Below are 205,321 nucleotides of genomic sequence, written 5' to 3' on the forward strand. Positions count from 1 at the left end.
CAGCCAGTGGGAGTCTCTGTAGATCTCAAGCCAACCTGTGAGCTGCAGAAACCCTGGGCTAGATGGGGACAGCCAAGAAGGAGAAAGTCCCACTCATGGCCACTCTGAATCAGCCATGGTACCAGCTTTTTCCTGATGACAATGGTCATAGAGTTGCATGCTGGGTGGACCTCAAAGCCCCCCAAAGCTTAGGGTTGGTGATAATTTTATGGGTAATACATCATATCACACATGAGAAGAATTCATAACAGGGAGATGAAGAAAAACAATTTATTAATGTTAATAAATCCTCCAATAAAACTTCCAGGAGGACCTATGGTGATAAATTGAATAATTACGAGTGTAATTATGACTAACTAGAAGTGTAATTTCATGCTAATGCAATAATAATGACACAAAAGTGTAGATCATGAATTTTAACTGCTTCGTTATTTCACATTTCCACAAGTATGGACCCAAAAAAAAAAAAACTCTCAGAAATCTGATCAAATTATGGTTGACTGAGAAAGAGAAAGTGCTCTTGGATTAAATAGACATGGCTTTGATTATCTTTACTGGACTGCAAAATGGTCTTATGCTAATTAGGATCTTGAAGACACTGAATGCTGGAAGCAGGTGATCCCCAGAACAGCAGTTTTCTGAGTCAAAGGACCCTGATTAGCGCAGTCTCGGTGTCTGGGGGAAGAAGCAGAGCCAGGAAGAAAAGGAAAGGTAAGTTTCACCTTGTAAAGCCCTTAAGAGAACAGAGAGCTGGGAGGGCCTAGGGATGCTTCCGCACAGAACACAGCCCTGCAGAGAAAATCCAAGCCCAAGGCAGCCCAGGTAAGCCAGGCATCGGACCTGGACAGTAGAGAGCAGAGAGTTCGGAGGCATGGGTAGCTTTCTGAAGGCTTGTCATGGAACCCAGGCAGAAAGGTTTTATGTCTTGGTGTCTATTCTAGGGTCTCTTGTTCTACATGACCAATTAAAACACTAAGATCCATACTTCAACCATAGGAGTGCCCCCATTGTGAGCAAAAGGCCTCGATGCTCTCGGGCCTTGGCTGAGCACCCCAGTGGGTGAAAAGCCAGACCGGTCCTCAAGCTAGGAACACTAGGAGAACATGTACTCACACATGAGAGTCATGTGCTGCTGCTGCTAGGATCAGTTCACTGTGCTCCGCTGCCTCTCCTGATGGTTGTGGGCAAATTTCTTCCCATGAGCACCCAAGGATCCAAGTGTGCTTTGTTTAGTCTTGACCCTTGTGCATCTGGAGAGATTTCTTCCTATATGGAGCTTAACTCATGTGGGGATGAAAGCCTCCATGAGCCCACTTGGAGAACTAGGTGAATGGCACCCTACATTGATGCACTTCCCCAGGAGCGTATGAACCCCAGTTGCGGAGCCTTCTCCCTAGGGTACCACCAGACTTTGATCACAGCATGACCATTCTGATGGAGGGCTGTGGTCTTGCACTGACTCAGCTTGCTTCTCCGCAGTGGCTGGGAGCTACTTTTCATGTGCTATTTGTTCTCCATGTGTCTTCTCCTCTGTTGAACGGTTTGTGAATATCTTGTTAACTTTTTTTTTTTTCTGGGTTGTCTTCTTTCTTCTTGAGCTGTGTGCACGTGAGGGACTTCTGCATACAGCCTGGCTGCTTTTCCTCAATGATATGCTTTGCCAATGTTTCCTCCTCGTCTGCAGCTTGTCTCTCAACTCTGTTAATGATCTTTTGGACACCTGAAGTTTCTTCGACAGATTTTACTTTTTAGTAATGAACAGTTTTCTCCCTCTACATAAAGTTACAGAAGTTTTAGATGTTTTAGAGTCTACCTTCTTTTATATTTTAGGCCCTGACCCATTTTTTTAATTAGGTATAGATGAAACTCTTGGGGCTTTTTTCCTTTTGCATGTTTATGCCAACTGTCCCAACACACTGTATCTTGGAAGACAACGCTTTCCTTACTGAATTGTTTTCACAGCTTTGTCAAAATCCTCTGTTCACATATGTCCGAGTCTATTTCTGGACCATCTGCTCTGCTCTGTGCAGAGATAGATCTATTTCCAACCTTGTCCTTCTCCTGCTCAAAGTTGTTTGGGATACCCAAGATCCTTTACTTATGTGCAATTGAAGAGAAGCCAGCCAGTTTCTAGGAAAAGGCTGGCTAGGACATTGACTGGAACCCAGTAGGATCTATAGATCAGTGGGAGGACTGATGTCTGAGAACATGTGAGGCTTCTAACCCCTGAGTTCATTATCTCTGTGTTTCCCCCCCCCTAATTTCTCTGTGTGGGTCTAGTGAGCTTGTTCAGTAGGTAAGGCACTGGCCTCCAACCCTGATGGCCCGAATTCAACTCTTAGAACCTGCCTGGTGGGAGGAGAGAACCTGCTCCCACAAGTTGCCCTATGGTCTCCTTCTGTGTCCACACATGTGGCCCCATATATGATTTTTCCTTCTTCCCTCCCCCTAGCCCCCCACATACACACAGCAAGAGAGACATAGGTTGCTATAGGTTATCCTCTTCATTTGACAGTTTCTAGCTTGTAAATCTTGTTACCTTTACTCTTCCAGCCTCACTCTCCTTGTCTGTAAAATGGGGTTGGCATACTCTGTGGTGTTAGGGACAATGAGTGACACCACTCATAATATATCTAGTTCAGAACTTTGGAGTCAGACCCTCTAGCTCTACCATTTTCTACAGTGTTATCCTCCTATGCCAAGTTACATAATCTTTGAGAGCCTTTCTTTGCCTAACACTGTGCACATGAAGCTGTGGACTAGAAAACACCATTTGATGTTGAGCATAAACATGGGTGCAAATATCTGTCTTACTCTTAGGAGGAACTCATCCTGTCTTTCACTCCGAGTCCAACACTGGTTTATGTTTAGCTCAGATGCTTGCATTGAGTCTTGTTTCCAGCCTGCTGTGATTCGTCTTTGTGGAGATGCCTTCCTCTCTACAGGAATCTCTCTTTCCTTTTTCGTCCATTGATATCATTGTGCACTCTCACCTTTATGGTGTGCTAATGTGGTGAGTTCCACTAACTGGCTTTTGGGTATTCAACAACCTGAATCTTGCAGTGGTCCACATCTGTTTCTATTTGCGAAGGCTCCGGTTGGAATCTTTGTATCGTTCTATGTGTGACGAGGGCTGGCCTAAGCTTTTCTTTGTCTTGCCTGGTTTCCTTCAGATTTGAATCACTGGTTCTTGCTTTACTGAGGAGGTGGGTAGGATGGGCACATTGGCATCCTAGGAGTCTTGGGATTCGTTGGGGAGGCTCTGTTTATGAAAGTGAGGGTCTGTGTTGTTAGTCTGTGTTGTCTGGTTATCTTCACTGTTGTGCCCTGCTCTGAGCTGGTGACTTGTTTTCTTCTGATTCATTGGGCTTAATTTTATCTCCTCCTTATAGTTTCTAGAAGTCAGGAAAGAAGATCTTTCTTTTCCAACAGGGTGTGCATTGCTGAGAATCCCATAAGACCTGAGCCGGGAGCATACGGACAAAGTTTTATTTCTGTTTAAAAAAAAATACATTCTAAGTTTCCCTTTAGATATTTTGTCCTAGTATAATTTAGTTTCCAAATATTTGAGGAATTTGGAAGAGTGTTTTTCTTGAAGCTCTCTGCTTTATTTCATTTTATCCACAGACAACCTTTGTATGACCTCAATCCTTTTGAGTTTACAGACATCTTTCAGGATCTGTAACATATTTTGTCTGGGTGACGTTCCCAAATTCCAAGAAGAACGCGATTGTGTTTTCAGATGAGCGTCTCCCAATCTGTCCTATTTAGATGTCTCCATTTCTGCTGACCTTCCATGCAGTTACTTGACATTTATTGAGAGAATAGTTTTGAAATCTCACTGTAATTGTAGTGGGTTAAAAAAAAAACACACTTCACTGTGTTAGTTTTCCCTCTATGTAAATTGAAGCATCTTCATTAAGGGTGCAGAGGCTTATGGTGGTTGCAGGACCTAGAGAATCATTTTTATCCCGACAAAAATCACACTATCAGGTGATGATTGTTGTGAGGTGGAAACTTCTACACCAGAGTTGGCCTGTAACATCCAGATTCATCATTCCTTTCAAACACAACCTCTCTGTGTTTGAAGTCTTTGGGCCATGCCTCTTAAAGATTAAAAAAAACCTTTTGATTTATGTGTTCTCTCTCTCTCTCTCTCTCTCTCTCTCTCTCTCTCTCTCTCATGTGTGTGTGTTCAGATGAGTATGATGCACACAGAGGTCAGAAGAGAACATTGAATCCCCTGGAGCTAGAATCATTGAGAGAGAGATGAGCCACCCAGTACGGATGCCAGGAATCAAAGTTGGGTCCTTTGCAATAGCAGAACTTGAGCCACTGAGCCATCTCTCTGGCCCCTGGGTCATGATCTTTACAAGGAACTCTCTTTTCATCCTCACCACTCATGATCAATACATAGGTATCAATACATCTTTCTATCTTTCCTATGTTTCATTCCTTTTTCTCCTGTCTTAGTTCTTTGATGTTGGCCAATCACTTCCTAGTCCCCACTATCTTAGTCAGTCCAGGTCTGTGACTGCCTTTCTGTCTGCAATGGGCCTAACACCCAGTGTATATGTCTCTCTCTCCTCAAGGCACGTGCTTAGGCCACTCTGTATCACTCGCAGACAGTGTAGAAACAGGTGGTTCTTCCCCCGCCAATTTGTGCTTAATCATAAATGTGTCTTTGCTTGTCACCTGTGCAAGACAAAGACCATGTCTTCGAATTTACCACACCTCAGCCTGGAACCTCAACCTGAACCTGATGACTGATGCATGCTAAATTGACATGGACTCCACACCAAGAAGGCTCTCGTGCCAGCCAGACTGCAGACATTTCTCTAATTTCGACCTTTAACTACGTCTCTCCTCTCTATACCATGCTCGCAATTTTCAGCCATGCATTTTACCCCCAGATCCAGAGTTGTGTGTCCCATGTCACTCCACAAGCGAGGAAGGAAGCTGTGAATCAGAAAAGTTGGCTAAGATAAAGACTCCTTCCTGATAGTCCTGGAGACTGACCCAGTGCCAAGCAGGTGTTATCATGCACATGTCCCATGTCTATCAAGTGGGTCAGATGGTGGATGAGGACAGATCTGAATGAGGTGGCAGCATCTGTCTTCCATAGGAAAAGTCTCCTATACACCACAGTCTATGTGGTGACGTGAGTACCATCCCAGATGATCCGGCCTACCCATTACACTCTCATTTTCTTACTGGTCCCTGGCCTGGGACACCTCTCATCAGTGACTGTGTGATGAGAGTCCTGTGTTTATGAGGGCTCTCTCATTTCTTCTTGTTTAAAGGAAATCTAGTGTCAGCCCTGTCAATAGTTTTCTACAAGCTGCTCTCTACTCTGCAAGAAGATTCACAGAGATATTCATTAACAAAACCTGTGAATGGGACTCTCCACATGGACAGCTCAGCTGAAGCTCCGGAGCAGTTGACAACAATCAACACCAGTTTACTATGTTTCATGTAAGAGCAGTGAAGAAAATTATCACAGACAAGTGGGGACTTTAAAACTGCTACCTGTGTCCTTAATGTCAGATCATGCAGACCCTGCTAATGATCAGTACACTGGGGCCTCTAAACAACATAAAACACAAGCAAAGTCACAGAGGTGCTAGCCTGACTTCACACTATCCCCAGAGCCTTAAAAGTGTGCCAATGCTTTAATAATCTAAGAATCCTTTCATTGGTGCCTCCTGTCCCACTTTACAGAGAGAACACTAGGATGTGGTTGGGCCTGCTCCATTTCTGGCTTAGAACACAAACACAGGTGAGGTCAAGAGTCTGGTACACAGACACTGTCAAAAACAGGCAGACACAAAAAGTAGACACCACTCAAAAAGAAAACAGCCCTTGTGTGGGAGTAATGCATATTGCAACCTAAACATTTCAAGAGAAAAACGGAAAACTTTTAGAAATCGGGAGAGTTTCGTAGTTTGACTCGGTACTCACTCGTGAGTAGGCAAAGGTTCATCAGAAACTATACTACCATCCTCCACCCTAACAATAGTCATAAATATGTGAGCTATATATTGATACATAATAACTAAATCAAGAACACACAGAGGGATTAGCATGGCAGATGGTAACACTGAAGGAGCAGAAAGGCCAGTCATGCTTTCTCTTTAATAAGGCATCCACCAGATTCCAACAACAGCTGGACTCTTGAGAGTGACGGCTGAATGCCCAGAACCTTGGGTGGAGCTGTGACCATCACGGGCTAGTGATCCATACACCATAACAGCAGGGTGCGCCTCTGCACCTATGACCTGTATCCCCACTACCTGGGACTAAACTGTGCTCTGCTTTTCGACAGTGTGTGTGTGTGTGTGTGTGTGTGTGTGTGTGTGTGTGTGTGTGTGTGTGTAGGTGCCTGCAGAGGCCAGAGATATTGGGTTATCTGGAGCAGGAGTTAAAGGCAGCTATGAGGCATTAACATAGGTTCTGAGAACTGAACTTGGATCCCCTACAGGAGCAGTGTGAGGTCATAACAATTAGGCATCTCTCCAGTCCCTGGAGACAGAGTTAGGAGAGGTCACTAGGGTTCAATGTGGTCATAATTGGAGCTGATCCCTATAAGACTTAGAAGAGGAATGACACCACTGCCATTTGTCCTGACATGTGGGACATAGCTTGTCTGAGTTGTTTCCTCCCCTTTTCTTTTAAAAAAATTATGTATGTATGTATGTATGTATGTTTGTATATGTATGCATGTACATATTTATTTATTGTGAATATATATGTGCATGCTTGCCCATGTGCTATAGTGCCCATGCAGAGGTCAGATGAGAACCAGCGGGTGTCTAGTCTCTCTCTCTCTCTCTCTCTCTATCTCTCTCTTTCATGTGGCTCCAAGGATCAAACTCAGGTCATAAAGAACCATCACCCACAGAGCCATCCTGTTGGCCCTGTGATCTTTTTCTTTATTGCTTGCAGAGCTCTTCCTCTCTGAAAGCAAGCACTTTCGGTTCCCCTCCCAATTCCTATGCTCCTACAAAACAGAAAAATGCTGTAGCCTCTTATCAACTTATCTTCAAGCGAAGAGGAGCCCTGTTTATGAATAATTGTGCACACTTGACCTTGAAGGTCCGGGATCCAGGGCTACCAGCAGCAAGTGTCTGATGTTTGAGCCATAAGCTCTTGGTGTTCTGTTTTGCCAGCAGGAGCCAACTGAAACAACTGTGCCTTATCCTATTTAGGCAATTAATGATCAATTAAAAGTGTTGACTAAAAGTCAAACACAAGCCTCCAAATCCTCAGGAGATTATAATAAAATATTCAAAGCTTTTTTGTTTTCTACACCATGTTGACATAGGAAGAAATACAGGATGTCTGGGTGACTGTCTGCCAGAGCAGGAATCTTCTCTGGGTCATATCTTAGAAAGGAGCCTACCACTCCAGACCCTGTCTGCTCCTTACTCAGACTGGGCTATGGCAGCCTGTGCAAATTTGAGGGAATCTCACAGGCTGTGTCTGTTGCCAAAACCTTGAGCCACTTCTTGGCGCAAGTCCTCACAGGTATCATGGATGTGTGAGATGCTCTGGCTCCTTCCTCTTGCCCCACCCACATCTGGTCCTAACAAATCATAATGCAACTGTTTCTGCAGAGACTGCACCTGCTTAAGATTCCCTACAAGTCCGGGGAAAGATAGGTGTATCTCTGTTACTTGGATTTCTGCAGTGTCCTGTTGAAAGATAGCATGGGCCAGACCCAGGTTTCAAGACCTGAAACTGAGAGAGCTGGGGAACAGGGAATGTCCACTCTGACACTAATTAATGGTGCATATTAACAGCAGGCAGGGGTGAGGACCCATCAGCCCAAACATGACTCGTTGCAGTTACAGATGACCCATTTCTATATTCATGCTCTCCTACAAAAGACTTCATCTGACTCGTTTTAATTATTTTCCAGAAATGATACATTTTCCCGAGAAATGCGTGTAGAGTTTATTTCATTCTTGGAAGTCATTAGTTTGTCATGAAAAATTCCCAGTATCCTGGGTGATAGGAGAGTTAGTTTAGCATGGGCTTTAATCACAAAGTGAAAGCAACTTCACCCACACTGGGGCACAATCTTCTCAGAGATAGACCCCTATACAGCCATTGTCCTATTTTTCTCTATGAGTGAGGTCCCAGTGCAGGGGAGGGAGGCTCCCTTTGAAGGGATTTGGGATACAGCCAACTGGCCTGTGGAAGGCTTAAGCCTCCAGATAGCTCCAGAGAACTGGCGTGTGTCAGGCTTAGCTGCTGGGTTAGAACTAGGCAATAACGCCTTGAGAGAAAATCTTCCCAAGAAGGGACGGCTCAGATGCAGCTCAACTCTGGGGGCTGGAAGATCTATTTCTAGTCCTGATTCTACATTTTGTGCTGATTTTTTTTTTTCCTTTCAGTCCCCTCATTTGCATGAAACGGTCCTTACTTCTTACTTAAGGGAATATCTACAGCGCATTGTCCTATGCATTAGGCACACTGCTGTGTGCTACAGCTGACAGTGTCTGAATCGCCAATGGCTATGTCATGTTTTAACACAGCCCCCACGAGCTAACCAGGTCAATTGCACCTCTCTCTCTAACCCGCAATTTAGGCGCCTACATGAGCAGGTTGGTCCCGTGGACTTCCCATGTGTGCTGAACGCTCTCTCAGCAAGGGCACTTCTCCGAGCCCTCCCGTGGGTCAGGAAGAATCACTGCGAAGCCAGATTCGCCTCTATTAACAACTCACTCTATAAAGACAATGTCAGACTCCATCAGCAGCTAGGCATGTGGGAAGCTAAATCAAATGGAGACAGAGCCCTCTGAATTCCCCACGCTGTTCTGGGAAAAACAACACTGAGTCCAGGGGAAAAAAGCAAAACCACAAGAAAAGCCCAGGCACAAAGTGACATTTATAAGAATTGATGACAGACCTCTGATATGCCCACGTTCAATTACCTGCTGCTGGTCCACGTGCTGGGCCCTGGAGACTCTCCCAGGCCTGGCTTCTGCTGCCTCTGTGACTGTGGGGTGTAGACAGCAGCTGCTCAGATGCCAACATCCTATGCTGACACCTTACACTCAGAAGGTACCATGAGGACCATGCATGAGTGCTGGGTGGGGCTGCTAAGTTTGTCAGTAGGGTGTGCATATGGGTTCCAACATGTCCAGACATCCTTCATGTGCTGAGGACAGAGTAAGAAAACCATGGCTGTGTTCAGTGAGCCTGTCCTAGAGAGAGACAGACAGCCTCTGGAGCCAGAAGAGCATCTTAGAGGCCAACCCATCTCATGAGCACGCTGCCTTCGGAAGAGAGGTCATACCCCAGAGCCCAGTACATAGCTCAGGGCACAAGGAGTCAGGCTGCTCTTAGTTTAGTCTCCCTTGGAGAGCTGTAAGAAATAGAGGGGCTCTGGTCATGTGGATAGTGGATAGTGGTCCAAAGAAAGCAGGTCCAAAGGAGAAACAGGACACTGGGCTGGAGTGAGAAGTAATGGGCAGATAGGAAGGGTAGCCTTAACTAGCTGAGAGCTCAGACTTGCCCCTTGGACACATGAGCTGGAGATGCTTGTAAGGCACTCATGTGAGCTACCTATGCTGCTATCATCCTGGATCTGGGGACCTGGGGGCCTGGGGACACTCTGCTGTCTCTTTTCATGACCCTCATCCCACCAGTGCTCCACGTACCCTGGCTGTAAAGCAGAGTAACAGTGCTCCTTTGAAAGAAAGTCCTGACTGCTCCAGCCTAGAACTGTTGCCATCGAGGGGTCTTGGCCAGGTTCGTTTTCTCTGTCGGTCAGTGAATGAAAAGGCGGGAAAAATCTTGAACTCAGTGGGTAGCAGCAGATAAGTTTTGGAACACAGGTGATAGAATCAGAAGTTGAAGAAATGCTTTTATTAGGGGTGAAGAAACATACACAATACGGCAGGCACAGAGAGAAAGACCCACCATAAAGCACAGGTGGGACCTGGGAAGCTCAAACATAGTCTTTTCCTGAGGACTGGTGTTTTAAAGAGGGGGGTCTTTCTTTCCCAATTTAAGTTTGGATCAGTTTGAACACAGGGAGGCTGACAGTTTTACAAGTTTGGGGTAAACACTTCTTGATCTGTCTTTGAACTTGGCAGGCCGGTTCAGTGGCAGGAGGCCTTACAGGGAGGAGAAAAAGCCTACCTGGCCTTTGTTTTAAGCTGCCAGGCTTTTGTCTGAGGTCAGGAGGGCTAGGAAGCCAGACATCTTGGAGGCCAACCATCTTTATGATCCAGCCATGGCCTATCTCTTTATCTGTCTGCCTATCAAGGAATCTTCCTCGATCCCTATCTCTCAGTAGGATAAGGGCTGCACGGACCAGATGTGAGCAGGAGAGGCTATGTGAGTCTCATGGTGTTGCCCTGGGGCTGTTTGCTGCTGTTGTGAGTGGGAAGCTGGATGCTCCATTGACACACGTGGTGTCACTGCCCAGTATGGACTTAACTCTGAGGAGCAGCCAAACAGATATGAAGACAGATGAGAACAGATGTTCCCATGATAAATGGCAAAAGCCCCCACTCTGCTGTGGAGTCAGTCCTGTCCCTCAGCTCACAGCAAACTTTTCATTGCCCTCTTTTCCTTTTAAGACCAGAGATCATCTGTTTTCTGGTCCCCTTCTGTTAGCAGAATCCACGGGTGTCCTTGTCAATGGGTGCTGAGCTTGGACATCACCCCGCACTAGGACAGCCTACATACAGCCTGGGGAGGACTCTGGGTTCACGTCTCCTCTCCTCTCTACCCTTCTTCCCCTCCCTACTCCCCTTCCTAATCTTCTTTCCCCCATTCTCCACCCTCTCCTTTCTCCTATTCCTTCCCTCCCTCTCTTCCTCCTCCTCCCCCTTCCCCCTCCCCCTTTCTTCTTCCCCCCTTCTTCCTCCCTTGCCTCCTTTCTCTTTCCCTTTGGGAACTCTTTCACAGCATTCTTCTGAGTTCTGTAGCTCAAGTAGAAGCTTGGTTTCCCATTCTAATTTTATTTTTCGAATCAGATCTTCTGTCTCAAGTTTAATTTTATTGACAAAACGAGATGAAAGCGCTGTTGTTGTCCTGGCCTCTTTCCGCTCCACACAACGGTTGGAAGGTGTATCAGGTCTGCACCGAACGCCTCCCATGGTTTTCATCTTTTCCCCGCCCGCATAACCGAATTGTAGTTTAATTGATTTTTTTTCCTGGAAATGTTTTGGGTTTGACTTTGAGGAGCCTTTGCCCTACATTTGGGTTTCAGTTTGTTTCTTGTCTGTTTGCCAGCTGTTTGTGGGGGCAGGCAGGGCGGGGGGATGCTGTAAACTCTGGTCCTGCCAGCCCAATCAATGTACCTCACACAGGTTTGAGCCTGCTGTCCTCGCCTGCATGGTGCCTGCCAGGACATCCTGCCTTACGTTCACACCTTGAAGGGTCTGGTTTTCCCTGGACTGAGGGAAAGAGGCCTGCCATGGTGCATGTAGAGAAGCCAAAAGAAAACTTGCAGGAGTCAGTTCTCTCCTTATAACTCATAGGTCCCAAGAATCAGACTTCAGTCATTAGGTTCAATGGCAAGCACCTCCTAAACCATTTTATTGGCGGCATCATCATCATCATTATCATCATCTAAAGCAAGTTTTCAAACTTTTGGAAAATCTGCCACTGTGTGGGCCTGAGAAGTCATGTTCCTTTCTTCTGTAGAGCCACCAGTCAAGGACAGCCTCTTAGACTCCAGCATTCCCCAGAATGAACAGAAAGTCCTGAGCTCCCTGGAGATGGTCGCAGCCTTTGGGAAAACAGTTAGCAAAGAGGATCTGCACACCCACACAGAGTTAGAGCATCCTTCTGCTTGAGGAGAGGACTAAAACCTAACCTGGAAGAGCTAGAGACTAATCAAGATGGTGGTCCTTCTATAGGACCTTGGCCAATCTGACCAAGATGCTTGGAGCTGCAAACCTGACAGTCTGCACCCCAGAGGAGAGACTCTAAACAGGCTCTCTCTGGATCATGCTGAACCCTCACCCACTGAGACAGACAGCCTTGGCAACTTGTATTGAGGACCCATGCCAAGTGGTGTCCCCATAGGTGACAGTCAGTGAGGATCATGTCCAGTGAGGTCCACAGATGATGAGAACCACAGCCCATGATCTGCAAGAACCATCTAGGCAGACACAGGACACCCTCCTGTCCCACCTCAGACCCCTCGTCCCAAGAAAGCATTTCCAATTCACAACTCAGCCAAAAACCATGACACAGAAGTCAATAATATCAGGGAGAGAAGGTATAGCCATTCCTCTGTGGCCAGGCAAGTAGGAACCAAGCCCAGAGCCAGGCATCACACTAAGGGCAAACATCCCAGGACCTCAACCCAAGAGCAGAGGAGCCAGCACAGTGCTGACCCATTTGTCATCACGGACCCTAACAGTGAAGCACAGTGGCTTTGAAGTGAGGAGCCCAACAAAGCTGAGGCCAGGTCTGCAGTGTTTGGTGGTGCACAGTAGGGCTCAGAGCACCTCTGCTAAGAAGAAAATGCAAAGCAATGCCAAATGGGAATAAGTAAAGACTGTCTGTCTAGCACCTCCTCTACCTGGGGGACTCTCCATCATGGCTGTACTGAGCCAAGCCTGCAGACAGTTAAGGAACAGTTGCTGGAAGGCTGAGGCATGGGGGAAAGAAAGGCTTCTGGGTAGCCTCATTGGAACTGGTCCCCAGGGACACTGAGATGACTCACTAGTAGTCAGGACTCAGAACGATTGGTCAGGAAATGTATTTACCTTCCTCTGATGGGTGCATTTCTGTATGAGCAGCCAGAGATTAAGGAATCAGGTGGTTTCTGGCCAAATGCCTAGGTCCTGGGCTGGCTGTCACACTCCAGGAGACAGCTGTGTTATTTGCCATACGTGATGTGGTCCCATCCACGCTCATGCTCAATCTCTAATGTTTAGCCTCCTCTTTCATTCCTCTCCTGGAATGTCATAAAGCACTGTGGCAATTTTAGGCAGAGATTTTAATTCTCGTTAGGTCTGCTTCTGATATATTGTTTCGTAAATTGGTTTCCATCTTTAAAAGTATGGATGCGTCCTGTTTTATGAGAGATCCTTCCTCAAAATCATTTTTATAGGGGTGTGATATTCTGCTTTATGAATATGGGTGTTCGGAATGAGTATAATATAATCCTCAGGTTGTTTCTAATTCCAATTATTATAAACAACACCGCAGCAAACATTATGAGAGCCGAATCTTGGCTCATCCCATTAGCAGATGCATCAATATTTCCTCAGAATAAAAGTTCTTGAGCATAATATAAAGGGAACCGGTGTGTGTGTGTGTGTGTGTGTGTGTGTGACTCTCAGGCTCTCCTAGAAGATCACATGACTCCTCACAGCATGGCATGGGTGGTTGGTGTTCTGAAATCCACACCACCAATGGGTTCAAAAGAAAATGGGAGAAGGATGTGTGTGTGTGTGTGTGTGTGTGTGTGTGTGTGTGTGTGTGTGGATGTGGGTATGGATGTGAGTGTGGATGTGGATGGTAGGTAAGTGGCTACATTGAAGGATGAATTCATATGGATGGACAGAGGGTTAGGCAGATGGATGAGGGATTCTCTTGCCTAGTTTTCTACTAGAATATGAAACAGATCACTTCCTTTTCTTCTTTTCAATACTAAGAGTTAAGTCCAGGGCCTGTCACATGCTAGCCAACCACTTTACCACTAAGCTGCATCTTTAGCCATCATTTTGGGGTGTTGGTTGTTGTTGTTTTAACTTTCAAGACATGGTCTTATTAAGTTGCCAGGTAGCCTAGAACTCTGTAGCCAATGCTGATCTTGGATTCATGAGCCTCCTGCCTCAGCCTCCCAGTGTTGTTCTACTGCATTGCCAGGCCGTCATCCCTTCTTTTCATCTGGTAATAAGCCTTCTCTGGCCCTGTGGCCATCATTCATCCGTTACCGTTACGGGGCTGTCTTGTTATTGTGGTGATTTTTCACCTTTTCTTTGCTCAGCCAAAGTTGACTTTATCAAAAAAAAAAAAAAATTCACTCCTTTCTGCCTTTGCTTTCATTCCAGAAAAAAGAAAAACAAACAAACAAAAACAAAAAACAAAAAAGAGTCACTCGCAGTGACTGTCAGCCATCATGGCCTCTTCCTGGTTCCTTTGTTCCCATCAAAATCCTTAATCTTCCAGAGCACAGAAGAACAGGGCATCACCTTTCCTGGCTCTGTTTCATCGGTGGCTGCTCTCTACCTCGTTTTTCTCTGTGGTCTTTCTCACACACTGGGAGCAAGGAAGTTATGTGAAGAAGCCACTCCAGCCACCTCAGTATCTCTTCAGAAAGCCTGCTTAAGTTGGCTTTCCTCTCCCTCCAGCTTCTGCCCTGCCCTCACCCCACCCTACCCCCCTGTACACCTACTATGCTCCTTTACATTACAGTCACCGGAGAGTTCAGCACACAGTCATTCCTGAGACCTGCAATCAGTTTTAGTGCAGATGCCAATGGTGAGTGCCTGGAGCTCCCAGGACTTTTGCCTCAGAAGTTCAGTCCATGGGGCTTCCTGCAGCAAATAGAGGACCTTAGCTTCCCCTGCTATGGCCTACCTACATCCACTGGGAACCTCCTATAGCAAGTCAACTCATCTCTCAATCTTCTTCAGAGAAACGTCTTCTTTCTTGGATGGTGATTAATAGAGAAGTCCACAATTGGTCAGCATGCAGAGAACACGAGACTGGAATGTTCAGGTCTAGATGAGATATCTATACTAGGCTTCCCCATCCCCACCCAACCTCAGGGATCGTCATGGAAGAAGAGGTTAGAAGACAGTAAGAGCCGGGGGTAGTGAATGTCTATAGCAAGGCATTCATGTCTCACTTCATGCAGGGGTGTGGGATCATGGTAGGCGTGTTAGGAGCATTGCATATATGAACTGAAAGCAGCTGTGAGTGCATGCATAACACCTGCACAAGATCAAGCCAACCAAAACGCCAGCATCCCAGCCTGGATGGGGGAGGGGCTCATGAAGTAGCACATCCTAAGGTTTGAAAAGGGATGGCCCCAATAGGCTTGTATATTGGCGATTGATGGCTGCTGAAAGAAAGGAGAGTCAAGGATTTCCTCCAAGGATGCAGCCCCTGACAGGTTACCCATTGCTCCCACACCCGTGCACACACTCACAGGAACAAGTAGACTGGGGGTGAGTTTAAAATAAAGAACACATGAGGTTGGGAGGGAAAAGTGAGCAGAGAGATAAGGAAGTAGTTGGAGGTTTGAATTTGACTGAACACACTATGAGCTTATATTAAATGCTCAAGCAAATTTAAAAAAAAATAAAGGAAAAAAAGAAACTACTTTCGCAATTGTATTTTGTATCTCATAATTGTACAAAAGTTAATTTTGAATGTTACCAATTGTATAACTGAATTTTCACATCTAAAAATATACTCTTGAGTTCTACTTTTCTTACCTTGAGAACCTAGATTATATAATATTGTTTTTTTCCCTAACTGATTTCCAAAGGAAGGAGTATTGCTGATAACTAAGCTATCTCTCTACCTTCTTGTTATCATTGCTCCCCCTATTGTCTTTCCCTTCTTGTCACAATTACCCCACACACACATGCAGTATGGTTGATGACAAAGAGACTCTTGCCTGCAGGAAGATGTGTCCCTCCAAAGGACCTCAAGGATATCCTGGAGAAACCACCACAGTCCACACACCCAGCATAGCTCCCAGTGAAGCAAATGAGAAGGACTCCTGCTTTCAGGTCTCTGCTCAGCTGTTCTAATTTGCTTCCAGTGAAGCTATCCAAACCACTCTGTGCTTTCTTCTTATTATTATCAGAAGACCACAGTGGTGCTTCCTCGTCCTCAAATAGACTACAGTCCATGGTGGTTTCCTGGACAATGTACACCTCTGTTCAGGAACATCTCCAGAAAGACAGGAACATACAGGAAGCTCTCCCAGCATGCTCTCCAGATGTGTGCAGCCAGGTATGGCTGTGCCCCTCGGGGTCACATGGGCCCTACCTAGACTGTCTTCAGGTCATTAAATGGACAGAGAATATAGAGATCGGAATTGGGCTCAGCACACACAAGATTCTAAATCACAAAGGTTGTCAGGGTCACCCACCCAGTTCTTGAGCCTCAGTTGCTTCTGAAGTCTTGGGAACCTGGCCTGTAAATATCATTAGGGTAAGTCTCCTTATGTGCTTCTGACTGAATTCTGTCAGAAGGATCCTCAGCCACCTCCAAGATTTGTCCCCTGTCCCTGTGGAAGAAAATCAGAGCTGATGCTAAGTACGTCTCAATGGGCAAATACGGAGAATTCTTTATACGACTGCCTTACAAATGAATGAGCAGGTTATTCACATCTGAAGCACTATGTGTATATTACGGTAAAAATTACTAAAACATTCTAGTCTGAAACACTCACCCGAGATACACATCACCCAGCTCCTCCATCGCATTAACAGGATGCTCCAGAGGAGCCTAATCAATGTGGATAAAACCAAATGTGCATCCAAGAAGTCACAGAGAGGTGAAAGGGAGGCTGAGAGAGCCCACACTGGTGCCTCCAGCAGAAGTCTGTGATCTGGCTGAGCATAGATCTGTCCCTTCAAGGCTCTGCATGGCTTCTGACCTGAGCTCAGCACCAGCAGCCCAACATCTCCCCCTCATAGTGTCTCCTGTGCCTGCTTTTCAGGGTCTCTGGAAGGTCCTATGGAATGCTGCGGTGACCTTTAACATGGTGCTGTGACTGTAACAAAGGCCTCTGGGGTTTCTTGAGCCATGAGAGAGCCAAGGATGCCTCTCTAGAATTTCAGATTTGGTTTTTATCCACATAGGGACCCAAAGTTCTTATAAAGACTCCATTTTGGAGCTGGGGAGATATCTCAGCAGTTAGGGGCACTCCTTGCTCTTCCCAAAAACCTGGGTTCAGTTGTCAGCACCTACATAGTGGCTCACAATCTTCCATCTCAGCAGTTCCCTGCAGAGCTGGCTTTTCTAATGACCTCTATGGGCATTGCATGCATGTGGGGTACTTACACACACACACACACACACACACACACACACACATAGTGAGAGAGAGAGAAGCAAAACACATATACACATTAAATTATATGAATAGACAAATCTATGAGTACAAACATTTGCAATGATACCTTGATTATTCATAAGAGCTATGCTTCCAGGTCCACTTGAATCCTGTATTCTCTTTCTCCTCCAGAAGAAGAAGAAGAAGAAGGAGGAGGAGGAGGAGGAGGAGGAGGAGGAGGAGGAGGAGGAGGAGGAGGAGGAGGAGAAGAAGAAGAAGAAGAAGAAGAAGAAGAAGAAGAAGAAGAAGAAGAAGAAGAAGAAGAAGAAGAAGAAGAAGAAGGGGAGGGGGAGGGGGAGGGGGAGGGGGAGGAGGAGGGGGAGGAGGAGGGGGAGGAGGAGGAGGAGGAGGAGGAGGAGGAGGAGGAGGAGGAGGAGGAGGAGGAGGAGGAGGAGGAGGAGGAAAGAAACCCTGCCCCAATCTGTGGCCGCAGAAGGGCAGCTCCTACCTCAGAAGAAAGCATGAAACTCCTTTGATGTTGAGCTTGCAAGGGCCTGGTTTTGGCCAATAGAAAGTGAAGCTGCATTGCCCTCCAGTGCTGCAGAAGGGTAGGTGTGTGTGCAGGGCAGGATGTGTCCGGGATGGAAAGTACACACCTGTGTTCACATAGCTGGATGTGTCTGGGGTGTTCAGAGCATAGGGTGTGTCTGAGGTAGAATTTGACCAAAGTAGAATGTACACAGGTTGTTCATAGGTGTGCGATAGTGCAGTGTGTACATAGGAAAAACCTGCATTTGGAAGAGTGAAGCAGATGAGGTTTGTACCAGACAGGGCATGCACGGGTATACATATTGATGGGGAGTGGGGCATGGGGCTTCTTCTTCCTCCACAACTGGCTTTCCCATTTAAGGGCTACTCCTTGGACAGATCTCCACAGCCAGTTCTCCAGAGCCAAGATGTCTGAATGAAATGTAGCTGGGTCTGGGGTGGCTCCTGTTTTGGGAAGCTGAGTAACACCCACTGAGGCTCTGCCAAGGCCACTGAGAAATCTGTGACTGGTGAAAGTTTCCTTGAAACAGTGAATGGGCGTGTCCCTAGGGAGATTCAGATTCCCAGCCTTCATCAGGGACCTGAATCCAACAGAGAGAGCCCTGGGGTGTGGTCAGCTGGTCTGTGACCATGACTGACTGTATATCCTTGGCACTGTGTTCTCACGGTGCCTTTTAGAGGTGAGCATGAGCCTTGTATTGAGCTTCTTTCTCTTCTAGAATGGATGGCACTTTGGAAATCTATAAGGAAAATAGTAAAGTCAGGGCAAGAAGCTGGATGAAGCCTAAGCACTGGTCCTTGCTCCACAGACACAAGCATATGTCTTGTGCTATGGATACCATGTATTGTCAAAGTGTGATGGTCATGTATAGCACTCATTTCAATGATGGACACAGTGTGGACACTGTGTAACTTCACTGCATTCATATTCCACCCCTATTCCCACGCATATGTTCTTACTGTCTTCTGGAGTGTTCTGTGGTTCCACTGCGTACATTTTGATGACTGTATTGCTTCTGGGGAACCCAGGGAAATTTCTTTCTATAAAATCTAACTATCTGCACTTTCTGCATGCTAATTACAAGTTCAGTAAAGCTGATTTGTGGGTTTTTTGGTCAAATGCTGTTTTCTTTGTGTCCAAAGTTATTCCCAAGGCCATTCATAAAGAAGTCTTGATTCTTGACCCAAGAGCCAACCTGACAGATTGAAACCTAGACCATGGGGATTGATACCAAAGCCAGGCAAAGCTGGGAGCTGTCCATGGTGAAACCTCCAGAGCCGCCCTAACCCACATAAACACACCGAGCTTCAGCTTCCTGGAACCTCTGACATTCAACAGAAATGCAGCCCGGATTCACTGAGACAGCCAATGTATTCCACACTTAGTAGTACAAGGGTGAATCAGACATCCTTTTCTGAATACCAACTACATCTAACACATGTACAATAACATCCACATATCAGAGGAATTAGGTTCAAGAGCACCCATCAAGGAAGCCAGCATCAAGTGACTTGTCGGCTGGGGATCCATCCTATTCTGTACTGCCTGTGTCCCAGCTTCACTCAGCCCTTTCCATGGAGATTGTTGGCATCTGTAGCACAAGCTAGGAGTCACACCACCACCACCACCACCACCACCACCACCACCACCACCATCACCACCTCCACCACCACCTCCACCTCCAAGTGATGTTGTCTTCCTGGTGAAACCAGTTTATTCAGAATAACACTGTTTGAAAGGGGCAATGTCTGAGGAACCATGAAGCATTTTCTATAGTGGGCTTGAAGCAGGCAGCCACCTTTCACTGTTTCTAGTGGTTTGGGGGTTGCTGGTAATAGTCAGCTAAGTGTTATAGGTAGCACTACTATGAATCTTCAAATTTATAAATTAAGTTTTAGATTACAGGGTAGCTGAACTATAGATAGGATTTGAATTAACATTGCTGGAGGCCAGACTGAAACAGGTCAAAACCACTCATCATGTATAAGAATGTTCTAGCAAAAATAAGCTATGCGAATTCCTCTTGTTTCAGCCACTTCTTCCTGCACCAATGAGAGATGGCTGTGCCCCACGTGGAAAGACAGTAATTAAAGGGAAGACTGTTACCCTCGAAGCTGACAGCTGGGCTCTGTTGTCCCTAACTAGGACCATCTCAAAAATCAGTTGATCAGCTGTCTAATTGCTGTCAAAAATGAAGGCCTGGGTTCAGTTACTGTAAAACAAAAACAGACATTTCTACTGTGAATTCTGCAGTATTTAATTGGTCTCTATCTGGCAAGCCTACCCAGAAGGTCAACTCAATTAGTCAGCAGGGACACCTGTCCCAGGCATCCCAGAGCAGCCATGTGCCCAGGCTCGCATAGCATATGCCTGCACCCTGTCCTTGCCTTGAGCACTAATGCTTGCATTATCTCTTTCAGTGGTCTTATTTTCCTTAGAAATTTTAGTTTGAAGGAATGTTTACCATTGAATGTTTATGACTCTACTGAGCTAGCTACATTCTTAGTAATATTTTTTAAACAGAATAATGTAACTGGTAATACAAAAATGCCCTTGCCCTACCACAACCATCATATACCTCTACAAGTCTCCTGCTCTGGATTCTCTCAGACATTCCTTGTAAACAGAAATTGTCTTCAATACACCCATGATCCTGAGGTGAGGCATAGTACTGTGGTGGAGGTGATTGAAGCCATCAGCAGCGTCTTAGTTAAGGTTTTACTGCTGTGAAGAGACACCATGACCAAGGCAACTCTTATAAAAGCATCTAATTGGGGCTGGCTTATAGGTTCAGAGTTTCAATCCATTATCACCGAGGTTGAGAGTTCTACATTTTGTTCTGAAGGCAAACAAGAGAAGACTGGCATCTAAGGAGCTAGGATGAGGGTCTTAAAGCTCATACTTACAATGATACACTTCCTCCAACAAGGCCACACTTCCTAATAGTGCCACTTCCTGGTCCAAGTATATTCGAACCATCATAAACAGGCTCTGTGCTCTCTTCATGGAATGTGAACCTCATTGGAGACTTCAGTTCAAAGGTGGTCTCAATAGGCAAGGGAGGACTAGGCTGCAGTGTATACAATCTGGTGGGTCAGTAGGTCAGTAGGTCAGTAGGTCAGTGGGCCCCACAGCACCTGCCTAGCTCTCGGGCAGTGGGACATTCTGACAGGTGTCATAATGGGAACAGTTTCTGAAACAGTCAGGTGACTTCACCCAGAGCCCTGTGGTGAGTTGTTTGTCTCCCTCTGAGTTCCTCTTTGCAAACTTCAAACCAATCTGCATCCTCTGCTCAGTGAGTCCCTTCCACATTTTCACAGCCTTGCATGTTCTTGTCTCGTACAGTAGATACTGGTGAAAATATCTCACGTCCAGGGAAAACACAATAGAAACTGAAAAATGAATTCATAAGTGACTAACATATAGAAGTAAATAAAATTAATAGGATGATGCCAGACATTTAAGATACAAAATAGGCCCACTGTTAGGTCATTTATTCATGGTTTGGTTCCCCATTTCTATATCCCTATGATGTCATTTTCCACTTTGATGCTTGGGCCCTTTTGATCCCCCAGACTTTGCTTTCTGTTCCCCACTCGCTCATCCTTTCTATTTCTGGCAGCACCAGGATTGAAACCCAGGGCTCTGTGGTTCAATGGTAGCAAGTCCTCTATCACTGAGCTCCACCCAAACATATCCTTTCATCTTGCCTCTCTAACCGCTGCCTCATTTTCAGAACAGGCTGTTCCAATCACACCCTCCTGAGGACCATGAAGGGACAGTGTGAGGACACTTTTCCCTCATCCTCCATACTGTATTAAAAGACCAGCGGGGGAGGTGAGTTCCCAAGGCCTGAGGGGCAGGGAGAGTGTTTGCTGAACATCCCCCAGAGAAGTAGTTCTCAACCTTCCTTTGCTGCAACCCCTTGATACACTTCCTCATGTTGTAGTGACCCTACCCCAACCATAAAATTATTTTTGTTGGCACTCCATAACTGTAATTTTGCTACTGATATGAATCGAATCTAAATATATGTGTTTTCCAATGGTCTTAGGTGACCCCTGTGAAAGGGGATTGTGATTCACAGGTTGAGAACTGCTGCTCGAGGAAAAAAACACATGGGGGTATCAGAGTAGATGTCCAATATGATCCACCTTCATCTTCCAGAAAGATCCCTTCACCCTCTCTCACATATCTGGTCAGAGTGAAGAGCAGGGGACACACCCCTCTGGTATCACTGAGTGCCTCAGTAACATCCCCAGGCAATTAATTATAAAGAAAAACAGAAAGCACCTATGTTACAAGACTCCCCCAGACAGATAAAAACCCTAATCAGAGGCCCCACTCCCAAATGCCCCAATGAAATCAGTAACTACAGGACACATTCAAACCAGAGCACTCAGGGCTAGAGAGATGGATCAGTGGTTAACAACACTTGATACTCATCTAGAAGACCCAGGTTCACTTACCAGTACCTATGTAGCTACTCACTACTATCTATAACTGCAGTTCCATGGGATCCAACAGCCTCTTCTGAATTCTGCAGGCAATAGACATGCATGCAATGTATATAACATACATTCAGGCAAACATCCATGCACATAAAATAAATCTTCTCAGTTCTGGAGTGGGGAAAGAGCTGGCCAGGTGCATCACATATGAAACGAGAGAGGAATTTACAATGGGACTTTATCTGACCACATCAGAGCCCAGGCTGTAGCCACACCTACCTCCCTGGAGAGCAGAGTATCTGTCCACCAGCTGCCCTCACCATACTTCCTGATACATGAGATCATTATTAGAGGAGTACACCAGACCAAGCCCATCCTGAGAGGAATTAGAATGGAAAGGAATGGAGAGGACTTGCCTGTGCGCTCTGGCTGGAGCTGATCTCTCCATTACACTGGGAAATAGGAAGAAAGAGATGTCAGCTTAGCCTCCTATGCTCTGGAACCAAAGAAAACCCCCAACCAGGTCATATAGTCTTCTGTGATTATCCCCACTACCACTAACTACTTTAACCCAGTGTTTTTTACGTATTGATTTTTATTATGTATATAAATTTTTTTATCTACATGTATGTGTGCATATCCCATGCTTGCATGGCACCTGCAGAAGTTAGAAAGGGCATCAGAGACCCTAGAACTGAAGTTATATATTATTAGCCATCAGGTGGGTAGTGGGAACCAAACCTAGTCCCTGTGTAAGAACAGTAAGTGCTCTTAACCACTGTTGGATCTCTCTGGGCCCACAGACAGCATTTTTAACATGGCCCATCTGGTAAATCCTTCATAACAGCGGCTAACATGTCAGCAAGTTCAAAAGTAAATATCATTGATAGTGTGGCTCATAGAGACGGCCACCATTTAATTAAACCACACAGATTCATATCACATACAGGGCTAGGAAAGCCATGGTCAACACCGGGTGTGCTCTCTGTCATGCTTCATAGCGTGGACAGAAAACAGAAGGGAGGCAAGGACCATGTGACAAAGGGGACATGTAGAAGTCATTTACCTCTCAGGAATATTTGCACAGAACTTGATTTCATCACTAAGTTCCAAGTAGCTCCTTGACCTAGAAACCATGCTCTTATTTATGTCTCTGAAATTGGTGCTGGGCTGGACATCATCTTTTGGCCAACAAGAGGACCACGCAGTAGCTTGAGGCTGCTTTTCAAGGCTCTGTCTCATCAATAACATTTTAAATGGTTTCTAAATTGCTTCGTTTATTAATATTTGGCATGAGAATAAAACATAGAATAATTTAGAATAAATTATGCTTGTAAGGGGACTTTCTTCTCCCCCCCCACCCTTTTTTAACCTAAAACCTTTGCAGAAAAATAGCCCATGATAATTGTGAGCCCCATGCTCATCCGATGGGAAAAGTTGGAGATCTCTTCAAGCCATAAATGAAATGATCTCCCAGCACACTCTGCAAAGCCAGGAGCTGTGATCGTTCACTAATGAGCTGGTCTCCTTGGCTGCAGTTTGCACTGGGAGCTGGGGGCCTATGGAGCTTCCTGCTGCCTCCTTCCCACCATCACTGGGGCCTCTGAGCTGCTGAGAGAGGGAGCGTCAGGCAACAACAATCCATCACTGTTTATGAGGGTGGCATAAAGGCCATGCTGGCTGCTGGCTGCCCAGAGACCCAGCCTCCGATGAGGGGGGAAGTCAGTGTCCACTGTGCACGCGGGGTGTGGGGTACCGGGTGTGCTTTCTGGGGAACATATGCAAGTGGAATGCCCCTGGCTTAATTGCCGCTGTCAAGCCTTGAGCATCAGATTTATCACCTGTGTCTTTTGAAACCTTCGTTAAGAACTTGGAGGGGGGAAATCTGCTCTCCATCTCCCACCAAGATGAATGAGTCAAGCAGTAGATATTTTACAGCCATGATTCCTGACTATAATTTCCAATTTGAAGTTGTGCAGTGCCTGGCCAATACAATATAGGTCTACAAAGAGGAGGAGAAAGCCCTCCTGTAGATCGAACTGCTGCCCAAGTGTTTATGAAAGGCACAGGTCCTCCCGCATGCATGAAGCTACTGGCTTCTCAGAGACCAAAGATGCCATGGCACCCAGGTACCCCTAGATTTTTATGAGTGTCCTTGTAGCATCCACATAGTGTATCTCCCTCCTTTAGCAGGGCCTTGCAGTGCTCCCTAATACTTTTATGTCTCAGAGCCAAGACACCAGCTTTTCATATAGACACCAACATGGCAAGTCATACAAAAGTTTGTTCCCATATGCAAAGACAAATGTCAACACGTTGAAGATGTCAATCTGTCCTCTTCTGCAAGACATAAGCTACATGCCATGAAAGTCACCTCTTTGAAGAATGTGTAGGGTGATGGTTCTTGGTTCATGGTTAGCTGTGGTAAGTTGAGACTGGAAATTGTTTCCCCCCAGATCCATTCTTTCCTTCCCACCAGTGTTAATTTGGCTCTTTTGAACCCCTTGAACTTTACAGGGATTTCATAATTGCCTTGTCTATTTATTGAAGGGAGATTTGGCAGGAACAGCATTGAATCTGTCTGTCAATGTAGGGCAATTTCTCATAAATTTTTTTCTCTCCGTTTTTGTAATTCTCTATAATTTTCCTCTCCTCTTTTTATTCTCTTCTCTTAACTGGGATATAATCTATAAGGAGACTAAAGATTTTTTGAGAATTTCCTTCTTTTTAAAAAAAATAGAATTTACTTTGAATATAGGTGGAGGACAGGAGCGTTCACATACACAGCATGGAGGAAGAGGTTGGAGAACAGCCTGCAGGAGTCTCTCCTCTCCTCCCACCATGTGGATTCTAGGGTTTGAACTCGGGTCATCAGGCTTCATGACAAGTCCTTTGCATACTTAACCACTTTGATAGCCCCATTGTCTTACTTAGTGTTTTACTGCTATGAACAGACACCATGACCAAGCCAACTCTTACAAGGACAACATTTAATTGGGACTGGCTTACAGGTTCAGAGTTCCAGTCCATTAACATCATGGCAGAAGCATGGCAGGATGTAGGAAGAGCTGAGAGGTCTACATCTTGCTCCAAAGGCAAGTGGGAGAAGACTGGCTTCCAGGCAGCTAGGATGAGGGTCTTAAAGCCCACACCCACAGTGACATACTTCCTCTAACAAAGCCACACCTACTCCATTAAGGCTATACCCCTTAATAGTACCACTTTCTGGGCCAAGCATATTCAAACCATCACACCAACCTAACTTTCTTCTTTTTAATAAAAGCTTCTCAACTCTAAATTTCCCTTTACATACCAAATCCCTCCTGGGCATCTTTCAAAGATAAATATACTGTCTCCTCTGTTTCATCAAGCCTGTATATATATATATATACATATGCATATATATAGCATATATATATAATATATATACATACATACACACACACAAATATATATATATATACCTATGCATATATATATATCAAGCCTGTATATATATATATATATATATATATATATATATATATATATATGCACTTCCTGATTTTATTTGTGATTTCTTCTTGGAATCACTGGCTGTTTGGTGGTGGTGGTGGTGACATTCAGTTTCCACACAGCTGTGAAACCTCCAAATTTCCTTTTGCCATTGATTTCTCATGTTGTTCCACTGTGGCTGGAGAGACGACTTTGTGTTGAGTCAGATCTTTTCTACCTGCTGAAGTTTATTTTGTGGCCTGATGCATGCATGTCCTCTTCTGGAGAACAGTTGGTGTGCCCTGAAGAAATGACATATTTCTGCCCTGCTGTGAGTGGAACATCCTCCGGATACCCCTGTGTGGTTGTGGACCTGTCTCTGTGTCCTCACTGAGCCTCAGCTCTGTTGCTTGATCAAAGTGGGACATTCCGTTCTCCTGTTATAGTTGAACAACTGTCTCTTTCCCCCTTCAGCCACTCCCTCTGTTGTTGCTCCCTCTGTGGAGGAGGGTTCTCTTTTTTAATTCACATGTGTGCCAGGATAGCTGTGTAATCGAAGTGTGCACCTATTATGGTTAGTTCTAATTGTCCACTTGACAGTGTAGAGTCACTTGGAAAGAGAGTCTCACAGGGGATTGTCTAGATAAAGTTGGCCTGTGGGCATGTTTGTAGAGTAGGGGGGGTTGCCTTACTTATGTTCATTGTGGGAAGCCTGAAATGTGTGTGACTTCTTCAGTTAGTGTTGTCTAATAGGAGGGAAAGTGATCAGAGCAATAAGTGTGTTGATGTGTCTCTCTGTCTCTGTCTCTCTGTCTCTGTCTCTGTCTCTCTGTCTCTGTCTCTGTCTCTCTCTCTCTCTCTCCTCTCACACACACACACACATCTCAACTATGCATGTCATGTGATTAGCTGTTTCAAGTCCCCACCATCTTGACTTCCCTGCAACAATGGACTAGAATCTAGAATCTTGAATAAAACATATACCCTTTCCATATACATTATGGATATTCAGGTGAGGGGGACAGAGTATTTTATCATAGCAACAGAATCAAAACTAGAATTGTGTCTGTGAAAACACTTAGCCTTCCTAAATACTTTTCTTCAGTGTCTACAGTGTTTGACATTTTATAAGTAGTCCAGCCTCTTTGGCTATGGCTGCAATTTAATTCACCTGTCCCTTCACAGTCAGTCCATTTGTGTCTCACATCTTCTGCAGACAGCATCTACTCTATGCCTGCTGTTAGCTCTCTATCAGTCAGATGCCATTTTTATTCTGCGTCTTCACTACTGCATTTCTGTAGTAAATAGGTATTTTCTAGCATACCTTGTAATTTCCTTGTCAATTCCCCCATATGTTGTTTTGAGTCATTTTCTTACTTGTGTTTCCCTGAGGGTTACAATTAATATCTTAATTTATAGCCATCTGTGTGAGAATAATGCAGGTTTAATTTTAGCAGAATTACAAAGTCTTTGCTCCGGTGAGCTATCTCTCCCCACACACATACTTTGTGGGCCAGTATTTTCAAACAAATTACATCTTATTATATTGATTGCCTATCAACACGTTCATAATTATTGCTGTATGCAATTCTCTTTTAAAATCGGGTAGGGAAAAAACACAGGCAAAAAAAAAAAAAAGACCATTGGCACAGTTGCTCACATGGTTGCCTTCAAGCCCACTGGCACAGTTGCCTTTTTGCCTCCACCTCTGAATTTGAGTCGTTGCCTATGTCCTTCAATTCCAGCCTGGGGTCGGGGGGAACTCATTCTAGTGGTGCTCTGGCAATAGATATCCATCACTTTACTTACCTGGGATGTCTGAATTCATTTATTTCTGAAGGTTAGTTTTGCTGGGAATAGAATCTTGGTTGATAGTTTTGTTCTTGTAAGGCTTTATTATCTCAGCCCACAATCTTTAGGAATCTGCTTCATTGCAGGTCTTGTTGAACCACATGTCACTCTCCCCTGTTGACCCAAGGAAACATTTGACCATCAGGATCTGAGGATGGTGGGCGTGCCTTGTAGACCCCTTTATCTTCTTCTGACTCAGAACACACTGAGCTTCTGGTCTGCCCTCTGATTTCTGTGTGTGTGCACACATGGAAACCTTCCCAGTCCTTTCTGTCCTCCCTTTCTGGGACTCCTCTAATGTTTAGCAGCACACCACACATCCTTGAGCCTCTGTTCAGTTTTCTTCATTGTTCTTTTGGTTTTCTATGGACTGGAAAAGCTCCACTCACCCACCTGCCTTCAAGCTTGCTGACATTCCTATGACTTTTTGAGTCTGCTGCCTAATCCTTCTAAAGAACTTTCCACATATGACCTTGTATCTCCTACTCTATAATTCTAAAATCACAGCTCTATACCCTCCCTCAGATCCTCTATTTGGTGAGATAATGCTCTTCTAGTTTCGTTCAGTTTCTAGACATAATTTTCCTTTACTCTCTGAATATACTTAAAGTGATTGGAGGTCTTCAGCAGGCAGCTCATTTTCCCACATGAGAATCACAGTGTCTTGTAGTTTCTCGTGGCTCATAATCTTTCCTGAAAACTGAAGACAAAATAGAATGTGACAACTGGAAACCAGAATCTCTCCTTGCCCAGGGTGTGCAGCTCTCTGGTTTTTGTTGTTGTCATTGCTGGACAACTTTTTAAAACTTTGTATGTGAAGTTTGCATTCTTTGACCCACTTGATCTCTAAAGTCTCTGCCTGATTGGTTTGGAAGATTGGTAGAGACTCAGACCTCCTTATCTCTGATAGGGGACTATGTGTGTGCTGAGCAGTGTCTTCCCCAGTCAAGCCTTTTCGTCTCTGACCCTTACCGTCACTTCCTACGTGTACAGAACCTCCAGGCCAGCTGGGGATGAAAGACTGAAGTCCTTAAAACTCTCACAAAGCCCTGCACATGCAGCCAGCCTTCCGAATTCCCAAGACTCCCTCAGAGCTTTTCTAAACCTCAGTGGCCATCTGGTTGCCCATATTCTTCTCTTGGGCTTTCTGGTTAACCCTGTATTTGTCTCAATGCTTATCCACTGTGTCTGACAGATAAAGTCACTTTTAGTTGTTTTCAAAAAACACCTCCAGAAGAAGGGGCAAAATACTGATATGGGTAAAATAAAGATGTGCTTGCTAGTGAGGTTCTCCAAGAACCTGCAAGACAGTCCAGCCTTGATGTCCTCTGAAGACAAGGTGTAGAGGAAGTTAAGATTGTGTTGCCCTTCTGAGGGGCTGGCTGCAAGGTTTCCTTTTTAATCACATGGCAGCTCCTAGCTGCCAAAAACGAGATAAGTGGCAGTGAGTGCCACAAAGTTTCCTAACCAGTGGTCCTTTGTGTATGAAGCTGAAGAAAACTGAGAGCTGAAGTCACAGTAAGAGGTTCTGAGGCCAAGTCTAGGGTGAGCCTGGTGGGATGAACAGTAGAAAAGATCATTGTAAGGAGCAGGGAAAGGACAAAGAAAGGATGAGCAGAGGAAAGAGAAAGGGGCGGGGAGAGGAAAGAAAGGGGAGGGGAGAAGAGAGAAAGGGGTGGAGAGAGGAGAGAAAGAGGCAGGGAGAGAAAAGAGAAAGGGGTGGGAAGAAGAGAGAAAGGGGTGGGGAGAGGAAAGAGAAAGGACAGAGCTATCTGGGAGTTCTCATCTACTGAAGAGGTGCCGACATCACTGAGAGAAACAGGGCTCTTGAAAAGTTTGATAAGAATGGTCAAGAACATCTTCCAGGCAGGGCAGGGTGAAAGCTGAGAGTCAGTTCAGGGACTCACTTCCACATCCTGACATCACACATGATTAAATGGGTTCAAATGTGGACTCACTGGAAAACCTCAGGATGGGTTGAATGTGGTATCTGGGGAGAGACCCATTCACTTTGAGCCTGGGAGGAAGGATGCCTGGGCATGCAAGTTCAGTATGGGTGCTAAAACAATGGGTTCTAACCACTGCACCCCAGAGAGAGGGGAGGAAGAGGAGGGTGGATGGCATGCAGTGCCACAAGTTAGGGTGGGTTCACTGGAAAGAAGGAATGAGGTTTCAACCCATTACCATGGTTCAGGGCTCTTAGAGACCTAGAAGCCCAATGGGGTGTTTCTGTAGGAAAGGACTTATTTCAAAAAATTACCATAGATGGCAAGGGGCATGTCTTTAAGTTCTTTTAGGGGGGTCGTGGAAGTTGGAGCTTAAATCTTGAGGGTTCTCAGGCGTGTGTATCCAAGAAAGGAGGAGCCAAAACGTAAGTCTGTGTCTATTCCTTTCAGTTCTGTGTCAATTTTAAATATTGTCTATTCCTCTCTTTGCTGGGTTTTCATCTTCACAGAAGCAAAGGTCAGCCCTGTGTCACCTCGGTTGGACTCCAGCAACCACCTGTTGCATAAAACATAACTATAACTATTACTATGGCAGCCTTTAGCGGGTATGGGCAACTTCTCCAGTTGGTATGGCTTTGGTGAGAAAGTCATAACCTTTCTCATGTGGGAAGGCCATAGCCAATCACCTGAGAGTCTAAGGGTTCAACTTGAAGTTCCCAGCAGAGATTCTTCTCCGGATTGCAAATGCCATTGGTGACTCAAGTTTCCAGTCAAGTCTTCATGACCACTTGGCCAAGGTCACATGGAGTCAGATCCATTGCTGGGAGAAAAAACCTCCAAGAGGACCTAGCTCTGGAGAGGGACCTGTAGTCAGGGGATGTGAGAAGGCACAAGTTACAAAGAGAAACTTAAAAATCTGCCCCTTGCCATCCATGGTAATTCCTTGAAATAAGTCCCTTCCTTACAGAAGTACCCCCATGGGCCTCTGTGCCTCTAAGAGTCCTGGACCATGGGTAATGTATTTGCCATGGTTGTATCTTCCCATCTGTTGCTGAATCCTGGCAGAAACAGAGGATAACATCTTTTCAAGCAATAGCAAACAACAGAGGTTGGAGTGAAGATCATCTTCACTGTTCTCTCCCCTCATAGTTGCTTCATTTGAGCTGATCTTGTCCTCAAAGAAAGGCGTGGGTCTTCAAGTCCCTTCTTTTGACCTTTGCCTCCTTGATCCCTCTCAGGTCTCCATCCTTGGAGCTGGATCCTCCAGAAGGTGCTCCTTCTCAGCATCTCTATTCCACTCCCAATGACTGTGGCCAAGAGGGCTACTAGCTGAGTAAGATGTAGCTGCTGGCTCATGTGCTGCTCAGCTTCATAATGGCCAGCTCTGACCAAGTGCTTGAGACCCTACCTGACCAATGGCTTCAGAGTCAGACGGAGTCAGTGCAGAACCTGGAGACATATCACCTGTTTTAATTCTACTTAAGGGACAGGTGTCTTATCTCCAGAGTAGGTGTGCCAAGCTCATGCTATCATTACTCACAGGCCACTGGGTAAGACAAGGCAAGATGGGCAAGGAAAGTCATTGGGCTTGGGGAAGGCATCTAGCCATCCCTTCACTCCAAGGTGTTGGCATATCACTCCAAGTTTAAAATCTTACTGTGGCCTGGGAGAAAGTGACTCACAGTCAGTCAGCAAATCGGTGGCACCAACTAAAGAAATGTAGTGAAGGGGAAGATACCTTCCCCAGAGCTGACTGCCAAGAACCACTGAGCAAGATATTCTCCAGTAAGATGGCATGTTTGGAGAAGGAGAAGGCAGCAACCATAATGGTAACAAACAGAAAACTACCAGTGTGCAGGGTCCCCAGTTTTGGATGCTAGAAAGGTTCATGTGTGGTTCTGGGCCATTCTGCATGCATTTGCCACCAAAGGGCTTGACCCGCCAACTTTCTGCTGTTAAGGAATTGCAAGTTAATGCATCAACAGATTCCACAACACTCAGAAGGATAGACAGAATACACAGCTCTGACACCCCAGAAGTCAGTGATAGAATGGAGCCCAGGCTCCTGGCCATGCCTGCCTGCAGCCACCTCTTTCTTACAACTGCTGGAGAAGACATGGAAAGCCCTTGGGAGAGTTGTCTGTGAAGCTCCAACCCTCTAGCATTCTAGGATAATAGCAGGTGCCAGTCTTACTTCCCTGGGGAAATTTGACAGATCTCAGGTTGCCAGACTCCTGAGATATCCATCAGGGTTACTGGTATAATGGGTACACCCTAGTTAGATGTGGCCCACTCCCTACTTCCCTCACACCTTCACAATTGTATTCTTTCTTATTGGTTCAAGATCCCCTTCCTCCTCCCCCTCTTCTGAAGATGAGGTACCTACTCTGGGGGAGGGGGATTCCTCACTTACTTCCCATCTCATTCTTCTTCATGGCTGCAGTGTACTGACCCACAGTGCATGCACCTGGCTACTTGTGTGTACACCATGTTACCATACAGTGCTCATACTCAACTCCTATTGCAATGCTATGCACACCCTGGACTCCTATCTTTGCACATGCCGTATAATTGTACCATGTAGGCTCTTTGTTCCTGTGTGCATACTGTGATGTTACTGTTCAACCTTGCACACGGCCGGCCATATTTCCCTTCTGCTAACTGAAAGATTCCACAGGACCAATGGTTTCTGCCTTTCTTTACAAGTCCAGGGTGGATGAATAATGGAGCTGCAAGTCTTGAATGCTGCATGAATTTCTAGAATATCCCATCAGGAATGTGCATGTGCATCTGTTGATAATCCTTGAATTTCAGACCTTCTTGTTCTCTCCTGGGTTCAAGGATGTGAGGTCCAGCAAGCCCCAGCCCACTATGACAGTGAGGCTCTTCCCAGTATACCAGGCAATATAACCTTCATCCCCTTCAGCCTCCATCCCCAAAAGCTCCCACAGAAACCCATCTGGACACAGGGGAACACAGGTTGAGGGATAGCCTCTGAAGATGCTGCAATTCAATCCAGGAAGAAAAACACGTTTTCTTTCTGTCTCTGCCAATTTGAGCTGCAGAGAGAGTTGATTTCAAGGGGACCTTGGGGAAATAAGAGGAAACAGACTTTGGAGTAAGTGAGGGGAGAGGCTGTGGGAGGAAGGACCACAGGCTGCAAATACTGCTCTCAGATGTAAGAGGTCTTGTGGACAAGGAGATCATGCATGCAGGAGGGGCATGGTCAGGGCCACAGATGATGTCAGAGCCTACTGGGGGAAAGTTTCAGGTTTCTTATGCAGCAGTTTTCAGAATCTTCCAGCTCTGAGAGGCAATGAATATTGCCAGGGTACCTAGGAGCCAGATGCCACCTCTTTCATGAGCAGCAATGGCCTGAGAGCCTTTCTGTGCCCGGGCACTCCTCATGACTCACGCCTCCTGCCTCTGCACTGTTGACCATGGCTCCATTGCCTCAGAGATAAACATAGGCTGTTTGGGAAGTTTTTACAGGAAAGCAAGTGCTTTGCCAATTTCTTTATTGTAATGCTGAGTGTCTAGTAAAGAGAATGGCCCTGCAACAGCTTCCGACAGAATTCCCAGATGAATCGCTTCTTAGTTTTATCATCGCTTTTCTTTTATTTAAGTCTAAAAGCAGTAATGCTCACATTGTAATTCACTGGAGTGTGATCTGGAAATTCTGGAGCCATTGAACACACATATGTGGGGGTAACAAACAAATACAAAAATGGAAGGCAATAGTTGGGCTGAGCACCTCGATATGGGTGTGAGTTAAAGGACAATGGAAAAGGAGGCTAGAATGATCCAAGATGGGGACTGGGGCTTCAGAAGTCAGGATGACCTGGATGAAACTCAGTACAGGTGCAGAGGGTTCTATGTGGGAACATCCATAGATGCAGAGGCATACTCAGGTCCTCAAGCTCTCTCTCCCAAGAAAGCCTAAAGACTACATCGTAGCAACTCTTGAGCACCATTGCCCAGCATCGTTCCCAGCTCTACCCCAGGAGCCTGACTCAGGCTCTGGAGAGAAGCAGCCCCTTCTGGTACTGCAGCAGAAGATGGGAAACATAAGCCAGGGGCATCCTACAGAGATGCAAAGAATTGCTCAGAGATAATGTGTACAAGCGAGTGGAGCTAGACACCAATGGAAAGATTCAGGAAAACCAGAGCCGGGACAACTTGAGTCACATAGACAAACATCAGCGTAAGTAAATCTGCAAGAGGTCACATCTAAAGAAATAAATGATAGACCAGAAAAATGGAAATGGAAGTAGGTTTCCCATACAGAGGCATTTCAAAAGCCCTGCAGCAGAAGAGGTGCTTGTACTCCCACCCCTGGGTGTGACTGTCCTTGGAGGCTGTCTTGCTCATTGTTGAATGAGTGTAAGAGGAGAGTAAGAGAGTCATGTCTGTTCTGGGAGAACCTAAGCACCTCCATGGGGTGACCTGGGCCAATATAAACCACCCTGAGCTGATGACAGCATGTCCCTGCGACATGAGGGTCCTTTTTGAGCTTTGGGGTCTTCAGTCACCTACATCCCCAGGCTAAAGGTGAGAAAACACAAATAGCCACAGAGGCACAATCTACAAATTACCTGGCCAGAAACCCCCAAAGCTGTTATGGTCATCAAAATCAAAGAGCGTATCACTGCTCAGTGGCACCTAAGGAAATGCCCTGACCATTGTAGAGACTAGCAATGTATCCATCTTCAGGGAGCGACAGAATCCCCATCCCAGTCCATAGGTCCCCTGAGTAACCCACTGAGACATCCCTGCCTTCCTTGACCCTTATGAGAAAATGCCAAGGAGGAAAACACAGAGGCCATTCTTTGGGTTCCCATAAGACCCTCGATGTCATGGGGCATAATGGAATCAAGATATAACATTGGGTTAAAAAAATAAAATAAAGTAAAACTATGTGTGATGATTTGCCCAGGGGGTGGCAATATTTGGAGGTGTGACCTTTTTAGAGTAGGTGTTGCCTTTTGGAGTAGTTGTGTCAACTGTGTGTTACCAGCTTTCAGATGAAGATGTCGAACTCTCACCCCTGTCTGGATGCTGCCATGCTCCCACCTTGATGATAATGGACCGAACCTCTGAACCTGTAAGCCAGCCTCAAGTATATGTTTGTCCTTTATAAGACTGGCCTAGGTCATGGTGTCTGTTCACAGCATTAAAAACCTAACTAAGACACTATGAAACATGAATAAACTGGTCAGAGTTTGTTAGCCTGCATTGAAGTTGGTCCATTAATGGATGCTATGCACCATACTAATATAAGATAGTAAGCCAAGCATTGTGGCTCATTCCTGTAATCCCAGAACTGTGACACTGAAGCAAGAGAGTTGCCACGAGTTAAGGCTAATATGGAATGTGGAATGAGGTCCTACCTCAAAAACAGACACAAAAACAAATGGTAAGAACAATAATGAAAACAGTGTGTGAAATTTGGAACCTTTGGGGACTATCTTTGCAATTTTTTTTTACAAACATAACCTTACTGCATAATTAAAGAAAATTTGAAAAACTCATCAAGTTAGCTTGACTCTATTGTCCTTAGCAGCAAGAGTTACCCAAAGCCACAATCAGGCCTGATTTTCTGCCATCCCACCGGGTGTCAAATAACAGAGCCAGGAACCAGCATGTGCCCTCTGCCAGGCTGTTCTCGTTGCTGATTGTTATGATGCAAGGTGGGGGGTTGGGAGGATGCAGTTCAAGGTGACCTTTCATGTTCATTGCACTTCCTATCCTGGGTAAGAACATTCAAGCAAATTATTCTTCTTCAAGTCAAATTAATAACGATCACCAACGGCTGGTGGTCCAGAGGGCCCAACAAAATGACCTATTTTTCAAACAAAGGCAAGCTCGTTGCAGGCTGCAGGAAAGGCAGTCACAAGCTGGATAGTTCGTTCATAATGTCTCAGAAGGAGGGCAAAGGAGGGCTGGCCTACACTGAGATGAGGGGCTGTCAGTCTGAGCAATACGTTTCTAGGATGTTCATGTCTATCGGAGATGGGTGAACAGAACAAAACAACTTCAAGGAGGGATTACCTGGAACTGTACAACCCAGGAGGCCTGCTTCAAGATAAGGAACTAGTAGAGCCTAGCAACAAGACCTGGAGCTCTGAGAGGTGCTGCTCACCCTTTGGAGTGCTAGCCCAGGAGCCCCTTACTGAGCTAAGTCACTAAGATGGAAACAGAGAGGAAGCACACACAGCTCCCTTAACAAGCACTGGACAGAGACAGGGACCCATAACTGGCTCATGTCTCCCAGGGCAGGAGCTGGCATTTCCATACCTGAGCCAACCTCCTGACACCTCTTCACACTGAGCTTGGGCCAGTTCACACGGAGCTCAAGCCAGCCTGCAGATGCCAGTTCACACTGAGCTTCACTGCTGTCCAGCTTTGTCCTTGAGGATTCTGCATCTGGACAGAGGTCCACATGCCTTCACATTTCAAGTGTTTTATAGGCATGTTTATTTGGTCCCTGATATCTTCTAAGAGCTGGGAGACCCAAAGCCTCTCCTCTGTACATCTTCCTACCTTGTGCTAAGATGGCCTTGACCGCTTGCAGTGTGTAGGTATCATTAGGAGCCTCAGTAACCTAGCCCTGGACCTGGATTCCCTATATATATCCTATTTATACACCCCTGCCCTCACTGATTCTGAGGGGCAGGGCTAGGGAGCCAGGCACAGAAACTATGCTGTAGAGACTCCAGCAAAAAGTCCTTGAGGCAAAGCATCTCCAAGAACCAACTTGGCTGACTGCTCCCAGAAAGAGTGTAGGTAGCTGTCTTAGTTATTATATTATAGCTCTGAGAAGACGCCATGACCAAGGCAACTTATAAAGGAAGGCATTTAGTTGGGGGCTTGCTTATGGTTTCAGAAAGTTAACCAATGACCATCATGGTGGGGAACATGATGGCAGGCATAGTGCTGGATCAGTAGCTAAGAGGTTACACTGCAATCCAGTCATCAGGCAAAGAGACAAACAGACAGCAGAGATAGAAAGAGACATAGACAAAGGGAGACAGACACAGAGCTTAGAGTGCTGCTGGCATCTGGAGCTAATAGCAGAGTCTAACTCTGCTCATGGGAGCTCACTCAGTGACTACCATGCCAAACTCCCTGATCTTCCCAGAATCCTGGTCCTCACCCTCATAGGCATTAAACTGGCTCAGCTTCCTGTGCAGACAGGAAGGAGGGGAAGTGCAATAACTTCGGCTTCAACAGCTGCCCTGTTAACAGTCCCTCCCCATGGGGTACCAACAAGCGAGGATTGAAGGCTGCATTGGACCTTTGAGGCAGAGATGCCTAGAGAGAAAGCCTGCCCATGTTCCATCTCCAGGAAGAGCAGAAATCCAATTTAATCCTTATGCCTTGGAAGCTGAATATGAAAGTGCTGACACAAAGCCATCCTGGGGAAAAGTCTCCTCTAATACAGAGAGCATCTCCAAGGGGTGTGCCTCCTGTGATGAGCAGCTGGGCCCACAAGCCTGTGGGTGAGCGCTTGAGAAACAGGCTGATGATCACACATGAGAACACAGAGCCTAGTTAACAGGCAGCTGAGAACAGCTAGCATTGAAGAAAGGTGCCTTCATGAAGGAATTCTACCAGGGAGGCCTCGTCAAGGGAGGTATGTTCAGGTAGTGAGGTACACTTGCCACCAAGAAAAGTCAAAGAACCAGTGTGGAGCATACAGCTGGATCCAAGATGCATTGGCTCATTGGCGGTAATGCGAAAGCCACTGGTTAGACCCTGCTCCACGCTTAGCCTACTTTTTCATCAGACCTGTTTGATAGATAGAGGGGTGGCCATGTGCTGTTTGACAGTTAATGATGTCACTCTGGTCCCAGAGGCTTCCCTCCTCACTTGAGCAGATCACAGACATAGAGAGCCCCTTGGTCTCCAAGAGAGAAGGGCCAGTGTGTGAAGCTTAGCTTTTCTCAGATACTCAGTGTGATGAGGGTCATCTAAAGCCATTACTGATCTATGAGGAGCATCACACAGGGTTCCAAAGGTCACATTCATTCACTCCTCACCATTGGTCAGAAGCTAGCTATGTCCAGATACATGTCTAGATAACAACGACCATTCTAGTGTCGAAACTTGGCTGGCAAATGTTCAATGAGTCCAGGACCTAAGGAGTCCCCACTAATGAACAGAGTTCTCCCCCTTTCCTTTGCTACTTCTGCCACACCTCCCTTTCCTAGACAGCCCCAAACCCCCAAACGGCAAGAGAAGATCTGTGTCCCACACTGGGCCTTCTCTGGACATATGAATGTGCAAATACAAATGTAATGAAATTGGTTCAGAAGATGTGACTCAGAGAGATGGTGGGCTAGAAGGTCCTAACACTCATGCCCTGAGATTAATTAAACAATAGCCATCACTCCAGCTGAGTTCATAGCCAGTAAAGGACTTCAGCAGCCAATGGAAAACAACACATTTTCAGTGACTGCATAAAAGGCGTAGGAAGAGTTCTACTGCATTGCCCTAGTCTCCCAGGCAGCAGAGCTATGTACTCAGCCCCTTGGGGTAAAAGAAATCAAGGAAATTCTAGCAGTTTTTACCAGCAGGACCCTTGCAGCCACTGCTAACTTGGCTCCAGCTGGTGTTGACATCTGCCAATAGATCTACTTAGAGGTCATGCTGCTGTGTGCTCCCAGAAAAAGACTGAAGTGACTCTTCATGATTGCTCCATGATATGGAAAGCAGCAGTATCACAGGGGCCTTTGCTTCCACAGCAGATACCCACAGCTTTGGCTGACATGGACACCATGGTCCTCATAAGAGTTTGCCTGAGCAGAGTTAAACAATGTAGCACAAACCTTTGCCTCCCTGGACTTGAAGCTGCTCACCCCAGGGTACACTCATTTCTGCACCATCACACACACACACACACACACACACACACACACACAAGGCAAAAGCCCTTCCCCACCAAATCCGGCCAGCAAAGTTAAGAATGAGTGCATCTTCAAGCTCAAGGAAATCAAGAGTGCATGAACACAGTGAGAATGTTAACAAAAAGTACATGATATGAAGAACCCAACATGAATTCAGGAGCTAAAAATACAATAAATGAAATGAGAAAAAACGAGACAGAGACAGAGACAGAGACAGAGACAGAGACAGACAGAGAGAGAGACAGAGAGACAGAGAGAGCTGCAACAGCTGAGCAAGCAGAAAAAAATGCTACAGATAACTCCAACCACTGTCTGGGTTTGCAAAATAAAGAATTTTGAAACCTAAAAGACAGAGAAATTTAAATTCTAAAGGGGAATAGTCCTTTCAGGAACACAACTGAGTGAGGTCAACACCATTACAGTCGCCTTACAAACAGCTACAAGGCTGAGCTTCATACTGGTCACACTACACTAAAGAGCAATAGGAAGCTCTGTGACCACATAGGTCTCACAGGGTAAAGTAACTGACTAGTCAGATAAGATCAGAATAATGTAAGACTATTATGATGGTGCAACCTGATTTTTAATCCTAATGTACATGAGGAAGTATACAAAAACATTCTCAGATTTTATACACGATATGAAAAAAACTGACATGGCATTACAAGATCCAAAAAATAGTATTTTATAGGTGGGTGGATTAAGGCAATCTGAACTTGAAACAAATGTCTATGGGGTTAATAAGATGGTTCCACAGATTAAAGTGTATGCTGCCAAGTCTGACAACTCAAGTTCAGTCGTCAGGACCTACACGATAGAAGAAGAGAAGTGGTTCTCACAAGTTGTTCTCTAACTTCCATACACATGCTATGGCATATTTGTACACACACACACACACACAAATAATATGTAATAAAAATAAATGCTTATTACAATATGAATATAGTTGCTTATATACAACATCAACATGAACACAACGGAACAAGTCTACAATAGACAAACAGCACATAAACAGCAAGAATCACTGAAGCCACTGCAAAGCTTATGATATGACATACCTGTACTCACAAGACAGGCAAAGGGTATGATAACTGCAAAATAGAAACAATGAGCAACGTGGCCACAGTAGATCCCATCTGTTAATAAGCATTTAAATCAGATGGATGAAACTGGACTCTGAACAGACATAAACCAAGATCCAACAGCATTCTGTCTACAAGAAACTCATGATGCATTTAAAAACACACTTAGACTAGAAAAAGGTGGAAAATTCATTCGTGGTCTTGATCTCTAAAAGAAAGAAGGTTTAGCCATACAGACATCAGACACCATACTTCTGGGTAAATATTGTCCAAGAGACAAAAATGTCAGAATGCCAATATAAAAAAGATGAAGCCAAAATTAGAAGAAGAAAAAAAAGAAAAGACTCAGAGTCAGTCTGCTACACCTCATGGCGTGGGCTGAGGGTACCACTTTGTTGAACAAATACGTGATAGATAGATGGGAAAGATAGAAAAACTGACTGGTGTGTGCACTGTGCAGAGAGGCGGAACTGGAGATGTGATGCCAGTGAGGACTAAGCTGATATAAGTGGCCTATATTGACATGCGAGTCCATTGCTATGTCTGGATCATCACTGACAATTTACTGCCACCGAGGGCCATGTCTGGGACCTTGGTCCTATGATGGTAGGGGTCTTTGTTGATGTCTATGGCCATGTGGCAACCAAAGATGGCATGTAGATGCCCATAGTCTATGATACAGCCTGAAGCCACGTTGATGCCTGTGGTCCATGCTTCCACTGGACTGTGTAGCCTGCGCTGCCCCTTGAGTCCATGCTCCAGGATACCTCCAAGCACCGGGTCTTGGGTTCTACTGTAATTTAACTCCACGTGTGTGGTCTATGCTGTCACCAGAAACCCCGTGGAAGCCTATGGTCCATGCTACTTTTGCAGTGATATTGATGATGATTACAGATACATAGTTGAGAACAAGGGCTCCTGTGACAACCCTGACTCCCACCCCAAAACCACCACCACCACCCCCCAAAAAAGTAGCACCATAGACAGGAAGCCATTGAGAAGAACTCTTAAAGTGTGTGATAAGGAAGCTGAAGTTATCTCTCCACAATTGATGGATTTTGGAGGGGTGTAAGAGAGGAACAACTCAGCTCAATTTAAGAGGTAGGTTTAACCATACTCCAGTAAGTATATAGATAATATAAATTAGACTTGGTTTTCCATATTTTCATTTGGGGGTCACAGGTTTGAGGTAGACAAGGAAGGACTGGGAAATGAGTATGCTCATGGAGCAGGATGTGAAAATATTATATTGGGAAAAGAAAGAAAAGAAAAAAAGGCTTGAAAGTAAAAAAAAAAAAAAAAAAATCAGCCACGAAAGTGGAAACGTAATAGAAAATAACTCATAGTCTTTTTTTTTTTTTTTACATCACAAGAGACTATTAGGAACAACTAGGTATCAAATAAACTGGATAACCCAAAAGAAATGAGTAATATCCTAGAAACACACAACTGACCAAACCCTAATCAAGAAGAAACAGAAAGGCAGAATAGAACAGTAACAAGTGAAATTAAATCAATAAAATAAAACTGCCACCAAAGACAAGCCCTGGGCCAAGATTCCTTCATCAGTGCATTCTACAGACTTCTGAGAATCAATACCAAACCATCCTTAAATGTTTGTAAAAATATAAGTGACAGTAGCACCCTCAAAGCCATCTAATAAGGTCAACAACATTTGGTACCCAAACCAGAAGCAACCACAAGGAATGAAAGCATCAGAGAATGGCCGTCAGCAGCACATTAAAGGAATCACATACCATAACCATGGCGGTCCATCCCTAGAATGCAAGGATGGTTAAACAGATGTAAATCGGTGTTACCGAACATCGATAAACTGAAAAAAAATATGATATCAATAGCCACAGAAAAGGCATCTGATATGCTTAACATTCATTCATGATTCTAACTCTAGATCATGCGCACACACACACACACACACACACACACACACACACACGCGCACACAAAGGAAAGATAACAGAACTTCCATTCCCACCACGAAGGCCCACAGTCAAAGCATAAGCTTTGGAAAGCTGACACTTTCTCTTAATGGTCTGGAACAAGGTGAAATGCGCTCACTCCTCCCACTTCACTTGAACAAACCCCTGAAGTCTCAACCACAGAGTCCTGCTGGACTCCACATCACCACAACCAGACTCCTGAGACATCATCCTGACTGTGATGGGAGGTACTGTCTCATAGTTTCAAAGATCTCAGTCATTCATCATAGGGAGTTTAGTCACCATGGTGAGGAGTTTAGTTAGTCACCAGAGTTCATGGCTGTCACCAGATACCAGATGTAAACCAGCTTAAGAGATTATTTGGGCTCTTGGTTTGACGCTAAACTATTCATCATAATGGAGAATGCATGGTGTCAGATAGCTCTGTGACAGCTGAAGAGGGATGCTAACATATAGGCAGACAAGGAACAGAGGTAGATGAACACGTGCACTCAGCTCACCTTTCTTCTTTTTCTTTTTCCTTTTTTTCTTTTCATCTGTGGCCCCAACCTATAAGATGCTGACACTAACATTTGGGACAGATCTTCATCTTAGGTAACAAGGAAAATGATCTCCAAGCCATACCCAGAGTTTCACTCTACTAACCTACCAGGCATTTCTCAGTCCAATCAAAATGGAAGCATTTCCATGTCTCTCCCCAGTTTTGCCACTTAGTGTCCCTTTTCCTATCACGGTTTCCATCCTTGGCTCTCTGTTGCCTTCAGTCATCCTTTCTTCCCCAGTCCCCTCCCACCCACCCCCCACACACAACCTGAACTGAATTTGCACCAAGCTCTTCCTTGATTATGTTGTTGGTTTTCTTGTAGAATGTCCCTGGTATTTTCTCATGATCCAAGGGGTGTGGCCTTGGGAAAATGAAGTGCTCACCCTTCTGGTCTGCTGCAATGATACCATACATAACTGATGTGCTATCTAACTAACTCCCTGCAAAAAAGCCACTGACTCTGGCCTTTGCCCATAGTAAAAATCAAGCTCTTCTTCCTTGAATGGCTAATATCTACTTGTATTCTTCTGTGTCTAGATGTATTTTATTTTATGTCTATAGATGTGTGACCCGTGTGTTTTTCTACACACCGTGTGTATTTCTGGTGCACACAAAGGTCAGAAGAGGACATTGAATCCCTCAGAATAGGAGGTATGAATGGTTGGGAGCCGCCATGTGGGTGCTGTGAGCTGAACCTAGGTCCCCTGCAAAAATAACAAATCTTACATTATTTTAAATTCTTTCGTCTAGACATTTTTCTACCAAGTACCTTTATTCTAGATTTTCAGGAGTTGAGGTAGATTTGGTCCTGTGAATCTTCAAATCTCTTTTTAGGGGGTGTGGGGGGCTAGGGACTCTCTTATTTGCTAATCCTGGAGATATTTAAATGTTACTATAAACCTGTGGTCCTCAATATGTAAATAGAAACCACTTAGGGGTTGAATGACCCACATATCAGATATCCTACATATCAGCTATTTACCTTATCATTCATAACAGTTGCAAAGTTACAGTTATGAAGTAACAATGATATAATTTAATGCTGGGGGTCACCACAACACAGGGCACTGAATTAAAGGGTCCCAGCATTAGGAACATTGAGAACAACTGATCCAGACTCTTTAGAGGCTCTTCCAACCACAGCTACACAGGTTTCTTTTGTGGGGAAAGGCAGGAGGCATTGTTTGGTTTGGTTTGTTTCTTAGTTTTCATCAAAAAAGAAGAAACAGCTTGTAGGCTTAGAAAAACAACATCAAAAGTTCCACCAAGTCCTAGATGAGGGATGGCCCTGCTCTCCAGCTCCTTGAATAAAGATGGCTTCTTTTTGATTATAAAATCTTGGCAGCAGGTCAGATGAGTAGGGTCAGCACATACAAGACAGCAACTACCAAGGCCAGCCTCAAAAAAGGCACCCCAACATGTCTTCTGTGGAAGTCTGACCTCAGGACCTCCACTTCCACATCTCAGCTGCACACACCCCACCCTCCCAAGCAGGTTGGCCTCTCAGCATTCAGGAGTCTCTTCCTGTGGTTCTTTTAATTCCTTCATTGTTGGCTGGATTGGTTTCTTCTCTTATTTCTGTGACAAAATGCCTAAGAAAGGCAAGCAACATGTGGAAGATTTTTTTTCCTCACTGTTTGAGATACAGTGCATCATGGTGGGGAAAGTATGGCAGATGGAGTGTGAGGCGTCTGGTACATCACATGTAGTTGAGTAGCAGAGAGAGTGAATATTGGTACCCATTTGATTTCCGTATTGTATCTTCCAGGCCCACAATAGACACTATAGGATAGATGGTGATTCCTACCCACAGGGTGGTTCCTCCCTCCCCAGCTATATCCCCTGGAAACAACCTCGCAGACACACCCACAGGTGTGTCTCCTCAGCAATTCCTAATCCAATCTAGTTCATCAAAATTAATCATTGCTTGGGCCTTTCCCATTCTGGCCTCTCTGCTTGGATGCAGGGTAAAATCAGCTTATTCTAAATGACCTTCACTATATTTTCCTTGGTCAACCCATGATCCTTGGAGACAAGGGCATTACGTAGTCTCTAAATTTTGTAGGACTAAACAGTGAGTTTACCAGACCAGGGACAAGAGACCCAACCCAAGAAAAGCCACTTTGGAACACAGACATGACTGTGTCAGACATATGGGAAGAGATTCTCCTGAGCTGTCCTGTGCTGAGAGAGAGCATCCCTCCAAGGCAGACGCATCCCTCCAGGGCCCTGCTACATTATGCAGAGTCTCTACTGTGAAGGAAACTTGTTATTCCTTTCTTTACCCTACAGACTTGTAAATCATTGATCAAAACACGTTCTCTGCAGCAGGTCTCTGCCGTGTAATTTCTGACCTAGTGTGATTGTAAAACATTTCTTCTGCCTTGCCTTTGATCATCCCAGTGCCGAGTGAGGAATGAGAGCCTGCCCGGTCCTTGAGCAAGGGCATCCACAATGGTGGGCTCCATCTTCAATGTCCAGGTCGGGAGCGCATGGGCATCTTACTGTAGTGACTCGGCATTTCTCGAAACTGTAGTTTTCAGATAAACCTTAAGATATGTGATCCCTGATCATCTGCACAGGAGGTCCTTTTAGGACATGGTCTCTTCCAAGGAGGACTGGACATTTATAGCAATGCTACTTTAAAACTGTAATGATATTTTGTTTTGGTTTGGATTTTTTTCTCTAAAGGGAATAATTGAACTAGTCATTATAGTTGGATCAACCCATAACCCATCAGTCAGCAACTTATTGCTATGTCAAAATGATCAAGGTCAATGGTTTGAGAGAAGTACCCATTGCTTTTAGCCTCACAGCAAAGCAAAAACTCATGGTAAAGAGCACGAAGAAAGAAATGACAAGGTGCCTGTCTTTGGAGTTACTATTGGTGGCGCATGCCTTGAATCCAAGCACTTGGAAGGCAGAGGCAGGCAGATTTCTGAGTTCAAGGCCAGCCTGGTCTACAGAGTGAGTCCCAAGGCAGCTAGGGCTACACAGAGAAACCCTGTCTTGAAAAACCAAACCAAACCAAACCAAACCAAACCAAACCAAACCAAACCAAACCAAACCAAACAAAACAAAACAAAACAAAACAAAACAAAACAAAACAAAACACCACTACCAAAAGTAAGTTGGGAAATAATCTATGTTGCTTAAACTTCCAAATTGCCATTCATCACTGAAGGGAATCAGAGCAGGGCAGGAACTTAGAGTCAGGGTCTGATGCAGAGACCATGGAGGAGTGCTGCTTATTGGCTTGCCCTTCATGGCTTGCTCAGCCCGCTTTCTTATAAAACCCAGGACCACTGGGCTTACCACCCACAACTGTCTGGGCCCTCCCATACCAATCACTATTAAGAAAATGCTCTATATAGACTTACCTACAGCCAGATCTTAAGAAGGCATTTTTCTCAATGGAGGTTCCCTCTTCTCAGATGACTCTATCTTTGGTAAAGTTGATATAAAACTAATCAGCATAGATGCCCTTTAAGCACACAACACCTGCGGCCTACTTCTCTCCATCTAGGTATCACTTATGAATCATATGAGTTCATCAGTGGGGTGACTCATTGGGGAAGCTAGTGTCATCTTGATCCAGTCACATTCAATAGCACCCCCACAAATTAGGGACTCAGTTTTCAACATATGAGTCTTGGTTGGAAGATTCTTTATCCAAACCTCAGCACACTGGCCCTGACCCCCCACCCCAAAGGCTCATGGCCTCCACTGGGCATTTAGTTCATCTTATAGAATCAACATTGTTTTAATAGTTTCTTTTAACCCTCTCTTCCAGGTATCCAAATCAAGGCTAACATAACCAATTTTGCTCTTCAGGGATGTTGAACCTGTAGAGGGGTATAACTACATAAAATGATTTATAAAGGGCTACTTTACACCATCTTAGAGACCAATTTCCATGATCTACCAGTGCCACGCTCAAGGCCAAGGTGAGTAGGTAGTGTGAATCAAGTCTGACCCCCAAGTCCTGACGAGGTCAGGGACATCTCAGCAGTCAGCACAGAGATGACTTGCTCTTCAGTTCTGCCTAGGGTTCTAGAAATTCATATAAGAGTCCTTACATTGGTATACATTCCTCATACCACTGGTCCAGATGTTTATGTCATTCAGAAACAGCTTCAAAGAAACACCAGAATAATGTTTGGGCAAATACTTGGGCCTGTGGCCTGGCCAGGTTGACACATGAGATTCACAATTATGCCACGCCCAGAGAACTTAAAGTTCTACTACCCAGGCCCCAAATCTGCCTCCACCTCATTTGCCTACATCAGTATATATCATCATTCTCTGGGCTTCTAAGAGGCAGAATGCTGAGAACATTTCAAGCTGAAGAAACAGCTCTAAGAGAGAGAAGATGACCAGGCATTGGGAACAACCTACAGGGAGCTCCCCTCTGTTCCACTGCTCAGTCTGCAAGAAGAGGTAACCTAAGAAGCAGGTAATGGTTTCCAGCAACTGAGCCACCTGGACAGAAGCATTGCATCATGGTAGTGGGTGGCAGGAGGCTTTCAAAAATCAACAGAAGTGGGGTGACAACACCCAAGCTCATCCAGAAGCTCTGGACATGTTTGTGTGAACCCTAAATCATCCACAGGAAACTGTCCACATCTAAACAGAAAATTCACGAGAATAACAGACTCTGATCCCAAGAAATAGCTCTGGAAGATAAGAAACTATTCATAGCACCTGTCTAGAATATCCCTAGTGACCACCTCCAGAAAGCACGGTTTCCATAGTGCCTAGAGTTACCATCTCCCTAGCCAGTGTCTCTTCCAAGAAGTTACAGCTACAGCTCTGGCTCTACAGGACAGCAAAGGAACCACATAAATATCAAGGTGACCCCATGCACCTGCCCTGGGGGGATGGAACCACAGAACCAGACACACAGATGAGCAGGGTAGTGGACATAAGTCTCAGACTGACATCCTCCAGGGTGTGCAGGAAATTTTGGTATCTTATTAATGACTCCGCCGACTCTTATTGCTCTGGATTCTGCAGACAAATAAATAATTGATTAATTATAAAATAAAAGTCAATTTCCCCCCCCCAACCACTGCCCAAGGTGTCCATAGGGTACTAAGACAAACACAGGGAAATGCTTGAGGTCTCTGATAGCACCCGAGGAAGGGACATAGGGACTCATGATGACAAGGACCTGAGATGAAGCCAAGGGGATAGGGCCATAAGCAGTAGAACAGTCACCAAGCCCCAAGTGTCTCAGGACAGACCTGGGTGTGACCTTCCCCCTGAGGCTGACCAGCTATTAAACTTTGCCTATAGCTGGAGCTTATTAAAATTTCAGGACTACTGGTCTACTTCGAGCTGTGTTGCTTCTATTTTTAATGTCTTCAGCTTATCAAACCTGCATAAGGCAATGTGCTCACTGTTAAAGGTCTCTGTCTTCTAGCAATTTGTAATTTTTTTCCTGTTAATTTCACAGCCATGGATGGAGAGTGGTCAGGAGTCAGTGAAAATAAATGAACTTCAAATTACCTGTCTCTGTAGTCAGAGGAAGAGAGCTGGGCTCAGATAGGGGGTATGCAGTACCAGGAGAGCCTTCCTGACATATTTCCTTTGTAGGGTTAAAGACTGAGCAAGAGTCCTATACAAAGAGAGCTTTAATCCCATTTCAATGGGACTGGGTGCTTCCTCTGCCCAGATCTCTCCCTGAAGCTAGCTCAGGCAGGGAATGAATTAGAGTAGTGTTCAGTCATGTGGGTAAGAATACCAGCTAGCCAGGCCTTTCTAGAGCAGTATGACCTCCTAACATGGATGCTCTTCCTTGAAGACCATTCAGAAGGCTCCGCAGGAGCACTGGGTGTGAGTCAGTGACCTGAAGACTCTGTAACTCAGTGACAGCTGAGCCTCTGTTGGCCCTGGAATCTCCAAACCTGATGAGAAATCAAATAAGTAAGGGAAAAAAGTGTCCAGAAACTTCCAGACTGCCCATGCCAATACAGAAAAACAGATGAGGAGATGGTATCAAGATCCTGAAGTTCTAGGGAAAGCATACACTGGCAAGTATCAGGCATGTAGCATGCAAAGAAAGGGAGCATGGCTTCTGTAAGGTGACTTAAGTAGACTCTGAGACAAGATTGGAAGAGAATCCCATGCCATAATATAATATGGGGATTGGGAAAGAAAGAGATCGTGCATATGTGTTAATCACACTCCTATCAGGTAGACTTACACACTTATGGAAGCTGAGAAGTCCCAGTACATCATTTCAGCTACAAAACCAGGAGAGCCTGTGGTATGTGAGCTTGAGAGTCAAGGCAGAATAACAGGGGATGTTTCTCCTAGAATTTGAAGCACAAAATACAAGGAGTGCCAAGGGCAGGACAGCCCAGCCCCGGGACTAAGGCAGAGTTCTGTTCAGATCCTAGGCAACTTGGATGGTACCCTTTATTCCAGTTGATGGAAATACTGCTTCACACTCAGAAACTGGTTTGCCAACCATCTGAGTTCCTAGGATCCAATCAAGGTAACACATGACAGGCAGAGTTATCTCTGGGAGCCCAGCCTAAGAATTGATGACATTCTGTAAAATCCATTCTAACATATTTGCTTTAACATGTTTCTGTCCAGCTCAGGTTGTCTTGATTCAGTTGATTTAAAGGAACTCTAACTCTACAATATCAGGACTGTGCACATTCCATCCCCTGCCATTTTATAGGATCTGGAGTCCACCCTACTGTGGGCAATATTGCATCACATTAACCTCTACTGTCCTTACTACCCACTTCTGTTCTGAAGCTCTACTCAAGGGCAGAAGTGCATCCCCTTGGCTGAAACATTATGGTCCAGAGAACAAGCTCTACCACACCTAACTGGGAGGTATATAGAGTCCGTGTGCAAATCTGGGACAGGACAGTCTCCATCAGGGCCAAGGGCAGTTGTCCCTGGTGGTCCTAGACTCAGCATCCATGGAAGATCAGGCTACAACAGAGCAGTAGAAGGGAGTAAGACTGGCTCTAGTAGCCAGATCCTCCAGGACATGATCAGCTCTAGGGTCAAGGGCCTTTGGGGGTTGCCACCAAAGAAATGTGCAGTTGCAGGCATGGAGAAGGAGGGAAGGAAGAGAGGAGAGGAGAGGGAGAAGGGAGGTAAGATGGAGACAGGGAAATAAAAAGAAGAGGAGGAATAAATAGGGGGAAATGGGGAAAGGACAGAGGAGAAGAGGGTGAAGAGGGAGGAAGGAGGAAGAGATAAAGGAGATGCAAGGAGAAGGGCCACACACTTGGCTTTTGCCTATACTCATCAGCCAGACAGTTTTCTCTCCAATTTTCCAGATGCCACCCTATTCAGATATATGAGCCCGCTTCACAAGGAGTCAGTGCCCCTCACTATGATTGACCTCTTGGCCATCTGGGCTCCTGGTCTGGATTCCATTCAGTGGCCAGCATTGAGCCATAGAGCCTCACTCTGCAACACGAGATAATCTTCAGGACACTGCTTGGTGGTTTGGGTGGCTTTGCTCTGGGGACTCCCTGGAATCAGGCACCCTGGTATGAGCTGTGTGCTGATGATGACCAGGAAGTCCCCAAGAAATTCATCTGCATGAAGGAGGAAGATGGACTGACCAGCAGGAAGACTTACAGTGCAACCCAGCTGGCAACCCTAGACCATCCAGGGAAGCTCTGGGAAGATGGTGTCTTCTTATCCATGGCTGGGATTCCTGGGAGGGCTAGACCTTAGCCAGGCAAATTAAGCAGCTGAGTAATTAATTCACAGAGAGACAGACACTGCCTGTATTCTCTGTGGTTGGAGGTGAGGCAGGGAAGGGGAACCCTGGTGGCTACTCTTGAGTGTAAACTGGATGAAATTTAGAGTCACTATGGAAACAAACTCTCAAAGCATGCCTGTGAGAGAATTTCTAGAGTAAGTAGGGGTAGGAAAACACATCCCAAATATGGTCAGCATCATCCCTAGTTGGGGTCCTCATAAGAAGGAAAAAGTGAGCTAAGCACCAATATTCTTCCCTCAGCGTCCTGGCTGCATACTGACCAGCTGCCTCACGCTCCTGCTAACCCTTCCCCACCAAGACAGACTGAAGCCTTCAGCTTCCAGCCAAAATAAACTATTCCTTACGTTACTTACATCAGATACTCTGCCCTAGCAACAAGGCATGTTAATAACACAGTAGGCGTACGAGAGACAGCCAGCATGGGACAAAGTGTTCCCATCATGGATGTCTGTGGTACCAGGTCCTGCGTTCAGTCTGTTCCCCTGCCTGTGCCTTGCTAAGCATGCCTCACTGAGCTATTGCAATCTAAATGTGTCTCGCGGACACTAACAACTGCAGACATATGGACACAGACCGAAGCGCCCACGCACGCACGCAGACATTGATGGTAGAACCCAGGCATAATGACACTGACAACAGCACCCAGACACAGGGACCCTGGCAGCGGCGACCAGATACTAATGACAGAACTCAGGCACCTAGACATAGACAGCAGCAACCAGACACTGACAGCAGTACCCAGACACACAGACACTGGCAGAAGCACCCAGTCACACTGACACAAATGACAGCTCCCAGACACACTGACAGACAACAGCACCCAAACACACAGGCACTGATTACAGCACCCAGACACTCCAGGGAAATTTGAGCAGTCGACATGAGCCGTCACCATCCCGAGGGAGGGTCCATTCCCTGACCCCTCTCACGGCTGCTATAGCCTCCAACCACTTCACAGCTGAATGGAGCAGAGCCTTGCCTACAAGATCACACTATCCAAGCCCAGGGACGCTCATCCATCCTTTTTCTCAGAGCCTCGGGACAGGTTCTACAAAATCACAGGGGGCAAGATAATGTTGCAGAGAATACCCTCAAGGTACTGAAAAGGACCCTAGCCAAGGATGGCTGGTGCAGAGAGGCCCTAGAATTCCGATGATCATCCTAGTCTGGCATCTAGGTGAACAGACACAGGAGACAGATCTCCCCTGGGGTCATTATCCATAGTGTATCAGCTCCATGGAGGACAGAGCCACCGCCCCTAGGTACAGAGGACTTTTTCAGAAGCTCCGCCCACACCGGTATCCTTGAGAGGCCTGGGCTCCGGTTCTGCTACTGTAAAGTGAGGACAGCGTCTCTTTCTCCCACAGTTGTTTTGAGAATGAACCAGGGAACAGGGGAGAGCCCACTGGCACAAAGAAGGCCCACACGTGTTTATTTTAAGAGTCAGAGCAGAGCGCTTTACCTCAATAGACAGCGACCGACGCCACCATGGGCCTGCTCACGTGACTCTAATACCCCCACAGGCAGAGCCAGGCTCGGAACCGGACTGGGCTGGAATTAGTGATCCTGTCACACCCGAGAGCTCTATTTCTGGAAGGAAATGCAGGAGATTGAGAGTGACTCTTTGCAGATTGAACACTGCTCTTTCCTCAGAACCCAGATGGGTGGGAGGGGCTCTGTCCAGCAGGGGCTGCAGGTGGCTAGCTCTCTAGGAGGGAGGGGACGCTCGCTGGTGGGGGTTGTCTGGACGCGAAGGGAATGAGGAAGGTGAGTCCTGACCCACAGTGAAGAGGCCTCTGGAGGCGTGGTGGTCCCCAGGGGATGTCACTCTTGCAGACAATTAGGAAGGAGTCAGGCCAGGCGAAACAAGCAATTAATTACTAGGCTGGGAGAAGTAAGTCTCAGAGCAAACAAGCAAGATGTCACAGTCTCATTGGGAGGCACAAAGCGATGAGCAGCGCAATGGGATGGACAGGGGCAGGGGCGGGGACAGGGGAGCAGAGGCCATGAGCATGAATTACATGTCAGGAACAGTGCCCCACCAGCAAGGCAAGAGAGGCGAGTGGGAACAGAAAGAAACCAGTGGTTTAGCCTTCCACTGTGACCTGAGCTCGGTCCTAGGAAGCAAGGAGGAGGGAGAAGGGAAGGAGGAGACATGGTTTTGGCAAGAAGAGGTTGTTACGGGGTTTCAGTGGGGATGTCTGCCGCCAAAGAGAGTGTATATGAACCCACACATGTACTCACATGTGGGCACAGAGCCAACCATGTACCACCTGTGGGAACACACACAGGTAGTCACCTGCGAGTCTGTACACATAATCATACACTCGCATGTGTCCACATGCATAACTGCACACCCACATGTGATATTAAAAAGAGAAACATGCACCGTATTTGTGCATACACAAGTACGTACCCACATGTGGGAGTGCACAGAAGCATGTACCCACATGTGTATACATGCATGTACCCGTGTCTGTATACATGTAAACATGCATTCCTGTGTATTCCTCACAGCATGCATCTATGTGTATACACACACAGGCATGCATTCACATGTGCCCCAACACATATACAAACATACCTCTGTATTTATCCATACATACCAACACATATACCTGTCTATTTAGACATACCCATTCATAAGTACACTCCTATCTAAACTGCCAAATTAACCTGACAGAGGAAGGTAGAGAGATAGATTTGGGGTGGAATTCTTAAAGTAATGAACACCTCAGGAGGAAACAGGTGACCACAGCTATAAGACCTGTGCCAAGGGAGGAGACTTTAGAAATAGAAACCAAACTTCGAAGAGTGTTGTGTGCAAGATGGGAGATAGAAAGTGACTGGGGTATAAGCCAGGTCCCTCTTGTCAGGTGGGTGGGGCAGTGGCTGGATGGTCTCAGCAGCTGATGCTGAGGTAGGCTGAAGAGAGCAAGGCCAGGTGAAGGGATACACAGATGCTCATGGCCCCTACAGGAGCAGCTAGGAGAGGCTACCCTGGTTGCAGGTGTGCCCCAGGATGGGCAGAATCTTTCTAGTTAGCCCACTCCCAGAGGTAAGGGAGAGGCAAGAACCCAAAGTGAGGAAGATGGTGATGCCTTCCAGGATGGGCCTAAGGGTGTGGCTTTCCCAGGGGAGTTGGCAGAAGGTGTGAGAGAGAGAGAGCACTAAAGGAGAGGTGTCCAAATGACAAGCAAGTGGCTTGAGGGAAACTGAGGCCTAGAGTTTGAGTACCACCCACTGCTGGGATACAATAGGCCTTCATGGGCCCTCATGATCCTCTCAGGTCCTAGTGCTTGGATGCTCTTAATCCTTGTGAAAACCTTCCCTGTGGCCTCCCTCACGTCATAGAGACTTTACAGCATGAACGAAGATGGAAACATGGTCACCACCCACGCCCACGCCCACGCCCACCCTCTGTAAACTGTGAGGCACAAACACTTCCCTTCCTGAAGACTCCTGGAAGCTGGGATGCACAGCAGACCTCTGAGCCAGCGCCTTGCTCACCCCTGAGAGCCACCTCAAGACCATACTCAGCAGCCGCAGCCGCAGCCATAGCCATAGCAGGCCTACCAACAGTGTGGCTCCCCAGATTGAAGGCTACAGGAGGCAGCACAGGCAAGACCGGGGGACCCTATAACCCAGCCTCACTGTACATGTGGATCCATGGTCTGTCTCCCAGGAGGAGGCCAGCCCGGAGAGCCCAGGGTCAGCTTCCTCCTGTCCCTCCGCTACAAGATCCACCTGTTGTATACCAGCAATTCCAAACCCGCTTTTTGCCTGTGGCTGCTCAGAGACCAGAGTCCTCAGCCTGGTCTTGCTGTGTGACCTGCCTGTCTTCCTCAATTCTCCTTGCTCCTCCAAGCAGAGCGTGTGTAGGAGGCAGGCCAAGGTCTTCAAGTGCTACCCAGGGTTCCAACCAGCCAGCTCCCCGTGAGGGGAGAGTGTGCAGCCCAGAGGAACCCAGCCACGCTTGCAAAAGGCCCTCACAACCATTGGCATGTCTTTTTACTACCCCCAAGCCCAGGACTTCCAGCGACTTCCAGAAAACGAAATCTGACAGCATCGGGGAGCTGCCAGCTCTTGATTCCAGCCTGCTGCTGCTACGGTAGCTTAAATTGCCAGGCTCTGCGAGAACTGTCCAACAGCGCCCCCTGGTGTCCACTCTCACCTCTGCTTCTGTGACCTGCCAGCCCTGGGTAGAGCTGTGGAAAACTTTGCCCTGGACAGACCTGAACAACCATGAGGTGGATTGTTTTTCACACAGGTCCAGTAGGTTTGTTGCCAACCATGCTGTGAGAAGCAAACATTCTCCGCTGACCCAGCTACGCCTTTTGGGTTTTATCCGAGTTCAATCTGGGAGTTCCCAACCTAGAGCAGGAGACTTGGGATGGGCACAATCTACTGTGAATGCAAGCTGCTGAAGGCACTGGCCAAGCGCAGACCAGGCTGTGGGGGCCACCGTAATCTATGGTGGGTGAGTCATGGGCCTCTAGGCATGGAAGTCAGGAAAGAATTGTGGAGAAGGTAGGGGGCAGCGAGGGCTGAGAAAGAGAATCGGTCTGACAGGATGGAGACATATAATAAGCTCTGAGAGTGGCTGCCTCTTTACCATGTGACCGTGGCAAATTGGATGGTGGCTTAGGGTTTTGCTATGCCTTGGGAGTGGAGTTTGGCTTCAGAGGATAAGCCACCACAGACAGTCCTGGGAAGCAGGCCTGGGTTCAAGTGAACCCAACAGAATGGCCCTTGGTATTGAAGTTGTTATCTTTGACAAGGAGGTTCACTGTAGGATGACTACAGACCATGGTCAGTTTCTCCCACAGACCAGCCCAGTGAAGACTGGGGATAAATTTTAGGGAAAAGTCACAAGCTTAAGTAGGAGGAGAACGTCTTCATTAGGATTTCTATGGCTGCCACGAAACACCATGACCAAAAAGCAAGTTGGGGAGGAAAGGTGTTTATTTGGTTTACACTTCGAGATCACAGTCCATCGTTGGAGGAAGTCAGGACAGGAACGCAAGCAAGGCTGGAACCTGGAGGCAGGAGCTGGTGTAGAGGCCATGGAAGAGCACTGCTAACTCATGGCTTGCTCGGCCTGCTCTCTTATAGAACCCAGGACCATCAGCCCAGTTATGATCCCACCCATAATGGGCTGGGCCCTCCTCCATTGATCACTAATTGAGAAAATGCTTTACAACTGGATCTCATGGAGGCACTTCCTCAACTGAGGCTCCTTCCTCTCTGGTGACCGTAGCCTGCATCAAGCTGACACACAAAATCAGCCAGTGCAGAGGGGAAAGACAAGAAGGAAGAAGCAGCAGAAAGAAGGGAAGAGGATGGAAGCCAGGAGGATGTGGGAGGCGCCCTGGTGGAAGCAGCTGCATTTGGGATAACTGGGAAAGTGGCATGAGATCTGGGAGGTAAGCTAACTGGTCCACTTTAGGAGTCTAGTGTGGGAGAAGTGCCAGATCATAGTGTCTCCCTCCCGTAGATAAGGAAGGACTTCTCAGGCCCTGTAGAGCCTACATCATTGCCAGAGAGGGTCAGTTTGGGTTTTTTTCTTTTTAAAAAATAACTATTTATTTATCCTTCTCTCATATATTATATCTCAACCCCACAGCTTCCCCTCCATCCTCTCCTCCTAGTCCCTCCCCATTCTCCCAGATCCACTCCGCCTCTGTTTCCCTTCCTAAAAAGAGCAGACCTCACAGGGATATCAACCAAACGTGGCGCAACAAGTTACAATAAGAGTAGGCAGCTCCCCTCACATCAGGGCTGGACAAGGCAACCCAGTAGGAATAAAATGATCCAAAAAGCAGGCAAAAGAGTCAGAGAAACTTCCCTCTGACACCCTCGGAGAAGCAGCTGTGAAGTCCTACTAAGCATCACACTAAGAAAAGCTGCTGCCAAGTCTTACTAAGCACCGCACTATGAGAAGCCGATGTGAAGTCCTACTAAGCCCCAGAGTCATTGATGGTGAGGTGTGGTTGTCTTTTTCTACGTTTGCCCATGGCTCTCCAATGAGGTGACAACATGGAGACATTGAGGGTGGATCATTAGAGGCTCAGTCCAAAGTGTGTGCACTGTCTTTTAATCCACAAGGATGCCAAAATAAAATGGCCGTGGTGAAAATCTTCCTGACAGCAGCCATGCTGATTTCTCCCCATCAGGGTGCTCCTGTGCCCCTCCAGGAGATATATTCACTCCATCCAGCTGCTTGCCATAGCTCCAACAGCTGGCCCCAGGGACTCTGCTGCCTACCCCTCCTTGTCACCTCTGGATGTACAATCCACCATGACTTCTCAACCTGTGCACAAGGGACTCATGGTATGGTCACCACCAGTCTGGCTCTCACTCGCCACAGCCCAGATCACCCGGCTTTGGCTCTGCACAGAGTATTTAATAAATGTTTAATAGCAACAATAAAAGAGCGACTTGGCAAGACTGAAGATTTTTGTTCAGGGACTTGGGACCATGCTCTGGGTCAGTAGTAAAACGCACTTTGGCAGACGTAGAGGAGAGGCTGGGGCCACTGGATGCTGTTCAGAGCCCTCTTTGGGGAAACCACAGAGACGCCGAATAACCACTGTCATGCCCTTCCCAGGAAAGCCTCATCCTTCCAGGACCCAAGGACTCATTTGGGGCTGCCCCGTACCCCACATTCCTGACTATGGAAGAGGGTGTTTCATACAAAATGGTTACAGACGTTATACAAGAGACACGATGCAGTGAGACTCCTAGTTACCAGGCTCAGTGGACATGCCTGGACATTGTAGATTAGTAGACAGTGTATACATTTCAAAGCTCGGTCCTGCGATCCCAGACTAGGGGAAGAGGAAAGAGTGTGAAAGCATCTATCAGACATGCAGTAGACTGCACCAGAGGGCTGGGCCTGAACAGGGATGGGATTAGGGCTTTTTCTAGAGAAGGACTGTATCCTATATCCAGTTCAAACACAACAGATGGTGCTCCAACCAGGAAGGAGATGATAGAGCTGGAGATGAGGTCTAGCAACCCAAAATCAAATGAGATTTATATTTAAAGGTGACATTGGCAAAGAACAGTCATACGGTATGTGTGCGAACAGAGGATGAGACTAGAGACGGGATCAGAAGATCAGACACATCCGGCCACATTTCAACAGAGGAAAGCAAGTTGGGCACGGTGTCTCACATTGATGACCCTGGCATTTGGGAAGCAGAAGCAAGTTTAAGGACAGCTTGCCCTGTACACTACGTTTCAGAACTGTGTAAGCTTCAGAGGGAGGGTGGCCATGTTTCAAAAGAACAACACGACAAGCAAACCCAAGGAGAAAACAAGAGAGACAGGTGATAGTTGAATGAATAATGAAATATGCTTCTTTGAGTGGAGAATCTGCAGGTGGGAGCCGGAGAACAGGTCGAGAACCTGTGGCTTCCAGTGGAATGCCTAAGTGAGGTTAGAGCAGAGGTGCAGAAGTGCCCACTTGTGGATGCAGAAACCAAACACTGATAAGAGAGGAAAGGAAGATGGCCTGCTATGCTTTTCACAGAAATTCCCAGATAGCAGGGCCAGAGGGGCAGCTTCCGTGATGTAGGAAGGGAGGACCACATTCAGAAACCCCAGACCCAGCCTAAGAAGACGTCCACGCGAGACAGAACCTGCAGATGCTCATCATATGTGTCCAGAACATGACCCTGGAGGCTGGGTAAGTACAAAGAAAGGCGGCTCACGTGGGCTCTCGAGGTTAGGAAGCCCAACACAGGTTGTTTCTATAATATCTCATCCAGCTCCTAAAATTCAGGAGTCCTTTGAGAAAGAAACTAAGCCATTCCCCCAAAAGACTGAACCCCAGAGCCTCCGGGGCTCAGCTCCTCTTACTTAAGCCCGTCCTTCACCTAGTCCATTGGAGGAAGAGAGCCCTGGGTGCTCACTGACAGACCTCAACAGCTTCCACCCACTCAGAGCCATTTACCAGAAGGAAACATTCTGCCAAGGGCACTAGCATAGACAAAAGGTGCTCCCCCTGAGGCCTCAAGGACCCACACTCCACAGAGCCATCCTGTGAGTCTGCCTCACATACACACACAGACACACACACACACACACACACACACACACACACACACACACACACACACAAACCAAATTCATAACCACACGCAGAGTTCCAATTCTCTATCCTCTCCCTTTTTTTGTAAATGCTAACACCATATATATTCCATACTTTGCTGTTTTTTGCTTAAAGTTCAGCACTGAGATATTTCTATGTCATATATAAAAAGCTTCTAGCAATGTTCACCAGCTGTGGGGTTCAGTCGCATGAATGCTCTGTAATTTATATAATCAGCTGCTATTGGTGGACATTTGGGTCATTTCTGGCAATTAACGTTTACTAACCATGCTGAGATGAACAGCCTGGCTCCTGTAGCATGTCTTATATGTGAGTCTAGCGGTAGCCTCAATAAATACAGGTGCAATCGCAAGCCAAATGGAAATTCTAATAATGACCAGAGAGAGTGGGTGTTTTAAAACATCTCAGCAGATTCTAGAAGGTTGGGGGTAGATGTAGGAAGAAGAGGAAATGTCAGTAAATTGTCATTCCTGCGACTAAAGTTGTGTAAGGGGTGAGGGGATGCAAGCTCTCGAGGGTTGCACACACTGGAATGAAAGGGTGGATGCTGTAGAGAGGAGGCGTTAGCATGTTGTTCACATAACAGTAATAATTCTGTAATATTCAGGGCTGGAGAGATGGCTCAGTAGTTAAGAGCACTGACTGTTCTTGCAAAAGACCCAAGTTCAGTTCCCGGAAGCCATGTAGGATGGTTCAGAACCACCAGTTCCAGGGGATCTGGTGCAGTGGTACACTTATGGCCTCTGTATGCATTTGCATCTCTGCACACTTGCACACACACACACACACACACACACACACACACAAAGAGTAGCCTAAAGAATTAGTTTCTAAACAATAAACCTCAGTGTTCTAATGAGTCATCTAACTGTTGGGAATGTGGTAAATACAATGATTGACAGGCATATCAAACAAAGGAGACAGTGGAATCCCGTACTCGCATCTGCACACGACCCTGTAAAATCCACCACCACCACCCACACACACACAAAGAGTGTGACTTTTAGTCTCTGTGGAAAGCAAATCCAGCCTGAATGGAGCCGAAGAAACAAGGGCAAAACGAGCTTCTAAGAGTGGAGAGGATGAGAGGCTTGGGGAACATGAGAACCATGGGATGAGGGAGGACAGGCTGATAGGAACATTATACAGCAGAGAAGCACTTCCTGCTTGAAAGCAAATTAGCAGGAGCTGGTAAGATGGCTCTGCCAGGAAAGTCCTTGCCATGTAAGTGTTAGGGTCTGCATCCAAGCCCTAGCACCCATGGGAAACAGCTAAGTGTGCTTCTGGTCTCAGCACTGGGGAAATGGAGACAGAGGGATGCCCGGGGCTCCCTGTCCAGGCTGTAGCCTACTTGATGAGCAGTAGGGCAGTACAAGAACTTGTATCTAAAAGTAAGGTAATGCCTAGTGAGAAAAGACACTTGCAGTCAACTTCTAGCCTACAAACAGACAGACAGACACACACACACACACACACACACACACACACACACACACACACACACATGCAAACAAAGTTAATTAACAAAGTAACTATAAAGTTATGATTGCAATGATGACAGGCATGCAGGGGACAGGCATGGACAAAGTGAAGCAGATGCTGAGAAATTGTGTTGCGAGATGTATATCAAACGGATGGGGCAGGATAGCAATGGCCCCAGACAGGCCACTCCCCTGGCACTGGATGGGGCCTCCTACTCACTCTTTCAGGAAGTTCAGAGTCAGTGACAGCTGCCTGGATAAAATCTCATTATCACCCTGTGACAACAGATCTCCTCCCCAGGCTCCTCTGAGAATCGCGTGGTCCCGGAATGCTCTTAGTATGTGGTGAATGAGTGATTCTCACAGCAAAAGCTGTGAGCAACTGGGGAACTCCCAGAAGCTGGGCCTGTGACAAGACCTCTCCAGAGGCTCCATGACAAGGGTGATGTGAGTGATGAAGACCACAATAGATGGGGTGCACAAAGGAGTGTCATCAAACGTCATTAAGTCAACTCAGAGCACACAGCCACCCTTCCCACTAGATGTCGAGAACCCGGCTGGTGAAAGTCTTCAGAAAGAAGCAACTGGCCAGTTCCCAGGGAGTGTTTGCAAATGCCAATTATATGCTCATCTGAGAATAAAACCTTCTTGTAACAACTTAAAGTCAACTCTGAGGGCTGGAGAGATGCTTCAGATGTTAAGAGCACTGGCTACTCTTGCAGACAACCTGGGTTCAATTCCCAGCACCCACATGGTGGCTCCCAACCATCTGTAACTCCAGTTCCAGGAGACCTGATGGCCTCTTCTGGCCTCTTCTGGCCTCTGAGGACACCAAACTCACATGTAGTGCCCAGATGGACAGAATGCAGGAAAACACCCATATGCATAAAATAAAACACATTTTAAAAATTCGAAGTGGGAAACTCTACTAGCCAACATGACCTGGTAACAAAACGGTAAAAATCAGAATTAGTATGGCGAGAAGCACAAGGTGGATTGAATACTTGAGAAGTAAATCATATATCCTTGATGCCTTGAATCAAAGAGTTAATCAAGAAAGAAACGATAACTGTGCTAGAGAACTCTGGAAAGGAGGGCACTTCACAGCAAAGTGAGCTGGGTACCGGGGACCTTGCCACATTTCCTGATTTAGAGGGGAACCAGAAATGAAGGGGGTTGGCGTCAGGCTGAACACGTTGTGAACACGGCAATGTGAGCTCCAGGAATAAGAACTGTGCATTTAATAAACATGAAATCCAGAAAAGATAAAGTGTACACAAACAAACAAAAACCCAGAATGCAAGGCTTAATCCAAACTCAATTCTTTGAAGTTGAGTCTTTGTGAGTTAATTACAGGACGGAGAAGAAGGAGAGATGGAAGGAGGTGGAGAAAGACACTGGGGGAGTAGGGAGTCAGGACTAAGAGTGAGCACATGAAAAAAAGAAGATTATGATAACTAAGTGGAAATTGTATATCTAATTCCATGGAGGCATATTTATAAGCTTAGGAAAACAGACACTTCCTTAAAAATGAAAAATTAAAAATATCACATATGTCCCAGGGACCAGTGAAGTGGCTCAGCAGGTGAAGGTGTTTGTCACAACCTAGGCAACCATGTTTGATCCCTAGAACCCACAAGAAGGTAGAAGAGGGGACTGACTACACAGAATAGTCCTCTGACCTTCATATAAAGCAATAGCATGCAAGATCCCATGTAAGTATTAGTTGATTAATTGTTTCGAAATAATATGTCCCCAGAAATGGAAACCTGACTTGCCCGATTACTATAAGAACATTAAAGGTCTCATCAGCCATTGAAAAAGATCACCAAGATTAGATAAATTCAAAGAGAATGTCATGTAATCTTTAAGGGAATAACAGATTGATCTATGTCATTTAAAAATAGTCCAGGACTTAGAAAGCACTTAACAATACCCTCCTTTGATTTTTTTTTTTGTGACTATAAGCTTGAAAATAAAACTGAAAAGAAAATACAATAAAATTATTTAAACCATCCAAATCATTCATGAATAGAGATTCAAAATTCTATTTGAAATTAATGTCAATCGATTTATCAAAAGTAGCCCTAATAACTTACTATGATCAAACACGGCTCGGAAGTGAATCACTTCTGGACCTCCAGGTCTCATTAGTATGGAATAACTGACGGCTGACTCAGGACACTGTCCTCATCAAAGTCTGATGATCGAAGCACAACTTGAATCTACTGTAACCGAAAGCAAGAACTCCAAGTCAGAATAATCCAAACGCACAGAATAAAGGTCTTCCCTTCGAAGACAACCACCCACCAGGGCTGTCACATCAGCAGGGAGGGAAAGGCACTTGGAGGATCTAGGGGGTCATAGCGAGTTATGAGCCATGTCGGCATGCATCGAGGGCCCTATAGAAGGTGGCAAGTAGCAAGACAGTGTGCACCTACTCCAGTGTGCACAGCTGAGGATCCCAGCTCAGACGCATGAGCCAGTCATCTGTGACCCATCAGCTCTGCAGACAACAAGAGCCTTCTGTATGGAGTGTGGTGGGGACGGCTTTTCTCTATCCTTCAAAATATCTATGACAGCTTGCATTCTGCAGTTTCTCTCTAAGTTAGGATTGGGTCAAAGAGAGGACTCTTTTGATGGACTTTATTCTGAAGTCACAGAACCGACAGGCTTGTGTTTGTGGATCTGAGATCATTTCCCTCCATCCTTCTTTAGGGACTAATCAGGAAGTTTGGGCTTAGGACTCAAGGTATCAATTCCATTTGTGTCTGGATGGTGCAGCTGCCATTTCGGATCTGATTACGCTCGTTTAATCTCAGACTCCATGAGTAATGACCTTTGGAGACAGTGAGTTCTTTCCTTGTGCACTGACCCTGACAAGAGTCCCCTGAACTGCTGATGAAGTCCTAGAATGGTACCCACCATGCACTCTGGCAATGAACATTCAGGACCCTACTTGAGACCTGTTATTTGCTTCACCTGATAAATGCTTTGCCTAAAGCCTTGTATTTCCCATAGCGGAGGTCACAATTCTTGTCCATCTTGTGAGATCAGTTTGACCTCTCATATAAATAGGGTTATAATACAGCAGGCTTGCTGTCACTGTTTATAGGAGGGCTATGTGTTGAGGTTTGGTCTGTTGCTATTTATTGTAGTGCTAAATTCTGTACCTGAAGGTCTAGGCCTATGAGTAAATTCTTGTTTGCAAGCTGTTGTTTTGTGCGAACCTCATTCCTTGATTTTAAACTATTAGTTTAATAAAATTGGCTACAGCCAATTACTGGAGATATTAGAGGTAGATGGGTTTTGTGTTATCTGGTCGGGGTAGAGGAAAGAGTGGGGGTAGACCAGGAGGAGAAGGAAGAACAAGAAGAGAGGAGAAAGCTGCCAAGAGGGGAGATGGACCATGAGCATGTGACCAGGAGAAGCAGTCAGTATCTGGTAGCCAGGCCAGCAGTTAGAAGAATAGATTAGGGGTTAGCCACCAGTAATTGTCAATGCCAAATAAAATAACATAGTCTGAGTCTTACTTATTTGTTAGTGAGTTGGAGATAAGTTTAAATTGGTTCTACTACAACTATGACTCCTTAGTGGCTCCAATCTGTAGTCTGATTGCCATTCTGCCTCTGTTGGGATAAAGTTGCACACTATTTACCCTAGGGGTTGGTTGGAAGCTCTGCAGTGTGGTTCCACAGCTCCACAGTGAAAATGACACAAAGCCTAGCCATGTGGCCCCATCTGTCCACTCAGCTGGAGGACTCTGGTTGCAATAGTCTTCTCTACTGTTGCACAATAGGACAGAGTGCCCCCAGGCCATCTGTAGGACTGTGGTCATGTGATCAGTTCACGGGCCCTATGGTTTAACCTCATCCTCACACAGACAAGTCCTGGTTCTTCAGCAGCCTTCTCAGAGTGCCGTAGAAAATGGCATTTCTGCCCCTAGTTCTGAGCCATCACCTAAGGTTCCCTGAGTAAGCCCAGTTTTGCTGCTGCCAAGTCAAGTGGAGAATGATGGAGTATTGATTGCCACCATTACAGAAGAAAGACAGAGTTCCCAGCTCATCAGTTTTAGACTAGGCAACTGACAGAGGTCTTGGATGAAAGAAGTTTGGAATTTAAGGGGGGAAGAGGGTGTCTTGGAGGGAGAGATCGGGGAGCCCATGCTCTTCCCAGGCAGATTTTAACATCAGAAAGGTTAACAGGGGGTTGAGGAGATGGCTCGGTGGGTAAAGTGCTTGCTTACACACACACACATACACACACACACATACATACACACACACACACACACACACACATACACACACACACACACACACACACATACACACACACATACACACACACACATACACACACACACACACACACATACACACACACACACACACACACACACACACACACACACACACACACACACATACACACACACACACACACACACGCATACACACACACATACATACACACACACATACACACACACACACACACACACACACACACACATGCATAGAAGCGTGCTGTTCTGTATGGTTTAGAGGAAGGTCTACAACAGTAACCCTTCTGGTTTTGAATGAATGCTTTATGAAGTGTTTAGCAAAGCTGATAGGATAAATAGCAAGTAGCAGAGAGAAATCAGCAGCAGATTCATAGCGGAAACATCATCAAAAGGGCACACGCACACAACACCCGGCAGAGAGCCACAGAGGATGCCCCCATTGAGGCAGCTGCTGGAGTTCCCAATAGAGAGCCATGGACAGAGCAGAGAGACTCCCCCACTGAGGCTCCCAAGTCAAATAGCAACAGAAAGGTAACAGCATCAAATTGGGGGCTTACAGACATCCAAGAGAAACCAGCTAGGGAAACTGAGGCAGCCAGCTGGAGTTCTAGATTGAGAGAGTCCTGGTGAAGGGTCCCTTCTGGCTTCTACATGAATGAGTTTCCAACCACCATTTATCCCCACTGTAGACATCTTTTAAAAAATATTTTTATGTTTCAAGTTAGTATGCAGGTATTGGATATCATTGTGACATTTTCAAAGGAAGTGTGTTTTGTGACCCTCTTCACCCTCACCTCCCCTACCCTCTACCACCCCTGATTCTCCAAAGTCTCTTTTTTGTCTTCCAGTTCCCATGTGTCCTTTTGTCCTCGCTAAACTGTAAACATTTTTGTGCTGTGGGGCAAACAATAGTAACCTCAGTTGTAAATAGTTTACCTTCCAGTCCTCCTCAAGGACACAGTGCCTCTGATACCCTTGTCTGTTCACAATTTCCCATTCTCTGTTTTACAGACTTAGGAGGCCACTCTGGCCCTGAACAGGGAGTTTTGGAGGAGATAAAGAAAGGCGTCCTCACTCTCAAACTCCACTTTTAACAACAGCACATGACATTTTATCAATTTAATGTATACTGCACTTGCATACACAGAAACACCACATGCATGCACACCATATACACACAGGCACACACAGACACACACACACAAACCATACACACATAGGCACACAGAACACATACATACATACACACATGCACACAATACACACATTATACACACATAGGCACACATAGACACATACACACATACATACACACATACCATACAAACATAGGCACACAGAGACACATACATACATACATACATACATACATACATACATACATACCATACCATACATACATAGGCACATACATACATACATACACACACACCATACACACATAGGCACACACATACACACACACACACACACACACACACACACACACACACACACACACACTAAAAGTGAGAAGGGAGATCCAGCTGGCATTTCAACAACTTCCTGAAGGCAGAGAATGGTCTCTTATGAGAGTGTGTGGACTCCAGGAGACATAGACAGACTGTTTCAGGGTAGATCTTGAATGTCCCCAAAGGGCCCAACCCCACTGGGAGAGAGGGGAATCTTTAAGGGATGAAGTCTATGTAAGGAAATCACATCACTGAGTAGCTGGAATTAGCATATCAGTGAATCCAAGCATGATCTTATGTTCTTTCTCTCTTTCTCTTCTTCTCTCTTCCTCCCTTTCTCTCTCCTCCTTCCCCTCCCTTTCCCCTCACCCCTCCCCCTCCCCATCTTCTTCCTGGCCTAAGTCCATGAGGGAAGCAACCTTACTGAATCCCAAGCCTCCTGATATGCTGTAAGCTGCACTACAATCCCACCCACGGGTCCTGAAGTGTTAGAGTTGGGTCACCATGGGTTGGTAATCATGAGACTGAAGACGTCTTTCTTCCCAGCAGGTTGATTTTTCTCAACTATTTTTTTCATAATGATGGAAATTTGGCTGAATCACAGGAAGAGCTTTTACCACAGCAAGTAGCTACAGACCCTATTATAAGCTTGTGGTTAAGACTAGAAGCCAAGATAGAGACAGAATAGCTGCTTCCTACTCCAGCCTTGAGTGAGAAACAGGCCAGTAGCTAGGGCGACACAGACCCACCAGAGATCAGCTTTCGTACCCTGGGAGATCTTAGAATCTACTCTGCTTCTAGGAGAGGAACAAGGAGTGCCCTGGTGGGCAAAATATTAGAAAAATAATCAAAAATGAGACGGGGAAAGCAGCCGGCACATTGATTTGACCCAGTGACAGTGACAGGCACATCAGACCCAAGGTGCGGAATCAAACCAGCTAAGAGGCAGGGACAACCTCGTCCATCAACTCCAGCATAGTACTGTCTTAAGAGAGACCACATGAACTATGGCGATGTGGAGAGATTGATCTCCATGTCTTTCCCCCATCCATGGTGTGAGAAACAAAGACCTCTATTCCATAATAAGAGCAGTGGAGACTCTGGGTAGCCAAAGCAAGGCAGATTATTTTTGATGACTCTGAGAAGCCAGGTATCAGCCTAGAATGGCCTGTGACAGTTGAGCACAGGGAACACTTTATATAATCCTAACACAGATCTCAACCTCGTCTTGTCACTGGCTAAATAATCAGAATGGTTCAATCTTCTATGTTGTGTGTTCTTAATATATCTTTTTATTTTCAACCAAGACCGTGTATGGGTTCATCTCTATGTTTTGCATCCTGGTTATTCTAAGACTTTCCAGATATGTGACCACATCACATCTGTAAGCAGGTCTGGTTATTAATAGTAATTTTCTACTCAAAACTTTTACTTTGGGGTGGAGCTAGAGAGATTTACAGATATTAGCAGTGTCCAGTGTTTTCTATTTACTTGTATCTGGACCTATGGTGGCTCAAGAAACTTTTGAAATAGGTCATTTCATGTTGACTTTTTCCAATGGAAAGACAGTTCCCATGTGCCTGTTTTAATGAGTTGCATGTTCAGGTCCACAAATCATGTCTGCTCCATTGTCTCTGGCTTTCATTGTCCCTTGCTAAAAATCAGTACTACTTAACTTCCTCTTTATAAATCAATGAGTCTCTTCCTCTACTTCTAAGGTGTGTCTGATAATTAGCTGAGCCTTCCTATAGGGCCACAATTGTTCTTATTGTTCATTTTATGTCTTTTTGAGTTGAGATTTCTTGAACATTCAACTTGGTTTTTTTTTATAGCTTTGAAAATTTCTTCACCTATGTATTGTTAAAGATTATGTATGCTTCCTCAGTACTCTATCTTCTGTCCAGTCACACATAAATTAGACTCTCAACTGTGGCTTGGTTGTCTCTTGCCTTTTAAAAAATATATCATTATTTAACTGTGTGTTTTAATTATTTGATATTTATTTTTCCAATGACTTATTTGTATTTAATTAAAATTTTTTTCTATATTGAGATACCACAATTTACTGAACTCCTAGTTTCCATTTTTAAATTTTCCAATAATCTATTTAGGGAAAACTATCCAATCTCCACAGACTCTTGAGTTTCTTCCTAGATGTTGGTTATTTCCCATTCTCTTCAGTTTTCTCAATTTTATTGATCACCGTAATGCCGGGTCTGAAGGCACTACCTATTTTATGGAGAAATCCCTGTGTAACTTTTCACTCTGAAATTTTGCCCATTAGGTGTGATCTTCTGGGGACTTCTGCCTTCTCAATAGAATTCTGCCCACTCCTGTATAAGATCTAGGAAGGTTTTGGATGACATCTTGGGGTTTATCTGCTCTTTGTTAAGCTAGCAGATGGACAGAAGGAGGCTTTTAGTCTAAGGTCAAGGACATAAGCAGAGAACCTTTGCCTCAGTGGCCCCATCTGGCTGGTTCATTTCTACTTCTGTATTTAGTCCGCATGAGCAGCATCCTCAGGGAACAGAGTGGAAACCTTTGAGATCTGCACCTCATGTCCTGCTTGGTGAGGTGTGAAGCTAACAATGACACAGACTTTAGTCTATTAGCGATGTTCTTGGCCTGCTTTATACTATTTCCCCCATCTATACCTAGTTCAGAATTCAGACAGTGGTGGAGAGGAGAAAAGAGCAGGTGCAGGATACCCCTCACTCATCACCAGTTGCTCCCCTTGAGGCTCTCAGCTACTTCAATCCCCAACCTCTTCCAAACCAAAGCAAAACCCTTCTAAATGTCAATGTTAAAACTCTCCTCATTGTTAAGGGTTTTATTAAGACACAGTTCCAAGACCCTAAGGCTCACCCTTTGAGAGTACGGCTCAGAGGCTGTAACATAGTCACAGAGCTGTATACAGCCATCGTCACATCTCTGCCCATCCCCACCCATGCCACTGTCATTTTGGCCATAGCAACAGCAGCTCCTGCAGGGTGGCAGCTCATGGGTTTGATTGGCACTTCTGATAGCCGATGACTATTTTTCTTTTCATATACTTACTACCAGTCAAATCTTTGAGTTAATGTCTATTGGGAGCCTCTGCCCATTTAATGATACCATATGCCTTTGCTTAGTGAGTTCTTATTTTGTATATTCTACTTACAATTCCTTACCAAATACGCAATTGGTAAACACATCCTCTCCTGGTACTTTTTGTGTTTTTACCAATTTGTTGGTGCCCTTTGGATAAACTGTGCTGCGTTGGGGCTGAGAGCTCAGTGTGGAAGTGTACACAATACTCTAGGCTTCATCCCAAGCACACACATCCCCCCACCCAAAAAAAAAAGGTTTCAATTGTGATAACAATAACACTTGCTTTGTTTTCTTGTTTTGACTTTAAATGCCATGTGTGTGTATGTGTGTGTTATGTAAGTTCAAACCCATATTTCCTCCTAAGAGTTTTAGACTTTTAATCCCTTGCGTTTAGAGTTATGCTTCATTTTTTATTTACTTTGTAATGTAGTACAAAGCATGCATTCAAATTTATTTTTGGTATGTAGGTATCTATTTGCCTCAGCACCATCTGTTGGGGAAAATTATTCTCATTAAAAATTATTGGTGCCCCGTGGAACTCAACTGACCACAAGCTGTGACCTTCAGACTCTCAGCCCCAGCCTGCATCTCAGCATGGTCCCATGGATTCATCATGGAAATAACGTGTGCTCTGAAGCGCTGCAGTCAACTCTGAAGCTGAGGAGCACAGCCTCCAGTTCTGCTCCGTCTCAAATGGGTTTGGCTACTCTGAAAGCTTTCAGCAGCTACATGAGTTGCAGGATGAGATTGTCATGAACTCTGGTTGGATCTCGATAACAACTGTACTGACAGTTAAGATCAAATACTAAACTCTTGCCATCTGGAATGGTTGGTATTGATTGTTAATTTGACAAGACCTGAAAAGCCCCGGGAGGAAGGCTCTGGGAATGCAGGGATGCAGATGCTGACTCAATTGAGGTGAGAAGCCCCATCCACTGTGGGCAGCATCATTCCCTCATCACTCTGCTTCCTTACTGAGGATGCCATGTGACCAGCTGCTTCACGTTCCCTTCCTGACTTCCGCGTCTTGATCGACCTCTTTAGCAGTGTGAGCCTCTTTGTCAGCATTGCTTTGTTGAAGTAGTTTATCATGGTGTCTGGAGAAGTCACTAAGACACGATCAGGACAAGTCTGGATCTGATTCACTAACACAAACTATTCCCATATCTTTAGGTTTTATAACACTCCTCTTACTAATATTTTATGAGTTTTTCAAGCATAAGTCTTAAATATATTTTGTTCAGCTTATTGGTAAGCATTGTCTTTTAGAAAAGGGCGTTTTGCCTGCATGTAGGAGCACCACACCCATGCTGTGCACATGGAGGCTAGAAGAGGGCACTGGATTCCCCTTGAACTTGAGTTCCAGATGGCTGTGAGCCATCATATGGGTGCAGGGAATGGAATCCTGATCCTCTGGAAGAGCAGCCAGTGCTGCTGACCACTGGGTCATCTCTCCAGCATCCTAGCATTTTGTTTTCAGAGCTATTATGAATGAAATCATTTTCTTCTCAAACTTTTATTAAGGACTTGACGCATGAGCACTGCATTTCCCTGGCTCACTCCATTCACGCCCCCAACTCCTCCCATGTCCCTTCCTCTCATGATCTCATCTTTAATTATAGTTATATGTATATACATGTGTGTGTATATATGTATGTATATGCACACATACATGTATTTGCAACCTCCTGGATCCACTCAGCATTGCTTATAATTACATTATTCAAGGCTAATAATTTAGGGTTGAATAATCTATTTAGGAGCTTGTCCCTGTGGGGAAACTGATCCCCACCACCACCATTGACTATCTGTACAGAGACTCACAACTGGTCAAAATGTAGAGAATAAGTAGCATGAAGTATCAAACTCCAACTGATACATCTCTGATCCATCCCTTATACTTAAGTCTCAGAGGAAATCATGGAATAGGGGAAATGCTGTAAGAGCCACTGGACCAGGCTGCCTGCTGCTTGATAGTGCCCCCTAAATTTAACAGGAGAAATGCATCTATGATGTCTCAACAATAGGGTTGCCTGAACAGGAACAACATAATAGCAATATCATTTGGCATGCCAATATACACCAGAGCAATTCCACATGGTCCCATCACTAGATGATGTCACTTTCTTAACTTTGTCTCTAGACTGCTCATTAAACTTGTATGAAAATAAACAATTGCTGTGTATTGATCCTGTATTTTGTAGTTATGTCTCAGTCAAAGCAGGCTTTTAGTGGATGCTGTAAGATTTTCTCTACATAAAGTCTTGTCATTAGAACCCAGGAAAGGCTTTCCTCTGCCTTCAACAGTGGTGGTTTTCATTTTCACCTTACCTTCTCTTTTTCCTGGCAAAGTCTCCAACACAGGGCTGGTTAGAACTGGTAAGCTAAGTGTGGTGGTTTGAAAATGCTTGGCCCATGTGAAGTGGCACTATTAGGAAGTGAGACTTTGTTGGAGTAGGCGTGGCCTTGTTGGCAGAAGTGCATCACTCTAGGGAGTGAGCTTGGAGTGTAAACTCCTCCCAGAGCTGAAGAGAGCCTCCTGCGGAAGAGAGTCTCTTCCTGGCTGCTTTCGGATCAAGATGTAGAACTCTCAGCTCCTCCAGTACTAAGTCTGCCTGTATGCTGCCATGCTTCCCACCATGAGGATAATGAACTAATCCTTTGAAACTGTAAGCCAGCCCCAAATAAATGTTTGCCTTTATAAAACTTGCCATGGTCATGATGTCTCTTTCACAACAATGGAAACCTTAACTCGGTTAAGACACTTGGTAACTTAACTAGCTTTGACTATCAACTTTACACAGCCTAGAGTCACCCAAAAAGTGAGTCGCAACTGTGAGATGACCCAGGTCAGATTAGCTGGTACACAGGTCTGTGCAGGGTTGTCCTGATCCAGCATAGCCTAGCCCATTGTGGGTATGGCCATTTTCTGCACAGGTGCTTCCGGGGCTATATAAAAACAAAAACAAAACAAAACAAAACAAAAAAACAGCTAAGCATGACATTGAAGGCCAACCAAACCAAGCAGCCTTTGTCCATTGCTTCCACTTCAAATTCTTGCTTGAGTTCCTACCCAGACCTCCCTTAGTGATGGACTATGAGCTGGAAGAATAAGCCTAAAATAAATCACTTCTTTCCCTAAGGTGTTTTTTGGTCAGAGTATTTTTTTAACAGCAACAGAAAACAAACTAGATCATTGAGGGCGCCTTTGTCTTGCACCTGGTCATAGTGTGAGCTTGGTCTCTCTGTGGCCATTAGGTGTGGTGTCCCTGTTGGTTTTCAGATGTTTGTAACAGGCAAGGGTCTCCCTGCTGCTCTGCTTTGTGGATGCTCTCCTTCCACAGGAACAGAATCCTGTCAGTTACTTTTACCTGGAATCTATTTAAGTTATCACACTGGGGTTTCTCTATCTCATGGAATTGATATACAACTGACTGCCTTAACGGATTCATACGTGTCATACATCCCCCAACGCTTTGGGGATAATCCTTGCCTCATCTTGGCATGTAATTCTTTGCACATCGCTGGAAAGGGTTTGCTAGTACCGTCTCAAAGACTTTTGAATCTATATTTTTAAGAGCAGTGATGTTTTCTTGAAATGTTGTGTCTGGTTTGGGGATCAGGATAATGTTGTCCTCGTGAAAGTGTCTCCTCATCTGCTACGTGGAAGAATTTGTAAAGAATTGCTATTAACCCCTGTTGATGTGCTTGGGAGAATTCATCAACAAAGCCACAATTCATCAAAAAAGGCCTCCTAAGCCTTTTTCATAAATGGTTTTTAGAATACTAATTCCGTGTCTTCCCACATTTTCATTCTTCTTGAGTCAGGAATTTCTGCCTTTCTAGCAATAAAGGGCACTATTTCTTGATACATAGAGGCCCCCACATTCTGCTTCCTTCTTTTTTTTTCTGTGTGTTTGGCAATCATGCCCCTTCTCTTCCGTTTTAGTAACTTCAGCCCACTTACTCTCTGACTCCATCAGTTTGACTAAAGATCAGTCGATGGTATGTATCTTTTGAAAGAATCAATGATGGTTTTTCTGTCAACTCCCTTTTGTCTCTGTTCTCTGTCCCATTACCCTCAGCTCCAGCCTTCATCATCGCCTTTCCTCTTCCAGCTTCATTCTCTCTCCACTTTCCTGGTATTTTAAAGAGGAGGTTTGGGTTATTGATCCGAGATCCTTCTTCTTTTGATATGGATCTTCTTGGCCTTCAATTTCACTCTTGCCAAGCTTTCTCCAGAGCCCATATGTTCCGGTAAGCTGAGATTGCATTCATTCCTATGTTTTCTCATTGTCTCTGTGGCTCTTCTTTACCCCACCAGTCATTTGGAGTTTGTTGTTTAATTTCTAGATAATGAAACTTCTTGCCTAGGCTTTCCAAATTTGATCTGCTATGGAAAGAAAAAAATATTTCCTGTGACACGGGTCATGTGGATGCAGCTGACCTTAAGGCTGACCATGCGATCCACCCTTCAGATCACTCCAATGCCTGCTTTTGTATCCTGAGCCTGTTCCCGCCAGCAGAAACAGACACAGGACGCCAGATTCTTCCGTGGTTAACTTTACTTCAATGACATGGTGAGGTAGACAAAGAAGGCTCAGAAAGTGTGTGGCTTAAATACTTTTTGGTGACGTGTCTAAACTAGGACTGGTAGCAACACCTAGCACCCTAGGGATAGGCTAAACGCCCCAGGGGTTGGGCTAGTGCCCTGGGGGATGGACCGGTGCCCCGGAAATGGGGCTTTTAGCACATGCGCATATAGCTTGTTCTTTGTTTAGGTGGCATAAGGCACTGTGGAGCCAGCGCCATCTTAAGATGGTAAATGTTATTGCGGCTCTCCACACTTTTGGGTTAAGTGTTGCCCAGAGGTCTGTGATGCCCCGTGGGGTTTGGGTATTGTTCACGCTGTTATTATTTGTCCACCCTCTACCTGGTCATCCTATACAAGACTGGAAGTGAGTGTCTATATTAGTTATTTTCCTGCTGCTGTAAGGAAATATCTAACAGAAGGACTTTATTTGGCTCACAGTTGAAAGGTGCAGCTCATTATCTGGAGAAGGAGTGACAGAACAGGTATAGCCATGATGGCAGGGAGTAAGGTGACAGTCAGGAGCAGAGAGAAATGAATGCTGAAAGTCCCCTCACCTTTTCTCTTATTTATTTTACGATCCCAGAACATTGCATGGTCCTTCCCATGTTGCAGGTGGATCTTCCCATCTTTCAAGTGAACCATCTTGGAAACAGCCTCATAGACACACCCACATACGTGTTCCATGGTAATTCTAAGTCTAGTCCAGTTGACAAAGAAGATTAACCACCATAGCTCCAGTCCACATTACCTTGGCACCCAAACACATCACTTTAAATCATACCAACCCACCCCTGGTCTCTAAAGCTTTTTTATTATTATTATTCCATAATGTAAAATGCATTTGATCCATCTTTCCAGGTCCCTACAGTCTTTTAACAGTCTCAACATTGTTAAGAAATTCAGTGTCTCTTCTCAGACTCAGAACAATCTCCGAACTGTGACCCCTATGAAATAAAACAATTGGTTATATACTTCCAGTATATAATGGCACAGAATAAGAATTCCTGTTCCTAAGGTCACCTGCATTGACTCCTGGGAGACTCCTCCATCCCAAATCTCTGGGACTTCCTAGAGATTCACCCCACCCTACCTCCCACCCCCAGCAGCTGCAGATTTCCATTCATTCTCTTGGCCCTCTGGCCTTCTCTTCTGTCTCTCCCCATATCAGATCCTGGTCTCCCATGTCCCTCCCCATCCCCTCTCCTACCGAGTTCCCTCCCTCCCTCTGCCTCTTATGAGAATTTTATTCCTCCTTCTAAGTGAGATTCAAGCATTCTCACTTGGGTCTTCCTTCTTCTTTAGCCTCTTTAGGGCTGTGGGGTTTATCATGGGTATCCTTTACTTTATGGCTAATATGCAGTTATCAGTGAGTACAAACTCTGCATGTCTGAGTTACCTCACTCAGAATGGTATTTTCTAGTTCCATCCATTTGCTTGCAAAATTCATGATGTCCTTCTTTTTAGTAGCTGAATAGTATTCCATTGTGTAAATGAACCACATTTTCTCTATCCATTACCTTAGCCAAGACACTTAATAGTGGGGATATGGAACCTGAAGAGGCCACCTCCTGTAGCCAGGCAGGATCCCCAGAGGAGGGATAAGAACACTAACCCACCCATAAAACTTTCAGCCCAATATTTTTCCTCTGGAGCAAAGACTGGGGGAATGACCAAACAGTAACTGGACCAACTTGACACCTACTCCATGGGCAAGCACCAATCCCTGACACTATTAATGATACTCTGCTATGCTTGCAGACAGGAGCCTCTGAGAGGCTCTACCCAGCAGCTGACTTGAAACAGATGCAGATACCCACAGACAAACATTGGACAAAGATTTGGGACTGTTGCAGAAGGGTGGGGGGAAGGATTGAGGGCCTTGAAGAGGATAGGAACTCCACAGGAAGAACAACAGAGTCAACTAGCCTGGACCCTTAGGAGCTCTCAGAGACTGAGCTATCAACCAAAGGTAATGCACGGGCTTGGTCAAGGCCCCCAGCACATGTGTAGCAGATGTGCAGCTCAGTCTCCATGTGGGTTCCCCAACAACTGGAGCAGGGGTGACCCCTAAAGCTATTTCTGTCTGTGGAATCCTTTCCCCAACAGGACTGCCTTGTCTGACCTCAGTGGGATAAGATGCACCTAACCCTGCAGAGACTTGATGTACCAGGGTGGGGGGTACCAAGGGGGATGCCACACCCACTCATAGGAGAAGAAGAGGGAAAGAGAAGGGACTCAGTGAGGGGTAATAGGGGAGGTAACAATTGGGGTGTATAAAAACTTTTTTAGTTAATTGAGCTTTAAAAAAAAAAAGGGAGTTCCTGCCCCTAAAGATTATGCTGAGGTTATACTGAGAAGAGATTAAATTAAAGCAAGACCCACACCAGCCAGACACCACCAAACCCTACAACTTCACATTCAGCCTCTAGGGCTTGTGATGGGATAATCTTAGTCTGCCTTTCTTCAGACCAGGTCTGTGCTTTCTTTGGCAAACATCCATGCCCCCGGTATCTTCACCACCTTGGGTTTCACCACTACGTCTTTGTGCAATGCCCACTGCCCCCCAGTTTCCTTGCAGAGAGTCTGGCCCTGTCACACGATCTTTGAGGAAGCTTGGTGCAAGCTCAATTGTTCATTTCTCAGTCTTTTAAAGCCAGTGCACAGGGATGACGCTGTCTGCTGAGATGAAGCCTGGCCCCTTTGGACCACAGTTGCAGTGGCCTCTGTGTGCTGACTCTGAGGAAATACTTCCCTAGGCTTTTGATCAGGGGCCTCTGCAGAGATGGTGTTCTAAGCTCAGACTATCATGTGAATTTTTTATTTTCACGAGTTGCAGCCTTCTAGGGGAAGTCTTGTCCTCCAGACAACATTCCCATTGCCCCAGTGCAGACAGGAGTTCTCGCTTCAATGACACTAATCCCGTGTAAATCTACAGCTGCTTTCTCTGCACATCTTTGGTCCACTACTTTCACCTTACTTATGCTCCTTGCCTGGGCAAACTTCACCTTTGCTGGATCTTTTTGCTCCCTCTCACTGTGGATCCAGATAAGAGCAGTGGTCAGGAGCCTCAGGCTGAATGCTAACCTCAATTAAAGTTTCTTTCCCCAAACAGATTAGTCCACTCAGCATCAGTCAAGTTCTCGGGACCAGAGGAAAATCAAGCTGCGTTCTTCCCCAAAATATACAGAAATAGACTTCACCCCTGTCCTAATAGAGACTCAGTCCTCTTTGTTTCATTTCTAATTTTAAAAATTCTATTCTCTGTGTGTGTGTGTGTTTTTACTATGGCACATGTGTGTTGATCAGATGACAACTTTTGGGCATCTTTTCTAAGCGTTTGTGCCATGGGTTCCCCAGATCAAACTCAGGGCACCAGGCTAGGCTGCAAGAACTTTTACCTACCAAGCCATTTCACTTGCTTCTTGCTCCTCTTTGTGGCCTCATGAACTAGGCCTCTGCTGTCCCCATTTCTTTCAACATTCTAGTCCTCCAAGATCCCACCAGAATGGTCCGTTAAGCTCTGCTTGAAGCTGGCTAGGAGCTATGTAGTCCACATCTCCCACAAACCAGTTCCAGTGACCTAGCAACCACATGGTTCCATCAGATGAGCTATCGTGTTTATTCCAAAAGCAGTTCTATTTCTCAATACCAGTGTTCTGCATGTGGTGCTGAGGGGGTTAGCTCTGTCAACTTGACAACCTAGAATCACCTGGAAGAGAGTCTCAAGGAGAGAGATTGTCTAGATCAGATTGGCCAGTGGGTTTGTCTTAGAAGGTATTGCCTCAATTAAGTTAATTGCTATGGGAAAATTCAGCCCACTGTGGGCGGCACCATTCCCTGAACATGGGGTTCTGAACTATGTAAGAGTGAAGAAGTTTAGCTGGGCACAATCATGCAATAAGCTGAATGTATATGTATTCATTTCTCTGCTCTTGCTGTTGGATGTGACTTGTTTCTTCATGCTCCTGCCTTTACTTACCCACAATGAAGGACTGTAGCCTGGTCTTGCCAGCTAAAAACAAAACCAAAACCAAAACAGGAAAAAAAAAATCTTTCTCCCCCCACAATGCTTTTTATCAGCACACTTTATCATGTGACCTTGAACATAAGGAGGGGAATGAATGATGGTGGCTTTCAGTGTAGCCAGAGCCTGAGGCAACTGGTCAAATGGCTCTCACAGTCTAAAAACAAAGAGCCGTGAATACTGGAGTTCAGTTCACTTTTTCTTTTAGATTGAATCCATGACTCCATCCCATGAGACCGTGCTCCCTACATCAAGGTGAGTCTTCCCACTTAAACCCTCTCAAGACACACATGGAGGTATGTTTCCATGCTGATTCTAAAACCAGTCAAACTGATAATGAAAATTAACCATGGCAGCTATTAAAGCATCCACTGGTTACTGGTCAATTATCCTCCCATTCAACTTTGTCTGGCTCTACTCCACATGTTTTAGGAATTCATTACAAGTTATTTGCATGTCTCTAATTGTTTCTTCCTAATGGGTTGGCTGTTTGTCATTGCAATACATCTCTTTCTCTGCTGACTGTTTTGGTCGGAAGTCTCTCCCGCCTGGCAGGACTGCACCCCATTCCTCTTCCCAGGTCATTCCCAGTGACACATTTCTTCAACTCTCTAAACACACCCTCTGAATACAGAAAAGACACCACACAGTTAGGATAAATTTTTTCTAGTTCCATCCATTTGCCTGCAAATTTCGTGATGTCATTTTTTTTTAACAAGTAATAGATATTCCATTGTACAGAAGTACCACATTTTCTTTATCTGTTCTTCGGTTAACAGACATCTAGGTTGTTTTCAGTTTCTGGCTATTATGAGTAAAGCTACTAAGAACATAGGTGAATAAGTGTCCTTGTGGTATGATGGAGTGTCCCTTGGGTATATGCACCAGAGTGGTATATCTAGGTTCTGAAGTAGATCAATTCCCAATTTTCTGTGAAACCTCCATATTAATTTTCAAAGTGGCTGTACAAGTTTGCACTCACACCAGTAATGGGGGGAGGGGTCCCCTTGCTCCACATCCTTGCCAGCGTGAGCTGCCACTTGAGTTTTTGATCTTAGCCATTCTGACAGGTGAAAGATGGATTTTCAGTCGTTTAGATTTGCATTTCCCTGATAGCTAAGGATGTTGAACATTCCTTTAAGTGCTTCCTGGCTATTTGAGATTCCTTTGTTAAGAATTCTCTGATTAGATCTGTACACCATTTTTAGTGGAATTATTTGGTTTGTCGATGTCTAGTTTCTTGAGTTCTTTATACATTTTGGAAATCAGCCCTCTGTCAGATGTAGGGCTGATAAAGACCTTTTCCCATTCTGTAGGCTGCTATTCTGTCCTATTAACAGTGTCCTTTGCCTTACAGAGGCTTTTCAGTTTCATAAGGTCCTATTTAAAAACTGTTGTTCTCAGCATCTGTGCTATTGGTGTTCTATTCAGGAAATTGTATCTTGTGCCAATATATTCAAGGATATTCCCCACTTTCTCTTCTATCAGGTTCTGTGTATGTGGTTTTATGTTGAGGTCTTTGATCTGCTTGGAACTGAGTTGCCCACAGGGTGATAAGTACGGACCTATTTGCATTCTTCTATATGCTGACATTCCAGTTAGACCAGAACCATTGGTTAAAGATGCTTTCTCTTCTTTTTCATTGTATAATTTTGATTTCTCTGCCAAAAATTGAGTGTCCACAGGTGTGTGGATTTACTTCTGAGTCTGTGAGTTGATTCCATTGACCCACCTGTCTGTTTTTATGCCAATACCATGTGTTTTTTATTACTATAGCTCTGTAGTAGAACTTGAAATCCAAGGTGATGATACCTCCAAAAGTTCCTTTATTGTACAAGATTGTTCTAGGCATCCTGGAGAGTTTTTTCCCCATAAGAAGTTGAGCCTTGATCTCTCAAAGACTATAAATTGTTGTGTTTGAATTTTAATGAGGATTGCATTGAATCTATAGATTGCTTTTGATAAGATGGTCATTTTCACTATGTTAATTCTACCAGTCCATGAGCATGGGAGATCTTTCTATCTCCTGATTTCTTCTCCAATGTCTTTCTTCAAAGACTTAAAGTTATTGTCATTCCGGTCTTTCGCTTGCTTGGTTGCAGTTTTACCAAGATGTTTTATTTTATTTGTGGTTATTGCGAAGAATTTTATTTCCCTGACTTCTTTCTCGGTCATTTGTATATAGGAAGGCTACTGGGGTCTTTTGTTTGTTTGTTTGTTTTCTTGCTTGCTTTTGTTTTTTGAGTTCATCTTGTATCCAGTCACTTTGCTAAAGGTGTTTATCAGCTATATGAGTTCTAGGGTAGAATCATATCATTTGCAATTAGTGATACTTTGACTTCTTTCTTCCCACTTTCTATCCCCTTGATCTCTTTTAGTTGTCTTATTGCTTTAGCTAGAAATTCAAGTACTGTATTGATTAGATATGGAGACAGAGAGAGAGAGAGAGAGAGAGAGAGAGAGAGAGAGAGAGAGAGAGAGAGGGAGAGAGAGAGAGGGAGAGAGAGAGACTGCCTTGTCTTTTCTTGTCTTGTTTCTGGATTTAGTGGAATTGCTTAGAGTTTCTCTCCATTTAATTTGCTGGCTATCAGCTTTCTGTGTGTTGCCTTTTTTATTTTTAGGTATGTACCTAGTTTCCTGGATCTCCAAGACTTTTCATCATGAAGGGATGCTGCATTTTGTCAAAGGCTCTTCAACATCTAATGACATCATCATGTGGGGTTTTTTTTTTTAGTTCAGTTTGTTTATATCATGGGCTACATTGACAGATTTTTTTGTATGTTGAACCATCCCTGCATCATTGAAATGAAGCCTACTTGATCATGGTGAATGATCTTTTTTATGTTTTCTTGGATTCTGTCTTTGTGAGTATTTTTATTGAATATATTTTGCATCAATTATTCATGAGAGAACCTGGTCTGTAATTCTCTTTCTCCGTTGAGTCTTTGTGTGGTTGGGTATCAGAATGCATGTGGCCTCATAAAATGAATTTGGCAATGCTCCTTCTGTTTCTATACCGTGGAATAATTGTAGGACCATTGGCATCATCTCTTTGAAAGTCTGGTAGAATTCTGCATGAAAATAGTCTCATCCTGGGTATTTATGGGGGGCTCAGAGGGAGACTTTTAAAGACTGCTTCTATTTCCTTAGGGGATATGTCTTTTAAATTGTTTATCTGGCCTTGTTTTAGATATCACTTGATAAGTGACCACTTGTTTAGCTATCACTTGATAATCTATGAATACGGTTGTTGGTTTCTTTTAGTTTTTTTAATTTTGTGAAGTACAGGTTTTTGAAGTATGATTTAACGATTTTTTGGATTTCCTCAGTGTCTGTTGGTATCCCCTGTCTCTTTCATTCCTGATCTTGTTAATTTAGATATTCTTTCTCTGACTTTTAGTTAGTTTCCATATGAAATGTCTACCTGACATTTATGGATTTATAGCTCCCATTTTACTTTTCTTCTATATGCTTGTTTTTTTTTCCATTCTTCCTCTATTCACTCTCTTCTGTTTTCTTTTACACTAGGTGTAATATTGTACCTATTGTAATATGTAGTTCTTTGGATAAGGTGTTCAGGAAGAATGACTGTCTAGAACTGTGTAGTCTTGATCTTCTGGACATTATTTTTCTAATAGTTACTTTAGGCTTTTCATTAATCTCATTCAACTGAGTTTTTTCTAGATTTGTGTTAACTAAATTTCATTGACATAGATACCTTCCTTTCCCACAGCTCTGTTCTCCATTGTGATGTCTGTGCTCTTGGCATTATAGCTGTGTGTTACTTACCCAACAATGCAGTGTTTAATTATTTTGAATAAATGGCTTTATGTCTTTTTAAAGAAGATGAGAGGAGACAGTGCATGTATGTGTGTAGCTAGTTATAGCAACCTTCTGATTTAATATCTCATTTTCAGACCCGAGCTACCATCTGGCATCCCTCCACAGTCCAGCACAGCTTGGCTTCTGTGTTGTCATATCATATACACTTTGCTTCTATAAGCCACAGGCCCAACCATACAACTCACGATGCATGCTGCTTACCTGTCCATTGGTTTTAGACAGGTTTTTAAAAAAATGGATGGCCTGACGTTCCCAGTTTCCACTGGAGTTGTATGACTAGTGAGTCACCTGTTTTCTGTGTCAAGAGCTTCCTTTCCTGTTTCTTGTTTGGAGGGTTGGGTAAAAACACATTCTCTAAGCCCATGGTCACCTAGTGTGATGGTTTGTACAAGTTTGATAAACACAATGACAAAAGGCAATATGGAGAGGCAAGGGTCTATTTCAGCTTGTAGGTTATAGCCCATTGTTGAGAGAAGTTAAGGCAGGAACCTAGAAGCAGGGGCTGTAAAGTAATGTTTCTTATTGTCTTAATTTCTATGGTTTTTATACAACTCCAGACAACATGCTCAAGGGTGGCTCTATGCACATTGAGTTGGGCCCATCCACAGCAATCAGCAATCAATAAAATGTCCCTATGGACTTACCTGGAGGCCAGTCTGAAGGGGGCATTGGCATTTCTCATTTGAGGTTCTCTCTTCCCAGGGGACTCATCTAAAAAAAATTAAAAACTTACAATATAAAACAGTGCATGGGACTTCATACAATCTAAAATTACATGGGAAACGAACTTCTGGGCAAGATGATGAGTAATTATCTAGATTGAGTTAAGTGGGATGGGAAGATCCACTTTATCTATGGACAGTCCTTGGGTGGGGATCCTGGAAGTAGCCAGAAATGAGAAACTGAGCTGAGCATCAGGGTTGATCTCTCTCTGCTCCTTAACTGGGGCCATCACGTGACCTCAAGCTCCGCTGCCATGCTTTTCCCGCCATGATGGACTGGACTGCATCCCTCCAACTCTAAAATAAAATAAATTCTTTCTTTCTTAAGTCACTTTTGGCCTATCATTTTTGTCACAGAGATGAGAAGAGTAGTAACAAGTGGACCCAGGAATGTCTTTGTTTCACCTTCATCCTGAAAAGTCATTTTTGTAGCCACCAGGTAATTGAATGAAATTTTATTTTCTTCCCAAAATGCCGAATATTGCCACCCCACCTTCCTATGCCTTCCCTCACAAGGATCTGAGTTCAATCCCCAGAGCCCATACCAAAAAAAAGCAAGGTGTGGTGGTGCTTGCAATCCCAGAGTTGAGAGTTTGAGACGGGCAGATCTCTCAGGCATGCTGGTCAATCAGCCTAGCCCAATTGATGGCTTCTAGGTCAGTGAGAGCCTCTGTCTCAAAAACACTGAGATGTACAACCAAGATTGACCTTTGGTTTCCACATGCACTCACTCACACATCCATGTACAACTGCACATATAGAAACACATTTTGGCAAGAAGAGTGAGCTGGAACTGGAGAAGACAGCTCGGTTTACTTGCCGCTCTTGTAAAAGACCAGTAGTCTACTCCCAGTACCCACACGGTAGCTCACAACCACCTATAACTCCAATTCTAGAGAAATGACTCCCTCTTCTGGCCTCTGTGAGTACAGTATTTGTGTGGTGTGCAGCTATATATGTAGACAAGAATTCACACACACAAAATAAAAATGAAAGAACAATGACCTTAATGAGGTCTCAACTTGCCCCCACTCTCCTCCTGATCTTCATCTGCCTCTGTATCATATTCTGAAAAGCAAAATCCTTGAAACCATGGGATTTGTGCAAACCAAAAAGTATTAGGAGCAAATAAAGCAGAAGTTCTACCAGCCATGGTCCTAGAGAATTTCTGCTGTTTCTCTAGATGTTCACTGAAAAGCTCCATTCTGAGGCTGCTTCTCATGTGACCTAACTCGGGGCTCTCTCCACAAACAATATAGCACCCAGTGTATTTATGAAACCCACCAGCAGCAATGATTAAATGGTGAAGCTGCTGGAAGCATGTTCTCCAGCTGGGGCTACAAAAGAGACTTCCAAGCCTTTTACAATGAGCTGGGGAAGGAGACATTTACAGAGAGACAGAGAAAGCTCAAGCATGTTCCTGGGAATCTGCAAAATCCTGTACGTGTGCAGGGCAATGAAAATCCCCAGGACACTCTGAAAAGGCCCTAATTGCTCACCTCTGGCTGACCTTGAGGTACGTTGCAAAAGAAAAATGAAGGCTAAGGCAGTTATAAAGCACCTGCTGGTGTATTAAGAGAGAGCCCAGCAGGCTGAGCAGAGACAGGAGACTCATTGGTTCAAGGCTATGTAGGACTCTCAGACCAACCATTAGCTGACCGCTAAGCTCACATGGGGAAGCAAAAGACTGTTGATCACAAAGAGAGACAGAGAATAGGCAGCTGTAGCCCAGGAAAGCCCTCGGCAAACAGCAGCGATCACTGCGGCAGTTCATCTTAATTATCAACTCAATTACACTGAGGAGCATGTAGGGGTTTGCTGAGACACTTCAGGGTACCTGTGAGCTCTTCTTCAGAAAAGACCAGATAAAAGGGGCTCTACCCAGGTCAATGCTCTGAAGCCCTATGGAAGAGAATAGTGTTGGGGGATGGGTATTATAAAATAGGAAAATTCTATGGAAAGGAATGGCATTGGGGGGTACTATACAATAGGAAAAGTCTAGTAGAAGAAACTAGGTCACTGTAGTGAGGAGAGTGAAGGCTATACCTTATCCTGGCCTGTCTTGTGTTCCTTTTCTGTTTCTTGGCAGCCAGGAGAGGAACTGACCAGCGGTGTTCTGCCTTTCCTGCCTTTATGAACATAATCCTTTGAAAATAGAAGCAAAATAAATTCATCTCTGTCTGAGTTTTGATGGGAGAGAAAGTAAGAATGAGAATGAGAGGGACAGAGAGAGACAGAGATGGAGAGACAGAGACTTTATTAGAACGGATTACATAGTGGGAGGGAAAGACCATTCAACACTAGGAGTCAGTATGCTGGAGAGTCAGAGAAACTGGTAGCTACTCAGTCCAAGACACTGAGGCCCTCAGACCATGGAGAACTAAGGGCAAACCACTAATCCTAGATTGGAGGACTAGAAGCTCCGTGGAGAGTGCTGATGTGGGCACATGTTAAAAACTGAAGAAGCTGATATCTGATGCTGGTGTGTTATGAAGCAGCTACAAATGTGCCAGCTCGGGAATATGGAACTTGAAGGATATTAGCTAGTGCTGCCAGGTATGGGATGGGCCTGCCCTGCTCAGTTCTTCCTCCACATGTCTAACCTCCTTAGAAATACCCTCACAGATACTCTAAGGGATTCACTAACCTCCCTGGCACCTTTCAGTCCAGATGAGAGAATTCATCGCTGTGTTCATGTAAGCTGTTTTCAGCTGCTGATTAAACACAGTAATGGCAAAAACAAATTCAGATGATGGCATTGGTCTATTACCAACCAATGAGGAGAGAGAGGAAAGAATAGCATGAGTTCAAATCCTGTGTAGGCTGCGAAGTGAGTTCAAGACCAGCCTAGGCAATGTAGAGAATACAAGGCTGGGAGCGCAACACTAGTAGCTTGCCTTGCCTGTGCAACACCCTAAGCTCCATCTCCAAGATAGAAAAACAAAGAGGTATAGAAAGCTGTTGCCTGATAAGCGAGTCTTCACTGTGAATGCTTGACAATGCGGTTTTTAAGAATTTGGAAGAGTTTTAAGAAATGAGTTTGAGAATCCCTAAGATGCTATAATAATTGCTATAGTTGGTGATTCTGGTTGTAGCTAATGAGACCAGAAGGCAGACCAGGTTGTTACTGCCCTCCACTCCTGTGCAAATGAGGACTGTGTTGGGAATTGGGATACAAGCTCACTGCTGTTATAAAATACCTTCAAGGAGGGAAAGATTTGTTTAGAGTCACAAATGAAAGATACAGTCCATCCTGCTGGGGAAGACATGGTCTTGGGAGCAGCTTGGTACCAGGCTCATCAGTTGACAGATCCTATCCCAGGGGATGAAGAAGCAGAGAAAAGAATGTGAGTATTCAACTCACTCTTTCCTCTTCAATCATTCTCTCTCTCTCTCTCTCTCTCTCTCCCTCCCTCCCTCCCTCCCTCCCTCCCTCCCCCCCCCCCTCTCTCTCTCTCTCTCTCTCTCTCCTCATTGGATGATGCTTCTAATATTCAAAGTATTTCATCTTCCCAGTTAATTCTCTCTGAACATACCCTCGGAGACACATCCAAAAGAGTAACCTACAAAGGCCCTAAGCATCTAGTAATACAATCATGTTGACGATCAAGATTAATCATTACAAGGCCATTCATTCATGGTACATCCTGGCAAATAATTTATATATGTTCTGTCCATACCCTAAGACTTTAAGTGATACTGAATTTGAATGTAATGGACTAATTAATTTGATGGGGGAATTTCAAGATGGCACAGCATTTAGTCTGTAGCAGAAAGCTCTTCTTGGCTGCCTTTAGCTACGTTTTTGACGAGAATTGAGAGCATTACAAGAAAAACAGAAAGATTTGAAAACTGTGCTGTTTGACTACAAATGTGATACATTTAAAGTTGCAGGCAAATGGGACATGGGTGCTATGTAGCAGAAAAGAAGTGAAGTAGCCATGAGAAAGATGGTTTCAGGACATCTGAGGAATTAGCAGAACCTTTCCCATTGCAGGATCGAGGGTACTAAGGTTTGAATTCATCTGAAAGACATCTCTGAGAAGCCTTCAGAGTACTCTGCACACATGGGACCATCTAGATAAGGATTTTCATGAGTTCGACCTTTCAGAGCCTAGGCTGAGATCCCAGCCAGCAGCAGATCTTGGTATGATACTGGTTTTGTAGACAAGCAGAATACAAAAGATGTAGGATCACTGGAAACTTCCACTCAGATCTCAGAGAAAGGCCTGGGAGTTCTAGCCATGTATAGTATGGTTGGGACCCTAATAGTCTGACCCAGAGGTGGTATGTGTAGTTCTGGAAGCAAAGCTGATACTTCAATGGAGACTCTAGGTTGTGCAACATCAGCTGTGAAGAGCTGCCGGCAATCAGTAGAGTCAACATAAAGCAGAAACCATGTGGGCTGCAAAAGGCAAAGATATGGGGCCAGGATGTTCCCGATCTGTTAAAGATGATGCTGACATCAGGTGCCTGAGAGACCACATATGGACTAATTGATTTAATGTGTCCTTTGCTTGGTTCTGTTTTTGTTTTGATTACATCTTTTCTTGGTATGCCCCTATTCCTCCCTTGGAATTAGAAAGTTTACCTTGTCCATTCCATCTTGGGAGCATGTAGCTTGCTCACTTGCTTAGTTACTTGCTCACTCTTTCTAGTTCCTTTCTTCCTTCCTCTCTTTCCTTTCTTTCTTTCTTTCTTTCTTTCTTTCTTTCTTTCTTTCTTTCTTTCTTCCTTTCCTACAGGTGTTCACAACAAACACCTTGAGTCTCAGAAAATACTCCCAAACTTAGGCTTTTGAATAATCTTGGATGCTTAAAGCTTTGGAGACTCTTGGAAATGAAGTAATAGGATATACATGGGCCTTGGGGAGCCTGAAATGCAGTGCTTTAGCTTAAATATTCAAATGTGTGTGTTAAACATTTAATCACCAGCTGAGGATGCTGTTTTGATTGGTCCTGAAAGCTTTAGGAGATGGGGGATGGCTAGAGGAGAAAGTCTGCTGATGCTGTGCTCTTGAAGGATGATCTGGGTCTGCTGCTTTTCTACCACGAGGCAAGTAAGCTGTGTCACATACTCCTACACCATGATGCTCTATCTAACATTATCCCAGAAACAGTGGAGTCTTCCACAATGTGCTGAAAGCTTTGAAGCTGTGAACTAAGATAAATCCTTAGTTTAGCTGTTCCTTTAAGTGGTTTACATCAAATGTTTTGGTTACAGTGACAAGAAACTTAACTATAATAACACACTGTTGTGGGGGTAGGGTCTTGCTGACAGATTTGTCTACTGCATTATTTTAAATGTTCCAGCTGTCAACAAAAATAAAATCATAAGATGCAAATAAATGAATATCCTAGCTTGTTTTCTGTTGCTGTGATTAAAACACTTTGAATCAAAAGCAACTTGGTGAAGGAATGGTTTGCTTCATCTTACACTTCAGGTCACTGCCCATCCTTGAGGGAAATCAGGAAAAGAACTTTAGGCAGTAACCTAAAGTAGAAACCATGGAAGAATGCTGTTTGCTATTCTGCTCTTTGGCTCACTTTCTGGCTCATGCTTAGCTAGATTTTTGCCAACAGCCCTGAGCCAACTTTCAAGGAAACGGTGCTGCCCACAATAGTCTGGATCTTCCTATATCAGTAAATAATCAAGCTAGTCCTTCAGAGACATGCCTATAGACCAGCTTTGGCTTGCTTAGAAATTTGTCAGTTGGGGCTTCTCTTCTCAGAAGACTCTGGGATGTGTCAGGCTAATCAGGACAATAAATATATTGGAAACTGCTATCATGTGGTGCCATTCATGTGGTGGAAATTAGTCAAAAGAATGAATCTGTTCCTGGGGAATGTCAGTCACTGACTTGGTAGACAAAGACTTTAAATCAGTTATTGCTAAGAATTTCAAAACTCCAAAGGGAATCATGTCTTTAAAACATTAAGAAAAAAAAAACATGTCTTCCCAAACATAGTCATATGTAAAGAGAGATTGACTAACATTTACAAAGAAACCAAATAGAAATTCTGAAATTGGAAACACAGTGGCTATAGTGAAATCATTATATCTGTAAAGCTGACAGAGAAAATGGTAATGCACTGTTCACAGATTCTCCAAAGTTTGTGCCTACTCAGTGGCTGACCAATCACACAGCAGTGTAGCCATAAGTAACTTTTTTTGTTTGTTTGTTTGTTTTGCGACAGGATTTCTATGTGTAGCCCTGGCTGTCCTGGAACTCACTCTGTAGACCAGGCTGGCCTCAAACTCAGAAATCTGCCTGTCTCTGCCTCCAAGTGCTGGGATTAAAGGCGTGCACCACCACTGCCCAGCTTTAAAAAAAACAAAAAGTACATAATTATTATAGTCATACACAAGTCTTACAGAAACAGGTCACTTCTGGTATTTGGTGTGCTTACCACAGCACGAACATTGATCACAGTATATCTTGTGGAGAAAAGGCACAGCCAAAATGCTCTCTATGCAGGGAGAGAAGGCATGGCCACAGATGCAGGAATCTGAGGACTCTATTTTAACTGACAAGTACCAAGCAGAGAGTAATATGGGAATGTGTGAGGTTTTGAAACCTCAGAGCCCTCCCCAAGTGAAGCACTTCCTCCAACAAAGCCACACCTCCTAAGCCTTCCCAAACAGAGCCAGGAACTGGGAACCAAGTATTTAAATGCCCAAGACAAGGAAGGGGACTGTCATTCCTGCCACAACTGGGGAGGGCCAATATCTTTAGAGCCTCAAGCAGATCCCAGGCCCTGAGAGACAAGCCAGCCCCCATTCTTGGTTGAAGTGGGGATGTTAGTGGAGGACAATTACCCTTCTCACCTCAGTCAAAGTGTGAGGCCATGGATTAGATACTGTCTTTTTCCTCCTAGCTGGCCTATAGTTAGAGTATACAGCTGCTTGTGAAGGGTAAGGCACAGCACCTCACTTCTCAGAATCCTGAGTGGCTGTAGCATTGGTCTGAATGACAGCTATAGAGTGCTGTCAGTATATAGGCCAGTGTGCAGAACTACATGGTGTCATTGCCCCCAACCATATGCCTCACTGAGGGCACCGGGACCACAACACTCCATACTTCCATCCCTGTTAGGAAGAAACCAGTAGATTCAGGGTACCACTAGGACTGCAGGTGGCTAGAATCCTGATGAGACCCTACATCTCCTCTGTGTCTGCCTTTTGTGGGGATGTCCTTTCTAAACTTTGCCTTTCAAAACTCATTCCACAAAGTGGATTCAAGGTGGGGCTAATCGGAGAGCACCCAGCCTGGCATCCACAGGGTGTGCAGTCTGCCTATGCCACAGCAGCAGACACACACACACACACACACAAACCATGTACTTCTGCTCTGCGTCTGGTTGACAATAGCCCCATGTCTCTAGAAGCCATACTGTGGAAGAGGCCAGCTTGGTGCTGTTTACTGCCAGTGGGGACAATATATACTCTATTTCTGCATTCCAGAGTGGTACTGGGGAGTCATAGGTGGGTGTTTTCCAATCCACTGGGGCTCCTCACAACAAACCTGAGCTTCTTTCAGCCCTCTGTGCTATGAGCTGCAGCTCCTCTAGAGTGGGACCAACTCCTGAGGCTGGTTGTACACATTCTAGATAGGTCGATTCAGAGGCAGCAGTTTAGGCTGCAGTGTGTAGACCTGGTGCTCACTGGGTAGAGAATAGAGATGGCAGCCATTGTTTGGGAGCCTGCAAGTTAGCACATCTGTAGGTATATGTATCCACAATCTACAGTGATGTACCTGCTCCAGCTTGTAGCTCGGGAACTATTCAATTCAAATCTGGGCAGTTCTCAGGAACTGCTTTGAAACAAGAACTCTATTTTCCTAAACTGGAGAGCTTTGTTCAGGCATCTGCAGAAGAGAATTGATCCACTCCTGGACCTTTTGTTTCTGGAAATACATAAAGACAAGGAGCAGTTAGTTGCCTGTTTGCCTGACTTGGGAACAGAGGACATAGCAGAATAGCTACAAGGGCCTTGTTGCTTCTCTCAGATATCAGTGAATGAGTGGATGGGAGCAAGGGTGAATGAGTGAATGAATTAGAGTTAGTGAGTTCATGAGTGGAGAGGGTGAATGAATGAGTGGATGCTTGAATGGAGAGGTAGGTGTTCACGAGAAAGACTGAGAGAATAAGTTAGTTAATGAGTGTTGGATGGATGGATGGATGGATGGATGGGTGAGCAGGTGGGTGAATGAGTGTTGAAAGAATGAGCACTGAGAGGGGCACTAATTGGAGCCCAATGGAGATGCAGAGGGGTCGATGGAGCAGCCTCTCCAGCTCCACCTGGAGGCAAGTCTTGGGAAGAAAAGTTGGAAAAAGATGGTAGCATTTGGCTCCACCCATCAACCAGAAGTGGCCAAGTTATCCAAAGGCTTCACTGAGCCTCAAGACAGGTAGTAGGGCTGAATTCTGAACCCCAGCACCCAGTGTAAAAAAAAAGGTGGTGGCATCTGTAACCCCAGACATGTAACCCCAAAACTGGAGAAAGGCAGAGAGTGATGTGTTCTGGGAGCTTGTTGGACATTCAATCTAGCCAAAATGGCAAGCTCCAAGTTCAGTGAGAGACTATCTCAAAAAATAAGATAACAATTAAGGAAGATATCTTGTGTTGATCTCTGGCCTCTACATGCATGTTCAAGGGTACATTCTCCCCCATACACATTTACAAGCATAATATACACATACACAAAATAGATGAGAGCCAACAGGACGCCAGTGGGAGATGGAAACTCCCAGGCATTGAGCCAGAGCCTGTAGACAGTGGCCTCTCTTTCTCCTATGCATAAAGTGATGTGAAGTAGACAGGGCAGTGTGGCCCACTAAGGCAGAAAGAGAATTTAAAGAAGGAAAATTGTGAAGTGACCCCTCCCCAAGGCATTGTGCACATAACCTTGTGTGGCAGGTAGTGTCCTCTGCAAAATAGGCTTAGAGAGCTCTAACAAGTGGACAGTGGGGTCTTCTTGGAGTTACTCATCTGGCTTTGGTAATATAGGCAGAGAGCATGAGATTGACCCAGGGTCACCTATAGGAACTCTTCGTGGATCTCATAATTTGAGGCCAGGACCTGCCTTCCCTCTTGGGACTACCATGTGACTGGAGACAGAATACCAGAGCTAAGTACACAGGCTGAGTCACAGGCCCTCAAGGCAGGACATGGTAAATTAGCCATTGATCTCAGTGCCTGAGAGACCCTCTGCTTGAACACACTGAGGTCAGGATTCTGAACTTTCTACCAAGACCACCTCTTCTCTCTCTCTCTCTCTCTCTCTCTCTCTCTCTCTCTCTCTCTGTTTCAACATAGAACTCTCTTCCTCTATCTGGTCCCTTTGGAATCTGAGCCAGTTCCCCATTCCCAGAGATGTCTTATGAACCTGGCCTATCTATCTTCATTGATACCTCTGATGTCATTTCGTTAGTCAGAAGCCAACCCTTCTGACGTCTCCTTTTGGTGCTTTCTCATCTCCTGACCCATTATGCTTCTTGGCTGGGATCTCTATTTTCTCATTATTTGGAGGTCACCTCATCTCTTTTCCCCTCTGAAAGTTTCATCTCGGTGGTCCACACACCTACTGGTGCTTTAACAGTTGTCACTGAATCGTTCTCCTTTAAATCTGTGGTCCCAGGATTCAACCCAGACATGACACAGTGGCCCTGTGCCCCGTGAGCCATTGACAGGGTAGAGCTGGCCTCTCTATTTGGCCATCCTGTGATAAAGGAAACATGTGAGTGGATAAGAAGATTGTTTTCAGGATAGAAAGGCATGCAGTTTAGAAATAAGCAATGTACTCTGGCAACCTCTAGAAGTCCTTCTGTGTTAAAGCAGCCCTGGTGCGAATGGCATGAGCCATGGAGGTGCTATCCAGCTGAACCCTGGTGACATCTGACATGGGACAGTATCTCCGATAATGGCACATGACCACCCCAGATGGAATGGGGGTATTTCCAACACTCCAAGACCCTGAATCCTATTGACCTGGAAGGAATTGTACAAACTGCCAAGCCCAGCAATGTCCTTTTGCAGGAGACCAGCCACCACCTGAGACAACTAATGCTGCCATAAATCCCAGCCAATCACATAATGAGATTTAATATTTGATGTCAGATCATTAGAATATAATGAATTTGCCACTTTAATATTGATGAATAATCAGTCCTATTAAGGCTATGGGAACAAGATTTAGGGCAAAGAGAAAATTAATTGCTGGGTGATGGCACCAGCCAAGGCTCCCTCCTGAGCCATACTTAACCTCCCTGGAGAGACTGACTCAGGAGTTCTATCTCTGTTGTCACAGGAGGACTTTCTCCTGCAGAAACTGGACCCAAGTTCAAGGACGGCATAGACCCTCATCACAGGCAGCCTCTGCCCTCTGCTCTATCAAACTCACATTGAAACTGTAAACCCAGTGGAATGATATAGTTACTGCACTGCTATGAAAAAATACCCAATTTCAGGATGAGTTGGATTCACATTTTAAGGGTACAGTCCATCAGGTCAGAGAAGTTGAGGCAAATGGTAATTTTCAGTCCATAGTAACAAAGCAGAGATAAATGCTGGTACTCAGATTACTTCTCCAAGACCTCAGCCCATGGCATGGTGGGCGTTGCCTACCTTAAGGATGGGTCTTCCCTTCTTAATAAAATCTAGAAACCCCCTTACAGACATGCTGTAATGTGGGGTGGTGGGCTGTGCACAGACAGCCTGGTCCCCGGTAGCAAAGGTCTGGCACACCTTCTGTCTCACGTAGGTGGAAATCACCACCCACTGGAGGCTCTGGGGTTCTAGACCTTTGCTTGACTGGGGACCAGGCTGTCTGTGCACAGTCCACCACCCCACACCATAAGTGATTCCAGATCCTGACAAGTTGAAAATCAAGATTAACCATCACAGTGTTTGGAGGTATAGAAGGGTGGCCTGTGTAACAGGACTGGTGTCCTGGTGAGATACCTGCTTCACTCGGTGCTCTGTTGCTGGGAAGAGACACCATAACCAAGGCCACTCTATAACGGAAAACATTTCACTGGAGTTCTCTTACAGTTCGGAGGTTCAGTTCATTATCATCATGGCAGCAAGCATGATGGCGCACAGATAGACACAGTGCTGGACAGGTAACTGAGGGTTCTACACTCATACCAACAACCAGCAGGAAGAGAGAGACACAGGTCTGCCTTGAGCATGTGAAACCCCAAAGGCCACCCTCAATGACACACTTCCTCTAACAAGGCCACACCTGCTCCAACAAGGCCACACTTCCTAATCCCTGTCAAATAGCTCCACCCCCTAATGACCAAGCATTCAAATATATGAGCCTGTAGCGACCATTCCCATTCAAACCACCGAGATACCAGCTACCTGAGGACACAGAAGGAGCTATCTGAAGCCATGAGAAACCTTGCCAGTAATCGCCCTACTGGCCTCCATCTTGGGCCTCCAGTATCTAGAACAGAGAGAACATCCATATCTGATGTTTAAGCAAGCAACCATTGGCCTGTGGTTTGTGCCACACTGATTAAAACAATCAAAAACCCCTGTGAAGCCTGTTAATTTGCATGCAGCCAGGGGGTAAGTCTGAAATGTGTGTTCTCTCCTAATACCAAATAAAAGCAAAGCATGGTAAATAGGGGAAGGGGTTGGGGGGCGGGGAAGGGAGCCTGCTGCTGTTTGCTCCAGCTAAAAAGAGAGCAAGATGCCAAGAAGTATGGGCACATGGTCACACAAGTCAATGTCACCATGCTCTGCAGCCAAATCTGTCACCAGCCTTCGGGCCCCTGAGCTGGGACTGCAAGTCAGGCTAAGGCCATCTCCAGTAATCTTGAAGAGGTCTGTGAGATGAAGGGGCATCTCACTGCTCCTGCTGAGAGTAGGGGACTCCTGGGGACAGGGACTAGAGCCTAGCCTGGTTGTGAGCTCTTCGGGGGAAGACTAAACTAATCAAAGCAAGGAGCACTAGGAATGTTGGCCTTGCTGTAAAAGCAAGTGGGCAGGAATGCACCAGTGTGTCTTTCTGCTGTGGGACATGCCCCGGCTGAGCCTTTGAACTTTACATAGCAGTAGCAAAAGCAGCCACCACTCTCAGCTTGGCCTCAGGACCATCTAGGGTCACCCTTGGACAGCTCAGACAGTGATCTATGAAGCCTGAGGAGTGAGCTCTGCCAAGTGGCCAGACAGAGAGCGAAGCCGTTTCCTCTCCTGGTGGGATGAAAGTTATCACTTCTAATCGCAGTTGCCAACTTTGAAACTACCCTTCACATCCCAGTGGTCACCTAACAGCCGTCAGCACCCGAGCCTCCCTGTGCTCCTGCTTCGGCCTAATTACCCAGCTCAGTTTCCAGTATAAACAGCCAGGGGCGTGCAGCAGGCCTCCGTGCCGGAGCCTGTGACTAATACGTCGAAACACCAGTCTAATCAGAGAGCCAATTAGTCAGCCCAAGCGAGTGCGGCAGCTAAAATAAACACATTTGCCCTGATTTACAGGCAGAATGCTCCAAACCCAGGCAGAGTTGCTGCTTCATGGCAGGCGGATGAAACTGGTAACTGCATGCGGTTGGGGAGCCTCGGTTGGTCCCAAAAGCCTAACCCCCACCTGCACCAGGGCCTTGCCCCTCGGAGTTAATCGCTGAGTTAGCTAGTCTCAGGCCCAGGTGCATAGATGCATTCTGGTTATACACTTTACAGTAATATTTCAGATATTACATACCTAACATGTTATCCTTATGGCTTCCATAAAGCCTGACCACACTGGGTTGCCAGCTTGTTCATTTGTCTTCTACTGCTGGGACAAGTCACTCTATTGATGGGTTCATATAGAACACAGTGGTAATCCCATGGTTCTTAAAGGCTAGAGTTCAAGGCAAAGTTCCTTGGGGTCCTGACTAAGGCCAGGTCAAGCTGCTAGCTGGGCTATGCATCTGGACACTCCTCTAAATGTGTACCAGCCTTCAGGTTCCTACAGGTTCAGGAACAATCGCCATTACAGTTCAGGACCTAGGACAGGGTCCTGGCCTGCTGGCTCCTGCCTTGTGCCCTCAGCTTCCAGTATCATGATTCTCAGGAAGGGCTCTGTATGTGGTGATTGCTCACAGCCAGCATGAGCAAGACCGAGTGGTGCCTTCTCTGACTGTTCGGGCTTGTACAATTCCCTTCCACAATCCACACTGCCCACCTTCTCCACACCCTCCTGTAGAGGTCTCAGGCTGAGCTACATTGGCAAGGTGATAAGGTGACATGAGCATAGATAAGGAAGTCCCAATAATGCCCCACATATCACAAAACACAGACAAAAACTCAGCTGTGTCCCAGTACAATGTTTATTTTGAGAACTGGGCTGCAGCTGGGGCTGGTCTGGAGCCATAAATTGGCAACCCCTTATTTGAATCTAGTCTTTAAGGGGCCGAAGAGGGGGATCAGTGCTTAAGAGCATTTGCTGTTCGAGTTTTGTTCCCAGCCCTACATCAGATGATTCACAGTTGGCTGTAACTCCTTTCCTGGCCTCTGAGGTCACCTGCATGCACGTTCACAGACACACATACGCATAAATAAATAGCAAAAATACATCTTTAAATCTGCACTTTGGGAATAAAGCTAAAGGTTATGAAAATTAACTAGCTTTGCTTTATATTTAATGAAATGTAGTTCAAAGGTAGCCCAAACGCTATGAGCTCACTAACACTAGACAAAACGAAGAAACAATTAAACATGCCTTTTGTTTTTAACAAACTGCATTTTAAAAAAGTCAGAAAACTCTCTCCTGGCTTGCGAATCCCCCTCCAAAATATCACACTTTCATGGTGAATCCGTTCATGATTCTAGAAAATGATCTACAAAGTGAGTTCCAGGACAGCCAGGGCTATACAGAGAAACCCTGTCTCGAAAAAAAAAAAAAATCACAAAATATTGGCAAAGAGAGATAGCAAACAGCAGAACCAATGTAGCTCAGCCCAGGAATGGCTGGTCTTAACGGATCCTCATTCCAGACACCATGGGCTCACCAGGCACAAATAGACCCTATGGGAAGCTTTTCCTGGGAGCAGTTCTGAAACCAGGAGTGATGGGGGAAAGGACGATTTAGCTGAGGAATATTTGGTGGCAATATCTGTTGGCTAGTGTCACAATTTGGCACAAACTTGGCTGCTATTGGGCAGCAGGGATCTGCTTCTAAGTTCCAGAATCAGGAGCCCTGTAGCCCCTGGACTGTGTACTGAGGTTTCTCGTCCTCACAGAGTCTTCACAAATTAGAAGGGGATGGGGTCTCTCTGGAGTGTTCTTTATAATGGCACAAATCCCACCAGTGTCTCTACCCTCATGATGTCACCTCTCTCGAGCCCCACTTCCTGACACCATGCTCTGGAGGGTGAGCACTGTGGTGTGTGGATTGGCTGGGACAGCCACCACATTTGAGTAACAAGGACCCACGGGACAAACAGGAAATGCTGCCAGAAAAACTAACGGAAGGAACGTGGGCCTGAAAGATAGCTTGGTCAGTCAAATACTCACTGGGCCAGTGCAAGGATGAGTTTGGCCCCTAACACCTATGAAAAACAAAAATCAAAACAACCACCAGGCATAGTATCATGTGCTTATAGACCCAGTGCTACGGAGGTACCCGGGTGGATCCTGATCAGCCAATCTAGTCTAGACCCTACCTCAAACAAACAAACAAATTAGGGCTCAAGGTGGGGAGAGGCACAGCACCTAGAGAACATCGCCTGGGGTTGTCCACAAGCACACTCGCATACACACTTGTGCACCCCTGGGTGAATAAACATATACACATACACACACACACACACTGAAACTGATAAAAAAAAAATTAAACCCTCAAGTGGGGTAAAAAAATAATAATAATAATTTCAAGTGTTTGAAATCTTGATTGATCAAGAGAGTTCGGCCAACAGCGTGAGTTACCAGTGTGCTGTCCTCATCCGTCCATTCGCTGCACTGGCTGTGCATGAAGGGGACTGACAGAGAGTCCGTAGAAGCGTTGCCGGGTTGACTCAGCCCCCACCCAAGCACCAGCCCACATCATCTGAGAATGCCACCACTAGTGCGGGTGCCTGTCATCTGTGCTCTGTGTACCCTCAGCATATGAATGTCAGTTAATTAGCAGATTTACACCACCCGGCAGGAGTTCCTGGCTCTTAGCAGGCGCGGGTTTCCTTGGGCTGGGGTGAAGAAGAAGAGAGGCTGCCACTTGGGTAAAAAAAGGAACCCTGGCCCCTCTCCCCATGGTGTGCGACATCCCCTCCCCCTCCCTCTGCGGGCAACCTGAAGAGGATCTTCAAGCGCCAGCCTCCCGGTGCTGCTTCCTATTCATCGCAGTCTTGTCAAAATGTTCTCGCAGCTTCCAAAGCCTTTTACCGCCTGTCAGATATGTGACTGGATTTGAGTCCCACTGTTCAGTTAATGGCTCCTCGCCCTCTTTCATTCCCTGGGGAAGTTTTTATTTAAGTCCCGAAATAATATGTTGAATTAGAATCTTTTCAAGTGACATGATTTATTTTTTACCTCTAATTATCAATGGGAGGGGGAAAAACCCACAGCAAAACCACAGGTGGGAACAAGGAGGGAGGATGGGCCGATGGGAGCTCAGGTGGGCACATGTCCCACCCTGGAGCCTCCATGTTGCTCACTAGGAAATGGGTGGGTTTCAGACGCTGCTGATTTGTGAAGGGTGTCTGTCCTCTTGTTCATGGTGACACAGCACTTCATGTTCTTGTTCATGATGAAAAAGTTAGCCAAAAAATTTAGACCTGACTCCAGACAAGGCTTTGTATAGGGCCAATACCTATTGAATCACCTATTTAAATGTCCTTGAAAGCCTGGTCAGGGGTCTATACAGGTGCTACATCCATGATGCTCAAGTCTGATATATACAAAAGTGTGTGTGTGTGTGTGTGTGTGTGTGTGTGTTTGTAGAACCCCCACACAAGCCCATCACGACATGAAACAGGGAACTTTGGGTCAATCGTATTGTTAAAAAAATGACAAGAAAAATGGCCTTGGTACATTTTTTTTTCTCTTAGTTCTTCTGTGTTTTCTGTCTTCATCTATACATTGTTTCCTTTTTAGAAATATTCTGTTACTATTATTTTAAGCTATGTGTAGAGTGTGTTGCCTTTGAACGGTTATGTGCATGAGTATAGTGTCCACGAAAGCCAAAAGAGTGTGCTAGAGTCTCTGGAGCTGGAGTTACAGGAGGCTGTGAGTGATGGGAATCGAACTTAGGTCCTCTGGGAGAGAGGTATACACTCTGAACTACTGAGCCATCTTCAGCCCCTCTATACCTTTAAAAAACATCTTTTTTTAATTAGAGGGCTGGAGAAATGGCTCCAAAGTTATAAGCACTCGCTGCTCTTCCAGAGGAACTAGGTTCTGTTCCCCATCCCCACAGGGTACAGGTCACAACCACCTATAATTCCAGAAGATACAATACCCTCTTTTGGACTATCTATGCCTTTGCCTTCCCATGGTACTCATACATACACTCAGGCACACTTGTATACACAGGAATTTTTTTTAAAAAACTGAAATTTTAAATTTTTTTCCATTAGCCTACAAAATGCCTTGTGGCATCGTCACACACAGTTCTGGTCATGTATGGTGCTTTTTCCCCAGCTTCCTGTCCTGCATCTCCAACCGTATTCTTGTTCCCAGCATTCCCTATTCCTCTTCGCATCCCATGTGTCCACTTCCTTCCCCTTCCCCCCTCTCACGGGACCCTTCCTAGTTTCCTGACCTCCATTTATACTCCCACACAAACACACATATACAAAACACACAAGTTAGGATCCTCCCTTGATAGAGGGTGTGCAGGATATGAGAATATGTCTTGCTGAGCCTGGATTACCTCATAGCATGATGCTCAGCTTTAAGACAGGATCTTGCTGCTCTATAACTCATGATTCCCCCTGCCCTAGGCTCTTGGATGCTAGGAGTACAGAAGTTCACCAGGAAGTATATTTGTGATCTGTGGTTGGTTGAATATAATGTGGAGGTGTGTGGAGGGGACTGTGCCTACTAAGGATTCATAATTCAGCCAAGCACTGGGAATCCTGGGGACCAGGCATCTGCTGAGAGGAAGGCAGGTGGCCAATCACTGACCAAGGGCACAGAAGTTATGGGAGGGTGGTAGAAGGAATCACATAAGGAAAGACTGTGGAGGGGCAGGTGCAACTGGTAAGGAATGGCTCATGTCACATCCAGTCCTCAGCGCCTCAGGAAGAAGGGTGGGAGCAGATATCTAGACAACCAGCATATTAGCCACATGCTATGGCAATACTGTGATACTTGCCTTCTTGCTCCTGGGTGGCCTAGGCGGGGTGAAGGTCTGATGGGAGTCCTGGAGACTAAGGGTCTACATGATTCAGTCCCCACAGAGGGAAGTCCCGGTACTGAACAACAGCTGTTTACTTCAGTGTAGTGTTGAGCTCTATACCAACACCACCCTGGATACCCACCACACATCACAGGACAAGCACCACCCAGGGTCATAGTACTCTTTGTGGCTTGTATGGATGACAGAGAACCACAGGTCGCTGTTCTGGCCCAGTGTTTACAAACAGAACCACGCCACATATTGTAACCAGCAAATATGCTGGCTGTCTAAATATAAAAATTCAGAACTCGAAGCGTTTGCTTTCAGACAATAAGCAAGTGTGTGTAGGTGCATGTGTAGGTGTGCAGGTGTGCGTGTGTGTGTGTGTGTGTGTGTGTGTGTGTGGTAGCTGAACAAACATTTTATTTATCTGCAATCCCACTTGTTCCCCATACTAGTGATTGAATCAAGGACTTCAGATAAGTAAGAAAGCTCCCTACAACTGAGCTACATAGCTCTGCCTGTCTGTCTGTTTGCATGAATGTAGATGGCTGTCTACATATGTATACAAATAAGTGTGGAGTTTAGCATCAGCAATCTTCTTCAACTGAACGTCACTATTTAAAAAAAAAAAAAAAAAAAAAAAAAAGGCCTCTCAATGGCTTGGGAATCTCTGACTCGCAGACCCCAGGAATTCTCCTGTCTCCACCTCCCAAGCATAGGCACACATAACACCCAATTCCTTCAACATATAAGCTTGGAGGGACAAAATCAGGTCGTTGTGTTTGCACAGCAAGCACTTTACCCACTGGGCCATCTCCCCAGCCATGAAGGCGGCTCTTTAGAGGCAATATTGACATTGACATTGACATTGACATCCAATAGCTTGCACACAGCAAAGGTATCACTTTGCTGAGCATTGACCTGAGTACCCAACTGCAACACCTCCTCTTCTCCTAGAGCACATCTCAGTGGCTTCCTGCTGCTCGTCTGTCCTTTCTCCTGGCACCATCAGCTCCTCTTGCCTCCTGCCCTGTCACTGAAGCGTGGCTGCAGTGAAAGCACACAGTGTGTACATCTCACATCTGGAACAGTGTATGAGCTCTCATCTGCCTGTGCTCTCTCTTCAGCGTTATCTGGACTCGATGCAGGAATCCTTCTGAACTCTGCTGACCCCTTGGATGTGGATGGACTCTTGGAATGCTTGCACCTTGAGCTATTACAAATAGAGCAATAGTGACTATTCACATCCAGTCTTCTTATGAACAGACGGTGTGATTGTTAAATACTGTTTTACTTCTGAGATCATAGAATAATTACATTTCCCCTTTCCTTCCACCCCTCTAAACTCTCCCATAGATCTCTTCCAGCTCTCCTTCAAATTCATAGCCTCTTTTTTTTTCATTGTTATTCCATGCATGTGTATTTACACATACATATATGCACACATATATATGTAGATAGACAGACAGACAGACAGACAGACAGATAGATAGATAGATGATACATACATACATACATACATACATACATACATACATACATACATGCAAGTATGTTCCTAAATAGAACCGGTTCAGTTCATATAATGTTACTTGTGTGTGTCCAGCACTTGACATTGGACAGCTAAGTGGTATGCTCTTCCCTGAGGAAGACCACCCCTCCTGCTCTCAGCTTTCCTCAGTTGCCTATAAATCTTCCCCTAGAGTTGAAGCCTCATGGTCTTTTCTGAGTCCAGTGTGGCACTTCCATTGGGCTTAAACTTGTTCAACTCACATTTGGGCAGTCATGCCGGTGAGACTTTATGGTTGTAGCTTCTGACATTAACAGGAAACAATCTCACAGCAATCTCCCTGATCTTCTGTCTCTTACAGTCTTTCTGCCCTGTTTTCCAGAATGTTACCTGAGCTTTAAAGAGGTGAGTATTTTTGCATCCTTTGGGACTGGGCTCCACAACTCTGCATTTTGATTGGTTGTGAGCTTTTATGTTTTATTGTTTTAGGCAGATGCCTAGGAGTGCAGTGGCTGTATTCAAGATCACACAGCACTTCATGTTGGGGCCAGCAGGGCTCCACAGCAGAGGGGGATACAATGACCTCATGAGCTGCATCCTTCAGAAAGTGACTCAGTTTACCTGATGGCTCTAGCAGCTTTTATGCGGATTCTGTTGTATTTCTCCATACACGATCACTCAATCTGACTAAAGATAGTTTGCTTCCCTTTAATCCTCTAGATGCTCTGTACCCCCTTACTCCTGTCCTATCTCAACCGTTAAGAGAACAGAACTCCTCTGCCCTTCCTCCTCTTGAAGGTACACCTGTGCCATCAGGTGACCCAGTCAGCTGTGGTATCTGGGTTCATCTGACACTGCTTCCCACAGCTGTATGCTGAGGAGTCTCTAGGAAGTGAGGGACAGGCTTTGTAAAACCTACGGTGGCTTGACTTTCTCAGTTAGGTTGCCTTCCAGCCATTAACACTTGGCGTATCACAACCTGAATCCCACTAGTGAAAACATAGTTTCCTTTTTCCATAGCGTCTTTGTCCCACTGAAAGCTTGTGTTTAGAATCATTGCCTCCTCATTCACGAGAGAGACCGGTGCATGTTTGTTCGTTTGTTTTTATTTTTTATTTTATTTTATGTGTTTTAATGTTTTGCCTGCAGGTATGTATGTGAACCACATGCTTGAACGATCAGCAGAGGGTGTCAGATTCCCCCTTGAACTGTAGTTACAAATGGTTGGGAGGCACCATGTGTGGGTGCTAGAAGTCTATCCCAGGTCCTCTGCAGGAGTAAGTGCTCTTAACCGCTGAGCTAGTCCTCCAGGCCCTTGGTCTGTGGCATTTATTTATTACAATGCTTTTGGTTGTTTTGTAGTCAGGATGTTGCTAGGCCCACAGAGTGAACTTTATCGAAGAACACACACACACACACACACACACACACACACACACACACACACACACACACACGCTGGTTGTTATTTCCTGCTTACATGTCTGAGAAGAGGTGATAACATTCCGGTGAATTTGGACCAGGGTTTTCTTGGCAGGAAAGTTCTCTTTTTCTAGCTAGGAGTGTTCGATTCAGCTGCTTCCTCAAGAGTAGCTCTGGTGTGCTGTTTACTGAGGAAAGTGCCAGGCCAGTGTAAGGTGTTGGGTGTACTGGCACCAAGTCATTTGTATTGCTGCTGCACCATGGTCCTCGCCACTGTTGGGATGATTCTAATACTCCGTGTTTTGTCCCTGGTAACAACCATGCTCCATGCTTTTATTCCCCCCCCCCCCACTTCCTGATCAACATAGCTAGAAGCTTATCAATTTCATTGATCTTCTCAAAAGAACCAGATTTTCTGCTTCAGTTATTTTGTGAGATTGTTTTCTTCTGTCTTCCATTCCAGTGGGTTTTTTCACCCTGGGTTTTATTTCCCCTTTTGTTTACCTTCTCCAATCTCTCTAGATAGAATTTCTCTAGGTTAGCAATTGGACACCTTTTCTTTACATAGACCCTTTCAGCTACAATTCCTCCAAGTAGTCCTTTGATGACATCACACACTTTTTAAATTTTGGGGGGTGTGTGTTTTTTCTACTTCTATTTATTTACACATTCTCTATTTGGATTTTCCTTTTTCTGTATTAGGAATTGACATTAGAGTTCCTCACATTTAGGCAGGAGCCTAGATTGGGCCTGAATGTATGATCCTCCTGCCTCCACCTCCCCATCGTATATAACTAGGCATGTGGGTACTATGATGGTTTGTATATACTTGGCCCAGAGAGTGGCCCTGTTGGAGTAGGTGTGTCACTGTGGGCATGGGCTTTAATACTCTAGTCCTAGCTGCCTGGAGGTCAGTATTCTGTTAGCAGCCTCCAGAGATGTAGAACTCTCATCTCTTCCTGCACCATGCCTGCCTGGACACTGCCATGCTCCCACCTTGATGATAATGGACTGAACCTCTGAACCTGTAAGCCAGCCCCAATTAAATGTTGTCCTTATAAGAGTTGCCTTGGTCATGGTGTCTGTTTGCAGCAGTCAAACCCTAACTAAGACAGGTACCAAGCATACTCAAAATGCATCTTACACTACCCTTTCATTTACATCTTGAGTCATCAGTAAATGTTAGTTTTAAATACAGGGAGATGTGTCTGAAGATCTCTATTACTCATTTCTGATTCAATTTTCTCATTATGCTTTTGATTGGTTTAAATCCTTTTGAATTTATGAGACTTTGTCTTACAACTCATGGACATAGTCTCCCTTGATAAATATCCCGTATGGACCTGAGGACCGTGTGCATTCTGCAGCTGTCTGGTGGAGTGTTCCGTAAATGTCAATTAGGGCCAGGTGGTTAATGGTATTGGTTAGGATTTCCAGATCTCTACTGATTTTCTGTCTGCCTTTCCTATACATTATTGAAGCACGCACATTTAAAGCTCTAATTATAAGTGTGGGTTCTCTATTAGACCTTATAGGTCTCCCAATCCTTGATTCATGAATTGTGAAGCTCGGTTAGTCCTGTTGTTTGGTGCATAAATGTTTAAGTGTTGTGTCCTCTTGGGATGGTAATTATTTTCCATTACAAAATGACCTTTGAATGCCCTTTCCTACTAATTCTGACATATTTGCTTCTTTAAGGTGATTTCTCATTGACTGACTTTTCTCTTCACGGTGGGCCCCATCTCCCTGAATGCCTGGCTGTTGTTCCTTGTAGAGTGTAGACTGTGAAGTCTGCCTGAAACATCACGGAGCTTTAAGTACAATTAAGTCACAAGGAAACGGGGTCATCTTTTAGGGACTATGTTTAACATATTTGACATGTTCTCAGCAGAAGGGGATGATACTCAGCCTCGGGTTATCTCCATCCTCAGGGCAGGCTCTTCCGTACCTCTGCTTGGACCCTCAGTTCTTTGATTTGACTGGGCAGGTGGAGGAAGCATCACTCACATCCCTCTGTGAGCACTGGGCCTATTGAGCACCAAAGGGTTTTTTCTCTGTCCTCGGTCAGGGACTGTGTATTCTCGTAATACTCATGAATGTGGGGGAGAGACCCCTCAATCTGTATGTCACCCTTCTGTTTCCATCTCCCTGAGAACTCACAGCTTTTCAAGCCCATTGGGTACTGAGTCTTCCACAGTTCCTACTCCTCAGGTTGCCACTTGTGTTGTGAACAATGCTGTGAACCTGCTCTTTCATGTGGTTCATCGACTTAGGGTTGTGTCACATGGAGACAACCCCTCTATCTCATCTTTTGTAGAAGAGAAGGTCCACATGCAGAAAACATCCAACAGTTTTACTCCCTTACTTCTGGGATCTCCTCCTCCTCCTCCTCCTCTTCCTCTTCCTCCTCCTCCTCTTCCTTCTGAGTTTTCTCCCAGCATCAGCAGAGAGAACTGACTCTGTGTCATGCCCATGAACTGGATGGCATCATCCACAGCTCTGTCGTGACCCTGTTGATCTCCAAACTATACCAGGATTGCTACCACTTTGCCTTCTGTCCTTTCACCCACTAAGTTCTAAATCCCCCCTACACCCAGGAGTCAGGTGACACCTGTCTCAACTCTGCGTCCCCAGCATCACGGGCCCTCATGCACTGTCCTGTACTGGCAGGACATCCCACAGACTTCTATACTGGTCACTGAGTGTTCCCTAAGATAAACCCAGTAATGTGCTCAGCTAATTATGTGCTAACAGCTCTGTGCAGAGTGTATGTATGTGGTGAGGGAACTAGGGAGCCAGGGCATCGGACATGTTCATAAGAAGTCACTTCCCTGAAAGGACTTTCCCATCTGTCCTGAAAATTAAATGTTCAACACACAGTCACCAGCATCAAGTGCAGTGTGAGTGACCCCAACATCAATTCTCAAAGTAATCTGCCATAGGAAGAAATAGTGGTGCCCAAACTTGGAATCACTCACTCTTGCCTTTGGAAGCATTCCAGGAGCTCAGCAAAGCAGGGATTCAGAATCCCAGCCTTCTTTCAAGCTGAGTTTGCAGGTGCTTCAGCGATAGTGGATGGAGGACATCCTGGCTTCAGGGTTTGCCTAAATCTCACACCTCCTAACTTGCTAAGCTGCCAGGATCCCAGCAAGAGCAAATGGCCCTGCTAGCAAAGCCAGGAGGAATGCCTCTCCTCGGCTGGAAGCCCTTCGCCTTTTCTCTTTTGATTCTCCACCACGGGCTCACGCTACAATTTTATTATAATACACTTTATGCACAGCAGTGAGCCTTCGCTGCAACATATGTCCACTTTATATATACATGCATAAAGCATATTTTTTAAACCCTTAGTCAGAAGCTCATAGTGCAATATTAAAGCCAAGCCACATTTTCAACATACATTCATTAAAAAGAAAAAGAAAGAAAGAAAGAAAGAAAAAAAGCATTCTGGTTTTTAGGAAAACGTTATTAAGAACTCTGACTCCAGGGTGTGAGATGGCACAGAGCACTCGAGTGCTTTCCCAGAGCCGAGCAGAGTGAGAACCAGGCCCCGAGGCATGCGGAGACAGCGATCCTCGGACCCCTGGAGGAAGAGTTGGGGTTGAGCTATGAGCAGAGCTTCTGTGGGGACATTTTTTTCCATGGGGCAGGGCTAGCTGCAGGCAAGGAGGGCAGGTGGGAGTGCGCTGTTTCTGTTTAGAAAATGAGATGTCACATCAGAAATTACATCCGGTTATTTATACTCAACAGGAGAGCACCAGCCTGACGGGAAGAAATTGAAACAATACCTCCCAGTAAACCCAGCGCGTCGGATCAGCATCTGGTCGTTTGGAAATCCCTGTGAGCTGGGAGCTTTGGACTGGTACAAATTGCTGGCTTCCTGTCCTGGGTCTAAACCCAGCAGATTTTATCTTGAGTCTGTATTTGGCATTTTACATTATATTGTAACCAAGTGACCCACACCTAGACAAAATGGCTGCTTCCCTCCCAGGGATCCTCCATGCCAGGAGCCAACACCCAGCTAGTAGTTCACTGTCTACGGTCCCTTTAGCTTTTTGATATTTCTTGCTTATCGCAGTCTTGTCATATGGGATTATTAAACATATTTTAATGAAAAATCAGAACGTGCCTCATTTGGAAGGATTGAAGTGCTCATTCCTGCTTGTGCAGTGACTATGCAGCTAACCAGTCAGACACCACACCCTGCCTGCATCACCCTTGGGTGGAGACTTACAGGTCAGTTGAGACTAAGAGGAGTTGCTGGGACTCTACAAGTCATGTTGAACATACCTGATGCCACACACCCACCATGTGGAAAGCTTCCTGGGCAGTAACTGGGTGTTCAGTGGGAGAAGGGTACTGAGGAGATGATGTCAAGGTAGAAAATGGTAGCAGACGTTGGTAATGGATCACAGAGCAACTCCATACCTCGTTTGAAGCTCAGATTTAGCCTCTGCCCCATGAAATGAGCACACTGAAGAATCGGTATCTCTCAGGGAATTGCCTCTTTTATGGAAAAGCCCAGACCACAAACGTGGGTGTGTGATTTCCCCAGACAAGAGCAGAAGGTAGGGCAGTGTGATCACACGAGAAGTAACTGGGCAGGTTCTGGCTGAACAACACTGGTGTCCGCATGTACAAGTATCGGGGCTGGGACAGGTGACTCGAGCCCCTCTAGGCTCAGTGCAGATGGCGGCTGGACACTCAGAACCATTTCGGGATTCATGGAAAGGGAAGGATGCCGAGGATGATGGGAAGTAATTGTGTCAGTGTTCAGCCTCCTTCTCCATCGATCCACCTCCTTCTCTTGGGAGGATCAGAGCCATGTGGTGTAAGATCTGATGGGTCACACTACCGGATTTGGTCACCTGTGCCCCTACCTTGCGGCTACGTCTCTGGGCAGTAGCCCAGAGGAATTATAGCTGGTTGTGATCAGCGCGGACCGGAAGTGACAAAGGGCTATACGGTGTATAAATGGCCCGCAGCCACAGCTGCCCAGAACCGTATGCATTCATTCTATTGTTTCTTTCTGCTGTGGCCCAGAGCACACAAAGCCCCTGTAGATTAGAAGGAAGAAGCTGCAGCCTATGCCTCCCTGCCCTGCTGCATAGGAAGCAGTCTCTTCCTAGTCCCACATTCCCGAGGCTCGCCCTAAAGGCCACAAGTAAGCCTGAGAAATACCTTCACAGAATTGGTCTCCACCTGATCTCTCTGGGATTCTAGGGAGGAAGCAGATTCTGGCCTCGCAGGTAATCGGGTTCGTCTGTTTCCTAACCTTCCAGAACCACACACGCAGGGACACAGGAACCCACCCAAGGGGACTCAACTAGAACCAGGATAGAAGGGCTCCAGGCTAAATCCCAGGTTCCTACCTGGCGCCTGTGGAGCACTGCCAGACTCGGCACTGCAGAGGGCACATGGTCTGCAGCCTAGCTGCGTCGATATGAAAAGCAGTCTGTGCAGTAAAATGCTTTAGACTCCTCCCCCTCCCCCAGCCCTAGGGTCCCTGGGGACCATCAGCCCTCACAGCACTAACGCTGATCTGCAGGGACTCTACCACAGAAAAAGGCCGGTTGTGATCACCTGTCACCTGCATGGGGGGGGGGGGGCACAGATATCACTGCCACGTTGTGGTTTTTCTTACCCCTCCTTTATGCGTCTGCCATCATCAGGTGGTCAATATATCAGAAGATAACAATAGCATCCCACCCAGAAGGGTTCTGGAGCAATACAGGGCAGCTCTCAAGTGCAGGGAAAGAAAAATCCTCCCTAGGGATTTGATAGTCAGAAATCCCGCAGTCCTCTGCTTCTCTCCTGGACCAAGGAGTAGATGGATGATCAGAAGCAGGATTGGGGCAGATTTAGCTCCCATCCTCAGATGTGGAAATTAAAATAGAATCAGTGGTGGAAGGCAGAACGCAGCATCCCCTTTGGCTTCCTACATCCTGCGAGGGATGTAAACACTCGTCCCCACTTCTGCCAGATGAGGACCAGATTCAAGGCCTGAAGGGTAGACTACAATAGACCTCTGCTCAACTAAGTGGCTGAACTGGGCAAGAACAAAATGCTGGTGAGAGAGGAGCTGCCTGCCTGGCTTGCAGAACTTTGCGTCTAGGTTTGTTTCCAAGTCTATTTTAATTACAGAACTTCATGCCCATATTAGTGTTATATCTCAATTCAATTAGCAGTGAGATGGGTAAGGGCAGGTGGCTGCTGGATGGCAGCCAGCTTGAAGCAGAGAGCAAAGGATCGTGGTGATGAATGTTTCTATCTCCTCAGAAAGGCCCAGAAGAGTTGGAATGGTCTAGTTCGGAGAGCAGGGAGGGATGCTGGCTCACAGGCAAAGGTGGGGCACAATGACTCAGTTTCCAACAGTGCACTCAGAAAGGACTTCTCAACTTAATGAGGACACAGTCTTCCCAGGTGCTCACTTGCCAGGACCCAGGCCTACCAGGATCTCCAAGAATGTACCATTCCCATTGTCAGGGACCCAGGGGAGCCCATCCCTTTCCAGGCAGAGGGGGGCCAGAGGTGCAATGCCATTAGACACAGTGCATTAATATAAAACAGGGGAGACCACAAACTGAGTGATACCTTCCAGTAAAAGGACACGGAGGGAGCACCTGGACTACACAGGACCATGTGTGAAGCACAAATAAGATACCTGGGAATTAAAATAGACTTGGAAACTTATTGAATAGCTTCAATAAGTCATTTGCCAGTCCTAAGGTTTGGCCGGTGAGGCTGTCCAGGATCAGTAGAGCCCCATGTCAAAGAATCAGAACAGAAAGCCGAAGGTATAGTTCACAGGAAGCCAGGTTTGCTGAGGATTCTGCAGCATCCCTTCCTTGCCAGGACCAGGGAGCAGGACTGATGGAGTCTTGGTCTCCTAGGCTTCCCGAGTCTCTGATGCAGCCCATCCATACCTCTGAACCCCGCATCCTCTGCTCTCTACAGCATAGCCTCCCCTGCTTCTCCAAACTCTGGGACCAAAGGCACTCACCACCACCACCACCCCCCCCACCTCAACCCCCAGATGGAAGGGAAGGCGATGATCACACATCATACTTCTTTAAAAAGCACTGACCCTAAGCAAAGAATCAAAGACCTCTGTGTCCAGCAAGACTTTAGACGGTAGACCCAGTGAGCAGAGATGGAAGCTGTCCAGGGATCTGCAGATAGGTGGGTGGTAAGCATGGTGAGCCATCCACAGGGAAGAACACAGCCCAGCCTGCTACAGAGTAGTGACCCTTAAGGAGATTATGCAAGTAAACTAAGCCAGTCACAGAAAGACATGAGTCCCTTCCCCAAACCCTTAAGTATGAAACTACAGAGACAAGATGGAGAGCTGGTGCTGCCCAAGCCTAGGATTGAACAGTGGGAGTTGTTGTTTGATGGAGACCATGCCACAGTTAGAATATATAAAGGGCTCCGTCAGGAGGGGTGGTGGCGGTGGTGACAATCACCCTGTGTGGTTAGACTAACTGTCAGTGTGAATGCATATAAAATATCAATATCATAAACTTTATTTATAGTTATTTTAGCATAATCTCAACAGTTACTTATATTGGCATTCACCCTGATATATCAATGCTGTCATCTTTAATTATTTCTATCTTTCTCATGTTTCTCCATGCCACCTTTATGTAGTGGCTATGGAGGCCAGAAGATGGCATCAAATCCCCTGAGACTGGAGTAACAGACAGTTGTAAGCCACCATGAGTGTTGGGAATTGAACCTGGAACCTCTGGTTAGGGGTTAACAGCCAGTGCTCTTAACCCCTAAGCTATCTCTCCAGCCCTTACCCATGCTGTTTTTAAATGCCTTTCAGCTATTCTACCTCAACCTGACACCCTTCGAGGTGATGGGAAATTCCCCTTGGCCCTTGGGAAGCTTCAGCCCGCCCCCAATCCTACCTCACTCTCTTCCTCCATCTTCAGGGAAGACTATCACAGCTCCTTTTCTATATCCTTAGCATACATCCTTCTTCCCGCCTGGGAGCTTGGTGGGACCAGAATGCCATGGAGCCCCAGGAAATGGAGAATCTGGAGGCACAGAAGACCAGTGCAACCTGGATTGCTGGTCGGACGGTATTCTCCCAGTCTAGCTAATACCACCAGCTGAGGATAATGGCTTTGTGTCTGTTTGGGACCTCGTCTCAAGGAGAGAGTGTATTCGTAGCTGCTCACTGCTGAGCCTGGGACAATCCCACTCCAGCCCTGACCTCCTCCGCAGGTCCTACCATGTTCTGATCAACACTCTGTTAACACCCACACGGGGCAGACAGAGGGAAATCATGAGCCATATAATTATTTACCAGAATGTAGATTTTTTTTTTTAGAGCTATGATTAAGGAACAGACACCGAGCAAGTGGTTTGTGGGAAATTGACACAACTCATTGCGCACTCAATTGCCTCTGATTGTTAGACCCCAGTGATGGGGGAGTGCTCGTGTGCCCCTGTGATGGGAGTCAGGAACATAATGACTCATGGTGGAGGCCCAGGTTGCTCTGCTCCCTGGCCCAGAACCAAGCTGGTACCTGGAAAACTCCTGGTAGAAACCGAGAATACCCCATATCCCACTAAATTCTCCCCCATTCTGGGGTCTCAGAACTAAGTCCTGAGCCTTGGCAGATGTCTGCAAGCCCCATTCAGGTGTCTGGTTACTAGGGAAAAGAGAACAAGCCCAAATGAGAAGGGATTCCATGGTGAGAAAGTTGTGGAGAGTTCCCAAGCTAAGAGGGGCCATAGTGGGATGGGGGCTCTGTACACAAAGATCTGTACCTCCAGCACACTCACTGACGTCATGACATCCCTGTCTCCTCTAGGAACACTGCCCTCATGTGCAGAAGCAAGGGAGTGCTTCTGTGAAAGCCCAGACCTTTGGTGATTTTGCTGCCACTGGAAGATGACACTGGATGGGAAACAATGACATAATCATATAATATTCAGTCAGGTAGGAGGTTGGCAGTGTGCTGAATGGTGTCCTCTGAAAATCCACACGAGGTCTGCCCACGTTTCCTTTTCTGTTGCTATGATAAAAAATATTCCGATAAAAGCATCTCTCAGAGGGGAAGACTTGTTTTAGATCACATTGGCAAATTATAGTTGACCACTATGGGGAAGTCAAGCAAGAGTCGGAAGCAACTAGCTGGTCAGATCATGTCCACAGTCAAGAGGAAAGAGAGGGAATGGGCTCCTGCCTGTAGGAATCCAATCACTCTCCACTCATAGTTTAGGATCCTATCCTAGAGAATGGTTCTGTCCACCATAGCCTGGGCCCCTCATCGAGACTCTCTTCTCAGATGATGCTAGACCATGTTAAGCTGACAATTAAAACTGTCACAAGGTCCTGACCCCAGATGCTCAGGATGCATGTGGAGGTGGGATCCATAAGTATGGTTATGTTAAATTAGGTGGCCCTGTGTACTGGCTGGTTTTGTGTGTCAACTTGACACAAGCTGGAGTTATCATGAGATGGGAGCCTCCCATGAGGAAGTGCCTCCATGAGATCCAGTTGTGGGGCATTTTCTTAATTAGTGATCAAGGGTGGGAGGGCCCATTGTGGGTGATACCATCCCTGGGCTGGTAGTCCTGGGTTCTATAAGAAGGCAAGCTGAGCAAGCTAGGGGAAGCAATCCAGTAAGAAACATCCCTCCATGGCCTCTGCATCAGCTCCTGCTTCCTGACCTGCTTGAGTTCCAGTCCTGACTTCCTTTGGTGATAAACAGCAATGTGGAAGTGTAAGCTGAATAAACCCTTTCCTCCCCAGGAATAGAAACTCTGGCTAAGACACCCTAATCTAATATGACTGATATCTCTATGAGAGGAAACCAGGGTGTAGACATATACAAGGAGCCAAAGTGAGGAAGGAGATGGTGTCTGCCAGCTGAGAAGAAATGTATCAGTAAAGCCAGACCTGTACTCAATGACCCCTGATATCCAGCCTCCAAGATAGGGTTCAGATGATGAGCATGGGGTGTGTCTAGGTGACCCCTGACCACCTTCCTCTGTCCTCAGCTGCCCATCCCTCAGGACCCTGACATCCTACCAAGGGACAGTCACAAACGGGATTAGCTATGAGTAGGTGCCACCAGCACTCCTCTCACTATCAGACATATTGGCAAAAGTGGGGATTGGATGTCCTCACAAGTTGGTGGATGGAAAGGAGGGGGGTTTTGCCCCCAACAAGCAGAGGAATTAAGGGAACCCCTGATATTACTGCTTCCTTTCTCCTCCAAAGCAGCCACCCCATCACCCCATCGCCCCATCACATGGCTTTGAGTATTTCTGGCTCTCTGCTCCTGGTCTCTTACCCCATGTGCCCAGCAACCCTGATCAGGGATCGGGTGTCCCCAAGCTCCTGGAACAGCCCTTGGACATACCAGGACTTGACAACAATGTCCACAAGGAGGCACTACCTCAGAGCTGGGCTCCAACTGCTCTGAGTCCTGAAGAGAAGGTGCCCCGCTCAGGACTCAGAACCAAGAGACAGGCAGAAAGGTGAATCAGTAGAGTTGTAAGCATGCCATGGAGAGATCCATAGATAAGGAGAGTCAGGAGCTGGAAGGGCTCCATGCCTAGAGTAGCTTAAAGGCTGCTCTACGAAGTGAATGCTTGGGAATGGTAATGAGTCAAATAGAGGAACAACCAGGTGCCTGGCAGTTGAAACAAGCTCCCTAGGCTGGACTCACAGGGAAGGGATGCGGCCAGCCAGAGTGGAGTGACCACAGAGAAAGCAGGCAGAGAGAAGAATGGTCAGGTGGGCAGATAGGAGTGCAGAGGCTGTAGGGCTGGAGGAGAGCTGTCTGTGTTCTTTTCTCTCGTCTGAGGTTTGATATATGAGCTCCCTCATTTTCTTGCTGTCTAACCCGTTGCTCAGTGGGCAGAAATGGAGCTGGTGTAAAATACCTTGTTCAGTTAGCATGCACACACATGTGCAAGTGTTGGACACTCGCGCATACACACAAACACACACACACACACACACACACACACACACACACCTTCCAGAGGTTGTGAGGTTTTTCTGTGCTGCTCTTTGTTCCATACCTGTACCTTCCGCGTCATCTCTATTTCTCAGGCTCTGCCTCACATACTTACCCGGAGAATGGGGAGCTATGCCTGTATCCTTGTTATGTAGCCAGCTTCCTGATAGGAATATGTGTCATTTGCACACAGCCACTGTCCCAAGTGACATGCCATGAGCACCAGTCACCTTGCCTTCTATACATGCACACGCTTCTCTAGACAGTTCTAAAACTGCTGGATGGAAGGGATTGCATACTTCAACATTCAACGGACGCATCCTCTTTCTCTTTCCTCTCGATTGGCATCTTGATTTCCTCATGGAACCTTCTCGAGCCTGTTTGTGGCAGGCAGTCTTCGTCTTCAGTGTTCTGGTAGGCACCTCATCATTGATCCCTGTCTCATCTTGGCCTGTGCACACTGAGTATACAGGGACATTCATTGAATGAATGAGCCAAAGAGATTGCCCAACTGGAATACACAGCCTCTGAGAAAGCACATTTCCCCAACCTCTTGTCATCCTGAGATGTATAAACCTGTATAATTTTGCCATCTGCAGAGGCCCACTGGTTCTAATTGGGATGTTTATTAATAGAGTGTTTGTCTCATGTATTTGTTGGACATTTATATGTATTTATGTAAATTCCCTGGTCATAACTCATTGTTTTGTTATCTGTGATTTGGAGGGGTCCACTGGAACTCATATGTCAAAACAGAGATAGGTAGATGAATGGATGGGGTGACAGACAGGCAGACAGACAGGAAGGCAGACAGACAGATACCTAGATAGGTTCATAGATACATAGATACATTGATATGTTCATAGAAGCATAGATAGATAGATAGATAGATAGATAGATAGATAGATAATAGACAGACAAATGGAAAGATAAATAAATGATTGATAGATGATAAATAAATAGATGACAGATAGCTACATGATAGATAGATAGATAGATAGATAGATAGATAGATAGATAGATAGATAGATAGATAGTAGACAGACAAATGGAAAGATAAATAAATGATTCATAGATGATAAATAAATAGATGACAGATAGCTAAATGATAGATAGATAGATAGATAGATAGATAGATAGATAGATAGATAGATAGATAGATAGATAATAGACAGACAGATGATAGATAGACAAATGGAAAGATAAATAAATGATTGATAGATGATAAATAAATAGATGACAGATAGCTAAATGATAGATACATACATACATACATGATAGATAGATAGACAGACAGATAAAAAGACTGATGGGCCTCATGCTTCTTCTATGAATGAGGACACCCTAGCCATACTGTTCAGAAGTTTAGCTATAGTCAAAGATGAGATGACTTCTGGTCACACAGTTACTGATAGAAACCTTCAGTGAATTCTCAAGAATGGAGGAAGTCTTGTTAAGATTTCAACATGTACATTTGAGGAGTCAAGATATAAATCTGTAACACCCTGCCTCAACCCCTGAGTGCCCTTTCCCCCAAGATTCCAGATAAGTCTCCTTATTCCAGCCTGAAGTCACGCTTATTATCATTGAGTCTTTTGGTCAGCACCAAAAGATAAGTCGCTGGGTCTCCTTGCCACTCCTCTCCTTGTTTCTTTCTTCCCTACCCCTAGTGGCTTGTGGGGATTTCTAGCTTAAAACAAGTAATCGGGGAAAACATGTTCTAATTAGGTTGGCTTCCCCAGGAAGGCAAGGTTGTCCTCATATCTAAAAGGAATCCATTAAAATCATTGTTTATAAAAGAAATGAGATTGAGAGAGCTTGGGGCATCTCAGCAAATGTAAAAATAATCATTGGAAAACTCGACAGCCATTCAAAAAAAGGAACTTACAGGAGAAACAGTAAATCTGCCTTGTGGTTTAGGGGATGCAGTCCACTATGGTGGGGAGGTATGATGTCAGGGGCAACTTACAGCTGCAGGAAATTGCTGATTTCTGGGTGGATCAGAAAGCACAGAAATGGATGCTGTTGCTTGTCTTTCTCCTTTCCCCCTTTTTATTCAGTCACAGACACCAGCCAGTGGAATGGAGCCACGAACATTCAGTGTGTGCCTCTCTCCTCAGCTAATCCTACCAGGAAACCACACCATCATGTGTCTCCTAGGTGACTCCAAATCCAACCACATTCACAATGAAGACTGAGCATCACGACCATTCATGAGAAAGCATAGAACCTGCATGCCTTGTGTCAGACCATGGGGAGACAGAGATGATTGCGCTACCCTTCATCCGTAGCAGGTACATACAGAACCAGAAGTAACTCAGGAGAAGGGAGAAGATGGGGTCACAGGAAGGCTCAATGTGGCAAAGAATTTCTATTGTCTTAAGAAATAGCTACTACTAAGGTGCAGTTTAAATAACAATCTTAAAAGGTGGGTCTAAAACTAAACTAGGAAGCAAGGAATCCCTACTTCACACGATACACAGTGACCTCATACAGAGGTGTTTCATCTGGTGCCAGTCATGACAACCACACACAATGACCTCATACAGAGGTGTTTCATCTGGTGCCAATCATGACAACCACACACAATGACCTCATACAGAGGTGTTCCATCTGGTGCCTGTCATAGCAACCACACACAATGGTCTCACACAGAGGTGTTCCATCTGGTGCTGCTCACAACAGAGCCCATGTTCTTTCACCTGGACATGTGCTCTATTACAGCTAGGCCATTCCTTAATCCTGCTTTGTCCGTGTGCCTGTGACAGGAGCTGTTTTCCAGTCTTTGTGGTGTCAGCTCTCTACTCGATCTACCTGTCTTTGCTGCTGCTTTTCATCGATCTCTTAACCTCTGCATAGATTAATGTCTCTATCTCTCTGTCAAGGTTACCTAAGTTCATGATAAACCTGGAAATCAGGTCATGATAGGCCTATTATTTCTTCCTAAATTGCTTCAATTGTTGTGTGATTCCCAACACACACACATACACACACACACACACACACACACACACACACACACACACACACTGCATGTTCTTGTTTTCCACTCTTTTCATTCCTCGGTGTAGATAGCAGATACTGTGAACTTTATTATATTGGGTACTGGGTTATTTTGGAGTGCCAGATGATACCTTACTAAGTACAATTATTCCATTCCTCTTTGTTTATTTGTTTGAATTTCTATCTGAGATGGGAACAACTTTCAAAAAAGTTTAATCTATGGTTCACTTTAAGACTTCAGGACACACCAGAACGTAAAGGCTGGTTCTAGAGTTCTTGTCAATGAGACAAGGTCTTCCCAGGCATGCTACTCAGAGTCCTACGGACTTAAGCTTTCCAGCTGGGATTAGGAACCAGTGCTGTGTCTACCCAGAGTGAGCAAGATCGGCATCCATGACGAGATGTTACCATCACAGCTCTTGCCATTACATTCCAGTGTCAGTTGTGTGGCCTATGTGACCCATGCGACCCATGTGACCTGTGTTCCCATAGGGCTGTGTCCCTATGACTGCCTGTTTCCACATGGGCAGGCTCCTGCCCCATCCTGTTCCTATACAGGGTGTGAGGCAAAACCAAGAAGAGTATGAAGCCATCAAACCACAGCATGGGCCACTCTACCCTGTGTGCTTTTGTACTTATTACAACAAACAGACACAAATGCAACTGCCAAGGTCCAAGACCATCAAGACAGGAGAAATGTATTTTAATTGCACAGAAGAGATTTGAAAATTAAATAATATGCTATATCTGTCATTCAAACATAACCACAGTTCAATAACCTGCCACGCACTTATACAGAGAATGGTCTCTGTCAAAGTAACAGTAGAGGCCGGTGCCAACAAAAGGAGGCCTACACAGACACAAAAGCTTGGACTGAGGAGGGAAATTTCCCTTTACTCAATCAAGATCAGAATCAGAGCCATAATTATGATTTATTAAAAATAACCCATCTGAAAATTTGGTGATGATATCAAAACTTTCCTTGGGTTAAATTTAATTGCTTTTGTAACTAGACCCTCCTTTAAAAGAAAATACAAAGTAAGATGAGCATTAAACTTAAGAAATTAGAACAAGACCGACTTCCAGCCGACAGAAAGCAGGAAGGATTTAATTAACTCAAAAGCAGAAAGGACTGGCTCGGGAGCGAGCGGAATGCTGAGGAATAATTAAGTCCAGGAATCTTCACTCTGAAAAGGCCAATCAAACGGAGGCATCCCGTCAATTCTAATTAAAAGCAGCAACTCAGCAAGGAGATGTGGGATACAGAGAGCCCACAGATTGAGGTGTGGGGGTGGGGGGTTCTGTGTTATTTATACACAAAACATGTGTAAATGAAATTGGCCATGGGGTTGGGGGAAGCAGATACGAATTGCCCAACTTATCAAAGAAAAAAAGTCAAATCTGGACTAGCAGTGCAAGAAGATTCATAATGGTGCTAGATGAGGAACAACAAATGGAGGACCAGTTCCTTCCTGCAGGCACAGACCTCAGGCATGTCTGCCATCCTCTGTGGCAGCAGACAGAGCCCTCTCCCCATGACCTTCTCCCCATGACCTTTAACCCTAGGGCTCAGCCCGTCTCCCATTGCTACAACTGGATACCACAAGCTAGGTAAGTAATTTATATGAAATAAAGATATTTTGTGCATAGTTCTAAAGACCTAAGAAGCAAAGGATCAGGCAGCCATCCAGGGAGGTCAGGCTGTAGGCCGTTGTGCCGTCTTGACTCTATCGGTACAGGGCTTTGTGTGGGAAGACTGATCGTAAGATCCATCATCCATCTAACACCCCCTTAGACCATAGTCCTACTCTCTCAGCCTCATTTAACCTTGATCACCTCCCCAAAGTCCTGGATCTTAATAACACACGGATAGAAGTAAATTCCAGCCTCATTCTAGGGAGACATTAAGGTCACAGCACCTGATAGCCTTAATACCTTGGGAAGTTGGGGGCCTCTGAGTCATCCACCCACACTGTATCAGTTAGTTCTCTATCACAGCGATAAAAGTCCATGGTCAGGGCCACTTAATAGAAGAAAGGGTTTGTTTGTGCATACAGTGTGAGAGAGTTACGTGTCAGTCTCAGTTAAGGAAACACTCCAGTAAGCAGCATCCATGGTGGCAGGGGCAGGAAGCTGAGGGCTCACATCTGGAACCACAAACTTGAAACAGGAGGAGTGACCTAGAAATCATTCCCATCTTTAAAGTCTCAAAACTGCATCCAGTGACACACTTTGCCAACCAGCCTCCCCAAACTGTGGACCAGCTACTCCAATGTTCTAGACTGTGATGGACATTCCTCATTCAAACCATTACACCCACCTTGCTTCTGTGAGACTACTGCACCCCTCTAAGGCTCTACAAGGGCCCAAGAGCCCAATGGCTTGGAGCCTGACTATGTGGGAGGTGGGGTGTGCCTGGGACCCTCAGGAGGACAGTTGAGGGTCCAGCTGCCACAGTTCACCCTCTCTAGGTTCTTGCTCTGAGTGGTCCCCATGAAGAGCTCCTCATGCCAGGGCATGTCAGCCTCATGACCTCTTAGCAGCTCCATATTCTGCCTTCCTTCAAGGTTGCCACTTGAAGACCTCTCTGTTCTTTTGTTAGTGTGTTCTGTCTTATGGGGTCCATAGTGTTTTACAATTATAGTCAAACCACCTGATTGTGTCCCATGCTCATTATTTGATTACATAGGTTGTTATTTTTTTCTTTAAAACATTTTAATGTATATGTATGAGGCACACATGTGCACACATTCAGGTACACACCCGTGTGTGTGAAAACACATGTTGATGTTCCACTCTCGATTCCTCTTAACTTTATCTTTTTTTGAACATGGAGCATACCTATTCTCCTAGACTGTTTAGCCAGAAAGTCCCAGTGATTCCCTGTCTCTGTTTCTTTAGTACTGGGATTACAGGTGAGCACACTGTACCCAAATTCGCCACCTCCAAAACACACACACACACACACACACACACACACACACACACACACACACACACACTGAGAGAGGGGGGAGAGGGAGAAAGAGAGAGAGTGAGTTTAGGAAAATGAAAGTCAAACCCTTGTGTCTCTGCAAAATAAGCACTTTACTGACTGAGCTACTTCCACAGCATCTAGTTGTATTTTTTCCTTACTGGACTGAAGGATACATAATCATTTTATTCGAATGACATACGCACATATATGGGTATATAGAGACATATACACATGGAGTTGAAGACATAGCAGAGATAAAACCTTAAACATATTTCAACTCTGTGAGTGCATTTGCAAGCCTAGATTAAGTGGGTTTTTAAAAAAGAGAGCCAATGCAAAGACTAGCTGTAAAATGGATAGGGAACTTGAAAGAACTACTACTGACTGGAGAAATTTAAATTATAACCAAGGACTCCCCTCTTCAAACACTCTGGGAAAGACTACAATAAAATGGAAATCTACCAGACTTCAAAGGACAGACAGCTCCAGCAACTGGCTTTTCCAGAACATGGATGTGGAATCATATTCTTTCACAGACAGAGAGCGAGCGGGGTGGCTGCTTTAAAGGGGGACAGTGGACATTTCAAAGGCAGAGTGTCTGGGCTCATCTCCTGCTGCTAGAACAGAGAGCCACAAGCCCCAGGGCTCCAAAACAACACAAAGCTGCTGCCTCGTAGCTGGAATTCTGCAGGTCAGAAGTCCAAGGTGGGTCTGGTCAAGTTTGAATCGTGATGTGGACAGTACTGTGTCCTCCAGGGCTCCAGGGAGACTCATTCCCATCCTCTCCAGCCCACAGACATGCGGCATCTTCCTGATGTCTGCCTCCTTTCAGAAGAAACCAGCTACGGACCAAGTCTTCTGTTCATTGCTCTGTCTCCCTCTTCTATTTTTAAAGCCCCCGGTGTTGATGGAAACTGGATAACTAATTAGTAACTGCAGTTCTATCCCAACCTAAGTTCCTTATTGCCATGTAAGCTGCATAGTCACAGATTTGAGAAAGAATAGCCCAAGGATCTTTCAGAGTGTGTGATTATGCCTAATGCATTTCACACCGTGGCCTGTATCTGTCACTGCTTATCAGCAGATTCAACAGACCAAGGCCCCAAAACACTTGGAAAATATCCCACCTGTACCAATCATGGGTACATGTATATTCTTTAATTACTCCTTAAAAGATGCAGTGCAGCATCAATGCCTAATGCATCTTACAGGACATTAAAACAATCTAGAGATGGTTTGAATATTCAGGGGGTGATCCAGAGGTTACATACAAACACCTTGACATTTATACACAAGGCTTGAACACTTATGTTCTGGTACTGATGCTCTGTATATATAGAAAGATAACTTCATTGTCATCTATAAACACATAATCTCTATATACGCAAACATTTCTATATATTTACATAAGACATATAATTTCTGTGTCTGTGTGTTTGTCTTTCTCCCTGCGGGAGGTTTGTGATTTTAATTTTTCTCTGTTCTCCTCTCTATTGCCTGACATATCTCTCTCTCTCTCTCTCTCTCTCTCTCTCTCTCTCTCTCTCTCTCTCTCATTTTCTGAATGCATGTTTAAGAGAGAGAGCATGTGTGTGTGTGTGTGTGTGTGAGAGAGAGAGAGAGAGAGAGAGAGAGAGAGAGAGAGAGAGAGAGAGAATGAGAGAGAGAGAGACTTCCCTACATGTCAGATAATCTAAATGGAACTTCATAACAAGAAACTGTGTGCTGTATGCCAGGAACAAGCTGTGAGTTTAACTCAGAACACTCTAGAAATAATGGAGACCCTGAAACGTAGCAACTGTTACTGGCTCCCACATGAAGCTATGCCCTGCCTTGGCACCCATGGCAGACGCTCCTGGCAGGGTGCTGGCAAGGACGAGACTGCTCCCTTCTGTGCTTTCTGGCTCCAGGAAGGAACCTGCAGGTAGGAGGCTCTCATTAGGAGCAGTCTTACTTAATTAATCTTCCATTATTGGGCAAACCATGGGAACGGTGGGCTCCACCAGGAAAACCGTTTGCAGCCCTTGTCAATTTGCTCACTCTGTGAGCAGTCCGCCCAGTAAATCAAATGCTCGAAAGTGCAGTGCACACGGCAAATAATTAAACTGTCCATAAAGGCTGCTGAGGTCTTCACAGAGCTTAATTGTGTGTGACTCAGCAGCGAGGAGGCAGGGTCTGCCGGAGCCAGGAGATGATCCGGCACTAGTCAACTGCCTCCCCTGCCGGTGGGAACTGAGGGCTGGCTTTGCCCTCTGAGTGTGGCCACAACAGAGAGCAGCCAGTGAAAGGTGACCAGTAAACCTATGGAATCCACAGTTTCCAGGTCAACCCAAGTCCATAGCTACCTACCTCAAGCTTGCTCCTCCAGGACATGGCTTCAGTATCATAAAGATGAGATCTTTTAGAACAGTCGCTTGAATCTCGCCTTTACTTCACCCCTTTCCTGCAGTCTGCCTTCTACATCTGTACCTTGCCTCCCCTGCCTCTTGTCACCATAACAAGCCCTTGCCAGGTCCAGAACTGTTCCCCTAACAAGTCAAAGGGAAATTCTCACTCTGTAGTCTATGACATCATCCACAGAGAACTCCTTATTCATCTCCAGGCACTCAGATCTCCTGGGCTATATCTGTGCTGGTCTCTCTCTCTCCTCTACCGCCCAGAACTACATAAATACCACCACAGAAGGCAGCTTGTATGCCTGTCCCTGCTTTATCCCACCCAGGCTCAGATCACCCTTGGTACTTGTACCTCTTAGCAGGAGAGGCCATCCATAAGAAGATCATGTCCTGCTTCTCAGGCTTAATTCCAGGAGAGCTAAGCTTGCCCTGCCTGGCCATTCGTGTCTTCATTAATGCATCTATCATACCTGCTTGCAACTTCTTTATACAAAACTGGAAATAGAGACCAAGATATAGTCCCTGAGGTCTCTGAGCCCCTCAGATAGACGTGATTTACACTGTCTACCATCAAGTTTACTCTTGTTCAGTGAGCATTGGTGGATGGATGGATGGATGGATGGATGGATGGATGGATGGATGGACAAAAGAAGAGAGATCTCAGTGAAGATGTTAAAGGAACCTGTGAAGGATCTGATTTCAGTTTCAGAGCCTAAACAGACATGCTTGGGTCTTAGTAGAAAATAAGATCCACCATGGTTAAAGGGATGAGAAGGGACAAAGAAAGGACAGGGTGTGTGATAGTAAGAAGATGGGAACACGTAGCTGCCATTGGATATATGATTTGAATACAAGACCAAGGGGCCCACCTACAGGCTTTTCACAAGTTCCAGAAGGACCGCCTATAAACTATAGCCTTCCCTCCAACCCATTCCTCCTTGATCTCCTCCACCAGTGAAGATGGAAGATACTCATGCTGAGAGACTGGTGTAAGTCACGGAAGGTGTGGTTTTAATCTGATAAGTGGTTAGCAACAAAGTTAATGAGAGAATCCAGTTCTGAAATAGAGACAATGGTGCAGGAAGGTTCCGACATAGAGAGCCATGCCTACTCACACAGCCTAGTGGGCCAAGCCACAGCCTTATCCTCAGGAGTACTGACAGGTTCCTGCCATGAGCAGATAAATTGAAGCTTAGGGTGTTCTGGGGAGCTTTCATGTGGACTGGTGCTCAGAGCTATAGCTCTGCAAGGACTGTGGTATATTCAGAGTATTTTTGAGACACATGTGTAGACTGTAGACCAAGGCCCACACTGTGGGGTAAGAGCACCCACTCAGCTTTCAGAGACAGACTGAAGAGCAAGCACCCACACAGATGTGGATGGGCCAAGGGTGGCAGCATGGGGGTACGGTATATAAAAACACCCAAAGTGGTGGAGGTGAGGGAGGAGAGAGTGGACTTGGGAGTGGCAGTGCAGGGAACTCTAGGAAGAGAAGTCATGGCTCACAGCAGCAAGTGGATAGAATGGGAAGCATCAGCGACTCCATTCGTTCTCCACTGTCACACGACCATCAAACATCACTGTTGGATAGCCATGGAGGACACTATCAGAAAGAGGTTGAGGATGAGGGTCAGACAGGTGTCACTCACATGTCCATGAGAGAGGTGCGGCCACCAAATGTCCTTTGTCCTGGCTTCTAGAAGCCCAGAGATGGTAAGAGTCTCAGAGTTGCTGGGATGGGAACGGTCAGGGGTATTTGGGGAATCGGACCGAGCTGGGCTTGTTTACAGACAGTAAAAATGGAACCTTAGAAAAAAAAATCTGTGGGAGCCGGGTGGAAGCTTCTAGACAAAGAGGTGATGACCGAGAAATATAGGAAAGATTTTAGAGCCCGGGAGACATAACATGGAGGAGTCTCTAAAGAGACTGGGCACTGAGTACTGTGGGAAGTCATTTCCAGAAGCCATGGGGTCGCCACACAAAAGCTCCAGGAGGGTGGCCCATTCTCACTGTCTGTAAGGAGTACCTCTGTGCAAGCTGCCTCCTGCGGGCAGCTCCTGTGGTCACTGTAGCACATGTGACTAAAACATTTAATAGCATCTCTGCCCTTCACTGAAGGCCTGGAGTATGGGCTCATATGCAGCAATTCCCTTTGAATTGAAGCTTTCCCTCCTGGAAGGAGAGAAACGCTTTGAGACTCAAGAAGTAAACAGACCTCATAAGGCGAGGAGAGCTGAAACATGCCAGATAACCAAAGACTCTCCCCAGTACTATAGTACTAAACAACTGCAGGGCAGAGGCCCTCCCCCTCTTGACCAGTTCGGCTTCCTAGAAAAGAGTCTCTGGCCTGTGAACAATCCTGAAAGTAAAGCAGGGATCTCCCAGGACACAGCTTCTGTGAGCAGACATCCAGGTTGGGGTGAGCTTTTGTTCCTTTGAGTTATCCATGCTCCTGAAGGAACCCCAATAAACTCACTGGCTTGCTGAGGTGGGCTTTGGTGGACTCATTTCTTTGGTTTGCTGCTATGCTCTGTCTGGGACAAAGAGACACTTCTCTGCATCTCGTCAGGAAAACTTAGCACAACACATGGCTTGGGTACACGGAAGCTCACACTTCCGGTGGTTTTCCTTTAACACGAGCATCACAGCCTCCCAGAGAAGCCGTACAGCCATATGCTCTAGTGAGGACCTGCCATCTGCAGGCAGTGGGTCTCATTTTAATAGGTAATTGATTGGACGTGGGCCCACTGCCACTCGAGAAGAGGCCCAGCCTCCAGGGAGGGCCCACCTGTCTCTGGCAGCAAGGGTGGGCTCTTCTGACTTTTCAAGATAATTGAGTGTGACGCCTGCTGCTGCCAAACACTGACACCTCCAGGGTGGGCAGAGGAGGGCTCTGTTTCCAGGCATCTGTCTGGTACTCCTAGAAGAAGCCTCCAAACATCCTAAATTCAGAGTCCACAGAGATGGCTTATGAAATAAAGTTCAGCCCCATGCTCTGGGATTGAACTCCTTCTGCTCTGAGCCCTTGCAGAATCCAAGTGTCTGCCCCCTCACTGCTGACAGGGACATGTCCCACCATTGTGGCCCTCACCATCACCAGGACAGAATGTTTCTATCACACAAAGGAACCCCCTGCCTATAAGCTGACTCAGGACACTGTACTGCCCCCAGCCTTACTGTCTCTAATCTTCCTGCAGTCAGGTTTAAATATTCTGGACATTTCTTGAACATTAAATCATGTACTATCTTGTCTGCTCTTCCAGAGGTTCTGAGTGCAGTTGCCAGCACTCACAGGGCAGCTCACAACCATCTATGATGGGATCTGATGCTGTCTTGTGCTATATAGACACACATGTAGACAAAGCCCTAAAATACATAAGTAAAGAAATCTTAAAAAACAAACAAAAAGAAGATTTGCTGTGCCAGGAAAATGTTAGCGATCCCCCAAATAACAGACAGGAGCCGATCTGATGCAACTCACAGCAGGGTCTTTATTCTACTTGAGCTAGCTTGCTTCCTCCCTCCCCTGCCCCCTAATGCACTGCCATCACACAGGATGGTTTGGTGGTCAGAGCGGACAGGAAGGTGTGGAGCCCCAAATGTCTATGTGGGCAAGGCTTTAGAGTAAGCAGCAAGCAGGGAATGCGTGTGCAAACATCTAATTGGGAAGCTACTGTGCCCTTTAACATAATTGGCTGGTGCTGGGAGTCATATCATAAACTGAATTTCTGCTCCCCTCTGCATTGGTGATTGTTAGGCAGGGGGTGGACTTGTAACCTGGGGGCGCAGGTTTGTTGGAGGAATAAGCTGGAGACACTGGTCTTGTTGAAGGTGTAACCTGGATTAGCCTAGAGACTGGAGCTAGGCTCAGGTTTTGTTGGGGGGCAACTTAGAAACTAATGCTAGGTACCAGCCTGTTCGTCTACCCTGAGTTTAAACTTAGGTCAGGTTATCTAAAATGAAATCTGAACTTAAAATCTTTGGCATCTCAGATTTACTTCCTGCTAGATTTAATGATGCACACCTTTCATCCCAGCATAAGGCCGAATCAGGCAGGTCTCTGTGAGTTCAGCCTGCTCCATGTATTGATGTCTGGGACAGCCAGGGCTCTGTAGGGAGATGCTGTCTCAAAAAGAAATAGACAAGAAAAAAAAAAAAAAAGATTCCCTTTCTTCCTAATTCTGTGCACTCCTGTGTGCGAATGTACATGTGAAAGCAAGTACCACATAAAGCCAGAAGGGGGTGCTGGCACCCTGAAATTGGAGTTATGGGTGTTTGTGACCCATCTCACCTGGGAGCTGAAAAACTAAGTCCAGGCCTCTGCAAGAGCAGCAGATTTCTTAACCACTGGGTCAACTTTCCAGCCTCAGTTGGTATTTTTAATAGACATTGAGGCAGGAGGTAGCTCACTGTAGAAAACTTGGGGAAAGGCCCCATTGGAAAGCTCCATATTGGTCCCAAAAGATACAGCGAAACCACTTAAGATACTCGCTGCTGCTGAGTAGGATATTGCAGCATAAGAGGAAAGACAGGGCTCTGGGAAGCAAAGTCAATAGCAACTTCCAAGACGTTCTAAGAAACCTATGCAAGGAACCTATTATCACAGGTTCTTCTAATGCAGCTAATTGTAATGGGGGAAAAACTATAAGTAAGGCTGGCTTGTAAAAGGCTTCCATTTATCTCAGGTAAAGAGACTACCCCCAGACTGTCCAGTAGACAAGGAGTTAATGAGGTAACCAAGAAAGACCACACCTGTATTTTAATATCTGTGATAAGCATTAACTCTAGGGAGAAGCTGCACTCTGGCCACATATAAAAGAGTATGATCTGACAGCCAGCAGACCCCACCAAAGTCAAAGACCAGCAAGACCTAGTAAGCTGGTGGCACTAGCAATGACAGCTCAGGCTAGTGGGTAGCAGACAGGACAAGGTTGGCAGTTAACACAGCAATAGAGACAGACAGAGGGGGCTTGAAAGTATAAACACTCCCAGAATTGGGTGGGCAGCATATGTACAGTATTTGATCATCATGGGCATGTACATCCATGTGTGCATGCATGCAATGTGAGTGCAGATGTTTATGGTGGCCAGAAGAGAACTACAGCCTCAATTATCACTGGCCAGAAAAACGTGTAGAGTTTATTATCCTGTAATTTGCTCAACTTGTGATATGCCCAGAGAATTTATACCAACCCATCTCGGTAGAAATTACCTCAGTCTTTGTCCAGTTTTAACCATATGTCTGTAAAACCCCCTAGATTAGATCAACTTTCCTAATACTGTGACCCTTTAAAATACAGTTCCTCACGTTGTGGTGACCCCCAACCATGAAATTTTCACGGCTACTTCACTAACTGCAACTTTGCTACTGTAATGAATTGTAATGTAAACATTCAATATGCAGGCTATCTGATGTGCCACCCCTGTGCAAAGGCTGTTTGATACACGCCCCCCCAAGGGGTCACAACCCACAGGTTGAGAACTACTGCCTTAGATAACTATCTCAGTGATTTTTTTTTCTCTCTCAGAAACTCTTTTTGCCCTGGAGAGTATCTCTCACTTTTCCTTAATCTCTATCAATAACTCTTGCTTTCTTCTTGCTTACACACGTCCACACCGTTAATTTCCATTTGCATGAGAGAACATACTTAAGAGGCACTATTTCAGGTTCATTGGGGGTGACCATTGAGTTTCCAACATCATAAGCTCCTGGGCCATTCTGTCTGCACTGAGAAAGGTCCAATCATTTTGCAAATGGCATCCACATGCACTTACTCTAAACTAGGTGGTAGACTCCCAAAGGACAAGCACTCAAGTTTCCCATCAGGCTCTCCTCTACAGATAACTCATTAAGGACTTAGCCAGCCAGCATCAACCTGGGCACAGCCTTGCAGACCTCACACACTGGCATCCAGCATTGAAGAGCACCTCCCCCAACACCATCCAAGCAAGGGCTCTGCTCCCATCCCAGTGCTGGCTCATATTTATGTCAACTTGACATAAACTACAGTCATCTGGGAGGAGGGAACCTCAACTAAGAAACTGCCTATGGGTAAGTGAGTGAAGCCTTTTCCTAAGTAATGATTGATGCGGGAGGGTCCAGTCCACTATAGGTGGTACCTCTGATAGGTATGTGAGTCTGGCCTATAGAAGAAAGCAAGCTGAACGTGAACCTGGACAGTGCGACAGAAAGCAGCATTCTCCCATGGTCTCTGCCTCAGTTCCTACCTCCAGGCTCTTGCCTTGAATTCCTGCCTTGACGTCCCTTCAAGATGGATGTAACCTGTAAGATGAAGCAAATACCTTTCTCATCAAGTCAGTTTTGGTGAAGGAGGAGGAGGAAGAGGAGGAGGAGGAGGAGGAGGAGGAAATCGAGGACACCTCCTTACCCTGTCTCCACACTATCACATACACTAGATTCTCAATCAGAAATACCCCTCATCTCCCTTCCTCCCCGCCACTCCCATGCTGCTGTTCATCACCAAAGAAGTCAGGACTGGAACTCAAGCAGGTCAGGAAGCAAGAGCTGATGCAGAGGCCATGGAGGGATGTTCTTTACTGGCTTGCTTCACCTGGCTTGCTCAGCCTGCTCTCTAATAGAACCCAAGACTATCAACCCAGAGATGGCACCACCCACAAGGGGTCTTTCCCCCTTGATCACTAATTGAGAAAATGCCTTACAGCTGGATCTCATGGAGGAATTTCCTCAACTGAAGCTCCTTTCTCTGTGATAACTCCAGCTGTGTCAAGTTGACACAAAACTAGCCAGTACAGTCCCTTATGGCTCCTAGTTTTAGCTGAGAAAAATAGCACTTTCTCCTCTGATCCTCTGTCTGCTGACCCTCTGCTCAGAAGACCCTGTCTCCGAGGCTCTAGTCTTTAGGGACACCATCAGAGGACTCCATACTATACCTCACTGCCCCTTCAGGAAGTACCATATTCCCACTCTTCACTCTCACTATCAGGTAGATAGATAGAGCTCAGAGAAAGATTCCAGGAGTCCCTTGAAGCTGGTGACCAATGTGATTGCAAGCTGCCCCAAGGGGGCTGAACGAATGCAACCATTATGCACTAGGATAGAGCAGGGTGGTTTCCATGGTGGAATGACCACATATTTACCCAAGGAGCACTACCCACCCCTGGATGTGCCAAGCAGCACAAAGACCTTGAGGCTCATCACATCCTAAGATCCATACCATGGAGCTCCTGAAAGACAGGAACCTATGAAACCCAGCTCTGCTTTGGGTCATATTTCAGTTCTAGAGGGACCAGAGCCTGCACTGTACTCAGGACCACCTTGAAATTGGTAGACTGACTAGGGGACCTAGAAGAGGATAGTCCAGCCTTGTGAAGGTATCAGAGCTCAAAAGCAGCAAGAATGGAGGGGTACATTTTTCTTTCAATATAGGGCACAGGAAGAGTGAAGGAGAAGGGGAAGATGGAGTATGAGACCCACACTCTCAAGTGCAGCAGTGTTTGTGATGGGTCCAGGCTGGGAACACCTACAGTAGCCTCTGAGGCCAGTAGATGATCATGGAGGGTGGAGGCTTGCAAGTTCCTGGTACCCAGAGTGAGGGTACTTTAGGGAGATGGTGTATGGCTAGAGACTGAGTGTGCAAGGACAGATAGGCTTCTGAAGAAAGGTGGGCAGGGAGCTGTGGGTGCTTTTGAATAGAAATGGGGAGACTATTCTACCTTCAAGTAATCCATCATGCCCAGAGGCTTGCTTTCAACCCCAGAGATAGAGAACAGCCACGGAACTACAGGCAGAGAGACTAAGGGCCTAGGTATTATGATAATAGATGTGAAGACCAGAGATGAGATCCAAGGGGCCTCTGCCCAGCACGAGGTGGTGAGATGACATGCTGTGTCTCCTGAGCTGTGGCATTGAGGTCCCAGAATATAGAATGGAGGATTCCCCAGGGGCTGCCAGGAAGAGACCCAGAGATGTAGCTTATGTTCTCAGGTCTCTGAGCTTTAGAGATGTGCTGGGGTGGCTCGCAGAAGACATTAGTCATCAACCGTTTTTCCCAGTGACAGCCAGGGAATCATCCTTCAGTTTAACTGGATGCCCCCATCCCTCAAATTCAAGTGCAATGGCATTGGCTGGTAGATAGAGCACTTTCCCTCTGTGTTTCAAGTTTATTTCAGCCTAAATTATTAAGCAGATTGTTTAATAATGCAAGCCCTCTCATTGGAGACGGAAAAGCAGACGCCGTGTTTCAAAGCATATTGTTTCCCTAAAGCAGCAGGCAACGCAGCTCCCTTCTCTCTGATCTTTGGTGCGAGATCATCTGCTAATCGAGACGAAGGGGGTTTTACTTGGTGAATAAATGAGGCCTGGCTCTGTTTCATGCCCAGCCAGACAGCCGTGGACATGTTGCTCTTCTTCCTAAACAATACCCACTTACTTATTCATTTGCATTTGACATGGTCTCTGGGACGACTGTTGGCATGCCAGCAGTTCTTAGTCCATCATAGACACTGTCTATGCACGAGCGCCTTTTCATACCTGAGCTTCTGTCCTTTTGTGCCATACGGACAGGTACGGATGGTGTGTTCTTTTAATACTCAGAGAGAATTAATTTCCTGGACTAATTCGCATTTCATTAGAGCCCTCCATGAACACCCTTCATGCTTCAGTAGAGGGGCTGGCTCAGGGCCACCGCCTGGCTGGAGCTCATGATGGTCTGAAGGTCAAGGCTGCGCAGCTAGAGATGCAGACCTTGCCTTGCATGTGAATTCAAGACTCCACACCAGTCCACATTAATTAGGCATACATCCCATCTAGAAGCTTAGCTAAGGCCATGGAGATAGATGCTTATTTCCAGAAAATGCTGGTACCTTTAAGCAGCCTGGTCCATATACCCTGCCCTCTATCTCTGTCACCAAGGGGTGTGGTTGATAGTGAAACATCCTGGTTGCAAGCTCAACAACCAGGGTGTGTGATAAGTGTGATAGTTCTGGTTGGGTCTCTCAGTCATGCTGGAAATCCTAACGGACCCTTGGGAAAATCCACACACCTCCAACTGCAGACTCCACTGGGGCTCAGATCAGGATAACCTATGATTTGACCTTTCTGCTGGAGTACCTGGGGGAGGGAGTGAAATGGGTTCAAATCACTGACAAGATAGGGGCCATCAATAGAACACAGCACTGTCCCTGCTGGGCTGTGCATATTGGCAGCCAGGACCTAAAAGGTCATTATCTAGATTCTTGGTATCCCTTGAAGTAGTGAAGATGCCCACTTTTTGCCTTAGATTTCCTCAGATGTTCACAAGTCTTTGCAACTCCTTGTGACTAGGTTTCTATAAAATATCCCATGAGGGACCAGCCTTGAACCCCTAAAGCTTGTCAGGGTCCCTGTATGTACACAGGGTTGCTGTATGCTGAGCATGCACCAAGCTTATATAGGATGGAAATGGATTTGTGTCTGGCAGGAGAGGGGGCGGGGACAGAGAGAGGAAACACACAGAGAAGGTGCTGGTGACATCTACACAGCAAAGTGAGCAACAGAACAGATGAAGTGAGCATTCCAGAAGGCTGGCAGTCATGGGAAGGAACAAACTTCAGCCTTCTACAGCTAGTAACAAGTCCACAGGATTAGGCTCCATGGAACAGCACCGAGATATACCAGTTTTCCATAGAAAGCAACAGGTGTGCAAGACCAGCGTAGTGGGCCAGTACAGAGAAATGTATAAAGAGGCTGCCCCAGGCTAAGTTCTAGAGTAAAGATACTTGTAGCTGAAGATAGACAATTGTAATCAATGAGGTTCTCAGAGGGAACCTAGAAAAGAGGCAGCCAAGCCGACTGCTCTGTCCATGGTACTGACATGGAAAGCTGAGGGGAAACAAGGGGATGGGCCACAGCGAGTGGGCTGTGAAGGAGATAAACTGAGGTAGCCTGCAGGATAGCAACGGGATGGAGTCAACCTGAGAGGGTCGTGACCTGTGGACACTGGGAAACAAATAACAGTCTTGATACAAACAAAGGCAAGATTCGCCTGCTGTACAGTGAGAATGTGGCTTGAGAGCTGGTGTAGACACCACACAGTTCAATGAGCTCTGAAAGGTGATATGGCTGGACACTGTGCCCTCTTTGCTCTGACTTTCCTATAGGGCCATGGTAGAGAGATGCCTCCATCTGCCACCCTGCCTTCAGGGCTGGAAGGAAGCTCAAAAAGTCTGAAGTTTGGCAAGAACCGTGGAGAATCTCCCTTGAGGCATGGCTGGTGAGGGGCCTCAGGAGCACCGGTCATCCCACCCTGAATCTCTGTGCCCCCAGCATGTTGGGACAGAATCTTATTGAGTCTGCATGCATACTGCATGCTGCCTACTTGTGTTTTCCCATGTCTTGGCTTTTCTTAAATGTCACAGTGGTGGCTCCAGACCTTGGACCCAGTGTGTCATTAAATGTGAGTTCGGAGAGTACTTCTGTTATTCTCCAAAAAGAGTTTGTAAAAGAACAATGTTATTTCATCTCTAGCTCTTTGAAAGAACTCTCTCATACATACCTATATCTAGACCTATTTGGTTTATTTTTATTTTCTGAATGAAGTTGGTAATTGAGGATTCAAGATGGTCAATTGTTTTCTCAGATTTAGAGAATATGCTTTTGTTTTTGTTAAAGAGTAATTTGTCATATATATGACACATATATATGATGAGATATATGTAGAGAGATGATCTAGATAGATATAGGTATAGATAAACATATATAGATATAAGTGATATATAGATATAGATGATATAGATTAGGTATAAGTATAGGTATCGATATAAATATATAGATTAGGTATAGATATAGGTAGAGGTAGAGATAGCGATAGAGATGGGAGAGGGAGAGGAGGGAGAGGCAGAGGAGGCAGAGGCAGAGGCAGAGGCAGAGAGGCAGAGGCAGAGAGGCAGAGAGGCAGAGAGAGAGGCAGAGAGAGAGGCAGAGAGAGAGGCAGAGAGAGAGGCAGAGAGAGAGGCAGAGAGAGAGGCAGAGAGGCAGAGAGAGAGGCAGAGAGAGAGGCAGAGAGAGAGGCAGAGAGAGAGGCAGAGAGAGAGGCAGAGAGAGAGGCAGAGAGAGAGGCAGAGAGGCAGAGAGGCAGATGCAGAGACAGAGACAGAGACAGAGACAGATGTGTTGTTGGCTCAGCAGTTATGAGCATTTGTTGCTGTTGCAGAAAAACTAGGTTTGGTTCCTAGCCCAGGACGTTACAGCCAACTGTAACTCTGGTTTCAAGGAATCCATCACCCTCTCTGGCCACCAAAGAACTGCATACACACAGTGCACAGACATACATGCAGACAAAACATCCATACACATAAAATAAAATATACAATAATTGTATATGGGTAAAGTGGTTCTTAGAATCCTTTTGTATCCTGTTGATGTCTACTGATATCGATGGTGATTATTTTTTGACTAATACTGATAACATTCTCTTTCTTTCTTTCTTAAAATATTAATCTTCCTAAGAAATACTCAATCTTTCTAAAGAACACACTAGTCTGACTTTACCTGAGGCACGCCTCATTTCACCTCACTGGGTCTTGGTGTTGTTATGACTACATCCTTATTTTGCTTTAGGTTGCCATGCTTCTCCTCCCATACCCTTTGAACAAATGATTGCTTTATAAATATTCACTAAAAGCTATGATTTTTCTCTAAGAATTGATTCACTGTGTTCTACAAGTTTAAATCTGTTGTAGCTCGTTTAATCTTATTAAATTAAAATATTCCTAATTTCCCATCATTCCTTCCTAATCCTTAGGGAATCTAAACTGCGATCCTGAATTCTCTGATCTTGGGTTTCTTTTTTTCCCTCATAATCTTTTTTTTTGTAATTGATTCCCAGTTTAATTCAATTATACTAAAAGAAGATCTTCTACATATGGCCCATCCCATAGTTTGCTTTTATAAATATTTTATAAAAACGGGCAAAAATCATGTTTTCTAAGTTCAAAGTATCATTTCTGATACTATTAGTGAAAGATATGTTACCCCTTCCCCTAGCTGGACTGTCCTGACAATTAGAAGAGGATGGACTTAGTCCTTAGTGACTTGATGTCCCAGGGTGGGGTGGCAGCCAAGGGGGAAGCTTCCCATTCACTGAGAAGGAGAAGGGGCAATGGGGGAAGGGTTTATGAGGGTGAGACTGGGAGGAGAGGGAAGAGGGGAGTTTGATTGGGATGTAAAGTGAATAATTAATTAATTAATGAAAAATAAAGAACTCCAGTGGATTTATAGCATGAGGCCCCTTTTTGGTTCGATAATTTCGTTCACATAATTGAAACCATATCATTAAGCACACATACATTTAATGTTGTTTGCCACTGCTCAACATCCATCTCTACCTCCCTTTTGTTTTCAAGTGTGTTTTTCTTGGAATGAGTGTGGCTGCTGCAGCTCTCTTTGGCTTGTGTTTACACAGACCTGACTGATGGGGTGGGGGAGGCAAAAAAATGGAGAAACAGAGGGAGGGAAGAGGAAGAGGAGAGAGAGCCACGATTGGGGTGGCCCTGGTGTCTCAGCACTCTGTCTGGCTTTTGCTTCCTTCGATTTGTTCCTTCTAATTTATTTCCTCTGGGTCTGCTTGGACTCATTGACGTCTTTTCCCTCCTTTCAGCAAGTAGCAAAAGTGAGCAAACATTGCAGGCATTGTAACAGGGCAGCTGTGTCTTTAACTTAGTAACTTACTTAGGTGTCAGCCAACTGGATCCCCATATAAGAGAAGCCATTCATCATAATGTAATGCCTTACAGATGCACCATCCCATGTGTAAATGTGGCTAACATAAAATGAGATTTCCCACCCCTGCTGGATATTGCATATTTTTCTCTCACAAGTCCCTTGTTATTGGCATTAAGTTAGTGGTTGCTAGCAGTATTGTTTAACCAAATAGTAAAGTAAGTAGAATCAGTGCAAAGCAAAATATAAACCTATCTAGCAAAGGTTTTAAAGTGTGTGTGAGAGATCCTGCACAGGTCTCTCACCGTTAGCATGAAAAACCTTTAACAATTTCCCTTCCTCCATGTGAATGACCCTCTAGGTCTGCCTTGGAACATCTCTCCCTAGAAGCATCAAGTATCCTGTAGAAAGACACAGGATGCTTGTGATTCTAGGAAGCCATGAGCTATTTTAAGTCAGATGCATGTGAGTTGCAGTGTGGGCTAGAAAAACTCTGCCCTTTCTCCCTAATTCTTTCCAAATGGATGTGAGAGCTGAGGGCATCTCCCTTTCTGCAGGGGGTCAAAGATGGAACACAGAAGCAGCTGCCAATGAGCTTAGCATTCTCTCTCAGAATGTGGCAGGCCAGGTGGCAATTGGGGTTCTGGGGTAGGAACTGGGTGACTGCTGCTCTTCGGGGCTGAGTACACAGGGAAGGACATAGATTTTGTAGTAGGAGACTTTTCTGCTTCTATTTATGTCCTAATTAATTCTTTTCTGAAGTGGGAGAAGTCATCGATGTTTAAGTTTGTTGAGAAGAAGTACAAAAATACAAGATATATGTTTGGGGGAGTGGTGAGAGGGTTCTGTAATGCACAGAGGAGACAACTGAAGGTGACAGGAAAGGGGACAGAGGCTTGATGTCCTGCAACATGGAAAGGAAAAGAAGGAATGGGAAAGGAAGAGAAAGGAAAGAGGGATGAGAGGGAGGGAGAGAGGGAAGGAAGGGAGGATAGCATAAGAAAGAGAAAAAAAGGAGGAAGGAAAAGAAAGACAGAAGGGAAGGGAATTGGGAGGATGGGAAGAGGAGAGGAAAGAATAGGTGGGGTGAGGAAAGAAGATGAGAGGAGATGAAAGGAGAGGAGATGAAAGGAGGGGAGGGGAGGAGAAAGAGAGAGGAAAGAAAGAGAGAGAGAGAGAGAGAGAAGAGAAGAGAAGAGAAGAGAAGAGAAGAGAAGAGAAGAGAAGAGAAGAGAAGAGAAGAGAAGAGACGAGAAGAGACGAGACGAGAAGAGAAGAGAAGCATTGTGGGTAATGGTGGGTGGGTTCCACTGTTTGTAAGGCTGCCCTTCCTCCCCATTACAGGAGAGAACTTAGGACCACTGGTGTCCCTTCTTAGTGACTTAGTTTACAACCTGCCACAATCTTCAGGAAAGGATCTCACTGGGAGATTATATGTCAGCCCTGAGAAGTCACAGTGTGGCCTCTCACAGGGGAATCGTGCCATTTGCTTCGCTTTTGTTTACCCATCTCAGAATGAAAATCCTTGAAATATTTAAAAGTATTGACTCTGCATTCCTCCCCCCCCCTCCAGCGTTATTAACAGGGAACAAAAGTTATTTCGCACCCTCATTTTGTCAGTTGCAAAAAAGGACTCAAGGGACACGGAATGCTTCACAGTTGGCATCTGCAGTACAACAAATCCTTGCTGTGGGTTCAGATAAACAGTGTGCTAAATAATTGAGTGCATGGAACTGCAACTCAGGTCCTTCTCTCAAGCCAAGGGAGCAGACATGGCCTTTGCCAACACAGGCTCCCAACTGAAGAGTCCATGCTGGCCGAGGGCAAGCCTTCCAACGTAGCACTGGGTGGTACTTCCTGCCTCTAGAGTACAGGGCAGCTGGGAATGGAAAGCGTTGTAGACTCAACAGAAGAAGTAACCTCTAAGGGTTCCCTCAAAGGCCAACACCAAGCTAGGAGTATGAGCAATGAACCCCGTCAGTAATGCACAGGCATAGACCATAGAACTACAAGGAAAGGGGTCAGAGCAACTAGGTGGTGCCCTTCAGTCATATGGGCCACATCTCTGTCTTGACTGACATCCAACTTGCTAGATCACCATGGTATTTCTGGCTTAGAAACTGTTGGTTTGGGCTGGTGAGATGGCTCAGCGGGTAAGAGCACTGACGGCTCTTCCGAAGGTCCTGAGTTCAAATCCCAGCAGCCACATGGTGGCTCACAACCACCCGACACCCTCTTAATCTGACACCCTCTTCTGGCTCATCTGAAGACAGCTACAGTGTACTTATATATAATAATAAATAAATCTTTGGGAAAAAAAGAAACTGTTGGTTCAAGCCTCCTTGATCACTATGCTGTGACTTTTTACTGACTTGTGATCAAGCCCAACAACCCTAGCTAATCCCAATACACACTTCTTCCAGTACTCACACTAACCCATGAGGGCTAGTTGCCTCCTTCAGAGGTCATGTCTACTTTCTCCCACAATCACTCCCTACCCCCTCACTAGTGAACTCTTGCTTACCCTGGTGCTGGGTGACATAGATCTTATCTAACCATTCCACCCCAGACATAGCCAAGCTATGCATTCATGCATACAGGTTATCTCCTGTGGATAAGTTGGTAATTACTGTGACCCTTTCTTGCTGTGATTTGAATAAGGGTTCTCCAGAGGCTCATGTGTTGAGTGTTTCATTCCTGGTGTGTACTTACTGTGACCCTGGCCCCAAAATTCTTACCCAAAGTAACTGCATCTTACAGCAAGCTGCCATTCAAATGCTCCATGCACCAGACTGCAGCTAAACAATCCCTTCTTCTCACTAATGAGGCAGCTTTGCTGAGCACTCAAAGCCTCCTACAAGGGAGAAGATGGAGCTCACTAAAACATGTAACTTTCCCAGAGTCTTGTTTAGACTGTGCCTCATGTTGTCTGAGCCTGTGGTCCACTCAGTGCCTTGACATTCCTATTTCTCTGCGCATTGGTCTGCCTCACACTTGCAGCCAGATAGAACAGGGACTCTGTGGGCAGGGCCTTCCTAAATAATCCCTAATCAACTAATCAAGATATGAGGGATTTTTTTAAGCTGTTGGCTACGCCAGTGTCGGGTAAATATTAACTTCACATCTCCCTCAAACATCACCCAATCGTGTTATTTAAAAGTGGCTGAAACTCCAAGAGGTGGGACCCACTGGCAAGTTTAAGGTTACTGAAGGTCCCTTGACAGGACTTGTGGGAACCTAGACTTCTCTTCTACCTCTTTTCCTTGTTCTAGTTATGAGGGAAAGAGATTTTCTGTGATTTCCTTCCACAGAAGAATGGACTCCAAGCCAAGGCGCTCACTGATCCTAGACTGAAACCTCCAAAGCTTACAGCAAATTAACCATCAGTGTTCATAAGCTGATCATCTCAGGTATTCGTTAAAGTCATAGAAAGCTTACAAACACAGATAGACATCCTGACATTAAACTCTGGGAATACTCTACTGTCATTTCTTTTAAATGTCCAGCCTGTGATGCAGAACATGGCCATCCTGCTCAGTCACTTCCACTGGCAACACAACCTCCTGTCCCTCTGCTGGACTGAGCAAGTCATGGTGGCTCTCAGCCTCTTGTTCAGGCCTCTGCTTCCCTCCATCACTTCTTCCTCTTGCCTCCGTATCACTCAGTACAAACTAAGACTGTCTTAATTATTTGTGCATTCACTTGAATGACCAGAGGTTTACAGTTTTGGAACCCAACGTATCCTCACAACAAAGCACAGTGAACAAATAACCAAGTGTGCCCTCTCCTCAACGAACCTTCTCTCCATCTCTTTCCTCTGTGCCATGGCACAGATCTAGGGTGGACCTTGTTCTATGAGTCAATTAGACTAGACCCTGAAAGGCATCACTTTTTGCTTTGACCTTCACTGTGGAGCAAGTTGAGAGGTGGGAGAGGTGGGTGCAGACATGCTTGGTACAACAATGAGGTCAAGCTGTGTCCAAAAGCCAAAAATCTCATCTTGACACCAACAGGAGTAAAGATGGCTCCCTCCCTGTTCTGGGCCAGCATGCTCTGGAGCACGTAACCCTACAGTCTACCCACTGAGGTAGTTACATGGCCTAATGGCCAAACTATAGGTTGAACTTCATTCTCTCCCTGTAAGGACATGTCCAGAAACCACTTGGAATTTGTCTCCATGGAAATAAAGCATTCCCAGTACCTCAGCCAATGATGTATGCTTATCTCATCAAACCCTACGTACTCCCCAAGGTGTCTATATCCCTTATTATCCCCAAATAAAGAGAGCTGTAGCAGTAAAAAGTCTTAGAGAAGATTCCCCATCCCTAATCCCCTCAATAAAGAAAACAAGGTCCTTTGAACCCAGTGCCTGAACACCCCAAAGGTAGAAGCAGAAAGAGTCCCACTCCTCCCTCTGCCCTTATCCTGGTTTCATTTCTGTGGCTGTGATAAAATACCCTGACAAAAGATAGCTAAGGGAAGAAAAGGTTTGTTTTAGCTCACAAATTCTGAGTTGAAGTCCATTGTAACAGAGAAGTCAAGGCAAGCATTTTAAATAGGGGGGAGGGTCACATCACATCCTTGGTCAGAAACAGAGAAATGACAGCAGCAACCCTACCTCCAGCTTTCCCAATTCTCACGCAATCCAGGACTCCCAAACAAGGACTGGTGCCATCCAGTTTTCATGCTTGTTTTCCCCATCTCAATTAACTCAGTTAAGAACATTTCTTAGAGACATTACTTTAACCAGTTTGATCTCCTCAGTGAGATCCTTTGTCCAGGTGGTTTGAGGTTGTGGCAAGTTGACAATAAACAGGCAACCCTCACCAATAGAATCCAAGAGATGGAAGAGAGAATCTCAGGCGTTGAAGACACTATAGAAGAAATGGATACCTCAGTCAAAGGAAATGTTAAATATAGAAGAATTCTGGCACACAACATCCAGGAAATATGGAACACCATGAAAAGATAAAATCTGAGAAAAATAGGAATAGAGGAAGGAGAAGAAACTCAGATCAAAAGCACCAAAAAGTATTTTCAACAGAATCATAAGAATAAAATTTCCCTAAAGAAGAATAGACCCATTAAGGTACAAGAAGCAAGAACACTAAATAGACTGGACCAGAAAAAAATTTCCTATGGTACATAATAATAATAACACAAAATGTACAGAACAAAGAAAGAATACTAAAAGCTTCAAGGAATAAAGACCAAGTAGCAAACAAAGGCAGAAGTATTACAATAACCCCTGACTTCTCAATGGAGATGGTAAAAACTAGAAGAGCCTGGACAAATGTTCTACAGACTCTAAGAGACCACAGGTGCCAGCCCAGACTACTACACCCAGATAAACTCTCAATCGTGATGGACACAGAGAGAAAAAGACATTCATTTCATGATAAAACCAAATTTAAGCTATTATCTAATCTATAAATATAGCCCTACAGAAGGCTCTAGAAGGAAAACACCAACCTAAACAGGTTAACCACACCCAATAAATCACAAGGCATAAATAATGCCAGATCAGGATATCAAACAAGGGGAAACACACACACACACACACACACACACACACACACACACACACACACACACTGTGGATAGTCCTGGGGCTAATTATATTTGATGTTACTTCTGTTCTGTGAGGGGCTGCGAACAAGGAATGAGTCAGGACTCAGGTGATTTCCTGTAAACCTGCTTCCCACCTTAATTTGTAAAATAAAGGAGTGGAGCAGAAGGTGCAGGGAGAGAAGAAGGAGAAAATGGAAGAGGGAGAGGACGCAGAGGAGGAGGAAGAAGAAGAAAAGTGGAGCAGAAGGACATAGCCTGGAGAAACCGCAAGTTCTAAGGGGTCTCATAGATGTGGAAGATGGTAGTGTACTGCCCAATCTAGGCACACAGCATGTATTCATATTAACTGAGCTGTGTTTTCATTGCCAGGGCATATTTGGGTTGGAGATTTACCACAACACACACATACACAGCACAACAACATAACAAAATAACAGGAATCAATAAACACTGCTCATTGATCTCTCTCAACATCAATGGTCTCAATTTCCCAATAAAAAGTTACAGACTGACAGAATAGACATGAAATCTGGATCATCCAAGAAACACACCTTAACATCACAGATAGACATCATCCCCGGTAAAGAATAGAAAAACTCAAGAAGCAAGCTAGTGTGGCCATTTTAATATCTGATTAAATATACTTCAGACCAAAACTAAACAGAACATATCAGGAAGAACACTATATACTCATCAATGGTTTAAAAAAACAAATAACAAAAAACAAACAAACAAACAAAAACAGCTACCAAGAGGACATTGCAATTCTTAACCTCTATGCACAAACACAAGCGTACCCAAGTTCATATCCAACCACCACTACAGCTTCAATCACATATTGACCCTCACACATTGATGGTGGGAGACTTCAGTACCCAATTCTTCCCAGTAGACAGGTCATCAAGACAAAAACTAAACAGAGAAATATTGGAGCTAACTAATGTTATAGACCAAATGAACCTAAAAGATATTTACAAATCATTTCATTCAAACACAAAAGAAGGTATCTTCTTCTAACCTCCTCATGGAACCTTCTCCAAAATTGACCACATACTCACAAAGCAATTCTCAAGAAAATTGAAATAATTTGAACCCAAGAATTAATGCTAAATATCAAAAAACAGAAACAACAGGAAGCTTAGAAACCCCTTGAAAACTGAACAACTCACTACTGAATGAAAAATAGGTCAAGAAATTAAAGACTTTTTAGAACTGAATGAAAACGAATGCACAACATAGGCAACCTTCTGGTACACCGTGAAGGCTGACCTAAGAGGTGAGCTCAGAGTTCAGAGCACTAGGTGCCTACATGGGAAAACACTGGGGAGATAACCTGAAAGCTATAGAACAAAACAAAAAAAATTACACCTCAAAGAAGCAAATGGCCAGAAATAATCAAACTCAGGAATGAGATCAATGAAACAACAACAGCAACAAAACAACACGAAGAATCAATGAGACAGTTGGGGGTTTTGTTTGTTTTTTTGAGGAAATCAATAAAATTGACAAATCCTTATCCAAATTAACTAAAGGCAGAGAGAAAAAAAATCCAAATTAACAAAATTAGAGATGAAAAGGGAGACATAGTGACACACACCAAGAAAATCGAGAGAATCATAAGGACATACTTTAAAAATCTATACTCCATCAAATTGGAAAACCTAAAAGAAATGAATATATATATATTATCAAAGTTGAATCAAGACCAAATAAGCAATTTAAACAGACCTATGACTTTATAACCCATGGTGAAATAGAATCTATAATTAAAAGTCTCCTAACCAAAAACCCCTAGTGAAATAGAATCTGTAATTAAAAGTATCCTAACCAAAAAAGTCCCAGAGCCAGATGGTTTTAGTACAGAATTCTACCAGACTTCCAAAAGAGAGTGTGATGGTTTGTATATCCTTGGACCAGGGAGTGGCACCATCTGGAGGTGTGGCCTTGTTGGGATAGGTGTGACCTGGTTGGAATGGGTGTGTCACTGTGGGTGTGGACATAAGATCCTCACCTTAGTTGCCTGGAAATCAGTCTTCCACTAGCAGCCTTTGGATGAAGACGTAGAACTCTCAGCTCTACCTGTGCCATGCCTGCCTGGATACTGCCATGCTCCCACCTTGATGATAATGGACTGAAGCTCTGAATCTGTTAGCCAGACCCAATTAAATGTTGTTTTATTAAGACTTGCCTTAGTCATGGTGTCTGTTCACAGCAGTAAAACCCTAAGACAGAGTAAATGCCAAAACTTCTAAAACTATTCCACACAATAGAAATAGAAGAAATATTTTTAAATTCCTTTTATTAAGTCACCTCAGTTATCCTGATACCCAAACCACATAAAGATTCAACAAAGAAAAGGAATTACTATGAATGTAGATGCAAAATATCTCGACAAAATAATTGCAAGCCAAATACAAGAAAACATCAAAATGAACCTTCCACCATGATCAAGTGGGCTTCATCCCAGAGATACAGAGATAATACAACATACAAAAAAAATCAATAAATGCCATCCATCATATAAAGAGACTAAAGACCAAAAAAAAAAAATGCATGATCTTATTAGACACAGAAAGGACCTTTGAAAAAATCCAACACCCCCTAAAGTCTTGGAGAGATTAAGGATACAGGAACATACCTAATATAACAAAGGTAAATGTACAACAAACCTATAGCCAACATCAACTTAAATGAAGAGAAACTCAATGCCATTACACTAAAATAAGGAACAAGATAATATTGTCCACTCTCCCATGGATATTCAATATCGTATTTGAAGTCTTACCTACAATGACAAGGCAACTGAAGGAAATCAGGTGATACAAATTGGAAGGAATGAATTTAAAGTATCTTTATTTGCAGATGATATGCTAGTATACATAAAATTCTAAGACCCTAAAAATTCTACTGGAAAATTCCTGCAGCTAATGAACACTTCATAAAAGCAGTTGGAAATGAAATTAACTCTCAGAAATCAATACCCTTCATATATAAACAACAAACACTGAGAAAGAAATCAAGAAAACAGTACCTTTCATGACAACCTCAAATAATATAAAACATCTTGGGGTAACTCTAACCAAGCAAGTGAAAGATGTGATAAAGGCTTTTAAGACACTGAAGAAAGAGATTGAAGAAGAGAGCAGAAGAAGAGAATATATCCTGTGCTCATGGATCAGTAGGATTTGTGTAGTAAAAATGGCTGTCCTACCAAAAGCAATGAGCAGATTCAGTGCAATCCTCCATATCTAAATTCCAACACAGTTCTTCTTAGATCTGGAAAGGACAATTTTCTGCTTCATATGGAAACACAAAAAGACAGTAGACCTTAAAATATTGTGAATAACAAAAGAAATCTCTGAAGGTATCACCATCCCCAACCTCAAATTGTTGTATTACAGAGGTAGAATAATAAAAACAATATTATATTGTCACAAAAGCAGACACATCAATCAATGGAATTGAGCGGAAGATCCAGACATGATTTTTTTATAACACTGAAGAAAAACAGCATCTTCAACTATTGGTACTGGTGAAACTGCAAAGCTATGTGTAGAAAAATCCAAATAGATCCATACTTTCCACCTTGTACAAAACTCAACTCCAACTAGATCAAAGGCTTCAACCTAAACCCAGACACACTGAACCTGATAGAAGAAAAAATGGGGAATAGTCTTGTGGGCTCATTGGCACAGGAGAAAAAAAAGGCTTTCTGAACAGAACACCAATAGCACGGGCACTAAAATCAACAATATAAATGGGACCTTGTAAGATTGAAAACTTCTGCACAGCAAAGGACACCATCATTTTGAGAAAGTGACAGCCTACAGAATGGAAAAATACTTTTGCCAACTACACATCCAATAGAGAGCTAATATCCAAAATATATAAAGAACTCAAAAAAAAAAAAACTAGATAGCAAGGAAAAAATAGCCCAATTTAAAGGTGGGATACAGATCTAAACAGGAAATTCTCAAACAATGAAACACAAACATCTGAGAAACACTTAAAGTGATATTCATCATCCTTAACCACAAATCAAATCTACTTTGAGATCTCATCTTACACCCATCAGAATGGCCAAGATCAATACAACTAATAACATCTTGTGCTGGCAATGATGTGGAGTGAGGGAAACTTTCATACACTGTTGGTGGAACTGCAAACTTGTGCAGCCACTATGAAAATCAGTGTGAAAGTTCCTCAGAAATGTGGAACTAAATATATCTCAAGATTCAGCTCTACCATTCTTGGACATATACCCAAAGGATGTTCTATCCTACCACAGAAGATACTTGCTCAACCGTGTTCCTATTTGCTGGAAACTAGGAACGACCTAGATGACCTTCAACAGCTGGATAAAGGAAATGCAGTGCATTTACACCATGGAGTAGTACTCAGCCATTTACATAATGAAATCATGAAATTCTCAAGTAAATATATAAAAGAAGAAAGAAAAGAAATCACCCAGAGTGAAGCAACCCAGAACCAGAAAGTCAATTATGGTATGTGTTCACTTATATGAGGACATTAGCTGTTAAGTCAGTCATGATCTAGCTACAACACATAGACCACAGACATTAGGTAGAAAGTAAGAGGCTAATGGTGGGTGTGGACATAGTTTCCTAGGAAAGGGAAATAGAATGGGTAGTTATGGATGTATGGGGACTGGAACAGGAAGAATTAATAGGAAGAGAGATGGGAGATGAGGGTAGGAATACAGGTAGGGAAGAGAGAACAAAGAAGAGGGTGAGGGAGAGAATACAGGGGGAGAATTAAAATTAAGGGCCATTTGAGAGTCAGTTTGAAACCTAATACAATAGAATCTTCATAAAATGAATACATATATGAAGGCAATCCAAATGAAGTGTTCAAATAAAAGGGGAGATGGGGGCCTAACTATAAATCTCTGGTCACCCAATGAAGCTTTCGGTACATCTTACTGAGTTGTTGGTCAAAGCAGTCCCCTGGGAACCCCTGAACAATCCAGGCTGTTGCCAGGATTATAGATTGTTCTACACAAACTGACATCAAGACCTCACTGCTGAAGGCATCACCTACAGGAATCGTTGAATATGAAGTTCAGCTGGCTCTGACATAGAGCCTTCACCCCTGTGTTCTAGCATCCTTGGTACAGGAAGTTACTCTGCATGCCACCAAAGGAGAATCATGAACACTAGCCCAGCACAGTAGTGTCCTACCTGCAAGATATGATGGTGCAATGGTGGTACAAAAAGTGTAGGAGAAACCTACCACTGTCCGATTTGACTTAAAACTCACTCCAAGGTATGGAACCCCTACCCAACTATGCTTGAGTGACCAAGAACCTGAGACTAGATAGCCCAGGGACCTAGGGCAAAACCAAATACTGTCATTTAGAAAAACAACAATAAAATGACTCTGAATGGCATTCTGATAGAGCCATATTTCAGTGCCTTGCTCAGTCGCCATTAGAGAAGCTTCCTCCTGCAGCAGATGGAAACAAATATTGAGACTCACAGCCAGACATTATACAGAGAATGAGAGACATTTGAAGACCTGGCCCTTGATGGAATGTCTCTAACAAATCCCTCACCTCGGGGCTCAGGGAACCCTGCAGAAGAGGAGACAGAAAGAGTGTCCTTTGCATATATAATGTGGCTTCCAGTTTAGTGATCTTACGGAATTCCTGAATGTGAAAGCAAGTGAGGTTTTGAATCTGTATCTGTTTCTTACGCCTTTTCTTTGGCTCTTTCCTTTTTGCTTTGTTTTGTTTTATCCTACTCAGGTGTATTCATTTTTATATGATCTTGCTGTATTTTTAAAAAGAAAAATAAAAGAAAATTAACCATCGCAGGCTTTAGTACACCTGCCTCTGGGTACCAGGCTGCTTGCTTCCATGACGACCTCTCCAGTTACAATGGGCAGCCTCTAATTCCTCCCAGCCTCACTTTCTGCTGGCCAGCGATTTCATGCTTCTCATAAGCGTGTCTGATACTATTTATGTAATGGTTTGTAATTCCATTTTCTTTAAAAACAATCTTGATATTCACCTTGTCCTGGTCATAATGATCAATGCATCTTGTCTATTCTAATAATTACCCTATGATCTTTCTGAAGTTTCACCTAATCAGATAAGTTGCATCCAAATAACATGTTCCTCTTATTCTGTCTCATGCATTCCATTCCCAGAGCCCTGGGACACAGGCTAGGATCCCCAAGCCAGCACAGCAATGAAGTTGTCTTGGGTGTAAGGATGTCTTTATTTTCAAGACTGTAAAGACATTCAGTGGTTAAGAGAGAGAACTGTTCTCACAGAAGACCTTAGTCCATTTTCCAGCATCCACTGTGAGTGACTGATAACCACCTCTAACTCCAGCTCCAGAAAATCCAATGCCTGCCTAGGGACTCTATAGGACCTTGCACTCACTGGCATTGACATACACAGACACACATGCATATACATCATTAAATCTTCTCTCTCTCTCTCTCTGTGTGTGTGTGTGTGTGTGTGTGTGTGTGTGTGTGTGCGCGCGCGCGCCTTTATTTCACCAAGTGAGGTCTACTGCCACATCAAAGGATGCCCCACACACACACCTTCACAACTTGCTAAGTTCTTATCTTCAGTGAGTATTAGAGACTTCCAAAGCTTCTCTGAGGACTAAATGGCCATTTTCTCCTAGTTTATTTTGTGACTATGGTAAATTTTTGCATGTTTGCTTTAAATCATGATGTCAGTGGCACTCAGAAACACAAAGATCTTAACTGTTTGATGAGATTTAGCACTGAGCCGTCTAGAAAGGAGCTCTGCATCCAGAGAGCTCTCTCTGATCATTTCCTTATCTCCTCTGACCTCCGGTCCATGACTGATGGACTTCACCACAGACTGAATTTGGATTTCATATAGATAAAGACACAAAGCATGTATGCCTTTGCCTTAGATTCCTAACTAGAGATGTTTTTGAGTTATATCCACTATGTTGGATATATTAATGGCTCATTTTTTACCTGCCAAGTAATGTTCCACGATTGGCTCAATTACACTATCCATTGTGTCCTTACCCCATATCCAATTTGTTTTTCTCATGTCCCATAACCAGGCTCTTTGACTATTTTCAGTTTGGGTTGATTATGAACAGCAGACCTGTAAACATTCTTACACAAGTCTTTATGGTGGCACACAGTGCAATTGCTAGGCGCTATCATAGAGTGGCATTCAGTGACCTTTCTAAATAAATCCACTGTGCTCAGTGGTAGATTTCCTGTGTGGACTCAAATTACCTGCAGCTAAAAGCATCTGGCATCCCCCGTGCCATTTTTCATCTATTTCTCTTTATTCTTAATGCATTAGAAATATCTTCCATATAATTTTCAGAAGAACTGGAATGAATGGCTATTCCAGCTGCGTCTCTGCTCTCATGGGGAAAAAATGTTTAATGTTTTACGAATAAATTGCTGGATTTTTGTCTGTTATCTGGATAGATTATTCTTCCACTGGGGATTTCCTATGTAGCCCTGGATGGTCTAGAACTTACAATAGACTCCCAAGCGCTGGGAATTACAGCTGTGGGGCTTTCGGTGAATGCTCTCATAAGGTTGTAACAAACTTCTCTCTCCTGTTGCAATAGGGTTTTTACCCTGAAGAGGTTGGGGACTTGGCCGTTTGTTTTTATTGTATCTCATACGATAGCTACGTGTAAGATTTCCGTCACTCATCCTGGGGCAGGGACTGGTGCTGTCACTGTGTGGGACTTGTTTAGGTAACCATATTGTTGAAACTGTATTAGGGCATCCTCCTTGTCAGATGCAAAAGGCATTATCTAGCAGATGTCCCATTCTTGTCCTCTGGCTCTTTATCTTAATGCCCCCCTCTTCTGTGATGTTTCCCAAGCCTTAGATGTAATCGTTCTGTTTTAAATTTACCAGTTGGGGGCTAGAGAGATGCTTTAGTGGTTAAGAGCACGGTTGCTTTTGCAGAAGACCAGGTTCAAATCTCCAGTACCCATATGTCAGCTCAAAACTGTCTATAACTCCAGTTCCAGGATCTAGTGCCCTCTTTTGGCCTCTATGGATACATCACCCTCATGCATATACCCACAAGTAAGTACACACACACACACAAACACACACTAAAATTAATTTTAAATTAGTTTCTATAATGGGCTACATCTGGTAGAAAAAGAAATGTCTTTGGTGAAGGATGAGAGGTAGACTTACCTGTGGGTATAAGGATAAATAGTTTAAAATCAGTTAAGAATTATATTGGTTTAGGAAAGAGGCAGTAGGGGTTTTCTTCTAGGGGTCATGACCACCAACCATGGGTAGTTGGTATGTAATACCAGGAGTGAATTTTCTCCAGACCCCATCTAGATAAAGAGCTACAAGCAATTAAGGGCTGCTAAGAGAGAATCAGTGGTATCAGCCTTCTCCAAGGACAAGACCCATGATGGCTGCCTAGTTACGAGTGATCGCTCCTAGGAAGCAGGAGATTCTATACCTGTGTGTGTGTGCGTGTTTATAATATATAATACATATTAATTTTATATATGTAAATATATTATACATAATATATGTTGTATGTCACATATATTTTATTTACTTATATATTATTTTATATAAAAATACATATAAATCTACATTTCTATTTATAGTGTGTGTTTGGATGTGAGTGTATGTGTTTGTGTGTAATAACAATAATTAAAGAAGATGTCACAAAATAGTTCAGAAAGTTTACATTAACCACTTGCCACAAAAGCTTGATGGCCTGAGTTTAATCTCTGGAAATCTGCAAAGATACATGGAGAGAATCAGCTCCACAAAATTGGCCTCTGACCTCCACGTACACCATGGTACAACTGTGACTGCCTCCACCTGAATACACACACACACACACACACACACACACACATACACATACACACACACACACACACACACACACACACACACACACACATACACACTATCAGTCTTTTCAATAACTGTTGTTTGGTTTGGTTTTCTGTCTATGTTCAGTGTTGGGGACTTTAAATCTTGGTTCTTCTTCCAAAAGATGTATTCATAGCTGGCCACACACCTTTAGTCTCAGCACTCTGGAGGCACAGGCAGGAGATTTCTGTGAGTTTGAGATTAGCCCAGTCTCTATGATGAGCTCTGAGACAGTAGGGACGACATAGACAGAACCTACATCAAAACAGTAACAACACAATTTACGTTTTTATGTTATGTGTAGAAGTGTTTTCCTGCATGCATGCATCCATGTATGTATGCATGCAGAGACCAGAAGAAATGAACAACCTTGTATGTGCTTGGAACTAAACCCAGGTCCTCTGGAAAAGCAGCCAGTGCTCCTAATTTCCAAACTGTCCCTCCTGCCCCTTAGTTCATAAAAGTCATGCCACCTCCTTAAGACAAGAGCATATTTTAGTTATACAGGTTTTATTTCCCCCACACATTAAACTATAAACTCCCCTCTGAATACTGTCTTATCCACATGCTGCTAACACACTGGGCTTTTATTCTGTTCAAGACATTCCCAGTCCCTGAGTGAAGTCTTCTAGGATCCATGGATTGTTTAGTGCTGTGTTGTTTCATTTATAATATTTATGGATCAAGTGTCTCATTGTTAATTATTTCCCCCTTTAAAATCAATATGACTGGGGAATAGAGTCTATATTTAACCCCTTAGTATGCATTCTTACACCCACATGTAGTCTGAGGAAAGTGTGCTGCACACTGGAGAATTCCCACTCTACAGCTGCTCAATGTAGTGGCTGTTTCCAAAACTCCACAAACAAATATTTTTGCCTACACCACCAAGTAATTACTAGCTGGCAACACAAGTCCCAAAAATGATTATTATGGACCCAATATCCCTTCTTTATCTATTTTTTGTATCGTGAGTTTCCACTGTTACATGATTGAAAACTAGAGAGCACCACATCTCTTGGGAAATTTGTCATTTAATCAGCATGTCCCCTTCCTGGAATCTGATAAAAGCAGAAAATGTCACAGCCACTCCAGTGTCCCATGCTTACTCAGTCCCTGGCTCTCTCTCACCCTGTGAGTGCCTTTGCTCGACAAGGGAGCCAGCATGTGTGCAAGCTCTCCCATCCATCTCCCCTTGCATCCTCACAGCGCCCTTGTCATTAAAGATTGTTTCTCATGAGGTGCACCTGTCAATTCACCGTTTCTGCTTTGATTCAGACTCACGGCGTTTACTTTTCCGTTGGCTGCTTAGACCGCCGTTTGTAGACGATAATTTAATGCTTGTTATAGACGAGCATTTGCTTTTCATTTTAAATTTTATTAAAAACTAATTCCGTTGGTTCTTTATTCTGCATTATGGTAGGGACATTTTTCTATGTAGTGCTTTATGTGATCGCTTTGACTGGCAGCTTAGCTCCTCTTTATATTGTTTGCATAGCAGCTTTGAGATTCAGTAAAGCTCTTTCAGTGTTTATCTTCATCTCACAGTGACATCACAGACGGACCTCACATCTACATGGCGTGTGTCATCACCTCTGGTCCTGTGTCTGTGTGCGTGATCCAGTACCTCCAGACATGACATAAGGTGCTTTGTGACAGTTTCTGCTTTGAATAATCGCTGCCACAGCAACATACCTATCTATTCAGGATGAGTGGGTGTGAATGGGTGTGAGGTGGGGAGAGGACATCTCTCAAAGAAGCAGGGCTCACTTTTTCCAGAAGTTTTCCTTTTCTCTCACAGATCTAGGCTTCTGACTGTATTGTCATTTAAGAACTCCATTCAGTGATATATATATATATATATATATATATATATATATATATATATATATTTTGCTCAGAGATGTTCCATTATACAAACTCTGCAGTATTTGTTTACCATATTTGACAAACTTACTATTTTGCTAAACAAGTCTGTATTTCTTTCCTGATTTTTTTATAAGTTATTTTCACTTGTTATGAATGTAGAAGTTGAAATTTCATTTGTCAAAAAAGCCGGGCGTGGTGGCGCACGCCTTTAATCCCAGCACTCGGGAGGCGGAGGCAGGCGGATTTCTGAGTTCGAGGCCAGCCTGGTCTACAAAGTGAGCTCCAGGACAGCCAGAGCTATAAAGAGAAACCCTGTCTTGAAAAACCAAAAAAAAAAAAAAAAAAAAAAAAAGGAAATTCCATTTGTCTGTCCTTTAGAAGATTATAACTGCCTTTCCACTTCCAGCACTAGGCCAAGCATGGTCGATGGCCAGCTGCTTACATCTGTATAACACTCCCTATCGTGAGTTGAAAAGGAACAGCCCCCATGGACTTACTTGTGTGCTTGGCCCATAGGGAGTGGCACCATTAGGAGGTGTGGTCTTGTTGAAATAGGTATGTCCTTGTTGGAGTAAGTATGTCACTGTATGGGGTGGGCTTTAAGGTCTCCTATACTCAAACTCCACCCAGTGTGGAAAATGTAGTCTCTCCTGCTGCCCGTGGATCAAGATGTAGAACTCTCAGCTCCTTCTCCAGCACCACATCTGCCTGTCCCATCATGATGATAATGGACTGAAACTCTGATACTGTAAACCAGCCCCAATCAAATGTTTTTCCTTATAAGAGTTGCCTTGGTCATGGTGTCTCCTCACAGCAATGAAGCCGTAACTAAGACAGGCATACTGTACCATAACTCAGTTCTTCCTCCCTCTACACTGTTTATTTAAAAACAGTGCATAATACACAGTAAGATGCTGACCACATTAAGTCACACTCGTTTTAGCTATGAGTGTTTGTATTGTTGTTTCCCATATTTGGACATCATGATAATGCTCTCACATCAAAGTCTTCATATTGGATACGGACACATCAATGCTTCCTAGAGCACCTATAAGTAGAATTTCTGGTGAGAGATGGATAGCTATGTTTAACTTTTTGGTGAACCGCTCACTTTGAACACCCCAAGACCATATCCTCCTATTTCCCTCTGGCTTCCCAAATACTAGGCAGTTGCTTTCCGGTTCTGCCCTGGTCTCTGGAAGACTAGTGGCACCTCACTTAAGATCTTGACAATTTTCAAAACAGTCACTGATGCTCACCTCATTCTTGAAGTCTTCTGGCCATCTGGGGTGTTAATCTTCTAACTGCTGTTCTCCTGGGGCTCTGGATGTTCCAGGAAACCTCTCCAAACTATCCTCAGCAGATAGTCTATCTGCAAGAATTTCCTCCTGGGGTATAGGTGATCCTTTCATGGACTTGATTTTATCATCTGTATGACAAAGATTTTTACTTTTCTGGTGTTTATATTTAAACTTGTTTTGTGTTCTAACTCAATGTTTCTGGCAACCTATCCAAAAATCCTGACTAACCCCAAGTCAGGAACATTTGTGATTTTAGCTCTGACATTTAGACATAGGAGTCACTTGAGTTCATCTTAGTGCCTGGCATACAGCAAGGGCCACCTTAGTTTGTAACCTGTCCACTCCTAGTTGTCTAGGCATCTCTTGAAGTTCTCAAGTTTCTCATTCAGTCTCTTGAACATTTCGCTGACAATTAGTTTCCAGCAAACATAAATGTCCACTCCTGGATTTTCAATTGTACACCACCAGAAGTGTGAGCCCACCTGCTGTTCATGGGTCCATCAGCTGTGCAGGTGTGCTGCCTGCTTCTGGTTGGCTCAATACCACACAGTGGGTAACTTGGCCACATATGAGGCAATGCAGGATCCTGGGGGAGCTCACATCTGTTCGAGGAGCCTGTGGTCACACTCTGCTCTCCCTGAGCAAGTCAAAAAGGGATTAGTGCCTGACCCACCCATATTGAACCCTGCTTTGGTGACTATGATCCACACACAGCCACCAGGGGAAGAAGTTATATATTCTGTGCACTAGTAATAGACACACTCATTTGTGGGGGGGCGGGGGGGCTTTGGAACAATGTACCTTTGAAATATTTAACAACCTGAGCCATGAATGAAACATGTCCAACTCTCACCTGCCCAGTTGACAGACACAAGATTACTGCACCCTCAAATTTATGTCCCTAAATGTCGATGCTTCCTGGCTCCTCTGCTTGGGGCAGTGTGGTCTGAGCTGATAATTTGTGATTTCTACCACCGCGTGCCATGAGATTTCAGGCACATATTCTGACAGTCATCAGCTTACCGCTCCCTCAAATTCAAGAGTATTTTTTTTGTAATTCCTCTAGCAAAGCAGAAAATGGGACCGTTTGACTGAGTTATGTTCGTGTTTGCAGCTGAGGGAAGGCAGGGAGAGCACACCTAGATGGTGCAGTGTGGGAGCAGAAAGCCCCTGGTCTGCAGAGCCAAAGCTGGTACCAGGAACCTGCCCCTAATGCCAGCTTCCCTGCTCTGGCACAGCCTGCTGCCCAGATGAAAGATCGTTTGTAGTGGATGAAGGAAGCGAACTTCCTGATTATGCTTAAGGCAAATTCTGTTGTGTGGACAGAAGGAAATAGACAGAAGGGAATACACTCCATTATTAGTGAGATGTGAGAGCCCTTTGAGGCATAACCCATTGGGGTGAGGCTCCCCACCTCCACATCTGCTCCAAAATATTAATGCAGAGTCATGGTCTTGATGTCCTTTCTTTCTTTCTTTCTTTCTTTCTTTCTTTCTTTCTTTCTTCCTTCCTTCCTTCCTTTCTTTCTTTCTTTCTTTCTTTCTCTCTCTCACACACACACATGCACACTCACACACTCACACACACACACACACACACACACACACACACACACTTTAGCTCTACAGAAACAAAAGAAAGCATCCAGGTGCCAGAGCAGTCAGGACAGTGGGGATGGAAAACCCCAGGGTGCAAAGTTGCCCTTTAGATGCTAAGCAGAGACCAGCTGCCACCATTCGGTATAGAAAGTTACCCAGCTTCCTTCCTTCTTACACACTGGGTCCTGGACACTGACTGACCCAAGATTACAGCACCACGAGAACACATCTGCCTGGCAATCAGCTCCACTCTGAGGCTGGGCAGCCGACTGCCCTGGCCAGCACACTAAAGCTGATTGTCACCAAAGGTCTCAGTTTCCAGTTGCATCATTGGAGGGTGTCTCCATAGAACTACCACAGTGTCATTAAGACTTGGAGCTCCCTTTAGCTAAAGACAGTGGTAGCATAAGAAAACACAGGAAGGCGACAGTATCTTTCATGGTCCAGACTCTCGGGGACAGTACTAGCAAGGAAAGCCTTAGAGAGCATCCTAATTCCTGCTGAGGAGTGTGAACAGGAAGCAGTGGGCACACTCAGTCAGGCTGTGCATGGACACAGCCATCGAGCCCACTCTTGTGCACAAGCGTGTACTAGAGGCACATGCTCTCAGTGGCCACAGAATCATGTTTGCTCATCGGAGTATGGTTGCCCATGACATGAAGATGAGCTCACAATGAAGCTGTGTCCCTGGGGAGCCCAGGAGCACAGGAGCCAATCACACGAACAAATGTGTAGCCCTGCCCCTTTCACGTGACGTTCAAATGCATGAGCTGTTCTTCAGAAACGTTCTCCACCTAATGACTGCAACAATTCATCATACTAGAAATCAAAACAGGAATCTAGGCTATTATCAGTTCACTTCAAGAGCCAAAATATCCATCACAATTTGCTACCTCTCTGTTTTTCCTGAACAGCGATAACATTTTCCAAAACAAAAACAGTCAGAGGTGAGCAAGGCACCACTGTGCTTTTGAGCTTTCTTGAAGTCCGGCTTAGTGCGGGAGTTCTGGAAGCTTCTGTCTGCTTCTGCTTCAATCTGTGAGAAATCCTGTGCCATAGCTTCCCCTGGGAGGACGAGGGTGAAGATGAAAACTTTGCATTACTAGAATCACTTGGATTCCTGGAACTTGCTTTGCAGCCGTTGGCATGTGCCGTCATAGCTGTGCAGTAACAACATCAAGAGCACCGTGAACAAGGGAGACCTGTCTAGTCAGGAAGATGGGCCACACGCTACACAACACACAGGACACACGTGGTATAGGAAGAAAGCACATACTATTACTATGTGTACCATACATACATATACCATACACACATACCACAGAGTCACACCATATGTGTATACATTACACACCACACACCACAGCAGAAATCACAGATTTCCAGCCCTTCATTCCTTCCATACACTCACACATACATACACACAAACACATACACACACATCTTACACCACAATTTACCCACACCGTACAAAGAGATAAAGAGTAGGGGGGGGTGTTTCAGTGACTCAATGTCACAGATGTGACACTGAGGACACAGGGCAGGCACAAGCAGGGCAGGCTTTACCATTGGGTCTGAGGGCTGGAGTGAGATGTGACCATGTCATCAAAATGCAAAGAGGTCCTGAGGCGACCTCTGCTCACATGTGCCACCTATGAGGCCAGCTCTGATGGAGACCCTAGAGAGTGGTCAGCAACACTGGGCCTGAGAGGTCTGGGCACAACGATGAGAGCCAGATGGGGCTTCCTGAGCTGTCCACAGCTGGTTGGCCAGGGCCCGTTCTCTCCAGAGTGGCTTTGCTCGGGTGACGTTTCCCAGATGCTGCCAGCCATCAACCTGTATATAGAGTGACAGTGGTTAGGGCTGATGCTTTTCCAGGCTTCACAAAGTTGCTTCTGTTTTCTCATGAATCAAGACCCAGTGCCACAGGTTTGTGCTTTCAGAGTCAGCAGCCTCTGAACTAAATTTTTTTATGAATTCAACTGTGAAATCTTCACAGCCTGGAAATCTATCCTATGGTTCATATTTTTATCATTATTTTAAATCTATTTGCTCCTATAAATACATCAGAAAATATTGGTCCTGGTATATCATGGAAGACCAGGCAAAGGGAAGGAGGTTTCTTCCAACACTCTACCCACCCATCGGAACTCCCACAGGCCTGCTGAGAAAATTGAGGGATGGATTGTGGCAGCTAGGGCAGGTGACAGGGATGCCTAGCTCCTCCTGCTGTAGATGATCCTAAGAGTGAGGCTTGGAGCAGAGCTCATAACTCCTTTGTCCAACAGTGAATAAAATGTCCTTTAAATAGAAAGATAGAGCAATGGATGGTGACAGCTTTGACTGATGGCTATATTATGAGGCTCAGATTGGAAGGGACAAAATGTGGAATTTGTTTCACCCACTACTGTTCAGTTGCTGTGCCATTTTTTTCCACGACATTTGGAATACTCTAAATATGCTCTCCCCACAACGTTGTGAGGAAGAGTGATGCCTCAAGTTAGGCTTATTTAAAATCTACTGATTGATGACATTCACAGAGCAGTTTGCTTTTATCCGAACTAACCATTACCTGGAATTCAGCTCAGTTTCAGAGACACTGCTGCTATTGGTGCCTGGATCCGCACTGAGACACCCAAACTTCCCACTGTGCCGCAGCATCTATGGAGGAACAAGTTCTGAGACCCTGCTCCCGAGACTCTCCTTTTTGGATGACAGCCCCCAGCAACCCCAACCCCCAGAGAGCCCTCAGAACCAATATCCCTGTGAGCTTCACACTACACCAGTAGGGAAACTGAGGCTAGCAATGCCATCCTCTCAGGGTCAGAAATCCCAATTCAGATTTTCTTGGTATCTAAAACATACTGTCTATTTTACTGGAGCCTATAACTCGCCCGGGAAATATGGAAAATCCCCCACCCTTACTGAAAATGATACAGTCAGTTGTACAAATTTTAATGAAATATATAGCTTCCATGGATTTACTTGGAGGGAATTTTGTTTTTGAAGTCAGGATATAACCCATTATCAGCCCAGCTGCCCAGTGTGTTGGGCATAGTGTGCCCTTTGTGAATTCTTACTTACACTCAAAGTTAGGCCAGCTGCCCTTTAACCTCAAAAGTCTGAATTACCATCCCATACCATTTTCAATATGCAGGAGAAGTCTGCTGGTTCCATCAGGCTTTATAGTTGAATGCCGAGAGTGGAGACTCCCTTCCAGTATTTGGAAGCAGAGTGACGGCCTCCATGCTGTGAACAGGCAGCCTCACAAGCTCTCAGTTCAGTCATGCCTTGAATTCTATTCTCAGGATGTTAAGACTCGGGATTCCCACAGGCTGGGCAGTCCTCCCGGCTCTCCCATCCTCACCAGACTCAGGGATGCAAATATCCTGCACTTTACCCTCCCTAGAGACTTTATGAGTTGGCATATTTTGTCTTTGTGGGCAACTACAGAGTTGGCAGATGAGTGAGAGACCTGCGACAGAAGAATCGGCGCTGGCCAGTGAGAACTGGTGCTGCCCGATACCACAGTCACGGTTCCACCTTGGAGCTCCTTCTTGCCCGGAGACAGAGGGTCTAACACAGACCTAACAGATTTCAAGAGTCTTTCTCAGCTCTTCCATGGGATTTGGAACATTCTAAACGCATCAAGGGATAGCAATGTCTCCATCTCCTGAGTGGTGGTGACACCACCCAAAACATTTTCTTGGAACCACCATCACTTGGGCCTCAGCTTCACTTGGGACCTTCGGCTCTGGGTTCTGCCTCAGATTCTCCCATGCCACTCACCTCATGGACTTCAGAGAACAGTGTCACCTGTTATTCAGAAGACAGAGCATGGCACTTGGCACCGATGAGCTTTCTGAGGACAGTGGGCAGAGAAGGCAAAGAATGAGCTGGGGAGAGACATGGGCAAAGTTACAGAGGATGTTAGTGTTGTGAGAAGAGGCATCACTTCTGTGCCAGCACCAAGGGACCAGCTCATGTGGCAAGACTGGAACCAGAGCAGCCAGGAGTCAAGGAACCTCCAAGATTGTCCCAGCACTGACAGGCCGAAGGGAAAGAGACATGGAAGCGGTCCCTGGGTCTGAGGAGCACTTGCTTCAGACACATTGGAAATGAGTCCCCAAGAGGACAGAGACGAGTACTCACACTGGGTTGTATGTAGTCTTGTAACCAAGAGCCTTTCATAGGTGAGACAGGCCGATAGAAGCACATTAGAAGTAGTTGAAGGCAGGAGGCTTGCTGATGGAGGAGGGGTGAAGTCTGCGTAGGTGGAGCCCAGCAGAGACTTATATCCCAGAAAACACTGTGTGGGCAGCGTGAGGCTGGTGTCTTCATGGTTCTGTGACTCCACTCACATTTCTGGTCCTTTGGAGGTGTCAGCCACATGTGGCTGATGCATCAAGATGGGGAATGGATTCATTCAAAGCTGGGCTTTTCTGGCCAAGGATGTATGCCAAGAATAGTAGTAGTCCCTGAATCCAAGCTGGAGACTGGAAGTTCAGTAAAGGGGTTACAGGTAAAAGGGGGTTTATGGATAGCAGCCAGGCTCACAAAGCCTCTGATTATCCTCCATACCTTATGCTATCCATGGGTCAACCCTGTGGCAATGTTGTGAATCGAGTCCCATTGTCCTGTCTTCTTCACAGATGAGAAACCGGGAGATCCCAAGACTCACCCAGGGCCACAGAACACTTTGAGCATCCTTAACAGTTAGCTCTCCGTGAATCACAAACCACCCTGAACTCTGCAGGATAGTTCTGACTCCCATAGGTTGGCATCTGCACCACGCTGCCCACTCTGAACTTGGGAGGCAGAGCTAGAACTTCTGGTTTCCTCAGGTCGCCAGCAGGTGGGCAGCTGAGCTGTGCTGCTCGTGTCTGGCAGGTGTCAGGGCAGCTGTGAGGGTCTAGATCTGCTCCCCCATGGCCCTTCATTCTCTGCCAGCCACCTGGGCTTGTCCCTCTGAGTTGGATCAGCACCAACAAGCCAAGCTGCAGAGAAGAAAGCCAGCTGCACACCACCACCCCACAATGTGCTGCTCAAGAGATGCTCAAGGCACTGGAGACCTGGAAGGAGCCCCAAGGATCCCAGCAGGGGTGGGTGCACAGGAGATTAATTACAGCCATTCTCATGACCCATTTGCTGTAAGAGCAGAGCATCACAAAATTCAGGAACCACTCCTAAGCCACTAAGTTTGAGAGGGTAGCTGAGGTTAGGATGGGACAAATCAGTTAATTACAGGGAAAGTTGTGGTGAAAGGCTTAGTCCATTCAAAGTAAGTGCAGACGGGCAGGCATAGGTATTGTCTGTACTCAAAGGTACAGAATATGAAACTCTGCTCAAACTATTGACCCAACCCTTCTGCAGAGACCTCTCTCCCCAGGGGAGGCAGCTGTGGACAGCAGCTTTTGATTTTCTGTTTGTGTGGATTTTCCAAGTGTTCACAGTAAGAACACACTATAATTATATGTTGCAAAAGGTTTATTTAAGGAAAATCAAGTGAACTTGCCTTGTGTGTACGGGTTTATCTTGCTATAAGCTCTAAAATTAGCCAATTCTGAAGGTGCATGGGGCACACAAAGCCCCCAAGCTATCACTGACAGGTTCTCTTCAGATATTGATCTATGCAGAGTGGTGAGATATCCAGCCAGGGATCTAGGTCCCCAGGGTCACCTCCATCACAGGCTTTGATCTAGTCTGTTGGCAGATCCTATTGTACATTTTGTACGTACTTGTGGATAGATCCAGTAGAAAGCCCTCTCCATCTGTGGATAAATCCAAATAGAGAGTCAAGTCCCACCTATGGATAGAACCAGACAGAAAATCACACCCACCTGTGGACAGAACCATACCAAAAAAAAAATTCATACCTACCTGTGGACAGAACCAAATAGAAAAGTCACTTTCACCTGTCGATAGACCCAGACAGAGTCGCACTTCACCTGTGGACAGACCCAGGGAAGGCAGTCTAGGCCCATGGCTAGATCCAGGGCTAAGGGTCTGTATACCATCCCTAGCTGGATGCACCACTAGGATCCCCAGTGTGCAGGCTGGGATCCAGAATGAACCACAGCATGGTGCCTGTCTATGAAGAAAATATGACACACTGAATAAAGTCTGAGCCCTATTACAAACAAAAATATAGTTAACACCACCTCATATGCTAATAACAGATTATACCACATAATGTAAAACAAATTCTCATGAGTCTAAGTTGAGACAGAATAAATAGAAGATAGATGGGTAGATAGAAGACAAATAACTAGATAAGGGATAGATGATGATGATAGATGATAGATAGATAGATAGATAGATAGATAGATAGATGACAGGTACATAAATACAGATATGTATATATAGATACATAGATAGACAGATAATTGGGTAAATAGATGATAGATGATGATGAAGATAGATAGATAATAGTTAGAAAGATGATAAATAGATAAATGATAAATACATGATAGATACATAGACAGATAGACAGACAGACAGACAGATGAGTAGATGAATAGATAACAGGTTGATAATAGGCTGTAAGTATATAGGTAATTGGTTAGTTAATTGGTAGTGAATGCTAAGATAGCAGCATCTCTTTCTTGCTGCACAATTCTAATAGATAATTGTGACAAAGCAATGGGCCATCACAGCCAGGTTGAGTTACATACAGGAAAAGGTCACGAATGGTACCTGGAGCTGTGTAGATGCCACAGACTGGAAAGAGCACTGTGCTCTGAGCCTCAGTATTTCAACTATGTAAGATATTTGCGTTTAGGGGGAGTGGTTAAGCAAAGGCACCTGATGACTCCCAGCCAAACATTTGCAACTTTCCTGGAAGCCTGAAACCCCTGCAAGGTAGAAAGTTAAAGATAATAAAAGATTAAGATGGATAGTTATAATGTTTAAGCAGAATAACAAAGAAATCTCCCTTCGAACTTAACCCCTGTCCTGCCCGCCATTGTTCTAACTACCTCAGATTGCTTCAGATCCTCTGTCCTCTGAGCTGCTTCAGGTCACAGTCTAGAAGGTTCTTACTCTCCAAGCAACAGTGCTGTCCTTTGGGGTACCAGCTAGTAACAGGTGCATCACCCAGAAAGTTACTTTAATAAACATATTTTGATCGAAATCAGTCTGAAGAGGTTAAGCTTCCTCCGAATCCGAGTTTTCTATATGTTATTAAGCCGGGTTATTTATTTGATCAAATATCAATACATGGGTAAATAAAACGGCTTTTCCGATGTTTTCATTTCAGGATAACTCACACATGATCACTGGGACACACTTTCTATATTTTTCTTTCTCAATAAAGATGATTAATAGTTCTTTCAGCCCTGGCAATCTTCCTGATTATAGTTTTGCCTTTAGAGAATTTTGAGGCAATTGTATCAATAAATTCCAATTTGAGAGTGTTGAATTATACATATCTAATTTGTCTGTGAGGTACAATCCATTCCCCCATCAATCTCTAATCAATGATGGGGTCGGCCATTGTCAGCTTCTCTCAGGTCTGGCTATTAAGTGACAGGCAGTATTTATCTCTTAGGTGACCTTGTCCTGCTCAGACCACTGGTCACTGACACCAGCTATGTTCTACATTTATAAACTCAAGACAAAGCCACATTCTGCAACTTCCTTCAGCTGGGGACACCCCATTGCCTACATCTTAAAGTTCCCAAGTGCCTATGTGGTAAATGCTGAACCTGCTCAGTGGTTAGGAGTCTTAATGAGTTTATTAGGAGGTCTTATATCACCAAGGTCATTCCCTTGAGGAGTATGGTGGGACCCCAGACCCTCTCTCTTTCGCCTCATTACCACTTAGTCAAGAGGAGAACAAATGATCTCTTTCCTCTCAATTGCTGCCACTGGCTCAAAGCAACAGGGTCAAGTGACCATGAACTGAAGTGTTCAAAACCTGAGCCAGCATCTCCGCCTACCTTGTGTGTGGTCTGTCATAATCACAGTACCCCAGAGCAGACAGGGAGCCCGTCCCACCTAATGACCTAATGCCTCAGTCTTTGCAAATCCATCCGCCTCACACCCTACACCTGATGCAATGGCGGGTGTCCTGCCCAAGGTGTGTGGCTCAGCCTTTGATCTTCACAGAAACCTTAGGAGTCAACTCCTACCCATTTTGAAGAAGTTTTCTTTAATTCCCACAAATATGTACTTTTATGTGATTATAAGTAGTCTATGCCATGTTTTCTATACATGTACATTTTACATATTTTATATATCTAGGTATATTGTTTTACATATGTGTAAAACACTTTTTTAAATTTTTTTAAATTACACATATGTACCAGCTGGGTTTGTGTCAATTTGACACAAGCTTGAGTCATCAGAAAGGAAGGAGCCTCAGTTGAGGAACTGCCTCCATGAGATCCAGCTGTAAGGCATTTTCTCAATTAGTGACCAGTGAGGGAGGGCTCAGCCCTTGTGGGAGGTGCTATCCCTGGGTGCTCTAAGGAAGCAGGCTGAGCAAGCCATGGGGAGCAAACTAATAAGCAGCCCCTCTCCAAGGCTTCTCTCTCAGCTCCTGCCTTTAGAATCCTGCCCTGTTCTTCAGTGATGAACAGTGCTGTGGAAGTGTAACCCAAATCAACCCCTTCTCTCCCCAACTTGCTCTTTGGTCATGGTGTTTTGTCACAGCAATATAAATCCTAAGCCAGGTGTGTGTGTGTGTGTGTGTGTGTGTGTGTGTGTGTGTGTGTGTGTGTGTGTGTGTGTGCTCATGCGCGCATGCCTGCGCCTGCACATGAATGCTGGCACTTGAGAAGACCTGGTTAGTTTTAAGGTGTTGAATTTCCCAAAGCTGAAATCACCATTGGTTATAGGCCACTTGCCATGTGTTATGGGGGATGGAATTCCAGGCCTCTGCAAAAGAAGAGTGTGTTTTTAAGCACAGCTCTCCAGACTCGATATCTAACATTCTATAGAATGTATCTCTAGTAAACATTACTAGGGATACATTATGTGAGATACATTGTGTATACAGAGGAACTGTGTACATAAATATATATGTATATAACTATTGAGGAAAGTTTTAAAACCTATGTGTACATATACACACACACATATATATACATATATATCCATACACAACACACACACACACACACATATATATACACATGCGCGTACACACACACACACCTGTCTTAGGATTTATATTGCTGTGACAAAACACCATGACCAAAGAGCAAGTTGGGGAGAGAAGGGGTTGATTTGAGTTACACTTCCATATATATAATTCCATATATAATTGTCTATATCTTTTCCCAGGATAAGAAGCAAACCATGCTGGAATCCTGAAATCTCAGCAGCCAGCCTCTGTAGGCTGTTTCTGCACACACACACACACACACACACACGCACGCGCACACACGCGCGCACAGTGTGAAGTCCACTCTATCTTACCCAGCTGAAGGGGGCTCAGAGGAGCAGGTCTGGCCGGCAAAGTGTGGACTTGGCAAGGGTCTGTTTCTTGGGTGACTCAAGGGCAGCTACTACATTCTGCGCAGTCAAACAAATGATTGAGTACAAGGGATTTGGGTTGTCGTGATTAGAAGGTCACAGTGCTATAACAATCTTAAACACGTGTCTTTTGTTCAGAGCACTGGCCAGTTGGCTAAGCAGTCAAGGGAAAAACTCTCCTTGGTGCAAATGAAATCCCCTAAGGTCCACATCTCCCTGCAAAAAGAGCTAAAACAAAACAGAATATTCAATGCCATTTTTATGCAGTGTCTTAAGTGGCAATTTGACGCAGCCTGGAGTCATCTGATGGGAGAGCCTCAAGTGAGGAATTGCCTAGACCAGATTGCCCTGTAGGCCTGTCTGGGGGTGGGAGTTGTTTCCATTATTAATTAATAGAGGATGTCACAGCCTACTATGGGCAGTACCAATTCTAGATGTGAATGTTTGACCCAGGGAGTGGCACTATTTGAAGGTGTAGCCTTGGAATAGGTGTGCCGCTGTGGGTGTGGCCTTTAAGATGCTCTTCCTAGCTACCCGGCAGCTAGTCTTTTCCTGTTTGTCTTTGGATGAAGATGTAGAACTCTCAACTCCTTCTGTGCCGTGCCTGCCTGGATGCTACCATGCTCCCGCCTTCATGATAATGGTCTGAAACTCTGAACTTGTACACCATCCCCAATTAAATGTCATCCTTATAAAAGTTGCATTGGTCCTGCATGGTGTCTGTTCAGTAAAACCCAAACTAAGATAGACACTGAATTGCTGGGCCCACTAGAACAAAGTGCCAAGACGTGGACAGCTTAAGACAATAGCTATTTATCCACAGAGTCCCAGAAGTGGCGGGGACATGTGAAGCCAAGAGTGGGCGGGGCTGGTTCCTTCCGGGTACTTCTCTCTGCTTGAAGACACTGTCTTTTCCTTGGGTTCTCACTCAGTGGTCCCTTGGTAGGTGGATGTGTCCTTAAGATACCAGTCATATCTGTATTAGGCTATCCTGCCCACACGACCTCCTCTAAACTCCGTGAGTTAATGTGTTTGCTAGCCTTGTTGTGTCTAAAAAGTCTTGATTCTTACGTGTCCTCTATCCTCTCTGGATCTCACACTCTTTCTACCTCCTCTTCCAGAGTTCTCTGAGCCCTGAGGGGGATGGGTTTGATGGAGAAATATCTTTCATGACTGAGTATCCCAAGATCTCTCACTCTCTACATCATCTGGCTGTGAGTCTCTGCATTTGTTCCCATCTGCTACAGGAGAAGGCTGCTCTGATGATGGCTGAGCAAGGCATGAATCTAGGAGTACAACAGAATGTCGTTAGGAGCCATTTTGTTTCTGTGTTCCTTTAGCAGAGCAGTAGTATTTGGTTTTAACCTAGGTCCCAGGCCTTTCTAGTCTTGGGTCCTTGGCCACCCAAGCAGTGTTGGGTATGGGTTCCATCTCAGATCAGATATCGATTGGTTACTCTTATAACCTCTGTGCCACCACTGTACCAGCATATCTTACAGACAGGTCACTCTTATAGATGGAAGGGTTTGAAGCTGAGTTGGTGTTTATCTTTCTCTTTTAATCGTGTACAGAATACCTTCCAGTACCATGAAGACTACTCTGTAGTGGTGAAGGTCTCTGTAGGTGCCTCAACTTCTCTGTGTTCAATGAGTTATATAGGCCTCATTTTCAGTTTTTGAAGAGCTACCAATAGCCTTGGCAATAGCCTAGGTTGTCTAGAGGTTCCTATAGGAACCCTTTGGCCAAGAACTTGATACTTCATTCCTAACCCAAAGGATAGTATTCCAAGTGATAGCCACTTGCAAAGGAAAACAGTATTCTTCAAGGAAGTCTCGCTGAGGAAACAAAGCATACTTCAGGGAGTAGGCCCCATGCCCAGCGGTGGATGGCCAACACAGATGAACTCAACAGCATCTTTGGAGTCTCTTTGTCTCATAATGTTAAGTCAGGACATTTTTGTATATATTATGACTTCTGGGTTGGGATTTTTATGGGATTCCTCTGTGTGTGTGTGTGTGTGTGTGTGTGTGTTTGTGTACATGTGTGTTTCTGCATCTGTATGCATTTCTTATGCCTTTTCTTTGGTGCTTTTTCTTGTTTAGTTGTTTTGAGATGTTCTTATTTGTTTGTTTCTTATTTACTTTTATTGTAGTTTTTATTATTCCATAGATGCCTGTTTGTTTTCTAGCAAGAGACAGAAAGAGCGTGGGTCAGGATGGAAGTGGAAGTGGTGGGGGATTGGGAGGAGTAGGGGGGAGGGAAAACCTTAATCAAAATACATTGTATGGGAAAATGTATTCTCAATAAAAGAAAAGAAGAAAAATTTCTAGCCGGGCATGGTGGTTCATGTCTTTAATCCCAGCACTCGGGAGGCAGAGGCAGGAGGATTTCTGAGTTCAAGGCCAGCCTGGTCTACAAAGTGAGTTCCAGGACAGCTAGGGCTATACAGAGAAACCCTGTCTCGAAAAAACAAAACTAAAAAACAAAAAGCAAAACAAACAACAACAAAAAAAAAACAAGCAAAAAAAATTCTAATCCTCCTTTGGTTGGGCTTGTGAATGCCATAATGAAGACTTAGCCATGATGTCATATCATACCCTGGGTTGCTAGACACTAAGGCCACACACAGCATGTGACTTTGAGAGGCACAGCTCAGCTCATGAAAAGTGGTCATGTAGGGTGATTCACAACAACATCACACTGCCAATCCTCACCAAAAACTCAGAACAACTTTGGAGTCCTGCATTTTTTTAAGGAAAGCACCAAGCTGCAGTTGGGAGGTGCAATAGTTGCCACAGCAAGGTTTGTCCTTCCTGTGTAGGCACAGCCCAGACTCTAAAGGATGTTTGGCCTCATCACAATGACCCACTCTAATGAGTTTGAGCAAGATTCAGTCCTGCAGCGTCTGACTGCTTGCGCCAACAAGCTTCCAAATGCCAAAGGCAGAAGTACAGTGAGAACTGACAGTCTGGTGAATTTGTTTTTGTTTTGTTTTGTTTTGTTTCGTTTCGTTTTGTTTTTCCCTGTTGCTGTGGTAAAACACTCCCGCAAAGCAACGTGAAGGAGAGGGGGGTTTATTTCACTCACAACCCCACAGTAGAATCCATCATAGCATGGAAACCATAGCAGCGGGAACTTAGAGGAATGGGTCGCTCGCATCCTCAACCAGAAACAGAGAGAGCAATGGATGTCTCCATACTGGTGCTCAGCTCCCTCTCTCCCCATTCAGTCCAGCGCCTACCCCTTGACAGAGCGTCGCTAACATTCACAGAGGCTCTTCCCACTTCAGTTAACCCAATTAAGAAAACCCTCCCGAGATACTCCCATGGGCCAACGCAATCCAGGCAGTTCCTCATGGAGACTCCCCCGGTGCTTCTAGGTTCTGTCAAGTTGACAACTGAAATTAACCAATCACAAGCCTCAAACAAATATGCTGCTAAACTTGGGGAGGATGTGTGGGAAACTTCCTGGCTTTCCCCAGAGAAGACCCACATTTAGCCCCTTTTCTTGGGTACCATCTGTGGCATCCGCTAGGCTGAGACTGTTGGACAGGAGCTCACAAGAACCCTCTCAATGCCTTGCTTGCCAGCGGTCCTTACTACATTCCAGGTCTCTCTCGCTCCCCCTCCCATTCCTGGTTACAGTAATTGTTGTCTGAGCCTTCTGGAGCAGTCAATTAGAGGGCTTGGTTTAGGATAGTTGGTTTGTTAGTAACTGAGAAAACCAAGCTCTCATTGCTGGGAAGCTTTGTAGCCTCATCCTTGTGCATCAGGAAGTACAGTTAATGGAATGGCGACCAGACTTCGCAGGGCACATTCCACCCCCACCCCCCCCCCCAGTTCTGGTTACAGTAATTGCTGTCTGAGCCTCAAAGGCCAGAACTCGTTTTTTCATCTCATGCATGAAGAGTTTCCATCTGATTGATGACAGCGACGGAGCCCTTCCTTACCCACGGAGCTGCACTAATTTGCAAGCTAAAACAATATTAGCAAATTGCTAATGGTCCGTGAAACTGCAGCGGAGGCCTTAAGTGCTGTGCTCTGAGCTTTCCCACCACTTCAGCTGCATACCTGGGTCCCTGCGGCTACAGCAAAAGAAAAAAAAAAAAGAGGTTCTTGCCCAGTCACTGAGGCAGAAGCATCATTGCAGCAAAGTCCTGGGCAGGGCAGAAACAGTAGGTGCATGGGCAATTGCCTCCCAGGTACAAATGAGCACTCCAAAGCTAACGGGCTGAGGTTCTGAGCGGAGTGAAAACCAGCCTGGCATTGCACACAAACTGACCAGAAAAGTTGTGAGCATGTGTTGATGACATGTCTACAAAGGAGGACCTGTGCTGCTTGTCACTGCCCCAGTCACAGCCTGGCGCAACACATCCTGCCACAGTGCTACCCCAAACCTGGATGCTCCACCAGCCAGCCAGCTTCTGGGACCCACTGTCCCTGAGCCACAGAGGATGAGAGAGGATGTCACACCAGGTAGCGGGTGACGGCTGGGTTGGCAGCAGTCTCCTGGCAGAGAATTTTGAAGCTTTGGAAACACAGCATGTAGGAGACACGAGCTCCAAGGGAGCTAATGACTTCAGAACAGCAAGGTCAAGAAAGCTGCAAAGTGTGACCATGAAGTCCAGGCACTGTGAATTTAAGTGATGTGCTAAATGGCGTTGGGAGACAGGAGAGGCTGCCTTCCAAGTCATTTTCTGCATCATGGAGCTCTTTGTACCGAGGCCAGTATTGCTCCAAAAACATGCAAGGGCTCTGTGCTGGTACTCTCTTCAGATGGACAGGCTGGAGCATAAAAATAGTGCTGTCCCTTTATAAGCAGACTGCTGTTGATGCAGCTATAAGGGTCCACCTATGGCTCACCCTGATCGTCCTTTGACAGATGGATCACCCTGAACCCAAATCTACCTCTAGAGGACAAACCCCTCATCCCAGAAGTGACAAAAGACTTTCGCTCAGATCCAGAGAAGGGCATTGTAAAGAGTTTTTGTAGAGAGCTTTAGAGTGTGTTAAACCCACAGAAACACTGATTTGAGAGATCGGCTGTCCTAGCATAAGCATTTCCTTTTTCTCCTGTGACTCTGAGTGCAGAATCAAGTAAAGATAGGAGAAGGAGAACAATGAGGGTTTTTATGTTCCTGCTAGCGTATAGCTAGCCCTGGTCTCAGAGAGGTCAGAAGCTTAAACTAACAGGGACCCACCACCCAAAGAAATCCCATTTCCAGACTGAAAACAACGTTGTGTGATAACCCCAGACCCCACTGCTGAGCACACTCCTGCCACACACTCTCCCTCATGTCACTCTGTGGCTGCCATCCACACATAGCCAGGGATGGGTGGTACAGCTTCATCTTCTGCTCAGGGAAACGCTGTGAGGAGCACAGTGGAGGAGTCAGAAGCTGCCCTGGGAGCCAGCCACAGCAGAAGATAAACTCTGTGCGGACACCCTGTCCTCAGATGTCAAAGGACTCTGCTTCCCAGATGGTTTTGTTGCCCTGTCATTGACCCACAAGAACTGGAATGGGCGAGTGAACCTCCAGGTCTTAGTCATTCCAGGTTACTACAGTAAAGGTGACTTAGACTTGGTAAGTAAAACAACAGCCCTTCAGGCTGGTGGTCTAAGATCAAAGTGTTGGAGTATTAGCTGTCCGGTACAGGTCATTTTCTGGTTTACAGCTAATGTCTTCTGAATCTGTGAATGTTGTAAGAAGGAGTTATGATACTCCTGTTCAAAACACTTACTCTATCCTCAGGACCCCAAATGATCCACCTCCTAATCCTATTATCACATGGCTTAATATGTCAACACATTTATCTGAAGACACCAACTTTCAGTCCACAATAATGATGGTCCAGAATTAGGGCTCCAGAGACTGAGGCAGCAGCCTGATCAGGGAGTGGCCACCTGACCCTAACTCAGGCAATTCCAAACCCCACAATTACATCCCTTCAGCCCCAGTGGGGTTAGAATTATCACCCCTGTCATTCTTGATTAATGACATTAAGACAAAGCCCAGATGTGTTTGCACAGGGCAGATGCTATAATAAAAAGGGTCATTTACTGAGAGCTGCCTCAGGCCAGGAGACTCCATCACACTGTGGACATTTTTTTCTGACTTAATCTATCGCAAACAAGCTGGAGATTATAACACAACTGTCTCTATTTCGCTGCTGAGGACATAGAGGCAGGCATGTGGTAGAACCGCTTGCCAGAGTCCATCTGGTCGGTTAGTCAATATGTGCCAATGCTGGGGGGTTGCCTCTGAGGCCAAGTCTGCAGGATCTGGATGTCATCGTGGCTGGTTATGCTGTGCTCTAGTACCATCCGTGTGGGCTGAGTCAGTTAGCCAGTGCTGCTTGTCAGCTACTAATGCCCATGCACAGCCTTCCCAAGGGAAAACATTGAGGCTTTATCAAGGCTTGAGGGGACATCTGAAGATCACTGGGAAGAGATTACATCCTCACCTGGAGCCTTTGTTTAGCAGACAAGCATGGTCCTGGCTCACAGGTGGGGAAAAGGATAGCTGTCCAACAAGGGACTGAACATTCCCAACATACCCATGTCAGGGCACATGGGGCCTGGTTGGCATCTTTAAGATCATAGTTTCACTAGCTCCATATGCACAGAAAAGAGGTATGGTATGTTAAAGTCCAAACTGGGATAGGTGCCCTAGGCTGCAAGTACAGAGTACCACAAGCCAGGAGGTACAAACAAGAGCAGTACACTTTCATTGAGCTGGAGGCTAGAGGTAAAGACAAGATGTGACTAGTCATGCCCTCCTGAGAGAATTGAAGGGTTAGGATCACTTCTTCCTCCTCCAGTTGCTAGTGGTTACCAAGACCTCTCAGTTTCTACGTGCATCATCCCACTTCCTATGTCATCCAATAGCTTCTCTGTGTGTTTCTGCTCTTTGAAGAAGGTCACTGGGTTAGCACCTCTTATGTTTGCAATGGTGTCAGCTCCACAGCACTGACAAAGACCCATTTCCAAACATGGTTGTGTTCCCAGGAGTTGGGCATCAGGATAACATATGTTTGGATTCACCCGGTGATACTAGGAGCATACACCGTAGGTGGACTTGGAACAACTTCGACACCTGTTGTGAGGTTCCATGATCACACATCACCTCATCCTGTTTTTACTAAAAGCCTGCACCATGGTACTTTCTCCACAAGAATGGCCAGCCAGAATTAATGAGCTATAAGTTCGATAACCTCAAAGGTATGTATGAGTCAGATCAAAACTTAATTCTACTGATAAGGAATTTAGTTAATTTAGACAATAGCTGAACTGCTATCTCCTGATGAGCAAAGATATAACACACGTTTGGAAACACAATAAATCCAAGAGTTGGATAACACCACAGAAATAATCTTTGCAGATAGCCACCCTGCCATTTGCAACCTGACCCTTGTACAATCTTAAGTCTGCTAAGAAAGTAATGGACAACAGCTGAACAGGAATGAATCCACTCATTCTTCCTTTCATTTATTCCGTCTAATGCCATCTGCTTCTTTAACACCATACAGGACCTGAGTCCATGTGCAGGAAGAGTGAACCAAGGTGGTCATGATGGACCCTGCATAAGGCAGGGGGAAGGATGGAAAGTAGAGAAGAAGACGAATAAGAGGATGAAGACACAGAGGAAAAAGAAGAGGAGAAAGCATGAGAGAGGAGGAGATGGTAGGCAGACACTTGGATTTCAAGAGACACCGTGAAATCTGCTTTGGTGTTTTGTTTTGTTTTGTTTTGTTTTGTTTTGTTTTGTTTTGTTTTGTTTTATTGAATAGAGCAAGCCACTTTAATTTGCCTGGGATGTTTCTAAAAACCACATAACAAAATATAGCAGCGTCATGTAAATAGAAATCTACAAATCAATATCTACAGATTTAGAAACTCAATTATGGGATTATTTCAATCTTCTTGTATCTGTTGAGGCCTGTTTTGTGACCAATCAATTTTGGAGAAGGTACCATGAGGTACTGAAAAGAAGGTATATTCTTTTGTTTTAAGATGAAATGTTCTATAGATACCTGTTAAATCCATTTGGTTCATAACTTCTGTTAGTTTCACTGTGTCAATGACTCGTGATCTCTTTCCTAGGTTTTCTATCTCCAGGATTGTCTCCCTTTGTGATTTCTTTATTGGTTCTATTTCCATTTTTAGATCCTGGATGGTTTTGTACAATTCCTTCACCTGTTTGGTTTTGTTTTCCTGTAATTCTTCAAGGGATTTTTGTGTTTCCTCTTTAAGGGCTTCTACCTGTTTACCTGTATTCTCCTATATTTCTTTAAGGGAGTTATTTATGCCCTTCTTAAAGTCTTCTATCATCATCAACATGAGATGTGATTTTAAATCCGAGTCTTGCTTTTCTGGTGTGTTGGAGTATCCAGGGCTCGCTGTGGTGGAAGACCTGGGTTCTGATGATAGCAAGTAGCCTTGGTTTCTGTTGCTTATGTTCTTGCCCTTGCCTTTCGTCATCTGGTTATCTCTGATGTTAGCTGGTCTTGCTGTCTCTGACTGTGGCTTGTCCCTCCAGCAAGCCTGTGCGTCAGTACTCCTGGGAGACCAGATCTCTCCGGGAGGAATTTGGGTATGGACAGCTGTGGCACAGGGTCAGCTCCAGGGTACAGATGGAAACCAGAAGAATCCTGTCCCTGACTGTTTCTTAGTTCCTGTGTTCTGATGGCTCTTGGCAGGTCCCTTCTGCACCAGGAATTTGAGCAGAAGTGGTGATCTTACCTGTGCTTATAGGAGTATTAGCACTCCTAGGAGACCAGCTCTCTCTCAGTGGTATTTGGGTATGGAGAACTGTAGCACAAGATCAGCTCCGGGCACTGTGGCACAGGATCAGCTTTGACCCCATGACATTTGAATATGGTTTCTATGACCCCACTCCCAGAACTCTGTGAGTTAATGTTTAACCCCTATTGTCAGGTACAGAGAAAGTGGAGAGAGTCTAACCATGCTGTCCATAGGTGGAACTTTTATAAGGAGATTGTGACTGGATGAAGTTACCAAGGTCAAACATTGGTGACCTTATAAGAGATAAAGCAAGCAGAAGGAATACAACACTCACTCACATGCACACACACACACACACACACACACACACACACATCTGCTACCTGAAGATCCTGCAAACATGAAGACTACTACCACATGTGGCCCCATACAAGAACCAAATTTATGAGGAATATAAGCTCTCGTGACCTCTTTCTATGATTCTGACACATCACAATGTAGCCAGGCACTTACATAATAGGAAAGTCATATGGTCTCAGACCCCACAGAAAACCCTAGTGATTTTTAAGAACTTTGAAGTCATGGAGATTGGACAGGAGTCAAGCCAGGGTAGACAGGGGTCAAAGCAGAAGGTGCTGGCTGATGCAGAACAGGTCACTATGTCAAGTGGAGAGTGGCCACTCGAGAGCAGCCCTGCCATCATAAAAGAAGCTCAGGCCCAAAAGGGAGGAAAGGGCACATCAGAAGGTTCTGATCCAGGGGACACTGGGCTGCCCAAATACACATGACTGCCCTAGAAAAGGATCATCTGGGATGCTCCAAAAATGCAATGTTCAAAAATAAGCATCCAGAGGCTGGAGAGATGGCTCCGTGGTTGAAAGCACTAGCTGCTCTTTCAGAGGTCCCAGATTTGATTCCCTGGTGCCTCACAACTGCCTGTAACATCAGTCCTGGGGTTCCAGTGCTTCCTTGGGTACTGCACACACACACACACACACACACACACACACACACACACGCACACACACACACACGCTCAGGAAAGACACTCATACACATAAACTTTTTCAATGAACATAAAGTCATATCCAAGCTCCCCCCCCCACCCCCAAAGCAAAAACCCTCTATGAAACCTTTATGAACAATAATATCTTGAGGAAGCACTGGTAAATTTAATCTCTACAGTTCAAACACACCAAGACACAAACCAACCCCATGCAGGACTACTTCAAAAATAAAGTGTAAAATCACAATAATTAGCAAGAATGAACAGAATGGTGGGAAAGTCGCCCTCATATGTGAACACTAGAATCGCCAGAATCAGGAATGTGTTTGGGTTCAGGTGATAGAAAGCTGAGGCAGAAGGGGGGAAAACCCTCAGAGTCACAACTATAAGGCAGGGAATCCGCATCACCAAAAAAATCAACCCAGTTCAGGCCACAGATGGAACTTTCAAAAACACACAAGCCTGGATTTTGGAAAATAACTTCCTAGATGAAGCAAGGAAGAAATCAGAATTCAAAAGTGAGTAAGAGTCAAGACAATGTGCTATCTTGAGGAAGAATGTTGAGCCTGCATCTGGAACTGAAATAGGGGATTAGTGATGCAGAGATTATAAAAAAAAATGCTAAACAGAAATATGTCATAGATGCCAGGAAAGAGTAGCACACCTCAAAGAACAACACAGAAGTGTACAGGCACTCCTGACTTGAGATGACTAGGTAAATGTATGCTATTTTGATTGTTCACTGTCGTACAAAGGCTATCCTCACGCTGTGGACACAGTTGTGTGCCAGATTTGTAATTTTGCCCTCTCCCTGGATTATGTGGTACATCACCCCTCTTTGCTGGACACTGGCAGTGGACTACATACAACCCCAGCCAGCCCCATAATCTCAAGGGAACCAGATGACCTTCCACAGCTCCTGTGTAGGATATTTCACTGGGTAGTGGCTCTCAGGGTGTTTTTAACCTAACTCTGTGATGAGTTTACCAGGTCAAAGCCCATGAGTCAAGGAGGGTCAGCATAGCCATGCTGGTGTTGTGAACACACTGATGAGATAAACAGCTTTGCGATTTGACAAAGCAGAAAAGGAGTTGGAAGCTATTGGTCTTAGGTAAGGAATGGGGGAGGGCAGCTGATGAAGTCTGATGGGAAGTCAGGAAGGTCAATGTATGGACAACTTGGTAGAATCTATTTGAAAACCCTCATCAGTTTCCAGAGCTGGGTTACTATGACTTGGTTGGTGGAGTACTTAGATAACAAGCCTTGGGTTTGTCCCCAGCACTGCATTAGCCATGTGGGTTGGAGCCATAATAGTGATTATTATAATCATTAGGGAGGTAGAGGCAGAAAGGTCAGAAGTTCAAGGTCATCATTAACTTCTTAGTGAATTCAAGGTCAGCCTGAGCTACATGAGACCCAACCTCCAAAACAAACAAACAAACAAAAAACTCACGAAATTTTCATACTTTTCCCAAAGCCAAAACTAGCTCAAGAAAATTAGAGATTCTGATAGCTTTGAAAATCTTGAGCTTAGAATGTTTAGGGCTAGAGAGACAGCTCAGCAGTCAAGAGCACTGGTTGCTCTTTCCAGGGTTCGGCTCCTAGCACTCACACAGTGACTCACAACCACCTATAACTCTAGTTTTAGGGAATCCAACAACCTCTTCTGGCCTCCACGGGCATTACACCCAGTGATTTAAGACATATGTGCAGGCAAAACACTCATACATGTTTATTTAAAAAACAAACAAACAAACAAAAACTCCTTTAGTGTCTTCTTAAAAAGACCTCATCCAGGTAGTTTTAGAGGTAAATTCTTGAGCATTCTGTAGTCATGAAAAACCTTTAATAGACCAGAATCACAGGACTCCAAATCCTATCAGCTTAATATAATTTTAAATGTAAAAAGCAAACAGTAAAATCTCTGACCAAGCACATTAACAGAAAATTACGCAGTAATCTATTTCAGCACTACTGTAAGTGCTCATTCTACCCAAGGAACTCATGAGTTGGTTTACATAAGAAAAAAAATACATAATTACCACTCAGTAAATTCATCTAGTAATCATTATCCTAGCATGGGCAAAGCAGCACTTGATATAATCCAATATTTGCCCATTCTTTAGAAGCAAACCCTTAATAAACCAGAAATGAAGTAAGACTTTCTCAACGGAGTCCATCTTGCCGTAGGCATGTCTCCAACAGGATTCTTCTAGATAAAAAGGAATCCATGCCTCACAGCACGTGCCAAAAAAGCAATAGCAGTGGACCTTGGCAAGGAGAACAGATCTTAAAACTCAGAGAATGTTCTGACAGTCAGCCCCACCACAAAGGAGAACTGTGTAGGCAGGCAATAGAACAAAAAATACTGATAATAAACTGCAGCTGCCAAGTGAAGGAGGTTAATTTGATCACTGTAAGACTCAGTAGGACCACTGCAATGGTTAACATAAGACCTGTCATATCAGCAACCAATCAAGGAGGGAGGAGGGGCCCATGGGGTCTATCCTTTTCCTCCAGAACTACTAGCTAGTGATAGTTTCTTGGAGAAGGGGGACCACCGTCTTTTGTTGTGGGCCTATAGCCGAGCCAACCAGACTCCAACAGATCATTCATGGTCACTTAGACCATGGTTAATCTCACTGAGTCACCAAACAACACAAATATCCATGAACATGGGAAGGGGGCGAGGATTGGTGGTGGGGCTCTTGGGTATAACAGGGAGCTGGGTGTGAGAATGGTCTCATAAATTGTGTCCATGTGTGAAAATGTTTAAGAGCAAATTTAATTAACAGAAATGTATGCATGCCTGTCTAAGGAAACCAGGAATTATGGCAGCGTTGTAAACCAGAAAGCTCACAGCAGGCAGCTAAGAGAAGGAAATATGGAGGATACACCTGCACCAATGTGGAGACTCTGGGCAGCTGAGCTGACCTCTACGTTCCCAGGCTTTCCTCTCCGTGGTAACACTTTGGTATTCAGACCTGAGCCGCATGTGTAACATATGTAGCTGACCTAGAGGAAGTTTGTTGACTCGGGATTTAAAATCCCAGCAGCGACTTGAACTTGGGGTCTGTGTGGTCCAATGACCTGCACAGTGCTCAGCATCTCAGAAAAGCAGCAGGGACTGCCAAGCATGGCTCCTTCAGAGTGGCTGCATGCCAGCATTGTAGAAGGAGCTTCCAGATGAACACAAGCTATGGGTTCCCATCTGTACCTAGAACACCAACCCACTCCAGGCCAGTGTGGCTGGGATGGGGTTCAGAAGGCAAAGATCCCTGATCCTTATCCAGGGTAGCAGTGGTCTCTCCTCCACTGGCCTGGGGTCAGATAAAATGGTGAGTGGTAGAGAAGGAGAGGAAGGGAGTGAGCAGCAGAGCCAGATCACGGCTGGACAGGAGAATGAGTCACACAGAGATAGGTACGAGGGGGGAAAGATGGGACAGGATGCAGAAACAGAATCATTCTGACAAGTCCTTATATATCCAGGGAAGCTTTGTAAAATTCTAAATATCTACAATTGCAGAAAAATCCCTGGCAATAAAGGCAGTGAACGCTACCCACATTACTTCTTCCAAGGGCAACAAAACATGGGCAAGAAGATTAAACAAGATCTAGAGAAACGTACACGCCATCTATGTATTCATTGGAAGGCTCAGAATTTACAAGATAAACATTCTCCCCAAATTACTCCAACAGCCTTTAAAAAAAAAAAAAAGACACCGGAAGGCTGGTGCTGACATGACTCTGTTAAGGCAGAGTGGCTCTAACAAGAAGAGCCTGCCTTCACCCACGATATCACGTACTCAGCTCCTGAATACCAATCTTCCTCACTGCTCAGTCTGGCATGTCCACAGCACCGCCCTCCTGTGCAACAGGACAGGGTACAGCCAGCATGGAGCTGGAAGGCAGCCAGAGTACAGAAGGTGTCATGATCTCAGTGCACACAGTAGTCCTGACATCAGAGACTAGAGCCTCATGCTCTCATGCCTTCAGGCTCCTAAAAGCAATGACCAGTTGTGTCCCAAGAAATGGCCAAATCTATAAAACTGCTCCTGATGGTGCCTTAGGTGGACTCTCTGCCTCGTATTGTCATACTGTAGGACTCACCTATAACTCTCCTATGGACCTATGGACCTATGGACCTATGGACCTATGGACCTATGGACCTACGAACCTATGGACCTAAGGATTTATGATGGGTGACAAATAGACATTCCCTCCATGGGTCTTTCAACAAGACTATTGTACCCAGTTCTTTGGGTTATGTCATGATTAGTCAGCTAAGATTGGACTTCTCTGCCCCCAAATCAGCTAGACACAGAAATTAACTAACCTTGAGATCCCTTGTTCTAAAACAGCAGTCCTCAACCAATAAATCAAGACCCCTTTGGGGTCAAACCCCTTCATAGGGGTTACCTAAGACCATCAGCAAACCCAGATATTTCCTTCACAATATATGACAGTAGCAAAATTACAGTTATGAAGTAGCAACAAAAAACATTTTTTGGTCAGGGGTCAGCAAAACATGAGGAACTGTATTAAAGGGTTGTAGCATTGGGTAGGTTGAGAACTACTACTCTAAAACAAGCCCAGGGTGATCCAAACAAAACTACCTCCAGATACCTGGTCCTGAGCTAAGGCTGGTACCAATATTCTCTCTTACTGTTCTTCCTCTGCTCTGACAACTTCCGGCTAGACTCAGCTGCTTGTAAATTTGAAATGTTCCCAGGATGATGGTATAAGAAAAAAGGCCGTGGGTATCTATCCTAACAGGAGCTGTGTTGAGGGAAACACATCTTCCCTTTGTCCTTCAGCTGTAGAAACAAATGCACTATCCAGGGCCAGCTCAGAGGACGTGGCTGCCGTATACAGTGTTGTATTCCATACAGAAGCCAGTGTAGGCTCAGATCACTGATGAATCTCACAGACCCAAACATGCACTGGGTGGAAAGCACACATTGGTTGGTTTGTTGGTAGCTTTCAAGAACAATATGCCTCCTTAGGTGTTGAGGCTAACCGCCTCCAGACTATTTGTCCCCATCAAGATAAGGAGCAGGCAAAGACCATCACATAATTTTACAACTCCCGTCTTGTCTCTGCCCACTGCCTCCACTTCCTGCTTGGAAGTGGTAGGCAAGATGAACTTCCACTCCAAGACCTCCACTGTAGAGCACTGACATGATTAACTGTCGTTAACGTCCTAAATTTCTTTACCATCTGCCCTCCCATGAGACTTACATCCCTGAAGATAGAAAAACCTGAGTCAGGGAAAATTGCAAAGGACAGACACTGCTTAAAGAAGCACAACAGCCTTCAGGGGTGTTCTTCCTTGAGGTCCTGAGAGCTCTCGGCCACTGCCTGTTCACACAGAGTAAAGGAAAGGCATAGAAGCCACATGGTGATTGCAGAGAGTGAGATCAACCCCAAAACTACTACAACGGAAGAACCTTGCCAGAAGAAAATGAATGTTCTAGAATTAGAGCTTGTCAGCATGACTCCCTGCCGTTTATCCTTTACTTCAGTACTGGCACAGCACTGAGCCGAGTGCCCGCATATAAGAACATTACTGTGTGCATAGCAACAGGGCTAACCAAGCTGTAACGTTTGCCAAGTCTCCTCCGTCTCTGCTGCTGCTGTGTGACTCGTGGTCATGCCTGTGTGCTGATAGCCACCAGTCTCTCATGGACCTCTTACATCTCGGGAAACTTCTAGCCCTTGAATGGGGATTTCACCCATGCCAGTGAAGAACCAGGCTCTTAAAGTATTTGTCTTAAAATAACCAGTTTGTACTATTTTACAAATTTGACCGCTTCATTATCTGGGTCTTCAGCTCTTTGCTTCACTTGACATTCCTACCCTCATATATATGACAATATCTTCTCTTCCCAGCCTTGCTAGCATTAATAAAACATGGGCTAGCATTTTTAAAGCAGCATTCGTTTTGAGGAAGCAAAGGGAAAAATAAATGTGCGACTTGGCTTTTTATTCAATGATGTCTCGATTATTTAAAACAGGTTTTGGAAATATGCCTTCCATCTTTTTTGTGGTTGGTTATTTATATGTTGTGATTGTTTTCTTAATCATTTTAAGAAAAAGTGAACCCAGAGAAGGATGGGGAGACTCTTCTGGGGTCCAGAAAGGGATTTCTCAGGATTTTTGTTGATGGGAAATGCCTGAGATGTTGCTTCCCCATTCGTCTGCCAACCTAATTTCACAGCAGAAAGCAAGCACTCACGCATCCTTCCCTCTTCGTCTTGGAAAACAATAATAAATTCAGTCTCAGCTTTTACCTTAATTCCCTCTGGGGAAATCGTGCAAAATGTATAGTTTCTGGGTCTCCTCCTCTCGCTTTTCATCTCCTGTTCTGAGACTTGGATTCAAGTATCTCATCAGGCGTGACGGCTGGTGCACCGCGGTGTGAGCTGTGCCTTGCCAGCCTGTGAGGAGTGAGCGGCTGGGTTCAACTTTTAAATCACTCTCTTCTTTTCCAATATCAGATTTGCTCTCAATCACCCAAATTGCTGTGAACTTTGTGCTCAAGGCTTAGAACATGTTTTGGGTAAGCAGCTTTCAGGATGTTCTCAGAGTTTCTGTGGAAGTGGTTCGTGTGTGTGTGTGTGTGTGTGTGTGTGTGTGTGTGTGTGTGTGTGTGTCTGTCTGTCTGTCTGTCTGTCTGTCTATATGTCTGTCTGTCTCTCTGTCTGTTTGTCTGTCTGTCTCTCTGTGTGTGTATCTGTCTGTCTCTGTGTATGTATGTCTGTGTTTGTGTGTCTGTGTGTATACCTGTGTGTCTGTGCTTCTGTGTGTCTATGTCTATGTGTGTGTCTGTTTGTGTTTGTGTCTCTGTATCTTTGTGTGTCTGAGTGCATGTGTGTCTGTGTCTATTTCTATGTGTCTCTGTGTGTGTCTGTGTCTCTGTGTCTTTGTGTGTCTGTACACATCTGTGTGTATCTATGGAACCATGGACTCGAAGACGGCAGCTTATATAGTCACGAGCTCTAGGGCAGACCAGCAGGTGGGAAGCTCAGGCAGGGTCCCCTGGTACACACAGCCCCCAAATGGAATTCCGCTGGAGTTGTCGCCTCTTTCCTCAACTGAAAGGGTGCAGCCCATCAAATGATTGAAGGTATCTGGAAAGAGCCAGCTGACAGTACCGTGGAATACAGCTAAGTAAGACCTTCTCTGCAACTCCTGAATTAGTATTAGAGAGAGAAGCTGGCCACGGAGGATGTCACAGCAAGGATAACCCATAAAATCTGCAGCCACTCATACATACGCAAGTGTGTGTGTTCTTGTACATACAGCTCTGCCTCTGGGCTAGCCAGGCTGGCATCAGCCTCCTGATGATCTTGGCCTCATTAGCCGTGACAAACAGTGACTTTCATGGGTGAGAAAGATATGACAAGTGGCCTGGGACGAGTGTGACAGAAATTCCATACTCAACTAATTTTCCAACAGAGCAGGAACATGACAGTGTTGGTCCAATTAGGACGCTGGCCAGAGCTTTTCAGTGGCTCATCTGAGACGGTTGGGGTTGCACTCACCACCCATGCCATGAGGCCACTCTCCACTTGCCCTGTCACACTGGTATCCACCGGTCTGCCACTCACCATGGTGTGATGAGGATTAACTATTTCATGCCCAGGAGGTAATGAGTTAAGAGGTTCCACCCAGTCCATAAGTGACTATCTAATGACAATGGCCCATCACGATCTCTTAGACTCACCTGTACCAAGGCCTGCCCAGTTATGAACTCTTCCATCTGAGTCCATCCTTCTGTGGGACAGGGAGGGGCAGGCTTCCTTGGCCCCTGCTCCACCGTGTGGACAAGGGGAGGTGTCTGTGCTTACAGCTGTGCATAACCTGGTGGGACTGCCTTTGTGCACACATCTAGTAATGGCTGAAATGTCTGTAGGCTCCTGTCAACACTGCAGCTGAAGGCAGTCTGTCAATTGATGCCTTCTTCTTCCTCCTCCTTCTCCTCCCCTTCCCTCCTCTCTTCTTACACTCCTCCCTTCCTCTCGTGCTCCCTCCCTCTCACCTCCTCTCCTTGCCTTCTTCATCATGTTCTCCACGGTGTATCCCCCAAGTCCCTCTTCCTTACCCTGTCTCATGGGATGGTTCACACTGGTAGCCACGCTTCCTTTGAACTTTCCACTCTCCAGTTAATGAAAAAGAAAAACGAATCCCGGTGGTTCCTTCATCCTACAGTTGCCTGCTAGTGCTCCTTAGCCTCTCCTTGGGTTCTGTAAGTATCTAGCATTGACCGGTGGGGAGACCACCTAACAGCAAATGTTCCAGGTGACTTCTCTCTAGGAACCTCACACACAAAACCTGACTTGCCCAGTCGGCCCTCAGAGAGCTGAGGACGTACTGCGACGAGCTCTTCCCCCAATTCACAGAAAGAGAGCTGAGGCTTGGGTGTGTGGACATGGGGAAACAGGTCTCCAGCATTCCTTATTATTCATGGTTAAACGTCTGGATGCCAGGGCAGGGTTCTAAAGTTAGGGAACTAAGTCAGTGCAGAGTGAGCTTAGAGAAAGCATGAGGCAGAACCTGGAGAGAGGGACACACATGCAGGGCAGGGCAAAGAAGAATTATAGACAGGATGACAGAGAGCCCAGAGAGAGGGACACACAGGCAGGGATACAGACTGTGTGTGATAGAGACTGGTCTCTATGGAAATAAAAAGCACTTAAGAAATGCAAAATTCTTCATTTGGTGCCAAGGAAGAAACTGCATATCCACCATGCCCTCTGATCCTCTCCACGGAGGTGAGCACCATGACCATGCATCCTTGCCTTATACAGAGCCACGTTTGTTCCATCCCAATCCTGGGAGCCTCTCTCAGGGGCCTAGACTCACTTTCTGTGTGCCTCTCGGGGTCACATACAATCTACTTCACTTATCAGATACACAGAGAAAGCCTCAGGGATTTATTCCACCGAGGATGCCAAAGAGCTTACATATACAAGGGAAGCCATGGCAACTGCCAGGTACAACCCGATGGGCACATGTCCAGTAATGGCTGAAATGTCTTTCTGAGGTTCATGACACATTTGAAATGGTGGCACTGAAGTAAAGAAGCCTCTAGAACTCCTGACCCACCATTGCAAGAAGCCACAAGGAAGCCACCATACTCAATCACAAGCATGACATTAGGGCCCGTGACTTCATGCCAGCCTCCCTCTGGGAACCCCCAGAGCAGGCCTAGGGAGACTCAATCCTGGAATCAGAACAGAGGAATTTTTCAAAACTGAGAGCAAAGTGAGCAATTAGTCTTCCCCAGGAACGAGTTCCTGTTTGGTTATTGGCTATCAACTACCAAATGGTCAGCCCCAGAAGTATGTACATGCGGGAGACAATGAGTGGACTCAGTACATTGCATTTATATGTAGATCTTTAATATTCATATATAACAATAGTGGTTAAAGAAGAGAAGGCCTTAGATTGAGAAAGGGAGGACATGGGTGGGGGGAAGTGATGCAATTATATTTTTATTAAATAAAGAAAGAAATGCTATGTTATTCACACAGAAACCTGAGCTCAAAATATATGTGAATAGTCACAAGGCTTGGATAGGAGGATTTTCGCCTTTCAAAATCATCTGAGTCCCAACTAGGGATTCATCCCACTTATGAGTCCCAAACCCTAACACCATTACTGATACCATGTTGTGCTTGCAGACAGACTAGCATGGCTGCCTTCTGAGAGCCTCTACCAGCAGCTGACTGAGACAGATACAGATACTTAGAACCAACCATTGGACTGAGCCCCCCCACCCCTCATAGAGAAGTTGGGGGAAGGACTGAAAGAGCTGAAGGGGAGAGCGACCCCATAGGAAGACCAACAGTGTCAACTACCCTGGACCCCTGGGAGCTCTCAGAGAATGAGTTACCAATCAAAAAGCATACATGGGCTGGTCTGTGGCCTCCCTCGCATATGTAAGGGGACTGCCTTCTCTGGCCTCAGTGGGACAGGATGTGCCTAATCTTGTAGAGACTTGATGCCCCAGGAAAGGGGGATGGGAGGCTGAGCTGGGTGGGTGAGGGGGGTTGTTTAAGGCAGGGTCTCTCACTAAACCAGAAGCGTGCCATTTGGCTATGCTATGTGGCCAGTGGGCTCTCAAGATATACCTGTCTCTGTACCTGCCCAGTGCTGCCAATGCCTGGCTTTTTTGTGGGTGCTGGGCATCAAACTCGGGGACCCATTGAAGAATTCCCGGACAGTCCCAGCTACAAGTTTTTAAGCATTGAGCCCACTCTGACTTCCTGGATGAGAATCCCTTGGCCAGTATGGGCTGTCCGGATGTCACGCGCTGCTAGCTTTTGCTGATGCATTGTGGGCCTCTTCCATAGACATGATAGATAATTAATTTCTCCCAACCACCCTGGAGTTTGCTCTCTGTCTTCGATGGGGTACCAAGGGTTTTGATGATCTCAAGAGACAAGCAGATGCATCCTTTCTTCCTCTGTGGAACCGGGGTCACTCATGCCAAGTCTTCCTTTCTTAAATTCATCACAGAGTCCCAAGGGTCTGGGGGTGGGGATTCATTTGTTTCTTTAATGGACACTGCACTTGATCTCAGAAGCCTCTCGCCTCGATGGACATTTATAAATTTCCCTAACATTTCTATGCATATTTTCCCTATTGTGTTTCTTTTATTTTTCTGTAGAGCGATTTTTTTTATGTATTATCAACCCGTGGCTCATATTTTATTTATCTTCTCTCTTTACGTTTGAATTTTTTTTTCATTCTCCGTGTGCTTATGCTGAAACTTAAATTACCAATTTTAAACAATCTTTCTTTTTCTACCAGTAGCACTTAAAGCTACGAGATTTCCTCCAAGCCCTGATTTATCTGCATTCCTGGAATCTCAATACTTTTATTTCTCATCTTATTCAGTTGAGATGGGCCTCAGTCTCACATGTGGCTCAAATACTGTCCTAGCTTGAAGCTGGTCTCCACTCAGCCTCCATGGCCTCAGTCTCTGCTCCTAGCCCCACCACCTCTGACTCTGCTTAGCTATCATAATGTTTCCTCGAAGGTTCTCATGGTCGAACTGCCTTACTCTCCACTTTCTTTTTGTGTGTGTGTGATTTTTTTTTTATTTTTTATTAGGTATTTTCCTCATTTACATTTCCAATGCTATCCCAAAAGTCCCCCATACCCACCCCCCCCCCACTCCCCTACCCACCCACTCCCCCTTTTTGGCCCTGGCATTCCCCTGTACTGGGTGGGGCATATAAAGTTTGCAAGTCCAATGGGCCTCTCTTTCCAGTGATGGCCGACTAGGCCATCTTTTGATACATATGCAGCTAGAGTCAAGAGCTCCGGGGTACTGGTTAGTTCATAATGTTGTTCCACCTATAGGGTTGCAGATCCCTTTAGCTCCTTGGGTACTTTCTTCTAGCTCCTCCATTGGGAGCCCTGTGATCCATCCAATAGCTGACTGTGAGCATCCACTTCTGTGTTTGCTTACTCTCCACTTTCTTTGTGGGGTTTTGCACACATATAATCGAGACCACATTTTCCTTAATTAATCCTATTATTCAATGTCCTGAGCACACTCAGTGCTCCATTGCTATTTCTGTCTGGGAAACCCACTCCCGAGCTCTCCTTCCTACCGACTCCCGACTGTTGTCCTCTACACGCATGTCTATGCTGTCCCTCTCATCTGTGTCTGACCACGAAGGACAGCCGACTGAGCATACTGCAGGCACTGCACTGGCTTCTGTTTGCCACTGAGGAATGCTGGGTTTTCAGGACAAGTGTCTCAGGACTTGCCCTCCTTCCTCCCTTGAATTCATGTAGACTTGGCCAAGTGCATTTTTGTGATGGATTTAGAAAAGAGTTCCAGGCGCATCCCAGCCTTGTAACCAGACAAACTTCAGCCTCTACATTGCCTGGCCTGCATATGGGACTCAGAATCTCTGTCATGTCACCTAGTGGGCAGAATAATCAGTGGGGTCTCCCCAACTTGGGCTGCAACTCTGGGGTTGCCAGTATCGTGAGTCACTTCCCTGCTCCACCCCTTGCCCATATCTCTCTCAGATGGAAACTTATGCTGTTGTGTTGTGCCTGACTCCCTGCTAGGAGCTTGCAGGAACCCTTGGTGCCCACCCCCAGGTCACTTCCCTCTGTGATCTGTTCTCTGGATGACAAGACACTCCCAACCTATCCTCAGTCCAGAGGTGCCACCACTATTCACACGCTCCCACATGTTCCATAAACTGTCCCCAGAAGTTAGGCCTTTGCATTCTCCTATGGTTAGATGCAGGGTGACCTAAAAACAGGCCACCAGGTGACCCATGAGGTGCTCGAGTGTGCAGGGCAGGGTTGGGGTAGGCTCCATGAAACTGAGCAGAAGTGTGCCCTGCAGAGGCATCCTACTTGGGCTTGGGATGGCAGAAATATCTCTGCAGAGAAGCAGAACGGAGCCCTAGGTCAGGGGCTAGGCTGTATGCCCTATGCCTGTGGACCTCTCTAGTCACACAGACACAAGCAGGGAAGTCCAGACAGATAGGGATAAGGGGAAGCCACACTCCACAGTGACACACTTCCAACAAGGCCACGCCTCCTAATAGTGCCACTCCCTGGGCCATGCATATACAAACCATCACACAGATAGAAGAGCCACCCTCAGTGGGATGTAACCTCAGTACCTCACAGAGCGAGTGCTTGTTCTTCCCCGCTCCAGACTCCCAGCAGAGGAACCCCTCCATCCCCCGACCCACCAGGAGAAGATGGAAAGGAAACCTGCTCAGATCCACAGGAGCTGCTGCCTTCCAGATCCCAGCCTGCTCTTGAGCAGCTGTTGAGGCAAAGCTTTGGTCTGCTGGTGACACATGGCAAGTGGATGTATGAAAATAATTTCACACGCAAAACAACAAACCAGCCACCCGCCGTTTGTCCCATTTCCAAACTTGAAATTCACAACAGAGGCTGTTTAGGGTTTTAAGTGGCTTCCTTTGAAAGCAGCCGCTCATTTGGGGACCAGGGAAAACTAACCCACCATCTGGGAGACTGAGATTAAATGAAGCCTCCACCAAGGCGAGGAAGGGTTGCCCACAGTCAACCAGAAGCCAATCTTGCCATGGAGCAAGCCATGTGTCCAGTTTGGTCTGTGGCCTCCTTGGCCAACTGGATACATGGCTGGGCCTGTGGTGCAGAGATCAGAAGCAGTAGCAAGTCACGCAGGCACTGAGAAAGGACTTCAGATGCACTAGAATACCCCCAGCCTCCCCCTGCCACCCCCCAAACTCATATAGAGCCATCCCTGCCCACTCCCATCAAGCCAGCCCTATCCTGCCTGGCAATCTGGGTTTCTGGTCAGTATTCTGGTACTATCTGGGAGAGCCTAGCCTCCAAAGACAGTTCCTGTGGATAAAGTGGAGCCCCTAACTGTTTGAGGGCATAGAGTCATTAGGGCAGCAGAAACCCTATCACAGCTCATTATTCAGCTATTCAGCAAGTTCACGCCTCAAACTCAGCCTGCTTCCACATCCCTTTGAAATGCTAATTTTCTGATTAATTACACTCCTCACTTCTCCAGTGGGCCTTCCCCCCCTCTCCTCCAAACTTCAAGAGGCATCTCTCTGTTCCAATACAATGTCAGCAGTACTCTGTCCCACATTCTGGGTAAAATCACTCTGCTGATCCGTGAAGAGACACTACCGGGACATTCACAGCCAAAAAAGATAGGGCTCTCCTATGAGAAAAATAAGCTGAGGCCCTGAAGGGTTTAATGCCCTGCTATGGGCCCGACGGGATCTGCCACCCTGCTGTGAGACTGGCCTGGGAGGGGGGTAACAGCTACCTTCACTGGTTCATACTTGGGGAACATCATCTGTTAGAAGTGGGACAGATGATGCTTGTATTCAAAAGCACCAACTCAAGCCAGACTTCAGCCTGGTTTTACTTTTAAGTTGATTTCCAATAAAACTACACACGGGCACGCATAGCTGGGACACTTTTTTTTTTTTTGACAACTTCAGCCACACCATTGATGGCACTCAGAGGAATAAGGCAGGCATCATGCCTACCTTCTGGCCAGCCTACCCTTTAAAGAGAACACTTACCCAGCATGGGAACTGCGCTCCCAAGGGAATCTCCCAGGACTCCCAGATGGTCGCAGGTGAGAATCAGCAGTTGTGTGGGAAGTGGAAGGAAAACCCACAAGGAAGCAGTGCAGCCTCACCGAGGACTGTGGGTTTGTATTGTTACTGTTTTCTGCTTCATCCAAAGAGGCGAAATGATGCCAGGTAGACCTTAGAGCCGGCACTGAGCTGCCTCATCTGCTGAGCACTTCCTAGCTCTGAAGATGCTCCCGGGACTCCCTACAAGTTCTCCCTGACTCAGAAAGCAGACCTCAGTTTGATAAGGTGCCACAAATCTGTAAGCCCCAGCACTCGGGATCACTGAGGCAGGGGGATGTCAAGCTTGAGACCATACTGTACGACATAGCAAAATTCGATGTCCAGAAACAAAACACCACGGGTTAGAGAGATGGCTCAGCGGTTGAGAGCACTGACTGCTCTTCCAGAGGTCCTGAGTTCGATTCCCAGCAACCACATGGTGGCTCAAAACCATCTGTCATGGGATCCGATGCCCTCTTCTGCTGCGTCTGAAGATAGATAGCATCAGTGTACTCACATATACTAAATAAATAAATCTTTTTAAAACAATAAAAAAGAAAGAAAGAAAGAAAGAAAGAAAGAAAGAAAGGAAAGAAAGAAAGAAAGAAAGAAAGAAAGAAAGAAAGAAAGAAAGAAAGAAAGAAAGAAAGAAAGAAAGAAAGAAAACGCCAACTAGAATAAAATAAATAAGTAAAACGACTCTGGAAATCAGCCCTGGAGACACAGCCTCCCGCTGAGCGAGACCCCTGAGGGCTCCCCATCCCTCTCCCTGCCTGAGCGCTCATCCCAGCCCTGGGATGCAGATGCTGATTTGCACCCTAAATCATAACTGTAATCGCCCTGCTTTGCTAATGAATGCAAATTGCAAGCACTCCTATCGGAGATCGGAGCATTCCAGCTTTTCCTAAGCAGTCATCCATCTTCTTTGCTTGCCTATTGGACATCCCGCTTCCTCGCTCAGTCCCCAAGAGTGGCAGTGGGCAGTGCATTCATTCACCTCCCCCCTGCCCAGCAAGGTCACTGAGCCCGCCTGGTCAGGAGAAACACCAGTGAGTTTACAAAAGGCAAACACAGATGGCATGGGAGCCAGGAATGCATTTCTGGTTGCTCTGAGATTGCCTTCTGAGTGGGCACACCAGGCTGGCCAGGCTGCAGGCAGGCATGTGCACCCCTCCCCGACACTGTGAGGTGTGGTCCAAGCCAACAGGCCCCAGTATTCAGTCACACTGGAGGGAGGGATGTCCCTGAATCCCGTCTCTGTCCTTTCAGGCTGATGGTAAGGTCACATGTGGAAAACTCTGGTCTGTCTCTGACTCCGAATCCCTGACAGATCTTCATAGCAGGAACTTCCTCAGCCTGGCCCATGGCACATCAGCACAACATGTGAAATTTGAGCATCTCTGAGCTATCCATATATGCATCAGGCAGATGCATCGTCCCTGTTCCTAGAAGGTCCTAGGAGCCATGCTTGACTCCATCATGCTTGAAACAACTGAAGGAAGATGCAGGAAACAAGCAATAAGAAGCCAACTTTGCCCCTCCTGGCGTCAAGACCCAGTCTCCCTTCAGGCCCAAGGAAGCAGGGATGGACTCTAAAAGTATCTCATCTCCCCCTGCCCCTAGACTTACCCCCATGGTCACTTGATAAACAAGGACAACCTGGGTCCTCAGAGTGAAAGAGCAAAGCAGAGTCCTGGAGCAGGCTCAGCAGAGACGTAAGGGCTTAACACATACTTCCACCTACTTATCCACCCTCTACCCTCTGGTGACAACAGCTTATACTTACTGTTATAGCCTATATTCTTAGTGTCCCACCCCACCCTCCTCCTCATATTTCCACCTACCTGACCTGGAGGCACTGTCAAGAACACAGCTACCACAGCAAGCAAGAAAGAGGAGAGATGGACCCAAGAAACAGAGTGCCTGCTAGGATAAGACAAGGGTATCCACTGTTGGGGCTGTCGGTGGCTTCAGAAGACATCCCATGGGGAAGATGGCAGATGCTGAGATGCCCCCGGGGGGGTGTGGTTCTGATGGCTGTTCTGATGGCCCTTGACTTTCCCTACCCATCACCTGGCTGAAGGTTGGGACTGGGAAAGGTTCAAAGTAAAGATCCCATGAGCTACAGGGTGGTGGTCAGGATAATGCACAAAGGGCTCCATGGGGTCACGGTTTATTTACATCGGCAACTGTATTTTCAAGTCCAAGGTATCTAGCTGGCTACTCGGGGGTATTATTGTTGTTTCATGGATGAGGTACACTTTTCTGAACGCAGAAGGGGTGAATGTTAAAACCCTCTCACCTCTTGCTACACTCTATAGCTTACAGCCCAGGGCCTTCACCTTAAATATTTAGGAAAAAGAAGAGGGAACCCAACTCTTAGAGCAAGGACCTGTCACCTCAGGCAACCAGTCCCCGCCATGCTAATGTCCCCACCTTGGGTACCCATGTCAGTGAACCCCTCCAGGAACTGCTAGCCTGGTCAGCCTCCTCGAACCAGCTTCTTCATCCAAGGTTTCCACCAGAGAAGGTCTATGTCCTGAATGGAAAAAACACCTGAGAGTCTCCTGTCTGTGTGTCATTCATGTGATCCTTTGCTTCCTTCTTGCTCATGGCTTATAGGCTCACTAGGTACTACCGCCACCTACAGAAGGACCCAGGGCTCTAAATTCTCTGTCGCATTCAACTAACCAAGTTGTCCTTACAGAATCTTTCCCCAAAGTTCCCAGTCCACCAAGAACCCCCTCCTTGTCCACAAGTGTGACAATGTATCCGCATGTGGGTTCTCTGGTCAACCCATCACAACTTAGTTCACAAGGAGAATCTGTGTCCAGCCTCAGTGAGAAGACTTCTGGGGGGCGGTCTTTAAATGGGGATCAAAGTGTCCACACAGATACCTCATCAACGGGCATGAGTTGAACCAAGTAAATCATAGGCTGCCAAAGACATGGTCCCAGGTGGCCGTTTCTGTGAGAACCCCCAAAGTCTGTACAGTTCTCAGCGCCAGCTTTGTCCCAAGCCCCTGAGCTCCAAGCCATCTCAGCCCTAGACTTGCTCTGAGAAAACTCATCTACCTTCCACCCAGGTCCTGGTTCTCTTTGGTCTACCACATTCTTCCTGGTGTTGGTCTGAGTGAGAGTGTCCTCCAGGCTGGGGCATTGCTCCCCAGTTGGCTGGAGGAGGTTCATCACTAGAAGAGAGCTTTGGAAGTGTATAGTTTGCCCCCACTTTCCTCTCCCCCCCCTTCCTGCTTGTGGTTGAGAATGGGAGCTCTCAGTTCCTGCTCCCAGCCGCTATACCTTCGGATCGCTCCCAGGCCTCCCCACCACGATGGTCTCATAGACCGCTTCATTCTACAAGTCACTTCTGTCATGGTGTTTTATCACAGCAGCAGCAACAACAACAACAACAAAGTAACTAACTTGCTCACCGAATCCTGGGGTTGGTTACTGGTGCTTGAAGGACTCCAAAGCATGGATCTCACTTGTCACTCTGCAAGGGATCACCTACAAAACGCCTTGGCACATGTAATAAACCTGTGTTGGTGTGAGGCTGTCCCTTTCCTAGGGGCAACAGGCGAGTGTCTGTGAGCAGCAAGGTATTCATATCTTACCCCAGAGGGGTGTGTGTGTGTGTCTGTGTGTCTGTGTGTGTGTGTGTATTTGGAGACAAGAGGTCAACACTGGGTGTCTTCCTCAAGCACTCTCCACTTAATGCTTTTGAAATAGGGTGTCTCACTGAACCTGGGGCTTACCAATGCACCTAGACTGGATGGCCAGCAAGCCCTAGGAGACTACCTGGGTCATCCTTTCCCATGCTAGGACTATGGGCATATATGCTGCTTCACCCAGATTTTATGTGGGTGCTGGGGATTGAACTCCCGTCCTCATGCTTGCATGCCAGGAACTTTAACCACTGAGCCATCGCCCCAACCCTTCCATGTCCCTTTGTTTCTTAGAACACAAGTGCCATTGTTAAACACACAAATCAACGAAACCAAGTCAGCAGCAGCACAGCCTGAGAATGGAAGCCAGTGTGGACTCCCCTGCAGCAACCCCAGTCTGGATGGGAGCCACAGAATACTTCCCAGCTGCTGTCTGCTGAGGCCCTTGGTCCCTGGCAGGCGATGTGGCCTTTCACACCCCACATATGGAAGATACTTCCCAACCCCCAGTGCCTTCTCAAAGTCCACTGGTGATTCTGCTCCTAACATTCCTAGCCATTTGTCATCAAGTTCTGGATGGTTTCAATATCCAGCCACACAGATCTCCTCTTCTCTCAAGCCCTCTTACTTAAGCATTATCAGGAAGGAGTCATTATCAGGGGTCATGTGTCCAAGTGACTCACATGACATCAAGCAGGAAAGCCCCCTGACTTTGAGTTTCTTTATCTGTCAAGCAAAGCCCTCAGCATAGTTAGGTTCTAAAACTATAAATCCAAACAACGGAAGAGTCACAGCCCAGTCCACAAAGTGCCAGTGTTGGTTGCTCTTGTCACCTTGACAAGGACAAGAGTCATCTTGGAAAGGGAACATCAACTGAAGAATCAGTCGCCTCCTGCAGACTGGCCTGTTGGGCATTTTCTTGTTGCTAATTGGTGTAGAAGGAGGATCCAGCCCTCTGTGAGCAGTGCCACACCTGGGCAGCTGGTCCTGAGTCGTCCTGTAAGAAAGCGGAGTAAGCCAGGGGAGCAAGCAAGTATGCAGTATTCCTGCATTGGTCTCTGCCAAGCTCCTGCCTGGAGTTCCCACCTTGGCTTCCCTGGACAATGATCAGGAACCTGTAAGCCAAATAAACCTCAGGTCGCTTTTGGTCGGTGTTTGATCACAGCAGTAGAAAGCCAACTAGGAGAGCGCCTTCTGCGCAAGCAGGAGGACTTGAGTTCAACCCCCAGCACCAACAGAAAAAACCCAGGAACGATAGCAGGCACTGGTCATCCCAGCATGGAGAAAGCTGGGACAGGAGTGTCCCCAGAACTCACTGGTGAGCCAGTCCAGCCTACTGGGTGATCTCCAGGCTAGTGAGAAACTTTATTTCCAAAATTAAAAGGAAGAACACCTGAGGTTGACCTTGGTCCACTACTTACAAACACACATACACACACAGGCACACATACATACATACATACATACATACATACATACATACATACACACACACGCACACATGCATGCATGCAAGTACACAGAGGGGTGGGGATGGAGAACATGTACACACATATACAAAATAAATAAACAATAAAAAAAGGTTTTACAAGAAAACAAAGAGATGGCTCTGGACACACTAGAGGGTCCCACCCACCCAGGCTCAAAGGGAGTGTTCCCCCTGGGGAGTCATGTACTCAGTGCCACTATGACCTCACCCACACACCTGCTGTCCTTTGTGAGAGAGGAATTCAATGGGCCTGCTGAGAGTTAGGCCCTAAGATTTACTATTCTGCACTAGAAAAAAAAATCTGCTTTTACAAGCACAATAAAAATGCAAATTCAATTATAAACGAATCAAAAGAAGATGCCCATCTTTCCAAAGTACAACCCCAGTTACATTCCTCGTGAATGCCTCCAAAGACCGCCTCTAAAAATGTTATTAGACCCATGAATGTCCTACACAATTAATGGGTTTTCTGTCTACATTAAGCTAAATAACAGCATCTTACCGGTCAAGAAAAAGACGTTTGTGCCTTTTGGCTACAATTAAGTCCGAGGCTGGGTTTGCACTTCGCTTTAATTACTAATAGATTAATCTAAGCCGAAACGACGATCTGTAATTAGCATTTTGTTGATTGATTTGTTGCAAAGAAATGACCCTGATTCTGTTTCAGTAATCAGTTTATAGCTAATTGGCTTTCTTTCATTAAGATATAAAGAGCCACCCATACAGAGTAGTCAAGGTGTGCGGGTCACAAACATCAGACAGGCTGTCACTTGTCCGCGGTGGCCTTCTTTGATTTTTATGGAAATCTAATTATTGAGTAAATTAAGAGATTTGACCTCTGAGGAAAGGCTGTCTAGTGACTTCCAGACATTGGTCACCCAAGGGGAAGGCCAAGGACGAACAACGCTCAGTTGTGATGATGTCATCTGTGGCCACAGGGAGATGTGATTTATCGTTTGACAACAGTGACAGATCTGTAGACAGTAATTAAAAGACTTACCACATGGCTCAGAAAAAGCAAAATATTCCGAGATTGCAATTAGCTCCTTGGCAGGGACAAAGCCTAATTAGGTGTGATTTCCCCCTCTCTCCAGATAAAAATAATCCCCCAAGAAGCAAAACAGGAAAAGGAAAGTTTCATCTTCTCTGTGGAGGTCAGCTGCTGACAGAAGGGCAGTCTCCTTTCTGTCTGTGTGATGACCACCAGAGTCTTCACTGGAAAATAATCACTTGGTACAGCCACATCCTTGAGGACTGTGGGACCAAGGAGAATGCTGTTAGAGGCTCTACAGGCCTGGGTCTGACCCAACCCTGAAGGGAAGCCAGTGGGGGCCCAGGTGCCCCAGGGGGCCTTGCCACTGGATGATGAAGGATCCAAAGATCCTCGTTCACAGAGCCTGGACCAGACCTGGCTCTGTCACTCACATTCAGTGGCCTGGTTTTCTCCACTTGCATGTAAGCATGAGCGCCTCCTATTTCTCCTCCAAGTACCTGGGGTTGAGTCATTAATATGTTCTCCCTCTGATGATGCCTGAGAGGCAAACAGACTGCTGAAGACGTCTCCATCCCTCCCACCAAGGGGAAGATGAGAGGAGGACAAACAAGAAACATCCTTTTGTTCCACCAACCAGAGTGTCCACTGGGGGGAGGGGGGCATTATGCAAATTATTGAAAGAACAAACGACTAAGTGACAGAAGAATGAACCAATCAGAAGGCAGATTGGCCCTTGAGTCCCCAGCCCCTTCAATTCCATGCCTCCCTTGGGCTCTAGAACTGAGGGGCCCAGTTGAGTAGGGGGGGAACTATTGACTGAAGCTTGGGCCCTACAAAGTATAGAGATATGAAGACTCAGGGGAGGAGATGCCCAAGGGCAGGTGTGATGGTTTGTATATCCTTGGACCAGGGAGTGGCACCATCTGGAGGTGTGGCCTTGTAGGAATAGGTGTGACCTGGTTGGAATGAGTGAGTCACTGTGGATGTAGGCATAAGATACTCACCCTAGTTGCCTGGAAGTTAGTCTTCCAGTAGCAGCCTTTGGATGAAGACATAGAATTCTCAGCTCCTCCTGCGCCATGCCTGCCTGGATACTGCCATGCTCCTACCTTGATGATAATGGACTGAACCTCTGAACTTGTAAGCCAGCCCCAATTAAATGTTGTTTTTTTATAAGACTTGCCTTGGTCATGGTATCTGTTCACATCAGTAAAACCCTAACTAAGACAGAAGTTGGTACTGGGAGTGGGGTATTGCTGTGATAGGCCTGACCATGCTTTTATTAGAAAGAATGTGGATTTTTGGACTTTGGATTTGGAACTCAGTGGAATGCTTTAAATGGGGCTTAATGGGTCATCCTAGTAGGAATATGAAAGACTTTGTTGCTGGGAGTAATTTGAACTGTGTTGACCTGGCCCAAGAGATTTCAAAGGAGAAGAATTTCAGTATGTAGCATAAAGACTGTTTTAGTGGTATTTTGGTGAAGAATGTGGCTACTTTTTACCCTTGTTTGAAAAGTCTGCCTGAGGCTAAGGTGAAGAGACTTGGATTAATTGCATTAATTGCATTGACAAAGGAAGTTTCAAAAAAGCCCAGCAGAGACTTTGTTCTCTGTTTAAGTCTCACAAAGAGAAGTTTGAACAAACATAGCAAGCTTAGAAAGGCAAAAGATAAAATATATGGTTCGAGTATTAAAGGGGTACCAGGAAGTGAAATGGAGCAAAATCTTGTGTTCTAGGAGATAAAAGATTAAGGGAATAGGACCTTGGGGCAAGATCCTACCCAGCTAAATTTAGATCCAGGTATGGTGATACACACCTTTAATCCCAGGATACAGGCATGCTGATCTCCTCACTCAAGGCCAATCTACAGAGAAAGATCCAGGAGAGCCAAGCTTAGGCAGTGAAGGAGTTGGAAAACAGAAAGCCAGTGACAATGTAATAGTACAAGGGGGTCATGCAAGCAGCAGAACTCAGCTGCTTCAGCCATGTGGCTCTGGCTCTAGAGTTAAGAATGAAAGGAACTACTGGGAAAATTGATGCTGGTTAGCTGGAGCTAAGGAATTAGCAGTGATTAAGAAGAGACCAGCATCATTGAGGTGAAATCTTCTGGAAATTGTTTTCTGGGAGCACAAAGAAGCTGTGTTCCAGAGATACCCAAGGTTGTACCTCATGCTGCAGCTGGACTTGGTAATGTGTAAGAGTCACTCAGGTGGTACTGCTTGTGAAGGAATGAAGGGATCATGGAGAGAAGCTGAGGCTTAGCACTGTGAGAGGCCAGGGAAGGCCATCAGAGAAGGTGAAGCCTCAGCTGTAGTTGATGGCCCAGGACTGAAGGGGTCATGCAAAGGATGTGAGGCTTGGCACCCTGACTATGAGAGACTATGAGAGGCTATTGGTGAAGCCTAGATGGAGTGGAACACCCCAGTGTATTGGAGATGTCAGTACCATGGGATGATCACCAAGAACAGCAGCCGTAGTGGAGTGGATCAACCTGAGCTTAGAGTGCTGCAGAGGGCAGAGCTGGAGAAGTGATGCCAGCCCTTAGGAGGAGTCCAAAAGATCAAGTGGAATCCCAGACACTGAAACAAGAAGCTGTAACATTGAAATTGCCTTGGAGACTCAAGATGTTAAAGATGCCAGAGCCATGGGATACATGCTGAGGAAAGCTGTAACCGGGAGTGGAACCAGCCCAGGAGAAAGCAGTTTGTTGCAGTCAACAAAGATGAAAAAGGAGTGGAGATCTGAAGACCGCTTTGACATCAGCCATGGAGATGCAGAGTTTGGAGTTTGCCCAGCTGGTTTCCTGCCTTGCTTTGGGAATTACAGTTAAATTAAGTTGAAGGAATCTCAGAAGAGACCTTGAACTTTGGACTTTTAACATTGTTGCGACTGCTATAGACTATGAGGGCTTTGAAAGTTGAACTAAATGCATTTTGCTTTATGCTATGTTTAAGTATGGCCCCCATAGGCTCATGTTTTTGAGCAAGTCTGTGGGGACCAGGGAGTGGCACCATCTAGAGGTGTGGCCTTGTTGGAATAGGTGTGACCTGGTTGGAATGGGTATGCCACTGTGGGTGTGGGCATAAGATCCTCACCCTAGTTGCCTGGAAGTCAGTCTTCCAGTAGCAACCTTTGGATGAAGATATAGAACTCTCAGCTCCTCCTGCGCCATGCCTGCCTGGATACTGCCATGCTCCCACCTTGATGATAATGGACTGAACCTCTGAACCTGTAAGCCAGCCCCAATTAAATGTTGTTTTTTTATAAGACTTGCCTTGGTCACGGTGTCTGTTCACAGCAGTAAAACCCTAACTAAGACAGCAGGAAATGGTTCAAGACTCATTCTGGAAGAGTTACTATCCTCCTTGCCCCATCTCAACACCACTGTTGGCATCTCTGCCTGCCCTATCTAGCTACACCCAGGGTTGAACCCCAGAGGTCATATTTCATTACATCCTATAGTCTGGGAGATTGCCGGGACAAGGCAGCCAGGGTTCAAGGGAAGCAGCCATAGACTTCAAGTGTGAGGATCAGCACAATGGCCATACACGACTTGTGTCACACCATGGAGGGCCAAGTAGTCTCTGAGCTGAGTTGGTGACAATAAATCAGCACTCCTCAGCAGTTAGACTCCCCGAGTCTTGGTTTGGCAGGACCTCAGGGTTCTGTGAAAGGACATCAGAGTGGCTTCATACTGGTCAGCCCTTGATGAGGTGGCTTGTCCAAAACTGATGATAGATGTCTGAGTGACCACTTAAAAAATGAAACCATTGAGGGCAAGAAATAGGCACAGGGATCTCCCTAGCCTGGAAGGAGTTGAGGAGGTCTTTAGTGTTCAGGCACCATCTCTGCCTTAGAGGGAGGAACTACTGTGAGTTTTCAATGACGGCCTGGAGCTACCATGCATTCAGGGTTGGTACCGCATATACAGGGGGTACCAGCACTGAGCCCCTGGTGGCCACACCTGTTCCTCTTCCTGAGTCTATGACCTCATGTCTATCTTCAAGCAAAGATGGGCAAGTCATCTCATGCTAGACCTTGGTAGAGCAATGGGGCAGCATCTGACATGTTCACTGAACAGAACATCGAGGTCACTGCCACATAGGGTGGCATCTCATGCTATGTTCTCTGTGAGTAGCCCCAAGTGGACAGCTCAATAGTGAGCCCTGAAGGAGGAGACACTGGCCCTGAAAATGAGGACATCTACATTTGAGAAAGAGCACAAGAGATAGGCAAGTTGGATTAAGGCCAGCACTGCATTTGATACAGATGATATAAATGACATAGCTATAAAAGATATGACTATAGTGATATACATTATATAGATACAGCTGATATAGATAACATAGATATAAATGATCTAAGTGCCATCAATATAAACAGCAATGACAGGTATAGCTAGTATGCAGATACAGATTACAAAAATGGTATAAATAATGTGGATAACATAGATATCAAGATATAAGTGACACAGATGTAAATATAGATGACAGATGATAATGTGCATAGATGACCTAGATGTACACAAAGATACTCATTATACAGAAGAAATGGACAGAGATGCAGATTATATAAATGCAGATATAACTAATACAGAAATATAGACAAACAATTCTTTCCTGGACATATGACAACATTTAATCTACATATCTGACACAGTAGGGGATTTATAACAATAACTAGTCATAAAACAGAATAATGATCACCGAATCAACACTGAGGCTACTACTAAATAGAATAAGAGAGTTCCTTGCATACAGCACTGAGAAGCCAGGTGCTCCCTGAAAGACAGGAGGGCAGTGGGGACAGCTGGCACAGCACTAACACATTGGACAAAGGGGCCATTCCCACTGGAGCCCAGTGGGAGGGGCCAAGGTTTCAGCTTCACACGCAGAACCATACCCACTCTAAAAGTTACAAAGTATTTTCCGTTTGATATTTTCAGAGCCCAGCCGACTTCGTGCAGTTGAGATCCCAGATAGCAAGGCCATGCATAGTGCAGGATGCTCCACCACCATGTAGGTCTGGTCTTTCTTTCACCGCCATCTTGTGGCAGTCGGTGAGTTCCTCAACAGCGCCGCCTGGCGGTGGTGACAGACGGCCCCACCGTGTGTCTATTTTGCTTTGTTTCCCACAGCCTGCCTAAACAGGTGTTGTTTCCCCGTCCTTGTTTTCCATAATGTTCTTGATAGGAAAAGTTGCTAACGTCGACATAGATTTTTCAGGATCCATTCATACTGTTTCCCTTTGGTTCTTGGGGCGGACTTGGCTCATGTGAGCTGTCTTGATTTTTTTTTTTTTTTTGAGTGTGTTGCTGCTCTGTTTAAACATGGCTGTGTGTTTTATTACTGGCCCATCTGCTCGTTTGCTTGCGGTTCTTTGCAGCATCCTCACAAAGTGAGCCTACATCACAGATTTATTCTTGTTTTATTTTGGCATTTTGTTACCTTCTGCTAGGTTTGCGTAATAAAATGCAAACTTCTGGGTAACAACCTTTTTTAGATTTATTTTATTTTATGTATATGAGTGTTTTATCCACATATATACATATACATATATGCATGTGCCACCTGTATGTCTGGTGTACAAGGAATTCAGAAAACCACATTAGACCTTCTGGAACTGGGATTAGGGGTGGATGTAAGCCACCAAGTGGGTGCTGGGAACTGAACCTATTTATCCTCTGAAACTGCAACCAGTGCTCTAAGCCACTGAACTGTCCCTCCAGCCCCAATGTGGAAACATTTTCTTAGATTATTTTTGTCTGTAAAATACGCTGAAGGGCGGGGGGAGGGCGGGGGAGGGGTGCTTGCTCTTGTCCTGGAGACCTTCATGGTTCAGCCAGTTCTGAGCCCCAAAGCCCTTATATGCTGGCAAGGACTCGCCCTACAGCCCTGTGGCCATTGTGGCCTGGCTCCAGAAGAGTGATTTCTCTCAGCCCTTTCCGACAGCCAACTTTCTCACAGGCTCTGATTTTCCACAGGTGGCTGTAGATGTAAGAACTTCCTCAAAGGCAGCTCTCTCTTCAGGCTCCCACAGTGCATCCTGACACTGTGCACTCACTATAGGTTTATCCCTTACAACAGAGCTCAGCATCCCTCACGACATGTGGCCCACAGCTACAGGTGGGATGGTGGGCTAGAAGCCTCCGGGTTATCTTTTCTAACTGATAGAGCTTTTGCTTTCGTCAGAATGAGTTTTGCCTTCTAAAAATGGACTTTGCTTGTTTAGGGGTTCCTCCTCCTCCTCCTCCTCCTCCTCCTCCTCCTCCTCCTCCTCCTCCTCCTCTTCTTCCTCCTCCTCCTCCTTCTCCTCCTCCTCCTCCTCCTCTTCTTCCTCCTCGTCCTCCTCCTTTTCCTCCTTTTCTTGTTTGTTTGGTTTTTGCGTTTCTTGGGTTTTTTTTTTTGTTTTTACTCTCCTAAGACCGAGGCTGAGTTCCTTGGCTTTGCTAATCTGTTTTTTTTTTTTTTTCTCCATTACAGACAAGTCATCTGAGATGTGTCTCTCGGCGTGTTCTTCCTGTGCCACACAGGCATGGAACAGAGCACTCCTGTCTCTTTGTATAATTTAAATTAAGCTTACTCATCTGACTGGCACACAAGAGCATAGAAATTACGCCTGTTAAAAGCATACCATACAACACAGGAATACATCGAGTAAAGTGTAAATCAAAGTAAACATATCTGTCCCCTCAGCCATCCTTTGTATGGGGGAACTGGCAAGCCTTCTGGCCTTTCAGATGAACAGCACATAAACTGTCCACAATGCCTGATTGAGCTTTGGTCAGGCTCCCATCCATCTGTAATCTGACACCCACTGATCTGTTCCTCTGACCATCCTCCTTGACCTTGGCCCGCCCTTTTTGAACTCCTTGACCTTGGCCCACCCCTCTTGAACTCCTTGACCTTGGCCCGCCCCTTTTGAACTCCTTGACCTTGGCCCGCCCCTTTTGAACTCCTTGACCTTGGCCCGCCCCTTTTGAACTCCTTGACCTTGGCCCGCCCTTTTTGAACTCCTTGACCTTGGCCCGCCCCTCTTGAACTCCTTGACCTTGGCCCGCCCCTTTTGAACTGCCGTGTCAGCTCAAGGATTACTATTTGCAAACTCTCATCCACTGTATCAGTCAGAACAGACGAGGCTTGCTGCAGTAACAAGCAGGACCCAGACCTCAGTGCTTAACACGGCAGGCTTGACTTACCTCCTGAGAGAAGCCAGCTTGCTCAGTTCCACACATCACCATATCACCACAGTGAGTACTTCTGCAACCACCACTGGTGGAGCCAAGACATGAGTCCTGTAATGGCTCACACGTCCCTAGGAAGGAAGAATACAGCACCTCCTGCCTCACCCTCCCTGCTTGATGTCACCAAAGCAAACCACAGGGCCAGGCTTTCTGTTCAACATGGGACATGGGGAAAATCCAGAAAGACAAGAAAACAGGCATGTGACATCACCATATGACATGTCTATCTCTATGTCATTGCTTGGGATCTGAAGCACAGGATGGCTTGATTACATGGTGTGTATGCACGCACGCATGCGCACACACAATAAGGATCTCATCAGTCAGTTTGGGCACATTTTTATGGCTCTATAAAAATGCACACTGATGCCCAGGGCATGTGACTACTCTATTCTGCACAAGAATTTTGCAACAACTTTGCATTCTGTATCATCTGATAATATTCAGGCTCCCACATCTTAGATTGCAATGACCTACGGTCTCTTTGGAGATCCTTTTATTTATTTTCTCATTAGTTATAGACAGCATTTCACCTGTGTAAAAAAAAAAAAAAAGTGTATACAGAAACGCTACTTGGCCATGTGGGGTGCAGAGTAACTAGTTAATAAAAAGAATATCACAACAGCCCAAACCCTCCCTGCTCTCAGCTCCCCATGCCCCCTCCCCAGAGATACTCGACATCGTCACTTCCATCAGCTCAGCTTAGTTTTGGGCATCATGTGCATCCTATTTGCAAGGTTGGGCGCACTGCTGAGAGCAGTGACAGACCATCTCACAGTGAGAATACTTAGCCTTAAACAGTTCTCAGTTCCCTCTATCTCTGGCAGGCCTCCAGCCGCGTCCCTTTCTTAGCCTTCATGAAGAATACTGCTGGGAGCGATGCTTTTAAAACTGGTGGATTACAGGGGGCATCAGTGAACCGTTCTGCCGTCTCTATCCCTAAAATAGGCTTCTTGGTCCTAGAGTATGTACTTCCTATATGAGCTCCCTGTGCTTGTAGCACTCTGCCAGCCCTTGTGAGATGCTGACTCTCTGGAGCCTCTCCGAGGCACGTCCTTCCATCCATCTGGGCAGTCCTCTGCAGATGAGCCTTCCCCCTCAGCTCACCAACAGTTAAACCCAAGAAAATAAGGGCAAAGAAGGCTTGTTGGTCCAAAAGGATACAACAAAAAGAGGGAGTCGGAGCATGTGGTGGTTTGTATATCCTTGGACCAGGGAGTGGCACCATCTGAAGGTGTAGCCTTGTTGGAATAGGTGTGACCTGGTTGGAATGGGTGTGTCACTGTGGGTGTGGGTATAAGATCCTCATCCTAGTTGCCTGGAAGTTAGTCTTCCACTAGCAGTCTCTGGATGAAGACATAGAACTCTCAGCTCCTCCTGCGCCATGCCTGCCTGGATACTGCCATGCTCCCACCTTGATGATAATGGACTGAACTTCTGAATCTGTAAGCCAGCCCCAATTAAATGTTGTTTTTTATAAGACTTGCCTTGGTCATGGTGTCTGTTCACAGCAGTAAAACCCTAACTAATACAGAGCACATCTCAATAATTATGACTTATATGTTTTAAATTTTCCATTTGTGTGTATGTATGTGTGTGTGTGTGTGTGTGTGTGTGTGTGTGTGTGTGTGTGTAGGATACATATGTGTAGGCACACATGTGCCATGGCCCTCATGTGGAACAACTTACAGAAATAGATTCTCTCCTTCCACTCAGGTTATCAGAGTAGCTCAGCAGACATCTTTATCTGCTGAGCCAAATCACAGACCCTATAACTTACATATCTTGGAAATAATACATTCAATCAAGAATATTCACAGCCTAAAATCATCTAAATGCTGTGCAAATTTTGTACATCTTTGATGTAACAGTGAGAGATTAAAGACTGAGGGTAGAAGCCATGTATCATATGAACACTAATCCAGGAAGCGGGTGTCACTCCATCTTAGGTGAGAGACTTGAAAACAAGAAGCACTAACGAGAAACAAAGGGCATTTTGTGGTGATGGAAATGTTTGCCTGCTACATAACTCAGTTCCAGATGCAGGTGCCTGCTCTAATAACGATCAGCCAAAACCATCAGAGAAAAATTTTACAGGACTGAAGAAAGGAGGCTTAGCGAATCAACAGAGTCTTTAACAAGCCTCTGAGCAACTGGAAATGAACCAACTGATGAAGTAGCCTCAGGGTGGACAAGCTAAGACCCAGAGGTTGGGCTGACCCTCCACCCGCTTTGTAAATAAAGCTTTGTTTAAACACAGCAGCATGTGTTGTTTATGGGTTTCCAATGGCTACTTTTGCACTATAATCATAGAGTGGGTTTCCTCAGCATCTCCCATCTGTAAAGCTGCCATCTGCAGACCCCCTCCCACCACAAAATGAAAGCCTCCAGACCCAGCTAATGAAGAATAAATGTCTTCAGGGATTCACTCCTCTGAGAGTGTGCATGGTCTATGCCTGGCATTATCTTCTCCCTTTCTGAGACATAATAGACACTTTAAATATTTGCCAAACAGACCACGTGCACCATAAAGATGTCTCTGCACACCCAGAAGTAAAATTATTCTAAGTGTCATTTTATCTACAAGAGACTTAACCAAGGAGTCAGTAAGTTAAAGATAGGGAGTTGGGAATTAAATAAAACACTATCAAATAGCCCATAGGTCAAAGGTAATCAGAGAATATTTCAAGTGGAGAATAATGAAATGTAACGCATAAAGGGCTAATGTTTAGAAAGGACCCTAAAAGATTCTTAATTACAAAGAATGGGTGACAGGTCAATCGGACAGTTGGACAAAGGATGCAGAAGCCAATGAGAAGGAGAAAGAGAAAACAGCCAGCTACCAGAGAGCATCCTCCAGGTCTGAGCAGGCTCTGTGTAAAGTCTGCTTCTGCCAGCTCACCAGCATGGGTAAGACAAAGAGGAAAGAGGTGGCTCAGCAAAGCAGGGCTGAAAGCTGGCATCGCCGCTAAGGACCCAGAAAACACCAGGCAGATTTGAAGAGAAGGAGGGGATGAACACAGGCAGTCAGGATAACAATGTGGACGAAATAAACAAAAGAGAAAAACAATTTCTGAGCACTGACCACTAGGCCGAGAGAGGAAAACTGGAGAATCTGAAGTCTTGCATATCGGGCAAGCAAAATTTCCCACACAACTCTGCCAGGCAGATAGTTCTGTGGGCAAAGCCTGATTCCTTCAAATGTGCACAGCAGGAAGGTCCCACAGCCTCCGCAGGAAAGAGGGGAGGGCTGCAGGGAAGGTGTCCAGTCCACTTCCAAAGCAGACCCATTTTTCTCATGAGTGCCAGTTAAAATCCTAAGAAGGATATTAGTAAATTGAATTCTTCGGTTTGTAAGATGCATCATGATCAAGCAGGTTTAATTCCAGCGATGCAAGGGTAATTTAACTTTAAAAGAATTAATTAACGCACTCTGCCCCGTTGACAGCAAAGGAGAAAAATCCAGCCCGCTGTTTCCACAGAAGATGCAAGGCTCACTCCATAAGGCTCGGCCTCCGTTCTTGTTAAAAGCTCTTAGCTAACTAGGAATTGAAGGTAACATATTACAGAGGCCTGGTAATTAAGGCAGCTCGCTATTGCTGCAAGCATAGAAAAACAGGCTTCAATTAATAAAGTGGAGGTCCTAAACACTCGTTAACTTATGACAAAGGTGACCCCCGTGGTGAATAAAGATGTGCCGTCTCTTCACCAAATTGAGTTTGATCGATTTGAGGAGAAGAAAGTGAACTCTTACTATTCCTCCAAGTCACCCTCAAAACTTCTTTCCAGATAAACCAAGATCTCAATGCAAAGACCAGAGCTGTGGAGAACATGGCAGAATATTCTGCAAGATCTTCAGTTATGAAGAGATCTGTAAACTGTCCCCGAGCCACTCTGAACAAGCAAAGCCAAAACCCAGACATGGGGTAGACACTAAGCCCAGCCCTTCCACCAGGAGCAGGGACGAATCATAAATAAGGAACTCACAACTCTGCCTCAGCCAGAGGCCTGGGTCCAAGTGGAAAGACCCCCAAAGGACTAAGAGAGTAACAGCCCAAACGCTATTCTGATTGAGCCCTTCACAAAATAACATCTTTTGCCCAGTACACACACACAGACACACAGACACACACAGAAACATGCACACATCCATAGACAGAGACACACAGACACACACATAGCATGCATGCACATGCACAGCACACAGACACAGAGAGAGACAGAAACATGCACATGTCTGTATACACACAAACAAACACAGACATACAGAGAAACACAGACATACACATTGACAGAGACACACAAAACACACAGAGAAACACTGCCATACACATAGAGACACACAGACACACATAACATACACACATGCACATACATACACACACACACAGAGACACACCAACACATACACACAGAAACATACACATGTGTGTATACACACAAACACAGGCATACAGAGAAATACAGACATACACATAGCCAGAAGCAGACAGACACACACATAATATACACACATGCACACACACACACACACACAGATTCTTGGGTTTGTACATCTCCAAAGAGAAGCAACCCTGAGACACCAGAACCTACCCACAGAGCCACCACACCATCACACACTAGACAGAAGCCACAGCCATGGTGACCCAACAGCCACTGGCCTCTGGCGTGCTCTTCAGCAGGGTCAGCCTCTTTGAGAACTGTTTCTGGGAGGTAACAGAGATCAAAACATGCCTTCCCCGCATGTGTACTTGCTCTGGGTACTCACATGACCCTTGCATGTTCTTGTTCCATAGCTCAGAACAACATTCACAAGAGCTAACCCTAAAGCACCCTAGGGGTACAGGCACCACTAGAGGGAAAGTCCCAAAAACATCAGTAGGTACTTCTGCAATAGCGAGCAAACACCTGCCTACCGTACACACAGCATGCAAGAGCTTCCAGATCGAAGCCAAAACTGTTATTGTCCCACACCAGGAGTTTCAGGAGCAGGTGTCTGAGAGACTGTAGGATGCCTGTGTGGGGCTGCAGCTGTTGAACCATGTGGACCAGCTTCTCCGGGAATAGACAAGCTCCTCTCTTACCTACCTGGGGCTGTGTCTCTGCTGCCCTCTATGGACCCTCCCGGGTCACTCACTATAAAGACTCTTGAAAAAACTCTGCCTCTGGCTCTGACTCTACTACATCCTCCCCTAGGGACAGAGACAACAGCTCAAAACATAAAGAAAATGCACTATCTATTCACTCTCACTTTCTATCCTGGGACAGTGTGCACTGTTGACGAGTGCCCTGGCTGTTATCATGTCTTAGCTCCTCCCACAATACAAATGTAACTCCTCTGGGGCTCTCCATGTCTACAATTGCCTGGTGTAGGACCCTTAAGTCCTGCCCATCTTTCCACATAAGCAGCAAGTTTCTATGTAATTAGAGCCTGCCTGCAGACCTTTAGGTAAATACTGTCTCTGACACTACCTTCCACCAGGAGCTGGCAAGGGACAGGCAGCAGCTCCCACATCTCTCAGCTGGTTTGGAAAGAGGAATCTTGCTTTGCTGTTCCAATGAGGACAGGTGAGGCCCGTGCATTTACATAGCACACACTCCGGTTACCTGCTCTCCAACATCTGCTCTCTAATTTTACAGCAATGGTGCTTGCTCGTGAACCCAGGAAGGAGAAGTGTGGTGGGTCTATGAACCACTGATGAACTGTAAGGAGCCTTTGGAGAGCCTCAGCTGCATCGTGACACATGCACGGGGAAATGCCGTGGTCTGAGTCACCCTGCCTCTGCATCTCTGCTGCTGGTGGATGGGGCCTGGTCTCCTCATTTTCAGTAGCCCAAGCAACGTGGTCACTCAGGCAGTA

At 45.4% G+C, this 205,321-nt stretch overlaps 3 long non-coding RNA genes across 7 annotated transcripts; 1 reads left to right on the forward strand and 2 right to left on the reverse strand.

Moving 5' to 3' along the window:
- Positions 1-20,479: 20,479 nt before the first annotated feature.
- Gm41376 lies at positions 20,480-23,265 on the reverse strand. The gene is made up of 4 exons (XR_875551.1): positions 23,067-23,265; positions 22,280-22,452; positions 22,019-22,089; positions 20,480-20,941 (listed from the first exon to the last, which is right to left on the reverse strand). It is a non-coding gene; the product is annotated as a predicted gene, 41376 (long non-coding RNA).
- A 4,674-nt stretch (positions 23,266-27,939) lies between these two features.
- Positions 27,940-122,441, reverse strand: 4930445N06Rik. 5 transcript variants are annotated; one of them, XR_875554.1, is made up of 7 exons: positions 122,422-122,441; positions 88,901-89,050; positions 84,345-84,457; positions 81,067-81,133; positions 61,232-61,360; positions 29,958-30,135; positions 27,940-28,025 (listed from the first exon to the last, which is right to left on the reverse strand). It is a non-coding gene; the product is annotated as an RIKEN cDNA 4930445N06 gene (long non-coding RNA). The 5 variants fall into 5 exon arrangements; XR_875552.1 differs by lacking the exon at positions 122,422-122,441 and adding an exon at positions 120,726-120,896; XR_875553.1 differs by lacking the exons at positions 27,940-28,025; positions 29,958-30,135; positions 122,422-122,441 and adding exons at positions 46,723-46,777; positions 47,976-48,084; positions 120,726-120,896.
- B230214G05Rik (RIKEN cDNA B230214G05 gene) lies at positions 120,140-177,917 on the forward strand. Its single transcript, NR_045281.2, has 3 exons — positions 120,140-120,300; positions 169,707-169,860; positions 175,455-177,917. It is a non-coding gene; the product is annotated as an RIKEN cDNA B230214G05 gene (long non-coding RNA).
- Positions 177,918-205,321: the final 27,404 nt, after the last annotated feature.

This window comes from Mus musculus, chromosome 15, assembly GCF_000001635.26.
Source record: "Mus musculus strain C57BL/6J chromosome 15, GRCm38.p6 C57BL/6J".
Lineage (NCBI taxonomy): Eukaryota > Metazoa > Chordata > Mammalia > Rodentia > Muridae > Mus > Mus musculus.